This window comes from Centroberyx gerrardi, chromosome 13 (genome assembly GCF_048128805.1).
Source record: "Centroberyx gerrardi isolate f3 chromosome 13, fCenGer3.hap1.cur.20231027, whole genome shotgun sequence".
Taxonomy (NCBI): Eukaryota; Metazoa; Chordata; class Actinopteri; order Beryciformes; family Berycidae; genus Centroberyx; species Centroberyx gerrardi.
This window is the reverse complement of record NC_136009.1, coordinates 14408649-14685944: the sequence shown is the minus strand read 5'-3', so window position 1 is coordinate 14685944 and position 277296 is coordinate 14408649. Positions and strand designations below refer to the sequence as shown.

The 277296-nt window shown below is 44.1% G+C and overlaps 21 protein-coding genes across 23 annotated transcripts; 13 read left to right on the top strand and 8 right to left on the bottom strand.

The window, feature by feature from the left end:
* The first annotated feature begins 12485 nt into the window (after window positions 1-12485).
* mterf4 (mitochondrial transcription termination factor 4) lies at window positions 12486-14819 on the top strand. Its single transcript, XM_071926919.2, has 4 exons — window positions 12486-12513; window positions 12842-13289; window positions 13433-13617; window positions 14384-14819. The coding sequence occupies exons 1-4, from the start codon at window positions 12487-12489 to the stop codon at window positions 14777-14779; spliced, it is 1056 nt and encodes a 351-aa protein (XP_071783020.2). The 5' UTR covers window position 12486; the 3' UTR covers window positions 14780-14819.
* Window positions 14820-16840: 2021 nt separating this feature from the next.
* On the top strand, window positions 16841-18219 carry LOC139932935 (putative G-protein coupled receptor 148). Its single transcript, XM_071926907.2, has one exon. The coding sequence runs from the start codon at window positions 16841-16843 to the stop codon at window positions 17795-17797; it is 957 nt and encodes a 318-aa protein (XP_071783008.1). The 3' UTR covers window positions 17798-18219.
* A 436-nt stretch (window positions 18220-18655) lies between these two features.
* LOC139932889 (putative G-protein coupled receptor 148) lies at window positions 18656-20197 on the top strand. Its single transcript, XM_071926826.2, has 4 exons — window positions 18656-18897; window positions 19014-19280; window positions 19459-19612; window positions 19802-20197. Exons 1-4 carry the CDS (start codon window positions 18656-18658, stop codon window positions 20195-20197), a joined length of 1059 nt encoding a protein of 352 aa, XP_071782927.2.
* A 950-nt stretch (window positions 20198-21147) lies between these two features.
* On the top strand, window positions 21148-44150 carry klhl24a (kelch-like family member 24a). The gene is made up of 8 exons (XM_071926881.2): window positions 21148-21372; window positions 22965-23083; window positions 23205-24049; window positions 26203-26387; window positions 30516-30634; window positions 38346-38534; window positions 39990-40178; window positions 40342-44150. Exons 2-8 carry the CDS (start codon window positions 23009-23011, stop codon window positions 40540-40542), a joined length of 1803 nt encoding a protein of 600 aa, XP_071782982.1. The 5' UTR covers window positions 21148-21372; window positions 22965-23008; the 3' UTR covers window positions 40543-44150.
* Window positions 44151-45835: 1685 nt separating this feature from the next.
* On the top strand, window positions 45836-72768 carry yeats2 (YEATS domain containing 2). Its single transcript, XM_078287864.1, has 30 exons — window positions 45836-45970; window positions 46474-46579; window positions 46727-46824; window positions 47008-47100; window positions 47200-47433; window positions 47561-47679; window positions 49967-50128; window positions 51818-51929; window positions 52563-52607; window positions 52692-52860; window positions 53687-53929; window positions 55097-55264; window positions 56452-56543; window positions 57314-57499; window positions 57650-57881; window positions 58110-58271; window positions 59538-59665; window positions 60443-60589; window positions 61795-61983; window positions 64796-65168; window positions 65299-65433; window positions 66316-66465; window positions 66702-66858; window positions 67322-67398; window positions 67523-67602; window positions 68569-68773; window positions 69456-69691; window positions 70073-70147; window positions 70298-70371; window positions 71090-72768. The coding sequence occupies exons 2-30, from the start codon at window positions 46480-46482 to the stop codon at window positions 71196-71198; spliced, it is 4350 nt and encodes a 1449-aa protein (XP_078143990.1). The 5' UTR covers window positions 45836-45970; window positions 46474-46479; the 3' UTR covers window positions 71199-72768.
* A 1129-nt stretch (window positions 72769-73897) lies between these two features.
* Window positions 73898-79362, bottom strand: map6d1 (MAP6 domain containing 1). Its single transcript, XM_071926830.2, has 3 exons — window positions 78818-79362; window positions 77841-78192; window positions 73898-73975 (listed from the first exon to the last, which is right to left on the bottom strand). The coding sequence occupies exons 1-3, from the start codon at window positions 79360-79362 to the stop codon at window positions 73898-73900; spliced, it is 975 nt and encodes a 324-aa protein (XP_071782931.2).
* A 6322-nt stretch (window positions 79363-85684) lies between these two features.
* LOC139932896 (multidrug and toxin extrusion protein 1-like) lies at window positions 85685-92200 on the top strand. Its single transcript, XM_071926836.2, has 16 exons — window positions 85685-85753; window positions 86798-86899; window positions 87107-87175; window positions 87413-87561; window positions 87828-87870; window positions 87997-88041; window positions 88130-88227; window positions 88504-88601; window positions 88856-89037; window positions 89438-89546; window positions 89699-89774; window positions 90474-90543; window positions 90675-90807; window positions 90921-91015; window positions 91755-91818; window positions 91950-92200. Exons 1-16 carry the CDS (start codon window positions 85685-85687, stop codon window positions 92198-92200), a joined length of 1653 nt encoding a protein of 550 aa, XP_071782937.1.
* Window positions 92201-92984: 784 nt separating this feature from the next.
* Window positions 92985-98580, bottom strand: acsm3 (acyl-CoA synthetase medium chain family member 3). Its single transcript, XM_071926835.2, has 13 exons — window positions 98371-98580; window positions 96665-96875; window positions 95573-95780; window positions 95278-95421; window positions 94984-95140; window positions 94749-94828; window positions 94520-94643; window positions 94352-94432; window positions 94153-94254; window positions 93681-93808; window positions 93490-93589; window positions 93161-93280; window positions 92985-93071 (listed from the first exon to the last, which is right to left on the bottom strand). The coding sequence occupies exons 1-13, from the start codon at window positions 98578-98580 to the stop codon at window positions 92985-92987; spliced, it is 1752 nt and encodes a 583-aa protein (XP_071782936.2).
* Window positions 98581-99494: 914 nt separating this feature from the next.
* On the top strand, window positions 99495-170409 carry ece2a (endothelin converting enzyme 2a). Of its 2 annotated transcripts, XM_071926909.2 has the most exons (4): window positions 99495-99709; window positions 100041-100211; window positions 133436-133719; window positions 169968-170409. In XM_071926909.2, the coding sequence occupies exons 2-4, from the start codon at window positions 100052-100054 to the stop codon at window positions 170256-170258; spliced, it is 735 nt and encodes a 244-aa protein (XP_071783010.1). In that variant the 5' UTR covers window positions 99495-99709; window positions 100041-100051; the 3' UTR covers window positions 170259-170409. The 2 variants fall into 2 exon arrangements, with proteins under 2 accessions (XP_071783010.1, XP_071783011.1); XM_071926910.2 differs by lacking the exons at window positions 99495-99709; window positions 100041-100211 and adding an exon at window positions 126919-126990.
* A 7051-nt stretch (window positions 170410-177460) lies between these two features.
* On the bottom strand, window positions 177461-178721 carry camk2n2a (calcium/calmodulin-dependent protein kinase II inhibitor 2a). The gene is made up of 2 exons (XM_071926921.1): window positions 178553-178721; window positions 177461-177573 (listed from the first exon to the last, which is right to left on the bottom strand). The coding sequence occupies exons 1-2, from the start codon at window positions 178719-178721 to the stop codon at window positions 177503-177505; spliced, it is 240 nt and encodes a 79-aa protein (XP_071783022.1). The 3' UTR covers window positions 177461-177502.
* Window positions 178722-184874: 6153 nt separating this feature from the next.
* Window positions 184875-188546, bottom strand: mul2 (mitochondrial E3 ubiquitin protein ligase 2). The gene is made up of 6 exons (XM_071926902.2): window positions 188523-188546; window positions 187586-187747; window positions 187256-187343; window positions 187002-187122; window positions 186330-186561; window positions 184875-186143 (listed from the first exon to the last, which is right to left on the bottom strand). Exons 2-6 carry the CDS (start codon window positions 187700-187702, stop codon window positions 185628-185630), a joined length of 1074 nt encoding a protein of 357 aa, XP_071783003.1. The 5' UTR covers window positions 187703-187747; window positions 188523-188546; the 3' UTR covers window positions 184875-185627.
* A 146-nt stretch (window positions 188547-188692) lies between these two features.
* Window positions 188693-193706, top strand: alg3 (ALG3 alpha-1,3- mannosyltransferase). The gene is made up of 9 exons (XM_078287750.1): window positions 188693-188885; window positions 189388-189487; window positions 189598-189745; window positions 190197-190357; window positions 190476-190596; window positions 190712-190917; window positions 191908-191984; window positions 192267-192411; window positions 192520-193706. The coding sequence occupies exons 1-9, from the start codon at window positions 188702-188704 to the stop codon at window positions 192710-192712; spliced, it is 1335 nt and encodes a 444-aa protein (XP_078143876.1). The 5' UTR covers window positions 188693-188701; the 3' UTR covers window positions 192713-193706.
* A 453-nt stretch (window positions 193707-194159) lies between these two features.
* On the bottom strand, window positions 194160-204495 carry vwa5b2 (von Willebrand factor A domain containing 5B2). Its single transcript, XM_071926900.2, has 21 exons — window positions 204357-204495; window positions 204030-204245; window positions 202904-203129; window positions 202563-202720; window positions 202006-202137; window positions 201796-201920; window positions 201331-201507; window positions 201053-201163; window positions 199959-200161; window positions 198458-198572; window positions 198077-198262; window positions 197768-197984; window positions 197285-197619; window positions 196893-197130; window positions 196455-196802; window positions 196209-196346; window positions 195878-196006; window positions 195676-195730; window positions 195236-195319; window positions 195029-195152; window positions 194160-194933 (listed from the first exon to the last, which is right to left on the bottom strand). The coding sequence occupies exons 1-21, from the start codon at window positions 204493-204495 to the stop codon at window positions 194160-194162; spliced, it is 4230 nt and encodes a 1409-aa protein (XP_071783001.2).
* A 5759-nt stretch (window positions 204496-210254) lies between these two features.
* On the top strand, window positions 210255-212071 carry LOC139932894 (COP9 signalosome complex subunit 7b-like). Its single transcript, XM_071926833.1, has 6 exons — window positions 210255-210413; window positions 210660-210735; window positions 210830-210918; window positions 211083-211285; window positions 211713-211818; window positions 211901-212071. Exons 1-6 carry the CDS (start codon window positions 210255-210257, stop codon window positions 212069-212071), a joined length of 804 nt encoding a protein of 267 aa, XP_071782934.1.
* Window positions 212072-226031: 13960 nt separating this feature from the next.
* Window positions 226032-231895, top strand: chrng (cholinergic receptor, nicotinic, gamma). The gene is made up of 12 exons (XM_071926832.2): window positions 226032-226102; window positions 226877-227013; window positions 227545-227589; window positions 227877-228001; window positions 228178-228333; window positions 229023-229120; window positions 229627-229827; window positions 229970-230084; window positions 230256-230370; window positions 230491-230755; window positions 230853-230986; window positions 231145-231895. The coding sequence occupies exons 1-12, from the start codon at window positions 226039-226041 to the stop codon at window positions 231364-231366; spliced, it is 1677 nt and encodes a 558-aa protein (XP_071782933.2). The 5' UTR covers window positions 226032-226038; the 3' UTR covers window positions 231367-231895.
* A 1602-nt stretch (window positions 231896-233497) lies between these two features.
* Window positions 233498-236177, top strand: LOC139932952 (phospholipid scramblase family member 5). Its single transcript, XM_071926924.2, has 7 exons — window positions 233498-233843; window positions 233922-233999; window positions 234155-234347; window positions 235373-235484; window positions 235578-235677; window positions 235864-235922; window positions 236051-236177. The coding sequence occupies exons 1-7, from the start codon at window positions 233498-233500 to the stop codon at window positions 236075-236077; spliced, it is 915 nt and encodes a 304-aa protein (XP_071783025.2). The 3' UTR covers window positions 236078-236177.
* A 171-nt stretch (window positions 236178-236348) lies between these two features.
* On the bottom strand, window positions 236349-240361 carry eif4e2 (eukaryotic translation initiation factor 4E family member 2). Of its 2 annotated transcripts, none has more exons than XM_071926893.2 (8): window positions 240230-240361; window positions 239531-239642; window positions 239311-239445; window positions 238984-239088; window positions 238624-238776; window positions 238382-238522; window positions 237721-237796; window positions 236349-237603 (listed from the first exon to the last, which is right to left on the bottom strand). In XM_071926893.2, exons 1-7 carry the CDS (start codon window positions 240247-240249, stop codon window positions 237761-237763), a joined length of 702 nt encoding a protein of 233 aa, XP_071782994.1. In that variant the 5' UTR covers window positions 240250-240361; the 3' UTR covers window positions 236349-237603; window positions 237721-237760. The 2 variants fall into 2 exon arrangements, with proteins under 2 accessions (XP_071782994.1, XP_071782993.1); XM_071926892.2 differs by having other exon boundaries at window positions 238386-238522.
* A 1115-nt stretch (window positions 240362-241476) lies between these two features.
* Window positions 241477-248660, bottom strand: capn10 (calpain 10). Its single transcript, XM_071926895.2, has 13 exons — window positions 248402-248660; window positions 247640-247894; window positions 246954-247085; window positions 246465-246661; window positions 245304-245533; window positions 244949-245090; window positions 244563-244729; window positions 244190-244446; window positions 243907-244109; window positions 242832-243087; window positions 242119-242312; window positions 241933-241978; window positions 241477-241790 (listed from the first exon to the last, which is right to left on the bottom strand). Exons 2-13 carry the CDS (start codon window positions 247781-247783, stop codon window positions 241761-241763), a joined length of 1998 nt encoding a protein of 665 aa, XP_071782996.2. The 5' UTR covers window positions 247784-247894; window positions 248402-248660; the 3' UTR covers window positions 241477-241760.
* Window positions 248661-248855: 195 nt separating this feature from the next.
* On the bottom strand, window positions 248856-249804 carry ccl20a.4 (chemokine (C-C motif) ligand 20a, duplicate 4). Its single transcript, XM_078287932.1, has 4 exons — window positions 249673-249804; window positions 249422-249533; window positions 249229-249306; window positions 248856-249108 (listed from the first exon to the last, which is right to left on the bottom strand). The coding sequence occupies exons 1-4, from the start codon at window positions 249740-249742 to the stop codon at window positions 249090-249092; spliced, it is 279 nt and encodes a 92-aa protein (XP_078144058.1). The 5' UTR covers window positions 249743-249804; the 3' UTR covers window positions 248856-249089.
* Window positions 249805-252345: 2541 nt separating this feature from the next.
* On the top strand, window positions 252346-254025 carry ccl20a.3 (chemokine (C-C motif) ligand 20a, duplicate 3). Its single transcript, XM_071926920.2, has 4 exons — window positions 252346-252480; window positions 252686-252794; window positions 252926-253000; window positions 253129-254025. Exons 1-4 carry the CDS (start codon window positions 252405-252407, stop codon window positions 253169-253171), a joined length of 303 nt encoding a protein of 100 aa, XP_071783021.1. The 5' UTR covers window positions 252346-252404; the 3' UTR covers window positions 253172-254025.
* Window positions 254026-273216: 19191 nt separating this feature from the next.
* ticam1 (TIR domain containing adaptor molecule 1) lies at window positions 273217-276692 on the top strand. Its single transcript, XM_071926886.2, has 2 exons — window positions 273217-273484; window positions 273782-276692. Exon 2 carries the CDS (start codon window positions 273901-273903, stop codon window positions 275713-275715), a length of 1815 nt encoding a protein of 604 aa, XP_071782987.2. The 5' UTR covers window positions 273217-273484; window positions 273782-273900; the 3' UTR covers window positions 275716-276692.
* Window positions 276693-277296: the final 604 nt, after the last annotated feature.

Below are 277296 nucleotides of genomic sequence, written 5' to 3'. Positions count from 1 at the left end.
TAAGCTTTCAAGTTTTTAATTAAAAATTGTAAGTATATTTACAATATTTTATCTATTTATTGTGTTACACACGAATAAATATTTTAGCACAATTTTGTCTTTTTCCTGTTTTTATTTTGTGAAGTTGTGATAATTAAAGAATTGACTGTTAAATAGGAACAGAAAGATGTATTTTTTCCCTCAAGTAAATTATATGGAGGACCATATTTGTCATAATTAAATAAACAAATGTGTCAGTAAAATAAATTACATAAATATATAATCATCAGTAAATAAATTAATAATTGATTGATTGTATTCTTTAATTTCAAAAAATTAAATAGCATTTTCATAATTATTGTTTTCATAATAACATTACTATATTTAGTCGTATTTTTATTTCATAAAAACTTTTTAATTTTTCAAATTGCTTTTATTTTCAATTACATTATATTATTCTGAATTACATTTTTCAAAGTGGTTCTTTTATTTCCCTTTTTCTTTTTTCATTGCTCCTCTTTTTATTTCATAATGACTCTTCATTTCATAATGTCTCAGCTGTCTGTCAATCAAAGTGAATAGGGCGGGATCTATTTGCTGATTGGGTAATCCTTTGCAATCGATTATTTTTCCTGGCTCTGAGGCTGGTCTTGCCCCATGGGCCAAATGATGTTAAAAAATACATTAATTAGTTGGATGTTGAAGGGTGTAGTCCAGAGCTATCATCTCTGTTGATCCTTAAACTCCTTAAGCTTTATTTGGAAAGACATGTACACTGTTTATTGCCTATTTTGGTCTTGGCCTTGACTTGGTCTCAACGCCCTTTGGACCTGGTCTTGACTGGACCTGGTCTTGGAATTGACTTGGACTCCATTAAGGTGGTCTTGACTACAGCACTACATTTGAATGCCCTGTTATTTCCACAGCTGGAGGTCCCATCACTGACATCCTGCAGCAGGCCCTCCTGCCTGTGGTCAGCCACTCCAACTGCACCAAGCCTGACTGGTGGGGCAGCCTGGTCACCAAGAACATGATCTGTGCTGGAGGAGATGGACAGCTGGCTAGCTGCAACTTGAGTCACATTAATTTCCCACAACTCCTACATTTTATTCTACAGTCTCATGTAATATAGAAATGGAGTTCCTGTGAAAATATTTAGAATAGTTTTACACAGTGCCATAATGATTATTATATATGTACAATTTCTAAATATTTTCGCCATCTTTTGCCTGAACATCTCGTCTGGCTCTGTTACCCCTCAGTGAGACTCTGGTGGCCCCCTGAACTGCCAGAACCCTGACAGCTCCTGGGAGGTCCATGGTGTGGTGAGCTTCGGCTCCAGCATGGGCTGCAACTACCCCAAGAAGCCCTCCGTCTTCACCCGTGTCAGCACCTACATCTCTCTGAACACTGTGAGTGGAAATGGGCTTGGCTTGTACAGTATTTGTTAATATAATGTGTGCCTTTTAGTGAACGCTTCTATCCAAAGCACCTTATAGTACAGTGCATAGATTGTTTTTTTGGCTCCACTTGACAATGTTGTGCAGTACTCTCTCTGTTGCTTACAGCTCTGCAGATAGATTCGGCGTACTTACGGTTTACTGTCTTTGTGAGGCAGTTAACGTTAAAACCCACAGCTATTGATGGGCAGCCATTTCTTGGTGGTGATTACGTGTCTCTTAAAGTTGGGCTGAAATAAAAGCAGGAAAATGGTTTTACTTAAAAGGAAATCATTGAGTGTTAAAATGTGAATGTTCATGAAATTCCAAGTTTCATACTCAACTCAAGTGGCAGATAGTTACACTTAAAATTTGTAAGTGTGCCACCTGCCATACAGGTGTAGAATATGTATCATTGAAGTGTCATTCAAGTGACATTAGACAGCATAGTTTGAAAACCAATTGTCAGTGGTAGGAGTGCACAGAAATCCCTATTCTTTACATGAATATTCATGTTGCAAATAAAATCCTCCTTTCAAACTTAGCATAGGAAATGCAGTCATTTACCAAAATGAAATGCATTGCAAAATGCACATATTATCATAAAATATATGCACAAGAATAATATAATCTAAATCTCACTTTTAGTCCTTTAAGTATGTGTGGCTTTAAGTATGTGTGGCTCAGATGAGTGTGGATTAGATATACTGTGATTAAGAAGCATCCAGTCCTAGCCTGGTTCCAGACTCCTGACCCGCCCACTCTTCAGATTTGGTCGAGCGATTCAGAGTCTGGTGTTGCTCTATTCAACAGCGATTTCTCAATCGGAAAAACAATCGGGCCAATGGCGTTAGACCAGTGGTTGAAAACCACTGTTGTATGGACTAACAAACTTTACCTGATTTTCTACTGGCATGGGGATGAGTAGATAATGACTGAATTTTCATTTTTGGGTGAACTATTTCTTTAAGCTAGTCTGTTACTAATGAGAAGAAAATAGAGGAACAGTTAAAGGATAAGGCTGGTGTTTTTTAATGCATTGCTTACCGTCAACAAATCCTATGAAAATCAAGTCTCGTCCATGTAGCCGGTGCCCAATGAAGCCATGTCCCAGCAGCCATAGAACTCCATTGTATTAAAAAAATGATTAAAAACACGTCAGAGAGCCATGCCGTTGCTCTGGGCAGCATATTTCATCATCACGATGCACCAGGCCAGCCGACTTTTTCATCAAACAACTTAATAAACATGTTTGCGATCTCAGGAAAGTAGTTCCGTAGCACCGAAAATAGTCCCCGGCGTAATGAAGAATTTGTTCCCATTTGAATTTGATTTGGTAATAACTACAACAGCCTGACTTTTCATGGTAACAGTTAGCGATTTTTAAAATTGAAACTACATTATGTCTTTGTGAACTGTATTTCAAGGTTTTTAGCTTACAATTGGAGCCAATGACTTCTGGGTTGATGGCTAAAAACGGTACGTGGGAAGTCAGAAAGTAATGGGAGTAGAGCAAATGCATTGTTGATTTTGTTATTTTCATAGGATTTGTTGACGGTAAGCAATGCATTAAAAAACACCAGCCTTATCCTTTAAGATGAACCTTCTGTTTTCTTTCCATTTGAAGATTGTGGCGGTTTGATCTCGAGAGTTTTGATAAAAGTGTCCAGCCTCTCCTCACGCTGGTAAGACCAAGATCATGAAAAGATTCAGTTTGGAGTAAATTATCACATAACACTAAATTGATCTTGTAAATATATAAAATCTTAATGGTGCATCCCATTTCTTGTTTCAGATGTGGGAGGTGAACATCAGCATGAAAATGATGGTTATTGAGTTTTTAGCCCGAATCGTGCTCAACTCACCTGAAGCGAACAGTCCTTGTTTTCAGTAAGTCACATTTATGAGATAAGATGAAACTTGAATGATTCCCGTGTGGAAATTGTGTCTTTTCAGAAAATGTGTATTTCAACTCATTTTGAGCGACTCTCATCGACAGAGAACCTCAGATCATCCGTGTGGCTGACAAAGCCATCAGGAGCCTGATGGAGAAGCAGCAGCCCAGTTCCAGCCTCCTCAACCCCCAGGAAGTGGTGATGCTGGTTGTGCCCAAAGTGCTGCAGGGCTTCTGGATTAATCCGGCGATCCTCTCGTCCGTACCCCCGCTGCAGCTCAGCGACCTGGCCGTCGGACTCACGAAGGCCGTTGACGATAAGCTCTCCGCCTCTCTGACCTCCATGGACCATCAGGCTGCTTTCTCCCACTCCATCCGGGATGAGAAGGTCCTTTCCATCCAGAACAAGGTCAGAAAGAAGTACACTCCTGACGTCCTGCTGGAGAAGCTGAAGCGCTTTGGGCCAGAGCTGCTGACCAGGATCGTTGATGTCACAGTGAGGGAAATCTGTGTGGTGTTCGAGCCACAGAAACACATGGAAATGTCTGAAGTGCTGACCACCAAAGAGGTAAGAAGCCCTCTGCAGATGTATGATCGAGTAGCTGGATAAGATACTGTATAGTAAAAAAGAAAAAAAAAATGTTTTTCTAAAATTCAAACGGCTTTTCTTCCACCCAGCCAGCTGTAGTGGATGGAGCCGTGAACTCCACCCCCCTTGATGGAGATTTGAGTGAAGAGCCCGGCCTGGAAGAGGATACAACACTAAGCCCAGAAATGGACTCTGCTGTTGGTTCAGCTGCTCTGGTTCCTCTGCGCCTCGCTACTGAAGCTCCTGTGGTTCCTCTGACCCTCGCTACTGAAGCTCCTCTGGTTCCTCTGAGCTTCCCTACTGAAGCTCCTGTGGTTCCTCTGACCCTCGCTACTGAAGCTCCTCTGGTTCCTCTGAGCCTCGCTACTCAAGCTCCTGTGGTTCCTCTGAGCCTCGCTACTGAAGCTCCTGTAGTTCCTGTGAGCCTTGCTACTGAAGCTCCTGTAGTTCCTGTGAGCCTCCCTACTGAAGCTCCTCTGGTTCCTCTGAGCCTCCCAACTGAAGCGCCTGTGGTTCCTCTGCGCCTCCCTACTGAAGCACCTGTGGTTCCTGTGAGCCTCCCTACTGAAGCTCCTCTGGTTCCTCTGAGCGTCCCTACTGAAGCTCCTCTGGTTCCTCTGAGCCTCCCTACTGAAGCTCCTGTGGTTCCTCTGACCCTCGCTACTGAAGCTCCTCTGGTTCCTCTGAGCCTCGCTACTGAAGCTCCTTTGGTTCCTCTGAGCCTCCCTACTGAAGCTCCTGTGGTTCCTCTGAGCCTCGCTACTGAAGCTCCTGTAGTTCCTGTGAGCCTCCCTACTGAAGCTCCTCTGGTGCCTCTGAGCCTCCCAACTGAAGTTCCTGTGGTTCCTCTGCGCCTCCCTACTGAAGCGCTTGTGGTTCCTCTGCGCCTCCCTACTGAAGCTCCTGTAGTTCCTGTGAGCCTCCCTACTGAAGCTCCTCTGGTTCCTCTGAGCCTCCCAACTGAAGCTCCTGTGGTTCCTCTGCGCCTCCCTACTGAAGCGCTTGTGGTTCCTCTGCGCCTCCCTACTGAAGCTCCTGTGGTTCCTGTGAGCCTCCCTACTGAAGCTCCTCTGGTTCCTGTGAGCCTCCCTACTGAAGCTCCTGTGGTTCCTCTGAGCCTCACTACTGAAGCTCCTGTGGTTCCTGTGAGCCTCCCTACTGAAGCTCCTCTGGTTCCTCTGAGCCTCCCTAGTGAAGCCCCTGTGGTTCCTCTGAGCCTCCCTACTGAAGCTCCTCTGGTTCCTCTGAGCCTCCCTAGTGAAGCCCCTGTGGTTCCTCTGAGTCTTGCTACTGAAGCCCCTGTGGTTCCTCTGAGTCTTGCTACTGAAGCTCCTCTGGTTCCTCTGAGCCTCCCTACTGAAGCTCCTCTGGTTTCTGTGAGCCTCCCTACTGAAGGTCCTCTGGTTCCTCTGTGCCTCCCTACTGAAGCTCCTCTGGTTCCTCTGACCCTCGCTACTCAAGCTCCTGTGGTTCCTTTGACCCTCGCTACTGAAGCTCCTCTGGTTCCTCTGAGCCTCCCTACTGAAGCCCCTGTGGTTCCTCTGAACCTCCCTACTGAAGCTCCTGTGGTTCCTCTGACCCTCGCTACTGAAGCTCCTGTGGTTCCTCTGACCCTCACTACTGAAGCTCCTGTGGTTCCTCTGAGCCTCCATATTGAAGCTCCTCTGGTTCCTCTGAGCCTCCCTACTGAAGCCCCTGTGGTTCCTCTGAAACTCCCTACTGAAGCTCCTGTGGTTCCTTTGAGCCTCCCTACTGAAGCTCCTGTGGTTCCTCTGAGCCTCCGTACTGAAGCTCCTCTGGTTCCTCCGACCATCCCTACTGAAGCTCCTGCCATTACTCCAGTCCAGGAAGGCTTGACCAGCAGCCTGGTTGGCACTGAGGAGGAGGAGGTGCAACAATCCTCTGACACCACATCAGGTAGGAGTTCTTCATCAGGTCCACTCATACTGTAGCTCATGTCTACTTCCATCAAGATGAACTGAGACATTGATTGTCCTCTTTTATTTTTCAGAGCAAAAACACCAAGAAGTAAAGAAGAAGAACAGAGTCTGACGCTTCTTCCGTCGGCTGTTCCAAACACTGAAGAAAACAGCTGAGGAAACCGAGAGGGACTGAAATCCCACTGCAAAAAATAAATTCAGTGTTACATTGCAATTTTTTTTTCATTTACTGTGAATAGATGCATTATAAAATTCAGAAATTATCATACAGGAATTGCATGATACATATACATATAGTCAACTCCAGAATTATTGTCACCCTTCATGAAAATGAGCAAAATTGATTGTATAAAATAAATAAAATTCTACTTTTTTTATTGATCTCAGAATCCAGAAACTGTATTGCTTTCATCATTTCCTGTTTCACTGGGGTCAAAATATGAAGTTGCACACATGTAAAATCCATTTGTCATCCATCACTTTGTGGAAAATCAAAGAGCTTTCAACTTGCTTAGTAAAATACCACTAAGCACAGTCAGGGCAATAATCAAAAAGTTTTAGAAATCTGGAACAGTTGCAAATTCACCAGGAAGAGGATGCATGTTTGTCCCCATGAACAGGGAGGAAGATGGTGAGGGAGGCAAAGAGGAACCCAAGGATCACAGTTTCACAACTGCACAGTTGAGTGGAATGCTGAGGTTATCAAGTGTCAAAATCAACAGTTAGACCCATAAACTGAAGCACCTGAACTTTGCCAAGCATCACTGGAACTACAATTGAAATTGTGTGTTGTGGTCAGATGAGACCAAAATGGAACTTTTTGGCCATGTACACCATCGGCATGTTTGGCGACAAAAGATGACAAGGAAAAGCACCGGATGCCCAAGGTGAAATATGGTGGAGGATCTTTGATGCTTTGGGGCTATTTTACTGCTAGTGGTCCAGATCTTGTTAAGGTCGATGGCATTGTAGAAGTGGCAGGAATGTGGAGACGGACAACTTCTCTCGTTGACTACACCAACTCGTGTGTCATTTATTTGAAACCAACAGAGCAAGACAATTTACATCGCGCTGCCCAAAAACACAACAACACTACGTCGAGCTGACGTCACTCAGAAAACCAGACTTTCTTAAAGGGATCGTGTCTCCTTAACCCTGAGAAGCACACAATATAACTGTGTGTGTTAAACATACCCAAACCACAGATTATGGTGAATAATGTCCATAGAGTCCGCCACGTACGTCCCCCCAGAATTCACCATAACAGAGAAAGTCAACCTGGAGGGGGATGGATGGCCCGGCCGCAACGGCTCTGCAGAACGAGAGCGGGGGCCGGGGCGCCCGCAGGAGGAGCCTTGGGGACCCTGTGGCGGCATGGGGGCAGGGTGGGGGGTGGAGGCAGGGCGTGGCCTGGACTTGGCCAGGCCAACGGGTCGGTCCAAGTCCAGGTGAGCTGGTTTGAGGCGGTCCACAGAAACATGCTCCGGCTTGCCGCCGACGTCCACCATGAAGTGCTTGTCCCTGGTCTCCAGGACGTGGAACAGGCCGTCGTAGGGAGGTTGCAGGGGCCCACGGTGGGCGTCGTGGCGGATGAAAACGTACCCTGCCGACTGCAGACTCGTGGGGATGTGAGACCGTGGGAGGCCGTGATGCGAAGTGGGGACCGGTGTGAAAACACTGGCGGTGTCCCGGAGCATGGCCCGTTGGCGGGCTGCAGACCAGGGAGCCGTGGTGTTAGGGATGAAATCCCCTGGGACCCGCAGTGGCTGGCCGTAAACCAGTTTGGCAGATGAGGACTGGAGGTCCTCTTTAGGGGCGGTCCTGAGGCCCAGCATGACCCACGGGAGCCTGTCGACCCAGCTGCTGTCCTTGAGGCTGGCCCGAAGAGCGGCCTTCATGGAGCGATGAAACCGCTCGCACAACCCGTTGGCCTGTGGGTGGTACGCGGTGGTGCGGTGGAGCTCGAACTGGCACTTGGCTGGGTTGACGATCAGCCCGTGCTGGCAGAGCCGCTTGAAGAGAGTCCGAAGGTGGGACAAGTGCTCCGCTTTGGAGGTGCTGGCGACGAGGATGTCGTCCAGATAGACGAAAAGGAAAGGCAGGTCCCGTAGCACCGAGTCCATGAGGCGCTGGAAGGTCTATGCAGCGTTCTTAAGGCCGAACGGCACGCGCAGGAACTCGAACAGTCCGAATGGGGTGATCACCGCCGTTTTGGGGACGTCCAGCAGGTGGACGGGCACCTGGTGGTATCCACGAATGAGGTCCACTTTGGAAAAGATGACTTTCCCCGACAGGTGGGCGGAGAAGTCCTGGATGTGCGGAACCGGGTAGCGGTCCGGCGTCGACACGTTGTTGAGACGGCGGTATTCGCTGCATGGGCGCCACCCGCCGTTGGGCTTCGGGGCGATGTGGAGGGGTGAAGCTCCCGGGCTGTTGGAGCGGCGAATGATGCCGAGGCGCTCCGTAGTCTCGAACTCTGTCCTGGCGATGGCGAGCTTGGCCGGGTCGAGGTGCCGGGCCCAGGCGTAGACTGGGGGGCCGGTGGTGGCGATGTGGTGTTCCACCCCGTGCTTGGCGGTGGATGATGAGAAGGTGGGCTGTGTGAGGTCCGGGAACTCGGCGAGAAGACGGAGAAACTCGTCCGCGGCGGAGAGCATGCTAGACAGTCTGATGGAGTCTGCTCCGCTGAGTGTACACGCGTATGAACTAAAGGTGACAGCGTCGATCAAGCGGCGGTGTTTGACATCCACCAGCAGTCCATAGGCGCACAGGAAATTTGCGCCGAGGAGGGAGATGGTCACGTTCGCTGTGACAAAGTCCCAGCCGAACTGCTGTCTGCCGGCCAGGATGTCTACTCCCGATGCGGGCAGGACACTCCTCTGTGCGCCCGTGTCGCACAGGAAACGCCGTCCGGAGATGGTGTCCTGGATGAACAGCAGCCTGCCTGCTCGGCCGACGCTCAGGGCCACTACTGAGCGCCGGCCCCGGCGTTTCCCGCCACGCTGAAGCTGCATGGCGATCGGCACCGCCTGGCTTTGGGCCCAAACTTTGCGTGGTAAAAACACAGGCCGGGGTCCTGCCGCCAACGAGGAGCTGTTGCTACGGCGGCGACCGTTGTGCCTCCAGGCAGTGGTGAATGAGCTGGGGCAGGAAGCAGCACGGCCGCGCAGTGTTGTTGACCAGCCAGGAAAAATTTATCAGCCACCTCGGCCAGAGCACGGCAGTCAGTGATGGCGGTGTTGGCCAGGGCAGCCCGTACCTGGGAAGGCAGCTGTCGCAGGAACAGGTGGACGAAGAGGAAATCGGGTTTATGCCCACCCAGGAGATCCAGCATCCTGTCCATGAGCTCAGACGGCTTGCTGTCGCTGAGGCCTTGCAGAGAGAAGAGCCGGCTAGCCCGCTCGGCGTCGGAAAGTTCAAAAGCTTTCAATAGATGGGCTTTGAGTGTCTCATATTTATCCTGCTGCGGGGGAGTTTTGAGGAGGCTCACCACTCGGGATGCAGTTGAACTCCCGAGGGCCGACACCACATAAAAGTATCTTGTGGCGTCCGCGGTGATCTCCCGAAGCGCGAACTGTGCTTCCGTCTGGGCGAACCAGGCTGAGGCCGACGATTCCCAGAACTCCGGTAGTTTGAGGGAAACTGCGTTAGTCGCCATGTTCGTGAAGAGCTGTCACTGGAAACGTCCAGCAGACAAATGTCAGGGTCACCAATGTAGAAGTGGCAGGAATGTGGAGACGGACAACTTCTCTCGTTGACTACACCAACTCGTGTGTCATTTATTTGAAACCAACAGAGCAAGACAATTTACATTGCGCTGCCCAAAAACACAACAACACTACGTCGAGCTGATGTCACTCAGAAAACCAGACTTTCTTAAAGGGACCGTGTCTCCTTAACCTTGAGAAGCACACAATATAACTGCGTGTGTTAAACATACCCAAACCACAGATTATGGTGAATAATGTCCATAGAGTCCACCACAGCATAATGAATTCCACTAAGTATCAGGCTATTTTAGCCCAAAACCTGGTTGCCTCTGCCAGGAGGTTGAGACTTGGCCGTGGAAGGACCTTTCAACCAGACAACGACCCCAAACATACATCAAAATCATCACAGAAATGGTCGTGGGAACACAACTTGTCTCCAGAACCCTTGTGAAAATCTGCGGTCTGAATTGAAGACGGCAGTCCGCAAGCACAAACCTAAGAATATCAAGGATCTTGAAATGTTCTGCATGGAGGAGCAGTCCCTCCCAAAGTGTTCTCCAACCTTGTCAGACATTACAGTAAGAGGCTATTGTACTAAACCATAAAACATTTTGTTTGAATAACGTATTGTGTTAAAATAAAAGTGTAGTCTCCCATATGTTTGAGCCCAAAATATGACTCATTGCATGTGTTGCATGCGACCGACCGAAACTTAAATCCGATTGACTCCAGATTTAAGTTGTTATAGTTGTTGTGTTATAGTGGTTAAAAGTTTTATTTTGGAGTGGAAAATGCAGAAATCGGACATGTAATGACCCGGAAGCGGTAGGCTATATTTGTTAAGTCTGTCTCGTCTTAGCTCTTGCAGTGTTCCTGAACACTAATATGAAACGGAACTTCTTTAAAAATGTAAAAGTTTATAGCCTGATATTATCGTTCTGAAGCAATTTTGCAAAACGTGATTGGCAGCCTCTCGTTCAGTGATGGATTACCTTTACTGACTGAATTAAGTCTCCAGAGTTGTTTATGCCGTTTGGACGTGAATGAGCCTGAGTGGTATGGCAAAACTGATTTTAAAATATCTTTAATTGTGGCACATGCATGTAAAAACAGTCAACATTGAAGAGATGTAAAATGTCAAAAATTAGCAAAAACTCAAATCACGCTGGAGTTGTCCTTTAACATAGCCTACTGTATGCTAAAGCGTTAGCAAGCGCACAAGGTAGATTTACGCACCAGATACACAGAGATCATTTTCATATATTGGCTCCTAAAAAGTTGTGTAGTCTTTAATGTGTTAATTACCAGTAACCTGATCCCAGTGTTTTGCTACAAAAATTAAGCTCTTCTCCCAGTCTGCACATGAAAGCTAAGAAAGGTTTCATTCCCAGGCAGTTCTAAAAAGATCCTAAGCCAAAGGTGGCACGCTATCAATCAATTATTAATTTATTTATTTATGTATTTATTTATGATTATTTATTTCACTGACACATATTTTATTTAATTGTGGCTATTTTGGTAAAAAAAAATATATATACATATAATATACATATATATATTGTACATTTATTTTACACTAGAAGTTGAATTTGGCGTCCTTGGAGCCGGCAAACGTTCACACAGCAAAACACTAAATAATATTAATACAATACACCAAAGAACCTGATTTCTGCATAGGGACATCAGTTGAGCCTTGGAGGTATGGCAAGCTGCCCGGTTGTCGCTGTGGGACTTAACCAAAGCAACTCTAAAATAGATGTCAAGTTTACAAATCAAATTTCTAGCTGTATGTACTAGAACGGTTAATAAAGTAGCTTTGCATAGCAAAGATATTATCTATTAACTTATTTAAAACACAGGGTCTCCAGCCTTATTCATTCTGTTTGTCCGCATCAGATTATCGTGGGCATTGTGTAAACCAGTATACCTGAGTATTGCCTCGTAAAGCTAAACTATTCATAGCATGGACTCATAAAATGGGCCTATATAATAATCAAGGTGTTGTTGCTTGCACTGAGAAAAACGACTTATTCAGAACTTCTACTATCTCTACCTTAAAGATGGCCTGGAAAAAAAAAACTCAGGAGGATGATAGTAACTGTAGACGTTAATTACACAATCTCATAAATTGCAAATGCTAAATTAATGATCCCCCCCCCCAGGCGATAGTAGGTTGGATTTGAAAGAAATAAAGATTTTTTTTATACTTGTTAATATGTTTGGCATGACAATGTACTGTATACAGCGTACTATTAAGTTTTTCAGCAGTTAAAAATATAAAGGGCAACATTTTTGTGACACTGCTGTACCATTTTAAAATATGTCTGATGGAAGCTTATATCATAGGAATCCTTTAATCAAAAATAAGTGCAAAAACTGTGCAAAAACTAACAATAATAATGGTGAACAACCGATGATGATGATAACCAACATAATTTTGTAGGGTAATAATGAAGGCAGTATCCTGTTTATATTTTATTTGTGAGGATGGATGGTGCATGAGAAAGCAGATGGCACGTGCCTTACCTTAGCCTAAGTGAGTACAGATTTGATCCTGTAGTTTCTTTATCACTATAGCAGAGAACAAAGATCAAGCATAAATTGCTAAAATGTAGGCCTATTTGAAAGCCACATATAATAAAAAAGAAAAAATCACATCTGGGAGCCGGGAGCATGCAGGACTAATGTTCCCTCTAAAATGTGAGCGTCGGTACAAGATAGTTTGATGATCTAATAATCTATCACATTGAATAATATTGTCAGTCATCGGTCATTGCTCGACTTGTAGAATTTAGAAAATTGACCTCCCTGGTTTCAGGAAAATATGGGTAACTTCATGCTTCTTCATATTTGCAGGATTTTGTGTTCATGCCGGAACCCATCTGTAACAGCCACCGATGAAAGAGGGAAGTATTTTCACGACGGACAAGCAAGCATGAGTACCCGAGTAGCAGGACGTCAGGTGAATTATGAAGCTAGAAAATAAGACAATTTCGCCTTATGTTTTAGCCAATTGGTTACTAGACTGAAAACCGACTTCATATTTCTAAAATGTCGTAGAAATGTTTGCGATAGAAGTTAGCAAGCCAGTAAACCCCCTTGATAACCTTGATGTTTGCTAACTTCAGCTAACGTTATCTCCATACTCCTTCCCTCCTCTGTAGCTACACTATGTCCATAGCAGTTACCTTTGTCCTGTTGTAACTTTTCAGCATAATGATATGGCTCTCCTTCGTTAGGGAAAAATGGGGATATAACTTGTGTTTATGGCCATCTTGTCTATTCCACAGGTTCTTCAATGGACTCTGAGAAAAGCCACTTCCCCTGTATTCAGTCCAGTTCAACCTGGGAGATGTCCTGTATCGCACCTGCAATCGCTCTCCATGGGGTGCAGATTCCTCTGTTCCTCCACCAACCAGAGTAACCTACAGTCACTGCAACACAACCATGAACTAGCTTCTTTTCCTAGGCAGCCGGTCATAGAGCTGTCCTTACGCTCTTTACTCGATATGGGCTTCACCGACACCCAGGCAGAGCAGGTGTACAAGGCAGTGTCCAAAGCCAGAGGAGGGAGTGCCGCAAAACATGCCCTCTCAACTCTCACGGCTCTTTTCGTCCTGGGCCTCAACCCCTCTAGCGTCCTGAAAGTGCTGGAGAAATGTCCTGAACTTTACCACGTCAAGGACTCGCAGCTTCATCAGCGCATAGCCAACCTGCGGAAACTAGGTTTAGCTGAAGGTGAGAGATCATGGTCTTTGTGCAGCATAGTTTATTTGAAGCATTGGGTTGGGCAAGTGCAGTTCATGCTCAGAAGCACTGGATATGTAATGTGTGCTCTGCATGAATATCCCAACATTATATCCCCTTGTGTCTCCCCGCAGGCGGTCTTCAGAGAGTGGTGGCCTATTACCCCCCGATCCTGAGCGTGCCTGTGAAGAGAATCAGAAGTGTGGTGCTGTTCCTCAGAGAGAAGTGTCTGTTCACCGTCCAGCAGGTCACAGACATCCTCAGAGATTCTCCAGCCGTAGTGCAGGAAGACCTGGGTCAGCTGGAGTACAAGTTCCAGGTCAGAATACAGACGTAATGAGAGACGAAGTAGACAATTGGTCCTGACATTGTCACACTGAGGAAAAGTCTTTTTATTTTTGATGCATTTTAAATGAAACATCAAGGAAATTGTCGAGTGCTGGTCCTGTTAGCCCACAGATTTATTGACTTCCTCAAAACTTGACTAAACATTGTAATTCTCACTTGGCTGTTGCAACAGTGTGGAATAGATAGGGTTTATTTCTGTGCTGTTTTTGCCTGGGAAGTGGCAACTGATTATTTACTATCACTGTCTTGCTATAAACACATCTAATTTGCACACTAGTTAATGCATTTAGTAGAACCTAGCATTAGTAGTTGCTTCGCTAAATTAGCCTCCTGGTGAGCTTTGGCTAACAATGCCTAAAGCCAGCTGTTTATTCAGGTTAACTGAGCTGACTCTTCTCAAGCTACAACTCATAGTGTTCCATTCACTCATAGTACCATTCAGTAACTTTTACTTATAACGCAATATAACTCATAACAATTTTTTTCAGGTATCTCTTTTTTTTTTCTAGCCAGATTGTTAAATATTTTGCCATTATTTGCACTCAGCTAATTCTCCAATGGACATCCATGATGTTGCTAGCCATGGTTGTTGGGAGATTTGTAATGCAACTGCAAAGCCTCCATAGTAGTGTAATTGAATATTAGTTATGCTCTTTAAGTGTGTGTTTGTCACTCTAAAGTGATTGTTGCAATTTTTGTCTGTTTGTAACAGTATATGTTCCCCCATCTTTCCACAGTATGTCTACTTCCGCATGGGTGTCAAACAAGCGGAGATGGTGAAGTCCAAGCTGTTCCGGTTCTCTCTGGATGAGGTGCGCTGCAGACACTGCTTCCTGGAGCGCAGGGGCCAGTACCAGACCCCAGACAAGAAAGGACAGACGGAAATCATCAACCCCAAACTCAGCAGCATCCTGCACGTTGACCAGGAAACCTTCCTCACAGAAGTTGCCAAGGCAGCAGCAGACGAGTATGACGTATTTCAGAAACTGATGGCGAGAGAATGGCAGGAAGAGGAGCAGCAGCAGCAGAGGGGCACCAAAGCTGATAGTGATGAAGATGAGGACGAAGAGGATGATGAGGAAGATGAAGAGACTGGAGGGAGGAGTGGATACATGAAGAGGAGGAAGAGATGAGGGTGAGGGAAGGAGGACTGTGGGAGAACTGAAAAAAATCAAAGAGGAGATTACATATTCTGCAAAATGACATTTACAGTTGTAACACTGGCAAATAAAAATGTCAACTGGTTGTTGTTGAACTCAAAGTTTTGTCAGGAGCGGCTATAGAGGATTCTTATCTAAAACACACCCAATTTTCTCCACAGTTTTGTCAGACATACTGTGAACAGACAAGCTTGAAAAACATGTCATTGGTGCTGTATCTCCAAGTTCAGATGGTTGTTCTCTCCTGAATTTACTCTCCACACTCCTTTGTTGTCCAAAGTTAAGTGAACAGTGAGGTTTGAAGTTGAATTCTGTGCTTGGTCAGGTTCACTTGGAGATATACGTATATTTCATCATTATTATCTAAGTGGCCTCATCCGGATATGAGATGTGATGATGTCAACATTAGGCTAAGGATAAGGACACTTTGTATTGATAAGTTATAACAACAGTTTGTGTATTCTGTCTGGGGTGAAGATGGTGAGAATAACTCCAGACATCTCTTCCCTCTGATAAAGGTTTTTGACTTTCCTTTAGTGGCCTCAGAAGTTGGGTTAAAGCAATTTGTCAGCGGCTTAATTGCCTTGATGCTTGATGCGATGTAATTAAGAGGGAAAGTGTGAGCCTAATCCGTTTAATGAAGTTCTTTAAGTGGTTTTCAAATGAGTTCTTACAAATTAAATCAGATTTGAAACTCAGTTAGAGGACATTGAACAAGTAACATGAGGAACAGCTAAGAGGTTGGAAGCACCACCCCGTTACTATGTGACAGCCGAGTGGCCATAGCTTTCTACATCCCTGTATTATCTGTATGAGTCAACAGAGAGTACATCAGCAGATAAGACCAGTGAGTGACTAGAGTCGTTCAGAGCAGCCATTGATTTATAGAAGCATAAAGTCTAATGGATGAGCAACACTTGTACGTTTGTCTGCTCTGGACATCAGGTAAGAAAACTCATTCAGGCTCTATTTGTTGCTGAGGGGAAATGATTTCAACCAAACATCACCTTTGGTCAATCAATAATTTGTCAATAGGTGTGTCTGTGCAGTGTTTGAAAAGAACCAAGTGATTTTCAGGTTTTTGTTTTGAGAGTTTGAACATGGAAGGGAAGCTGTATGTAGCTGTATATATGTAGACAATGTATGTATGTGGCAACATTATCATATTTGTATTACTGCCTTAAATAATCATCAATTTAATGAAAATGTTAAACCCTGTTGTGCCACCTGATCGTATATCTTAAAGATAAAGTTGTGCAAATTTAAATTTGAAGAAAGAGTGTTTCATCCAAACTGCAACTAAGAGATGTAATGTCTATATTTAAAAATACATTCAAATTATTATTATATTGATTATAAATATTTCTTAAAGGATTCAGTTTGCAACATAACATTCAAGGGACAAAGTCCATTACTGTATGCTGTGGTTAATATTTAAATTTTGGTGTTTCGCTGTTTGCTCATTTTAATAATGATATGGAAATTGTTGTCCAACAAGCTTTAAAAAGTCCCACCTATCTAATCCTGAGTCAGCAGGAGGCAGCTTGATAATGTAGACAAATGCAGTAAAGTTTTGCCCAACCTGCAGTATAGCAAGATGATGTATATGTGAACAACAAGACAGATTTTAATTAAAATCCATACAGTAGATAATACACAGTTGCTGATAAAAGGCTCCTCTGTGTGGAGACCTATGTTTGGTCACTGTAGTCAATTAGGTTGCAATGCATTGTGGTTATCATATAAAATAGTCTCTCACTATTTGCATTTATATTATATAATTTGCCTAAAGTAAGTAGTAAAAATGGTCAACAAGGCTTCAACAAAATAGGTTTTGGAGCTGGTCCACGCAGAAGGTAGCCTAATATTAATTCCTGTCTGTTTTCATTCCCAGGAACCTGCTGGAGGAAGTAGGCTACAAACCATAAAGCACAAGTCACACATCAATATCACGGGCAAACAAATTAAAATTTTTACACACAATAGAAAGTGTATTTCATAGCATCTGTATCTGTTTCAAACCCCAAAGACAAAATGACTTCAATAAAAATGGCAAACCTCACACAGGAGTGGGTCGAGAATCTGCGGAGGTGGAACCTAGAACTGTTCTTCATCCCCACCACCATCATCACTCTGGCCACCTTGCTCGCCAACCCTGTCCTCCTGACATGCATCTTCCTGTCCCGAGCCTTGCGTCAGGAGACCCGTTACCTGCTGGTGGCCAACACCCTGGTGGCAGACATTCTCTTCCTCATCCTGAACCTGGCCACAGTGTTCTGCAATGCCTTAGGAGCCAAGATGCCCTTGCTCCTGTGTGAGCTGATTAACGCTGTCACCGTCACCTCCTACTGCTGCGTCATCCTCACCGTCACCCTCATGGTGGCCGACACCTATGCGGCGGTCCGCTGGCCGCTCCGTTACCACGACCTGCTGCCGCCCGCCCGCACCCACCGCATCCTGGTGGGGGTGTGGGTGCTGGCAGCCATGTACCCCCTCTCCCTGGTGATCGTGATGGAGGTGGAGAGGGACAATCCCCCTGAAAACATAGCTGTGTGTCTGGTCCTCATCTCCCTCGGCTTCATGGAGGCCAAGAACATGGTGTGGGTCCACATCTACTTCAGCATAGCAGCGGTCATCTGTGCCTTGCTCATTTTTTACTGCTACATACGGCTCTACATGGTAACTAAAACCCAGGGCATCTGGCAGAGCCGCTTCTCCAGGGCGCGGGTCACCTTGTTGGCCCACGGCGTCCTGCTGCTGCTCTACTTCGCCCCGGGCGTGGTCTTCACCGTGGAGCTCTCCCTGTTCCAGACAGAAGGCATAAGCCTGGACATCCGTGTGTGGATCAGCACAGTCAATATGTGTGTTTTCATGTTGCTGCCCAGGGCGTTTGCTCCTTACCTGTATGGGCTGAGGTACAGGGAGATCTCTGACACTGTGCTGCAGCTGCTACATCGACACAGGAGACTCAGTCAGGTCACGGTGGCTTAAAGACACACTGGAACTGTCATTCACACACACTGGTGAAATAAGAATTAGCACTTCAACTCGACCAATGATTGAAAAAATAAATCAAATCTCTTGTGATTTATATACTTCAGTTGTATTGTCTAATTTGTCCTCCAGAAAATGAAGAAACTACTCTTCCAATGTTATGTGCTTCATATGAGGTTTGGCTCACCTCCAACACCCTGCTTTGCTGTTTAACATAACATCACTCATAGCTGTTGTGAAATGTAAATGTTTCTGTGAAGAATTCAACATCCCTGCCAACTTTAGTATTTGCTCTTGTGTTATTTTCATAAGCACTGCATTTCTTTAGGTAGTTTTATGGTATTTTTTTTTTTTTGGAGATGCTTGTGAGTCTTTCTTTGTTTCTTCAGTTCTTTGTTTGTTGTCTGTTTTAAAGAGGGCTCCAACTGAAAATACTGTGCTGAACTCTGTTGCTGTCCAAGCTTTTGTCTCATTGATTCTTGTGCTGAGTCGTCATTAAACCCATAATAGATATGTCGAATAAATTCTTTTTACCAAAATATGTGTGATATCATCATTACGTAATGTAAAAGCCATGTAGAACCTACCGCTCAGACTCAGTTTTATGGCCATAGTAACAAAGCACTTAACTCCATTTGCCTCCAAAGTCTTGTTTGTCTAAAACTGGGTGTCCAAGGAGATCATTAACAAATGGCTAATCGACTTGGCATTTTCAGGCACTAGAAGAGACAGGGAGCAGCATCTCCTCTCACTCAGTGTCATTAGCCAGCCCAGGACGGGGTTGTGGATGGAGGTGAGGCGGACAGGCTGGCTGCAGTGATGGGGACTGACAAGGACCCGATTAGTGACCCGATTATGTCTCTGCTGTGTGCCATCGGTAACTGGTACAACAGCTCTGGCCTGGCAGAGAGACACATGCGTCTGTCCACTGAGAGCAACGCCTCTGACCCGCTGCAGAGACAGGTGGAGCTCTTCATCAGTGAGTGGAACGTCCTGCTGTCTCTGCACCACATCAGGGTGCTGCAGCTGTGCCCCATCTTAGGCTTCATGGCTGTTTCCTTGGTGATTCCTGTCATCCTGGCCAAGATCCTAACCAGGTGAGTCATGCACACCTACGCACACACACACACACACACACACACACACACACAGAAATATACAAGAAAGTCTACCAATTTAAAATACATCTATTATGTTCCTGCCATCCTCCTAGGCGCCAGATGCGTCAGGAGACACGCTACCTTCTCCTGGCCAATGTGTTGCTCAGTGATCTGCTGTTTCTGACGACGTACATGCTCAGTACCTGTGTGAACGCAGCAGGGGTGCTGATGTCCGAGTGGGCCTGCGCTACTATGTTTTTCCTGCTGGGGGTGCTATACAGCTCTGGGATCCTCAGCACCAAGGCTATAGTCCTGGACACCTCACTGGCAGTGCTGGCCCCCCTGCGGTACTTTGCCCTGTGGCCAGTGTCCAGGTACGGGTCGTAACAAAAAAGGCATTGAGATAGTTAACCATGGTTTTGTGGTGAAATACAATACAATTCTTTGCTATCTTTGTCATTCTGTTCAAGTGTCTGTCTCCTTCATTCTCGCTCTCACTCTCTCACATTGTAACATACCATTTATGTGTCCCGCTCCCTGTCTCTGTAGGACCAGGAGGGCCATTGTAGGTATCTGGGCCGTGTCGGTGCTCTTTCCAGCAGGGTCTGCAGGTGTGTTTGTGTGGTACCACGCCACTGACCCTTGCTCCCTCCACATCTGCTCTGCGCCTCTGCTCCTGGTGCTCACCGTCAGCCTCTCCACACCCTTGCAGGTGGATCACAAATCCTTGATCACAAATCACGTGTGCTATTGTTTTTATCAATTTCCATACTTTCCCAAAAGTGCCCTAGAATCTAGATCACGATCTGAGCCTCATGTAGCTGCAGTGGCACTGTCATTACACAGCCTTACATCACATGTGCGTCTAATTCATTTATGTATTGACTGATGTTTTCCACAGATGACTTTGCTCCTGACAGTGACCGTCATCCTGCTGATCTTGCTCCTGGTCTTCACCGGTTATGTGGTTCTGTACTGGCGCACTCGCATGGCGGGCATCTGGAGGGATCAGCGCTCGTCCCGGGCCAAAGGAACCTTCCTCATCCACTATCTCCACCTCTTCCTGTCCTGCTGCCCCTTGCTGGTGGTGGCCATTGAGCTGCTGCTGTACTGCCATCACGGCGTCCAGGACCTGCGTGCCAACCTGTGTGTGTCTCTGGTGGTGTGTAACTTGCTGCTGGTGCTGCCCAAGGCCCTCGCACCCTACCTGTACGGCTTAAGGTACAGAGACCTGAGAGGGGTCCTGCTCAACTTCTACGGTCTGAAGAGGCCCTCCGCTGTCGCCCCTTCGATGTGACTTAGGGGTGCATGAAATACAACAAAGGACTGTGCAAGGACAGCACCGTGTGTGTGTGTTTCTGTCATTATTGTATCTCACCTAATGTTGGTCATGATTATTTAGATGGCTTTGTCTGTGTACTAACTGTGAGGTGTATGTATGTGTGTATACATGCTGCAATGACTATCCATAAGAGACGAATGTTGTGTAAAGGGGACAATTCTCCCACTATTTGGTAATACACACAGTTCAAAACAGAGTAAGTGGGTCAGTGATGAAGCCGGGAGCCTTTTCAAGGAACTCAGTTGCTAGCTCTCTGAAATGTGGTGCAACAGCATAAGGAAGTTGTGACATCCTTTGTTCCACCGAAGCTCCTCCTTCCTCCTCACCTGAAAAACAGTGTGTAGCATGCTGTGTTTCATCCTGTTTTCACGTGTCCTGGTATCATATTACAGCTGGAAAACATCTCTTTGTTTAGCACACATACCTTTTTTTTTGTATTTGATTTAGCCTACCATTGTATGCCTATGGAACCACTGCAAACAAATTATTCTGGAGCATGGAAATAAACACGTCTATTTCTGATATTTTCAGGTTTATTTATCCTAACAGTTACAGAAACACAGGCAAAACATGAAATACTGTCTTCAAAGTACTTCATTTACACGCCGATAATGAGAAACACGACGTAAAAACGGTGTTGCGTGTAGTATTGCTCAATCGCTGTCAGTTCTTGTTTCAACTTTTTCTCTACTAAAAGTTGAGTTTTGTTTGCAAACAAAGGATAGCCACGTGGAGAGCTGGTGGCGTTTGGGAAGTGATGTTTCTCGTTGCGCATAATTGATGACCCTCGCCTTCAAGTAAACTGCATTACCCATAATGCACCACTAACGCCAGCTGACTGGGCTCAGTGGGCTGGAGTTTTTTCTTTTTTTTTTTTATAGGCCGTGACAAGTATATCTGGGTTCTGTGTTTACAGTTAGTTAGAGTTCTTTGTCTTTGCCATTACCACTAAGTCAAAATGTCTGCGCAATATAACAGCCTGCTTTGTGTGCCATAACTATCTGAGTACACGCAGCCTATTGGAAAGGATATTAATATAGACTTTCGGGATACACATTTATTTTTGTCCCTACATTTTGTTTTTCTCCACTAACTGAAGAGGAAGCTTCATCTGGAAACTTCTGGATAAGGTACAGTTCTCTTCTCTATACTGGATGATGTTGTAAAGATTTGGATGTGTTTTGGGTTTTGAATAATTTCTTGCTTTTCCGTTTGAATAGAATTTAAAAAAATAAAAAATCACTATGTAAACAGCACGGCTGCTCTACATTTTTTGTGTATGTTGTCAAGGGCTAACGGTCGGCATGAGGCAAGGATCCTTTGTCTGATAAACTGGACTACACAGTCTTTCTGTATTTTCATCATTTTTAAACGCACCAGTGAATTGTATTTGGTTGTCTACTATATTCTACTTTAGTAATAGGACATTTATAAATGTATATTTAGGAAAATTAAAATGGCAAATAATTGTGATGTTATATTATTTATTTTCCATTTTCAATATGTCGGTGCTTATTTTATTGTATTTATTTTATTATTCGTCATGGCAAGGTAACCCCATTGGTCCTTAGTGTAGAGAGGAGGGAAATCTTTCATGCGTCAGACACCTCTGCCAAACCTGTCCTCTATAGCCGATTTCAAGGATGTACTGCTGCTGGCAAGTATAACACACGTGAAAAGATGAATAGGGTGAATGATTGTGTTTCTGAGCCAAGTTAAAAATAGCCCTAAATGAAATGACCTCACTTGAGCAAAAGCCAGAGCCGTCTGCTGCCTTGACCTTTTACTGAGGGACACACAGGGCCACAGTGGCCATGGATAAGGAGTCTTGATGATTTCGCTTATTTCAGTTTTAATCAAAAGTCTAGCTTTATGAAAGCCTTTACAGCAGGCCTAAAGTGGCTGTAAAGCTAGGTAACACCTATGCAGAAGTAGATGTCCTAAATAAATGCACAGTCTCTGTGAATATGAACAAAGCATCATTTGTGGGGCCCCTGGGGCATTAGATATGAGTACCTTTGGTCTTAGTGTCCTTTTCCTCTTATAAAAGAATATAAATCTACTATAGGCTTATCTTAAGCAGTGAACAGATTTGATTCAAGCTTATCTATGGTTCTGACTTCAAAGTTTGTTGTTCAAATTATGATGACGTAGTCGGTTCTCCAACAGCATCCCTTCCCCCACTCTCTTTCAAAACAAACCTGACTGACATGTAGGTTGTCCTTCCAACCGTTGCTCAACCTCTCTCCCGCCAGTCTCTCTTTGTCATCATCCCTCTCAACCAGTGTACTGTGCTGCAGGGCACAACTGTTTCACAGAAGTGGTGAGCCAGAGGAAGTGTTACGCAGATTTAAGTACAGCTCAAATTTCTCATTTCTTGAAACTTTGTCCTTAGCTGTGATGCAAGATATTTTAGCACTACCCTAAGGGCTTGGGAATTGTCCGTGGAACTGTCTTGTTTTCTCCTGCTTCTGCAGACATGCTGTCCGGCCTCTGCGACTGCTTCGTTTGCCTCTGGTGATTGTTCTCACTTTGTGCAGCAACAGTGATCCACTTAGGTTGCTATTGAATTCACGACCTTTTCCTGGTTATCCTTTCCTACCATATATGACTTGATGCCATTGTGCACATCAAACAATAATACATGACACACAGGAAATTTGATATTTGATAGAAACAAGTTGTTGATAATAGTGCTGTGCTATCTGCTGTGCATTCCCAGGTTGCCCTAAGGTTTAGAGAAGGTCAACGTTGAAGGTGGCAGCCATGGTGTTGATTCTGGGCAGAAGGCTGAACAGGGAAGACTCTGGGACCAGAGACTCCCCGGCCGTCAAACGCAAGGTGCTCCCAAATTACACAACCCATTTTCTGTGTGTTTTCTATCATTTCCATGTTTTGCCTCTGCTTATGAAAGTCACAAATGTTCCAGAATTCATCTTTATATGTTTTGTTGTCTCCTAAGGTGTTTGAGGTTGACCCCAAAACTTTAGCCAGCCAGGATGTCTTGGACTTCTGCTCCGGCTCCTCCCACTCGGAGGCCATCCTCCAGGTGTTCAACGAGTTCCGCGACTGCCGCCTGTTCACCGACGTGGTCATCAGCGTTCAGGGCCGCGAGTTCCCCTGCCACCGCGCCGTGCTCTCCGCCTGCTCCTCCTACTTCAGAGCCATGTTCTGCAACGATCACCGCGAGAGCCGCGAGATGCTGGTGGAGATCAACGGCATCCTAGCCGAGGCGATGGACTCCTTCCTCAGCTATGTTTACACCGGCCGCGCCAAGATCACCACCGAGAATGTCCAGTTCCTCTTCGAGACCTCCAGCCTCTTCCAGATCGCCACGTTGCGTGACGCCTGTGCAAAGTTCCTGGAGGACCAGCTGGACCCCTGCAACTGCCTCGGCATCCAGCGCTTCGCCGACGCCCACGCCCTCAAGCAGCTAGCCAGCCGCTGCCGCAGCTACGCCCTGGCCAACTTCTCAGAGGTGGCTCAGCACGAGGAGTTCCTCGACCTGCGCAGGGACGAGCTGGAAGAGTACATTTGCAGCGACGAGCTGTCCATCGGGAAGGAGGAGGTGGTGTTTGAGTCGGTGATGCGATGGGTGTACCACAGTGTGGAGCACAGGAAGCCCATGCTCAAGGAACTGCTGCACCACGTCCGCCTGCCCCTGCTGCACCCCAACTACTTTGTCCAGACAGTGGAGGGAGACCAGCTGATCCAGAATGCTCCAGAGTGCTACCAGCTGCTCCACGAGGCCAGGCGCTACCACGTGCTGGGCAACGAGATGATGTCACCCAGAACCCGCCCACGCAGGTATCATCACTGTTTACTCTAGAAAGTATCACTGACATATCCAGGCTGCACCTATTCTGAGGAACACAAAGATAATATTGGCTAGATGTAATGCATACGAAAGGAAAAAGTCAATAGTTTTCAGTTCCGGGTCAAGGGTCATAATTTTTGCCTCAAGGAAGTACTGTGACTTACTGCTCTGAATAGCCTCCTACAGTATATACTGTGCTGCAGTCAAGAGGAAGATGAATGACTGCAAATGTCATCTGTTTCCTCTTGCCTCATTGCAGGTTGAGAAGCCGGAACAGTATTTTGACGAGGGTTAGGCATAATCCAAATACAGAAAGATGCCAGAAAACACATTTTGTGTGATCTTTGCTTTTCTCTCCGCCTTTTGACTCTAGCTGGGTTAAAAAGCTTCTGCGGCTGTGAAGAAAGAGATCAGCGTGAGATAAGAAAGCGTGTTTTTCAGCCAGTGCATCACGGCATGTGGTTTAAGGTTACAACATGCTCACAAACTCAATACCCCTTGAAATGTTGTTGTTGTGTGTGTGTTTGTATGTATGTGTGTGTGTGTGTGAGAGAGATAGAGAGACAGAGAGAGACAGAGAGAGAGGAAGAGAGTGCTATTGTGCTGAATAGACAAAGCTATCATTGACTGAGATTTGTTTTATAGCCCTATTTTGAAATGAAAATGTATCATGAGGAAGGAGACAAGGCATGTTCATACACATTCCGATTTACCAGGAAGGGGGGAAAAAATGACTATGATGCAAGGAACGGCAATCACGAAATGTCGAGTCTTGTTGTCATACCAGCTGTGTAACTCACCTTGCTGACGTGTTCGGGCTTCTGGTGTGTTCACCTGCTCATTTTACACCTCGTTACCAAAATGTTCCCTGTCTTTTAAGTGTTTTACGTGTGTATACTGTCCAGTTGGATGCTATAGTTTAATATTTGAAGGACAAAGGCTGGTGCCCACTGAAACCTTTTGAGTAAGACACAATGCAGACCATATGGTGGCCTGGTGTAAAGCTAACAACAGTGCAGCTGCCCTTCTGTCCCAGACCCACTGCAAGGGTTAAGTGGAACAGAACAAGGTGTCGGCTAGCAAGGCCGTGTGACGTGTATTTCAGGCGTATCGTGTCAGTATCCAGGCAGATCTGATCAGATCAACCAGCCAGGCAGGCAGTTAGTCTCCCTACTGTCTGCCTCTTTTGCCCTGTGGGCCCAATCCTCTTGTTCCTGCTCCAAACAGATCCCCCCTTTGCATGTGCCCATAGTGGGGCCCCTCTTCTCTTGGGAAGCCCCCAGGATCACACCAATCTGCTAATCGTCTCTTCACGGTTCCTCAGTTACAAATTATTCACATTTCGCACACGCACGCACTCACACACACACCCACACACACACACAAACAAACCTGAACAGCTCCTGGCGCGACGCTGTCCCATAGCTTTATACGTGCACACTCCCATGATACACTCCCAATCTCTTACCTGTGTCTGACCTATACTTTATCACATATGCCTAGTAAACAGACAGGGGGAATGTGAGGGACAGGTGCAGAGAAATCTTCCTTGTTGTTGGGATTTTCATATGGAGAAATCCCATGTAGCCTCTGTCCAGCGTCGGTGAATCTGAATGGTATGATAAGAAATGAAGCTGCAGTAAATTAACTCCCCCATAGGAAATTAGGTCATATCCAAGGCATGTATTTTGAGCAGCTAGATAGGAAAGCGTTCTGAGCATGGAAAACAAGATTCAGTCTAGCCTTGAGTGTGTTATTGTTGTAGCCTGTGTTGATATTTCTATTTTCATCTGGAGTTTGCCTTGAAGATAAATGAAGCTATGCCAACGGAAAACACCAATCTGCACCTGCCCTGGCACGACTACCTGCCTTCTCTAATTATCTCTCTCTCCATGTGTTGATGTGTCATGTGATGTTCTCTAGCACCTTGTGTATATGTTTTCATACTCTTTGTATGAAACTATAATTTGATTAGATAGCACGATTGTAATGTGTGCATTCCTGCAGAGTGCTATCATGCTTTTTAATTTAGACATATTTTTGTTTTGTGCCTGAGCTGTGTTGTGTTTCTCCCTCCATCCCTCATTTTCTCTCTGCCTCCCTCTGTCTCTCCATCTTCCCTTCCCTTCTTTCTTCCATACAGGTCGACAGGCTTCTCTGAGGTGATTGTGGTGGTGGGGGGCTGTGAGAGGGTCGGGGGCTTCAACCTGCCCTACACTGAATGCTACGACCCGGTCACAGGAGAGTGGAAATCGCTGGCCAAACTGCCCGAGTTCACCAAGTCAGAGTATGCTGTCTGTGCCCTCCGCAACGACATTCTAGTGTCAGGTAAGAGCCCAGTGCATTAGTTAGCAACGAGTCCTAATACTGCTTTACACCTATTTTGCCTGTGTTTAGAATCAATGTATCCTTGGTTTGTTACAAAGTCCCATTTCTTTCAAGTACTGTAAGACTTTGTCCTACGCAAAAAGAAAAATGACCTATTATAGTGAGTGTTAATGGACACAGTGCTTGTCTGTGTTGGACTTGCCACCTAATCTTTTAGTGGAGTGGCAGGAAAGGCCATGGTGGCTGTTTGCCCCGTGTTATTTTTACAGCCACAGCCTGTTTGAGTCGAAGGAAAATATGAGAGCAACATCTGGATGCACTCTCCAGGCTCAGTGCCGAGGGAGGCCCTTATTGGCCGGCTCGATCACTCTTTCTCTTCCTACTGGCCGATCCGCAGGGTCACCCGCCTCCATATAAGCTATGCAGCTTTCTAGGATCTCCAATAATGCACTCATCTAACATCCATTTTTGGTTTGAGTCTACTGCAGTTGTTTGGGATGTAGTACGCTTAAAAGGAACCTAAATCTGAGTTATTATAGTGACCCCCTGGCCAGGCTGCTGCATTGTTTGAATATAGTATGGGCCAAGTATTGCGCAAGCCTCCTCTGGTGAAAAAGGCCCTAGATTTAACAAGACAGCAGCATCACGTCATGCATCCTGAGTAATGAGACCAGCGTGATGCTCACTGCAAAGCCAAGGATTGATTTAAACCTGTGCTGTTACTGTTGTATACAGGATGCAATTCTATATGGCTTGCGGGATAGAGGGCAACAAGTTCAAGTTTTTCATGGAATCCTTTCCAGGAATATGCTTTGATAGAAGCCTACTGGGATAGATGTGCCTGCTAGGATTGCTCACGCTCCAACATGCTTTTTATTAGGTGCAGGAAAAACGTGACTGCAGGGAGAGACTACAGACAAAAAGAGAAGTAGAAAGAAGTAGAGAAGAGAAAAAAAGAGAGACAGAGAAAATGAGAGAGACAGTTGTCTCCTTCAGAGTGTGCAGTGTTTATGCATTTCCATGTTCTGCCCGTGCCAAGTCCTCACGTGTGCGCTATCAATCTACCCGCAAGCACTGCCTGGAAAAGTCAACATACCTCTCTCTCTCTCTTTTCACACTCTCTCTCTCTCTCTCTTTCTCTCACACATACACTCACTCACCCCCAACCCCACTTTAAATTACTTTATGACATTTTATCTTCTTCATTGACCCATTTTCCACCTACATTCATACAGTGTTTTTCTGCCGTTATTTTTTTCTTTTACTATTTTACCCCCTCTCTCTCTCTCTCTCTCTCTCTCTCTCTCTCTCTCGCTCTCTCTCTCTCTCCCTCTCTCCCTCTCTCTCTCTCTCTCGCTCTCTCTCTCTCTCCCTCTCTCCCTCTCTCTCTCTCTCCCTCTCTCTCTCTCTCTCTCTCTCTCTCCTGGCACTGGGAGCTGGTGTAAATACCTTTGGAGGGCCTCCAGTCTCCAGCACAGCTGTAGTTAGCTGTGGTCTTAAATAGGATGTGCCTCAGACGGGTATATGAAACCCCTCCAGTCTTTCTGTCCCGGGACAGGGACCTTGACCACCACTGCTTTTCTCACATCCACAGCACACTCAAGCAAATCACTCACTGCAGTGGCATCAACCACTTTGTCAGACCAAAAGTGAGTGTGGTGGTTACGGTCAGCATGGCCTCAATTCAAATCTGGTTGCTGACTCAGCAATCACACTTATAATATTCTCACTCTTTGTTATCTTTGGTTTAATTACATACACAAATGACTCTTTGCTATCTGATTCTAGTGTGTGTAAATAATTGATTCTGGATAATGTGTTATCAGCTAGTGAGCAGCAACACATGTGCTTGTCTGATGCAGTACAGTATCATGCATGCCAGAGTCACAGGTGGCCTGACGTCTCTAGTTGCCTCCTCAGTGGACAGGAATTCCATAACATACTGAACTCGATCATTACCAGTAGCAATAAACTGTGTAAAACTGTAGGCAAAGTTTCGTCCTAGGAAAGCTGTCATACAAATCATCTTAGGACGCCCCCAGTCACTTCAACTTGACTCTTTAAGAACAATAATTAGCAACAGTGGTCCTCCTTGACCAACTCAAGTTACCTGTGAGAAAATACCTTATTCTAAAGGAAGTTATTTTAACAAGCAGTGTAGGTTTGCATGGCCCTCTTTGAAGTGCTATGTCCCAAGTCATGCAAATCTTTTCAAACAGAAGCCTCAAGGGTTGCAGACTCTCTGACTCTATGACTATCCAGCAGATTATCTGGCAAACGTATGACTGTGACTAACTCCCTCTGTGTCCTACAGTGTAATTTAATATGACTGAACAGTAATTACCATATATTACCCCACAACAAAAAGTGATAAGAGGTAAACTCCTGTAGCCAGTAATTCCTTTAACTATCGGGTGGATGACCCTTGAAGGAGTTCATTGTATTAATTGCTAGGATGAAACACAAGCCTGTTGTCGATCCCCACCTGTCTAGTCTGTCTGTCAACTATCTCACAATACTGAAAAATGTCTGCTTGGTGTGCATGTGAATACCAGGGAAACAGACACCTTTGTTTTCATTGGCAAGTTCTCTTTATAACATAAGTATTGCTCCATATAGCCACCCACATGTCTTCTGTAAAAAGAAAACACCCAACAGCCAATAGCAGACGCCGCCATAACAAACAGTAATGGATTGAGAAATCATTTGATTTCATTGTTAGGAGATCAGACCATATATTATCATAATAAGTCCTTCTCTTAAGTGAGAAACTCCTCCCCTCAGGAGGGCATCAGGGTTTAAACAGAGAGGTGCAATTTGAAGGCATGACTATTCTTATTGATTTTCATATTCCATATTATATTAACTGATACCACCATGAGATCAATTTATGTCCCAGTGTGAAATAACACAGATTGTCACTGTCCTATCTGTTTATGTGCTGAGTGTTGTTGGTAGCCATGCTACAACCACACACAGAAACGCTCTCATGCATACACACTCACATGCAAACCAATCTCTCTTCCTCACAAAGCTTCTCCTCAACTTATTGTTGGATATCAGCCAGACGATGACTGCTACTGGTTGTGATAACACAGCAGTAATGCTATTGTCAGAATATCTCCCTAGTTTTTCAGATGACACCAGACAGTGTTATGCTTTTGCAGACAACCTGCTACCTTGCTTTTTTTTCTCAACTTTTTCCTTGAGACTGACATGTTTTTTCTTTCCGTTTAACCTATATTTTATCCCATTGTCTGTGTCATGCCTCCCTGGCGCTGCTAGAAAACTGAATTTGTTCAATGCCATTCATTTGTTTTTTTAAGGATCAGTGTAGTTCATAACTCAGTCTGTGGAGGATCAACAGGCAGGTGTGTGGAGGAGGGGGTGGGGGGTGTGTGTGGCGGGGGGTGTTGGGTTGAGAGAGAGGGGCCGTGTCAGGGCTTGTTAAAAACGTGTCTGGGTCACAGTGCAACCTGGTTGACTGACTGCTGAATGTTGTTGTTCTCTCCAGCTGCAAAAAAAAAGGGGGAAGAAAAAACAGTTTGTAATAGTACATGTTTGCTCAGAGACAGAGACAAGGAACTCAGCCAAACGCTGTTGTTATGTGGTTCTGTCATTAACAAAAGATCCTGACTGTGTGCGTGCGTGTGTGTGTGTAGGTGTGTGTGTGTGTGTGTGTGAGAACAAATAGTCAACTGGCAGCTGTGTATATGATTAGTGTGTGTGTGTGTGTGTGTGTGTTGTGTTTACTCAGTGTGAGTGAGGCAAACTTTGTTAGCAAGGTGAACAGAGTGGACCAAGCCTAGGTCAAACTCAGATAAGACACTGGCAGCTATGCCCTAGTTAGGAAGTGAAATGTTTCTTTGACATAAACGCATAATCCACTCACAGCTTGGATGTTCTCCAAGAGTAACTTGGCTTTATTTTTAGACACATTATTTTTATAACATCAACTGGATTTGAAAAAAGAATCTGAGATGGCTTGCGTTAAATAGATTTTTTGACCTTGACTTAAACTTGGCTCAAAATGGACTTAACTTTTAGAGAAGAGCCCATTAAAACACACTTGGAAGAAATTATTATATTGATGTGCAAAATATCTGAAATGTATGTGTTGTGTTTCAGGCGGTCGTATCAACAGCAGGGATGTGTGGATGTATAACTCGCAGCTCAACCTGTGGATCAGAGTGGCCTCCCTCAACAAGGGCCGCTGGAGACACAAGATGGCCGTCCTGCTGGGCAAGGTGAGGAGGGACCTCAGTCCTGTACATATTCCTCTCCGTCTTTGTCTATCAAGCTATAGGTTTATCTGTCTATCTGTCACATCTATCTTTGTTATAACCCCCCCCAGCCCCCGGCACACACTCACACACACACACACACACACACACTATAAACTTCCGTTTAGAGTTACAGTTAGGGAAATAATCTGGCAGCCTATGTATGTAAAAAAGTCCTTCAGGACCGAGGTGTCTGCCAAGTGACGTTTGAGTTACTGGTGCTAGAGAGAAGTAGTATGACAAAGAAGTGGTTTGTAATTTCACAGCTCATCATTTGGTTTGGTAATACCTGACCTGTGGTAAAAAAAATAAATAAAATAATCAGTAAGGTTCTCTGGAAATTTACACAATCAGGAAATTTGTTGGAGGTGATGGAATATTCCAGTGTACGTCTTGAATGTGTCCCATTTACAAGCTTTTGAGTCCCATCCCCCTGTTACACACATTCTTACCTGTAGCTTGGCAGAATGTTTTTTTAAACACACTAAAAGTCTGTGTAGAGATGACTGACATTAAGTGGTGTGCATAGACTTAGACATCGGTCACTCATCACTGACAGGAAGAGGCTACAGTAGTGGATTCCAGTGTCACATTTGACTAGAAGCTCTCTGCTTGTCAAGCATCTTCCATGTTGCTCCTTGAGGGTGCCACGTGAGTAGGAGTGATATCATATTCAAACTATCTGACGCATCCCTTTGTTGCCCCAGGGTTTGTAAACGTTCAGTGCCAGCTAATCTCACACACCCTGGATACACAGGACTAGCTTCAACAGAAAGAAGGAAGCTTGCCTTTATTAAACCAGGCACATAAACACGTGTCTTGTGTCTACTCCACACACAGAAATTCAGTCAACCTTCACTTTTAGTTATTCCTACAAATCTACTCCTTTTATGTCAGGTGCATATGATCTGAGCCCGCTATATGTCAAGTATCAGAATAGCAATGGAGATCTGACACCAGCTTGGGTATGAAATCACAGTAGAGTTTATGTTTACATGCAACCTGACCAACGATCCTCGATCAGTGCTTCTATTCTGGAACTGTGTCTATCTATAGTCCCTAGTACAGTGCTGGGTGGACGTTCCTGTCCGAGGGCAGTGGGAGTTTACTGGATGTGTGCCAGTACCTCACACCTCCCAGTTAAGGACTAGCCTAGTCCACTGGCCCATATCATGCTTCATCTGTCTCTCCTCAGTCACACGCAGCCTGCAGTGGCCATACATAGCTACATGGACTCCTGTAAGGCTTATAAACACACACTGATTATGGAGACATAGGCCTAGGCCAGCGCACATAAAAACACAGATGTCTCAAAGTTCAGTATTTTCAGTGGAATACAGCATTCTAGTGTGGAGAAAGGAAACTCTATCATTAGATTTAATTACAATGTACCTTTGCGATATCTGTTTTTAACTGCTGTACACATTTTGTTGTGAAAAGTTCTTAAACTAGATATTCAAGTCTGTCCTCATAGCATGGCGTTCATCCATGGTTGTAAAGACCATCATAATGCAAAACAAATGTTGACCACTCGTAATACAATGTCATCTGTGCCTCCTGAAAAGCCTCCAAACCTGTAATTTAGTGTTATTAGTGTTGTGTAAAGGGGGACAGCCATTGATTGTCAGAGCAGGCCAAGCATAAACAGGGATGAGTCAGGCTCACACACGTACCACTTACTTAGACACGCGAACACATTCCAGTGTTTCCCACAGAATTTGAATATATTTGTGGTGGTAGGTGGGTTGGTAAGGATCCCATTACCTGGATGGCTGAAAAATTATCTAATGTAGGCCTCCTCCATCTTAAATAGTTCCATTTGTCAAACAAATAACTAACCTGTATTATATCTAAAGTACTTTGTGTCAAAGATAACATAACTTAAAAATATAAACAGTGCTACACTGTTCTGTTTGTTGTTGCTTTTGTCTATAAGGTGAAGAATAGAAATGAGACCCCTTTTACAGAGAAATCTGCTTTTCTGCCCCTCTGCCCTGCTGCATCTCTCTGCTGTCAGTCTCACCTGTATCTTTACATCATTAAATTACAGCCTTTGATATTATCTACTTTGTTTTACTGCTCAGCTCCTCTGGTCCAGACTGTCCTGCTCCTCCTCAGGACGAGTCCTTTTCCTTCTTTGAAAATATGTTTCAATATTAATCTGGATTGAGGGAGCAAACATTCAGAGTCAAAAAGTTAATATTAACTTAGAGTTAAAAAGTTAATATTAACGTTATCAGTCGACTCAGTGGATACTGACTAGCAGCTAGGCTATACAGCGTGCTAATCTTGGAAACTCAGCTGTATTCCGAGTAACGTTAACTGTTAGTTCTTCTTTTCGGGAATTCAGTCGGCCGTCTTCTTGGCATGGAAAAAAAATCTCCCTCACACGTGTGCAGTGGGAGGCGAACAGACGGGTCCGGTGAGAGAGCGAGTGAGCGAGAGAGAGAGAGAGAGAGAGAGACCGAGCAACAGAGAGAGAGAGAGGGGGGGAGCAACAGAGAGAGCAAGCGAGAAAGAGAGAGCGAGAGACAGAAACAGAGAGCGAGAGACAGAAAAAGAGAGAGCGAGAGACAGAAAGAGAGAGAGCGAGAGACAGAGAAAGAGAGAGAGAGCGAGACAGAAAGAGAGAGAGCGAGACAGAGAAAGAGAGAGAGAGAGAGATCGCGTGGAGCAATTAGGGGCTGAGCGAATCAAAGTGCTACACGCAGTTCTACGATTAAATAGTGAAAAAAAAGAACATTTGTGGCGGTCAGTGCTGATATTGTGGCGCCCGCCACAAAGTTTTCCATGTGTGGGAAACCCTGGAGGGGTAATTTAGAGCGAGGGGAGATTGTCCACTAATCGATGCGGATGGCGTCGTTCTCTCGGACGAATAAATTTTTTTTTTTTAAAAATGCTAAAATGGGTCGCCAAATATACTTTGGTAACGTAAAGTCTATGTGTGGGAAACACTGCATTCATGCACATAAGCACACACACGCACACGCACACAAGTACGACTATTCTTGGAAAGCTCTGGGCTGAAACGGTGCATTATCTGTCAGTAAGGGCACGACACAGCCAGTTTGTTGTCATTCGCAGCGATTGCGCAAACATTGTTTCTCTAGCTGCTGGCGGCCTGCTTCTGGCCAGTCTGCATTGGTCTTGCAGTGACTTCTAAACAACACCCAAAATGCTTAGTTGCCTTGCCACAGAAACAACAAACGCAGGCATGCTTGCATGCAAAGACAAATACACAGGGGTCTACCACAACAATGAGGTAATCACCTGACCTGTCCCACTGTGGCTGTAAAAGTCAGTAATTAACCCTAAACCGAGTCACGGATCAGGGTACAGTGAAAACAACAACACGTTGGATCGATAAGGCTGCCATTCAACTTGGCTCTATGATTTACAGTCATAGAATATTACAGGACGCCAGTCAAGTTTACACTTACTGATGTGGAGCTGACTTATAAAAGCCTGAAGAGTCCAACAAACATGTTAAGTGCAGCCATAGTAGAGGAAGTTTTTGCTAATCCTACCCATGTGTCATGCTGAACCTATCATTCATTTGTATTTCTCTGCATGCGTATGTGTATTTCTCTGTATGTTCAATCCAAGACCTCCAACCCAGGATGAGTTAACCTTGCCAGGCAGCTCAAACATCACATACATACAGTCACACATACATAGTGCGCGCACACACACACAAACACACACACAAACAAGCACAAGCACTTTCTTGAAAAACACATTCCTTGGAGTTGTTAAATCCAAGGGGAAGCTCTCATCTCAGACCACTTCCTGCGTCTGTAACACACATGCGGTTTAGTCTTCTCTTTCATCCTCCTCGTCTCGCATTTTCTTCTTTTTTTCGGTTTCTCTCTTTCTATCACAGACTCCCAACATGCTTTTATCATGCCATTTTGATGCTCTTAGTTCCTTTTTTGATGCCTTTAGTTAATCGTCTTTTTCTAGTTCCTCTCTCACTGCCCATCTTACAGATTGCAGATCAAAGGGAAAACTTCCATTTGAGGGCAAACTTTTTTTTTATTAGTCTGTTCTCAAATTACATCTATCCATCTCAAGCACTTCTCTGTCTCCTTTGTCTTTCTCTGTCTGTCTCTGTCGTTTTTCCTCAGAATTCTGTTCTCCTCCTTTAGTGTTTATAACCATTCATTTCCTCTTACCCGTTTTACAGATTGGACCACAACGACTGTTTCCATCTAAGGGATGTTTTTTTTTTGTTTTTTTTATCCTGTTTTCAAATTATATCTATCCTCTTATCTTAGCTATTTCTCTATCTCCCCTGTCTCTATCTCCATCTTGTCATTTTTCCTCCGAATTCGGTTCCCCCCTCTCTGCAGTTTTGCACCCAGTCATTTCCTCATAGAGTCTGTAATTTCCCCGTTTGATGTGCAGCACTGATGTTCCAGTTGCTAGTATAGGGAACAAAACCTGAATGTTGGCAACAAGTCTGCGTAATGAACGCACACGCATGATCACACTTGCACACACAGAGGCCTCAGTGTTGACTTCCAGTAACTCACTATGCAAACAATATGCATACTCAGTGGGCACATCAAATATCTTTGTGCACACACAAAAATACATTTGGCTCGCTATACTTGTGAGGACCTTCCATTGACTACATTCTTACCCTAACCTCTAACCCTAACGACTACATGCCTAACATTAATCCTTACCCTAAATTGAACCTAATCCTAGTTCTAACCCTTAACCCTAAACCAAAGCCCTAACCCTAAAGTAGCCCCTTAAAGAAGTGAAGACTGGCCAAAATGAATTAACTTTGCAAAAACGCCCTCACTCCGTAGGTCTAAAACTCAAACTGGTTCTCACAAAGATAGAAGTACAAGAACCCGCACACACACTTATTAATGTTCCTGCGTTCTATGATGCCCTGTTGGACTGGTCTTGTTTCCATAGTGTATAAGCTAAAAAAAAAAATAGGTCACCACTTGTTTTGCTCTCCCTGTTATGGGCTGCACTCAGCGACGGCTGTTCTCATCTATCACACGCTCTCTCTCTCCGTCTCTCTCTCTTTGTCTCTCTCTCTCTCTTAGTCTCTCTCTCACGCTCTCTCAATTAAATTTCAATTCACTTTGTTTTATTGGCGTGAATGTCAGATGAACAGTGTTGCCAAAGCATCGAAATACAAAGAAAAATAACTAGAGAAAAACTAAAAAAACAGATAAAATAGTGCAAATAAATAACTAGTACATAACAATAAACGCCTAACAGTGAAGAAATATGATTCCTAGCAAAATAACTAAGTGACGAGTGCAGGCTGTATAATCACTCCGTGTTTCAGCATGACACAGTATATCTCTTTCTTTTTCTCTCTCTCTGTCATTATTTCTCACTCTCTGTGTGTTGAGAAAACTGGTAATCATTCGGCCATTGTCAGACTTGTATCACGGCCATAAAATAAGCCATGAAAGTACTTGTTCGGTAGCGAGCGAGTCTGTCTGCCGAGAGTCATTAATCACATTCGGCCTATAGTGTTTATGCCATAGCCGCATACCTCAAGTGCATGTGGAGTATGTGCTACCATCATCGAGTTAATGCGGAATGCCCCTATATTGATATACTGTACTCTTCTGTGGTGTATCGAGAGCATGCGGGGCGTTTATCGAGTGTGTGTGGAGTGGTGGGGGACAAACGGTGATCCGACACTGCCCCCGTCCTCCCCTCTCTCACACAGGAAGGTGTCTGGATATCATCAGTGGACGGTTAAGGCTAGTACAGAGAGAGAAACGACTCTCTGACTCGTGCTCTGACCCGTATCGGTGCTTCTAAACACATTCATCTTACTCCATTGATTTCCTGCATCTCTCTGCGTCAGAAAATCTTTCTCTATCTCTCTTCTATCTGTCTCTGTGTGTGCGTCTCTCACTCATGCCCACAGACACGCAACACAGATTTCAGATTTAGTATCTCCTACACATCAACATAATTCAAATGAAACTGGTCTATGAGCCCGTAGTCTCATTCCGTCTCATTCTGGCATTTGAACACACACACACACACACACACACACACTAATATGGCTGGGTCGATGCCATGCGTGGGTCACAGACTTTTATTCTCTCTCAACCTTTCAGTTGAGAAAGGCGGTAGTGTTGTGAACTGCCTCAGTTGCTATGCAAATATCCAGGTGTCCCATTCACTTCCCTCTTGATTTTTTGTTCCCCCTTTCCACGCCTTCTTTCTCTCTCTCTCTCTCTCTCTCTCTCTCTCTCTCTCTCTCTCTCTCTCTCTCTCTCTCCATCCCTGTTTATGCTGTAGGTTTATTAGAGAGGCAGGAACAGCCTTGAGGTATTATGTTGCATAAGATCAGCCTGTTGATGAGTTGTGTTGTACTCTCTTGAACCAGTAATACTGCTCGGTGTCTGGGTGTCGTTCTCTGACACGTGATCTCCTGAGTCTTTGTTATTCAGGAAAAAGGATATTAGAAGTCTATCATGAATCTCTTCCTTTGACCCACTTTTCTAGCTTGTTTTTCCCTTTTTCCATTTCATTCATTCTTCATGCTGCTCTTTCCCTATTTCTCCTCATCTTGCCCTCCTTTATGGTCCAGAGGGGTAGCAGATGTAACTAGAAGGCACTCAGTAGAGCACAAACCTGTCCCAAGGCTGAATTCTCCAACTTCAGGGTTTGATCTTCTGACAAAATATCATGTGAATGCCATGCTTTTTAGCATCCAGCTTAGAAGTCCCAGTTGTTGGACTTTCCCGCCAGCACATGAATGCAGCATAATAAAACCTAGATCCAGATTACCACCAAAATCTTACTAACTGATCCTTGGGCCAAGGGCTATCTGTTAACCAAATTTCAGCCAAATAAGTTTGTAGCTTTTTGAGATTTCTTGCTAACAAACAGACGAACAGACAGGGATGAAAACATAACTTCCTTCCAACTTCATTGGCAGAGATAATTACAGTTCCATGCCGTCACATACAGCACATACAGTCACCACTCATTTGCCTAGATTCTTGTCTATTTGTCTCTTAGCTGAATTATGATGGGAATGTATAGATTATAATGACACCACATTGACAACATAGTTTTTTACAACCTGCCTTTCCACTGCAAGGCCCTGTCTGGAGCACATGCAAATGAATCTTGAAGGGAGTTATGGATGCAATTGTAATAGGCGACAAAGCCACTGTAAATGAAAGACACTGCACAAAAGAACGTAAAGGTCAGACAGTGGCTCAAAGGATTACGGTGTGTGTGTGTGTGTGTGTGTGTGTGACGGAGTTTGGGTTCTGAGGTAATGTTGAAGTTCGAGTTGAGCAGATAATCCAGGCCAGTGTTTCCTGCTGTAAGAACAAAGAGGACAGGGACGGCGGTGCTTATTGAGAAGCAGCACGTCATCTTTGTTGTTCACCAGATAGACTGGTTCTCCTTGTGCCGAGCCAGCCGAGGTGTAAAATATTGTTCATACACACAGACCAGCAACCTTGGATAAACACATCTGTCTCTCTCAGTAGATAACTAGATAACGTGTGTGTGTATGTGTGTGGACAGGGATACATCACAAGTAAACGCCAGTCACAATTTCACAATCTAGCTTTATTCAACAAGCTTGTGGTGGCTTAGGTGTCGTTAGCTGTCAATCACAGCTCATCCTCTAATCCTCGTGCGTCTGTGTGTCTGTCCTCAGGTCTACGCTGTGGGTGGCTATGACGGCCAGAGCCGCCTGAGCAGCGTGGAGTGTTACGACTCCTTCTCCAACCGCTGGACAGAAGTGGCTCCCATGAAAGAGGCGGTCAGCTCTCCGGCCGTGTCCAGCTGTGCCGGCAAGCTCTTTGTCATTGGAGGAGGGCCGGACGACAACACTTGCTCAGACAAGGTGGGGAACAGATGGGAACTTCCAAATCACAGACTTAAGGACATGGCGATGACAGCTATATGGATGTTGGTCTCTTTCAGGAATGTTAAACACCCTGTTTTACATAATTACACCATTAAAAGATACAATTGTCCCAATTAATTGACTGCAACTTGAGCTGAGCAAGAATTTAAACGAAAGCTACCAAACATTTTTAGCCTGTGAGAGGAGGTTGATGACATGATCGGTTAGACGGTTACGCAAACAGAAACCCCACCTGTATCCGTCAGTTATCGCCGATTATCTTTTTAATTGACAAGATATCAGCCACATCCCAGCCGGTCTGTTTGATCCAGATCAAGCGCATCAAGTTATACTGCGTCAGTCGTTACTCCCGATCATTATTTCCGTGCTAATTTATGCAAAATGCAGTATTTCAGGTTTAATGTTCCCTGTGTGATGAGTCAGTCATTGATGGTTGGCTCACTTTTATTCACTATCACTTTTAATGAGATGACAATGGGGTCCCGTGACACTGTGCTTAAGGGAATATAGGGAATGGTAAAGGAAGAAAGCATCAAGAAAAAGGCAGACTAACCATGTTTTGTGATCAAATCAAACAGATTTTTTCTGTGATACTAATCGGAAAATCTGGAGTCAGGATGTTTGACTGACTGGTAGATAATAAAAATTCTAAGGAAAGACAGGTTGTGTAACTTGTCATTCCTCATTGTAAGTGGAGCCAACAGTGCCAGTATGTGATATGTAGACAACCACAGAGATCTGGGCCAAGACATGCTACACTGGTATAGTTTCCTTCTCTGATAGACAGCGCTGTTAGCTGGCAGTAAACAGGAAGACAGTGGCATTCACAGGAACTCAAGCTGGAGTAGGAGGATTGCCCTCTTCCCTGGAATAGCTGATTGTGTTTATGTGTGTGCGTGCTCCCCAGAGAGCACACATACACAGGCAGACAGGCAGGCTGGCACTGGAAAACAAAAGCACCAGTGTCTCCCTGACCGGGTATCTGTCTATTTGTATCTGACTCTACATGGCCTTAGGGACAAGAGTTCATACTGACTCCAGCTCCCTCATATTGCTTATCTTTCCAGTCTTCTTGGGGTAATTTACTTTGTTCCCAAAGGACCTACGCTGGAGTGAATGCCTGCACATGTGTTGTTCACATTAGCTGCGGTTCAGTGTGGGAGGAACGACTGTTTGGGAGTTTGAAAGCAGAGCATTTTGAAGAGCGAGGAGAGAGACAATGCATGGATTGGATGCACAACCGCATAGTATCTTATGCCAGTCAAACCACAGAATAAGATACGCATTTTTCTGTTTATTATTTTCTACCACAGGGTAGATAGCATAATAAGTTACATAGAAAGTATGTCACACTTGTGTCATTTCTATGTACAGCATTATGCATTTTGTTTCACCAGAGTCAAATAAAACCAACCCAATTGCATGTCACAGGTCCAGTGCTATGATCCAGAGACAGATTCTTGGTTGCTAAGAGCCAACATCCCCATCGCCAAGCGCTGCATCACGGCGGTGTCCCTCAACAACCTGATCTATGTGTCCGGTGGTCTCACCAAGTCCATATTCTGCTACGACCCCGCAGAGGATTACTGGATGCATGTGGTTCACACCTTCAGCAAACAGGTAATACATTACACACAGAAACACCCTGTGCACTTTTCATACAAAGAACACGCTCTGTTTGATTTCAACTCCAAGAATGCTGGATTTGTATAATCTGCGGCTATCTCCCCTTATTCTTCTCTCTCTCCTTTCTTCTCTGTCTCTCCTCCCTCCCTCCCTGCAGGAGAGCTGTGGCATGTCGGTGTGTAACGGTAAGATCTTCATCCTTGGTGGCAGAGGGGAGAACGGCGAAGCCTCGGACACCATCCTGTGTTACGACCCGGCCACAGGCATCATCACTGGAGTGGCAGCCATGCCGCGGCCAATCTCCTACCATGGCTGTGTCACCATCCACCGCTACAACGAGAAGTACCACAGGACCTGACCACAAACAAACAAACACACACACACACACACACACACACACACACACTCTCACATGAGCGTGCACACTTAAGAACTTTAACTCTTTGAAAATCAAGCTCACACAAATACACACATGCACAGGACACATACACACACACGCAAGTACACACAAGCACACTTGTGTAGAAGAGGCCTATTTAGTAATTCAGACCACAACACCATTCAGCTAATTTATTTTCTCACAGCATCATGTAGCGACACTCTTTGTTTGTGGTGTAGATCTTTTGCTGTTGTGCACCATTGTACCCTTCACCATTAATCTTGATAGCCTTTCTGTGGTTGATAACACTACTGACTCGTCTGTAACTTGAGCCAAAGTGGAATCAGATCAACATGCTAGATGTGCCACACATTAGTAGTAGCTGCACAAGGTTGGGAAGCAACGGATCACATATAATGGCATTGCAGTTATCAGATTGCAGATATTTTTGAAAAAAAAGGGGTGATCACTTGTTGGATTACCACAAAATGTTTTGAGGTAAAGAGTATTTAGATATCAAGAGTCTAGATGCTAACAGTTTTCTGCATTTTTAAATGATGCCTGGTGCTGACTGTAGAGGATGATTATCTGTAACACATTCAGGTCTCTAAATAACAATAAATTGTTTGCTTAACTGCATATTTTATGGATTTTCTCGGCTAAGTAACCTCAAAGTAACCAAAAGTACTGAAATTACTAATAGCATTACTGAGCTTTTATAATTAATTGTATTACGTTACTGATTACAAGCAAGTAATCAGTAATCTATCTACATTTTCTACATATTGTACATGTTGAAAGTGACCTTCCCAACGCTGTGCTTTTCTTACTGTGCGAAGTGACATCACCTTGTACCTCCCTAAGATCTAGGTCACTGATGAGCTGAAGTGACCACAGATAGTGATAATGAACAAAAGCAATGCCTTGAGGCACAGATTGGAAAATATCCACGTGGAACCATGCACTGATGGGCCAGCAGAAGAAAAGTGATCTGAATCGACTTTGACTGACAGATGAGTGGCCAGGCCAGATTCCTAACTGTGTACCCACTGCACTCCAAACAAATTGGAGTATAGCCTGGTAAACAATATCAAAATACTCAGAAATGTCCTCCTCTTTTCCTTCAAACTCAAAATGACCTGATAAAGATGCGGTAAACAGTCTGCAAGCTGTACTTTTCACCCACAGTGTCAGGGATCATAAATAAACGCTGAATGCGAGATGCTCTTAACTCTTGAACCTGAGCAGGATGAGGGGAGGAGATACAGAGTGGAGGTTGTATCAAAATATTGGAACGTAGCCACAGACCTTCTCATAGTAATCTGTTAGATTAGTCTTTCTCCCCTGCGGTGGTCGGGGCCCGACACACCACTTTTTCCACTTCCCTTTCCTGTTAGTCTTCCCTCTCGCTTCCCTTCCCCCCCCCCCCCCCCCCCCCCATCCCTCCGCTTCTCACCTAGTTCCACTTCCCATGTCTGCTTCTCTTATCACTGTTTGTGCCGTGTCATCACCTGAAGCTTTAGGATTTACAGTCGTACCTCCCTTTAAGCTTTATGATGCTACATTATCATTATTATTACACACATTACTGACATTTTCTTATTGATTTATTTTTTTTAAATTATACTTGTCTTTTTTACAATTGGATGTTTATTATGAAATGTATTGTACGTAGCTTTAGCAAGTGTGTCTCTTGCATATCAAGATTAGTTACTTGGTGTACTGGGTGTGTGGGTGGTTTTGTAGATGTGAGAAGCCTTTGCAGATCAAACTCGAAGACTGCTCTGAATAAGTGGTGTGTATGTATGTTATGTATGTGACTTTTACTACTCTGGTCTGGATGCGTTGTACCTAATGGAGGTTTATCAACTAGTTGTAGCATAAATATCGCATGACTGCTCACTGTTATCAGTCACCAGTCTGCTTTGCCGCAAAGCAATTCCAACCTTATCAAAACTCTGCACCGCTCATGTCGGCACCGATGTAACTCGGGGTAACCATAGATACCTCCAGGTGTGTATGTGTGTATGTGTGTTTACTGCTCAGTGCCTGTACTATACCTCCCACAGGAGGACTGAGAGTTCTGAGGGCGAAGGGATTTGAACAGTTTGGATCCTGGTCAGTAAAAGTCACCTTTTACTACAATCGGTGTTGATAGACTAGAGATATTGCTGTGAATATGGTAACTTTAAAAACATTTTTGTTTTCTTTATCCAACTCGTATTTAAATGTATCTCTTTTTTGTTTGCATTCATTGTGTTGTTTTTTTCTGTAACTGAGAGCCCCAATTGTGCACTTTGACAGAATCCTGTTAAATGTAGAATTATATGACCATGTATATATGATTTCCTTTTTTTTTTTTACTGTATCAGTAAATGTTCTTTGCTTTCATGTGACGTATGTGAGTGAGAGGAAAGGGGCCTGGCAGCACCTCCTGTTGGCCACTGCCTGCTATGGCTCTGATACACAAACAAAAACAACAAAAGAACAAGAGAACAATGTCGAGAGTGAGTGAGAGAGAGAGATTTAACTTTCTGTTGTAGGGTCAAAGGTAGGGGATCAGTGAGTTTGTTTATTTGTTACTGTCTAACATTGTGTAACTGTATAAGTATAATACAAAATGCATTAACAGCAGAGATTGGGCCCCTTTTGTCAGCGGCGATGACAAAAGCAGGTGGGGGGGATTTTGGCTTAAACCACGCTCTAGGCATTTCTTTAGATGGGTGAGTTTAGTGTCATGCCTTCAACAGCAGCGCAGGCTGGAACAGTGAAATTTTGTAAAATCCCTCAGGCCCACCCACACTCCTTTGCAGAATTACATGCTCAGGGTAACTCAAAAGGCCAACCAGGAGAGGCTGTCAGGCAAGAAAGCGGCAAAGAAAAAGAGAGGGAGTGAGATAGAGTGAGAGAGAGAGAGAGTTTGAGTGTGTGTGCGTCTGTGATTTCACTGAGTATTTACTCCAAACAGGACACAGACACTGTCCTTTTATAACATGTCGATTTATTGATTTTCATTATTAGCTATGTAGAGGCTTTCATACATTGTTTGCTTTGTTAAGATAATCCATTGTTTTCATGTCTCTTGACTTTTTTTTTCCTTGTGGTGAGTTTTGGGATTGTGTGTTGCTGAGATATGGTTGTGTTTTTGACTGTTTGCCACATGCAGGTGGTCTGCCTTAAATTAAATAACTCTGAAGAGCTGAACATGTAAGTTTTGATTGTTGGATATGAATATGAATGCAGATATAAGCCAAAGTGGATTTGATTCAATCCCAAAGGTGACTTTATTGAAAATGCATCCATGGGAAAACTCTATCTTGCATGCGAGATGGGGGGTTTCACGCTGCCAATGGGAGAACGCTGCCCTATGTGCCTTAATAACAGAATAAACCAGCACAGGAATGACATCTGATCATTTTGATATTAACTTTCATTATCTTGTGTATGATGTGATATTTTAACACCACTTTCTCCTCGGATGCTCTTTGTCTAGCTGAGAGAAAGCTTTGTAAACGGCAGCATGTTGAACTATAATGGCTGACTTGTGTAAGCGAAGCATCAATAAAGTTTTTCCTTCTATACTGAAACGTGTGTGCTGTCTCATTAGTGGAATAACAAGGGTGGAATAATATACGGTAGACAACTGTTTACTGTCTGTCTGTGCGTCTGTCTTCACCCCCATCCTCTAATGTTTACTGTCTATGTGTGTGTTTTATGTGCCTTTCTGTTCTTGTATCCCCGGGCCAGGAAGAGGGCATTCCTTTCTACCTCTGAGACTGTCGCAGTCGCACATACAGGCTGTCATTAGTCAAATGTTTATAGGTATTAGGTGCATGGAATTTAGAGGCAAAACTGCTCCACATGGTCATTTTGAGATGAAATGATAGTGCTGTGGATCATCTTCAGTTACCAAATGGTGATTTTTAAAATCCTCCGTGACGTATGACCTAATTATAGTTCACATTCTTTGTTAAACCCGGCTTTGAGTTTTGACTTGGAATATGGAGGCAAATAAGAAGATTTGAGAGGGAAAGCAGCTGTTGTGCAGACAGTTATGGAGGAGACTGGCCCCAGCAAGGGTTAGTGGATGTTTTCATTTAAATTTGGATCAGCGGATTGGTCTGTCTTCACACCGGAGGGAGATACAGAAGATAGAAGAGGAGATGTATAATTACAGACTGTGTGATGAGGAGAGATTTGAACCCACAGCTGTCATCTTAATGGTCTACCACCCACTGAGACAGAGTATCAATCAACAACCAATAACAAGAAACATGAGATCTTATTAAAATTGTTGCAAGCTGTTCCATATTTCTTCAAGGGACGGATCAATCATTGGAATGAAATTAAAACTGGTGTTTTTATGTTTTAATGGACCATTGTGTTGAACAAGAATATAGAAAGCAAGCCACAGTATTTCAAGTTAGGCAGCTTGTGTGCAATAAGCATTCACAAGGGCATAGTGTTGTTTCTCATGTTTTGATTTATGTGCTCTATATTATGGTTTTGTTTAATCAAAACCACAAACATTCTTCTTAAAGATTCATATGAGGACAATGTTTGTGCATTTTACAATAAGCAATATAGAGTGGTGCAAGTTAGAGTTCATCAACTGCAGCATGGTATGAGATCCTTCTCATTAGAGAAACTCCCATAAGGGAAAATGCATAAATGAATCAGTGATAAGCCACACAGAGGAGATTGGCAGCATATGATGTTGCATTTTTTTCTGCACCTCACCCTCACCCACACAAACATTCTAGAGCAGGCCACAGGCAGGAATGCATTATATATAGATGCCAATACTATTGCCACAACACAAAGAAATTCATTGGAACATGACAAATGTGTGTGTGTGTGTGTGTGTGTGTGTGTGTGTGTGTGTGTGTTTGTGGTATGTGTGTGTGTGTGTGCGTGTTTGTGTGTGTGTTTGTGGTATGTGTGTGTGTGTGTGTGTGTGTGTGTTTGTGGTATGTGTCTGTGTGTGGTATGTGTGTGTGTGTGTGTGTGTGCGTGCGTGTGATAGCCCAAATATACAATGTCTTATACACAACTATCAAACGTGTGTGGAGAACTAGCTTGCAGGAGCACAAATAAACAAATGACCTATAAGGTCATCATACATGATGAGGTGTAGTCAGACTGACTTCTACAGTAATTAAAACATTTTTTTCAGTTTGCATATCGTTCAGTGCTCCTGAGGCATCTACTCTGTAGAATAGTGGGCCCTGGTGGCCATTTTCACGAAGTGCAAGGCCAATCTCCACGACTTAGCTGACATGTCTTCTTCGAGATTTACCAATTCACTAAACATGAGTCTTTAAGATTAATGTAGCACACAGGTATGCTGACATTGAATTAAAGCACACGCCTCACAGAGAAACGTTGGTCCACAGGGCTTGTTCCAGTAAGTTTGCATTTCAAAACACGTTGTATCGGTGTCTGCATGAGTGTGCTAACTTTGCTAACGTTAGCTAAGCAGGCTAGCTTGCTACAGTTAGCTGCTGCCGGCTGCACGGACGAGTACAGGCGGCTTTCTCAAACACATAGGCCGTGAGAGTGTAACACTGTGATGTAATGTTAAGGTAAATCATTTTAGCTTTATTGATGAATTTCATTTGCTCAAATTATGGTCCAACAGTATGCTACAAAACAATGCTAGCTGGTAGATAGCTACCCGGGGCTATAGTGAAGGGGTCCGTCTGCTAACGTGTATTATGTTAGCATTATGTTAGCTGGCTAGCTAGCTAATACTAACGTTAGCTGCGGGTATTGCCTGTACCAGGCGACACCTCTGCTAGCCGGCTAACTCGATGCTAAGTATCTTTACAATTGCCCATTCGAGCATAGATGTGATAGATGTGTTAGCCATTCACATTTTCTTCTCTCCTGTTCTACTTTTCCTTGTAGGCAGTCATGTCAGGAATCAAGAGGAAAATAGAGGATAATGATCCAGACTATGAGGACATTTCACTGGTCCAGGAGAGCAAGAGAAACAAAGTGGCTGAACATAATGGTAAGTTCATGAACACAGAACCAATACACCTGCTTCAGGTGTTTGGCAAAGTGTTGTGACATTCCCTCCAACTAACCACACTCACTTGCACCTATGTTCTCTGGTACTTAATCTCTGTCTGTTTCTCCTGTGTGCTCACTTCAACAGCCCGGGAGGCAACAGTACAGAAGATTGAAGCTATCATCAGAGAGCAATTCTCTTTGGAGATGAAGAACAAAGAGCACGAGATAGATGTGATTAGCCAGGTAACTGGATGATAGTTGAAATGTTTTGTATTGTGTTGTTTTGTATTTGTATTGTAATGCAGGAATGAACTGTTTTGCTGTCAAATGTCAAATTACTTATTGAAAGGAATCCTTCTCTAGTTGCCACCTGGTAACAATGTGAAGTAGTACATTTTGTTCATCATTTCTCCATGTTTACTGCAGCGACTCAATGAAGCCAGGAGGATGATGGACAAGCTAAGGGCCTGCATAGTGGCCAATTACTATGCCAACGCTGGGCTGACAAAGCTCCCAGAGGTACATTTCTTTTTGAATATTTAGACCATAACAGTTGTTGGCTGCAGTAAGAAAGTGAGATGTTATGGTCGCAACAACCACCATTCCTGTGTTACCCAGCAGGCGTCTAAGAGCGACCCTGCAGTGCTGAATCATCCAGCCATCAGGCGGTTCCTGGAATCCCCCTCCCGTTCCTCTTCCCCGCTCAACCAGGGCTCTGAAACCCCGTCTCTGGCCCCCTCAGAGTCTGAGTCCCTCTCACAGCAAGGAGAGGGAGCTGAGAGGGATGGAGAGGGAGTATGGAGAGAGGACAGCAGCAGGCAGGAACGCAGGCCTGGACGCAACACAGGCAAGGTGAGTTCAGTGGGCCGAGATGACTGGGTTATTAATCATTTGATGGATGGGAAATGGGCATTAACATTGATCTTGCTTTCTTTTTATCCTTCATCAAGCCACGTTAATTCTCCATTATGTGTTGTAGGACACGTTTGGTGTTCCGTCGTCAGCAGGAGCGGAGCAGAGGGTGACCTACCACACCACTGGAGATGAGGCCTCCAGACTGTACGCAAAGAAGACGATTGTAGTGGGGAATGTGTCCAAGTACGTAACCTTACTATCTAATCCAACACCTTATACTGACTCAATCATACTCTTAACTCAGTGGCAGTATTTAGAGTAGGCAACCATAATATGAAAGATCATCAGATCACAGCACTCCCCACAGATTACATTACCTCCCTGTTCTTTTTTCTTCTACTAAATATGGTTACTAGAGAAGCTGAATGTGCGTACTGTCTCCTCACCTGCTGTGTTTTAATAGGATAGTTATTGGGTGGTTCGTGGTGTGGTGTGAGAGCTGTACCAAAGTTAGGAGTAGGCGAGACTTCAGGAATGCCAGAGAAAAACAGAATGTGCAAAATTAATGACCTACAGTGCCCCCAAAACAGGGTAAGGGTTTTTGTTTTGTTTTTCAGAGGGCATTTTAACTCCCCTTCATCTGATTTTTAGGAGCATTTTGGTCCTTTAAGGGGATTATACTATCAAATAATACATTTGCATTTGCATTGCATAAATCAAAACAAACCACACATCCCACACTGGCAGCAGGCCTTACAGAAGAGGATAGTGTTGTTTCCCCCTCTCTTTCTCCAGTCAGTCTATCTCTATACCTCTCTATACCTCAATTGTTTAGTTTTTTACGATATTGGTTGTTGTTGTTGCTGCATTGTTTTGTTGACACAGTGATTCATGTGGGGTTGGCATTTTCTTCTACTTCTGATCATAAAACCGCTCCATTTTGATGGTCCAGAATAGGGCTGCAACTAACGATTATTTTCATTGTCGATTAATCTGTCGATTATTTTCTCGATTAATCGATTAGTTGTTTGGTCTATAAAATGTCAGAAAATGGTGAAAAATGACGATCAGTGTTTCCTAAAGCCCAAGATGACGTCCTCAAATGTCTTGTTTTGTCCACAACCCAAAGATATTCAGTTTACTGTCATAGAGGAGTAAAGAAACCAGAAAATATTCACATTTAAGAAGCTGGAATCAGAGAGTTTTGACTTATTTTTCTTAAAAAATTACTCAAACCGATTAATCGATTATCAAAATAGTTGGCGATTAATTTAATAGTTGACAACTAATCGATTAATCGATTAATCGTTGCAGCTCTAGTCCAGAATGCACTGGAAAGATTCCTTCATTCATAGACTCAGATGAATCTCCTACAGTGGCTCATGGGGGAGAAGTAATCACATTCACACATTAATATTTGACAACTCAATGAAAAACTTTGAACAGGGTGAAATACACAGAACTTCTTGTTATCGGGGGCATTTTTTGCTATCTCATATTTATTTTCATGGGCATTTTCTCTGTCCTTGCCCCAAGACCAGCCCTGTCTTTTCCTCAACATTTTTGTTGTGTTTATCAGTGTTTGAAAGCCCAGCCTCTCTGCTGAGTTTCTTAGAATGTCTTGTTTTTGCATCGCTCTTCAGTTAAGAGTGGCATTATAATTTAGGTTAGCTGCAAGCCCAATCTTGATGCAGGTTGAAAACGTTGAATGCAAATTTTCCTGACTAATCGCTTTCCCCCTGGGCCTATATTTATCAAGTGTTGATCACGATAACTGACAACTCTCCCAGACCATCTGTTTCAGTGTGATATGTAGTACATCTTAGATCAGCACATATTCTAAGAAGCTTGATTGGCGAGACCCATGGATCTCATGCAGTGTATATATCTTAGAGGGCTCAATGAGACATACTGTTATTTTCCCTGCGCTATAATGCATACCTATACACAATACAAAGGCCTAGACCTGGCACGACAGTTACTATAGACAGTTAATGAAAAACAAATGGAATGAAATGTCAACGAGTTCAACTTGACTGTCAACTAATTCATCATTTAGGCTAATGAAATTCATTCTCTGTGACAGGCTCTTTGTGAAGCTGTGTGCTGAAATGTTTGTGTGAAATGTTTAATGTGCGCTCTATCTATGTGATAATCTTTCTATACACAGTGTACATCATATATTTTTCTTGGCTGTGTCCCAGACAGCCTCTCTGTCTTTCATCTTTTTTTTCCCTCCCTCTTTCCCCTTCAAGGAAGTTTTCCCTGCTGCCCTTTCTTAGTGAAATGCAAACAATTCTCAGAAACGGTTACAGCTGCTTTACAGTGTTGCCAGCCCACCTGTCCATCACACACCGCCTCTCCCTCCCACTTTGTGTACCCTGTGACCTACTTTCTCTCCCAGTGCATCTCTAAACCCTCTCTCTCAACTGTCAAACTGTCTCACCCCCATCCATCATCCCTCACCTTTACTCAAACCTAATTCTTTACCCCCCTCTGCCTCTTTTTCCTCCCTTTCTCTCTTTCTCAGGTACATCCCTCCAGACAAGCGGGAAGAGAATGACCAGTCTACCCATAAGTGGATGCTGTACGTCCGAGGCTCCAGGAGGGAGCCCAGCATCGACCATTTTGTAAAGAAAGTCTGGTTCTTCTTGCATCCCAGCTATAAGCCCAATGACCTGGTGGAAGTCAGGTGTGTGCCACTCTGTGTGTGTCTGCGCATGTGAGAGAGAGGCAAAGCGTGTGTCTGTGTGCACTTGTTGCTCATGCACGTGTGTACCGATATAGGCAGGGCTTCTCTCTTGTTATTGAAACAATCGCTTGGGTGTTGTTTTCTTTTGTGGTTGCCTCAGGCACGAATAGAAGCTAGAGAAACGGGAAGAAACTTGTTCTAAACAGATTTGCCCTCGTGATGTTGCGTTGCCTATGGACACAATATTTACTTCTAGGCCTACAGTATTATTCTAGGTCAGTAGTTTGCTCCCACCCCTTTCCATGCAGCACTTGCCAAGCTGACAAGAGTGAAGAAACAATTTTGGATTACACAGCACTACCTGGATGCATAGGAGCCAGTCCTCATCATCGTGTGACATTTCCAATTCGGTCTGGATTTCAACACAACATTCAGATCAGCTATTGAGTCCAGAAAGGGCCTGGAGCTCAAACAGTTGCGTGTGATTCACATTGTGTAGCACAGATCTCAGTTGTAAACACACAGCAATGGAAAAAAACTGTGATTAACAGCGCCCCCTTGTGGACATTAACATGATCCAGACCTCCAGCCTGCATCCCCTGACAAGATATACATAAGTTCTTTAAGTTGATGGTCAGCTATGATTGATGTTTGTCCCTTTGAGTAGGAATACTCCAACTGAATGTTTACCCATGGTCAACTTTTATGCAAACTGAAAAAGAGCCGTTCACCCTGCAGACTGGACACACACATGCTTAGGTGGAGTGCTATGACGTTATTTAGCCCATTATGAGTCAGCCTAGGAGTCAGCATCAACACATGACTAATACTGTGGACACACCCAGCTCATGCACACAGTGTAATCACTCAGAAGAGCTTGCGTCTCTGAGGGCTTGTCTCAGCCCAGTGCGCTGAGGCGTGGAGATCGGCGCGGCATGCAGAGTCATAATCGAGCGGTTGCTTTATGGCACGGCTAGGAAGAGATCTATTATCTAGAACGTACTGAACTTTGGTGGCCTCAAGTGCTGAGGTTTCGATGCCTCACTTTAGTTCTTATCCTCTGAAAGTGGTAAAGGATTTAAGTTTGCCCATGGCTTTTGAGTGAATGATCTCTTTTATCAGTCAGCAATCCTGATCCTGAGCCATAGCCTCCTGGCTGTTTTTAGCTGACAAGGCGCCCACGTTGCCGTAGCAGTCCCACATAAGCTCCCACCGACTGACTCAAGTCTTCATTCCCGCTGAACCCCACACAGTCCCAATGCTGTATGCTGACTGACACATTCTGAGTGTAGATGTATGGGAGAAATACACATCAGAAAAAAAACAAATGCCCCGCTCGTAGAGTCACACACATATTCCCTCTGATGCTTGCAAAGACGCATACACGCTCTCTCACACACACACACACACTTGCACATACACATGCCCTTATAAATGCAGGCAGTCAGATCAGTCTCTGTTCTGTGGGGATGAAAACCCCAAGCTTCAAAGAGAGAGGAGATGAGAGAGGAACCTTCAAGTCATTGATTTTAGGAGATTATTAACTCCAACTGAGTCAGAAAGCAGGGTAGGAGATTAGCATTTTTTTTGCAAAATCATTGTAATGCATCCTCAACAGTTATTTTTTTTTCTCTCTGATGCGTATATTAATGATGTTACATAAGTCTTTTTGCATGTGTCTGTCCTCAGTGAGCCTCCTTTCCACTTGACGCGGCGAGGCTGGGGTGAGTTTCCCGTGAGAATCCAGATCCACTTCAAAGACGCCCGCAACAAACGCATCGACATCATCCACCAGCTAAAGGTCAGGCCGCATCAGACTCAGTTAACTCAACCTTTAGTTTGAGAGACATCAGATATTCATGTCAGATATTCACTGCGCCCCTTCTCTTTGATGACTTCTGTCTCCGCACTGGTAAATTACAAATGAAACAAAAAATAAATAACAAAAAATTTAATTAATTAATTAATAATTTATTATCTCTTAAATTTGCCAAGTACAATGTGTGCGCAAGGAATTTCATCTGGTTAATTGGTGCTGACACATTACCAGACAGTTACATAATGCAGGATTCAGACACTAGGTGATAAAAACCAGACAGACCCTTACATACAGTGCAGGCATGATGTATGACAATAGACCATAATGATGTAAAGAAACTGCAAATAAAAATTGTTCCAGTGTAGGAGCATTGGCAGCATTGCTATAAGCACTTGGCAAAGTACAACTAGGTTGACATATATAACAAAAGACGCATAAATTAATAAATCCTTTTGAGAATATGTTGTCATTCACAATTCAAATCATAATTCTTTCATAGTGGTTGAATTCATAACTTTTAATGGTCTTCACAACAGATTTACCCGGTCCTCTACCTCTATTATGTTGCCTAAACTCAGTCGTAGTCTTTATTTCTACCTCTCTCTTTTTTTACAGCTGGACAGAACGTATACTGGGCTGCAGACACTGGGAGCAGAAACTGTAAGTTGAACATGTTCTCTTTCTCTCTCCTGCGTTCACTTGCTCTCAGAGCATTACTCTGATGACAAGCTATATTTGTTCCAGGTGGTTGATGTGGAGCTCCACAGGAACTCTCTAGGGGAAGACTACTTCTTTCAGGCCTCCTCCTCCAAGGTGACTCACAGAGCAGCCAGCCCGACGTCCGCCGCCTCTCTGACCCAGACTCCCGGACGCTCCAGCTCTCCCACCCTGCATGATTCCAGCATAGATAAAGGTACACCCACAGAAAAGTCTGTCCGTTCAAACGTGATCATGAACAAAGTGCATGTATGTTGTGGGCAATTTAGACAGGACATCTGGCTTTTTATTGATATTGACTGTTGTGGGGAATTAACCTATGATCTTCTGGTTTCGTGACAGTCTCTCTAGCCACTAGGTCACCCTGCTTCCCCAATTACAGGATATCGATAATTAAAGGATACTATGGGAAAGTCTGCCATTCTTTCACTTTGAGAGGAGTTGTTTTTCTCCCCTATTTATCCTCTATTCTCCCCACATAATGGATAAGAAACGGTTTTCTAGCAGTTATTTGAAAAGTGAAAATGCAGTGGACTTTTTGGCTCTGAACTTTAGGGGTTAATTTACTGCATGGTAATATTTAAACACATTTCTGGTGGAGTAATGTAACATTTGTGTGAACTGTAGTGCAAGAACTAGTTTGTTTAGCACTGAGCGTGCCACTTTGATCCCACTGGCCATTACTCATTTTCATCCTCTAATCCAGAGTGGGCCAAATTTCCGTGGTTTTGCTCTCCTGTGTAATCCTTTTCTCTACAGGCCAGTGAATTATTGATGAAACTGGAAATCTCTCTCTCTTTCTCTCTCTCTCTCTCTCTCTTTCTCTCTCTCTCTCTCTCTCTCTCTCTCCTCTCTCGCTCCTCTCTCTCATCTTATCTACCTGGTTCTACAATACTCTTATCTTCTCTCTCTCTCGTGCCCCACACACTCTATCTGTGTGTGCCAGGATGAGTCTCGCTAATTAACTCTAGATGAGGTTGAGAGTGAGCCTTAATGATCCGTACTCTCCTGTGCCCTTCCAGGTCTCATCAAAGCCGAGACGGGGAGGTCTGCAGGGGGACATGGCACAGGCCTCACAGCTGGTGAACGAACCCCGACCAGACCCAAAGCCAGCGACAAAATCACTTTGGGCTCCCATGGCAACTCCGCCTTCCAGCCAATCACGGCGAGCTGTAAGATTGGCCCTCAGGGACAGCCACCCAGCCCCGCTGAGTCTCCTGGGAAATCGTTCCAACCAATCACCATGAGCTGTAAAATTGTCTCAGGTAACCATCTCCACCTGGCAAAATTTGGCCATTTCACAGTGCTTCTTTGAATTTTTATTTATTTATTATCGTGTTTATATACGTGTCTCACACTTTCTGTCCTTCACAGTGGGGGGGGGGTTTGTCATTCAAAGTCAGATAAAGCTGTAGTAAGAAGCACCCTTTCACTCGCTGTCTTTCTGAAATAACTGCACTCTTTCAAACTTGAAAAACCTTTGAATTTCATTTTTTTTATTCAGGTATTATACTACAACCACTGGGAAATATTGTATGACTGCTGCCTCTTTACTGACTTGATATCACATTTTTTCAGAGAAATTCTAATATTCAATCTTTTGTTCCATCTCTTGTATTTTGCACATTTTGTTCCCTGATGTCGATGTTCATTTTTCACTTGGCCTACTTATTTGATATGCATAAGTCTGGAATGCACTGTGCTGTTCAGGGAGGATAAACTCAACAAGATTTCTTACGTGTTCCTTCAACTGATAAGGCACAAATTTGCAGCCCTAGGCAAATCTTGTAGAAAGAGGTTCTGCAAAAACACCTCTGAGGTGTATTTAAAAAATGCTTCTTCTTCGCCCAATCCTCTGAATTTGCGCGGACAGCTTATTTTGGACCAAATCACCACAAATTTAACTGAATCCCGACAAATCAATTGAATATATACTTGACAAGCGATGGTGCAAGCGGCATCGCTGGTCAGCAAGGTGGGACCAAGGCTGGTGGTTAGTGAAGTGGGGGAGTAGAGATCAGGATCCACCGCATACATACATACACACAAACACACAGCACATAACATATTAAATAAAGGGTTCCTAAGCAGATGTAAAAAGTCTGGGAACTGAAGGAAAAAAAAATTTGAGCTCTAGAAAAGTTTGGATATTGCACAAAAAGTTCATAAAAATATGGAAAAATATTTCTGTTTGATCTTGATATACAGTGACCATACATTTTATGTAGTTGTACACCTATTGTCACAGATTCTCTAGACTGAGATTACAGTACTCTAAATCTGCCTTAACGGCTTAATTTGGGCTAAATCTCAACAAATCCCATCGTGTTCTTCCACCACGAGAGCTTTTTTCATATTTATGTTCATTTGTCCTCATTAACACTCTTAAGGAGAATTATTCGGCTAATACTCCGTGTATTTTCTCCTCCCAGGCTCTCCCATCTCCACCCCCAGCCACTCCCCCCTGCCCCGCACCCCCACCACCTCCACCCCTGTCCACAGCAAGCAGGGCTCCTCCTCAGTGCTCAACAACCCTTACATCATCGTCGACAAGCCGGGCCAGGTGATTGGCATGGCTACCACGTCTGCCGCCTCCACAGGTACACAGCTCCTACTCAGTGTCAGAGTGGCGCTTGATATAGGAAGTGGACCTGCAGCGCATCGAGAAGCAGAGTCTGAGCCGCCCACATAGAATATGAAAATGGCTGCTTAGAATGTCCTCTGTAGCGGTGCAGATGATGAACAACACCCCCGGCCTCCCTCTGTCTCCCTCTCTCACTCTCTCTCTTCTCTGCTGCTTCTTTGCCTAGTGGTACTCTTTTCATGCTTGTCCACTTCTTCTTTTTTTTCCCCCCTTTCATTTTTTTTCTTATCCAGCAATGTTGGGCACTAGTTCTTTTTACTCTCTCCCATCCTCTGTTCTCTCCCTTCTGTTCTCTCGCTCTCTCTCTCTCTCTCTCTCTCTCTCTCTCCCTCCCTCCCTCCCTCTGTCTTTCTCTCTCTCCTTTGTCCCTGTTTTGCACTCATAAATCATGACGTGTGGTGAGGCAGCAGCATCGTTGCTGGATGAGAGGTTACCATGGTGACTGAGCTGCTGTGTTTCATGGCCAGATTAGAGGATATGGTGAAAGTTGGATGAGACTACACAGTCACAACAAGTTGTATGTGTGTGTGTGTGTGTGTGTGCGCGTGTGTGTGCAAACCCGCCAACAACAGTGTGAATTTTGCGATGCCCTCAAAGTTTGCATTTCACTGTAAAATCTAACAACTGCTCAGTGTGTCGGCAAGTGGAGCAGAGTCAACACCCATCACCCTAGCTGTTGTATTTCGCTTCCTCGCATCAGCAGCATCAATTCACATTCCAATCAGGAGTTCTCTCCCCTAGATCGCTCACTCTCTCGCCCACTCAGCCACTTCCACATGCCCTCCACAAATGCGCGGCTCCGCCAGATCTAGCAGTGGGGTCGGAGTGTTACTAAGTGATGTTTTATCAAGCTGGATGAGGTTGATGTGGGCGTTGGCGCTGATTCACCACTCTTAGGTTAAAACAAATTTCGGTGCAGTAAGTAAAGAATTCAGCTTTAGCACATCTCGCCGAGTTAGTGCGGTGCAGCCTAAACCCCACTTACACACCCCCGCTGAGTAACCCTGACAGAAATCTGTCCTCTCGCACCACAACAGCCTTGATATCTGTGGAAAGGACGGCAGGAACAGCAGTGAGCCATCAGCAGTGCAATCATCATTTTCTCTTACTGACGTGTGTGCTTGTGTGTAAATTACCCCGCAGGAAGCCCCTCCGCCAAACACTCTGCGGCCCAGGGCACTCGCTCTCCTGCCCCCAAAGTTCACACCGGCAGCTTCCTCTCCTCGGGGGTGAAGGTGAGTTGGTATGATCTTGTCGGTGTCGTGGTCAGCGTGGATTCCCATCGGTGAAAACATTCTTCTACTGATCTGTTCCCCCCGTGTGAAGATAGTCCGCTCCTGTCCCTGTAGAGTCTATATCTCTAACAAGGCAGTGTGGTATTAATAGTACGCCAGGGTGCTATCTTCAGCAGATGTGAGCGCCTTGGCAAGCTATTTAAATGGGACATCACTCCAAAGACGGGGGGGGGGGGGGCATTGCAGAGTGAATTGTATGGTTCTGTATCACCCTCTCACAGACGAGGCACACAGGGTGTCAAAACCCTGCAGTAAAATCCACCCACTCCCACCACCTCATCATCCACAGGCAATAAAATACGATTTCAGTTAAAATGTCTGTTTTGCAGGGATATTCTCACTGTGCCCTGTGAAACTGGCTGAGGTTCTAGGGTTGTCTCTATTGCAGCCTGCTGGCTTCTAGTACTTCAGACTACGGTGGATGGGGAATATGAAAACACCTACTTGATGAATAAATGATGATGTTGATTTTTAAAAATCGCTTTTGAGCACACCGCCCTGTTCTCTGTTGCCTGTTGGAGAAGAATAAGGATCTTAATTTGCAGTCCAAATACTTATCAGGGATTCACGTAATTTTTATTAGATTGTAAAGTATACACCAAATAAACAAATATCAACTGTTGCAATACCTAGAACCTGTTGTCTTTCAAAGCACCAGGGCCTTTCTGTTACAGTCTTCCTCTCCCTCTGTGCACTCATGCCTTGTGCAGGTTATTATCAAGCAAGAGCCAGGGGAAGTTTCTACTCAGCAGCAGCAGATGGTTTCCACGGTAACCACCCAGCAGCAACCTGCCGCCACAGCAGCGCACCAGTTTGTCGCAGTGAAGGGAGGTCATGTGATCTCCATGTCACCCCAGAAACAGGCAGGAGGGGCCACAGGGGCCACAACTAGCAAGGTCCCATACACACACACACACACACACACACACACACACACACACACAGAAGCACTCTAACACTTTACTGATTAATACTGATACAAATGTCTTTGTTATCAAAAGTTATTGTCATTTGGAAACTATATTTGGAATTGTCCCCGTTTCCAGATGTTAGGCATCCCTGTTGGCTCAACGCTCCAGTCTGCGGTCAAACAGGTGGCTATCAGCAGTGGACAGATTCTGGTCGCCAAGGGCAACCCCTCTGGCTCCAAGGTGATGGGTGGGAAGCAAGTGGTGGCTCAGGGAGTTGCTAAGGCCATCGTCAGTGGAGCAGGTGGCATCGCTGGTCAGCAGGCTGCCACCAAGGCAGCTGGTGGTTCGGGAAGTGGAAAGAGTGGAGGTTAGGTTTCTCACACACACACACACCTGAACATGATGCAGAGGTACATGTGACACCCACAAACATATTGCATAAAGGGCTCAAAGTGGGTCTAGGAAGTTTGGAAACCTATAGAAAATCAATTCGACATTTTCCAGGTCTTGAAGTTTTGGAAATTGCTCAAAAAGTGTATAAAATAATATAAAAATGTTGTTTTTTGTTTTTCCTTGTGTGTGTGTGTGTCCTCAGTGATGGCTACTCTTCAGCTGCCAGCCAACAACTTGGCCAACCTGGCCAACCTGCCTCCAGGCACCAAGCTCTACCTGACCACCAACAGTAAGAACCCATCAGGGAAGGGCAAGCTGCTCCTCATCCCACAGGGGGCTATCCTCCGAGCCTCCAACTCAGCAGGTAGGGCACGTTGCATACTATGGACGGTACCTTACACGGTCAGTTGCAAAAGAATAGGGACACAGTGTTTCCTTGATTGTCATTTAGCTTCGTCGCTGCCCCACAGCTGAGTAATTTCCCCCACAGCTAGAAAAATTTAAATAAAATGAAAATTCATGATTTGGCCGTATTGCTCTGCAGACAACAAACAAATAATAATATTTACAATTGCTATTACAGCACAATTGTATACATATCATGATATAAATATACAAATAAGAGCTACTCTTAAACTGCAACACCTAATGGAGCCAGTGCTGGAGCCCAGGAGCAAATCTGGATCCACTTGAATAGAAACATCACATGAAAAAGGTTGGAAATTTCAACTTTGAAGGACCTAAATCACAGTTACAAAGGCAGTTGCTCAAATGAGTCATATTAGCTAAATGCTAATTAACAGTATGTATCAGCTGTAAAAGAGGTCTGACAATCACTGCTTTTATGTTTCAAAGCAACAGAAGGCAGCTAAGAGTTCCAAAGAGGCCAAATAGCGAGTGCCCAAATTGCAGGTACATCAGTCAGAAAATGGTAAAATTAGGCTATTTAATGTGGCAAGGGGAACAGTCTCAAATCATGACGACATATGCCAAATACAGTGACACATCAGCAACGAGGAACAGTGGTTGCAAGCCTGTGTATCTCTTACATGGAATTTTGAGTTGGACAATTTTGTGAAGTACTTTATAGCTGACTCGATATCCAGGGTTAATTTCCAAAAAACCTTTTGCCCTCACACTGTCCTCCATGCCTCAAGTGGTACAGGGTCGTATTAGGAATGTTATTGCTCTTGGTTCATTATCATCCCACTGCTAAAGTGACTGTTTACAACTTGAGGCATGCTGGTGGGAGTTACAAGATTTTGGCTGGTACAGGACCCCTGGACAGTGAGTCAGTCATATAGTCATCTGTTCTACAATATACTTTGGGGCAAAATTGTTCACACAACATACATCCTGTCAAGTTGCATCGAGATCCAAGAGGGTTCACAAGGTCCTGTATCATGTGATCAGAAATACAAATTTCACTCCAGTAAACCAATGTCTAATACTTGGGCCACTTGGGACTGTATAGCTCTACTCAAAATCCTATTGTCCTGGATAGAACATGATTTTTTTTATTTGAAATTACTCAAATTAATGAATTGAATAAAAGACGATCTGATATTTGGGATCAAGAATAATGGGTTTGTTTATGAGGTTTGAGACTTGTGTGTTGTGTGTAATTTAGGTCAGCAGTCCCAGAGCAGCTCATCTGCAGGCGCCGGAGGCTCCCAGACCACCTCCTCCTCTTCCTCCTCGAGCAGTCTGCCTTCCAACCTCTCCTACACGTCCTATATCCTGAAACAGACCCCACAGGTAGGTAGAACCACATACACACTGTAATACAAACCCCACAGATGCACACACACTTTCTTTCTCTCTCTCTTTCTATTGTGTTTTTGTGGTTTTTCATCGCATTCTTTAGAGTATTTTGTCATTGTGGCATGTTTGGAGCGGTGTAAAGGCTTCTTTTCAAAATCTGTAGGAGGCTTAGATGCTTTGCACGTTATCCTTCTAATACTCGTCACCACACCTTATGTAATACCAAAACCTGGTTTTAGATTTTATCCCCTTATACCATGACAGGACTTCTATGCACAGACTGTCTACAAAGGAGGTTGCTTTCCTTTGTGAAGCCCAGTTTTTTTGTATTCTAGTGGAGCAGTTGAGCTTGGCGTGGTCTTAATTAGACACATTCATTACTGTAGCATTGATCCAGCAGTCAGCTTTGGAACAATGCTGTCTGTGCATTTAGCCAACAGCATTTAATGAAGCTGGAGTCCTGAACTGTTTCGCTGTGGTTTCCACCTAAATTTAAACTAAAGATCAAAACTACACCCTGTTTTGTAGTCTTAATTTTTTATTTTAGTTTATTTATTTTGGGGCTTTTTTTTTGGAAGAGATTGTTTCACACTAATTCATGTTAGTTATTATTATGTTACTGTGTTACTATGTTATGATGTTGTTATTAATGTGTTAATGCTATGTGTTTCACCTAGCCAGATTTAGACCGTAACCATTCCAATAAATTCCTAAATGAGTCAGTGTAATATAGTTGGATGTTTTTTTCTCTGCTTGTCCATTTTTACCTAGGGCACGTTTTTGGTTGGCCAGCCAGCACAGGGCTCAGGGAAGCAGGGGGGTTCCAGTTCAGCAAGTCACGCCGCATCATCTCCGGCAACTGTTACCCAGCAGGCCATCCGGGTGACAGCCGGACAGAAGGCGGCCATCCTGGCTCAGGTCAGTATGGGGAAGAAGCTGGAGGTCAGCACTTTGACCTCTACACTGTCTGGTCCTAGTGGAAGCCACTGTAGTTACTGACTGTCGTTGTGCGTGTGTGTGTGTGGTGCAGTTAATTTCCCACCCTTGAGTTGGCTATGGTACAGTTCTGTCTGTGGCTGCGATGGGTTGTTTGAGTATGCCCTGATTATCAGATTAGAGCTAATGATTATGGTTTTGGCAGAGATTTGAGCAATAATTTTGTCTAATTCACCTGATTGCCAAAAAGCTTTTTCTTCCTTCCTTCTCTGTCAGTAAATTTGATGAGCTCTCTCTGGTCTCAACCACTTTTCTCCCAAGAAGAGAGTCAGTTCTACTAGTGTCTCCAACAACATTACACTAGTAAAAAACAACATTGTTGTGGAGTTCAGACAGATTTACTTTTAGCTCGAACCAGTATGGTTTGAATCAATTTAAAACTGTACACATATGTCACATATAGCCTGCTGTAGTTTCAGATGATTGTCTTAGTAGTTGACTTAGTTTGACAGATAAACAGTCTGTAGTATTTGAGAGTTGAACAATATGTTAGCAGTATGCTCAGTTAAGAATGAGCAGGAACAATACATTTTTAGTGTAATCAGTTTTCCATCTGTACAGTACATATGTGAGTGAGTGGCTGGTTAGCACAGTGAAGGACTCATCAAGGGAACAGCTGGTGTAGGCCTAACTCCCCCATGTGCTGCTGGGCTGGAGGCTGACACTTCCACTCATGCAGCTTAATCTGTTTCAGTTTATATAACGGCACAATGGCCATTTTAATTTCTCACCACTGTTCACTCCTGAGACTATGCTGCGGCTAGTTGCAGAGTGGCTCTTACAGACCGCGTCCACGTTCTGCTTAATGCAGCCAGTTAAGGTTATTGTGTGTTGTCATGAAATGGGTTGTAGAGGGATTTCTGTTCGGCATTTTAGCGGACATGTAAAACAAAGTTTGTTCTAGGACAAGGTTGCACTGTGTGGGTAGTGGACAGAAAACCACTTTGGATTTCGCATTGATTTACTGTGGTGTGAATTTACTGCCACCTCACCGGCTTCCTGGAGAGTTTTGCTCTAGGCTGCATTTAGACAAAAATTGTTGTTCCTATTTATGTTGTTGAAAGTGGATGTTTGCTATTTAGTTTTAGATCATGAATTCAAATTTGCGATCTTTCTGTGATTGACAGGTGGTGGGTGGCTCCCAGGGTGCGCAGGTGAAGTTGTCTGACGGCTCTGTAAAGACGGTAACCGCGGCGACAGCAGGCCACTTGTCCAAGCCAGGGACGACCACATTGAGGATGACGGGCGGAGTCATCACCGCCGCTAGCTCCACTCCAAGCTCTGTCAGCGCTGCCACGGCAACCAGCCAGCAACAGGCCAGTTTGATAGTCTTCATCGTTCTCTCTTTTATTCTGTTTGACTGCTATTCCTTCTGAAAGCCTTTTCATATGACACAGCAATTAAATGAAAATGGTCTTGAAGTATTCCCTGAATGCATACTGGCTGTGAAGCTTTCAAGTGCCCAAAATTTCATAACTAGCTCAAATTCCTCAAGTTTGAACTGCAGTCAGCTGGGCAACTTTTGATTATATCCGTATTCAAACATTTCCTGCATATTCACATTGCGTGGGAGTGCAATATGAATATACATCAGTCTGTAAGGTTTTCTCCCAGCCCTCTAGCTCTGGTTGTCCTCTGTCTCTTCCATATGTTTGTTGTCGCTTCTCTGTGCTGGAGCCAGAGTTTGTTCCAAAATCTATTTCCAGCATATTCTTTTTCATCATTTAAGTCATGATACAGGACATAATTACCCTATGTGTAACAAACTATTACGTGGCTTTTGGATGAGGAATAATCCCGGTTGATGACTTTTCATTGTCTTGACATTTCTCTACAAGTGGGGTCAATTTTCCAGCAGTTCAGCGGTGGCTGCTGCTGTATGAATATAGGGGAAACAGGCATGATGCAGAGTGAGTGCAGTAGCTAGGCCAGTGGTGTGGTTGTCAGGGAGCATAGGGAGCGTAGCTGGTGTGTGAGGACCCTTAAGCAGTCTATCACCGGCGGTCTGGGTTGGGGTGATTAAAGCTTTACTGTCGGTGGCCAGGCCTCATTAACTTGAGAAATGGAGAGGCACAGAAGGACTTTATACTTACTGGAGGCTCTGACACAAAAACAAATATATGTACAGTATGTAACAAACACAAACACACACACACACACACACACACACACAGAAACAGTTTTTGCAACAGAGGAACACAGCCCTGGCTTTCCTGTTTGGAAAGGCAGAAACTGCTCGTCCAGGACTGTTAATTGTAATGCCAGGACCCTGACAGAGAGAAATTGACTCTTTTGTCTTGGAGAATTCCCTAAACCCAGTGACCTGATCGGCACAGCTCACTCCGGGAATTGAATGAGGCTGGAGAACAAATGTGAATTGAGTGAAGAACAGAATGGAGCGCAGGACAGTTAACACCAACTCTTAGAGGACACAGTGAATGTTGAGTGCTTTTTCCAGCTTCTAAAACTGCCTGTGGATTTTTGTATGGTATTGTCAGAGAAACAATCATCATGTGATGTACACTATTCGCTTAAATTCAGCTGGACACCAAATTTCTGAGATGGAGATGTGTGCACCCATTTTTGTTTTTACTAGGTCTCGCCTAATAAAGCATTACAAAAGTGAAAAGTTGTTCTTATCCACATACAGTTGAACATTTTTTTAAATTATTGCGCACATTCAGAAAACAGTAACGGTGCAACAGTAGGTGTGTCTATGATGTTAGGCGAGATTGTTAACATTGGAACAAGCAAGTAAGCAAAACGCTCTAGCAGCATAGCTGTATCATTGGATGTCGGATTCTGAAAACGTGAAAATAAAAAATAACCCCTCCAGATGTCAACATGACTATCTGAGCTAATTTCAGCCCAAAACTCTCTCTGCTTACACTAGACAGCACTTCTCAGCAATCGTTAATATCCTCCATGATTTGACATCCCGCCTCATTTCAAGCCTCTCAGATGAGGAAGAGTTTTTCTGCCTAAAAGTAGTTCCTATGAAATGAATTAGATCAAGGTGCTAAATAAGCAAGTTTTATTCTTTGACATGTTGACGCACAAATCTGTAAGTAAAAGGGAGGACATCTACAAAATCTCGCTAGCTACAGGTTACCTAAACCCCCCCCCCCCCACACACACACACACAGGACTGTCATAAGGGAGAAAGGGCACTCTGGGAAATGGGCTTAACATTCACCAGGGCCAGAATTACCCTTTAAGACAACACAAAATAAAATGTTTGTGTGTATGTGCCATCCTGGCTACCATACCTGTCCACACTCCTATTTTCCAGGACTTCTTCCATATTTTTAGTCTGTTAACCTGGTGTGCTCCTGGGATGTTTTTTCCTCTGTTCGTCTCCTGTATTTCAGAGCAATTCTCATTATAATTAATTAGTCTTCACACCTGTACTGGTGACTCATGCATCTAATATGCTCTTTGATCACACTGCACATTTCTTCTGCCTTTCTCCACTCGTTCTAACTAGGAATTATGTGGGGTGCCAAAATATGTGAAAAGCAGAATAACCAGATGTGATCTACGTACAAGAGGAAGTTGGCCTTGAAATATTTATGTATTGTATGTATATTAAGTATTTGACTACCTGAAATACGAGGGAACTACTGATCATTACTGATCATTTTAGGATCAGGGATCTCTCCATATTCATTTTATCAAATGCAATTAATGATATATCATCTATAAACCAGCCCACATTGAGAATCCAACTGCTTCTATGCTGAATATTTATTTTAGTTTAGTTTTGTGTGTGTGTCTTGCGGGCAGGGACTTATTGTGCTGGAGAATCTCCCTTATTTTCAGAAGTCTATGTCAGCAGGTATGGCTTTACAGCATAAAGGCTGGTGCCTTGGTGTAACATTTTATCCAAACTCCAGTGAGGACCCAGGACTTCACAAGTATTTTTTTAGTCTTTGCGTAGTTGGCTGACATGCACTATGAGAGAGCGCAGACATGACAATGGGTCTTCTTTATACTGACTACTTAGGCAGGAAAGACACCTGGAGACTAGAGCTCCCTCTATGCTAAAAGTAGTACTAATCATGTCAGGATATCAAGATTACATCTGGCTGAAAAAAAAGCTGACAGCTGTGTGTGTTTTCCATGCAGGCTGCTGATGCTGTGAAGCCTGCTTCCCAGCACCACCCGGTCCTGGTGGCAGCCAACCAAGCAGCAGTCATCAATGCAGCCAAGAACGCCAGCGCTGCCGCCGGCAGCAGCCTGGCAAAGAGCGCTGTGGCCACCTTGGTCAAGGGTGCCGGCAACTCCGGCACCATGACGAAGACTTCTGCAGGTTCAACTGGCGCCGTGGTAACAGTTGCCAAGAGCATCACCAACATGCCGGTCATCAGCATGTCCAAGGGGGCGGGGGTGGGGACTGTGGTGGGCGTGCCCAAGAGCGCGAGCACGTCATTGGTCACAGCAGCCTCGCTAGTCAGCGGGATGGCAGCAGGAGGAGGGAAGACGGGCACTACTCTCTCAGGTAGGCACAGAGAAACCTCACGTGTCCCCCTGGGCTTTTCTCCTGGTTTGATTGTGGATCCAAGATACAGTAAAAATCTAGGCCCAGCCCCAAAGCTCTCTCCACCCAGGATGTGTTGTGTTTTGTGCAGGCATGCTGAAGATCCACTCTGGAGGTTCCAGCTCCCAGCAGACAGTCTTGACCATCCCTGCCAACCAGCTCAAGCAGCTAGGGGTGGGCACTGGGTCTGGTGGGGTGCAGACCATACTCATGCCTGTTGGGAAAGGTAAGAGTGAAATATTTGTTCAGCCAGCACAGCAATCAGCCTCATTATCACTGTCCTTATGAACTATTTTTGCGAGTTTCTGAAGAACAAAAACAATTCATAGTATTCCCATGATGTCACATGCATTTCCTATCAATATGGCACTTTACAATACACACAGCTCATTGGTTTGTCATTTGATTGTAATCACCTGTTAATTTATTACAACTACCTGTTATTTTCCTACCAAGATGGCTGTGTGGTGATGTAACAGAATACTATGAATAGAACCAGAGATTTTACTGTCAATCTGGAGGACCAAATGTTGTGAATGTGAAAAAAATACAACAGTCTCCCAATTTTTATAGTAGGAAAACTACTTTGGTGTGTGAAACCAGTGAAACATAGTTGTCAGAAGAAAAAATGGTCCACACTCAAAAGAACCACATTCAGGCTTCCTTCATTTCAATTTTTTTTTACTCATTTTCAGTGCAGAAAAGACATGCACAGACGTTTCAGCCCTCTGGCCTGCCTCAGCTCCAAGCCTGTCTTTTCTGCATTGGAAATTTGCAACAGAATTTCTTCTCACAATTCTGGAGGGCCAGCCCACGTTCAGTCTATCAGTAATGGACATCTGCATAAAGGAGAGTACAAGAGGAGAGTAGCTCTGCAACAGCTTTATTGAGTTTGTGCTATGGAACTGGGCTTATTCTGCCAATAGAAATTACTATAGAGGGTGACTTGATTTGAGATAGAGATACACATACTGTGGAGTGTATCTTATATTTTCCTGCTCTCTCTGTAGTATATAGCCTCTTCCTCCCCCCTCATTTTTCATCCAACTATTAAGCCTACTTTACCATATAGGCTATTGATCCATCCTGTTTGTTTTCTTGTGTGTAGTAGTGTCAAAAGGCCCAGTCTCCAGTACTCCTTCCTCCTCTTCCTCCTCCTCCTCCACCTCCACCACCACCCCAGGAGCAGCTGGAGCTGGAGCCTCCCCCAGTCCTGCCAGCCAGGCCTCCCCCTCCCTTGCCCTGCCTCTGGCACAAGGTGAGAGGAGACCCCCCTCCCCCTCCTCACATCCCCTCTCCTCCTCACATCCTCTCTCCTCTCATTCCCTCCCTCTTTCTCTTATTCCCAATCCCCATCCTCTTCCCTGTCACCTTCCATCCCCGCACCTTCTCATCCATCACCTCTTCTCTCCCCACCTTAGACTGATAGTGTGTATGAAATGAATCATTCTCTCACACTTGCTTTCTGGTTTCCGTTGTCGCTCTCTGCCACAGTGAAGACAGAGCCAGGTGCTGGCACACCTGTCACTGCTGTCCCGTCGCCCCCGGTGACTGCTCCCGTCTCCTCTTCTGTCTCCTCTTCTGTTGTCACAACAACTACCACCGTCAAGCTGGAGCAGGGGGCAGATAACTCCACGCACGACCTCATCAAGTAAGAACGAGTCAAGGCATCGCTTTCGCTGTTAAAAATAAGTAGCAAATTGTGCACACTGCCAAAAAATAGAACAAAAATCTAGCCAAATTTATCACAAACTGGCATAATGTCAAAGTTAAAGGTGCAAGTGCAGAAACAGTGCAGCTATTTTTTGGCAGTGTGCAGAATTTATCTTTGAGTTGTTGCTTCATCAGAACGTTAATTCCCTGCACCTGCACTAACACAGAGTCATCAGAGTGCAACGGCATTCCTCTATATTTTTTTACCACTTTCAGTGTTTACATCTCCGCTTTCACATGTTGGAATAATTGCTCCGCGGGGATTACTAAAGCTGCATTTTATTAAAGCTGTCAGATGGCTACCATGTAATTAATAGAAGGTTATGGCAACAGTTTCCCCTCCTGGTGACCATTTTGCAGAATGTTTGCTGGTTCTGTGTCTGACACTTTCTTCTCTTCAGCACTGAGCACATAGAGACCATGATGCAGCTGCTGACTGCTGTGGTGAAGAAGTTCCCTCTGATTGTGCCAGAGAAGAGTAAGTGAGGTCCCCCTTCCTTTCCAGTTGACATGCCTAAAGCCACTGCCACATAAATACACATAAAGACTGAATGCTAACAGACCAGCCATCTAATCCTTTTTTTGTTTGTAAATTTGTTTAGCCGAAGATTCCCATCCGTTCTGTGCCTCCTCTACAGAGCAGTATTATTCCTGGAATATTGGCAAGCGCAGGGCATCGGAGGTGACTTTTTATTGTTTTGTGTATGCGTGCTTGATAATGGAAATTCAAATTTGATGTTGTACATTCTCTGTGCCTCGCAACAGCATGCAGCCTCAGACCCATGTGCAATCAGACTACTGATGAGATTCTGCACATTAGCAATGAAAATATGTTTCTAGGGAAAAATAGCCACTAAATGATCAGAATGTCTTACCATTTCAGAACAAATCAAATAGTTTGATGAATTCACCACTGTTTCAAATATGAGTGATGCTTCTGTTCTTTGCTTTGCTTACAATATCAGAACACAAGGTCGGGAATCTGTGGAATCGTGTTTTCACTGCTCTGTGTGGGTGCACAACAGCCACAATAGCAAAGCAAATTCCCCTGATAAAGGTTTAATTCAAACCCAACAACATCTCAGAGTGACAATACTTGTGCCTCTTGTTATTATCCAGGTTCCAGGGTGAGGGTGCCATTATTGTCAGTGATAATTTGCATTGTTTAGAGCTCTGCTGTCCTGTGTAATGTGTCTGTGTGCTCAGCACTGGACTCCTGACTCAGCAAGCTTTCTGCTTGCCTCATGTCTTGTCTTGCCCCTCTATCTGGTCAGATGTGTATCTGCCTGGTTGTCCCTTCTCATCTCTTCCTAATGGGTTAATCAATGGCCCTTGTAGTCCAGCCTGTGTCTTCGCTGCCTGGCCTCTCTTTCTCTCTTACTGTAACAGGCTCTCAGACAAGCACAGACAAGGATATTTATATCTACAGGTTGCTAATTTACTTGGGGGACAGGGGACTCAAAGCACATTATAATAGAGCATGAGGACAAGGGAAGCTAGGTAGCTTATACTGGACTGTAGAGAGAGACACACAAAAGCTGTGCAGTCACAACATGACTGTCCATGGTTAATCTGAGGATGTTTGGGCTTTTAGGCCTAATGTACATTTTTACACAATATATGTTGTCATTTCTGTGTGTGTGTGTAGCTCCAGCGAGCGGTGGCAGTGAAGCGGGTCGTCCAGGACGTGTTGGACCACTCGCCCCGCCTGCAGGCTCTCACTCCCCCAAAGACCAGAGAGGTGGTCCAGTGGTGCCGTCAGAGGGGCTACACCCCGCCTGACCCAGAGCCCCAACGCAAGAATGATGAGGAGTCCATTGAGGACATCCTCACACAAATAGACAATGAGCCTGGTGAGTTTTGGAACGTATGTGTGTGTTTGGGCGCACAGCTTTTACAGGGGGATCATTTAGTTTGGCTAGTTGTTTTTGTGATTTCACAGCCTGCCCTTTCTGTTCTCAGCAGTTCAAAGTGGATCAATATTTTCCCTTCTATGTTCCAGGGTGTGTGAAGTGTGGGTGTAGTGTTTCTGCAGTTGCCAGTTCGTCCAGTAATGTGTTTGCTGTCCTGTAATGTGTGTGAGGGCGGCTAGTGTGCAGCCTTGGTGTTTTGTTTAGCCGGTATTCACAGGCAGTCCTAATTAATTCTGTCTTTTGTCTCTGAAGGGTGAGAGACGAAGCTGCTTAGCTCAGGGAGTCGCACACTTGCCTGAGCCCAAACAACACATTACTCTGTGCTGTTCATGTTCTCTCCCCCTCTGTCTCTTCTCTCACTCTGCCTCTCTCTCATGCACAGATTTTACTGAATTACCTGTCAAATTGCAGAGCTGGTAAAATGAGGCAATATTTTTTAAAAAGAGAGCAATGAAGGTTTGGTGCTTGACATTACATTCCTTTTGAGTTTTATCTCCCTAAAACAGACACTCGCACATCAAGCAGCCACGATCAGAGTGAAATACTGAAGCAGTTGCTGCCTTGCTGCTATGCTGCTGTTTGTTCACTGGTGTGTTAAATGTACATGTCAATCTCTCCACAGAGTGCCCGTCAACCCTGGGTAGCTGTGAGGAGCTGGTGCTGCGGCTGGAGCAGATGCAAACTCTGCTGAAGACGGAACCAGAGGAGACAGACAATGAAATAGTGGACATCATCACTGTGACCCCCCCCTGCCAGAAGCTAAAGGTCAAAGAGGAGGAACAAGAAGCTGACTCGGAGCCCAAGTTCTTCCTGGGTCCCTGCCCGTCCGCCCAGTTCGTCCATGAAACGGCTCAGCAGGTCAGGAGCCACTCTGGGTTTTTGGAAGTGGAGCTTTTCAGATTTTACCAGTGGAAATGTGTTCTTTTTTGGGGGGAAATCCTTTGCTGAAAGACTTCTTGAATTTTGATTATTCTGTTTGGTGAACAGATCTTGCAAATACAGAGAGAGTTGATGAGTACCAACAAAAATATCCTCATTTCTAGAATGCCGCTTTTGATAACAGAATTTTGAGAACAACTAGCAGAAGCTGCACCCCTTTATCCATTCATAATATCTCTCTCTCTCTCTCTCTCTCTCTCTCTCTCTCTCTCTCTCTCTCTCTCTCTCTCTCTCTCTCTCTCTCTCTCTCTCTCTTCCTCTTCCTCTTCCTCTCCCTCTCCCTCTCCCTCTCCCTCTCAGATTGGGGTAGCCTTCCAGCCGGTGGAGGTGGAGAAGAATGTATTTGCTCCAGTGGTCGAAGCCATGATTCTCAAGGTGGGTCACTATGCAGGCCAGGGAAGCTCATCATTATCTCAGCATGCCCTTGACATGTACACATGTACAGTATTGCATGTTTCCTCTTGTACTGTACTAGAGACTGGGTTTCTATATGACTAATAGTGTGTGTGTGTGTGTACACTGCAGGCTACAGAACAGTTCACCAGTGACATCCTGAGAGAAGCTCTGGCTGGGGCCTATGCCAAATCCCCTCAAAACAGGTCAGAGATACACCCTCTGTTTTTCGTTTTGTTTGTTTTGTTGTTTTCTTCCAACATATAATCTGCTTAGTACTCCATTTCTTACATTTTTTTTTAAACTGTCATATCTAGGGCTGGCCCAAACTATTTGGAGATTTGGCGTGTTTGTTCGTTGGACTGGGGTTATAATACCAATTTGGTGTTCAGGAAGATTGTTTTGAACTTTTTCACAACAAAAATCAATTAACTACGGTGAAATAATTTGACAGCAGAATAAATTGTATTTCAGAACAATAGAATATTATTTAGCTGTGAAAAAAAAGTCATGTCTGTGTTTGGTAATAGCTGTTTAGAAAACAAATGTTTAAAGGTTTGTGAAGGATAATGTATAGCGAGTCAGTTATCGCAAAATATCAACCCCAACGCCTATACATTAAAATCTTCCATGTTTATTATCTGGTTAGCCGAGTGTTTGTCTCCAGTAAACAAGGAGTGATGGCTCCAGGTGAAGCTAGACAATTTGATCAGACATCAGTAATATCTACCGGACTCCTTGTCTGCGGAGTGAAACAACAGTCGGTCAGTCAGATATAACAGACCAAAGAATGCATTCATTGGCCAATCAGAATTGAGTATTCAACAAAGCCGTGTAATGATAAAGGGTCAGAGCCTGAAAAGCGATGTTCCAGCCAGTCTGAGTTGTGCTCAAACTCCTGATGCTGTTATATGATGTTTCCAGGGCTCCGAGAGAGATCACAGCCATGAATGTCCACCAGGCGGTCAGCAGCATCCCCACCTGTGACTTCCTCACCAACACACACATGGGCTACCTGGCTAAAGACAACTGACGCATAACAAGACTGACACTGACTGGTAACTGACACATACAGAGTGGTGAGGACTGTCTGATCCTCTGGCCATGACAACAGAGGAGGAGTAGGACTCTGCACTTTGAACTCAACCGAACCGTGTGAATCTTAACACCTGGATTTAGTCCTGTTGCTTAAGTGGTTGTGTAACATCTGACATTTACTAATGTACTGTATTCATTTGACTTGATCATAGAAGGGCTCAGCTTGCCACGCAGCAGTGAACTAACAAATGTTTCAAATGCTCTGAGAATATTGTGACATTTTAGTCTTAATATATCTAGAAAAGCGGCATAGTGGGGCTTGTGTTATTTGATTTCGCGAGGCAGTTGTGCTCTCGCTTACCTCATAACAAGATTATTTTGGTGATGAAGTGTTTACTGCCAGACAGCCAGCCAGTGGGGAAATGTAGGCTGAGTGACTTGCAGGGCTGAAACTATAACAGCAGACAACTGTCCCCTCCACCAGTCTTAATCCTGCTGTCTCCTCCCCTGGACTGGGAACAATATTACACTCAGTCGCTCAGTTCACCAGAGGAATTGAATTACAGATTTGAGTTATGAAATGGAAACCGTCTGGGACATCTCAATATTAAAATCCTCTATTAATTGAGTTCACTCGACTTGACCCGGGAGGCGTGTCATGCAGCAGTATTTCCCAGTTAGCCATGTGAAGAATTATTCGCAATTCTTCATGTTTTGAGTACTTTTATCAAAGTAAACAGAGGTATTCTTACATAAGTGTCATTGCCATGGCAACTAATGATCTGTCATCATGAGGTAATTGTGCCTCTTGAAATTTGAACCCACAACCAGCCACTGTAATCTTAAGGCAGGTTCAGAAGGATAACTGTTCTGTTTCTGTTTCTCATTGTAAGTTGCAGACCTGATTTATATGTTGTTTAGATTATGACAGTGAGATCTTAATCATATCTATTGAGAAAACTCTTGGCTAACTGTAATAAGCCACTGGAAGTGTCACACTATCATTGTGAGTCCAAGAAGTCTGTCGGTATAATTGTCTACTCTCCTTTACGGACCAGGTTTGATAGCCAGTTCATGTACTTTTTAGTGTTCTGTTTTACCACCATAATGTATCTATCATGTAATGTACAGTGTATATGACCAACATGAAATAGATGGTGTTTCAATTCCTGTTTTATTTTTATATATAATATCAATACCTGCAAACAGTAATGCCCTAACAGTAGCGTGTGTGTATGAATTTGTGTGGGTACTGGATGTGCTCATTAGGGTAGTTAATTGGACTGGATTGTGTGTGAATGCTGATGTGTGTTTTGTCAACTGATACAAATAACTAAAGACCGAAGAGGATGTCGTCGTGTTGGAAATTCAGTCTGTTAAGCTTTGCATTATGTTAATGTGTGGATTGGGTGAGTGTAAGTGTTCTGGCTGGGTGGTTGTGATGCCTGTTCGACCAAATTAGTGTAGACAATACCTGAACATTGTATTTTCATTTTTCAGTGCACACCAAAAATATAATCAATATTCTTGTAATAAAAAAAAAAAGCAAAAGCCTGCTTAAATTACTGAGTGGTTCTGTGGTTTTTGTCAACAACCAGGATAAATTGTGGAGAATAAACTGGACAGGACTGATAGCGATGCTCTTATTAGCTAAGGAGGACAGTGATGCACACACAGAATTTGGCACCTGTGATGCCCCAAACAGAGTTAAAGCACATTATATAAGAACTTAAGTATTCCATGTTATCATCCCAGTCACACTGATCAAGTTGGTTTCAACTCAAAACTAAAAGAAAGGCTTATGATACCTGACAGTTTGTTCAGCCACCTCCTATTTTCACATTACTTGATCTCAGGAATAATGGTTTAATCCAATCAGTACATCTCTTTCATCTCTTTCAATCCTGTAAATGACTAGTCATAATGTCCAAAATTAGACAAGATTATAAAAAAATAGTGACTGCTGAGAAAAAACTCAAGTGCTAAGAACCTAATATTCTTTTATTGTAATTCCACTTACATTATATATTTGCTTTTTATTTTCTTAAACAACAGATTTACAAAATAATAGACCGAACAATACTTTCTCAAATAGTAAACTAATTGAATACTGAGGAAATAAATAATTGAATCTTTTTATTTTGCTTTTTCAATTAATAAAAGACTAGCAGATTTCTTAGCAACACCAAAGGGCAACAAAGTGCTTTGAGCATACACACTTACTGACAAACCTCGACCTCGTCATTATTGGAGCAGACAGTATGTACAATAAAAGGACAAATCATTCCAAATCAACAGGTGCACACATACGCACTCACATACACATACACACACACACACACACACACACACACACACACACACACACGGAGCAGCCGGGTTCTCGTGTGTCTATAACACTGCAAAAAAGCTTGTTTTCAAACTATTTTGTTACATGCATATTCATTTCCATAGCAGTAGGAGCAGGAAAGACTGTAAAAGGGCGGCGTCTCTATGTGACATCTGTTTTTCATTCACTCTTGGCTTGCGATACTGCCGGTGCCGCTCCACAGACTTTGCCTTTCCAGATACACTGACAGAACAATACATTCCCTTGCATAGATTCTTGTGGTGTGGAATGGACTGAAATCATTCCCCTGTTGGTTCCTTAAAGTGAGCTGGCCAAAGTGGAATGGTTGGTAAGTGGCGCAGTCGTCAGATGTTAAAGACCCGCGATCCACTTTGAAAGACGGCGGAGGGGTTTGGAGGGAACTTGGTCCTCACCAGCTGCTCCTGAGAGAAGGGAAGAGAGACGGAGACAGTTAGGTTGAGATGGCCTTAGGTGTAATAGCGCTATTTGAGGTGATCAGAAGGAGCGTTGCTACAGGAGAGGGGCAGCTGCTGCGGTGCTCACACTGGACACATGAAATGAGAGGAGACTGGTTAGGCTGTGCAGTCAAAGAGCTTCAGGTCTGCTGTCAGAGCGCTGGCAGCCCGACTACATCGCTACTCGCTGCTTAGTGCTGCTCTGTTCTGCTGATGGCAGCTGTTCTCAAAGCCTTACCGGAATCTATCTAGGCTGTGTCAAACAAATGGCCCGTAACGCTGAGATGTTGCCCATATTCTATTCTTTCTAGCAATTACTGGATCGGTCTATGAAAATGGGCCAGGCTATTTCAATTCACTTGCATAGAGCAAAAGTCTATGGAGATTGTAGGCTTGCTGTCCCGGCAGCACGCTGAGTGTGACTATACAGCGCAGTGGGTGGGAAGGAAGACTGTGTACATGTACACATTTTAAAAGCTGTCGAAGTTAGTGCACGCTTGTGTGTGTGAGTGTGTGTGTGTGTGTGTGTGTGTGTGTGTGTGTGTGTGTATGCGCACGCATGTGTTCACCTCCACCCGCCTCCCACACACACCGTCTTTTCCGCTCTGTGTAGCAGCCAGGTCTGCCTCTCTCCTAAATTAGATTTGTGCTGAAGAAGACTGCAACCCACTGCAAGATCACACTTTACCAGAAAGGCAAATAATCCATCATCTGCCCCCCCTCCCAATCACCAATCACACATACACTTATCCTGCACCTCTTTCCCCCTCTCTCCTCCTCTTTCCCCTTACCTCGCTCTTTTTTCCTCACCCATTTTTTGCCTTTTTGTTTCTTTCTCACTCTCCCTTTGCATCGCTCTTACTATGAACCTTCTCCCCTTCCTCCCTGCCAACTTGGCACAGAGGAGTCCTGTAGTCCCAGGCAGCGTGGGAAAAGGGAAAAGGTCCAAGTGAAAGGAACAGGGGGAGAGAGAGAGAGAGACAAACAAGAGAGAAAGCCTGGCCGGAGGGATGCAGATGGAAGGGAGAAAGACAGAGAGAGGGGAAGAATGCATGAGGGAATGGCGAGTGGAGAGAGAGAGTAAGAGAAATGGTGCGGAGGAAGGTGAATGTCAGGATGCATTGTCCCTGTCTCACCCTCTCTTTATGCAGTTGAAAGCCATTGTGAGCAGCTTTTCCATCCCTCTACTGTGCATCTGTGTCATTGCCATACACAGAAAAACAGCACTCCTACTTATTGTATTCAGAAGTTCAAGGAGTGTTGCCTGGGAGCCGTGAGAGCACAATCCAAATGTCAGGGGAATGCTGCTGCCTCTAAGCCCAACCACGGATCTGTTATAGGATACCTCAACTAGAACAACAGTTTCCCCGCTGTGGTATTCATTCTCCGTGCTAAATGTGTTGCCCATTCAACGGTTTCTGCCTTGCTCATCCCTGACACACACTGTGGATTATACAGTCCGTCCTCACAAATCTGTTTGCCTTGTGTTGCGTTTGCCAAGCCTGATCCCAAACAGCGGCGCCCCCCCCCCGCCTCCCCGCTGAGAGCTCAGCGCCACGGCTTGGTGCACTCATTCACGCCGGCGAGGACAAGCCGGGCCTCGGGTTTAACGGCGGTTCATTCCCTCATTTCACAGCTCGCAATCTCATTTAACACATCCCCACCCTCGGCGGGTTCAAGAAAAACACGCCTTTGCTCAGCACAAAAGTACCGACGTGTTCTAATCGGCCGATTGTCTCTGCGGCGTGTCGCGGAATTAGAGATGGCTGTAAGTCCGTCGTTTTATCTGTTTGCGGTGGGGGAGCGCACAATCTGACAAATTGATTTGAGCAATAATGAGGTTTTAATAGCCGCCCAACTCTCTCATCATGAAGAACAGATTGATTGTGATTTTGGCAGCTTATTTAGGACTTCAACATTAAATCTTTTAACAAACGGATACAGTCAGTCTTGTTGGTTCAGCTATTTGGCACATGACATTGGACGAGCAGCCCGGCTCTCCTGGTGATAACACAGTTTGCCGTGGTTATACATGATGTAGAATGGCATCAAACCGAGAATGCCCATGATTTGAGGGCCCTCCATAGACAAATCCCAGCAAAATGCCCCCATCCAATGTAATGCGTACTGGAGTGGGATGTGTAATGCTTGGTTGGACACCTCTGCAGGGGGGTGGTGAGTCAATAATGAGTTGGCGGTGAGTGGGCCGTCGGTGACTGGGGTGGATTATCTAAGATCGACTTGATCCCCTGCCAGGCTGGTTTGTGTCGCACTGGCAGATTGTGCTGTGACTGATGAAATTGCCTGAACACTGACGGACTGCACTTGTGTGTATGTGTGTGTGTGTAATCTTGGATGCATGCAAGTTTGTGTGTTTTAAGGGCAAAGTTGAGGGCCAAACAGCTTCTAGTTATTATTTTACTTTAATGTAGAGTGATGGAGATGTACACTCCCACGGCTCAGCGTACTGCCAACCGTCAGCATCCCTTCTCAGCGTATTGTGAACTCTCACTCCAACTGGGCCAGTGTTATTAATAGAGTCCGTGACCTACCATTGACACCACTCATATCGACCTCTACCAGCATCACACAGAATACTGAGGGACATAAAGGCCTCATAGACATCAGAATAGAGCAGTCATTATTCAGAAAATTATGCAAATGACCAACAGGTCATCCTGTTTTCCATTCAGGCAGTAATTACTTTTTCAGAAACCCTCACCGCAACAAACTGAAGTTGCATGAGACAGGGCGAACAGTGCCCAAAAGCTAGCGCATTTCCTAAAGGTCTCTCTCAGATCAATGTGAGACAGCAGTGGTGACAGTGGGGCGAGCTACCCAGTGTCTCTGTGTCTGCACTCCTACACATGTCAGAGTGAGAGTAGCCCGGCCTGGTCCAGCCCAGAGCAACCCCATCTCTCCTCTGGCAGATGGCACAGAGTGGTGTGGGCGGGGAAGGGGGATGGCACTAAACCTCTGGAGATTCCCGAAAACTGTTTGACTTACTGTCACGCAACAGCTGCCCTGAGTGACACCACCCAGGGGAGAGGAGGGAGGAAAGGGAATATGTCCCCTCACCCACTTCAGCCTGCGGTAATCTCAAACAACCTGGCCGAATTGATTAGTTCCCAGCTTCCTAAGCAAATCCTCTTGCCTTGTTTTAGTTTTAGTTTCGGTCTGCCTAGTTTTAATCTAACTGTACATCTGTCTCTTTGTCTGCCTGTCTCTCTGTCTCATTATCTCTGAGAACACAAATCTGGGACAAAATGTCCAATCATGTGAATATTTACTTTTATGTTCTCGTCAAGCCTGTTCTATTCAGGTCAAAGTAATGAGTGGAGCACCAGCAGAGTGTTACCTAATACAGTACATGGCCTGTTTTAAACAGCTGGGTCACTTTGAGCTGCTTAGGGACAGAATGCTGTATCACTTCTCTGAGGCGCCCCAACAGCAACAGACCACCAGGGAGATGAGTGAAGATGACTTTCAGGAGCATGCTGCAATTTAAACCTGTAGCTCTTAAAAAAACTGCTTTTAAACCTCCAGCTCTTTGATTAGTAATGTACATAATGTGGCTACTTCAGATAGGCTTTCTTTGCTTTTGGCAGTACCTGTGGAGTGTTACTTGACAAAAAGGCTTTTTAACAGGCTGTGAAAGCAGCTAGTGAGTGTTGGTAATACTGATTTTGAGGCAGTAGCTGCAGTCTCTCCCTTTCCTCTCAGGGCAGGTCTGTGTGACTCACTACATGAGAGAAAAATGGATGGAACATTTTGGCTTTGCAGTAAAATACGCTTCTTCAAAAGCAGGAGTTCTTGTGCCGCCTGCGCTCACCTCTCCCTTGGTTGTTACGCTGAGGTCGGTCCTCTCAGGCAGGCTGCTCTGCTGGAGGCTGGGGGGGCTGGGGGAGCCGCCGGCCTGGAGGGGGGTGGGGATGGGCTGGGGGACAGCAGCGGGTTGTACGTTGGTGGTAGCAGAGGGGATGTGGTCCCCCTGGTGCAGCCCTACGGACCTGTGGACCTCCCCGCTGTAGGCAGCCTGGTAGCTGGTCTCAGGTGGGAGGTGGGCGGCCTCGGTCCCGGGGCTGGCGTACGGAGCTGGAGGGGTTTTCCTGGCACTTTTGGCTGGTCTCACCCCCGTCCATGGCCGGTACTCCTGCCTGGAGGAAGAGAGAGGCATCGGTAGGCTGAAAGAGGGAGAGGGGGCGCTGCAGAGTGCAGACCTCTTGGGGTTGATTGTGTGGATCACATTCAATACATGCAAAAGTTTATATCAGAAGTGTTGTGTGCTGCTTTGGAGCAACTTTGGACATATTGCCAGGCAAATATTAAAATGGTGAAATGAGGATGAGGGTGTTATGTTGACTTTTTGACCACATCTGCAGCATGCGGCACTGTCAAAGAATGATTTAATTACCAGAGGTTATCAGCAACCCTTATCATAATTCATCAGCACTCTGTTCTGTTTCATTTTGTGCCAAGAGTCAACATCTAACCTAAAATATGTCTAAAATGCAAGCTCAACAACTTTATACTTAGGCTACTGATACGCCTTCTATCTGGCTAGCACTCCAGTATGAGAATATGAAATGTGTGAGAGAATTATTGATGGCCTCCATTTCCATATGAGCTAGCTGGGTTAACCCTTGGAATGAATGAATTATTAATAAACGCTTCTAATTAACCATCAGCACGGGCAACCACACACAACCCCCTCAGTTCCCCTGCACTGGATGTGCATAGCTCTGCTTGTCCTCAGATGGAGTGGACAGCGACAGGTGCTGAAACAACTGACGGGGTGATGGATCTTACCTGTACGAGCTGGTTTTGCCCGCTCCCGCTCCCTGCTGGTCCCCCCACTTCTGCCCCCTGCCCCGCTCCTCTCTTTCCCCCCGCTCCCCCTGTGCTTGGCTGGCATTGTGGTAACTGTTCGCCGGGCTGTCCGAAACACTGTCAGCCCTGCTTCCTCCGTTACTAATCCAAGGGAAATTCTCCTTCCTGGGAATGGGCCAGGGTTTGAAATCCTGCTTGTACTGGGTAACGCTGGGGAAAGGCACGCCGGGCGGGTGGTAGTCCTCCCGGGGCTTGTAGCTGGGCTCCCGCCGCCCCCTGGAAGATCCCCGGGTCCCTGCGCCGTCGCCGGGCGCCTGGGGGGAGCCGGCGCGGTGGTCCGGGGTTGAGTAGTTATTCCTCGGGGGACGGTCCGCGGTGGAGACCTGCTTGGTGACCGATCGCACCTCTTGCTCGGCGATGTCCGAGTAGTTCTGGATGGTCAGCGGGACGGAAAGGTCCGATTTGTCGAACTGGTTCCAGAACCGAGCCAGGCAGCACACTCTGCTGATACACGGCCAAGCCATAGCCTACCCTGTAACTGTTTGACTTGGAAAAGAAAGAAATAGAAGCAAAGAAATCAAACAAAAAGAACAGAAAAGAAAAGGACGAAAACGACAAAGATCAAAGGTTACATTCAGAGAGCGCGTCGCCCTGTGCGTGCGTTCCTGGGAAACCGGGAGCGAGAATATACAGAGTCCAAGTGTCCATGTCAGCAGTAGCGGAGTGCCAGCGTAGATGAACCGGAGCCGCTGTCTGTCGGGGACCGTCATTGAATATTCCTCTCACGTGGTCTGCGATAGTGCCTCCACTATGCAGAGAAATCCACGGCAAATTATTCTCTGCATCTCCATCCGGATCGAGGGTGTCCACATCGGCCCCAAAGACTATTTTTTTTCTTTTACATTCCTCCTGCATTAAAGTAAAAAAGCTGGATCCAGAGATGTTTTATGGCCAGGAGTCCACTTGTGCTAGGCTGAATCACTGAAATACATTCAGTCCTAGTTTGTTGCCAATATAGGCTGAGGTTACATAATTTAAACTGCAGCGTCAAACGTAGTAGAATGGGTTGGTTGGCAGCTGATTGGAAACACTTACCTAATCAAACCAAGCATACACTGAGCTCAGGGGCAGGGTGTGTGCAGAATGAAGTTTAATTGAAAGATGCACAGGCTCTTTAATCTTGTTTTTTTTTTTACAGGATCAGAATTTCTGGATGTTGCCTCTTAATCCTTATGTTGCCTCAAGCTGCTTCATTTCAATGGAGCTCATGAAGTTTATCCCCCAGACCAAGCAAAGGCAAAGCTTTACTGTGTACTCACAGCGACTTGTTATCTGAAGAAGTGGAAAGTTATTTAATTGCTTGCTTTCAAAATTAAGCTCATTAGTTAATTTATTAGTCAAATGCCATTACACTGTTTTAACACTACAGCCTATTTGTGATATCAATATGGCTACAACATGGGCAGGGACAAAGTAGGAAGACCATTACAAGGAACATGGAGTTAAAATCAGAAAAGCAACTTTGGATACCAACTCAGTAAAAGAAAGTAAAAAAATCGAGAGTGGACTCCAAACCTTGACACTGTGAGCAAACGGAAGGCTATGTGCCTTAGCCCATCGAGCCACCAAGCCAGCCCCAACACCATGCCTATCTTTCAGAAACAGCTGGAGTCTACCCCTCAATAGTGGAATTAGCAATTCCATGGATGAAGAGACTAGAAGTGCTGTGGTTTCTCCGGTGATAGCCGCTTCTTTGTCCATTATGGATGATTGGCAGTAAAAGAGAGGAACCGTGAATGATAACAGCAGGAAAGCTCTTACCGGCCAAATTGATGTACAGAAACAGAGTTAATCACAGCTCAGTGAGTGTGAAATGGAAGGATAGTTCCTGAGTGAAGTTAGCAGGATGCCACTTGATGCACTAAAGAAATTCAGAAGAACAGCTTCTCACCGTGCGGGAGAGAGAAAGTGAAACTCTTCACTGAGAAGGAGGAAAGCCCTTGCTTCTCATAAGGAGGCAGTAGAACAGCAGGTCCACTGTGAGTTTGACATAGAAAAAGCAGCTCTCCTCAATGAAAGTGAACAGGCACTTGGAGCCTATAAATTGCGTATCTTAAGTACAAGTTCAACTATGAGTTCAAGTTCTCTCTACTCTAGTTCACACTAGCAGCCACCACACCGCTGTGCTACCATTCGATGACCGGGGCCAATGCTTTGTTAGGGCATACAGCAACTCTAGTATGTGATTGACAATGCCGGCCAAACGGCCAGCTGCAGACAACTTTTCCGCACCAACAAATAAGGAAATGGGATGATCATGGTTAACATTGAATTTCTTTTTCCATGAAGAATACCTCAGTTGGAAATGAACAGGAGCAGCCTTAAGGCCCACAGTACAACTGCACAACGAGGGAATTCTCAATCATGAAGGCATTGTGTTGGTCCTTTGCCAAATGACTTAAAGCAGAATTCTGGTCATTTTCGACCATATTTTGACCATATGTACCATATTTTCCCATCATTTTCCATCATACTGATTGATTCTGACCAAAATCTCGTCAATCTCTTCACTGTAGAGCTACTTTCATCTTAGTATCCCAAACTATTTCATCAGTGTGTGGCTCTCCAATACAGCCCTATAAGGCCAATGGACACAAATCACAGACATATGAGAATTTTCAGTTTATCCATGACCTGACAACTTTCACTGTATATTTTACACTACTTTACACAGTGGTTCATGCTGACAGGCAGCTGCAGCCAGCCGGCACAGGACTCAAGGGATTGCTAAAGCAATGGCCAAAGTAGCATCAAAACTGTTCAAGAAAGCCATGACTTTAGATAAGTTTCATTTGGATCTTTTTACCGACATGTCTCATTACAGAGTGAGCAATCAATGTGTTGAAAAATATATAGTATCCATTGGCCCTTTAGGAATGTATTGGACAGCCGTGCACTCCAGCAAGCAAAATGGAAGTAACTCTATAATGAAGCAATTGACAAGATTTTGGTCAGAATCAATCTGTATCATGGGAAAAGATGGGAAAGTAAGGCCAAGGTTGAAAATGTAGTTATGCTTTAAGAGAGAAAAATGGAGAAAGCAGCAGCACTGACCTTGCTGCAGGACGGGCAACAAAGAGAGCAAAGGCTGCCTCATGCCATCATGCCAGTCGTTTTGAAGGAACGGAAAGACAGTGATGCTGCAGTCACAGTACTGAGAAACAGGCTGCAGTTATTGACTCCCTGCAAACAAAGACTGATCAGAGGGACTCACCTTCTCACAACATCCATATTGTGGTTGGCTGTCAAAAGTTTTGCATCCAAGACATCCATGAATTTATGTCTAACCTCTAGATTTCTTCTGCTGGGCTTGTGATAAAACCTAATCATATTGAAACCATCCATAATGAATTTTCTTTGCATTTCAGATATACAAACAGTGCAGTAACATGGGTTAAACCACTGTTATCGGTGTGACTAGGTGCTACTTTTCATAGAGCAGAAGACTGCATTAGTACAGTGGTACAGAAAATAACAGAATGGTATTATGATGATAGGGGGAGGATAAGATCTAAGATGTATTGAACATTTGCCAGTAAGTGAAAAACTTTGAAAATAGCAGTGTGACACTACCATCTGCAGGGGGGAATATGACATTACTATATGGGTGTGTGCGTTTGCGCACTTGTGCTTGCATTTCATTTGCATTTGCATGATCTCCCATAAACCACAAATGCCCTTGACGGTTTATTTGTCTTTTGTACAGTTGAGAACATAGCCTTTACAGCCCTAATCCATAATTGCAGCATGTCCTGTATTGAGGCCAATGGTGACTGGCCATATCATACAGCTAGATGATAAAATAGATTACTTCAACAGTAGAAATGTTAAATTAATCCAAAAGTGTGTCCCAATTCTGCTGCAGCTCCACTGCTTCCCATGCTCCTGAAGTTATTTTAATGCATCCTCAGTAGCACCCAGAATCAATGGAAAAGAAAGGATTTTGGTAGGGTGACTCCTCCCTGCACCCCAGGGCTTGTTGAACATCAACTAGTCTTGTATTTGCTAGAGTATCAGACAATAACAGAAGTCCAGTTGCTAATCAGTTTGTTAACATGCGCATATGCAAATAAGTAGCCTACACACCAAAACTCTTTAGGGGAGGTGGAGAAGGAAAATTCTGTAAAAACTTCTGTTTGAGAGGCAAGCATTGGCGAGTGAAAGGGCTGCGACCTGATTGGCCAGATATTGAAATAAAGAGAGGTGTGTGTCACACACATTAGTAGGTGGCGGGTCGAGAGTCAAACTCTTAGAAAGCAGAGTAAACACTTCCTCTCACGTATATATCTATCAGTAGAACAGAAGCCACATGATCTGAAAATAAATCAATGCAAAGGAAAACAGACAAAACAATCATTACACAAGAAATGCCAATGGACACCTAACATACATGTATATCACTAGCAGATGAATATTAATAATTACACAAATAAGAAAACATTCAATAACAATTCAATGTAAATCAAATTAATTCAGCTGTTAAATTGATTCTAACAGATAAGTAGGATGAACTTGCAGGCTTGCTTGGTAACCTGCCCAGCTTTGACCTAGATGCAGGTTATGGAGTCTCTGTTGGTATGCAGAATATTTTGTATTTATTTATACAGTTTAAAGTTACAGGGACAGTGCACATTAATAGACATTTCTGTAAATGTGCCAGTTTAGCCATCTTGGCTAATTTTCAACTGCAGTCCCTGGGCAGGTGTAATGACAGCTACAAAAGACACATAAAATACATTAAATCAGGAACAGCAATACTGTACATATAGCAGAGCACACTTCATAAGAACACATAAAATACTTTAAAACAAGGACAACAATACATAAAACAAAGCACGCTTCAGGTTATTTGAATAAGTTACAGAGTATGGTCACACACTTGATGTCTTTTAACCATGATTTTAAATTAATTTTAAATGAGCGATATGTGTCACAGTCTCTGATAAGTGTTGGCAGACTGTTCCATGTGTGAGCTGCTCTCACTGAAAAAGCTGACTGTCCGAAGGCAGTCCTCCTCATAGGTATTATACAATCCCCTCTTGCCACAGACCTAGTATGTCTATCATCAGTTGTTTTCTACTTTCTAAAAGCACTAAGGGGGGGAGGAGCCAAGCCATGCAGAATCTTATAGACAAGACAAGTGTCTATAAATTTGATAAGATTGTCCCAGCTCAGTAAATTATGATTTATTAGGCAGTAACAATGGTGATGGGTGTTTGGCTTCCTGTCAAGCACCTTAAGAGCCTGGTGGTATGCTGACTTGTACAAATCAACATGTTATCAAGGTGGTAGGGTTTGGTCTGGTGAAGCCGGGGTATTCAAAGCAGGTGATTTCACTGATTAGCACAACAGAGGCTCCTCTAACCTGCATCTAGGTCAAAGCTGGACAGGTTACCAGGACAACAGCCTGCAAGTTCATCCTACTTATCTATGATAATCAATTTAATGGAACAGTTGAATTTATTTGATTTACACTGAATTGGTGCTGAATGTTTGCTTATTTTATTATCACTGACATTTATTTTTTCTGTGTAATTATTAATATTCATCTGCTCTTTCTTACATTTCGAGAGATAGCTAACGTTAGATAGGTTTAGGCTCAAAGACTAACTCGCTGCTGTCGACTGCGTGAACCACGTTCATGATGGCTTATGTTAGCTCTTAGCCTCTGTCGGAGGGGAACGCAGCAGGATTTCTTTGCCCACTTGAGTGGACACATTGGTGTTGGGGTTTGGGGTGGATGGTGAAGAAGAAGAAAGCTGTAAAGCCTCCTGACTTAAACCAGCTGCCTCCTGCAGTAACTCAGGACAGCTTCTTGACTATGGAACATTGAAACCACACACTGGCAAGTTTTAAGTGCCAACTGTGGGAAAAAAATCTAGTAGAAATGCTGAAAAGGTGTCAGAGCATGAAAGAAAATCTCCAACTGACTCCCATTGTTTTTTGTATAAAACAATACCACAATGAAAAATGATATTAGTTGTATGAAAATATGTATACACACAAAGCACAAAGAAAGCCAAAGTATAGGACAAAATAAAAGTTGAATTGAGCTTCTAGTATACAGTATGTAGTAGATGGTGCACTGACTTCAATAAAATAGATTTTTTCAAAATAATACTTGCAACTGAAGTCCATCAAAGTGCATTTTGCCATTATGTGAAAATAAGAATTAAGATGAATATATCTTAAAATCTAGGAAGAGTACTGAAGAGAGAAATAATAGCACACATGTCCCAAAGAACCTGTACAATTCAAAGGTAAAATGGAGTTTAAAGCTCAAATAGTGAGAAAACAATTAGATGACAGAGATTGGGCTGAAGAAGAATAAATATGAGAGGAAGTGCGTTGTCTCACAAGTGCACTATTTATACAATGACTAGGCATAATAATATCATTCACTGGATCATGTGAATTCTATTACTGATTGCTCAAAACTCATGTTGCGCTGCAGGAGGGGGGGGGGGGAGGAGAGCTCACCGGGACCGTGCCAGCTGAGAGGGCTGTCCTGCACAGAGGAGCAGAAGGACCTGTTCACCCGGTTCAGAGGATTCAGTAGAGGGAAGAGAAGAAGAGATGGAGATGCATTACAGTGGAACTGAACTGAGCCCAGGTCTAGAGGAAAGACTTTGTCTGTGCAGTGCTGAATCTTGTTTAGGTATGGAGGATTCAGTACAAAAGATTGTCTGTAAATATGGAGTAAAGGAACGCTTCAAAATAGTCCAAGTGCCTGCTGTTACCCACGGTGTTGACTTGCATGCATGTTGTGGCACTTGCCTAAAATGCATGAGAGGCTGGCTGCCAGTGGACTGCAAGAATGAGATAATCCAGCTTTTAAAACTAGCGGGACCTGTGGTAAGTTCATTTAATGTAATAAAAATCATCTATTATATTATAACTGATCAGAGATGACATTAATGGCTTTCTGATTATGTTAGTTTAACCATTTGTTAACCATTTGTTACTATCTTGGTTTAATTAAAAAAATGCTACAGTAAGTGTTAATGACTAACAGATTATTTTCAAAACTTTTCTGCTATTATAAAGTTGCAGCTGATGTTTATAATACTTAGTGAAAGGATAATAAATGTTTTGTAAAACATTAATGCATGTTTTTTGGATTGCTATTATGAATGAATGAAATTCAAACAGGTTTTAGTGCAAAGAGATAGAACTGATAAAGCTGGTGACTGGAAAAGCCTTTGGGTCCCTCTGATGAAGATAAACTTTTATCTTTTTACTTTAGCAACATGCAGTTTTGTCTGCCTTCTGGACTGAAGCATGGGCTGTCTCTTTTAAGAGTAGAAAATGTACATATTCTGTAAAGACTCACAAGAGTTTTATTAAAAAACAAATTAGAGCAGAGTTAGGTTTTAGAGAAGGAGACCAGTAGAAAAACAGCCCTGGGGGTATTTCAATAAGCAGGGTGACCAGGTTTGCCAGGTAATTGTGAAATGGTTGATATTAAGGTATGCTGATGGTTTTGAAGTGAAACTGAAAATGATTATTAGGGAATATCAATCAGTTGTCCATATATGAATGATCAATAATCCTGTGCAACACTTGAGAACTATAATAATTATAAATTATAAATTAATAACAATAATTTACATTCAAATAAAATGTTGTATTGCAGAATTTACTTTTTAAATGTCTTTAGTCTCCCAGCCTGTTGATATCTGTGTTGCAATTTCACATTGATTAACCATTTACTAACTACAATAAACATCGCAACTTTGTAATGGAAACCCCAAAAATGTCTATTGATGCTTCACAAATCATTTACTATCCTTTTACTAAGTATTATAACCATCAGTTGCAACTTTCTAATAGCAAACCAAAAAATGTTAATAACAAACAAAGAAAAAGAGGAAGTGTTTGTGTTTTCTTGTGTTTCAGTTCATTTCGCAGTTGATGATCTTCCTCATCAGTTTTGTCAGCACGGTCTTCTGTGGTCACCTGGGGAAAACAGAGCTTGCAGGCGTGGCATTAGCAATAGCGGTGAGAAAACACAGCTACATAGCCATTTGCATTGGCATCTTGGTTTCAAGCACTTTTTGCTGTCACTCTCGGCCTTAACCTTGCCCTTGAACCTGCCAATATCGGTTGATGTATACTCCATTTGTATATTTAAGCATGAACTAGTTTTTCCTTATCTCCTTATCTAGATTGGCTATCAGTTTAACAATCTTTTTTTTTCCAATCTAGGTCATTAATGTCACTGGTATTGCCATTGGTGCTGGTTTGTCATCGGCCTTTGATACACTCATATCTCAGGTACAATCTTTGTCAGGGCTTATCCATTCCTTCCTCATCCCATCAGAGTAGGCCTATCCATTACTGTTGTGTGCAGATAGGATCTCTCCATGGTCCGTATGAAAACAGCTCAACAATGCTCTTCCGCACCATATCAGCATACTGCTCCTAATTATGCTCCATTATTCTCCATAGGTGTGGTAGCTATTTTCTTACACAAGTCGTGTGCATGTCTGATCTATTATCTGTTTGACGCAGACATATGGGAGTGGTAACCTAAAGCGTGTGGGAGTGATTCTCCAAAGAGGAATCCTGATTCTGCTGCTGGCCTGTTTTCCCTGCTGGGCGATCCTCATCAACACCGAGCCCATCCTGCTCGCTTTCAAACAGAGCCCAGAGGTCGCTAGGTCAGTGCCATGGTGACCTAGGTCACACACACACACACACACACACACACACACACAACTAAAACCAGACATGCATCTTCAACATCAGTGCATAACAACATGATATGGATCAGCATCACATCATGAGTTCTTCAACAAATTGTTTACCAAATGGTGATCTAAACTGAGATCTAAACCTTTAAAGCTATATAACCTTTCATAATTCTATGATTCAATTCCACATGACATTACACTTCAATATATATTTCTGTTTGTCTCCTATATAGACTCGCCCAGCTGTATGTGAAGATCTTCATGCCTGCTCTGCCAGTGAGTTCAGTCCACTCCGTCTTCTTACAGGCACCATTATATATCCCACTCCGCTTGTCTGCAGACCTATCCATTGGTTTGTATTCTACAATTTTATTCACTCTTGATTGGCTGTCCTGTCTGCAGGCTGCTTTCATGTACCAGCTCCAGGGGCGGTATCTTCAGAATCAGGTGCAGTACACATCTACAGAAACACAATAATGGCTGAAAGATTGCTATTAATATTAATATTGAGACAAAGTTGTGCTTTAATTGGCAGGGTATTATGTGGCCCCAGGTGATAACCGGAGTCATTGGAAATGTTCTCAACGCACTTATCAACTACATCTTCCTTTATGTGCTGAATCTGGATGTTGCGTGAGTTTTCCCACCATGAGAACCTGTTCGAAATAGAAGTAGTCATTATTATTGTACCCATAATATTCTACCCTCAATATTATGGCATTTATTTCCCTTTAAGGATTACAATTTCAGGGTTACACTTAAATCTCAAGTATCAGTAACAATCTGAATAACCATGTGGGGACAAAATCGACCAGTTATGAATGGATGCTAATGAATGGACGCCTGTGTTTTTTTGTTGTTGTCATCCTCTACTGTAAACCCTGCTTGGTCCTCTTGACCCTGCCATAGTGGATCTGCAATAGCAAATGCCATTTCACAGTCATCACTGGCTGTGCTCTTGTGCATTTACATCTGGTGGATGGGACTTCACAAGGCCACATGGGATGGTGAGTTCTCTCTCCCTTTGAGATTTTGACCACTGGTAGGATATTTCATTTTTATCTCTAGTGCAAATACTCCATCTATTGAGAACATTCCAGCATATAATCTTTGACAAATATTAAACTTTTTAATGCTGTGTAGAGAAAAGAGTACAGTGGTGACACAGCTCTTCACAGTTTAAGGGAAATAGAACTCAGAGTTAGTCACAATACCAATTTCAGTAATATGTTTGCTTAAGCTGTTAACCTTTGCCCTTTAGGCTGGTCCCGTGACTGTCTACAGGAGTGGGGTCTCTTCACCCAGGTGGCCATTCCCAGCATGCTTATGATGTGTCTGGAGTGGTGGATTTTTGAAATCGGAGGATTCCTGGCCGGCATGATTAGTGAGGTTGAGCTGGGAGCTCAGTCGATAGTTTATGAGCTGGCCACTGTTATTTTCATGGTAATTCAGCTGGAGTATATGTTCATGTGTAGGGACTCCTACACGTTAATTTAAAAAATTTCAGACACTTGCCACTTTTTCCTTCATTTCTAAACTGTTTGAAGATCTTGGTTGGTGTTCAAAAGGATATACACTGATAGTGTCTGGGCAATATGACTGTCAATTAAGCCATATAGATGAAAATTATTCTTTACCACAACAAATATTGCAATATGTAATGACAGTGGATCACAAATACACAAATTGTGTCATCATACGTGTATTGCCAGTGAAGATTTTGATTTTCAGTACTTTTCCATAGTTTCCAGACTTGTGTAGGAACTCTGAGTATATTATGGATCTCTGATAAAGTTCTGCCAAATTTGAAAAATTGTTTTTGAAACCTCATCCTACCCTACAGTTCCCTTTGGGATTCTCTGTAGCTGCCAGTATACGAGTTGGCAATGCTCTTGGTGCTGGGAACACTGAGCTGGCCAAGACATCCAGTAAGGTCTCCATCATCTGTGCATGTAAGAACCAATGCATCCACGTGGGCTGCCCACCTACCACCACAAAAGCACTTATTCAGGCATATATTGAATAGATATATAGTCCTTAGTTCTATTAAAACATTGCCTGGCTTTATTAACAGCATGCACTGTGTTTCTTATGTCCAATCCAGTCATAGTCTCATGTTTTGTTGGAGCTATTCTTGGATTCTCTAAAAATGTGATTGGATACATCTTTACAACAGACCAGTGAGTATGGACCACACTCAACTGTACAGACTTGGACACAAAATTATTTTAAAAGTCTCTGATGAAGCTCTCAAATCAAATTTAATGGGCACAGAAAGCCACACACTCACACTCACAGTACATTATGCTATCCTGCATTTCACCATGCGCTGTAGTAACCTCAATTATTATCATTCTGAGCCTGTCTACTTGCTGTATACTGTAAATTAATCAAAGAGACAATAGTGTTTCTATTGGGTTTCTGTGTGTGGAGGTATTTCTTCTTGAAGATGCTGTTTGGTTTGAGGTTGTTGCCATAAACAATAAAGGAGGGGTTCGAAAAGCGCCTTTGGCTTTATTGCATGACTAGTTCAAAAGGGAATGTTAAAACCAAGCCCAGGAGTACTGCAAACTGCATGAAGAAGTGCGCTACTCCCTGATGGCTGAAACGTGTTGGAGTTGGAGTTTTAACATAATCTTTTGAACTAGTCATGCAAGGCTTTGCTAATGCAGGCTTTCTAATTTTTTGCCTATACTACTCTGCTGCAGTTTCATCTCACCATTTTTTGACTCGCTGGCAACATTAACAATTGATGTTTTATTCATGTTAACCTTACCTAAGCACTCAAAAACCCTGCAATTTCACCTCTTTTTTATTTTTTTTGGCCAATTTTTACTGTATTTCTACACCTGAAACAAATCTATTTTTGCATCTTTTAGAGAAACTGTTCAGAGAGTTGCTGACGTCATGATCTTGTATGTGTTCTTCTATCCTGTTGATGCCATAGCGGTGAGTGACTGTACAAAGTAAAAAATGGGCTGTCCAAAGTCACTTCATGTCAGAGTCAGAGCTAAGAGCAAAGCAGACCAGACATGCCAGTGGTCTACACAAAACATGATACCTGTACTTGATCTGTGCAGGCTGTGACAGGGGGCATTGTTAGAGGAGCAGGGAAACAGAGGACTGGTGCTGTCTGTAACTTGGTGGGATACTATTGCATTGGCTTTCCCATTGGAGTGTACCTGATGTTTACTGCCAAAATGGGCATTGCAGGTGAGGACAAGATAAGCTATTAACATTGCCATGTCCTGTAACACTATACTCTTGTTTGAAGGCAGCCAAGTATGATACCCACTGGAGACTCTTTCTTTCCATCTCTGCTGTAGGACTGTGGTTGGGGCTTTTCGTTTGTGTCGCTCTACAGTCCACATTCTTTATCATTTTCCTGTGTAAACTAAACTGGAGAAAGGCCACTGAAGAGGTGAGTGACCACACCTTGGAATTTCCATGTCAGAATATTAAACCTGCAATAAGCGATATCAGACCTTACAACCAATCCTGAAACTAACGTGTGCTATGTGGAGATTTCATTGAGACATTATGATACAAACTAATATCCACACAAGCTGCCAGCTGTGTTTTCACCTCTTTTCTAAAGTTGTCAAATTCCACTCCAGAACAAAGCTCATCCCGGTCTATTCAGTAGCTTTTTCATTTTTTTAAAAACTAACTTGTCTCCTCCCTCGCTGTTTAAAAGCGACGCTCTCCCCCTCCCATTCTTGAAAAAAAACCTCTTATTGATTGGTATTGATGAAGCGAGCGAGTATACTTGTTAAACTAGTAAACTTGCTACCTGCCTCTTCACTTGTCATTGTGGGACATGTAACCTTCAGTGGGAGAAAGATCTGGCAAAGGCAGACTGGTAACCGGCGACACTTCTCTGTAGGTACGTTTAGCTTATTAGCCTTTATGCACGATGCTTTGCAATGTTTGTCCTTAGTAGGCCTCTGTAGTGCAGTGGCTTTGCTGTGCTTTATTTATAAATGTGTTGCGATTTCTGTCACCCTCTAGTGGTCAGAAAATTTTGCTTATTGCAGCTTTAATATCACAGATTTGAGAACTTTACAATGCAAGTATATTACTTGGTGAACAATTGAGGAACAGTATGTATTTGCCTTTGACCTGCATTACAAACAGCAGTTATTAATGTCTCTGGCCAGGCACTGGTGAGAGCAGGAGTCCAGGTCACGGAGACGAAAGAACTGTTGGCAATGGAAAACATGGGTAAACAAAGGCACTCCTCACGTTTCCTTTTCCTTCCACAGCTCCATGAAAAAAGCTTTCTAGGAGCTGTGACGTGCCTGCTGTTCACGGTGTATACGCCTAACTCCATACGTCTCTCTCTCCTCGACCAGGACATGACCTCACTGCTGAGAAAGAGGCCGAAGTCAACAGCCTTTCATCTGATTTCCTGAGCTATGAGGAGTGGGACTCAGACCTGGAGGAGCCTGCTTCAGGCCAAGCTGGAAGAGCCACCGCTACAGTGGGAGGGGTTCTGTCATTCAGGCAGCTGCTGTTACGCCGCGGCCTGACTCTGCTGTTCATGGTCCTCCTCCTTGCTGCTGGGATCTTCACCAGTGAGCTGCTTATCAGACTGCTCAAATAAGTGACCATATGTTGCTTATCGCTGGCAGTCTGACAACCATGTGTTTGCGTCAGGTGTTACGTCTTCTCCCTCTTAGTGCCATAGTGGACGGTGTTGCCTTCAAAATGATAGTGCGTATCGTTGCTGCCAGGTGGAAACCTCATATCTCCAAACTGTCAACTTTTCATTTTTGATGGCATGCAGTTTTGAGTTTATATAATGGGGTTTTGAAAGGGTTTCATAAGGTTGTACAATTTGTCTCAACCCACAGAGAAACATGTAATCCTTCAATTGAAATGAAAAAATTTTAATAATTGAAATTGGAGTGAAACAGCGATATGGAAATGTATTCATTGCAGTGCAATGGAATGGTATTCTTTATATGTGCAGGCACTGTGGTGTAGGAGAATGGATCCTGACATTGGATCCCCACTACTAAGATGATGGTGAAAACGCTTGAAAATAGCAATGTGAAACAACCCAAATACAACATTGCCTTGATCTACATAGTGTATAATGTTCTGAGTGTGTGTGGACTATACCAGGCTATTAGAGACAGACAGCTATAGAGCTTTTAGAAAAAGAAAGCAGACCATGTACAAACAAGCAAATGATTCAATGATTACTGTATAATACTAAGGTACATTGATAGGAATTAATGAATAAAAGGTTTTCTTCATTGTTTACTCTCCTATTATTTGGACAATAACCAAGAGGCAAGTGTAGGCATAATACGCTACCAGTATAAAATATGCTGTAAATGTGCAGCTCCAATGTCCTGATGGTCACTTTTTCAGATAAAAATTCAAGTCTGTCCCCATTCTCTCTTGCGTAGCTCCACTCTTCTGATCTTACCACTGATCGTCTTGGGAAGCTGCTCCACAAACTCAACCTGGAGAAAGTATAGAGTAAGAAAAGAAAATATAATGTTCCACATCTCCAATATTACAGCATGTCGTTTCCCTATCGATTTGAAGATACCTTGCGCGGATACTTGTATGGTGCAGTCATTCTCTTCACATGTGTCTGCAAGTCTTTCACAAGCTGCTCTTTGTCATGAGATCTATACTCTGCTGTCAGCACAACAAACGCTTTTACAACCTGGAAGGAAGAAAATATTGCTTACCAATGTTTTCATCCGAACTCTTTCTCATTGATAGTTCACACTTTAAAATGTATGAGGTCGATTACGTATTATTGGCTTCTGGACTCAGTGCAGTTGAAGCCGTTTGCTAAAGTAGCAATCACCATAGAAATTGACTTTTTTTTTTTTACAGTGGTAATCAAATCCACCGGGTTTGACTGCATACCTCTCCTCTGATTGGGTCAGGGCTGCAGACCACCGCCGATTCAGCCACAGCCTCGTGTTCAATCAAAGCATTCTCCACTTCAAACGGGCCGATCCGATACCTGCCACCACCACCGACAGAGAGAAGTCACTTAACATTAGCGAAGAGTTGATGTGAAGTAGATTAGATCATTGCAATGAGCGCCACAATACCCGGCTGAGAGGATGACATCGTCCGCTCGTCCCACAAACCACAGGTAGCCGTCCTCATCCATGACCCCTCTGTCCCCGGTCAGGTAGAAATCCCCTCTGTAACACTCCTCTGTCTTCACTGGGTCGTCCTGGAGCAGTCAGTGTGTGTTTATTTCAAAAGCAAACAAATGGAGATATGTTACAATCAGTCTTGGTGTTTCAGAGTCTTTACTATACTAAAGCACAACTATGCCAGCCAATGGGGCGGCTTCTTGACTGCGGACAAAACCAGCAGATGGGTCTGATGGGGGCGCTATGATTAAAGGCTGATTTTGATGGAACTTGGAGGGATGATGCATCTTTTTCCTGATTGGCCCCAGGGTTGCTTGCATTTATGAGGGACATGTTCAGCCTTGTTTCAATCTTCTCTCCCTTTTCACATTGTCTCTTAACTATGATGCCCAGTGTTTCCAAGTCAAGTGATTTTACTCACTGTGTATTCAGTAAAGAGAGAGAATGGCTTGTGGGGTTTCACTCTGATGCCAAGGTTTCCCTCCACTCCTTTGGGCAGGACAGCCCCTTTCTCATCCACGACCTGAGAAATGGTACAAATACTCAATGTTAGTTCTTTATCCCTGCTCCTGTAGGCATGCGGTGCATCTAGATTCTTGTACTTGCAGAGTATTTTTTACCTGTACATCATATGCCGGCGATGCCTTTCCAAAAGACCCAGGTTTGATCTTCATCCCCTTGAAGGTACCAGCTATCAAAACCTGAGGAATCAGAACATTCACATCACATACGTAAGCAAACAGTACACTATTTAAGTTTTAAACTTGATTATAGTTGACATAACTCACAGTTTCAGTCTGTCCATAGCCTTCATAGATATCCAATCCCGTGGCCTCCTTCCACTTCTTCATTACCTCTGGGTTAATAGGTTCACCAGCACACAGGCAGTGCTGCAAAGACCTGAAGTTGTACCTGACAGGCAAAGAACTGACATTTCAGCTACTTTGCTTTCCACTTTGAAAAATAAGATAAATGTGTGTCTAATGTGTGACATCAAATCAGAATGAATAAACATACTTAGACATATCCTCTTGAACAAGCATGCGGTAAGCAGTTGGAGCCGTACAGAATGTTGATATACGGTAGTTGGAAAGAGTCTGAAATTAAAAGATAGAAACAAGACAGGATGGAAAGCTGCACTGTGCAAGCGTAAGCTAACAAAAGGTGTGAGGTATGTATGTAAAAAAGAGGATAATAGTCGTCTGGTTCCCTCTGGCCATCAGCCTCCATACTGCCTGCCCCGCCCTCTCACCTCTAGCACAGTGGAGTTGTTAAAGCGAGGCATCTGATGTATGAAGACACAGGCTCCTTGGATCCAGGGGGCATACACACTACTCCAGGCCGACTTAGCCCAGCCAGTATCTGAGGTGTTCCACAACACATCCTGGTCTGTCAGGTCCATCCAGTACCTCCAGGTAGAAAGGGAGACGCTCATCACAACTGGTGAGATCCTCAACACTCTCAAGATGACAGGTGTCTCCAAAGCAGGAATACACTCTGAATGCACTGCATATTGTTAAAATCAAGAAGGAGGTGTTGCACTTACCTGCCATTGACGGTGAGGCCTATGCCATAACTACAGTGGCTGTGCTGGGTCATCTTAGGAGACCCTGTGGTCCCACTGGTGAAGAAGATGGTCATAGGATCAACGCTGCGAGTCTTCGCACATTCATGGTCACTAGACACATTGCTAAATAGAGTGAGGTAGGGGAAAATGTATTTGTGTTAATCAGCTTTGTATCTCTCACTTATTTTTCCCACAAAAAAAGGACAGAACAGGGTTAGTGAAATAAACTTGAACCTTGATCCAGACAATTCTGCAGCCTTGTCCTTCTACGTACTTCATCAGATCACGGAGGTTGCTCCATCCATCTCTCCTCTTATCGGAAACTAGTATTTTGGAGTGCAGGGAGGGACACTGACTGGCCACGGCCTCCACCAGCGGAGCTAGAGACTCATCTGCGATGACACATTTGGCCCCTGAGGTCTGCAGCCGGTGGAAGATATCTCTGGCTGTCAGCTGAGAGGTGCCAGGCAGCAGCACTGTCCCTACGGCAAGCCACAGCACAGCAAGGGAGAGCGTTCACAGCCAGTGTTGGGGGGTGGGGTGGGGTGGGGGGGGGGGTGGGGAGTGTTACAAAGTAATGCATTACTGCAATCACATGTAACGGAGGCAGGGCATTACTGTTCCAATTTCAGTAATCACATTACACTTACTGATCTAACACATAGGTTGTTACTTTAATTACATTTTTAGCCTCTTTAACCACTTTATTGGTGTAATATCTAACAAAAGATTCCCCTTGTCGTACCCTACCTTCAATTCATGTTGGAAATAATGGAATTATGAGCCAACAAAATGAATATGACTAAGAAAGTCAGATTTTAATGCTGTAGGCTCTATCTTTATTAAAAACCTTAAAAGAAAGATTTTGTGTCTGTCATTATTTAGATACTTCTGCTGGTAACAATATTTATTGGCCCAATGAGCGCAAGTAAGCTTAGCACAATTGTTTTAGGGTGTAACGCAAATGTAATGTAACAAGTAGTGTAACTATTACTTTTCTCAGGGAATAATAACAAAAGTAATGCATTACTTAAGTAACAAGTAATGTGTATTTGATTACTTTTTCTCCAGTAACGACCCCAACACTGTTAACAGCTAACGACAAACAGCACAACACTGTATAAATCCATGCTGTAAGGGGTGAGTGATTTGGGTAGATATGTGAGAAATCACAAAATAATGCAAGAAAAACTTTAAAAGTTTCAAAAACACAAGGTAAGACTTTAGAAATGTAACTTCCATCCTATGACAGAGCACACCTGACGAGGAACACCTGATATCTATTCTCCACTATAATTCAAGTGTTTATGGACCCTGAATGCCCCATAATAAGCGCTTCTTTCTCAGCTTCTACGCAGTGAATTACCTGTTCTGAGGCAGGCGATGTTGACCAGCCACCACTCTGGGACTCTGGGCAGGAGGAGGAGCAGGCGGTCCTGCTTGGTGAGCTGACAGGCTCCTGACAGCACGTTGGCCAGTTTTCTAGACTGGAAGCCCAGCTCCTCAAAAGTCCACCGGATCTCCTCCTTTCTGTCATTCACCCACCACAAGGCAGGGTTAGCGGCTCTCTCTCCATCCTCCAAGACAAAAGGGTAAGGACGACATTTGTGTTATGACAGTAGGCTACTTTGATTTTGAGGGAAAATATTTGTTCATTACTCAAAATGTATTTATTAGGATAAACCCCTTGAGATGGACCATCTCGTTTTCAAGGAGGTCCCAACATATATCACAATCACTACATAACAACAGAGGAGTGTCAAAATAAAAAAGATAGAAATACAATTATCAATATGGCAACGTACAGACGGACGACAGACAAACCCCCCCCCCCCCCAAAAAAAAACAAACAAACACACACACATTAATTAATGAAAACTTTGAAAACATTACAACCACAAGATGGCCAAAGTGGCCAATAATAGATAAACAGTAGAGTGTGAGTGGATCACCAAATACAATCAGGTATAAACATCAGGTATAAACAGTAGGTATAAACTATGACAGCTTCATTGATAACAAGAGCAGTCCATCTCAAAGTAAGAAGACAGGGCATGTTTAAACATACCAAATGATGAAATGGATCTAATATCAACAGGTAAATTATTCCAATCTGCTGGGGCTCTGCTGAGCAGAGTGCCTAACTTGATAATTTCAAGTAAAAGGTACAAGATACTGTTGTAAATAAGGAGGATAATTGAAATGAATACATTTAAATATAAGTTGAAGCCAGTGAATGTGTCTTCTTACATTTAGAGATGGCAATTTAAGTACATCATACATTGTACAGTGATGAGTGAGAAAAGGACATCTAAGGACAAATCTGCAGAGTCTATTATATGCTGTGTTAAGCGGAACAAGGTCTGATTTTGATGCGTTTTGATAGACAACATGACGTTTCGAGATCGATGTAAAACATTGATTCCAAAGTTGACTTTACGTAAGACATGATCAATGTGTGATTTGAATGAGAGTTTGGAATCAAGCCATACACCAAGATATTTAATATTATCAACTTTATGCAGAGGAGTGCCGTCATTACAGGTTATTACACAAGAACCAGGTCTGGATTTGAGTTTCTGTCTGGTACCAAAGATCATAATATAGGACTTTGATTTGTTGAGCAGTAGTTTATTATGTGAAAGCCAATCTTGTAAGATACTGAAATCAGACTGAAGAGAAGCTTGAATTGGTGGTTGATCAGGTTTAGATGTGTATATGACAGTGTCATCAGCATAAAGTTGAACAGAACAGTTATTGAAAATTGATGGTAAATTGTTTACATAAATAGAGAAGAGAAGTGGTCCCAATGTTGAACCCTGGGGCACACCTCTTTGTTGAATCAACAGATCAGATTTATTCCCATGTAAGACGACACATTGTTTTCAGTTATGAAGGCATGAATTGAACCACAGAACTGCATTTTCATTCATTTATATACAACAATGAATGTCATATCACACTCATAGTCTCACAAAATATTCTAGGTTAAATTATCTGCACAATAATATTAATACTAATAAAAAAAACCGAGTTCTACTTTAATACAAATAAAGACGTTATTATGCTTACCTTCTCCTTTTCTGCCCACTTGTCCAAGACATCTCTGGCAAAGTTGAAATATTCTGGGATTTGAGGGTTGAAATCAAGCCTTATGCTCTCATAGTCAGAAAAGTTTTTAGGAAGAGATGCCTTGTGTCTGTGGATCTGGCTCGTGAGTAGTCTTGAGAAGCTGGTTAGAGATTTATAATGGGATGAAAGGTTCCTGGTAAGGGTCCTCATCTAGGGGGGAGGGAAAAGGTTTACTGCGACTGATCTGTTAATGGTAATGATTTTAGACAACTGTAAATACAGTAAATACACATAAAACGCATTCAAAGCATTCAAACTGAGTAGTAATAATGTTAAATTAGATCACATGCTATGACAAAGTACAATAAAACCAGTTCTAGACTATAAAGGCAAAGAAAAGTCTAATCAACAAGGTTACCGCGACGCCTTCAAGATGGTCCTACTGTTTGTTCGCTGCAAATAAGAAAGCCTGCATGCATATGTCGATCAAAACATTTGCAGGAAGGGAGAAAACAATGGGGAAAAGGGTCAACAGTCACCGTCCACCGTCTTAACCGAGAATACACTGGCCTACTTGTTCGTGTGATGCTTTCAGGTGCCGTCGGAAATATCGCAATTACAAGTGAGCGCACAAGAACAACCTAATAATAGTCAGGTTCCTCCCTCCCCAGCCCAACTGCGGATGTAATAGCTAAGGGTTAAATTCTCAGTGACATCCCCACCATGGTGGTCACATATACATAAAGAACAATATGCCAACAATTGATGGCATTCTATGTAAATAATTATTATTGTTTCTATTTTCACTATAACTTTTAGCTATCCTCTTGAGTATAACAAATATGCAACTATACAACTTTTTGGTAAATAACAACAATGCCCGATGTGCATTTTCTCCTCCATTTTGCCCAACCAAAAGCACTTCAGTGCGCCGACAAGTCGTTTTTACGATCTCCAATCTTGGGAATCGGAGCCTACGAGGAGCACATGAAGGCACCATGCGTCATTGTGTGGGGTACGAAAGGGTTAAATCAAAGCAAATATTGCTCCGCCTCGATGTGGAACCAGGAAGAGGGTTCACACAGCGCACATGAAAGTTTTCTGCAGCCTGTCTTCTGTGTTCTCGACACCCATAGAAAGATTATGCCAAAATCCATAAATCAGTAACGCGGTGCTGGGATCATAGCACTGTGCTGGATTCAGCTGCACCAGTGATGCGTAACCGGGGCACATTACCCACAATGCTTGGTAGATGATAAGACTACAACACGTGGATTTATTCAGCGGTATCTATTTGCTTTTTTTATTGACTTGGTGTTTTACGAGGACGCATCATTTCGTAAGTACATTGTGGGGAAGAATATGTGATTGGGTAGAGCCCATTCTGTGTAGAATATGTAAATGACTGGAAGTTTGGCAAATGCCCAAAAGCCCAAAGTATCAACACATGCACTGTGCTGCCGGAAGAGGCTGCAAGAGCGTTATATAGCCCGCAGCTGGTTGTTTGTAAGACGAAATGATTCACGTCACTTGTCACTTGTCAGTAGATGTGCGTAGTGATAATATGACCAAAATGACAGCTTGTGATGAAAAACAAGACATAGACATTGAACGCTATTTATTTATTTATTTTTTGTCATGTTTACATATTTGTGGTTTCATTATGCCAGTGAGAGAGAGTATGGAGCACCTGCCAGATGACAACTCCAGATACAAAGATGTCGACTACTGGGATGAGAGATACAAGACAGAGCAGTGCTTTGACTGGTTGGGCAACTTCTCCAAATTCCAGCACCTTTTGGACAAACACATGAAGAAAGATGACTCCATTCTTGTTCTTGGTTTGTAGGCTGCTTGATTTTGATCAACTTTATACCTCGCAGGAAAATTCTATTGCCGTCAAAAGTTGTCACAAGCATGGCATATGAATGACACAAAGTGAAGTCCATCCTTTATCATCACCATCAACATATTGTCATCATCAGTATCATCATCACTACTGCCATCTAATCCTCCTAGAATGTCCTCAGTGTGGGTGTAGTAGAGATGGCCTTTCATTTAGTGCATTAAAAGGTAACGTTATAGTAGCTGTGGGGTCTGGTTGGGTGTGGACACATTTGCAACATACTACTGTAGGTTGTCAGATTCACTCTTCAGTGTCATAAATGCTTTCGGACAAGATCTCGGTAGCTTTCCTGAGGTTAAAAATGCAGAAAATCCTGTTGGGTACCCAGGATCTCCTAATCTTGTACTTTTATGTGACATTTGTGTTACCATACCAGCAGGTCATAGTGTTCTTTATGAATGAGTCTGAGCTTGGCATTTCCATCATTATCAGTAGAAGCATTAGTCCACCTTGTTGTGAGATGTGCTGATAGCCCCATGCAGGAGTTTGCATGTTGACAGTTTCACAAATTTCCACAAGATGTCACTCTACCATAAAGATACACCTAGTCATCTTGTACTCAGCACCACTTCCCTGCAGTGTTTGTCTTAATGGCCCTGCTTCTATAAGGCATGCTTCAAAAACATGTGGAAACGCAGGTTTTGTGCTGTTGCTTTGTGTGTGTTGGAGCAGCACAAAATGAAATGCAGGGGTTGATTTGAGGGGGTGATGAAGGGAGATGGCATCATCACTATTAGTACATTATCCATTGTATCCCCCTTGGTTAATATTTATTTTAGACAAATATGTGATGTCAAAACAAGCATTTACCTGTCCATCACCCCCAAACCAGCCATTATTTCCCGAGGTGAAGCTGTACACTTTAATGTCGTCACTTTTGATCAAGGACATTCGTGGACATCTTTGATGAAGACGGGTTTGGACAGCTTTCATTAAGGACAGTCCTGAAGTTATAGTTGATTGTTTAAACCAGAGGCTGTAGTGTTTTGAGGATAATTGATGAGTTCTAGACAAAGATAGTATGCCAAAATGCCAGGTGTAAAGTCATTTTCACTGCTGTACCTCTACAGAAGCCTAGAGGGCTGTAGTGGTCTATCTTTGCTGATGCAGACCTTGTTTATGTATGCACAGTGGCACTTGTGTGTATGTGTTTGTGTGTCTGGGGGGTTCGTTAAATTTGTGTCAAGGAGTGACAGGGGCTTTCTATTGTGTGTGTGTGTGTGTGTGTGTGTGTATGTAAGGGGAGGGGGATTGGGGAGGTTGTCAGAAGTTGGGTATTCTTTCCTCTCCAGAAAGCTCCCTGTGTTTCACTCCTGTCTCCTCCCTGCAAGCCTACAGTGCCGATATACAAGCAACTTCATTAGACCTGGATGCCTTCGTCTTAATTTGGATATTGATGAAGTCGGTTGCCCTCTTGGCTGACAACACTACATTTTGAATTGCCTCTTGCATTTGCGTTTGATCGACAGTCGATTGTGAAAAGAGTGGTGATAAAATGGACAACTCATGATTGTTTTTAACCCCTCACCGTTTTCCCAGTGAGAATGACAGACGGACAGACACAAACACATAGTACGCACCTACACTTTACCGATGTGCGTCATCGAGACACACCTACAGCAGAGGCGTGAGTGGGCTCCAAGCCTCTGGAGTCTGATGTATGAAATGCCTTCTCCTGCCTCTCTCCTGCATTACACTGCAGCAGGCAACGCCAGGACAGACCGCTTTCTGCATGCTGATTTAAACCCAAGGAGAGCCATTACACCGCCTGAGTGCTCTCATCTCGGAGCGGGCCTCTCTCTCCCTCTCCCACTCTCTCTCTCTCACAATCATGGGATCGCACGTTTCTGTCACCGGCACGTGCCGCTGTCTTCTTTCGCGACACACATGCATGAAACAAAGAGCTATATATAGAGTAGCCTACTGTATGAATGTGTGAACCTTCACGTGTCGAGCAGACATGAAGGGCTCTTGCAACCACTTGCCATCGTCGCATATGGACAAACGCTCGCCAGGCTCGCACACGCATTTCCCCACTGCCACCCTCACTCATCAGGTCTGTAAATCAGAGAGGCTATCCATATGAATTGACAGTGAATTACCCCCCCTCACTATATGGGACTGGAGTGTAATTCTAGGCAGAGAGAGAGGTGGAGAGGGGAGATGAGAGGAGGGAAGATGTGGGAAGACATGAAGAGAGGAAGGTGCCATGGTGCTGTGTGTGTGTGTGTGTGGGATGAGTGCAGAAGGGATATTTACCTACTAATCAGGTTCGGGCCATTCCGCTCTCTCCAGTGGAGGTCATTTCCATTAGACTAATCGACACAGCACAGAGAGAAAGAGAGAAGGGAGGCGGGGAAGGATGGATGGATGAGGAGAACCAGAGCGCTTTTTTTGTTTTGTTTTGCTGCATGTTGATGACAGTTTTAACTCTCCTCCCTCTCTTCGTCTCATTTTACCTTCCACAGTTTTTCGTGCAGTCTCACAAAACACGGTTTCCTACGGTGCATTTAGTCGTATCTGTGTTCACCTAGCTGTCTTTCTTTTAATTTCACACGCTGCTTTCTTGTTCGTTCGTTTCTCAATCCCTGCCCTCACCCACTTGTCCCTCTCATCTCTGTGCCGCCCCCCCTTTTCCCTCTCTCCTGTTTTCACCTAACCCACATGCTGTCTGTTTTCCTTTACGCTGCCACACTCTCAGCCTCCTCCTCTGTGTCATCTACGAACCTCTTTTCTTCCTCCTCATCTCTTTTTCATGCTGTTCTATTGCCTGGGTGACAGGCTTTCCCCATCACCCTGTTTTCCCTCCCCACCTACTTAGTAACCCACTTCTGCCTTTCGGTATTATTCTTTCTACCCCTCTCCCTCTGTCTCTGAAGTGCTTTTCTCTTCCTCCTCAGCAGTATCAACCCTCTCATCTCGAGTACGGCCACACACAGTATGCACAACCCGTCTCCGTGCGCGGGCAGGTCTGCCATCATCTGAAATGGAACACGCCGATGCAAACTCGCATGGCCGGACACCGGTGCGGCCTCTGCAGTATTAGGGATGTGATCAACAAGGTGGTTTAATCGTTCCTAATTGCATATCCTGTCAGTACATCGGCTGGACTGCCCACACAGACACCCACTTAGAGACCCACTGACATTAGGTCATGTTTGATATGCTTTAAAATGATGCAGAAAGTTGCTCTACTACAGACAAGAGTGCAGTAACATTTCTGATTATGTGGATATGTAAAATTGTCAGAACTGTACATTGTGTGTATGATCTCAGTTCACATTTGCACTGGAAATCCCATAAATATTGAAGTGCTGGGGCTTATGAATAAGCCTACATATCCTAAATTATCAGTTAACAGTCTCAACATCACTAAGGATCAGTTATGAAACTGGACTACGACATGGAATATATACTGTAGCCTCAATACAGTAATGATGTACCATTTTCAAGGCACTGTGTGTCCTATACAGCCCTATAATGTGACATAACCATGCTCATTACATACTGGGCTGGCTGCAGGCCTGAGGTTGTGAGTGTCATGGCATTGTGTCAAGCAGTCACTGACCCTCCCGCTGACCTGCATGAGTGTTAGCAACATTACCAAGCATTAACAATGATCCACACACACACACACACACACACACACACTGTTCTATTCCCGCCTGCCACACAGCCACAGCTCATGCTTTTATGACCTGCCCCGGGCGGTTACCAATGATGTAATGACCCCGCACATCCCAGTGGTCAGTGCTCATTCATTGTTCCCTAAGGCGCTGGGTGATGATGTAATGCCGGGAGTGTGACGGGGGTGGGGGGGTCGAGGGTAGGGTAGCCTGGGAATAACTAGCCGCCTACACATAATGTTCTCTACGTGTTTCCAGACCGCTACACCTGGCATCCAGGGCATGATATCACATCTCCTGAACCAGACCAAGAAAGCCTACCTTGGTGGGTGGGTGGGTGGGTGGGTGGGTGGGGGGGGGGGGTACTGAAAGATGCCTCATGCATTATGGGTCTGTTGCAGAGTCAGTGTTGGTATAGTAGAGGGTAGAGTCAAAACATGTTCAGATTGTTGCATTTTTTGCTCATGAGCAATTGGTTAAACAAACTTACGGTAGCTATATAGCTTGTGTATTGTTGGCTGTCTGAATACAGGCCCGCTTTTGTTTTGTTGCTTTGGTGTGTGTATGTGTGTGTGTGTGTGTGTGTGTCATATCTTACATGCAGTAGACTTAATAGGGTATGTTTTGTCTCGCCCAAATGCCCTGTATTGTTCCCTCTTTTTAGCTCACCTGCTGACAGCATTGGCCCTTGACTTGCAGGGTGCCTTCAGCTCCTGAGGATGGTTTATCGGTAGAGGCATTGTAAATGGCCGTCACTATGACAAGTTGTTCAGCTGTTGTGTTGCATGTATGGCCCAGTGTCTGTCCACCATTACATTATACTTTCATGGAGAACATTACATCACCGCTCTCATGCTAGCAACAATGTAACCTCCTGTCATCCTCTCCCCCCTCGCCCCTTCTGCCTCGACCACAGCTCGACCCATTTCACTTCTTCGTTGTGTACCTCCCCTCCCATTGCTCTCGCCCCTCATCAGCTTTGCCTCCTCCGCCGCCTCCTCTGTTTCCATCTTGCTGTCTCATCCCTCTTTTCCCTTGTCAACTGTTGCCTCACTTATGCCTCCCTTGCCCTCCTCTCTCCCTCCTTGTCAGTATTGGGTATCAAAGACTTCCACCTGTGTGCCTGGGGCCAGTCAGTCTATATATAGCTAGAGTAGAGGTGTTTACAACAGTCTTGAGAGCTGCAGGAGCTGCACTTTCCACAGGAGATTCCAGCCAACCATTGGTGGGCTATTATGGTGAGCTGTGGGGTCATTCACTAAGAATTGGCTTGTCTGATCTAAGATTGTCTCTCTCGTTGTGGGACAAGGTACTGTGTGTTATGTCACTGAAAGAGATGACGTGCACATTTCCCAGGGCGCCTGTCAGCCACTGTTGCTGTTTGATCTGTGTTGATGGATTGAAGCTGCTGAACGCCGATATTTTGTGCCAATATTCAAATTTCACCATATTCATGCCCCAAAAGTAACAAATATCCCCACCAGAATTATATTCCCGCAGGATGGAAAAGCCTCTGTAGTGGCATTTAGACCATCCTATGGCAGTAAAACTCTCCATTGAAACCCATATTGATGAAATTCTTGTAGGTGGGTTAGCATCTCCTCAAAGCAGAGTGAGGCAGGTTTCATTGCATTTTTTTTACAGACTGCCACTGCTGTTGAGTAAAATCCTCCCACACCACACTGGAATGATTTCTCTGGTCCGCCATCTGATATAAACAATAATAATGCTGCCTTTTATTATACTGGGAGTAAGTATGAGTCTATTATATGATCATGAGTTTCAGTGCTTGTGTCCTCACCTCCCTTAGACATTGGGAGGTAGTTAATCCATATGAGAGTGTGTAAATTGTGTGTGTGTATGTGTGTGTGTAAAACACTGCAGTAGGTGTAGCACTGTAGGAACCTATAGGCTATAAGCTATAAGCTGGAGGATTTTGTGTCAGTGTTAATGGGGAGCTGTTGGGTGAAGGTCCTCTCACATCCCTTTTTCCGCAGTGTCAGAAATGCACAACACGCACACACACACGCACAGAGACACTAAATGCTGATGGGACGGAAAGTCACTGGCAACATAGAGAGGATGGGGGGAGAGCGAGAAGGAGCGAGGGAGAGATCTGAGGTCAGGAGTCATGTCTTAGCAGCTGTCAGAAAACCCCCGCTGATATCAGATCCACTGTCGCTCGCGACAAGTTCAAAGCTCCCCCAGCCCCCATCTCCACCTTTTTCCATGTACGCTTTCCCTCCTTTTTTCCTGTTTGACATCTCTCCATATTTACCCTCCCTTTTGTTTTCTTCATGTGTTCCTCTCTCCTCCCACATCTCCGCACATCTCACACCTCTCCGCCTACTTTTATTTATCTCCTTTATCCTCTCCTCTGTTTTCTCCCTGCCTCTGCTCTCTCTTCTTCCTCTCACTCCCACCCGTTCAACACACACACACACACACACACACACATACACACACACACCTTCCCTCCCCACCTGCATTAAAGAGGTGTGGAGGGACAGGGACAAGTGAGGAACGGGCAGCTTTCAGAGGAATAATAGAACCAAGGGACAGGCCTCGGCCATTTTACGCTCTGCCCTTGTATTGATTGCAGCCCTTCCTTCCCGTGGCGAATGGGGGCGGAGCACGCAGGATCAGATAGGCTTGTATTGGCTCTGTCCTCCCGTGTCACTGCCCTAGTTTGTGCTCGCAATTGCCAGCCAGCTCATTCACAACGGCATTCAAGGAATACATTGGTTTCATGTATTTAATGGTGGCCTAATTCTGTAATGACTGCATGGTCTCAGAGGGTCCAACAATCTCTCACAGGTTTATACTCTTAATCAAACTGATGGCACGGTCCTGCATTCAGAATGGCATTTGAATGTCTCGTTAGGCCTGTCGCCATGTAAAAAGTACGGATAATGAGCAGCAGTGATCTGGTGATATTGTGTTGTAGTGTTCTGGGTAATACAGTTAGTCTTTGACAGCAGCAGGGTAATGCAGTGATAGATGAGGCTGCTCGACAAACAAAGGCAGTGGAGGTTGTTTTGTCTGCAGTGTCCTCTGGCCTCAACCAGAGGGAAATAGCCACACACACACACACACACACACACAAAATACTGAGCATTAGTGCACTGCCTTTACTGAGAGGTGCTGCACAAGTGATATAGCATCTGCACCAGATGAACAAAAGAGCGACGGATGAAGTGTGTGATGTCTGAATGGAGGAGGAGTGGAATGAATGAATGGGTGAATGAATGAAAGAGAGAAGAAGAGGGGAGGTGGAGGAGAGAGGAGATGAGGCGGATGGATGCAAACCCCCATCCTCTCTCTCTCCTCTCTTTCTCTCTCTCTCCCTCTCTCTCTCCTCCCCTCCCCTCCCCTCCTCTCAGCATTCGGATTGGCTGTTTTCAGGGAGCCCTCACCATGCAGCAGTCAGTAAGTCAGTAGGGGCAACCCTCCCTCCATCCCTCCCTCCCTCCCTCCTTTCCTCCCTCCCTCCCTCCTTTCCTCCCTACTTTTTGCCGCTGTAAGGAGTGGTGCTGCTTATGAATGAGCCTTAGAGCCGCAGAATGTGAATGAAAAATAAGAGAGAGAGGGAGAGAGCAGATACGGGTGAAGGCTGAATGAAATGCAGAGAGCGGGGAAGAAAAATGGAGGAAGGAGGCTGAATGGAAATCACATGGGTGGGAGGGAGGGAAATGGGGGTTGGGGTGGGGGATGAGGAGGGGGGGTGGGGGCGGGGTGGGGGTACCAATGTTGAGGGAGGCATAGAAATGGAGAGAATGTGAAAATATACTGGAGAGATAGCTGTGCTCCAGTCGCTCTGTCCCGCTCGCACCGCCCTTCTGCCTGTGTGTGTGTGTGTGTGTGTGTGTGTGTGTGTGTGCGTGTGTGTGTGTGTGTGTGTGTGTGTGTGTGTGTGTGTGTATTGTCCGTCCTCATAGGTATGCAGATCAGGGAGGATGCTGGGAAGGAGAATGCCTGGACCGGTGGCTGCTTTGCCTATGAGCCAATGGGAACCTCCACTACCTAGCTAACACACACACACACACACATACACACACTCATGCACACACCTCTCCCTCTGCAAGCTGGTGCTCCGTGCTTTGAATAATAACGGGGTTACCCGGGCAACCAGGCTAGGATGAACGATGGGCCTGGCCCTGATAAACAGAGCACCGAGCAAGTGTGCCTGTGTGTGTGTGTGTGTGTGTCTGTGTGTTACAGTGTGTCTGTGTTTCTGTGTCACAGTGGGAATTTCTTTGTTCTGGAACAATTAGAAGACATCTCATTATCAAATCTTTTCTGACCTGTGATTGTATGTGTGTGGGTGTGCAGACTACACACAGAGACATCGACATTTAAAAGGCATGTCTGCGCATGTGTGTGTGTGTGTCAGCGTCAGTAGAAGTGTAGTCGATGCTTGTGTGTGGGTGTGGAGGGTTTTTTCGTGAATGACACACTGAACGCCCTTGGTGCAGGCGGATGGTGGGGGCAGCCACACACCACCACACACACACCACCCTGAATCATTCACTGGCGGTAATAATATGGCCATTGGAAGGGGAGAGGCGGCGCGACCGTCACTCACTCCCACACAGAGCGCAAATTACCCAGCTAACCAATGAGACCGACTTGGCATTTTGATTTGATTAAATGTGTGCTGCATACAGTGTTGATGTGGTGAAGATGAGCCAGCGTGTGGGAATACTTGAACTGTGTTTCATTTCAGTGAAGAGCCTACACATACAGGGTCTAGGTCTCATCTTAGAATATTGGTGACACTGCCTCAACCCAGAGGAATGTATTCAGTCACCCCCCAAGACCTCCTAGGTGATGCATTCTGTATGTGTGTGTGTGTGTGTGTGTGTGTGTGTGTGTGTGTGTGTGTGTGTGTGTGTGTGTGTGATTGTGCCCGTTGCACATCAACTGCGACCTCATTACCTGTTGGAAATGAGTGCAGGGGGCAGCACCCCTCCCAACTCAAGTAGGAAGGAAGAGAGGGAGGAAGGTTCGGAGGGGAGAGTGATAGAAAGACACATGGGACAGCAGGGTGTGTGTGTGTGTGTGTGTGTGTGTGTTAGACAAAGAGAGATGTAGAGTTGAGAGAGAATGAGGAGGACAATGTGAGAGACAGAGGGAGAAATAAGCCAAGACTGAGGGAGCAAAGAGAAGATAAGGAGTTGAGGGAAGTGAGAGAGAGCAAGTGGAGCACGGGAGAGCGAGGGGTGACAGAGTAGAGAAGGAGTGCAGACGTGGGGAGGGGTGGAGGGGGGCTAAGATGCTAAAGGTGCGAGGAGAGTGAACATGGTAGAGCGAGGAGGATGAGAGAACTAACAAGTGAATCATTCAGTGAGGGAAATGGACTCTGATGTATAGCTTTGGGGAGCACAGACAAAGGATGATGGTAACCTAAGGGTTAGCACTTTACTTGGATTGTTACAACATTTTAAGTCATACATGCATAGTAAGCACATTATAATCGAATCATAACTGCATCAAAAAATGACATAATGCGCTAAAATATATCATGAATCTGGCATGAGCAGGTTATGAGGCTGTTACAAGAAATATATTTGCCGCTAGAACCTATATATTTGTTTATAGCAAGCATAAACACCTCATAAGAACATTAGAATTACATCATTGTGGCATTAGAAGATGTCATAATACACTATGATGTGCCATGAATCTGGTATAACCAGTTTATTAAGTCACTATAAGTAATGTATTTACCACTGGAACCTATATATTTCTTTTGTTTATAAGACATCAAGTGTATTATGAGCTGTAGAATTCTTTGTAATGTGTCACGATGTCATAAGTAATTCATCAACTCATCATATTATCTAAAGTGACTCAAAATTAACAATATGCAGATATATTTACTAAGAGCTGTAAATGTCTTGTTGTTAGTGTGGCATACTAATGACCAGGTGTACTATGACATTTAATAATGATGTAATTATAATGTTCTTATGATGCACGTATAATGACCGAGAACAATTCAATTAAAGTGTTACCATATAGGGCACTTAGTGATGACACACACTTCATTATGCACTGTAGCTGAGTGCTGCTGATGTGGTTATAGGAGTGTCAGTGGGTGTGGGCTGCTGACTTACATATGAAATGTAACGTGGAGCCCGCCCTCTGATGCCCACAACCATATATGTAATATGCTTGTATGACTGGCACATACATTTATATCTGTACAGTATGTGTGTGTATGTGTGAGTGAATATTCTGTATGTACATAAAGAGACTGCAAGAAAATAATCACGTTGGTTTCATGTCATGAGCACAAAGATTCTCCCTCTGCTAATTCTCCTGAGATGCTCCTCATGTTCACCATTAGCAGCCTTTGATCTTTGGATTTTCTTTATTGTCTTGTGTGTGTGTGTGTGTGTGTGTGTGTGTGTGTGTGTGTGTGTGTGTGTGTGTGTGTGTGTGTGTGTGTGTGTGTGTGTGTGTGTGTGTGTGTGTGTGTGTGTGTGTGTGTGTAGAGGCTAGGGAGTGGTATGAGATTGGCATTCACACAGCCTCCTCCTATGTCTGCACTGCATTCTCCTGCATCACATTAGGCCTCTCTTTCTCACCTCTCTTTCTCCCTCCCTGTCCCTCTCTGCTCGCCCTCCCTCCCCCAGCAGAGAGGGAGAGTAGTAAGGAAGGTTCGTCAACTGGTGAGAAGTGCATCTGCAGTCAGAGTCAGCTCTTAGAAGAGCCTCAGTGTCACCATGTAGCTTACTGAACATTGGTCACAAAGACATTACGTCGAGGTCAAAGAGGCGCATCAAAGTGCATTCAGTGCCGCACTGCTCTTCTCTCATTTAAGCCAAGAGCCAAGCTTCCCTCGCTGTGACAGTTGCTGTATGTCGCGGCACAAAAAGTCACATCCGAATGACCTTGTACACTTAAATCCGCAGTTCTAGCGACAGACTGCTGTAAAAATCACCATGTAAGTCTGTGTTAACATATCAGCTAGGACAGCGTGTAAAGACCCATGAAGCTTTAAGAGAATGACCCGATTTGGTGAGGCTGATATAGGGCTTAACAGATGACAAAATGAACAATACAGATGTGCATGAGGGAGAAACATTTGGGCACATATGGCGCTGCTATTAGTCCGACAGTAAAGTACTCTTTTGTCCAGGCTTCTAAAGTGATGCAGCACTTAAGTATGTAATCCACGGCCAGGCAGGACAGCACAGCACTATACGTACATCACAGCTACTCCGGCTAGCTTCAAGTTGCGTCACTGATGCATCAGTAATGTTGCAGTCTTAGCTGGACACTTTTGGGCTAGTCTCACTCTGATCAGATGAAAGCACAAAGCAGGATGGCATATATGCACATACAAACATATGCACATTGCACGCTCATGCACATGCACTCGAATGAGCAAGGGTGCATAGTTACACACACACACACACGTTAAACGTTTTCATGCCTGTATGCGCAAAACCGAGAGTGAGATAGAGAGAATTGGGTGTGTTTGATAGTCGCAGTCTGTGCTTTTCAGAGAGAGAGAGCTATAGGCACTGTCCCGAGTCTCAATGGCGTCATTAACCTATCATCACATGGCTCTGAGAAGGGAAAACCCTGTCAGCTAGGTAATAGGACTGTCTCTGTGTGTGTGTGTGTGTGTGTGTGTGTGTGCGTCAGCGATGTCCCCTATGCACTCAGTTCTCTGCAGTGACGCACTGGAGCTGCAAGCCTGCTGTGGTAATGCGAACTCGCACACCTCAATCACCTGTGTGTAGAGGTGTGTGTGTGTTTAGGGGGTGTGTGTGTATGTAGGGGTGTGTGCGCGAATAGCTATCAAATCCAGGTTAAAGCAGCAGGTTAAGCGTGGCTTGTTTCTGTGAATTAACAGACAGTTGTTTGTGATGCTAACAGTGCGCTGGATGGACCGAGTCTTTATAAATACAAAAATTGGCACACACACATACAGTATAAACTCTCACTCTCTCATGGACATGTGCACTCGAATAGGTGTCCATATAATTCACATGAACACAAGACCATAAATATGTTTTAGAGGTTACAGAGGACGTGCTAGTTATATGTGCTTTTATGACAGCACAACATGGCAGATACAATAGAGATAAACTGGCAACAAACTACCACCACATTCAATGTAGGTATACGATGACATCATCTTGGCCTCTCTCGCTCTCTCTTTTCCTCCTTCTCTCTCTCATCAGCCTCTTATCTTTCACCAGAACCTTGCATTGCTGTATCTTCCCCATATGTCTCTCCAAATCCCCTCTTCATCCTCCCCTGTAAGACCATTACTGCAGCTAAGTCGTTAAATACACTGGTTGTGTTTTTGTGTGTGTGTGTGTGTGTGTGTGTGTGTGTGTGTGTGACCAATAGGATTTTTAGGAGAGTGCTGGCTTTGTTTGAGGCTGTCCTTGATGCTATTATGTAATGCTGCTTGTAATGCTGCAGGCACAGACTACAGACCTGCACATCCACCTCTGCTTCTTTATGTCAGCCTGCATGTCTGTCTGTCTCTGTCCCAGCCTGACTGTCTGTGGACCTACCTGTCTGTCTGATTGTCAGCCTGCCCTCTTAGTCTGTGTCTTTGTGCCTACTTGTCTGTCTGTGTATCTATCTGCTAACGTATTTGTCTGTCTCTCTGTGTGTCTTAAGGCGGTTCTATCTGTCTCTCTCTTTGTCTGTTTTACTGCCTGCCCCGCTGCCCGTCTGTCGGTAATTCTCTGTGCCTGTCTCATCGCTCTTGTTTTGTTGGCCTAACTCAGTGCCAGTCTTAAATCCTCGCTTTATTTCTTGGCTGTCTCTACATCTTTTCTCTCTATCTCTCAGTTCTGATAGAGCATGCATGATGGAGTTAGTTCAGCTTCGTGATATTCTTATGTAACTCTCCATTTGCCTCCCTGCTCTCACTTTCTCTCTGTCTCAAAGACACACACACACACACACACACACACTTGAACATTTATTCTGCCATCACCATAGTGACACGAAGAGACAGAGAGGAATCTAGGACCAGCCGTGCCAAACACTGGGCCATCCAACCCTTGGCCAAGTTTTGTATGTTTGTATGTCTAGGTTATGATATGACATATGTGCAAAAGTGTGTGTCTACAAATGCATATGAACCCATACTTCAATGTTACAGCCTGGAGTTTCTAATGAGACGTCATAATATAATGAGCATGCTCTATTTAATGACTGACCATGATTTCATGGCAACATGGCAAACCCATGCCCCATGCTATCTTTGCCATTTATAAGGAGTCTGTATACATATTCAATACACTGACGAAAGCCATGGGTTGAAACGTTTGTGTTTTGTTTCTGCTCTTCAAGTAAAGATTATTTTTAACATATTTGGTATCTTATCGTTGTTATTTACGAGTACAAACTTTTCAGTCTAATATACTTTCCATATTTGGAAAGAATTCGCAATCAACTAGTCATGCAACTAGTATAGCTTTGACCTCTCAGTCGCCTTTCTCCTGAGTGTTTTTGCTCTCAGTGTTTCTTCTCTGTCTATAAACAATAGGTAGGTATGAGTGATTGGATGGACTGGCCGGAAAGCAAAAGGGGGGGTTCAGCAAGACAAGTGAGCAAGTTGAGGGAGAGAGGAAGGAAGGGTGTGTAAGTTAGAGTGACAGAGGGAGAGAGTGAGAGAGACATAGAGAAAGGCACACTGATTATACTGATTAACAGTGGAAACCGCTCAGCGCCGTCTCTGGCCTGCTGAAAGCCAGCTGTCTCCCCAATGCCACCGCTGCACATCACTGACTTAGACTGGCCGCCCTGACCGAGCCTCCTCTGCTCTCTCTTGGCTTGCAATGTGCCACTGTTGCTGCTGTTGCCATCGTTGCTGTTGTTGTGGTGTTTGTTAAAACGACAGCAGGCGGTCTTGTCTTTGTGATATCTATGTGATGTGATACCTTACTGATCCCCGTTGGGAAATATTTTTGCTTTCCTCCCTTCACAGGGAGGTCAGAGGTCAGGGTCAGCATCCGAACAACACCCATGGAGCTTGTAGGGATTAAGTGTCTTGCTCAAGGACACTTCAGCAATGCAGATGCTTGGCATCACAGGAGCATGAGCCTGGGTGCTCCGGCTGATGGACAGTCTCCCTACTCACTACAACAACCTGCTTTTTACATTTTTTAGGGAGACAGAAAACATGGGATTTAAAAGTAAAGGTTTAAAAGTTGGAGGTAGAAATAGGATGTAACGTTGCCCTGTTAGAGATGGACACAATAAGCCCGGGGGATAGTAAAAGGTGCACCTCAGCTGGCCTATGATCAAATTCCACTGCAGGTAATACTGCAAAGAAAAGTGAGCGGAGTGCCCACCAGGACTGTAGTCAAGACCACCATAATCGAGACCAATAACCACCATAACCAAGACAATCGAGTTTGAGTCAAGACCAAGTCCAAAACGGGTCTAGACCAGTCCTGAACAAATCGAATCCTATTCAAGACCAAATCGGAAATAAGCAATAAACAAGGTATATGCCTTTTTAAATGCAAAAATGATAATTAAGGAGTTTCTTCATTTTCTCTGGATGAACAGAGATGTAGATTTGCCTGCAAAGGAGCTCTGTGTTACCCTTTAACATCCATTGGCAGGACGAAAACTGCATTGGAATGCAATGCTCGCTAGCCGATCATTTTATTGAAGATCAGGTGAGAAAAAACATGTTGTGCATAGGGCTGGGTAATATGGATAAATGCACTGAAGCATTACAACACGGTTATCGGTTAAATAATTCCACTAACGTCAGTTAAATACCACATGTAACGTTACCTAACGTTAAAGTTTATAGGGCAACAGAACACGTGGATGTATGTAAATTAACGGCAGAGAGTGGGGCTCAGTGTGGGAGCAATGCTCGGCTAGCGCGACACATTTATCGGTTAAATCACCTATTCCACCAACATCACACACCACAGGTAATAACGTGACCTACCGTTAAGGTTTGCAGAACAGCAGAAGATGTTGATGTCTGTAAATTGACAGCGAAGAGTGTGGCTCAGTGTGGGATTCAATATGGCATTATCAGTATGGGACTGAATGTGGCATTTAGCCCATAGGCGAGAGGCCATCTCTTAGTCAAAGGCGCCCTCTAGAGACCATCTCATGAAGCAGCATCCCACTAAGCATTACCTGACTGACTGACTGACTGACTGCCTGCCTGACCTGAATTTGCCTTGTGATGCCCTCGGTTGCGCCGTGGGGAAAGAAAAAAAAAAATGACATCATCATTGCTTGGCTCACAAGCCCTTTCTGAACTCTGTTACTCGTTGGTTAACAGTAAGTGAGTCTGGGCAGGACAGGAGGAGAACTAGGGATGGAGGGATGAGAGAAAAATATTTTGATTACAGGAGGAGCCTCACGTTCGGCTGGAGGATTATCTCGTCCAGTGGTGCTAGGATTAACTAGCACCACTGGAGTGTAAAAAGAGTGTGTGTGTATGTGTATGTGTGGCCTATATTAGCCAGTACAGGGAATCAGATGATCAGAGCAGATGGTCTGCCATGGTTTGTGATGCCCTGTTCATATTAACCTGAGAGCCAGGGCCTTGCAAACCCCCCACCTTCCCCAACACACACATACACACACATGAAAGAAAGAAAAAGAAAGACCGAGAGAGAGAGACAGTTTTAGTTAGTCAACTGAGACAGAGCGCAACAAACCCATGGGGATACAGTCCAATGTTCTGTTTAATGCAACACACTTTATCAAGACAATCCCTCCCATCCTTATTAGTTGTGTTGGAGTCAGCGAGAGGAGCGAGAGACGAGTCCAAACTACCAGTGGAGAGTTAGTTCCTCTGCCTGTTGCCATGGCTACCCACTCCCCAAGACAATATTTATTTTGAAACACATTGTTATGCATTCATTTTTTGTATTGGGCTGTAATAAGAAGGTAGTCTTCTTGTTTCTGTGTGTGAGCATAATGAATGGGAGAGCCAACATGGACCAGAGCTATGTCATCTGCACTGCGAGCTCTGAATTGATACCATTGGGAGATGAATGGCTTTGCATATCATTTTATAAAGCATATCAACAGCATTCAGCTTACCTGTTTATGGGTCAAGGATAAAAAAGAGAGTGAAGAGAAAGAAAGAAAGGAAGGGTGGGAGAAATGTGAGAGTGTTGGAGAGAGTGTTGAGCTACAGTTAGATTTTCACAAATCCCACTGCTGGGAGTCTTTCCAGAGCCTGTGTTCCCATGCAGATTAAATCCAACACACACACATACGCACAGAAGGCAACACCACATACTTAAACTATGCCGCCCATCGCACACAAACACAGACTGGCTGAGAGTGTTGTGTTACGAGGCATGCTGTCATTCTCTGTTTTGATTAGCTGTGTGTCCATACTTGTCCCAACCGACGAGGCTTCTGAGGTCCCTGTGACAAGACATCGCTCTTAGTTTAAAGAGCCCGAGTCCCTTTTGCCTGCTGTGCTATGCATTATGCTTGGATGATAAATGTAGTTCCTGTCACAGTATGCTGCCTACTGAGCTGCATGCAAGCTGATGAGTGCTAGTTCTATGACTATTTGATGACTAGAGGACTTAAGAATCTCCCTTGTTTTATACGGTGCACATATTGCCAGTTACTTACCTCTTAAAATCAGTTCTAAAATCAGCTGGAAGCCAATCCAGGGACACTAGAATATGGGTTATATGATCTCTCTTCCCTGTTCTAGTTGGAAGTCTGGCAGCAGCATTCTGAATGAGCTGAAGACGAGAGCGGGCTTTACCACTGAAGCAGGAAAAGAGACAGTTGCTGTAATCAATTCCGGAAAAAAATAAAAGCATTAATAACTTTCTCCAAGGGAGCGAAGGATAAAAGTGATCTAATATTTGAAATGGTTCTCATCTGATAAAAACAGCGCTGGACAACTCTTTGACATGATTTTTAAAACTGAGATTAGAATCAAAAATAAAAAGTTCTGGCACAAGGTTTAATGTAAGATGCCAGGTTGCCCAGTTGTTCAAGAATTTCTGATGAGTTCAGCGGGCCAAATAAAACAATTTAGGATTTATCGTCATTGAGTTGGAGGAAGTTATTACACATCCAAAAATTGATATCAGCCAGAGAGTTTTTGAGAGAATTCAGATTGTTAATGTTACAAGATTTTACAGGTACATAAAGTTGCCTGTCATCTGCATAGCAATGGAAAGAAATGTAATGACTATGGATTATTTGACCAAGTGGTAGCATATAGATGCAAAACAATAAGGGACCTAGAATAGAACCTTGGGCCACCCCACAGCTCAGAACAGCAGAGGGGGAAGTAGAATTACCCAACAGTGAAATGTCTATTAGAAAGATATGAAATGAACCAGTTAAGAGCAGTTTCTGAGACCCTTAGATAATCAACCCAGCAGAACTCAGATCAAATAAAACCAGAGAAGAGCCTTCACTAGCATCTGCTGCAAGAAGGAGTCATTAGTGACCCTTAGTAAAACGGTTTCTGTACTATGCTTGGACCGGAAGCCAGATTGGAATTTTTAAAAAAAGATTGTGTTTACTCATGTGATCAGTTAATTGCCTATAGACACTTCTAATCTAATCTTTGACAGAAATGTGAGTTTAGTTACTGAGGACAAAAGGATCCAAATTAGCTTTTTTTAAGAAGAGGATCCACAGGTGCATGTTTGAAATAAGAAGGTACATACCCAGTGGCCAAGGAGTTGTTAATGATGGAAGGGATATTTGGCCAAACAGTTGTCAAAACCTCTTTGAGGAGTCTAGGACATGAAGAGCACTTAATGATGCAGATAATGAAGGAGCTGGTTGGTGGATAATGTTGAAATTACAAACCGGTGATGTAATCTGATTTCTTAAATTCTCAATTTTGTTTGTGAAAAAAAGCAAAAACTTCTCGCGTTCTTCAGACAAATGCTCAAAAGTAGTGTTATTCACTGGAACATTGCCAACGCGCTCAATAACGCTAAACAAAACTCTGGGGTTATGGAGGCTTTCAGCAATGAGACTTCAGAAATAGTTTTGTCTTGCAGCCTTAAAAGCCATGTTAAATTCTGACATTAAATCTTTCAAACGAACATAATAGACTCCAAGTTTGGTGCACTTCCACTTATGTTCCACTGTCATGCACTCTCTTTTGATTTTATGAATATGATCATTCAGCCAAGGAACACTTAAATCGACCGAGTTTGCCTTTGTTTTTAAAAGGAGCAATTTCGTCGAGAACGGTCAAACGGAGAGAGTTGAAGTTCTCTACTAAATTCTCGGGGCAGCTTTCTACAGCGGGGTCAGAGTGCAACAGTTCAAATTCCCATATAAATTCACCTGGGGCTGGGGAAACACAAATGTTAATGCAGGTGACAGCTTGATTGGTGGGGATAGAGGTGGGGGAAGTTAAAAATAGTGGCAAAATAGTTGGAGACAAAGATCTTTTACTGCTGTCCAGACTGTCCAGAGTAAGGCCACAGGTTAGGACAAGATCAAGACTATGACCACGTTTATGAGTAGGACCAGGTACAGATTGGGTTAAGTCAAAGGAATCACACAGACTTCTAAATTCTAAACCCATTGAATCATTAGAGCAACATATATAAATATTAAAATCACCTGCAATAATAATCTTACCATGCTTAGCAGGTCTACCTGACCAAATTATCACTGAGTTATGCGGATAGGGGATAGGTGAGCAGGGAATGACCTGGGTGACGCAAGGCGATGAGTTAAGAATAAACTGAGCTAATTGTAGCCTGGCATCATACAGTTAGAACCATCCCTCACTCACAGTTAGCCTATCTGCCCCTACTGGCTGTTAGGAGGCGGCACACAGGATGCTGAGAATCACTGTTTTGGTTTGCAGTACTGCTGAACTGTGCAGGGTGCTTTGCGTCTGTAACACTGTGTCCTTGTTTAAACATTGACACATTCACCACTCCTCCCCCCCCTTTTTTTTTAAAATTTGTTTTCCTTATCTCCTTCCTTATCTTTATTCATTGCACTCCTCCCATTTTCTCCTCCCTCTATCTCACTGCATGATATTCACCCCTCCTCTTTATTTTCTCTTTATCTGTCTCTGCCTCTCTTTTGTTCCTAAAGGTATTAGTATAATGTCTGCTGTCTCACTCCCACCTCTCTCCCCTAACTGCTTTTTGACTCTCTCTTTCTTTGACTCTTTTTTTTTTTTTCTCATCCAAAAGGCTCCTCAGGACTCATGGCAACTGCTCTCATGCCTCCCATGTCTCTCTTTCTTTCTCTTTCTCTTGCACGCGCTCTGTGTGTATGTTCTGGTCTGCTTCTACGCCTGTCTACATGTATCTCTCCTTTGCTCTCTCTCTCTCCCTCTACCTTTGGCACTCTTTCTTTTGCTCTTTATCTCTGGCACTCTCCTCTCTTCTGGAGTCTCTAGCTCAGGTTACGTAATATCGTATATTAGAGAGTGGTTGGAGAGAGAAATGGCGGAAGGAGGGAAGAGGGGACAGAGGGAGGGAGGGAGGGAGATGTGCTGCTGCTCTGCTGAGAAGCCTGATGTTCTCATCTGTCTGAGCAATTGATGTTTGACATGCCACAATCTGGGTTTTCATTTATTGACAAATCATATAAGCTGATCTATGCTCTGTTCGCAGTCTGTTGTTTATATGTCACTCTGGGCTTTGTGGGTGTGCGTGCTCTGTTTGCTTATTTATAGTTTCTTCAATAGGTGTGCGTATTATTTGTCCCTGTGTATGTGCTCCTCTTTGCTTGTAAAGACTGTGTGCGTAAGCATGCAGCCACTGCTGCCGGTCTAGCTCATTTCATCTTCAGGAGTGAACATCTGGTCCGCCCCTCCTGTGCAGCCTCCTCTCCTCCCCCTCTCCTCCTCCCCTCTCTCATCCCCTCTTCATCTCATCTCTATCATGATTACACTTTGCCTCGTTGACCTGCGATGATGTAACTACTTTTTGGCAGCAGACTTCACCCTCACCATGCATTATATTCTCCATCTTTCTGAGAACTGCCCTCTCCCGGTCTCTACCTCCCACTCCAGCCCTCGTTTTTTTTTTTCTTTTTTTTTTTTTTTTGAAGGTCTTAATCTTGTTCCTAATGCGTTTTCCGGCAATAGCTTAACAGGAGTGGGGGGTGGGGTGAATGAGACAGGGTGGGTAGAGAATTTGGGAACGTTCCCAGAGAGTTTGGCGTTCCAGCTGTGTGACTATAAGGACTTTAGAGTGCAGAGTGGAGAAGCTCTCTGGAACCTGGATGTTGCTCCTGGTTAAGTAATGACCAGAGGGATGATGGGCCAGTGGCACTTAGCGGCCCCCAGTACAGGACATTTTGGGGGCAAAGCTCTCTCTCCAGTCCAGGCATCATCATCTGAGTGATATTATTTACTGAAGTATTTCAGTTTTGAATCGGCTCATTAAACAATTGTTCCGTCTACGATAACTTAAAACTGAGCTTCAGTACTAGCCTAACTAGTTTTTTTTTCACTTGAGAGACTGAATCATATTATTTGGTGTGTCCGATGAACCTCTTGATCATCTATCTTTGTCAAGAACCACTTTTCAAAAAGTTAAAATGATACTGCCTCTATAGATGAGGAGTATATCTCTATTCTTATGTGCCATGGCATGAACTGTGTTCAGAATTCAATGCAAAAACAGCCAGACCAGTTTCCTCCTGGCTGCATCTTTCCCTCATTTTTGTTTACGGCCCCCGTAGGTGGCTTTCATAAGCTGGCATTTTGTTAGAATTCAGCAAAAGTAATCCCCATGTTGGGCGAACATAAATGGGTAAAATAATATGTCAGAATCTCAGCAATATTGATAGCGCCATTGCTCTGCTATTTGCTTTCCAAGTAAATTTTCTGACCAACTGAGGCAAACTCCAGAGTAGGAGGGCTTCGCTCCATGCTGTCAATCACCTGTCATTGCCATGCCATGCTCACTGCCACTGGCTGGGTGGGTAGTGGAGGGAGGGGAGAGGGGCAGCTGGGGACGTTTGTCTTACTGGCTTTCTTCAAGGTAGAAAAAGATTCGTAAAATTTAACTATTAACTTGATAGCAATCTCAAGTGCAGCTACTTGATTTTGCAGGTCAGAAACCCCACACTCAGGAACCTCAGGAACTGGACTCCGATGCCACAACTAAATGAACCACACATTATGCCTGACATAAGATATTATTAGTATTATTAGTATTGGTTTAACATTTTAGTTAAACCAATACTTGACAGTGACACCACTTAACCCAAAAGCAAACAACGGTGTGCATACTTTTACACACTATATCAGTCATATATTGTGAATCCAAAGTTTGGATCTTGCACAAAAAAAACTCATTGCATTGAGTTTGTCATTTTCCCACCTTTTGGTTTACTACTACATCACATGAGGTAGCCTGTGTTCCCTTGTCATCGCACTCCCTCCTGCCACGGTAATTCTACCCCCAGCAGTCTAAACCTGAGACGGCCCCTAGGGAGGTGTGAGCCTGGTCATAGATCAGCCTCCAGGGCCAGGAAATGAGGTCCCATGTCATCGGAGGACTCACTGTGCGTTAACCTCCGCGTAGGGACACAGCAGCATGACATCACCTTCTACTCACGCACGCTGGGTGGGTTTTATTATTTAGCTCTGAGTCTGACAAACGCAGACAGATAGACAATCCCTGGCCTTGGCAAGCCATCGAGTCTTAGCGCATGTATCTGAATGACTGTTGATAGCAGAAAGCAAATTGTATGCCACTGCCGCCCAGCTGTTCATCCACCAGCATCTGCATCTACGTCCCATATTCATTTTTGTGTGCATGCGTGTTTGTATGTGCACATAGTGAGTGTGTGTGTGCGTGTGTGAGACAGGGTGTGTTGAGGGCAGAGTGGGATGGAGTGGCGGTGGGAGGGGAGGAGCTACTCGTGTGCAGACTCCAGCTCAGTCGAGAAGAGGACTGATTATTATAAAGTAAAGCTGTTTAATCTACAGGCTCTCTCTCTTCTCTGCTTGTGTGACAACAGTCAGAGAGTCCTGCTCCTTTCCTCTGATAGGAGAAATCCTACTTGAATGTGTGTGTGTGTGTGTGTGTGTGTGTGTGTTGTTGTTCATCACTATTGTTTGGATAGCGGTATTTCTTGATGATGATTCAGATGTGTATTTTCTAGTTTTTCAGCCTCTTTTCACACAAGGTCATTGTTGCCAGCAACTGACTGAACTGACTGATCATCCAATACATCCTCAGTAAATAAATATTTCACAGCTTGTTTGTATATGCAGTGGAACCCCTCTTGCTACCCGCTGCCGTGTGTGTGTGTGTGTGTGTGTGTGAGAGAGAGTCAGGCATTGGTAGCAGTGGGTTCGGGATTGGTGCCAGACTCAGCACTTAGGCTGGCACCGGCTTATCAAGCAAGGGTGTGTGTGTGTGTATGTGTGTGTGAGAGAGAGAGAGACTCGGGACCTCTGCTGGCTCTCTCATCAAGTATGCAGTCGGAGTCAACGCTGCAGCAGAGATGCCTGATAGAGAAAGCAAGAGAGTTGGAGAAAGAGTCTGAATACGTCATACCACCCGCTCACTTCCAGCTCTCCTCTCCCCTCTTTATCGTCGCGCTTGCCAATTACTCCTTTTCACACCCCTCTATCTCGGCCCACTCTTCCTCCTCATCTCTTCCCATTCACTCCACTCCCTGCTTTCTCCATTCCTCCCCTCTCTTATCCTCATTCGTAGCCCCGGCCGCTCACATCCCTCGCTCTCTCTCTCTTTTTTCTCCCACCAAATTGAATGTCATTCACACCTCTCTCAGTCCCCTGCAGACTGGGATGCGGAGAGAGCAATATGTCCAGAGAACAGCGTCCCTCTATGCACTGCAGGTACGCTCGCAGGATCACAGACGTTACTAGAATGACATGCATAGCGCCTCTTGTGGTTCCCACAAGAGGAAATACATTACATTTCAACGAATGCTACTTATTCCTATTAAAAGTCTTAGCTGATGAAGACTGTGATGCACAGTTGGTTTCACTACTGTTGACAAAATGTACTATTGTATCGCTTTGGACAAAAGCGTCTGCTAAATGACGTAATGTAATGTAATGTAATGTTCCCGTTCACATGACCATATAAGCGCTTCCTCCGTGCCGTGTGAGTGACAGCGCAGGTCGGTCTGCGCTCGCTAGTTTCAGCGAGGACCAGTGAAAGGTCACCGACATTTTTCCAATGCTGGTGATTGGCTGGTGCTGAGAAGGGAGCCCATTGGGTGCTGCTGGACACATGAGCCCTGTCTCACACACACACATGCACACAAACACACAGGCACACACAGAGTGACATTTCCTCCTCATGTCCTCCTTTTCGCCTCCTCCACTTCTCGTTTCTTTCTCTTCTCATGGCCGAAGAACACCAGGTTCTTGCCAAACCGGAAGTACTCACAGCTCAGTGAGAACAGACTACCGCGTGTCTCTCACGCTGTGTATGACCAGTTCTCAGCCAATAGAGCGGCAGATGCCTGCTGGATGACCTTCCTTCCCCCCCTCCTCTCTTTCATCTCCAAGTATGTATTGGTCGTCGGGTGCAGATTACCGCAAGAGAGGAAGACAGAAGTGAGTCACAAATAATAAGGAAAGATGGCCTTATGAAGTACCAGACAACCAGCTGGAGGGACGGATGAACCAAAATGTGTGTGTGTGTGTGTGTGTGTGTGTGTATGTGTGTATGTGTGTGTGTGAGAGAGAGAGTAACGATAAAGCATGGGCATATTGCATGTAGCAGCAGACCAGAGCAGGGGACGAAGCATGCAGCATTAATCACCATCTTCATCCTCCTGCCTGTCTGAGAGGCTGACTCACTCTTTATTAGCAACTTCACTGCTGTTCAGCTGCTTACTGGGGGCCCGAATGCAGCAACCAGGCTACCATGTTAATACAAGCTACAGTATAGAAAAGCCTGTTGAAGCACAGGCAGAAAGCCTACAATCTAAAGAGGGCTGGTGCAATCATACAACATTTTTCATCAGTTTTTTTTATTTTATATAGGGAAATGTGGAATCTGCTACCATTGTTTTGTACAGTATTGTTTTGTTGCAGTTCCACCTGCTGTCCATAGACACTCCAATGAAATTTTTTAATAGAACTGTTGTAATGTTGCATCTTAAATTGTCAACACCTGCACCGTTTTAATGCCGTGGTAGACAGCAGACGTAGCCATTTAGATAGCTGGCACATTTGTTAATAGGCTATCAATGAATGCCCTTTAACGAGTTCGTTTATGCACTGCCACAGTGTATAAACGAGATAAGTGCTGTTTGATGGAGTTGGCAGTTTAAAGTTTAGCACAAAAAGGTTTTCAGCTAAATTTCAATGTGCTCATTGGCAGGAAATTGAGTAGCTGGCCAAAATAGATGGCAACATGGCATCATAGAGCCAGAAAAATGTATATCAGTCAGAGGTAGGTCAGCAGTGAGACATCAAATGAGGGGCAGCATAATGCCATAGGGTTACACTAGCATTGCACAGCTGGTGTCGGCACTATTAACACAAAACAGCACTTGAGTTCTTCTCCAAAACTGCTGCAGGACTCTGACTAACCATCACATATGGCGAAGAAGTTTGTAATGTAGGACTTAACACATGGATTCTGGATTTCTGTGTTCTGTGTTCAATGTGCCTCCTCAAGCAAGGTCCCAACTGGTACCCATTCCTTTTTATTGAGCCACCATGCTGACCTCTTCCCATAATTCAGTGCATGAGTCCACGGACAATCGATGTGATTAACTGCATTGCATTCCAGTGGTGTTACAGCTAATGCTAGCTGGCTTTTCCTTTTAAAGCTCTAACACAGGCTATAGGTTCGGGGGGGAAAGGAGCCGATTCTGAAGCAGTATACATTACTATGAATATGCCACTTTGCTCCTCCCAGTTGATGCAGCTGTCATTAATCCATGCAGCAGGCATTGATCAGAGTCCCTGACTGTGACACCCTGACACTGCAGACAGACAGACATGCTATCTCTCCCCACAGGGATCAATAGGCTTGGTCAGCCACACAGCTCCCCCGTTGGGCTGGCCCTCATCTGTCCAAAGCCTGATCCATACCGCATAATCACACCAAGGTCAGACGACGGAGCCATTTACATATAGACACAGGCACCTTCAACCGACCAACTCGGCTGCCACCCAAGCAGAAAATTAACCAGTCAAGCTTGAGCCACAGTGCGCATGTGTGTGTGTGTGTGTGTGTGTGTGGAGGGTGGGGGGGTGAGGCTCGGTATGGTTTGTGTGTGAGTGTTCGAAACACCGGCATACCTGTGCTTTTTCGGCCATTTCATTTTGTCACAGACGTGGTCTTGGTAGGGGGCTAATTGAAAATGCCTCCACTGCTGCTACCTTCCCTTTTCACCTACACAATGTCTGTATGTGTGTGTGTGTGTGTGTGTGTGTGTGTGTGCGCGCATGCCTGTGTGTGCATATTTGTGTTCCTCTCCACAGCATGTGTCAGCCTAACACTCATACATAACACTTATTGGGACACTTTGAGATTTTCCCAAGTTTTGGCCCCAATTAAACCTGACCGCACAAATTTAGAAGATAAGGCTGACAAACAGCACATCGTAGTTTTTCCTCTGAGCTTTTCTGGCAGCGCCCTGATACAGAGCATTTCACTGGAACATCCATCTTGCGCTTATTGTCAGGGAATATATGAGAAATCTTCGTAGGCTCGCCTCCCCACCTTCAGAGCGATATTTCATACGCTTCAGACTCCCTGACTTTGCCTCACCTTCACCGTAACGCTGTGCCGTGTTTTCCTGCTGAGGCGGTCTGCAGCGAATCCTCGTCGCATGCAGTTACAAGGAAACGCCTGACAATGACAGTGATGTCTCTGTGAGTCTGCCGTCTTGTAGCGTCATATGTGAATGGGTGCTGCGTGCGGACTGGAACAAACCAATGGACCCTGAGGGAGAATGAGATTTTTTAAATAAAAGTTATCTATGTATGTAAGTCTCTGTCTGTCTCTGTTGTGTCTGTCTCTGCTATACATGTGTGTGTTCTGCCCTCGGGTCAGGTCACAGAACAGGTGAGCTGGATTAATCGCAGATTAGAGGAAGCAGAGAAGTGAAAGGATTCCTGTGAACTCAATCCCACACACACACACACACACACACACACACGCGCGCACAGTTTCTTGCTGAATCATGACCTGCCTCTCTGCTACACCGCTGACTGACTGACAGATTAAAACACTGCCAGTCAGAGAGAACAAACAGTACGGGAGGAGTGTGGTTACACAAACACACACATCACACACACACACGCACGCATGCATACGCACAGTTTCTTGCTAGAATAGGCTGATGGAAAAATAAATATTGGTGCCTCTGCAACTGACGCGGCGTGGCTATAATGAATTACAAGGAGAGTGAGAGAGGGAAGCTGTTGACACAAGCTGTAGTGAACACAGCAGCCTGAGCTGTGCAAGCAAACTGCGCTGGACTTGCTTCTATAGCCCATTGTGCTAGACCTCGTCTAGGTGGTTTGATTTGACTGTAGTGCAGCTATGGACATGTTTGTGATGAAGTGTACTCTTATTATGCTGTGTGCTGTATTGATGAATCTAACAAGAGAGCGCTGTACAGCTGATCCATGACGTTATGGGGGTGAAAACTGTGTGTGTGTCTGAGAAACCAAGTGCTGAAGTTTACTGTCATCATAGTTGAGTGGATCTGTGTATTTGAAAACCATCCTTGAGTCACAACATTGTCCCCAACAAGGAGCTGATCTGCACTGACACCCCTGACTCACTCTCTCTCTGCGTTTGTGTGTGTGTGTGTGTGTGTGTGTGTGTGTGTGTGTGTGTGCACGCCCCCACCAATCCTTCAGTTACACCCGAAAGGGCAGATCAAATTGCATCATCTGGGTTCTCTCTAGTGGTACCAAATGTGCTCTCTCTCTCTCTCTCTCTCTCTCTCTCTCTCTCTCTCTCTCTCTCTCTCTCTCTCTCTCTCTCTCTCTCTCTCTCCCTCTCTCCCTCTCTCTCTCTCTCCCTCTCTCACCTCAGTTGCTCTTGCCCACCCTGTCTGACACTCGCCCACCCTTCATGTTCGTGCTGTGTCCATCACTCCTGATCTCCTGTCTCTCACCACAGCACAGTACAGTAGTTTTTTTTTTCTGACGTCGTTTGTCCCTACTAAGGACCACGAGGGTTGAAATGCAGCATCAAATCCCTGCAGCCTCTACAGTAGTGCAGTAACTTCCACAGTACAGTACTTTCCTTGGAGCTGAAGATAAGGTGTAAATCACTCAGGATTCTAGCAATTTAACGGAAATACTTGACATATGGTATGAATTGTGGCAGGGAAGATAACAAGGGATACATAATAATGGAAGCAGGGTAGTGGGTGGCACGCAATAACCTTCAGCTCAAGCTAGAGAGGAGGAAAAAAAAGCCGGCACTCCTCCTGTCTTTGTCATTTGCTTAGCCCCCATTCCTGGTGCCTGTTGGTGTTTTGGATCTGAGAGAAGCTTCAGGCTCGATGCCACAGCAGAGAGGCCGATTCATACAATGGAGTCCTTCCAAACTCCCTCTCACACACACATACACACACACACACACACACACGCTCCATCAAACAGTCACACTGTCACGGGCACACTCTTAATTATTCAGACACTAATTAACTCGTATACCCGATTACATAACAGAGGTTGCTCTGTGAGTGGAGGGAAGAAGAGACTTGTGAAGAGAACTTGCCGGAAGAGCTGAGCTTTTGAGAGAATCTATTTCATCTGGCCTCACTTGCTGATGCAACTTCTCTAGAGCATCTGAAACTGCTTGAAAAACAAAAAAGAAAAAAGAAAAATCTGGCGTAGATGCAAAGATGGCTTCAAAAAGGCTATGTTTAGATCGGTGTGTGCACACAAACACACACACACACACACACACACACACACACACACACACACACACAGACGTACGCAGTGAAATACACATTTGCCCTTCTAATGTTATTGCTTATCCACTTGCTGTGGATGTATTTTAGAGAACATATGGAGCAGCGTGGTGATGCATCACCTTAAATGGATGCTAGGTGGTGGTGTATGTACAAATACACAGAGTAAAGGACACCAATAAAATAGTTCAACAAAATAGTGTGTGTGTGTGTGTGTGTGTGGAGAGGGAGAAGGGGGGGCTAGAAAGAGTAATACTTGGAGAACGAAATTGGGATTACGAGGAAGGATTCGGTTTATGTGTGTATATATATTTTTAATATATATAGGAGAGAGAATCTCAACTCCATGGAGACCAGGCTGTTTAGTTCACCCTGTCAGTGTCTACTGTCTAACATCTCTCAGCTTTGTTCAGTCGTTCATCTCCTCTCCCTCCTTCCCTTCTTCCCTCATTCTCTCTCTCCTTCAGCTCCCCCTCTCCCTCTCCTCTCTTGTTTCCCTGATTTCTCAGCTCTCTCTCTCTCTCTCCTTTTTCTGTCATTCCCTTTTCTCCCTTATTTGCTATTCTCCTTCTAACCCTCCTGTCTCCCCCCCTCTCCTTTCTCTTTTTTCTCTTTTCATCTCTTTATTTTCTTCTAACCTCTCTCATCCCTATCCATGTATTCTCTTTTATCTCCCCTTTTTCCTTGTGTCTGGATCAGGAATAATATTCAACAAATGTTTGTAATATAAATGGTTAATTGGATGGCGACAGGACACGTGTGTGTCGGGCCTAATTAGTCAGAGAACATTAGACCATAACATAGAGGGGAGATGGCAAGAGATGATTGGCTGAAACAAAGCCCAGACTGACACTGTCTGCTGTCATCATGACATTGTCATGGTGCATGCACACACACACACACACACACACACACACACACACACACACACACACACACACAGGCTTTCCCTGACCTCACCTGACCACTCACAGTCAAAACTCACTGCAGCTTGTGCAGACAACTAACATCGTTAGCTTGACATCCATGTATCTAAGATTGCTGAAAAAAACTCATTGAGTTCCACTTGGAAGAAAACATGAAGATCCTCATAAGACTAATTTGTCCCATACTGAGTTCCTGAAATTCTTACTCAGAACAACTAAATATAGCCTAGTTATACTTATACTGAAGTCGGATTGCCTGATTTGTTGACAGATAAAACAGGAGGTCCACACATTCACCACTATAACATTCACTTACACACACCCACAACACACATGTGCATGCACATACGCTCCACCTTGGCACGTTTCTTTGTTGACATTTACGTGTTGTTGAACTCAGCGAGGCGTCACCGTGGCAGCGGTTTACCACGGGCTAGCCCAGAGTCTACACAAGCAGGGGGGGGGGGGCTTGGTGTTGTTGCGAACGCACACGTGAACATCGCTTTTCATTAACACTGATCACAGCCGTCCGTCCTTAATGTGTGCAAACCAATCTGGGACGCGAGTGAATGCCCTGCATGACTCTGACATCATGGAGTTTCCACTGCTGGGCTTGGATCAGCTCACAGATAGCAGCTTTGATATTTCACACCGCTGGCTCCCTCGCAGGGGTTCCACCGCCCACCACCCCTCCTGACCATAGATGGACTCTGCAGAGTCGCTGTGTATGTGGATGGAGGTCATCTGATAGCCCAAAGGTCAAGTCTCCAACAGCCCATGTTGAGTGAGAGTCAGTGAACTTGGCTGTAAAAATCACTATGAATGAGCCTTAAATCTTATCAGACATTTGAGGTACTTTATGGTTTGGTGTTGTGTTGCAAGTTACGATGTGACTGTGGGATTATGGAGACATTTTGTTTTAACACATTTCTTTGCAAAATTGAGTATGCAAAAATTCTGAAGGAGCAGCACTATGCAGATGGAAAATGAGCTTTTGCAAACTTTTTCATGTTATCATAAATTAAAGTACAGCTCTTACCCTTGTGCTATAAATGAGGTGAGCACCCATGTAGAAAGCCAGCTTGATGTTAGAGCAGAGGGCTGAGTGGGAAAATGTCATTGTGGAAAATCACAGAAATATCAGCAAACGTTTTACAGTTTTGAAACTCACAATTAGCTCCTTTGTATTAAGACCTCTGCCAATTGCAATCCCGTTTTTGCCTTTTTTTATGACATGGCTTTTGTTTACGCTTGGATTAACAACTATGCCCTCAATTTGATGGAGAAATTACATTTTAACAGTAGTCTCATGCAGCGAAATACGTGATCCTTTCATGTGGCCCTCTGCCTGGTTGTTGGTAAACTGGACTCGGCATTTGACCATACGAGGAGCGGAGAGATGCTAAGTTATTCCAGTGGATTACTTCAGAGGTTTCCTTTCCCGTCGTGTAATATAGATACAGAAATTTCCGCAGCTGTGGCAGTCACATGCTGAGGTTTTTCCTGGATACCAAAGGGTTTATCAGGTCAGTCATGCAACCTGATGCCATTGTTGAACCAAGCATCTCGGAGGCTGCAGGAGGGAACCACCTCCATGTTTGGCCAGCGTCCCTCTCTGTGCGCGCGCACTGGCAGCTAATCCGCTTCTTTTCCTATTTGAAAGGCATGTGTGAATAACAGTGTTGCATTCTGATCTTATTAATGCCGAATTCTGTGAAAAAAAAATGGATTCAGAGAGGCAAGCACGCACACATACACATGCATACACTCAGACACAGTGCGCACACATCGCAAATGGATGATGGATGCTCACCCCAGTTTGTTGTTGTCTGTTTGCTATGAGTGGTATGAGACTTTTTAAGACCAGGACTCAAATTTTCCATCACAGGCGTACACACACACCGAGCTAGCAGAACGAGGTGACATGACACCTCTAACTTTAGTCTCCCGCTCTGCTGCTCTGCTTAATCCAGTTAGGATGTTTCTCTCTGGCTAGCAGGAGATTCCAACTACCTTGCTTCCAGCTGGAGGAAAATCTATTAGACTGGCTCCACACTGGCCTGGACTGGCCTGGTATCCCGAATGGACCTTCTCACATAAACAGGCACACATACAAACACCGCGCACACACATGCATGCACTCTAGGACCCCCCCCCCTATTACTTTAGACTGAGAAATGCGTGCCTTTTTCTATGGCAGCAGCAGAGCGTGCGTGTGTAGGTGTGTGTGTGCATGCGTGTGTGTGTGTGTGTGTGTGTGTAGATATAAAGGTCAGGGGTTGGGGAGGGCACCAGCTGATGTCACAGAGACAAAATGGGAGTGGTGTCCTTGACGACAGCCCGGCGACTATAATTGTCGTGACAACCCCTAGGAATGAGCCGTCATGTGACACCCCTTCCTCAGAGCCGAGTCCATGGAAAAAAAACACACACGCAGACAGGATTACACACACACAAACACACGCGCATAGCTGTGTCAGCGGGGAGAACCCTTTGGAAACAATGTCTGGCGTGCTTTGGGAGTTGAGGGGGAAGTGTAGCAGAGCTTTAACCCACTCTGCAGAGCCCCAGACCTGGGCATGGGGAGAGGCCACAGACCCTTCTGACCACAAACTGAGCATTTGTCTTCAAATGATTGGTCTTTTTTTCCCCACAAAGGTTGATGCGACCATTTGTTACAGTGTCTTTGACCTTTTTGAGATGGAGAGAATCTAAAGGTGGAGTTCAAGGTTCTCCTCCCTTCATACCTTGTCAGTCAAATCACTTCTCCTCCTCATAAACGTGTTTTCCAAAGCTGCGGCTTGTTTTTGGCACACTTTTGCAGACTAAACATAAAGCTGACCAAGATAACCTGTTGATCCCAGACCGATCCAAAAATTCCTTCGCGTGGACATCCTGTGTAATCCAGCTCCCACGCACACTCTCGTATTCCGGGCGTCCATAAATTAAGCATCATCTATGTATGAGTGTGACAAGCGGCGCTGACATATTTCCGCTGCCGTTGTGGAGCCAACGTCACCGGGAGAACCATCAGGGGACGGCATGGCTCCATCCTTCTGATGTCTGGAACACTCTATTCCCCTTTCAAACATAGGACATGTGAGCGTGGAGCTCATAGAGATACACACACCCACACACACACACAAACACAAACAAACAGAGCTAACACAGTCTGAGATCACTGGTTGGGAGTCTTTATCATCAGTGGGAGCGTTGTGTAACTGCAATGTTGTTAGAATCTCTTTCTCTCTGTTATTCTGTTTGTATCTCTCTCTGTCTCTTACCTCTGCTCCCTTTTAATTGCCCTTGTATTTGTGTGTGTGTGTGTGTGTATGTGTAGGATGAACGTCTGCTATGGGTGTGCAACTTAAGTATACCAGTTTGGTATGTTATATGGATTGCTTCATGAACCATGAAATGTCCTATTAACACACACACATACACACATATGTCTGAATAGGTTATAAATGTGTTGTTTAGTGTGTGAGGCTGCTAACTGAATCAGCCTTACACACACACACACACACACACACACACACACACACACACACACAAACACAGAGCTACTGGAGGTTGGTAATTAGTAACAGCAGTAAGGTGATAACAAGCGCCAGCCACACGTTTGCAACAGAGGTGTCAATGCCAACACACCGGAAGTCAGTGACAGCCCCACCTATCACACACTCTCAGACCACCACAGGCATCTACCCTTAAACACATACACACACACACACACACACACACACACACACACACACACACACACACACACACACACACACACACACACACTTTAACGAGCACACAAACACAAAGGAATATAACCTTTTTTCGAAGCGAACACACATATGCACCACATTTACTGAAACAGGATCCGTGCATCAACACATCTTTCTCCTCCAACTCTTCTTCCTCCTCCTCCTCTCTTCCCCTCCATTTTTTTTTCCTAGCCTCTCAGCCACCTTCCTCTCCACCCACTCCTCCTCCAGCTCCACGATCTATGAGTCATCTGATCCAGAGGGTGAGATGCTACATTCAGTAGATCATTTTCATCTCGTCTTGCCACATGAGAGACTATCTTCCCCATTCTCTTGTCCTTTTTTTTTTTTTTTTCTTTCTCCCCGGCTATCATCCATCTGTCATCCCGCAACATTTCATGGTGCTGCAGTCAAAACCTTGTAACTCGTAACAAATTTTGTGCAGTGCGGCGTGATGTAGAAACAGGCTGCGCCCCCTGGACACAGTTTATATGTAGGAGGCCCATATGGTCTCCTAGATTGGGAGGTTCCCCTCTCTCCTTGCACTTCTCCACTCATGACTGAACAACAGATCTTTAGCAGATTGATCAAATAGAGGCCACTCTGGGTGGCTGTGGCTGTGTGTGTGTGTGTGTGTGTGTGTGTGCACGCTTGGTCCTGTCTCATCAATCACAAGAGGTGGTCCCATTGATTGCAGTTCTTGTTGTCATGAATGTGATTGGCTGTTTAATCACATGTTGCAGCCATATTGATCACAGCATGTTTTACTCATACAGAAACAGTGACGGTCCAAGCAAACATTATTGAGAGATTTGACTCATCAGAAACATAATCTCTCCTCTTTCCCTCATCTCTCCCCATCTCTCTTCCTTCCTCATTCATCTCTTTCTTTTCCTCCCTCTTCCCCTTCTGTCGTCTGCTCACTTTTGCTTTTCTCCTCTTTCCTCTCCTCTCCTCCAGGATGTGGGAACAGCGCTATGAGCGGTCAAATGTACAGTGCCGGCTACCGCTCCATCACCAACATAGATTACTCTGCCGTGTGCATCAGTGCCATGAGTGCCAGGCACGGCGACTGCCCGGGCATGAGCTGGCAGCAGATGGACATGCGCCAGCTCTCCTTCCCCGACGCGTCCTTTGATGTCGTCCTGGAGAAGGCCACGCTGGACGCCATGATGGTGGACGAGAAAGACCCTTGGAACGTGTCCGCTCAGACCGCCGCTTTCTTTCACCAAGCACTGAAAGAGGTAAGGTCGGGTGAGGGTGCTGTAAAGCTCGACTTACCGTACCAGGCCACACTTCATCTTCATACAAAGAGCCGAACCCTAACTTTTTGGCCCTCACAGCGTTGTACGAGCCTGGAGTGTGTCCACAGTTGACACAGCAGCCCTCTCACGATTTGACTGCACTTCTACAATAGGAGTTTATTTGTAAGTGACTTCTCTCTGAAGGTGACATCAGTAATAGCGGCCCTCTACATTTACACACCGTCTCTACAGCCCATCAGTCTAACTAGCACAACGTCAAGTGCCCTTCAGCTGCTGGCTACGGCACTTACCACCACTGTGTCAATGTGACAATGACAGCGTTTTGGCTATCATCCATGCTTGACCTTGACACCCCTGGAACAGACTACACTACTTTCAGCTGGAGTAGGTGACTCCCGAGCTCTGAATGGGGAAAATTACTCATCATTTACTCATAGATGTTTCCGTTAATTGTTACCTTTGGAGCATTGATTATCAGTTATAATGTTTAGTTTGCAATTACAATTATAGTTTAGGCATTTTACTGACATCCATATGCAGATTGAAAATCAAATGACAGTAAATGCAGCTGTAGAAAAGGTCAGTGTCTGTGAATCATGCCATAAAGGCAGACAACCTAGTAAAGACCAACTGCTAGTTTAACAATACTATGCTAAAATCTAGAAAAGTGAATAATATGCAAGTGAAAATATTATGGTGTTTCTGGGCTGTATGTTATACTTAATTGTTTGTGATCAGTAGGGAAACAGCATGATGTGAATTTTTAGTGAAAATGATTTCCATGATCAATACCATCACTAGGTAATTGTTGGGTATAACAGAGGCCCTCTTGAAATGACGGGGTTTGTATGTTACAATACACATATTTACATCTTGGTTCATTCCTACCTCCGCTCTTCTGACCAAACCATCATCCCGCCATGTAACAAGTTTATATGGGACAAATAACCCAAATAACCCAGTATCAAATAACCCAGAATCCAGTATCCACAAACCTGTTGCCTGTTGTTGGGTGTGCTCAGACATGAAAGAAATTATGAGATTTAGCAGTAAGTCACTTGAATACAACATTTTGAGTTTTCAGTACCACCAACAATACGTACCCCCTGGAATGTGTATTAACCCCTGACAGTCAGACTATGTTTCTGACATTCTTTATTGTTACTGCAAACAGGCAAGGTAACTTCTGGTCATTTTAACCCAGAAATATGAGAGAAATATTATAAAATATTATTAACTTCAGTACTATCCACAGCTGTCTGTTAATAATCTGCAACTGTCTGTGTTGCTTTGCTGCTGTAGTGATTCATCCTGTAGCCTGTTGATGAAAGCTTTTACATTTGCTGTTCTTAACACTTATGAGGGTGTTGCTCTTTTCTGGGAAAAATGCTTTGCTGCACAGGAAGTGATGCATTTTACATTTACAGAAGCAACAACAGTGGTTTGTCTGGAATAAATATAAGAAGGTAGAAGGAATATAAGAAGCCACAGTCTACATTGAGCGTCTTTATTATTAATCTATCTAATCTATCTCTTAACACCAAAGCAATGACAGCTTATTACCAAAGCTTTTTGCAAAATCAAGAAAAACAAGAATCTTGCAGATTATCATTTTAACACTATAAATTTGGGTTGATCCAATAAAAAGTATAAGGGACTCCCAACCCCAAAAATGAACTCCTGAGAGGATATAAGGCCTAAAAGCTAGAAGTTTAATCATATTAAGTATCTTTAAAGGGTCTTTTCAGTTTCCCCAAATCAACTCAGGCCTTTAATGCAACAAGCTTAACCACGGACTCCATTCAAAGTGAACATTGGCATACAGACGGGCCAGTTTTTTAAGGACAGCATCTGACAATAGCTGTACACACACACAGTGACACACACACAAATATAGCAGACAGAGTGTCCTGGGTGTTCTCCTCTAACAGAGGGAAGTATTAAAGAAGGATCAGTGAGTGTATCTGAGGGACAGATGGGAGGATTTGACTCCCCTTCAAGAGAAGTGGAGCTAAACTCACGACGCAGGCCTGTTTCAGAGTAGGAGACTCAAGTTCCTCTCTCTCTCTTTATCACCTGCTTCCCTTCACCCCTTCTCTTCTTCTCACTTCTTCCTCTCACCCTCTTTCCCCCCCCTCATTTCCACTTTCTCCTCTCTCACCTTCTCTTTGCTCGGGGCTGAGTGGAATGGTATTAATGTGCGATTGCATTCATGTTGTATGTACAGTATATATGCGTTTTGAGTGCGACTGCTTATGTTTGTTGTGCATCTTTTTCGGTGCAAATACTGATCCGCGTGTGACGACTGAGAGTTGCCCTCTCTTCTGTACCAGTGTATTTTTGTACCTCTTACTGTAGCTTGCATCGGCACGGCAGTCACGATTCAAGTGTGTGTTTGTGTGTGTGTGGGTGTGTGTGTGTGTGTGTGTGTGTGTGTGTGTGTGTGTGTGTGTGTGTGTGTGTGTGTTTTGCAGGAATGTGGGAGGTGGGTTTGGAACCTGCTTTGATTATCTTAAAAAACACAATCTTAGAAAACAAAACGGGGACGGATGGAAAGAGATAAGAAAGGCAGGAGAAAGCTAGACGAGAAGGAAAGAAAGAAAGTGAGGAAGGAGAAGGAGAAGGAGGGAAATGGCCTGAGAGAGTGATGGGAAGGGAGGAGAGCCATGAAGAAGACTCGTCTTACTCTGCTTGTTAAACGGACACACAAGGAAAGAGGGGGCAAAGGGAAAATAGGGAGAGAGGAGAGTGAGGAAACGGGGGGGGGAAACTACATGATGGCACAGGAGCGGCTGGAAGAGAGAGAGCGAGCGAGGGAGCGAAAGAAAAAGAGAGCGAGTGGGAGACAGAAACCGAGACTGACAGAAAGCTAATGAGCAGTGCGCCAGTGTGAGACGGATGGGAGGAAGGTAGCAAAGGAGAGGGAGAAAGAGAAAGGACGGGAAGGAGGGAGGGGAGGGAGGGAAAGGAGTGCAGTACACTTTAATCTAGAGTCTGCTTTGAGAATGTTTCATCAGAGAAGCAATAAGAATCCTAAAGCACAAGTAGTGTGGGGAGGAAAAAAAAACAGGAATACACTGGTGACAATCTACAAAATGGCGTCGGAGAGAAAAGGGGAACCACAATGTAACTACGCAATGAAGAAGAGAGGAAAGGGTGGGAATGATCGGAGGTAGTTTCTGTTCTCACTACTCTAACAAACATATCCAATATCCAATTCACTGGCTTTGGACATTATATAAATTGAACGAAAATATAGAGAAGAAGAAAACTATTGGTGTGTGTATCGGACTGAGTGTGTCCAGTTTCTACTACAGTCTTAATGTATCTACAAATCATCAGCACCCCTTCATGTCAGTAGATTTGATCCCACGTCAACATATGACCAACGACATACAAATGCATGTTTAAGCATGTTTTCATAATAATGAGGTGCATATAGACAATAACCTACGCAGAACAAACAGATTGCATGCACCGGAAAACACAACAAAATCAGAGATGGGTGAACTAAAACACACACAGAATGTGCACATGATCAGACAGTCATGGCTGTCCTCGCTCAAGCACACAGAAACGCAGTACAATAGGTGTGACAACAAACACACACAGTTTTATTTCTGTTGCAAGCATACGCGCACACACACACACACACACACACACAATCTCACAGCAGAGGCCGTGGCGCACTGAGGTGTGAAATTTATTTCACAGCCTGACACGCTCTGTGAATCACTCTTACTGTTGCTATGGAGACTCTTTCGTTGGATATCGTCTCAGACTAACACTTTTAATTGCTAACCTTTAGTCCTGTTTAAAGAGGTAAAGACTAGTCCTTAGGCGTGTTCAAAGAGGTAAGGACTAGTTTTTAGTTGGCTGAAAGAGTTAAAGCTTATTTTCCAGTCCTGTTTGAAGAAGTAAATGCTGTTCTGTGGTCTGGACCAGGGTTTCATGTGATACTTGTGATTTACAGTAGGAAAACTGTCTTTGCCTCCCTCCACAACGAGGTCAAAGTGCAGGTTCAGCGTCTCTGGAGCTGGTAGAGATTCAGTTTCTTTGCTCAAGGACACTTCAGCAGGGGAGAGTCTTGCCAATACAGGGACTTGAACCCAGGACCTCTGGTTGAAGGCCGGTCTTACTACTCACTATGCTGCCTGCTGACCTCAAAGCTGTGCACAACCTGGGAAATGAACCCAGTTCAGAAGTATGGTAATCCTGCTTGATACCACTAGATTAAGAGAGTTAATCTGCATAGAAAGGTGAAGGCTACCTCTCAGTTCTGTTCAAAGAGACAAAGACAGTTCTATATTGAGTTTTTAATGTATTAAAGGCAAGTTGTTATTGTGTTAAAAGAGGTAAAAAGAACACAATCCTGCTTAAAGAAGCAAATCGTCAATGTCGGTTGCAAACCTCCTATCTACCAACTGTCAACTTTGCCCACCATGCATTTTTGAGTGTATCCAGTGGGTTTTGAAATGGTTTCATATAGAAGATCATGTTGAATAAATGAAAACATGAAAATCACCAGAATTGGAGTTATGAGGTTTTCACAGGACAACAGTGAAACACTTCTTTAGTCTGTTAAGTCTGAGGTTGGGTCTAGTCCATAGTCCAGTCAGTAAGGAATAGACTTGAATTTGTCCTAAAGAGGATGCAGAGGTCTACAGCTAAGGAATGCAATTTACACCATGAGATGATAACAACACATGATCTGTCAACACATGTTTCTACTAACACTTTTCGAACACAATGGAAAGAATGTGTTGCCCCTAAAACAGCTATACATTTCACTGCAGTATTTTTCCTCAGATGAAGAGCAGAATACCTGAACACTGCTGCCTGTTTGAGTTAGTTTTCAAATTTTGCACAGTATAAACTACAATGGGAACATTCATCCAGCTGGTGATTTAATTTTTATTTTTTCTCCTCGTATTTATCTTGTACTTTATATCCAGTGTGTGGCCTTTTGGATTTGAATACTTAAGTGCTTAGATTCAGAGTGTCATAGTGTGCAGTACAGTGGATACAAAGATTAGTGAGTGGATGTCACTAACTGAGGGGCAGAGGATGAGAATAACATTAAATGACTCATTGTGAGGCCTGATTATCTTGATGTTACAAATTATTATTATCATCTAATGGATATTATTATCTAATACATTAGTTACCGTTGCGTATGTCATGCCATTTGTTTTTAAAACTGTTCCTGCTTTGGCTGCATTGTAAATTTCCCATTCAAGCCAAAGCAAACACTTTGAGAAAAGGTTTGAGGTTGTTATATTTGAATGTTACACTGATATCTTTCCTTTTTAAACTTTTGTGTCCAACTTGCAGTACTTTTTTGTCTGTTTTCTTTATTTCAATGATTAATGAATGTTTTTTGAATGAATGCTTAACTATGTATTTATTCACTTTACTTACTGTTGATGATGATGATGATGATGATGTTGATGAATTCCTATTCAAAAACTTTGGCAGTATTAATGTAAAATTCATGCCAATAAAGGATAGCGGAGTGAATTTAAAAATGAATGCGAGAGAGAGACAGAGAGGGAGGTTTGAGGAACGGGGGGAAAGATACGGAGAGTGTGAACTGCAACTCGGTGTACATCGTCATTAACTATATATCTTTTATATGGTGTGTGTGTGTGTGTGTGTGTGTACCTTAGCTCAACCTGGGTGCTGGTTAATGTGAAGAGCTACGGGGTTCTAATGGCAGTCTTACATAACATTGCCACCAAAGCAACACTTGAGTCCTGCTGCGTTTTAAACCATCTCTATACCTCTGCTACCTCTTCTCTTCCTTCTCCCTCTTTTCCTCCCTCTTTCTCTGTCTCTCCCTCTCATTACTGAGGGGGAGTGAGTGAGAGAGGGAGGAGGTTTACAGGGGACCGGTGTGTGAGGTGTGCCAAGAAATGGTGCGAAAAGGGATTCGAGTAGACGGAGGGCAAAGAGAAAGGGAGCAAAAATGTTACTTAATGATGTGTTGAAGGCGAAAAGGTTAAGTAAAAAGGTCGCTTAATGATGTGTTGACCACCGCTATCTGCTTGCCACGTTCCAGCCCAACCTTCCCTTCCCCTCCTCTTTCTTGGTAATGTTATGTAATCCATAATCCATCCTCTAAATATTCCTGGATACAGAATTATTAGTCCCTCTTTGTACACACACAAATATACCAACAAAGCAACTCCCCTTGCAAAGACATAATTTCACTTTTCAGATTTGCTTGATGACTCCTCTTTTTGTTATCTGAACAGCTATTAGCTCACTTGTTAGGTTTTTTGTGTTGATCTGAGTGGACTGACCATGGAAAACATATCCCCACTTTGTTGCTGATGGCAACAAGGTTTGCTTCGAGCGACATCACCATGTTGTTAGCAAAGATGTAACTCATCTACATGCAGCCAAATTGCAACAGCAGCTGCTCAGCTGTTGTTACACTCGAGTGATGCAGGGGAAAGGCGAAGCTTAGCTACATCAAGACACACAGGGAACAGAAAGATGTTTTCACTCATGACAACTGGATTTCTGCAAAGTGAAGAGAGACGATTGCAGAGGGTTAGGGTTTTCCTGTTGTACTGATCCTTTTTTTTGCTTGTGTACTCGCACTACAATGTGTGTTTCCTTTTGGGTTTAGTGAAATCCTTTCTTTGTATACATGAACACTAGCTCCATACACAAGATGTTTGCACACACAGGTAGCGGACCTGTAGGCAAGTGGATTTCTGAAAAGAGACTAGAGAGGGTTGCAACTACATTTTAGCCTTACAAAGCATTTTAACACTTATTTTGTAGGAACTGAGTAGAGCAGAGCGGAACTGAGAATCATAGGAATCATCTTGCAGCCCCTCCAGCCCGAGGAATCCCCACCTCCGCTGGTATAATGTATAGGAAAATATGTGACTCATGACCCACCAAATCACCCCACCCTCACCCAGAGAGAGAGAGAGAGAGAGAGAGAGAGAGAGAGAGAGAGAGAGAGAGAGAGAGGAGAGAGAGAGAGAGAGAAGAGAGAGAGAGAGAGAGAGAGAGAGAGGAGAGAGAGAGAGAGGAGAGAGAGAGAGAGAGAGAGAGAGAGAGAGAGAGAGAGAGAGAGAGGAGAGAGAGAGAGAGAGAGAGAGAGAGAGAGAGAGAGAGAGAGAGAGAGAGAGAGAGAGAGAGAGAGAGAGAGAGAGAGAGAGAGAGAGAGATCCACTGACATTGATTGGTTGTCCCTGGCTCTGAGTGGCTCCCGCTGTGGAGAGTTCTCCCCTGCTCCATTACGGGAAGCTTGGACTTCTGCCGGAAGACGGCCCCAAGGGAACATTCAGATGAGGACACAAACACACACACACACACACACACACACACGCCACACACACACACACACACACACACACACACACACACACACGCCACACACACATAACAGCCCTAGATACCATATAGTGTACCTAACAACTTGCACTGGTATTGCCCTTTGCTTTCCTACCCGGTCACATGCATGCTGGTGCACACAGGTTTACATATATTGTACAGATACACACACACACACACACACACACATACACATGCATAGGCAACGGCTCTGGCCGTGATCTGATTTGCATGCTTCTGTGTGTGTGTGTTTGTGTGTGCGCATGTGTCTGTGTGTCAATGTTGGCCTGTTGCCATTGATGTGTGAACCTTTTGTGCCAGGGCAAAGTGGATTACACCAATCCACTTTATTCTCTCTCTCTCTCTCTCTGTCTCTCTCTCTCTCTCTCTCTCTCTCTCCCTCTCTCTCTCTCTCTCTCTCTCTCTCCCTCTATGTTCTTGTGAAGATAATTTCCATGCATGTGTGATTTGTAGGTAGCACTTTTCACTTTTCAAAAACACTAGTTTTGCTGTTTTGTAGTCAGTCTATTGTAATGGAAAATAAAAAGCTCTGTCCATTATCTTTCAGTTAGAATACTCTTTTGGGTGGATACGACTTTATTTCAATGGATACAACTTTATTTTCAATTACAGCAACTCAAATGGACACAGTTAGAGTTACATTTTTAAAAGAATGTATCTTTTTATTTTTCAGTTACTTTCCTGAAGTCCATTTTTCGAATCCATACACAACGCAAGCCAGCACTTACTCAGACAGGCACATACACACCCACACACATGCAGGGAATGGGAATAATGCTGAATGGGAAGAAGGGAGGAAGACTTTATAAAACTATTGGAAGGAGCCACAGAATCCCAGAGATAAACAGCAAAACAGAAACAGAAAAAAGAACAGCCAGTCCCAGCCAGCTAGTGAGGGAGCCGGGCAAAACACCAGTCTAAGTAAATTTTAAAGCCTTTTTAATTTTAATAGATGAAGTACATTTCCTGCATCTCTCTCTCTCTCTCTCTCTCTCTCTCTGTGTGTGTGTGTGTGTGTGTGTGTGTGTGTGTGTGTGTGTGTGTGCCTTACAAGCCTTGTGGGCCTTTGCCTCCCAGATCTGTGAGTGTGTGCGCATGCGTGCATATACATGTTTCGGTGTGATTGTGTATGCATATCTGTGTGTGTGTGTATGTGTGTGTATCCCCATCTACAGATGTGTGTGTGTGTGTGTGTGTTTTGCTTAATTGTGTATGCATGCTTGACTTTGTGCATATTTGCATGCTCCTGTGGGTATTTGTGTTTGTGTGTATATGTCTATACTACTGTGTGCACATACTTCTCTGTGTGCGAGTATGTGCGTGCTTCTGTGCGTGTACGTGCCTCTGTGTGTGTGTGGGTGTGTGAGGGTGTGTGAGGGTGTGTGAGGGTGCTAGCCCAATGAGCCCTCTCCTCTCGGCTGCAGAAGAGGGAAAGTAGAGCAGTGGAGCACACGTGAGGGAGAGGGAGCGTGGGTGATTACAATTCAGGCTGCGCATGTGTAGGGATGTGAGGACGGGATCAAAGACGGGGTGTATGAGTGTATTTGTGTATAGCGGACCCTCTCAGTGTCTTTTTATATTCCGTGTGTGTGTGTTTGCTCGTTTGTGGTGTGTGTGTGTGTGTGTGTGTGTGTATGAATACGCCTCCGCATTGGTTTACAGAATGTGTATGTTTGTGTGCATGCATACAAGTTTGTGTATGTTTTATGCATCCACATGTGTGCGTATATGTGTGTGTGTGTGTGTGTGTGTGTGTTTCGGGGGATGGACTGCTGAGCTGATGTTTCCCAGCTCTCTAGGGATTTTCACACGTCTCAGGCATGATTCCCTGCACGTGCTCAGTCATACACACACTCGCCACTCACACTGGCAGATGGTCTTCCACACACACACACACACACACAAATGCCACCACCAAAAAAAACAACGCATACATAGTATATACTGTATATCCTAGTCATTTAGAGCAGCGGTTTGAGCAGTGCATGTTAAAGCGATGTCGCAGTATGTCAGTCTGCCTCCTACAGTATCTGAAAATGCAAGTCATTAGTTCCAGCTGGTCCGCTTTCTTATGTGAAATGGCCTGTTTGAAACGGTGCATCTGTTTGAAAGGCATTTGAGAGGAAGAGTTTTGCATTCCACTCTTGTTTATGCAGAATCTTGTGAGAAAAATGGATTTAGAGAGGCAAACACAGACACACACACACACACACACACACACACTACTCATGGTCTCAGGATGCCATCAGAGCATTAGAACATGATATTTGTTGCAAGTCACCGCAGTCAATAAAAAGATAGATCACTAGATCATTTTTTTTCCTTTTTCCCTTTTAACACTCCTTTACGTCCTCCTCCTTTTACGCTGTCCGTATATTCCCTCTCCTGTCTTACCCTCTTTCAATCCCAGTTCTCTCTCTAAGCTCCCCTCTCCTTTTCTACCACTTTCTCTCTTTCTATCCCCTTCTATCTCTTTCTCTCTTTCGGTCTCCGTGTGGATTCTGTTGGTAATCCAGCATTGGGGTTTGTCCTGGCTGTAAATAGGGAAGCCCAGGGGCCAGACGCAATCCTTCTGTTCCCTTTTATTCTCTCTCTCTCTCTCTCTCTCTCTCTCTCTCTCTCTCTCTCTCTCTCTCACTCTCTCTCTCTCTCACGATCTCATGTTTACATGTTGTCCACACACATATAACATGGGTTTGCAGCTGCAATTCAGACAAATACCAAAGCTCATAAATGTGACTGCATGCTTTAGTGCACACATCTCATGCATTCATGCACACACACATAAACAGACACACACACACACACAGTGTTGGTCACAATCCCTTAGCTCTATGTCCTGTCATCTGTGCACCTGATTGCAGTATTACTGAGGGAGAAAACAGAAATGACACTGCCAGATTTACCCTCTGTTCTCACGACACATACACTAAAATCTGATCCCAGGATAGACATAATGATCTACAGGGACTGGCCTTTAGTGCTGTGTGTGTGTGTGTGTGTGTAGCAATAGCACAGAGAGAGAAAGAAAAAGAGAGGATATGATGGTGCGTAGTGCGTATGTGCGCAGTAGTGAGAGATGAAGTTTAGAGGAGTATTAAGACAGCGATAAACAGGAACGGCAGAACTAAAGAGGAAAATTGTCATGTGTGCTGGTCGAATATCTTTCCATATCATATGATAGACACCCAGCACCTATATTCCTAGATTGGTGAGTGGTCAGCGTCGCACACACACATTGACATGCATGCACACTCACAAACACACATACAAACACACACACGCCAAGTAAGAAAAACTTTGAATTTCCTTGGACAGAAAGCAAGACTAGTTTCTCTCAAACATAAACAGTGAATGCAAAACATATTTCTGCCTGTGCCATTGCGAGGGGCAAGCCCAAATCAAGTAAACACACATGCACACACACACACGCGCACACACACACACACAGAGAACATCCTGCCCAGCTCACCGTTGCCTAGACGACCAGTATCGACTACAGAGCACTGTTCCTATGGAAACAGCGGATGCCTAAAGGGGGAGGATCATTAATTGGAATAAGAGAATAAGGGAGAGAGGGATGAGGAAGGAGAAGAGAGGCTAGAGACGGGGGAAAGGAAAAGAGACAGAGCGGGATAATGAGGGAGAGAAAGTCTAGCTAGACAGAGGTGTGGTCAGAAGACCTGAAAAGAAAAACACATAGAGTGAGAAACGAAGACCAGTAGGGATATGATAGTATTTTCTCTTGTACAGTAGCTGTGTACTGTATATATTAGGTTTACCCTCTTCTTCTGCAACTCCTCCAAATTGTTGCTGTAAATAAGAATGTTTTGTTTTGTTAGAAAAGTAAAAAAAAAACATATGTACAGTACATACATGTTTTATATAGTAGTTTATTGAGAGGATAATCCCCTTGAGATGTACTGTATGTCTTCAGCAAAACCCTAACCATAACAAAGACTAACACATAACAAAGACTAACACACAACATCATTTCATTCTGTCTGCATATACACAAATAAGTAGTCCAATAATTGTTACATAACTTCAATGTGTATGCATATCATTAAATAATCCAAATATCAGGCAACACAAAGAAAAAAAGAAAGACAGAGGGATTAGTCATAAATCAAGTGAGGATCATGAAAAAGCGTGAGCAGTGAGTTTTAAGATAAGAAAATAGTATGTTTTTTAACAAGCTAAATGTTGTTATGGATCGTAAAAAGTCAGTCTATATACAGTATATACTGTATATATGTGTACCTGGTAACAAACAGGGAGCATACACACATACACTAATTTACTATTTTAGGTATTTTGATATATATCTGTCTCTGTCCAGTGACATAAGCTGAAGTACAACTCGGAGCTCCACATTCACAGTGGATGTCTCTGCCAAACTAATATAGGCCACAGTGAAGGAGTACAGCCATCCAAGAGGGTCAGTAGACCACACATATCTCTTAGGGGTGTGTGTGAGTGTGTGTGTGCATGCATATTTTTATGCTCCTAAGCCATGTACACCTTATCACTGTTTAGCACTGTGATATCTGGAGAGCTCTTTCTGTTATACATTATAGTTTGTATTGTCATGCAGTCCTGATTGTCTGAGCCACGTTCTGCCTTCAGCTTCATAGACTCCAGAAATGGGAATACAAAGGCCAGTAGGAAAGATGATGAGATTGTTTGTCTGTTTGCCAGGCAGTTAAAATGGTGTCAGATGAAAGAAGTGCCGTCTCTATTGTTTGCTTGGCCTTTCTCCAGCATTCCCACATCATTATTCCTGAGGTTTAGAAGTATTAAAAACAGAACGGCACACATAAACATGCACAAATGCGGGCGTACGCACATTAACACATGCCGATGCACAGACACACACGCTCGCACAGACAGGCGCAGACACACACTCACACAAACGGGGCCCCCGCTGCTCGTAAACTCTTGAATTTGTTAATTTATATTATTGATATGGGACGTGCCGTTCCTCAGTTGGCTGCCATATCTGGAAGCCTCTTAAATGGGATGCACTCTCTCCCTCCCTTTCCCTCCCTCTCCCTCCATCTGTATCTTTCCTCTCCTTTGTTCTTCGATCACGGAGTGTTAGAATGCAGGAGAATCGATAGAGACACTTTTCTCTCATTAAAGCCTTTCAAAGTCAGAGCAGAGGAAGGGGAGAGGCTGGACTGAACGGCTTTCTCTCTCTCTCCCTGTCTCTATTTTTCTTTCTCTCTCTCTCTATCATGTTGAAAGTTATCATTCCAGTTACAGTTCTGATATGGAAAAGGGTCGTGGAGGTCAAGTCCATTTCACTTTCAATCCAATCCACGCTCCTCAGAATGAATAGAAACTGCTCATGTGTCGCTGTGTGTGCGTCATTGTCTTTGGCTGCAACCTTCCAGCCAGCTGTATCTGCCTTTACATTTGAATTAATCTGCAGTAAAGACACGGTGGGTATCATGCGCTGTGTTTTACTGCTCTCTAATTATACAGTATGGGGAATGTACTCTATTATGCATTGCAGATTAGAAGATTATGGCCCCAGTCTGTATGGAAAATAATAGAGAATATGCAGATTTATGTTCATGAGAGTGCTATTACTCTAGAGTACAGAGCAGAGACAGCTGGGAGATGTGGTCAGGGAAAAGTCAGTGTCATCCAGCACGAACAAAACATCACGCTGACAGAACAGGGTCAAAGACAGACCTGGGTTTTGTTCACGTGTGTGTGTGTGTGTGTGTGTGTGTGTGTGTGTGTCTGTCTGCCAGAGGTAAGAGTAAGTGGATACCCAGGGACACTAAATCACAGCAAATCCAGCAGGCGTGGAGTGGCCGTGTGTATGTGTGTGTTTACGTGTGGCCGTACAGTAGCACATGTTCATGCGTGTTATGTGCAGAAGCATGCATATGTATGTGTGTGTGTGTGTGTGTGTGTGAGTGAAGTGTTTCAGGATAGAACCCAGCCAACTGTGAAAAAGCCCTCTCTTCACACAGCAGATCAATCAAGCCTGCAGTTGGGTCACTTTCTCTCCTCTCCTGCACTCATTTTTTTTTTTGCTCTCTCTCTCCTCGGCCCTAACCTTTTGTTGTCCGCTGAAAGCAGGTCTGGGTCGATGGCTGTGCCTTGCGATCCTCTGTCTGCCTGCATCCCGGCCCCATAGCGGACATACAGAAGCCTCATAACAAACGGCAGCTTTTTCTCTGCCGACAGAGGTTCGCACAGCATAATCTCGGTTCCATCTCAAGTGACCAAAATGACCTCCTCGCTTTTTGAGCTAATGCACGGAGCTAACAGCGGAGGTAACCGCTATCTGCTGCTTAAAGGAGCAGAGGAGGCTGGGAGAGGGCTCTGGGCTCTGGACTCTTGAGGCTTGACCCTCTTGCTAGAAATAGACCCGTGTCCTGCAGGGACAAACACAGATCGCTTAACTCATCAATTGTCTGCTGGGCGTTTCTTCTGGCTCTGCTTTTGTTTGTGACGAAGTAGAATGAAGAGGCTTTGGAGAAAGCAGGCTCTGGCCTCTAATTTGTCAGATGTCCCATTGGTTTCTTATGACTTTGTTATGAGTAGGGTTTAGTGAGCTCTGTTACGAGTATTGCAGTTATAGCAATCTGTTGGGTTTCTCACCATAGATAAACAGCGTTTCCATTAGATTTTTTTGTAGATGTGGGGGTGGAGATAATTTTGGTTCTCACACCCAGATCTGTTCTAGGATCGCTTCCAGTAGGTGTTGCAGTTTAAAGTTCTTTTTTGGATATTTATATCATGATATGTGAACATTTGGGCTGTAATTGCAATTGTAATGACGGTCAATAAGAGAGTCTGTAAGAGAGTCTGTCTAATAGGCCTTTCTTCCACTTGTCTGTCAATTTTCTACATCTACATTAAGTCTGGTCCTGGAATTTGCTGCACATGTGCTAGACATAGGATTATAGGATCATAGATTGTGACCTATAGATTTTCCACTCATGAATATGCAGATCAACAGATTGCCTTTTAATGTATACATGACCTGAGACCACGTAATCTGCTCTAAAACACGTGATAAGCATCTATATTTGCGCCTGGACTTTAATATCTCTAAGGGAGTTCATTTTGGAATACTTTTTTTCCCACATGATCCCACAAAGATAACAGAGGTGGTAATCCAAAGAGCCAAATGTCATGCACGATCATGCTATTCTTACCTGTGCTGTATTTAGGCCAGATGGGAAAAGCTGTTGATGTATTAGGTGTCATGTAAGCGTGTAAACCTAAGCCTCAGCGAGAGCATGGCCGCCAATTTCTGCCCTTCTGACCCCAATGATCTGACCTGAACCTTGACCCTCTGTCCTCTTTAAGATGATATCGTTCAACTCATTTAAGAGAACAATATGGTTCACCTCACCTCATCCTTAATGACGTTTACTTTGTTTCTATTCATTCGAGCGAAATTTAAATTACAGGGCTAAGTAAACGGCTGTATTTCAGAGGTTTGAAGAGAAGACGAGAGCAGAAATGGATGCCGTTTCTTTGTATTAATGGGGGTCATACCAGCGAGCGTCTGAGGCGGTGTGGTGTGGCGGTGTCTGTCCATACCTCTCTCCAATCTGCTCATCTGCAGGCTAAGTGCTGCTAAGTATAAGTAACCCTTCAACAGAGAGAGGCTGAAAATCTGAGACGGGTTGAAAATGAGCGACCCCAACCTCTGCTCAGCATCCAAAGTTACTTATCGGCGTCTGTCTTGTGTCAGACAGTTGTGTTTGGATGTGTGTGTGTGTGTGTGTGTGTGTGTGTGAGTGTGACTGGTGTCTCTTCCTCTCTTGTCCTGTTCAGTAGATTAACTTCCCTCCCCTTCACAGATCGCCCCCCCTCTCCCGCCCCTCTCCACTGCGGTTAGGCATGCTCTCCCTTGTTTTCAACCTCTCTCCTCGTCTTTCTCATACACAGCTCATCCCCAGGTGTCTCACTGTATGTCGGTTTATTTTCTCCTCATCCTATCAGAATAATCCATCACCCCTCCTTCTTCTCCACCCTTCCTCCCCCTCCCATCCGCCTTTAATCTTATCCATCTCCTCCTCTTCCTCCTCTTCTTCCCATCCCCCTCTTCATTGCTGCATGGCAGATGCCCTCCACTCCAGGCCAAAGCAAGCCGCCAGATGTGCAGAGATCCCACTGCTGAACAGCTGGCCACTACTGCTGAAGACATACACACACACACGCGTGCGCGCGCACGCAAGCATGCATGCACGTGCTTGCAAAGACACAAACGCATCATGAACGTGGACGCACAAACGCATACATACACACATATAAGTGCACAAGTGCAAGCGCGCACATACACAAACACACGCACACATGACCCCCCACATAGATGTCATTCTGTGTAATGGCTCCAGATGTGTAGACAGAGTTCTTTGCAGTATATCTCCGCCTCTCGCAGCATTTTCTTTAGCGCTGAAAGGAAATAGAAAGCGGAGGAGCTTGTCTTTCCGTTCTCTTTGAATCAGGCAGCGCCACACTAAACTGCTTCCTGACAACCTCCAGACGATTATACATTTATTTAACTGTCACCTCCCATGCTGGAAGCACCGTGACGCTGTGACAGTGACTTATGCATCCCCAAAACAGGAGCTGCCAGCGGCTGTCAGGAGGCTGTTGGCAGACACTACGTTACGCACACACACATTATTGTACTGTATGTGAAAAGTGTCATTATGGTTGCTGTGTGCCAATAGAGTGAAGTGATGAAAAAGTACACAAACCCTCAGGTCCTAGAAATGTCCTAACCTCTGATATTTCTCTGGTAGAAATAGCCCTGCTTTCAAAATCCCCCTTAAGTAATTTGTGTTATAAATGTATTTGCCATTAAATGCACTTGAGTACCGAAAGTAAAATTGCACATTCTAAAATACATTATTGTATTTCAAGGCTTCATTAACCTCTAAAGGTTATGTTATGCTCTGATTGCCTCCTCTTACAGATGGCTGGCTTGCACTTTGAAAGTGCATCACTTTCATGACCTTATCACAAGTTTTGTGAGGAGAACCTTTATGTTTTTTTTTTCAATGTAACTAGTAACTATAGGTTTCCGATGTCAAGTCAAGTCAAATTTATTTATAAAGCGCATTTAAAAACAACTGGAGTTGATCAAAGTGCTGCACTAAGCCATACATATATAAAATCAAGCTAAACATTGAACCTCAACATACACACAGACATACACATAACTAGATAAATCATGTAATGAAATGTAAAGTGAAATGTTTTTTTTTTTTTTTTTTTTTAAATGTACTACAGCAAAATAGAATTTTGCTAATTTTTATACAGTGCACAAAGTGCCTGAATAATTCTGCACAGATGATGTCAGGAGGTTTTTCTAAATGATACTGAACCAGCCAGTATTGCAGCACATGAAATATGGCTACCCATGTCAATTTGTCAGTCAGGTCATAAACATGTTCGCTATTACTCATGCTGTATCAGGGGTAGCTGTAGGATGCTGGTGTGTCATCGGACATAAAGTGGAGTTGTGTAATACTCCCAATCAGTTAATTAAATCGCCTCCTTCCCTGCCACTCTCCCGACGTCAAACTGAAGTCATCGCAAACCTTTTATCCAGTCTCCCACCAAAAAGAATGCAGAATAGTGCCTGAGGCTGTCGGAGCCGTTCATTGAGCACATTTTGCTTCCTCATTCCCTTCCTCTCTCGGTTTCCTCCCTCCTTTGGCCTTGAGAGGCTCTCTCTATTCTCTCTCTCCTCCTATTACATGCCTTCGTCTCTCTTTTTCTGCAGTCGTGGTCCTGGGGTGTTCTGACATGAAAGACGGCCCCCAAGATAATTTAAAGGTGCATCTGAATTGTGACGTATGATTGAAACATGTTAATTATATCATAATTGCATGTTAATAAATGTATCCTTAAACTTAATATAATGCACTCTAAGCACACACACCGATGCCAGAGATATCACAATTTGCAAAATTGTCCTCACAATTTGTCCCAGAGCCTGCACTGCTTGGACCCTTAAATATAATAATTTTCAAGTAACTTTGGTGGAGAGCACTAATGGCCACCTCTTAACACTCAAATTTACATTATTCAGCCTCAACACCAGACTTAATTTGAAATATTACATTAAATGAGTAATATGAATGTGAAATTTGACTGCAAACCTACACAGAACCAACATAGCAGCCACACAAGTTAATTAGGCCCAAACTATTACGTAACCTAAATTAGCAAACACAGCCTAGTCTTGGCTAAAGTTTGCTATGTGAACAATTAAGTCCTAAAGTATTAAAACAAGTACAGATGCTGTACAGTCCCACAGCGCCTGCAGCATCAACTGTTACTGTAGTTAGAGCAGACAGGTGAAGCAATAGTTCTCTCTTCTACCGACTACTTCCCTCTTCACTGAAAATACCGTTAGGCGGACTAGACTGCTTCTGTTTTGGTTGGGAGTCAAAGAGAGTCTCTCATATTCAGACCAATATATTTTTTTTGTGAGAGGCTTTTTTGATTTAGGAGCCATTGCTCTCCTTTTCATAGGCGGGTGAGGGTTCAAGACGCCTTATAAGCTCTTTTTGCTCGGAAAATGTCACAGCATGTTTGAAAGATACATAGACAGAGAGAGATAGCTAGACAGATAGTGAGTGAATGAGTGAATAACTGTGTGTGTGCATGTGTGTGTGTGTGTGCATCTGTCCACCCGTCTGTCCTATGGTTTCCCCTGCCAGTTGCTGCCCATATTGTCCGTCGCTGGCCGCAGTACACGGCATGCACCAAGGCTCTCTGTGTGATAGCAGTTTGACAGACTAACCCAGCAGGCTGCGATCCAACTTCAGCCAGAGAGAGATTAGAGCGCTCGAGATGGAGATGAGGAGAGGAGAGGGAGGAGGACGGGAGCAGAAATCAAATGCGGTCCTACGGCTGGTTAGTCTGTCATTTCTGGGAAACTGTCTTTTATGTGAACATCTGCAAATGAGTCTCTCAGCCTTGGATTTACCTGCCAGCAGCCGGCACTGCCTCCTTGTTATTTGCTCCGAAACAAACAAAATAAGCTGTTTGCCGCTTCTCTCCCTAACTCAAGTGATCTGTGAGTGTGTGCGTATGTGTGTGTGTGTGTGTGTGTGTGTGTGTGTTAAATGAGCATTGGCCACTCACTTACAAAGGAGATTTATATAACCCCCTGCAGTGAATTGACACTATCCACACACCCAAACACACACGCACACTGCCCCTTGTTTGGCTGTAATGCCAGCTATCAGTATTGCACAGCGGTTATGTAATGTTTGCTGTACACGGTCATGAGAGGGGCGACATGAATGTCAATGAGGCTGCCCTCTTCTTCTCTTCAACATTAGAGCATGTTCATTATCAAATACTAGGCTCCCAAAAATCCCACACTTAATGCAGCCTGCTCAGAGGATCTGCTTCACTGTGTATTGTGCACTTTGATTCTGGCGGTGTGGAGTTGTGTTAATGCTGGGATGGTACTTGGGATGTGAGCTTGAGCAAAATCTGCATCCTTTCACCTCTCTCCCTCCTCCGTTTCTCTCTTCATCTCTCCCTCTTCTTCACTCATTCTTAGCAGGGCTCTGTTTTCCTCTCCTTCTCCTTTCCCTTCTCTCCCCTCTGTCCTCACCTCCCTCTGCCTCTCCAGTGAAAATCTCCACCACTAACTCCTGAGTCTGTTCCAGGGCCTGTTTCCATAGCAACAGGTTTCCATGGAAACTAGGTGACAGTGCAGTGCATCCCATCTTCCTATCGCCAGTGAGAGGAGTTCAGAAAAGGAAAGTTTTTTTGTCCATCTCTGTTTACCAAAATCAAGATGAAACGGGGGGGTTGAGTTTGACATTTAAAACATTAAGATACACAGAGACTCCATTCCATTGGCTGTGAAATTTTAACTAAAATAACTAAAACCATTTCAACTGCAAATTAAAGTCTACGTTATATTTTGATATATTGCATCCATGCAAGTTACACATTTTGAATAAGCTTTGTCATCCAAACCTGGCTAATCAACCTCCTGTATTCAAAGGGCTTGGATTAATGAGGCTTTACTGTGTTTGGGTTATATTTTTTAAACAACTTGGCTACTGTACATATTGCAGTAAGCTTAAAGCTTCCTAAATCTCTATTAAAACAGTTCTGTATGTGTCATTACCAGCACAATATTTTAAAGGATAAAAGCCATTTCTGTTTGTTTGGCCTTTCCCCTCTGTCTTTAATGCCCAAAGCCTCTAAATTTACATGTTGACCCACTTGGAGGATACGGGTGGGTTGTACTGTACTGTGTGTACAATCTGTGATATTTTCATTTTCTCCTCCTCTCTATCCCAGCCTATGAAGTCTTTCATTTCAGGTCCCTCTGAGCCTCTGCATTGTGCGTGGAGAGATATCCGAGGACTTGAAACAACTCCGCCGCTCACCAAATCATGCAGTTATACAGAAACACCAAAAATGGACTCGGCTTTTATGTCACAGCAAATTTAGAACTAGACGGGAAGAAAGAGATAACAGCAGCGCATTCAGAAGACAAACCTACTCACGTGTAATGGAGGGGAGGGAGAGGGGCTTGTGTTTTGCTGTGTTGCATCTTCAGAACAATTATAACACTGTAGATTGCCTCCGCTTGTTTTAGAACTCATTAGGGCGATGTGGTTAGTATGCATGTTTGGAGACGTACAGTATGGATATGGACATTTGGCATATTTTGGACCAGCCCGGCGGTGTGAGTGTCCCTGTCTGTTGTGGGTTGCGTTTGAAGCCAGATTGTTGCTCCAGTCCTTAATTACGAAAAACAACAGCCTGGGGGCACTTTGAATTTTCACAAAATAATCACAGCTTCTCGTTATCCAAGTCCTCATCTAGTCCTTGATCAGATGGAGAGAGAGGGAGAGACAAACAGAGGGAATTGAGAAGGAAAGGAGAGATGACAGAGGAGCTCAAACAGACAGAAGAAGTGACAGAGCGAAGGAGAAACCTCGTTACGCCTATCGGTGAGGTGGCGTCAGTTGCTGCTCCTGCCAGGATAGTTTTCTTTGATTTTGTGTCACTGAAATAAAATGTACTCTTGTGCAAAATCAGTGGGGACAAATACGTTTTATATAGATCATCATATTCTAACGAAACCCCATTTAATCCATATCAGAACCCGCAAGAGCTTGCATACAGTGTAGTTCACATAGCATTAAAACTTACTGGTTTCCCATCCTTTTTTTTCCCATCAAAGCTGTACTTTATATGAGAGGAGAGGGGAGCGGAGGGGACCGAAGTGGGCGAGCCTCGGCCCACTCTCTCACGCTGTAGCCGACCTGGTTGGGGGCACGTGAGGAGGCGCCGCTGAGCCAGTCTACGAGCCGCATTCTGCCTGCGGGATCGACTGCTGCCACAAAAATAGCTCACAAATATGGCAACAGTTCATCAGTACTTAGCGCAAGTCAGGACGCTAGCGAGTGTCTGTTGAATTGGATGTGACATTTTAAGGTTGGCCAAATCAGCTCAGAGCAGTGAGAGTTTTATTGTTTTCTGTGGTAACTCAGTAGATGGGCCAGAAACAGGAAGAGGGAATGGGATGGATTTTATTTTATTTTTCTTTTCCTAGGCAGTTTTCAGGAACTCGGCACTTGTCAGCCGTTGATGATTTTTAGAGTCGTCTCAGTCTTTGATGTACAGTGTTGCTCTCTACAGCTTTGATGCTGGTGGCGAGATGCAAAGGGATTTGTTCGCTCCCCTTTGGGAATTAGCTCTGTGAAATGCACTCTTGGTGTTGTTAGTCATTACTGTCCATAAAAATCAGGCCAACATGCAACTGTGAAAACAAGTAGTCAACGATACTATCCAAGTTATGCAACGACATAATAACTCACATTGGCTGATTTTAAATGTATTCTGACTAGTACTCTTAAATACAACCCAGTCTGTAACATGTTGTAGTTTGTCCCTAATTCTAACGTTAGCTGTAACTTTAATCCATAACACTGTCGCTATTCCAACTCCTATTACAACCCTCTTCCCTTAATAACCACAACCATCCATTCCCCAAGAACCATCCCATTGGGTCAAATGAAGGTGAATGCGGCACAGTGACCATTGCTCATGGCCTACTGTGATCTATGGGCATCTGTGATTACTAGCACAGCCTGGCTAAGTACTCCAGGAGCATTTATCCTGGCCTAGTGTAGACTGAGCTTAGCAGTTCTGAAACCTTTAATCAGTCAGATCAGATGAATCAGGTAGGTTGGTAATCTTTTCTTTATCTTACCCTTCGCTGATCAACCCAGATGCAGTGGAAAGTTTAGGTGAATGCAAATAGTTAAAAGGAGAGCAGAGAGTACATGCATCATGCACTAATGCGGGGAAAATGAGACGAGAAAGAGCAAATGATAGAGAGAGAGAGAAAGAGAGAGAGAGATAGAGAGAGACAGAGACGGAGGCAGGGGAAGAGGTAAGATTCTGCTTTTTTGCTAAAGGGCAGATTTTTGCTTTCTTCCCTGTTGCATCACTGACCATAGGCCAAATCAGATGCCAGTGAAAAGCCTATTGATTTTTCACCCAATCTCAGAAGTAAGCGCCAAGCACTGCAATAACATCATACTGACCAGAGTGTTTAGAGTTGCTCACATCTCCTGAATTTAGATCTGGCTCCTGGAATTTGCCATTATGCTACACAGACAGCACTATGACAACATTAGCATCATGATTAGCATATTCGTCTCCCTAAATAAATAGGAGCAGAAGGAAAGAGAGGTGGCTGAAGGAAAAGTCTCCAGTTGCAAGCGGCAGATCACAGTCCATTCTCCTTTAGCCCAAGAGGGGAGATGGAGTTCAGAAAGTTACCGAAGTTATTGAAGTGTAGCAGGAATACTGAGCTGTCTGTTGTAATAGCACAGCTGTGGAGAGAAGTCACTTATAGACTACGAGCCAGCAGCAGTAGTATTCCTTGTTTTCTCTATGAATTTTGTTTTGAAAGCCAACAATAAATTACACAAGTTGTGGCTGTGATTCAGGGTTGAGTTAAATCCATGCTGCGGGGATTTAATACCAAATGCATGCATCGGTATTCCGACATCATATGCATCTTTGGTATCAAGCGTCTCTCAGGCAGCAGCACATGGCAGTTAGAGTTTCACCACAATACAGCCGTATCCTGAGATGTTCTTGATTCAGACTTGTGGCTTCTGTTGACTTTGATTTTTGGCAATATCTGGAGGTGGAATAAGTTTAGTGAATCCTGTCAGCAGTCAATCAGTCAGCAGCACTTTACGAAAAGCATATTTTGCTGTGTAATAATAGTTGGATATTTATTTAGTTGGGTTATAATTATTCAGATCTCAGTAATTCCTCTTTTATGATTTCCAAATAACACATATGCACTAGTCAAGCACATAGCATAAATTATTATGGTTTAGATCTATGTATATAAATTAAACTCATTTCTACAAATACATTTCACTATTACATTGATAGTAGCCTAAGGTAATCCAAAGGAGTGGTAGCCAAAGTATACCATTTATTAAAATCATACATCCTCTCACACCATTTATACTTGAATGGTTGCCCAAATAGGCTAATATACCTGAGTAGCCTAGCTGACTTTTTACCTGACATTAATTAAAAAACAAACATAACAAATCTTCTTTTATGAAGCCTAAGGTTGAGGCTATCTTAGTTGGGAAACTAAGATAAAAAAATAATTTCTTGGAATTTAATTCAAGTGCTTTTTTAGGGAGGATGCGTGATACACATTGGAAACCCTTCTTCCCCCAAAACTTTTCAATGACACTCGGCATCCCAAAGGGTAGACGCTGCCAACAGCTGATTTCAATAGCTTGGATGTAAAATGTTAAGCATCTCCATTGCCCAAATCTGAATCCAAACAGCTTACCCCTCATATCTCCCTGCTCATCTGAAGAACTTGAGCATGTGACTTAAATCAGCCAACTGAATCAGAGCAAGTCCAGAGTGCAATATGAACCAATAAGGCACTGTACAACACGTGTGTCTGTGTGTCTGTGTGCCTGATTATCTGTTTGTTTTAGTTTTTATTTGTTCTTTGTCACTATGCCACTGCATGTCACTCCTGGTCCTGCCCCGCCTCCTTCATCCATCCACCCAAGAGAGGCCTGAAACAGTGAATTGTGCTAGATTAACAGGCATTCCAGCCCGCTTTAGTAGGACCAGCACAGTATGGTATGAACTGAGGCTGCTTGTGGTTTAGTTCTGCAGTCCCTTGAGCTATAAGAACCTGGGTCATATGTTTAGGTATTGCCAGGTGAGCCATCTATATGAGGTGCCAGAAAGGAGCCAACCTTCTTTTGGAGTCTGTCACCCTCCAGTAACTGTTGTTCGCCTCAGGCCAGACTCTGTTTACACACTCACTAATTGGCCAGGTGCCAGGTACAGTAAGTCTGACTACAACAACATTGTTAACGGAGAGTTCCTTTTTAATTGTTTTCATGCCTTATAGTTTTTTGGCTTTTGCCATCTGGATGTACTTTTTCCTGCTCCTTTCTATGGCGCGCGAGTTGGTGTGAAATCAATTGTGTATGTGCGGGAGGAGCGCTCTGAGTCAGTGTTGAGCTGATATGGGGCAGATACACACACACACACACACACTCACACACACACACACAGACTAAAGCCTCCAAAATCAGTTAGACAAACAAGAAGAAAATAATTACTGTGTGGAAAATAAACCATCTTTTGCAGCTGAAATTAGTGTGGCCTCGCTCTCCTAACTGTACACCTCAGGTAAAGAGTGCTGGTTTCTCCTCAGCACATACATACACACACACACACACACACACACACACACACACACACACAGACACACACACAAACAGACAAATGTGAATACATGTGTACTGACATTAATGCAGGCATACACACGTGAAGAAGTACATGCAGTAGACACACAAACACCCATGCACAGTTTAATACATCCATGACTTGCATGCTTACTCGGTCTGGTTCTGTCAGGCTCTGTGGAAAGAGAGAGGGAGGACTGGCCCCTGAGCCTGCTCAATTAAATCTCTCCTCTCCTTCCTCCCTCCCTCATCGTATATCCCTCCAACAATCTCTTTCTGCCTCCCTGTCTCTGCGGTCCCCATTGCTCTAATGTGGGGCCAGTTGCTCCTCTCCTCCCCCACATACAGTCACACTAGGCTGGGCTCGGACCCATCACTAGCTCCCCTGAGTCCGGAGCTAAGCTTGCCTGACTCTGAATGCTCTAACACTTGCCTACTGTTCCTATAATGAGACAGTAGCAGCATAGTTAAAGAACAGTTTCATGATGCAGTGCTTAATAAGCTTTTGTAAGAGTTGTTCTGGTTATGTGTGAAGAACTACTACTATTCTAAAATATGCTTTAAAACACCACCAGCTATAACATAAAATAACATCATTGCCCTCTTTTTCAGATCACTTTATGCTGATTGTGCTGTAGCAGTGCTAAAATCACTGTAACATCCACCACTTTCCCATACAGAGTTTAGGAAATATTGCAGATTTGGCCAGATCCAACACAAATGAATGCAAATCTAATGCCGGGAAAAGCGCAAATTAGTGTGTTAATCTCCTTGGTTGTAATTATTGAATTTGTCTATAATATGTAGATTTAATCCTTACTGTGGATTTGCGTTTTATTGTCTCAAGTACATAATTTAATAGTTCGTAGTCGGGCAGTGGACCATAATTCACAGGCATGCTGCCATCTTGGACTAAGCCAACTGAGCCTCATGTTAAAGGCTCTTTGCTCATCGTACCCAACATGTGTCCGATGTGGCAGTACAGTGGTTGTGAGAACATGGATGTAGTGACAAAAATTGGCTTCAGGTAATGTTTTAGGAACAATCAACTCAGGCTGCATCTATTTCTCATGTATATCAATAGTGCAAAGAGATGAGCAGACTTGCTTTCTTGCTCCCAAACTTCCAGAATAAATTAGCTGAAGTTGTTTGGTTTTTTTTTATATATCTTTTTTCAGGTTGTTATAGAAACTGGCCTGCCTACGTCTGCAGGCAACAGTAGTCCTATGCTGTAGAAAAGTGTTGTCTACCCTACTTCTCTCCAATCTCCCCTTTAGTTCTGTATAAACTGCAGTATGTTAGTTCCACTGTTATCCAACACAACCTGTATATAGTAATCAAATAGACCGTTCTGATTTCAAATACAGTGATCCCACACAGCAGTAAGAAAGCATTTACCGGTAACTTTAACCTGCTCTAGAGAACTGTGTCAACCCCCTGCCCAATGCCCATACAGTATATTCCCATCAGAATTTATGTTGTGCTCTGTAGGGTTTAAAAATGATGTGTGGAGTCAAAACCAGTACTGCGTGTGAACCAGTGAAGGACAGAGTAAATGCACCACCGTCCTCTAGCCAAACATGATAAATTGACCTGTTACTTTTCGTTCTCCGATAAGCACTGCCGTTGATGAATAGGTTTTCTTCAGTGGGCCCATTGGATCGGAGTGAACCTTTTCCCCTCTTCTCTCCCCTCCTCAGATATTACTTGCAAGGGGGATTGAGAGAGAGAGAGAGAGAGAGAGAGAGGGAGAGTGAAAAAAGTAAAGCCAATTAACTTGCTGCATTTATGAGTAAATGGGCCTCTCCATAATTCCAGGCTGGATCAAAAGCCTGTAGATTTTTGATAAGACAAGGCAGGGAGGGAAAGCAAAGAAGACCCAGTTCTACTTTGTTGTGGGATGAGTCACCGGGGGTCTCCAGTGGGTTGAGACCTGTGGGGGAAGCGCCTGGCTGGGCTTCTGGGACAGAAGGCTGATTTGTCAATCACCAACAGCCAGGAACATTGGCTGATACAAAATGTATTTTTGCCCATCAACAATGAAGAGACATATAGAGATGGCCACACACTGGCAATGTGGGGAAACTGAATAAATAGCACTGGCCTGGAACAAATCATTTTGATGCAGCTCTCCAGGACCTGTCAGGGAGTTGGCCAACTTTTCCGCCCATAAGGTCTCCGAACACCATCGAAATAGCCATTGATTGCTTGTTCGGAACTGCCTCGGAAGTATAGAGGTGCCAATATTGTGCCAATTATCGCTTAGTTTGTTTCAGTCGTCAAAGGGCTTCCCTGTCCTCCTGGCCTAGTGAGCGGAGCGTGTTTGTGTGCTGTAAGTGTGCTGCCGGAACCTCCGCCGGGCTGCCCTGTCCCCATCCCCGTCCCACGGGAGACCCCTTGAGCAGGCAGACACACTGGCCCATTTTACTTCCCTCCCTCCCTCCCTCCCTCCCTCCCCCCCTCCCTCCTTCTCTCGCTCTCTCTCCCTCCTTCTCCAGCTGCTGCCAAACTCTTACTCTCTGGCTCGCCATTAAATAGGAAAGAAAGACACATCAGAGTATGAGACTTTACTGAAGTACAGACTTGTTCTCTGTCTTGGCTTATTGATCTTTCCAGCATCATCTCTCTCTCTCTCTCTCTCTCTCTCTCTCTCTCTCTCTCTCTCTCTCTCTGTTGATTGATTTTAGTAAGAACGAATGGACGCCCAACTGTCCCTCCCCCACAAAACTTCTTACATGCTTATGCTCCAACTTTTTAGCTTCTGTCGTAAAGGGAATATCTACAATGCCAGTTAGAGAAACTAATTGCTAATGATAACTAATGGTTAACTAATCATAATGCACTTGCTACTGATGTGGGTAGTAAACTGCAAGTGTTGCTAAATGGGGAATGTGTGTACTACAATAAAGTAATTACCCAACCACTGCTGATGCACGTCTACCCACAAGGACTTAATGGATAATTACATATAAGTGCAAGTACGGGCTTGATAAGTGTAATAAGTGTCCTGGGCTTTAAAAGGTAGTTTCAGATTTAGAGACTGAGAAAGAGAAAGGCAGAGAGAGAGAGGGAGAGAAAGGGAGTGAGCCAAAAGAGGGAAACACCCTCCCTCCTTCTACTCTCTCTGCCTGCTTGTTAGCCAAACGTGTCAGTGTACCAGCGCTCACGTTTTGCTCTAGTTTCTCCCCGGCTTGTATTCCTCTGAGTTTTCTGATGTTTTTGGAACTCCTCTGAAAGACAGATGAGTTTATTAATTACACATTCACTGACTCTGTGCCTTCCGATCCAGTACGTAGGGCTCCACAGTGCCTGCATCACTTTTTCATCATACTGTACCAAGAATGGCAAACGCCGCTTAATGAATTAAACATGACCAGATATGACAATATTGATATGCTGCTTTGTATGGGTGACTATGTAAAAGAGTGACCATGAAGAGGAGGCGCAAGCATTTTCAGAAAATGATAGCAATTCTTTACAGGAGTGTATACCGAAGGATTAAATACACAAAAACATACACACACACACACACACACGCACGGACGCCTGGGAGTATAGGCATGAAAGGCAATGCAGGGATGCTGGGAGCGTGACAGTGGGCGGGTGTGGGTGTCTGAAGTGTGTCTCTGTCTTTCTCTGCCAGTGTGAAAAGTAGTTCAGTAATTAAAGCAAACCTCTCCCTGGTCCCCGGTGGAAGGGGAAGGCAGCAAGGGTGAGGAGGCAGCAAGAGGGAGTGGGAGAGATAAAGAAGAAAGGAGAGATAAAAGCGGGAGAAAGTTATTTTTGATGAAAAGGGAAGAAAGGGGGTTTTAATTTTAGCTTGGCGTTCCGGATTGCCATGAGGGCAGAATGCGGTGGCTGAATGCAAAGATGCTAATCGGTTAGACAGCGGTACATGCACACACACACACACACACACACACACACCATAACATCACATCTTCTCACAACATGGGCACCCTTTTGAAAAATCAGCCTGAAGACAGAGTTTTCCTGATTTTCAGAGCAATGACCCAGCCAAAGCGTTCTTCGCGTCCAAAAAGTACATTGTAAACCTGTCACCAGTGAGCCAGATCAGAGCCACATTTTAGAGGGAATTGGCAAAAATTCAGCAATTCGTATCTGTACTGAACTCCTGGCCCAGTCACCTAATGTCAACCCACTAATTAGGCTACTGACTGACTGAAAAACTTCTCCTCAGTCCAACAGAGACTCTCCTGCCTCACAATGCCTGGTATGCGTCACACTTGTGAGTAGACTGAAAAAGCCTCAAAACACCAGCTGAATGTTGATGCCTATTCACACTGTAAAGATTCCTTGTAGTTTGGGATTATTTGAACTGTTTCACGTATCAGATGCCGCTTGTTATCTGAAAATCTTGGCGTGCGCCTAATGAGGGTGGCCGCGTGAACAGCACTGTTCTCCTGCCTGGTGTTTTTGTTATGAGAGGTGTCACATTCTGACCTACATATGCTACTTTGACCAGCACTAAACTTTTGTCTCCATGGTAACGCCCAATGTGAGCGGGAGGGATGCGCCTAGTTGAAAGGCTGGATGTTGTTGTCTGCCTGCGCTAGCCAAAGCCTCCACAGCTCAGCGCAGACAAGCCCACACAACTTGTGTTCACTGCCAACAGATATATGGGAAGATATTGGTCCTGCAGCTAGCTATGGATATAGAACACTCCATATTGAATCAGTATTTGTTTCTCTAGTCTAACAGAATCATTTGAATATGCAAAGATTTAAACTGCCCATATGGTGTACACACAAACACATACGCTCGAGCACACCCACACAAACATACAGACACACACACACACACAAACAAACACACAGTTTTTGTCTCAGCAAGGCAGGGGTGGATGAGAGGAATGATGAGGGAGAGAAGAGAAAAGGAGAGAAGGTCTCTGATGTATAATTCAACTATGCAGTGGGTGGGCAGAGGAGATGGGGTGCGAGCTGGGTGAGGGGAGGGGAGGGGAGCGGAGGGGAAGTTGGGAAGAGGAAAGGTGGGTGGGCAGAATGGAGGAGGGAGGGAGTGGGAGGCTAGAGAAGAGGATGGGTAGAGGGAATCCAGTGCTGCGCACCTCTTCTCACGTTACCCCCATCATCCATCACCGCAAGTGCTGTACATCTTCCACTGGGGATGTGGGTCTGTATGAAGGAAAGTATGATCAAACTGTGTGTTGATGTTTTGGTTGAGTGCATGTAGTGTACCTAGACCCATCCAGTGAAAGATCAGCGTAGGCTGTTAGCGGTAGTAAATCATTTTGGAATGCATTTTATTTTTGATGTGCATGTAAACATAAGCAGTTTTAGATTTCACCTTAATGGCTGTCTGAGTAAAACAAGTTCCCGAAGAAGGCACTTTGCTTTCAGCCAGGTTTGTGCAATTACAGCCCACACGCTCAAGCAAATTTATACTCACACATGCACAAAATCAAGCTTCTGTCTCCACAGGGCAGATGGTGGCTTATAGCATTTGCACATTTGGCTCTTCAAGCCAGGAGCTTGGAGAGAGAAAAAGAGAGAGGGAGAGAAGAAGAAGGATAAAACAGGAATGGAGGGATGAAAGAAAACAAAGCAGGCTGTTGCACCCCTGGAGGGAAGAGCAGATCTGCTTTGTTAGGAGGCTGGCGTTGAGACCTCATTCTCTTACCCACCCCACCCCCACCCCACCCCCTTTTATCTCTCTCCCTCTCACCCCTCCCTCCCTCTATATTGCTCTCTCCCGCTCCCTATTCGTTCTTACTCTCCTCAAGACGTTTACACGTTTCTGCCATCCACATGCCTGGCTGCAGGCTATGGGTGAGGTGAAACGGAAAGGAAGAGAAGCAGTTGATTTGAAATGCACGTTTTTTCAGGGAGGGGGGGTCTGCAGTGAGAGTGAGGGGTCTGCAGAGCTACAGTAGAGGAGGGGCTGGAAGAAAAACAACCACAGAGAGGATGGGAGAGAATTTAAAGAGAATAGAGGAAAATATGACCTAAATAAAAAGTGCACCTCTCCCCCGCTTTTCTCTCTGTCCCAGTTCAAGAGTGTGTGCGTTCATGCAAGTTTAAGGGCTATACAGGCATATCAGCCCGTGTGTGTTTGTGTGTTATTGTGTGTGTGTGTGTGTGTGTGTGTGTGTGTGTGGGTGGGTGGATGTGTGTGTGTGGGTGGGGGTACAGTACCTCTGAAGCAGACAGTGAGCTGTGGTCCATACAGGTCTGCTGTCCAGAGATAGTGCTCTGTTGTTGTTGCTACCCACTGATCAGCTCTGTCTCACCCACAGAGGGAGGCGCGCGCGCACACACACACACACACACACACACATGCACACAGAGCCTCCACCTCTTCCTTCCCCTCACTAATCCTCCCACATACTGCAGCCTCCATCATCAGTTTGAAACAGACAAGACTGACTCTTTAGTGGGCAAGTTGCAACAGTGTGGGTTCTTAAAGGTTTTGGTTGAAGGAGAGCAAGCGTTTATATGTTTTTATTTAGGGCACCAGGCACTTCGATCTTCTTAAATGGCTTTTTTTTTTATATGGCGTTTTCGTCAAGTTGACTAGAAACTGTTGGACATGTGAAACTGTTTCAAGTTTAGAGCTTTTTGCTGTCTATGTCTGTTCAGGTCATTTCAAATTAGAAAGAAGAAGGTGCTGGGATGACAGTAGCCCTAGAGGAAAAATCCATCTTAAAACACGGTAACACTGTTAAAAAACAGCTATTGGTGATGTACCTTGCATGTCTGGGTCTATTTTGTTGTTTGGCGGTGTATTTTTCTTATTTCAACTGGCCAAATGTAGATGAAGTCACGTCATGTCCAGATATTTCCAGTGCAGAACGTTTTGCAACTATCAAAAACATCAATGGTACACAGTTTTGGTGTCAGTCCCTCAGAATCAAAGAGCAAGGGCTTCTTTCCAGACTCTTTCTAGAGATTTTGCACCAGCGGTCAACAATCATGCAGGGAGAACTCCATCGTAAAAGAGCCAGAGACACCAATTTCTTTGCAGGCAGGGAACATGAACAAGAAGAACATCTGCATCCCTCAACAGCTGCCCTTGAGCAAGGCATTTAATTCACAACTACAGCAACAGATATTCCCTGGGTAAATAAAGGCTGAAAAAGGGAAAGGGAGTGACATTAGATTTCTGAGACACTCGTGAAGGAGTGGACAGTTATCACAAATCATATGATAGCCTGGGGGGAATACAAGGGTAGTGGAAAAGACGATGACATGTGCATTCTGTGGATTCACCTTGGACATCCTTCAATAAAGTGTCATAGTACAGTACAGCTCCTCCACCTCAGGGGGCAAAGATATGCAGTACCTTTTCACTTTCAGATGAACCCAGCTTATGTAAGCTGAAGGTTCTGCAGAGTATAATAACAGAACGCTCGAGCCCAGCGTACGATGTGACCACACAGCACCCTGTCCTCGACCGACCAGGGTGGACTGTCAGTTATCTCATCTGTCTTGAGGCAAACCAGAACTGAGAGGAAAGACAGCAGATAAAAGAAGAAGAACGGTAATATTGCGGTCCAGTGAGGACAGGAAAACAAAGTAGTGAATGGGAGAATTTGAGGATACACGCCTTGGGGAGAGAGAGGGACACACACAGAGTAGATTTAATATCATTCTCTTCGGATCGACAGCTTATCATCTTCTCTCTGACTAATGCGGAAAGGTCAGACAGGGACTGGGAGGGTCATATGCAAAGTTAATATTTCAAAGGTTTGTACTAGTTCATCTGTTTCCCCCAATACAAAGACTCATCGGGCCATCTCTACCAAACCAAGTACTATGGACAACATGCTAACACATTGAAAAGCTTTAGAGTTGAATGCTACATGAAGAAAAAAAACCATAAGAAATTAGGTGTTTATTTAGCAGCATTTAAAACCATAAAATAGCGCTGCAATTTCTGTCAAAATGTTGCCTATTATTAAATAATTGAAATTTTCAGCTGGGGTTATCAGTGCTGACCCTGCACCTCCGGAGCAAGAATTTCCCTGCGGGGATCAATAAAGTGTTACATTAAAGTACGTCATTCTGCCGAATGTCTATAATATTGTAATTCATATTATAATGTAATATTGTACTACTGCTTCAAATGGCAATGGGATTAATAGGGATTCCAGATGGGGACTTTAACTGAGGATCTAATGTTACCTTGTTGTTGCAGTACACTGAAGACAGGTCAGGTCGCTTAGAAGCAAGCTTCCGCCACCACACTGAATAATTCAGAAGAGGCCATGATGCCATCTGTGTGTGTGTGTGTGTGTGTGTGTGTGTGAGAGGCAGAATGTACCATGTCATGTTGTGGAAAAGCCAGGACATCATTTCAGTGGAGTGCGAGTGTGCGGTGATGGGCAGTAACAGAGTGGTTTCCTCCTGGTCTGTCCTCTTGGAGAAGCCCTATGGCCCATTTAGGATCAGCTTACAGATGTCCTACTGAGGGTGGACAGACTGAAAACCGACTCAGTGTTTTGGGGATGCTGTTTCCCCACTCCAGTGTTTGGGTGTAACACCCAACAAGTCCTCATCCACTTGCTTGCACTTGCTTTAGAAGAAGAGAGACTCTACATGAGACACTGCTTCAAAATAGCAGTTAGAATTGTGTGTGTGTGTGTGTGTGTGTGTGTGTGTGTGTGTGTGTGTGTGAGTGTGTGTGTGTGTGAATGCATGTTATGTCTGTATTGATTACAGTGCATGTCCTGAAAAATATCCCCTCCTGTAAGTAAAACACCAGTTTCATCATCGGTGGTATTTAGATCAGTACATCACATTAGTGCAGACCTGCCATTGTTGACCATTTACTGTAATAATACCAATACTCTAATGTGTGGATGGGGCCAGAATTGCTGTTTTAGTGTGTGCGCGTTCATACACATATGTGCATGAGTATGACTCACCGCACTTAATGCATCATCTTCCCTCTCAGAAGGTTTTCTGTGTGTGTGTTTGTGTGTGTGTGTGTGTGTGTGTATGCAGCGTACAAGCGCGTACGTGTTGTGTGTGAGAATCTGGGTCAGCAACGTATGCTGTAAACACACTCTGTGGGATGGGGAACTGTGATGTGTGAGCATGTGTCAGTGTGTGTGTCATGGTCTTAAACATCACTGAATCCATCGGTGTTTGTTTACCAAACATTCAAGCCGTCATCTAGCCGGCAACAATTTCCAACCAGTAAACCAAACTTTGTCTCCAGCCAAATTTGTGGTTATTATGAGGCCATATTCCCAGTTCTGAACATATCCCCCTGCTCATTTATGATCACGACATCCACTGCACACACACAAAGCTCGGTCAGCTAAGCTGTTTGCTTCTGGTATTCACACAGTTGGAAAATGCGCTCTGTGCTGATAGTCGTCAGTAATCATTCAGCATTACTGGGTTTTAGCTGAGTCGACTTTGCTATAAGTCAGTGTCATCTTGGGTTGCGATGACGTCAATCGTCCCGTCACCTGTGGCATAAGGCTCTGGAGTTACACACCTGCAGGCAAAGGATGTGGGCCCATACATCTCAGTGTCATGAATAATGGGTGAAGGGATGAAGGCAGGATGATGCACTCGGTTAGCTCATGCCCCTGTTTACTCACTCCCTAAAGCCTCTGGAGGGCTCCACCTGCATCTAGACTTTTCCTTCAGCTCCAGTGATCTGACAAGAGACTTGGCTTTCTAAGGAAACTGTCATTCTGTATTTTTTTTTAAGGAGAAGGGGGATGGTATACGCTTATCTCTCTCATAGTTGCTGGGTGAATTTAAAAATAGTAGATTTGCAAAAGTAGACCTGCACACGGCGTTACAAATTATTACAGACACACAAGCAACATTTTGCCCTGAATAGATATTCATCATTATAGTTCCCACTGAGTTTTCACCCAACAGTCATTGAAGTACAGGGACAAAAGAAGAAGATGAGGAAAGCACTTCAGTCTGTTAGGTTGGTTGAGGAAAGGTTGAGATTTTTGGACCGCCTTGAAACATAAAAGCAAGGTTTTGAAAGGATAGTCCATATTCATGACTGATCTATTTCATACCTCCAGCTCTTCACCTCTCTGCCACCTTTTTCTCAGGTCCTCCTTATCCTATATCAACCTTTCCCTCTCCCTCCCGTCTCCCTGCATTGTGTTACTCAATTTACCCTATATCCAACGACCCCTCCACCTCCTCTCGCTCTTCTTCCCTGTCACAGTGGAGAGTGAATAATTCATGTTGGAGCTGCTTGCTGGTGGAGATGAATCACGTGAGAGGAGCAGCATACACGTGCTCTCGCAGTCTCAGAGCGGCTCTTCTCTCCTCTCCAAAGACCCCGGGACAGCATAGGGGGAGCCACTCTGCTCCGCCAGAGCCAACTGTACAGACCACAACCACCATACTAAATCCTGGCTGCATGACATTACTTTGCATAGCTTTCATGACAGTCACACGTGAGCCCTGCCCCGGCTGCTCCTTCGCCCCCATGCAGAGCCCAGGCACGAAGCCACCAAAGAGATACTGTGCAGTAGCTGCTCACTATACATTCACATGTGCCGTACCTGCATGGCATTACAGCTTCATGCATTTGCTGGGAGGAAGACTATGTGAAAGGGATATCCATTTTGGGAGATTTTTTTTATTTTCTTGTCTCTTGTGATACTATACAACATTTATAGTATGATGGGCTTTAAATCTCTCAGGGCTGTACAAGAATTAGCTACAGATTTATACCAACTGGTCTCCATAAAATATGCCCTATAATCATTCTTTAGCAATCTATTGGACTAATAACCTCCAATGTTCCTGTAACCTAGTTAAGCTGCTTTTTACTGCGCTGCTAAGTTGACCCTATTCACATGATTGTTGTATCAAACACAAAAAGTAAAAGTTTGTTGTTCACTGCTTGAACATGCACTGCAGATTCTGTGCTTTCACTCCCACACACACTTCTGTCTATGGAGAACTTCCCTGCTGTGCTTTTCTAACATAAGTCTAGCTAAATGTGTGTGTATGTGGTCTGCGTGAATGTGAATGATTGTGTGCATGATTGTGTGTGTGTGTGTGTGTGTGTGTGTGTGTGTGTGTGTGTGTGTGCATGCGTGTTTGCCTGAATGTGTGTTCTGCAGTCCTCTCATCTGTGAAGGGTAATGTATCCCGATGCACACGTGCATCTCACATGAAGGCTTCACATGCTGGAATGTTGATGGACCCAGAACAGCAATTATTCATATGGCAGGACCCTCATAGTTTATGTGCTGCCAGGCAATATTATCAGATGAGCCTCTGCAACTGCATGGCTAAGCAACCAGCACTGTGGACTGACAAGCTGACAAGCTCCGTACTAGAGGCCTGCTATGACTTCCAGTGACGCAATGCCCGTGTGACTGTCTATGATTTAGATGTAACTTAATCTCTTGGCCTGTCTCCAACCAAAAAAAACAGTAGCCTAGTTATAGGGTTTTGGTGACTCAATATTGGATTTAATTGGCAAAATTTTATGTCATGCTTTATTTGGATAGTCCAATGTTGACACTCAACTTCTATAATGTGTCACTGAAAAGCCTACTGAGTTTCAAATGATTCTCATAATTGTGTGAATTATGTGTAGAGATTCAATGTCTGGGCTAGGGTTAATCTTAGGGTTGGGGTTGGAGTTTAGGTTTAAAAATGGTACATGGTCTGTAGAGATGCAGCAAATAGCCAAGTGACACTTTGTTGAACATCTGCTTTTTGTCATCTGACAGTTAGTTGAGTGTCAACATTGGACTATCCAAATAAAGTGTTACCATATTTTAAGATAAGATAAGATAAGATAAGATAAGATAAGATAGCACTTTATTAATCCCCTTTGGGAAATTCAGGATTAAGATTGCCCATTGTTGTCTTTCCTTCAGATCCACAAGCATTTGTGCATTTTGTGTTGTTTTTGTGTTGCTAGAGATATGTTTGAATGAAGAACATTTTTTTTTTTTTTTAAATGACTGATCACATCTAATTTGAAAAAGACGCTACTCAGATTGTACGGTTTCTGCCTCCTAATGCTCTTCCTCTCTTTCTTCTTTGTTCCCTGTTCGTCTCCCAGGTTAGTCGTGTCCTGAAGCCTGGAGGGCGTTTTCTCTCTGTGACCTTCGCCCAGCCCCACTTCAGGAAGCGCCTCTATGCTCGCTGCGAGTACAACTGGTCTGTCAAACACGATAGTTACGGAGACGGCTTCCAATACTTTGTGTATGTACTGACCAAAGGGGAAGAGCTTAGCCCTGAGGATGCAGCTCTGGAGAGAAGGCTATTGGAGGAGGCCAAAGACCCGCCTACTAGGATCACAACAACACTAAAAGAGGATAAGGAGGACTTCCTGAGTAATATTCACTTATAAAAACAGCTGGATTAGGGGATGTCTCAGTCAACCTTGAACTATTTATACATGTATCTATAGACATACATATCGATATTATTTGTTTTCACCCAGCCTTTTAGTATGAATGAGGAACAGGAGCAAGCTCGTTACAAAAAGCGTGACAAAAAGCTAAGATTTTTTTTTTTTTGTCTTTGACTTTGCCATGTGGATTCCATGGCCAAGTAATCAAAATATGGTTTAACGGGGGGTGTGCCTAACGCCTCACCTCACAACTTCCTTTGTTACCCCAAATTTCTGCCTCACAGTCATTATCTGATTTTGTATGACTTCTAGTTATTACATATCTTTAGTTGAGGTCTGAGGATAGCTGTTCAGTAAGGAGTGATTACTGTGGCAAAAATAGATTTATTCTCCACACCACCAGTGTGCCTGACTGTTAATGTATTTTAGCATCGGCCTTCAGCATAATATGAACCACCATGGACATTCTAATAAGATATTTTTACATTCATGTTTTTTATAATGTTTGTATGATTGCATGGTTTATACAATCGGCAGTGGAATGATTTTTTAGCCATGTTAACAATGACTAGTATGGGTAATCATGGTTGCTTTCCTGTCATAATTCTCTTTCTATGCTGCTATCAATCTCTACTCTAGCTCAGTTCATGATAGAAACTTTTATTAGTCATAAACTAGTTAGCCATTCCAGTGGCCTTAAGTGTATGTCAGAAGGAAAGGTAGTTGAACAACAGCCTCAGATTCTGTAGTGCACTACAAGCCTGTCAGTGTTAGACAAATCGCAAGGCAAGCCGGCATGTCAAGACATTGTATAAGAGCAGCACCAGCCTGCATGTAAAGTCAGTGTTAAAGTCTATTAATATGTCAGCCAGCACCACCCCCCCCCCCCCCCCCACCCCCTCCCCTGCCGCCTCCCCCGCCGCCTCCCCTTCCCCCACTGGTGTTGTCTGCATCAGTCCCACATCTCCTTTAGATTCCAGACAAAAGCTTGGCCTACTATCGGAGACATGCTGTGTTTGATACACCTGTCAAGCACACAGACACTACATGAGCACACACACACACACACACACACACACACACACACACGCACACACATACACACACACACACACAAGTAATAGCTCACCCTGTGTGTTATTTGTTGAGGAAACATCAGATGAGTCTTGGGTCCTGTGCTCTCTGCTGCTTAAATATAGACCGGAGAGAGGGAGAGAGCCAGGCAGGCAGACAGGCAGGAAGGCTGGTGACTGGAGGGGGGACCACATTAATAAAGTAGAAATCATTTATTTTTAATTCTCCGCTGAGATCTAATTACTGTCTATTTTTAAGACTTGAAAAAAGGTGTGTGATCTTTCAGATGGCTCCTCTTTCTGTCCGTGATTTTCTGCTGGTGTAATGTGGTGGTTACTTTGTTTAAGTTTTTGGCAATTTGGTTGCAATGGAGATTTACCAAAGTTTAAGTGATTGTGCTTGAAAGGAATAAAATTTTGGAAAATAATATTTTTTTGTCTCTTTTTTTGTGTGCTTGATATTGAATTAGGATTCTCAAGTAATTGAGTAAACACAGTTACTATAGCGATGAAGTGACTTCACCCAATATGTATTTTGAAACATGCAGACACACTCTTCCTCCTAAGGTATCACTTTTAGGTTTGGAGTGATTGTGTACCACTATCAGCGCCTGTGACCACACTCACTAACTCACTCACTCACTAACACACACACACATATGCATGCACACACACACACACACGCTATGACCCTATTAAAATAGATGTATCACTATCAGACAGTGATGGACTCATTCTCAGCCGCTCTGCCTCCCTCTCTTCCCCCACACCGTCCCGTTGTCCCAGGCACACCCCATTGGTTAGTTTGACTATCATCAGGTTTCCATGGTGACAAATGAGTGCAATGCTCCGGCCACCCGAACAGGAGCGTTAAAAAAAACAGCCCTGGCACCTATTTGGCCTGGCAGGATGGACGATGGGAGGGTGCTTATGTAAGTCTTAAGTGGCAGTGGGCTCCATATTGACAATAGAGGCTTTGGCCTTGGCAGGGGGCCAGTCGAGCCCCACTGCAGGGCTGGGACAGTAAAAACCTTTGATGGAATCAGCTGTCTGTGTGGGTGGGTGGAGGTGGAGGTGGGGTACGTGCGTGTTAACAAGATCAACACAAATAGATGTTGATGTAATGTAGTGTGTTACTTTTCTGCTCTGTTTTCCCCCCAAAGCTTTATGCAATTGCTGTTTTATTCTCCCTCTTTTCCTCGGTTTGGTGTTAGTTCCATTTAAATTCATACAATATAGGATTATATTGCGATTCAGCAGTTCTTAAATTTGGTTTTCAGCTCCCTCAGTTGGACTGACTGATGTGCAGTGGCGTAGACCCTAACAGTGAGATTTAACTTGACTGGACTTAAGTTATGTAACCGTAGAGCGGGGCACAGGCCTCATGATGCAGGAGAGCTTCAGTAATCACTTTCTCATATACACAGAACCTTTTCCTCTTTTCTTCATTCTGGCTTTCTTCCACTGTTCCACTGTTTTACCCTTTTTTGCTCATCACCTGCATTATCCAGGTGTCTGAGACTATGATTTGGTGTGTGTCTAGGGTGCTCTGTGTGTGTGTGTGTGTGTGTGTGATAGTAGAGCCAGTATTCTCTCTGCTTTTCCTAATTGTCCTCCATGCTCTGTTGCCCAAGGGCAGCAACAACAGCGATCTACTGCATGCTCATTGCCTCTCTCTTTCTGTCTCTCTCTTTCTGTCTCTCTCTTTCTGTCTCTCTCTGTCTTTCTGTCTGTCTCACTCTCACCCCTCCCTCCCCCCTTCTGCACTCAATCCTTTCCCCTCGGTTGTCTGTATCGATTGGCCCTGAGTGCTTTTGGTGTGTGGGTGTTGGGTTGGGAGTGTGGGGGGTGTGTGCAAGTCAAAAGGTCTATTGCATGTTTTCACCCAGGGCCTTTGTGTTTTAACTCTCACGGTGTCAGTGTTTGTGTTTAAACGTGCTCCATCATCACTACGCGGCACCTCTGTAAGTTCTCGACACAGTTTGCACTCCCTTGAACTGCTGCATGTCTCCTCACTGCAGCTGCACTCCCAACTTCTTCTGTAATTCTTTAGTCAGCGCCTATATAGCCAATGGAGCCTCTGCCAGTTAGTGTAGACCAGTGTAGATAGTGTAGAGGGAATCACATGTCAATGGATGCCAATCTGCATTAGATGCAGTGCAGGTCGCTCTGAACTGTACTGTATATATGTGCCAGTCTCCCTTGGGACAGCATAATGGCATTATATACTGGATGGCAGGGTTATGTAACTGGAGGAGGAATATTAATGGATGTCCACTCAGGATGGGGGGAAAGGGGAATCATAGATCAAAGCTGTCTGCCACTGTTACTGTCTACCGCTACACCCTCTCAGATTGAACTGTTGGAGAGTGGCTTTCAGCTGTGCTTTGTGTGTGTTTGTGTACTTGAGAGACAACAGCAGTGAAAGAGAGGGAGGGATAGCATGCTTTAGCGTTTGTTTGTTTTGAACACTCACACGTGTGCATGCTTGTCATGTTTGTGTTTCTGTCCATCTCTTTCTGTGTCTGTGTGTTACATGGTGACAAACCATTGGGGAGGCATGTACAGCATGTCTGTGTTGACCTCGGCGTGGCCTGCTCTCCCAGCCCATCTGCTAGGGCAGGACACAGGAGCCATGAAGACCCTGACTTATATCTACAACTCCAACAAATGACCTCTGACCCTCAAAGCTACAACATGATGGCGGAATCCAGGGCAAAGTCTCTTCAGAGGGATAATGTACAACAGCAGTACGTTAGTTGTTTCCCTAGCTGTCCCTCAGTCAGGTATCTATCCTGTATTAGAACTTACTAATGTAAACCTCTTTCTCAAATGCTCGAGACATATTTTGATTTACTTTGTAGGCATATTTTAAGACAAACATGTGTCTCTGTTTTCTTTCTTCATTCTTTGCACCTTCTTGAGGCTGAAAAGACTACAACATTCAAATTTTACCGACATTTCCTCTTGGAGGCAGAACAATTAGTGCAGCACTAACTAGTAGGACTTCTGTGAATGGGCTTTATAATTGTTGTCCAGAAAATCACATGCTCACAGTCACACACAGAGAGAGGGGCGGGGCAGGGCTGAGACAATATCTGCCCAAATATGTCAATCCGTTTCCGGCCTTCCAGGGCTGCCCATTACTGTGAAAATGTAATTGTCCGTGGCCTCAGACAGCCACAGACACTCACAGACACACACACACACACACACACACACACACACACACACACACACACACACACACACACACGACAACAACAACAACAGCAACAGCAACAGGATCAATAGCACTGTGTGTTGATTCAGTCCAGTGGTGATGTTATCAGGACAGTCAATAATCTCAGTGATGGGAACATGGTTGGGGGAGAGGGACTTTATAGCGATGGCACTTTGTTGATGTTCTGTGGTTGGAGGGAAGAGCAGTTCAAGAGTAGTGTTGGGATTGTTGTTCACATATTGTTGTCAGAACATGCAGCTTTTTATAGATGTGGCAATTGTAGATGTTTTGACAAGCTTGCTGAATGCTGCTGCTGCAGTTTTGCTCAAACCCTAAGCAGAATTGCTTGGAAAATCTGGCAGCCCTAACACTTCAATAATGGGTATCACCTTACTGTAGTGAGATTTCAAGGAAAGCAAATGCAATGCTGCTGTTTTTAACACTTTACAGTGCAGTGTTGTGTGAGTGGAAGAGGGGTGATATCAATGGACACAATTTCCTGACTGACACTGTTGGCAAACAATGTAGAAGTAGACTTCATCTTACCTCATCTTAGAAATCTGTTGCTGTAATAAACCACAGAGCACACGGCTACCTTGATTTTTGAGGTTAATGAACATGGTATTGGTAATTTGTGTGACAATTGAGATGTCTCAACCTGGTTGGTGCACCAACAGAAACTGCTGTTTACACGGCCTGCTGTAGGCTTTGTGTGATAGCTATGGGAACACGATGAGGCCAGACTTTGATAGATGATCCTGTGGCCAGACGTGGATCCCCAGGGGTCTCTGGTTTAATGGATTCACTAGTCTCGGCTAGCACAGAGCTGTTTAACAGCTTAACAGATGGACCACTGTTCCTTCTTCACTGTTTAATTAAGGATCAGCATTTACAGTCATGGAGGTGACGGCTGTGGAGGCCTAGGCCAGTTCCTCAGTGATTCCCAATGCTACTAAGATGGAATGTTAAAATTAGATGCCCTTTGCTTTCCTATGCTTCAACTCTATGTACTCTTTGCTCAGTAGATTATTAGTATTATTTGTTTTTTTTATGGTTCAGACCCTAAGATGTGGTGAGGTGATGTGCTGCATGTGGTTTTCCTTCTACTAACTTTCATTTACAGAGAAAGCTGAGCCTACTCTGATGTTGGCTTTGTCTCATTGATTGTTGGCTTCCAATGGATAGTTTTTAGTGATTGTGTCTTGGAACAAAAGCCATACCAAAGAATCACATTTACATGTTCTTTCACCATTTATTAGTTCACCAAATACAGTGAAAATGGCATCATAATATACAATGACTCATTCTTAGAATGTCATGACATTTTTGTTGCTTTTTTGCTTCATAAAACGATGTTTCATTATTGAAAATATTAAGGTTTCATGCACAACAAACCATATCCAGTTTCTTTAAAAGAATGGTACAAAATAAACAAAATAAAAAACATAACTGTAATGTCCAAAATCGGTCAAATAACAACGTGTTATTTGAGGATACTCGTAAACAGTGCAATATACTCTAAAACTGCCATTTTCTAACAAATTCATCAACGAAGCTCAAGTCACAGTATACGATTTCTTAATAATAGTTTAACATTGATGTGTGCAAAAACCCCAGACACATTCAGTTAGTCTTTAAAAAACGTCCAACCTTTGATATAGAATGAGACCAGTCAACCAAATCTCTTAGATTCTCCGTTATGTAGCCTAGTCTCGATCAGTATATCCTCTCTGAAGTATAAATATTTTTGTTGATGAACTGTAAGACGATAGACTAGCATATCATTTAAATAACAAATATTTAGATATAAAAATACAAATATGAATTTTGTTAAAAAGAAGCGTGCCAGGGTAAGAGTGGTGGCACCTGTGTTGGCACCGGAGCGAAAGTTCATGCAAATAGATGGAGAAAAAAGTCGACTTTTAATTTATAGAAGACGAAAACACGAATAATTGCAAAATTAAAATAACCAAATAATAGAAAACATCTTTTCTTTTCCCATCAATTTCATGACTATTAGTTCAAACATTTACTATAATTTCCACATCTCTGCTGGCCTCTGTCGATATTTGAGCATTGAAAATGTAAAAAAAAAAAAAAAAAATAGATATGTGCAGGTGTATATTAGCTACATGAAGGCGCCAGCCTGCACCCTTAACCACTGGGGAGTAATGCAAGAAGAAACTGTAGCCTATGGTTCAATTAAGGTGTTTTTTAAGGAGAATTTAAGGAGTGGGGCCAAAATAAATGGGGCTAATAAAGAAAATATTAACATTGCACCATCCTCGGATATATGTTTTTACATACAATGGGTCTCCTCTATTTAGTAGACTTGAGAGTTTGGTTGGTCTGTCTTTAAAAAGCGTTAGCAGCAACAGGAATGCATTGGACCAGTGCTGAAAGGACAGCTCCCTTGAATGCACCGTCGCTGATTGAATCAACAAAGCAAAGCGTAAAGGGGGGGAAGGTCTGAGAGCTTAGCCTACCTACTGTACAACTTATTGAAATAGGGCTTGAATTTAGGTTCAGCCTCCAGTTGCAGTATTTTGTTGCTTACAGCGCTTTTGGAAAGAAAGAGATGGTCGTGAAGTAATGACAAGTTCATCCATCATAAATTCAGCAGAGGTTGAGACACAGAGCAGTGTCCGCCATCTCAACATCTTGCTGCGCAGCAGTAGTTAAAATCGGGATTCGATTGGAGAATTGCCAGCAATCCCATGATAAATCTCGGTCTTTTCCAGAGTCTCTCTCTCTTTCTCGCTCTCTCTCTTTCTCTTCATTTTGCCTTCTCCATCTTCCCTTCTTTTTCCTTCATTCCCTTTCTCATCCCATCCTTGTCTTCGCTTCGTGCCATCGTTTCTCCTGCAATCCTCGAACATGCACAGCCGACAAGTGCTTCAAATCGGTGATCAAAATTAAAAAAGTCTGCAAGACATCGTTCCTGTTTAAACGCCAGGTGACGACTTGTCTGTCATCCCCTTCAGGACCTCGTCTATTCGGTCGTCCTCGATCACCACTGTGGAGAGAAAAGGGAAGATGATGTTTACTCACACTGACTGTCATCTGAGTTACACACGTTTTCAAAGACCCTGAGGAAAGATCACTATAATATTGCTATAATATCCCTAGAGGGACTTACAGTGTGTCTGTGGTACTCAATAGTGAGTTTGTCGTACTTTATGATACGATTTCTTCTATCTCCTATGATATCACTATAATATTCCTATAATAGGATATTCATATTTTGACTTATTTGTATAGTATCCGTCCTCGTTAGGGGAATACAGCGCACTAAATAACAAAGAGCAAAAGATGTGGGACAAAATGTAATTCTAGTGCAATTCAAATAAATAAATAAATAAAATCCACCATTGCAAATCCCAAACCTTGGCGTAGACTCACTTGATGAAAACAACGCATTCCCGATAATGGCGCCGAGCCAGGCTTATCGAGGCTGCGTTTATTAGGCATAACCCCATTGTTTTATGGGTGTTGCATGGGGGGTATCCTTTCAGAAAGATAATTTCTTGTGCATGACTGTAAGCAACGTTACTGTCGTCGATGCACAATACAAAAGGAGCTCTTTGGAGCTCAACAAACCCTTAGGATAAACAACTATGACTAATCCTGTGATAGATTTTAGGAGCATACTATACAAATATTACAGCAAAACTACAAGTCCATATAGGAATATTCTAGTGATACCACAGGAAATAAAATAAAAATACTACGAAGTAGCCTACAATAAGGTCACTATAAACTTACTACTGAGCACCACATAAACACTATAAGTCCCTAGGAATATTATGGGAATATTATAGTGATTTTTCGTTGGGGAAATTCTATATTTTGTAGCAACAAAATCAAAAATCCCTGAATTATACGTATTGTTTGCTCATAGGCATTTTCTGTCATACATGGATTAAGTATGGCCATGTATTAGTTATGGTGACAACCTCCCCAGTGTCAGTCCTTTCCATTTAACCATCCTTTACCTCGCTTGGCTCTGCCGATCTGTCCAAGCTTTGGGGGTCTTTTCGCCTGCGATGCAGCGAAGAAGGCGTTTGTGTCCTGCAGTCCGCAGCTAAAGGACATCTGACTGACCTCGCTGTCCGCCCCGTAGCCGTTCATTTTCCCCTCGTTGTATGGCAACACCTCGGACATTGTGGCACGGCGGAGAAGGATCACCAGCGATTTGGAAAAAAGATAAAAGTCGTCGGCGGTGGCTATATAATCGATATAGCCCTAGATCCCTTTTTGTGGTAGTTGCAGTGGTTGGGTTTCTCCTGCCGGGTTCCTGTTGGAGTGTCAGTCGGGGAATAGATGTGGATGCAGGGCCAGCCTCGGAGGTCCGGGTGGTGCTGTGGTCGCTCTGTGGTCTCTGGATGTGGTGCAGCTGTAGCGAGCAGGGAGAGAGAGAGTTGTGATCGCCTGTGTTGCTGGCTGATGTCTGGTGAGGGAAGTGGGAGATCCCGGGATCATAAAGGAAACCCAGGCGGAACGGTGAAGTCATCCATCCGGGTTTGAAGCGTGTGTGTGTGTGTGTGTGTGTGTGTGTGTGTGTGTGTGTGTGTGTGTGTGTGTGTACGTGCGCGCGCGTGCCTGCGTGTGTGTGTGTGGTTGGGGACTCCGTGTGCTAGAGGAGTAAGGGTGACATCAACAGGCGAGAGATGTAATTGCTGAGAAAACCGACATTGTAGCAGATTTGAGGCTTTTCTTTAGGCCACCATCCCTGACGAAAAATAATATAGGAACTCAATAGTGCTAGTGGTATTTTTTTTTATCACATAATATTGTTATTAATAGGGATTTATAGTTTTGGTGTCATATTTGTATAGTATCCTTCCAAATTTGATTATAGGATTATTATAGGTTATGTGTTTTTATTACTGGATTTCACAGAGGATCATTACCTGTTCTTCTGTGCCTCTGAGAGCAGATCGGAAGTCATAAAATGACTCATTTCCTCGCACAGCCTGTAATCGAGGTTGTTTGGTTCGACTAGTTCATGGTAGAGCTGCCCAAAGACATCATAGTGTTAGTGGTCGGTCAGAATGTGGGTCGGACAGGTGAGGTTGCTATCAAAAAACATATCACTATCCCTACGAAGCCACAGCAATTATTGTCTACTGTGACACAATATCATAGAGTATGAAAACATGTGTCTGCCCGCGTTATGCGAGGGCCACAGAAGAAGTTTAGTTAATTTCAGCACCATGGACAGTACCAGCAGAACTCATACACGCATCTTTAGGCTGGAAATGTCTTTTTCTTACTGTTGTAGGCTACCTTATATGTATCTGCACAGTAGATGGTCTCTCATAGGGAGTATGAGCTAATATGATAAACTGAAAGGAGGTGGGGCTGTTACTGGTCCAAACCCATTTTGACTCTATTACATGGGCCAGCTGACCGGCTTTTCACCATAACAAACATGTCATAAACCTATCGTTGTGCAAGAAGCAATGTCCCTTCGCTTAGCCGCTCTGCTGGGCAGCCAGACGGCATAGCTGGCTGGGGAAAATGAACAGCTGACGGCCGTGGGATCAGTAGTGTTGGATATCTCCTCCGGGATAAGACGGGGGGGCGCCCGCCGAGCCACAGCGAGCCCCTGCCTGTTGGCTAGCTGTGAGCGCTGGCTGCCCGCAGAAATGTGGCCCATATAACCCCCTTTAAAACATGTTACTGCGTCCCGAGAGCACTCCTGTTAACGACCAGTTTACGGAGGGTGGCTGCACCAAGAAAGCACGCAGCCAACATCTTTAGAGGCCGAAAGCAACCCAAACGACTATTTCCAGACATGACAAAAGCCCATCCAACCCCAGGCGCTGTGAGGGCAGCTCAGACGAGGATGCCGTTATGTTGTGGGCTACTCCTTAATAGAAACAATTTAATCTCCAAACCAAGAGTGGACTTAAATAACTGAAGCTTAACATGGAAAAGTCATTCTTTTTGAATTGATGATTGTTGTCGTTGCATGTTGTTGGTATTTCATTTCATTTCGTTTCATGTCCTTTTTTTTCGTTTCATTTCATTTCATTTCATTTCATGCATGTATTGACTGCATGGCTCCAAACTCTGACCATATGACTTTCAGCATCACTACATAAGGCTACAATGTATTGGAGATCAGAAATCTGCCACTATATCCTAATGTAATTTCCTAGGGATGAATCACAAAGCCCCCTCCTGTCCAATACGCTGTGGCCTCTAGGTGTCCACAAGATAACCAGTTGATTCATGCAGCAGGGTTCAGGCAAGGGCCAGGGGTTTCGCATGATGTCATCAGCCAGCGACAGAGTTAGAGGCCATGGGGAAAAATTTGACCTGCTGCCCCGCACGGTAACAGGTGCTGCTTCATGCTCCTATAGGCTCCCCAGGAAAAGTAATGTGCCGTTGTTGCCAGCCAGCACAACTATTTAGGGCAGAGACATCCATGTGTTACAAGAACCAATTGGAAACCTCTCCTTCTTTCTTGTACCTCTTCCCTCAGTGATGCATTACCTCAGCCTCAGGCCTGCGTGGGTCACAGGCCACATACTGGATCAGACGTATATAGAAGGGTGTAATCCCATACGCCCTCATCAATCCTACATAATATTGAATCCATGCTCAAGTGCAGTGACTCCTCATTCTGTCTGCCTGTATTTCAATTGATCTCTCTCAGTCCCCTTTCACTCCAAACCCTGTGGTCTCTCTTCCTCTGTCCCCTTCTCTCCCTTCCTCCCTCCCCCCTCTCTCTCTCCCTCTCTCTCTCTCTCTCTCTCTCTCTCTCTCCTCTTTAGGAGGCAGCAGTTCTTAATGACCAGGCTCACTCAATCAGTCCCATCCTCTCTGACAAGGGCACCCATCCTCAAGGAACACTGTGTGTGTGTGTGTGTGTGTGTGTGTGTGTGTGCTCTTGAAGTACTGCCTCCAATTACAAATGAATCACAGTGCTGAGTCACTCACCCCCTCCCCCATCTCTCCCCTACAGCGGACCAACCACTGCTGGGCTTATACACACACACACACACACACACACACACACACACACACTATGTTCCACCTTAAGGAACACTAGCCGAGGAAAAACACCAATAACAAGCCTGGAGCTAAGAGCCTAGATCCAAGATCGATTCTTAGTATCTGTTTGTGTGTGTGTGTGTGTGTGTGTGTGTGTGGGTGTGTATGCATGCACATGTGTGTGCGCATGTGCGCATGTGTGCATGCATGTGTGTATATGTTTCAGGGAAACTAAAAGTGTAAGTGAGAGGACAAGGAGACAGAAATATAATCCAGATACTTTAGAATCATTTGTTTGTAATTAGAGGAGAGACACACACCATCTGCAGCCACGGACCAAATGAAAGTACTGTGTGTATCTCTCTCCTCGTCATGAAGATTAATGCTGTTTGTTTCCCTGCATAAACATCCTCCAATGGGCTGTGGGAACGTTGGCAGTGCTCCTGCCCTTGGATCAGTGAGCACACAGCTGAGATAGAAATGCTCACAGCTGTAGGCTGCTGCAGACTCTGTCTCTCTGCAGCGACACAGAGGCAGCTGCCTGGCCTGCCTCTCTCACCTGACCCCCCCCCTCCCTCTGCTAGTCACAGGGGAGGGTAAAGGTATGATACAAGCTGTATGTTTTGTCTTCTTTAGTCCCATATTGGTGAAATCCACAGGAGATTTTAAAGCAAAACGTGTCTCTCAATTTCTGTTCTCTTACAGTTACTTTCAAGTCTCTGCATTTCTTTATTGGCTCTATTCTGAAGACAAGGCAGATGTGAAGAATATCTCTGGGGATCTGATTTCACTTGTCAGTTTATTTCTGATGAGTGCAGATGCAGGCAAGAAAAAAACAACAACAACAACAATGGAATGGAGTTTAATACGCCGTCTGTCTGATACAATTTGAATGCTTTGCCCAACCTCCACTAGATTGCGTCCAAAACACTGAGTGGGATTTATGGGTTGATGGAGGTCTATAAATACATTGCAATCTGCTGCAAATTGAAGGTCCTGCAGAGAGGAAAATCCTTATATCTGACCATTATGTCAAGTGACTTTCCGAGTCCCTATGATAGCGCCTGCCCCTATCCCTGTCCCTCTCCTTGGGGAGGGGCGCTTGGTTTGTTGATGAGAGGAGAAGCTCTGCAGTCACACTACTGTTAGAAAGTAGGTCACAGATCACACATTTCACTGCATGCCCAAGGCAGATGGGTGACAGCGGTAATTGGCATCAGGGACTAGCAGGCTGTGGTGGCTCTCTCTCTCTAGAGATACCGCATCTCTACCTTTTCCTCCTGCTGTCTGTCTCAATGTCTGCTGAAGCCTGTTAAAAATGCCCCCTTCCCCCGCCTCCCCAATCAAGAACACAAACACACAAGGTCATGTCAGGATTCCAGAGGTATAGAGAAACGTATCTTACCTTTGCTGCAGAATTGAAACTGTGCCATTTGCATTTCACAATCCGTGTGTGATTACAGACAGTTTTGTGGCTCTGTCTGCTGTGGTTGTGCTTCTCCTGCTACTGTGACAACCTCTGAATCAAGGCAGACTGCAAGCTAATGTGCAGTAGAAACACAGGTGAAACATTCCCAGCGACTTCTCCATAAATGCAATCCATAACAAATTACAACAACACAAAAACATTCGCACCAAAACCAGCATGCCCCATCAGAATAATATGAGTGGTTTGAACATTGTGTATCACAAAATATCCACTCGTTTTTGTGGAATGATAATAGCCTACCCACTGGGAATAAAGATTTTTAATAACTAACAGCTAACGCTGCATAAAATCCCTGTATTTTAAAATGGTACCCCTCCAAAATGAGGTTTCACCTAACTCGCCACCAGTATCTGCAACCTCATTAGGCTTTAATTTCCACTGCAAGCCCTTGAAGTATTCCAGTATTCTTTCTTTGGACGTGACACATCAGGGTCTTCACCCATGAAGCATAGCCAATTAAAGAATAATCATATCATCCAAATTGTTTGTCAGCCATCAGAATGGATTAAATAGGATGTCACAGCGTGTGTTAATTGCATGTGACTTGGAATCAGTCCACTGGAGTTGGTGTCTTCCCTTCCTGTGAGACAGTATGTATTTTCACAAGCTGAAGCGAAGAGAGATGGACACCTAGTGGCAGAGAAGCACTAGTCAATTTCATAAAATCAGATATTTTGAGGGAAATGCCTGATCTTTAAGCTTTGATCTTAGCTATTTACTCAAGGGAAAACAGTGTTAATGAACAATATCCTAGAGACAATGAGGAGAAAAAACAGCACTACTTATATTTCTGAGCTCTAACCCTGGTGATAATTCTGACATGGACCATGCATACATGGCAGCAAATGTATATTTAATTAGAGACTAATTTTCAGAGCTTTCACTACTCTTACTCATTGGCCCACATGAGAATAACCTCGCCCCTTTTGCTGTAATGTCTTTCCATCCTCTTAATTATTCAATTATACCGGAATGACCAGCGAACAGCGAAATCGAATGCCAGTGTTTTTCCATGCCCTGGGAGGTCTGTCAGTTGGTACAGTAATAGTCTGTTCCACGAGAGCTCCAGCTGTTGTTCCGCTGAGAGAGCTCATGAAGAATTTGTCAAAGTGAACCCTTACGACCGCTGAGGAAGATTTATGGGATCCTGCGCCCCCCCACCTGCTCCTCCCTCACCCCGACTCGGGCCTCGCGCCTCACCCCTCACCTCGCCCCCTCCTCCGCCTCCCCAGTCCCACACATGCTTATTAGTTTCTCCCTTTCCCATAGCACTGCTGAAAAGAATCTGGAGGTGGCTTTTCATCTCGCTGCCGCCCTCCCCGTCTCCTCGCCGCTTGTTAGAGATGACAGAAATAGTAAGCTTGCTGACTCACTACGCACAAGTCTTCTCAGAGACCAGGTGCAGTCAACAAGCATTTGCGCCCGTGGAAAAACATCATCAATTCATCTCAGCTTGAGAGAGTCTTGTGAAACTCGTCAGTGTATTCAGACATGAGCTACTTTCCCACTGTTTGACAGGAGCAGCAGCCATTTGGTGAAACAGCTGTTGTTCAGATGTCTGTGGATCGTTCAGAGGCGCAGAAAAGCAGCGCACCAAATCGTGACTCTGAAATAAGTTCTTAGCATATACATCTGAACATATACTGTATATGATGCTGGATCTCCATCCTCAGATTGTAATAAAGTTTATAATTGCCACTTGATCTTTTATAGAGTATCTTAAGTCAAGTGAGACAGGAATAGGTATGTTGTGTATCCTCCATTCATTCCTAGTGGATAGTGTTATGAAGTGAAGTATGAAGTGAGGTACACTGCACACAGAGTTTAGGGAGTGACGCTTTATTGACCTGATTGTTTCAATAAACCAACATTTTTCACATTGTCACCTGTCCTTTATTACAGGCTGGTGCATTCAATTCATCTTAATACTCAAGCTATTCGATGTAACAGTACCTGGTTTCCCCACAAGCATCTTGGCACCAAACGCATCTTGTTTCAGTGACTTCCTAAGGCTCAAACATTTTCATAGTGCTGTGATTGGGAATCTCTCCACTAGATTCATGAATAACTAAAGCTAGTATGTTGAAGCTGGGTTGGAACAAAAGCTTAGCTCCTTATGACCGGAATCAAGCAGCCAAGTTATATGCAATCACTCCATGGCAGCAGCAGTCATATAAGTTACCGAATTAAGGCACAGAACAAACATGTAGGAAAATAAACATCTATTCCTATTGAATATATTTACAAGTACTTAATTTTCCCAGTAATTACACACATTTACAATTTGAGATAAAACTGAAACATACATGTATAGTGATCATAAACTTATACACAATATCCTAAATGTTTCACATATTGTTTACACATATGTTCATAAGAGCGCCAAAAACCCCTCTTATAATAACTACAGTATTTAGATCACCAAAGAGAGTTACCTTTGTCCTTTCTAAAGTATAAGTGCAGGAGTTCAGACCTTTTAAGTGTAAAGCTGGTAGAGGGAATAGTATTTGCACGGTGGTCAAGTTCCACTGAGGTCATATGGTCACTACGGTAGCAACAGTTTTATAAAAGCTGCCTCAGGCCTGGTAGAGAGGGACCACTCTCTTGATGGTCTGCCTACATATGGGGCAGGTGGGTTGTGGAAGGGCCTGGTAGCAGCTAAAACAACAGCACACATGCCCACAGTCCAGCAGAACACAGCCACGTGGCTGGCTGAGGCATATCACACAGGCACTCTCTATGGGAACCTCAGCCCCGTCTTGAGAGGCCTCGGAGCCCGCCGACCCGGCTCCCGCTCTTGGGGTTCCGGCATCCAGTCTCTCGAACTCCCTCCTCAGCCGGTCTTGCTCCCAGCGCAGCCTCAGGTTGCGGTAGTAGCGTCTACCGACCCAGAGGAGGACCGCGGCCCCTGCCAGAGCAAAGACAGAGGCCAAAACCTGCCACACAACCGCCTGGCTCTCCTGCTCTATTTGCAGGGTCTCAAAGTCCGATGTGCTCAAGAAATACTCTGAACCGTCAGTAGGGGGACGCAGCTTCAGGGCCCGGTCCGTGTCCAGGATCAACTCACCTACACCTGTAAGAGTAGCACCCACCTGGAGAGAGAGGAGAGTAGGTGTGTAACATATCATTAAGCTCATCTATGTTAATACTAGCAGCTTGCTCTGGTAGTTAGCAAAAAGACAACAAAGAAAGATGTCTAAAGCATTGAAAGTTATGTTGTTTCAACTGATTATGAATGAATCGTATTACGTATCTGACTAGTTAATCTAACAACTGACCTTGAGCATTTCCTCAGTCTCCAGTTGCCCTTTAGGCTTCTCCCCACTGAGGTACTGTCCTATGATGTCGGTGAAGCCGTAAGTGGCCTGGTGGAACTTCTCATGGATGATCTCCATTTCCAACCCAGAGGCCTCCAGAGGACACAGGACCCTGACTGTGGCCTCATCTGATCCCACCAGACTGAAGGGCACTGCATTCACTCTCTGGTGCAAGACTCGCTCGCTGTCCGTCCTGCAACAGTTGGGGAGGGGGATTACAATGGGTCTTTTTTTTACCTATATGTTGCTACAGAAAAATATATCAAATATCATATGTCCTTGAAACTGAAATTAGGGTTGTATCAATTAGGACTGTGCAATTAATCATTTTATTTTATTCCACTGAGCAAATCCATAGTATCTCATTTTGTAACGATAATTTTTTTATGGAACATTTCACAAACATGTATATTCATCCATATTGTAATTGCACTTTTCAATGAAAATTATATTGATATTTGATCAATATCGTGCAAAACTGTCAACACATCCCCAGGAGAAAGCAGGAAGCAGCCAAAGCAGTTTCTCAAGCCAGGCAGTGACAACAGATGAACTGGAGGTGTCATTGCATAATTCAACAAGGCATCTGTGTAATGTTGTTTTGCATTATTGTCTTGGTGTAATAGTTCTCACCAAGTGCGAGCGAAGCCGTTCCATACCAGCTTGTGTTCTCTCAACATGAGTTTCTGCACCACTCCGACACTTCCGTCCTGGAACTGACTCCTCAGAGGTTCCCCCACCGGCTGCACTGCCCCTTTACACACATACACACACACATACATACGAGACAGAGACAGAGACAGAGAGAGATAAGTTAACACATTTTTCAAGGAGAAGACATGAGTCAACTCCTGTCTGGATCATAAACAGCAGAAAAAACTGATTACCTTCAATGACAACATACTGCAGACACTTCCCTGGAGTAACATTCAAAATGTCTGTGAGTTTTCCATCTAAGGACAAGTGTGGAGCATCCTGACAACACAAGAAACAAGACACGTATAGTATACTTGGCAGGTTTCTGGTTTGACAAACTGCACATTGCATTGCAGGACTGTCATCCAGAGGGTTGACATGCTCTCTGAACATGGTCCAGAGCAAGCAATACATCACTCATTAGCAGAGTGCAGTCATCTTCAAGAGGATTTCAGAGGATTATGACTGTACACATAATATAAAGTTATGTTCTGGACAAATACATATGATACCCAACTAACATTGAGTTTCTCCACTGTCTTCCGCTTCTTCCTGTAGACATAGTAGAAGATGCCAGAGATGGCAAGGCTGGCCCCAAGACACAGTGCCTCAACAGGCCTCACAGGAAATTCATCCATTCCCTCTGGGTCTCCTGTCACCTCCTTCAGAGCAGACCTGCACAGCTAGGAAGCCAAACATATGATGTGAAGGAGGCTCAACACGGAAGACTGGGTCATGTGTGTCTACAAAGCTGCCATTTAAACCCACAGCTGCAACATTAAGTTTGACATTTCTGTGAATTGCTTTAAAATGTCTACAATAGTGGCATTGAGGATTGACTGATCAGACGTGTTTCACTATGCAACCAAACTTTTCAAGTCCAAGCACAAACTTTTTTGTCCCTTAGGGGAAATCTGGTTTGCAGTAAAAAAAAATACTCATAAATATAGTAACACCACAGTAAAAACAATTAAAACACATTAAACAAAAGTACAATAAAATACATAACAAATCGCCCAAACATATGTCCATATACACCAACTTTTCTTAAATGGAGTCCAACTTAAAGTCCAAACTTTAAGTTGATATTTTAACTTAGCTTGCCATCAAAACACGCAGGTGTCTGCGAACATCCAGTCACGTTACTTCTACTCGCCATGACAACAATAATCTTGAATAACAAAACAGCATGCAAGTTTTAGTTTATAGAGTACTAACATAGTCTATTTGTTACATAACATGTTGAGAGTCCATTTGCTGTGCTGTAAGCTGAACTATTTCGCTAGCTCAATGCTAACAGGTTAGCTAGTTTCTAGGCCAGCAGGAGGACGTGCCATGCCATGACCTCTAACACGTTTTTTATCTCTGCAGCTTATCATGCGAGCGACTAGAATTTACATATCTAAACTGCTTGTCATAATTGTCCAACACGATTAATCATAGATTTGAACTATTTACCTGCCACAAAAAAAGTCTCTCGAGTTGTCACACCCGGAAGAATGTGTCCAATGTTTTGTTCACGTGATGTGGGCGATGAAGCCAAAGAGCGTCAAGACAAACGCTTTCTGCGTCACGTGACAGGGTACAGCGCTGTTTGACACGCGTGTTGCGGCCTCTGTCCACGTCTCTACGCCGAGATGGCAGGAGGAGGTGTAAAGAAAAAGTCTCCTGGTCCACCGTCCCGACTGTGGGGGAGACTGCACACACTATGGCAGGAGAAGCATTTAGTCCTGTTCAAGGCGGAGTATACACTGTTGGTCGTTTCTGTTCTGTGGTTCCTGGAAATCGGGATAAATATATGGGTCATCCACAAAGTAGCATGTAAGTAGCTGCATGGCTAGTTAGCATGCTAAGGTGTTCTGTGTTTGTTCTGAACGTACTTAAACGCTAAGTAGCTAGCATTAGCGGACTATCTACTGCCACCTGTCAAAGTGAATTTACTGCCCCTGCATGACCACGACCATCCGCTGATGTCTCCTATGCTCCAGTGTTAAAATGACAGTTGTAATTTGCTAGGCTTAAAGCTTTGTGTTGGATATTATTGTTATTGCCAACATTGTTGTAGTATAAACTCTTTCAAAACAGTCAGGAAAACATATTTGTTGCCTATTTAGCTAACGCAGTGTTACTATTATAGGGATTAGTGTCAGTCATCTCATTGTTAATACTCCTCAATGTGTATGGGTTTTTTTTGCATTGCATGCCATTATTCATGACAAATCAAATAAATGAAAGGGTGAGCAATACTGACAATGATATTAGTATGATCGGACTTAAAGTTACCCCGTCACGCATGATCACAAGTATATCTCCTATACTGCAGACACAGAGATAGACTGGAAAGCCTACATGGATGAAGTAGAGGGAGTCATCAACGGTACCTACGACTACACCCAGCTCAAAGGAGACACAGGCCCCTTGGTGTGAGTTTCAGAGACCCGCAGTGCTGAAGTTTTCCGTCAAGCCACACAGTATCCAACCTGGAGTTAGCTCATGACTGCAGGCTGATCTAACTGGCACCTTGTTGTTTCAGCTACCCGGCTGGCTTTGTGTACGTCTTCACAGCTCTGTACTACATCACCAGCCATGGGGTGAACATCCGCCTGGGCCAGTACATTTTTGCTGTCTTCTACCTCATCACACTGCTGCTGGTCTTCAGGATATACCACCGCACTAAAAAGGTCAGTCCACGGTTGCTTGTGACCAAAGCCACATTTATCATGCAACATTATGTGTATTATGGTATTATTATGATACAGCACTAAACTCTAGTGTTGTTGCCACTGTGCTGTGATCTTCAAGAGCCAAATTCAGGCCAGTCAGTTAGGGTGAGACACTTAATTCCTCTGTATCTGGATGATATCAGGCGTCATCACAATGTGGTGCAGTGCTTCTATGTATTCATGTAATATGCTATAGTTGCTAATGGTTTATTTGCCAACTTAAATTAGCAAGTCAAGTAGCCTAACATCACTGTATTCTCCATAGAAGAGATTGAGGCAGCTGATCAACTAGCCAGAGAGCTGACATCACATTCAAATGAATAATAATTAATCAGGTCTATATGTCATTGCCACAAATGCTCTGTGGGACTGCACAGAATCTGTACTCCATTTGCTTGCCTGTTTCCAGGTTCCTCCCTATGTGTTCTTCTTTGTGTGCTGTGCCTCCTACCGGATCCACTCCATCTTCGTGCTGCGTCTGTTCAACGATCCAGTGGCCATGATGCTGCTGTTTGGGGCCGTCAATCTCTTCCTGGATGGGCACTGGACCCTGGGCTGTGGCCTTTATAGGCAAGTGTGGACACTTTGATGGCTTATTGCAGGCCTAATACTGGGCAGCCTCTCACTTAATGGTCTGCCATCTGTGACATGATGAAATTACAACTCTGTCTCCCTCTCTTTCTGACAGTTTAGCAGTGTCTGTGAAAATGAATGTGCTGCTTTTCGCCCCTGGCCTTCTCTTCCTCCTCCTGTCTGAGTTTGGTTTCATCAGGACTATCCCCAAACTCTCTCTGTGTGCAGGCATACAGGTAAACATTCCTCATGATGGTGCGGTTCAATTCAATATGAGCCAGCTTTTTTATTGTAATGCAGTCAATATTGTTCAGCTTAGACAAGCCTCATCTCAATCTCTTCCTATCACAGCTGTTGCTGGGTCTCCCTTTCCTGATGGAGAATCCCATTGGTTATATGAACCGGGCCTTTGATCTGGGCCGTCAGTTCATGTTCAAGTGGACGGTGAACTGGCGCTTCCTGCCGGAGTGGCTCTTCCTGAGTCGCTACTTCCACCTGCTCCTGCTGGCTGCCCACCTGCTCACCCTGCTGCTCTTTGCGCTCCGCCGTTGGAAGAGGTGAGACAGACATTGGCTGTGCCAAGGTCAGCGTTGGCTTTGTAGACAGAGATGAGCTGGAGTAAATATTGCCAGTTTGTTTGTTCCAGTACGCCACAGGCATTGGCTCAGTCAGCAGTAGTTGATCCTATGGACTCCAATGGAGGTTTGCCAGATATGAGAATTTTAACTGGTAAACGAAATGTGAGGCTTGTATGAGAAGATTTCGACTGAAACTTGCAACTGCCTATCCATGACATGCATTGACAACGTGTTTTGTTGATGCTGCCATATTGACACCCAAACAATGTTCCATTATGACCACAAACTATACAACAAGCAACCATGAACAAGCAAACCTTTCCCCTGACTTCGTAAAAAAGGAAAGATATTTCAAAAAGATTGACGTTGCAAATAAACTCCCTGATCTGTCATTCCATGATATATACATTACCTGCCATATCTTATCCACAACCTGTCTCCGTATTCCGGCAAAAACCCTTAAGGTGTACAAAAGTACTGATGGGTGGGTAAACTATCTAAAAGTACTTCATCTTAAAGAGAAAAAGTTAATTTCCAAGCCGGTAAGATAACGTTAGGCTCATAAATTGTTGCTACTACATCACATCTCTCCTTATCAGTGAGCAAGTTTCACCCCCTTCATTCCGACACGATTATTACAACCAACGGCACAACATATGACAGGTATTTAAATTTGTACGTGGTTAAGTGTGTTATTTAATAAAATGGCGATGGTAGGCACATTCTCTCACTAATTGTGAAATTCTTTGGGAGTCAAACAGGAAGTCAGTGTGGCGGTAACAGACCAGTGACACTGCAAATCACGGATAGCAATATTTCATAAATAGGACTTCCTACCCTCAAGGGAGGTGTTAACAACATATACTGCCATGCACTCATTGTAGTCATGAAGTTGAAATTCCACACTTTTATTGTTTGTTTGTTTTGTTTTGTTTTCTGAAAAATAATGGTCTACCTCTCTCTTATTAGGCCAGGAGAGGGCATTCTCGAACTGCTGAAGGAGCCAAGCAAGAGGAAAGTCCCTGCTCAGAAAATTACTGTTGATCATATCCTTCTATTCCTCTTGAGTCTACACCTGTCTGTAGAATATTGTTCCTCAATGTGCACACTGTGTTTTCAGAACTGTAGCCTCAAATGACAAAATATTATACATCACTTTGAACAGTTACAGCCACTTGTCACTACTGCTGTTGTTTCTGTTACTAGTTGGAAAAGTTACATTGGCCTAATATGTGGGGAGTAACTTGTATCAATGAGTGAGTGAGCGAGTGAATGAATGTGATCCTGGTATGCACAGCCCTTTATGCCAGACCTTAACAGAAAATCACAGATAGTGCTGATTCTGTTTACCTCTAACTTCATTGGCATGTGCTTCAGCCGCTCCTTGCACTACCAGTTCTACGTCTGGTACTTCCACACGCTGCCTTACCTGCTCTGGAGTGGAGGAGTCAAGAAGCTGGCCCACCTGCTCAGGTGAGAGGAACTATGTACCACTTTGGTTTAGTATTAAATTTACAGTGAAGTAGGTCACCAAAGCCTAAATCACATGTCAATGCCTGTATGTTTTGTGTTTGTGTGCAGGGTCCTAATCCTGGGTCTCATCGAGCTTTCATGGAACACCTACCCGTCTACTAACTACAGCTCAGCCGCCCTCCACGTCTGCCACCTCATCATCCTCCTGTGTCTGTGGCTGGCTCCGGCTCCGGCTCCGGCCCCGGCTCCAGCCCCAGCAGAGGCACACGGGGATGGATCCGTCAAGGACAAGCGCCAGTGAGCTACAGCCCGGACCGGACCCAGGCGCAGCGGGGTCTGATCAGCCGCCCAACAGCCTCCACCCTCCTCTCGGCGACTCCTCGCAACACTGACGCAGAGGGGAGGTCACTGGGGTAGACTGTCTTAACATAAAAGGAGCTGTCTGATGCTTCTCATCTCAGCTCACTGCTTAATGTGAAGAGAGCTAACGTGTGGGTGCAGTCTGCAGACAGACACCTAAATGAGGAAATGGTATGTGTTAGTCCCATGCAGTTGAGGAGATGAAAGGAGAAGGAAAATACGGATTCTCAGGTTCCATTTTCAAAAAGATAATTGGAAGAGTGGAGTGTAGCGCTGAGGGGAAATTGTGAATGTTTTGCTGTGTTGAAAGATATCTTAAGAATTTGTTACATAGGCTATAAATCTACTTATTTTTATTGTAAAACTACTTTCTGCCCATGATACATCTTATCAGGTAATTTTCACTAGTTTCATAGATTTATCATTTACTGGTGCACAAAAGGTTATTTTGTACATTGTGTTAAGAGAGCAGTATATTATACTTAAAGAATGTCATTAATATACCACAGAACTTGAACTTCGCACTCTAAGCTTTAAATTCATTGCATATCAGACATAAGCTTGTGGCATTTCCACCGGGCACAATAGTTATTCTATAGTACAAGGCCAAAAATAGTATCCAATAGTTATATACTTTGTTGACAATCTTGCTTAGTTGTCTGTCAGTTTTGTTTTTCTAACTGATTCATCCTCTGTTGTGAGTGTGGCTCAGCACTCATCAATACACAAGTAGATTCAATGTGAACGGTATGCAGTAGACTGAAACGGTGTGAACTTTTATATTAAACTGAGCTGCCAGTTAACCTTAGTAACATGCAGGTTTTTTGTTTGTTTTTTTTGCATGCATGTTTTTGTTACACATGAAGACAAATGGACTAATTCCAAGAATGTGTTTTTATTTTGCAGAACAATAAAGTCATTGCTGTAAAGAATCATTCATGAATTTATCAAAGAATCATCCCAATTATTCAAGTCATTCACAACTGAAACTTGTTCAGTACCACCCGATTAAGATTATACATTTGGCAAAGTACTACATTGGCTATAAACTAAAATTACTGAGTAAAAGCCTATTCAGATGGTCAAGGCATTCTTGTGAAACCATATTTATAATAAAAGGCCACTTGGTCTATGTCAAGTAAAGGGTATTCCTGTCACATAAAATATAAATTTTTACATCAATAGAATTTCTCATGTGCAACTTAATAATAGAATGATCTTGGCACTGGGTTATGGCATTAGTTTACCCTGCAGATAAAATCATACAGGATGTAGTTTTTCATGTAAAGGCATTGCTTCTTTGGAGTCACAATCGTAGGTAAAAAGTCAGTAATGCTACTGTTAATTAGCCCAGTAGATCTGGCTCAATTTCCCCAGTGATGATTGTCTCACATGTTATTGGGGTTATAACACAACATGTTGAGCTTGATGTTCTCATCCCAGTGGCGCAGCAGCAGGAACAGCTGTCTGGCAGCTCCCTTTAGCCCAGCCAGGTCCACTCCCTCCGGCAGCTCCTGACAGCGCAGCCAGAAGTCTGCCTTCGCCGCCACCAGCTCCCACTCCATGAAGTAGCCGGCGCAGCGGTGCTCGAGCCAGGCCAGAGCCACGGCCGTAGCCCAGCTCGAGCCCTCCAGGTCCTCCTGAGCCAGCTGACTGCTCCCCTGCAGCTCGGCAGCGACCGGCTCCACTGGAGATCCCTCACAGATGTCTGTCTCTGAGCCACGACCGCTGTCTGCCTGGCCGTGGCTCTGGCTCTGGCTCTGGGGGTGGCCACCAGGTAGCACCAGGGAACCCTCCTCAGAGCTGGGGAGGTCAGGGGGTGAGGTGACGGGGTCTCGGTCGGAGAAGTGCCGCCGACGGAGCCTCGGCTCCAGCGTCAGAGGAGTGTCATCCGGAGTGTGGTGGAAAGGAGGTGCAGGGGGTTTGGTGAGGCAGGAGGAGGAAGCAGAAAAGGTAACATGGTGATTAGTGGGACCACCAGGAGGCTTGGCAGAGGAGGAGATGGATGGAGCGCTGGGGGACGTGCAGCGGAAGGGCGGGCTGAGGCTGCGGCGGTGGAGGCTGTAGGGTGAGGCCCTCTTCAGGCGGTCCAGGGGGATCTGGACACAGTCAGAGTAGATCTCTGTCAGCAGGAAAGCTCCTGATGCTAGCTGGAGACGCACCTGAGGAGACACCACGCATATGGAGTCACGAATCTGTGTGTGCATGTGCATTAGTGCATAATGTGTTTGTGTGTGTGAGTGTGTGCGCGCATCACCAGAGGCAGGTAGTCTGGAGCTTCAGTTTCAACTTGTTTCTCAGTCTCTGCAGACAGACAGTGGGACTTCAGAGGAACCTGCTTTCCTGATGAAATAGAGGACCTGAGTCTGCCCAGAGGGAACCTGGAACACATACAGAGAGGTGTTTTATGTTTCTTTCACAGTTCATATTTCCCAACTGGCATTTGTTTGTGTGTAAGTCTCACCTCGAGCCAAAGAAGCTCTCCATTGACTTGCTCTCTACAGATCGTTGTGAGCGAGTGTATGAGGTTCCTGATACGGCTGGGGGGCTAGTAGGGTAGACACCTGCCCCTACATCTGAGAGAGGGGTGTGGAATGAAACATTACACTATAATGTTATATCAGGACAGTAATTAAGTAATGTTGCTTTTTTACCCAAGAAATGTTTACTCCACTATTTACTCCACTTTTTTTTTTAAACTACCACAGGCTTATCCTGGTTACCTCTGAACAGACAGGGGTTGTGTGTCTTACTCAGAGGTACTTTGATTAGTTGACAGTGAGTAGTAGTTCTGGTTCATCTCCACCCACCCAGATTTTCCCCAGTCAGTTCAGAGTTTTGAACCAGTCTTCTGGTGACAAACCTGCTTTAACCTAGACTGTTTGAGCAGGTGTTCGGCAGTACTTACTAGAATCCCAGGATGTAAGGCTACAGGGCGAGGCAGGAGTGTCGTCCTTGTCTGAGAGACACAAAGACAACACCACATGACCTTGATAATTTTACCACCATTTCACCACATTAACTAACTAAAACATGGTAACCAGCAATGGTGAGGGGGCTAGATACTTCAGACATGGATGGAGGTATCATCATACGGCTTATCTACCTGTGGAGTTCCAAGTGTCCTCTATCTCTTCACTGTCTCTACTGGAGCGCCGTCGGCCCAGACCAACAGAATAGGCCCTCTGCCTGCGACTACCTGACTGGGAACTCCGCCTGTTCCCCAAACGCACCCCTACACACACACGCACACACACACATACACATATACACACACACGGCACAAATGCAGAAGAAATGTGGCATTCAAAGGGGATCCCGATCCACATAAAGTTATGGAATCAAACCCTTGCATTGCTCACATTTTTAACAAATTATAACTGCTGGGTTTCTGTGTGTGTGTGTGTGTGTGTGTGCGCAAGGAGTGGGTAGCATACCTGTGTTTTTGACTTCTGTGTTGTCTGCCAAGCCTTTGCTGGGGTTGCTGTCAGTAGCCGTGAAGGTTGTGTACATGCAGATGATGTTACAATGCTTGCTGGTCTGGATAGCCTTCATACGGTGTCGCTTAGCTGGACCTAAGGAATCACACACAAGAACACCTGAACAGTAAGAGGTGTATATAGCACTTAAGGTAATTGTAAATCAATCAATCAGAGAAATGTTTTTTACACTCTAAACCTCACCATGTTCAATATCATTCTCCTTCTCTGCCATTTTCTCAAAGTCTCTGATGACAGAGCGAGCAGTCAGTTGATGAATGATCTCCTCCCATGGTTCCCCTCCTCTTCCTCCTCCTCCTCCTCCTTCTCCACCCCCACCTGCGCTACCCCCTGTTGTCCCCTGGCCCTCAGGGGGCCAGAGGTGCCCCAGGTCCACAGTGACCTCCCAGGACACAGGTCTGTCACCCAGCAGACCGTGAATAAGGGAGCGGCACTGGCCTGGAGGGGGGTCTGGGGGAACAGCAGTGAACAGGTACTCCGGGTCTGTGAAGCTGTCCCAGTCCAGAGGAGAGGCAGGGAACAGCAGCCCATCTGAGGGTCAGAGTGAGAAAGAGAGCGCTAGATGGATGGATGGAAGGAAGGAAGAAATGGATAGTCTTGCTTCTCTCAGTACTAGCTTACTGGAGTCGGTGAGGCTTCTGCGGGACAGTGCTCCTCTTGGGGTGGGCTGTGTCTCCCCGTCACTTTCGTCCAGCCTTCCTCCCAACGTTTGGTCGAAGGAGACCCTCTCTAGAGCCCTCCTCAGACGGTGCATGTCCAGCTCGCCCTGGGGGGAGGAGAAACTGCGTGCTGCCATGGTCGAGCGAGCCAATGTTTTTTGCCTCCTACGAGAGTCCTCACCTCCGCACAGACGGCCATTCTGCTTGTATGAGAAAGAGAGGGAAAAAACAAAGAAGCAAAATACACCTCCAAATAACAAGAAAAGCCCAGAAATGCAAGGTACATCACCAAAAGCTGTTTTTTATAGTGTTTAAGTGTTTTAGGGTGGATTGTTTCCTTTAATTCATTTTTACCTTTTTGGCCCAATTATCGGTGCTTTCAGCGGAGAGGTTCTGTTGCCATGGTGACTCTGCCCAGCGAGACAGGGTTGTCCTCTGTTCTGGAAAGGGCAATTTCTCGAGGCCCTGGGGCAGGGACCCCGTATCCAGCAGGGCACCGGAGGGAGGATCAGAGAGAAAGGGCCCAGCTGCAGAGTCAGAGATGGAGGAGGTGTGTGTGTGTGAGTGGGACTGTGTCTGTAGACCCCTCTCACTACTGAGGGAGCAGCGAGTGAGGACGTACTGCTCCTGGACATAGGAGCTCTGCTGGATTCTCCTTCTCACATCGCTGGACCAGTCTAGCTCCACACCTAGAGAAGACAACAATTAACTGTTAACCACTATGGGATATCCAGTAAGTCTATGTAATTTCTAAAATTTGTCGCCAGAATGTGCTTACAGAGTATATATCTATTAAGTATTCACTACATGTTTATGTTCCATTGATGATTTTCTGACCTGGGCTGGTGCCAGGCTCCGTGTCTCTGGCACAGGAGAACTCAGAGGAGATTTCTCTGGAGATCTCCCGCAGTGCCTCCTCCAAGTCTGTGCCATCTGCAGATGTCATCATGGGCAGGAGCTCCGAGGCAGGAGGCGGTGAGAGCTCGTCATTTGACAGGCCAAAAACTGAGCCCGCGGAGCCACGATGTACACCTTTATAGCCTCGCCCTTGAGCCTATGAAATAAGAGAGCTGGTTTGAGTGCATAGATACACAGACACATGCACACACGCAGAGACGCTCTTCCAAAGAATATAGTGACACGTACCTCTGTCTTTTTGACTTTGAATTTGGACATATCGTACAGAGTGCAATATCCAATCAGGCGATTTCCAGGGTAGAGCGGTGGGATCTCATTGGGTGAGAGAAGAGCCTCCATGTTGTCCGGCAGGTACCAGTCAATCCGCACATCAGTCAGCACAGGCTCAAAGGCCTTTTTCAGGGACTTGATTAACTGAGAAGTTAGATTGACTGTAGTCATAATACAGTTTATAACCCAGGCTGTATATTGTGTAAAGAATTAAACTGAGAAGGTAATATTTCTACAGGACTTGTGACCTGCTGAAAGACAATCATAAAGTACAAAAGCTTGGTGTTTTTTTGCAGTTTTCATTTTCCCCAATAGGTGGCAGTGCTGCACTCCTCTGACCTTGGGCTGGAGTCTCTCCTCATCATCCAAGAACTCCGTAGTCCCTCCTGTCAACTTGGCAACGCCCTGCAGGAGCCTCCTGCAGGCTCGGGGACCAAGGCCCAGGCCAAAACATCTGCAAAGGTATTACTGACATTCAATTACACTCACATCCCCCAAGAAAACTGAATTATGACACCACAAATATCATCTGAGATCTCTCTTTCCTTTCTACTCTGACTCTCTCACATTACTCAGTGCTCCTTGGTGCGATGTGCTGCCTGTGATATATGGATGCGTCTTTCTACCACCTGGTTTCCCCCACTCAAGTGCCAGCCTTTTTACACCTAATCAGACGTAAATATTTATCTTTTTGTGACACCTAATGGCATATGAAGGATACCTTGTGCCTCGGGGAAGGGAAATTTAGAGTCATCAAACAGACAGAACTGTTATTTGTGACACAAGCCATTTGGCTAATTAAGAGTCTGAAAAGAGCAGGGGACAGACTAATTGAAAAGGCTGAGCTCTCGAGTGCTGGCTCTAAAAAGAGCGGCTTTGTCTGGACGGGTAGATACTGTTTGTACTGCATGGATATCATATAAGATCAAGAAAGTAAATGAAATAAAAAATGAAATAAAAACCAAGTTTGGTGGTGAGTTGTGTGAAGATGTATCACCATAATAAGACAGTAAGCCTTTGGTTTTTAGGGTCTGGGGATAGATAGACTCCAACGTTAATAACATTCATTGAACTTGGTAGAATTACATGTTAGTGACCAAGAAACAGCACCCATGTGCACAATTGGATAGGGACAGCCAAAATACAGTGTTGGACAAAGCCGTTCTAACAGGAGAATACTAATGAGGGATAAATGGAGTTATTGAGCAATGCCCAAGGGAGCAGTGAGGGACTGGGTGAAGCCAGAGGGGCGGGACGCTCACTGCAGAGGAGAGCACTTAACGGGATTACTGGGCGGGGCTGAAAAATACCTCAGCCCCTTCTGTGCTTTCTTTCACAGTGCTTCGATCACAATCAGTTCTTCATGCTCCCTGTTTGCTTCCTTAAGTCTTCCTCTCTCTCCCTTTCTCTCTTTCTCTCTCTCTCTCCTCTCCCTCCCTTTCTCTCTCCCTCTCTCTCTCCCCCACTGTGTCTCTGTCATATTTCTCACCTCATTCCTCCTGCACTCACTGTCTCAGCTACTCCCCTCCTCTCTTTTTTCTTTTCCTTGTTAACCAGTTATTCCAATTAATGTCCATTTTGTATGTGTTTTTGCCAAAGACAGGCAGGTCAGGTGAACTGGAGACTCTAAATTGCCCATAGTCGTGAATGTGAGTGTGTTTGATGTAATATGGTATATGACATGTATATGATATGATATGTAAAGCCCTTTGAGACATGCTTGTGACAAAGGGCTATATAGATAAACTTGTCCGCCTCACACCTCTCTGCATTGTATACTTCACAGTGATTTCCATACAGTAAATATCTATTTGGCAGTTTTGTTTTTGAGCCCCCATACCTGGCAGCGCATGTGTTTCTGCGGACCAGCTCCAGCACTTTGGCCACATTGCTAATGGTTCCATCTGTGATGATGAAGACCTGGCGCGGGCACGAGCGCTGCATGGGCTGCTGGTACACCCAGGACAGCGCCCCCAGCAGGTTGGTGCCTCGCATGTCCGCCCTCATCCTCTGGACATACTCACATGCCTGCACTAGAGTGACCTGGTGTGTATACATATATATACACATATATGTATATACAGAGAAAGAAAGGGGGAGATGGTATCAGATCTACAGTAGAATAACGATTACAGTAGAAGAAAGAAACCTATAAGGCAGTGAGCATCACATAACAACACCTGTCCAATTACATGTCCTTGCCTGTGTAAACATCATCATCTATGTTGTTGAGATAAATTCATTATGTTTGATATCAGATGCCCCAATTACCCTGTAAAGGTTAGAGAAGAATTGAATCAATCCCTGTCCAATAAAGAGAGAGTAAACATACACAGTGGTAAGCACCTGCCTTAAAGCTACCTCAAATCACACCGTGGACAAACATGGCTGACAGGAGAGGGGGTGGAAGGATATCTCCTACCATAGTTAAAATGCATGAAAGGTCACCATATGGTCCGGAGTCTGTGTAAAGACTGTTTGTCCTTGCAGACCCTGGTCTGGCTAAAACCTGATACTCTGCTACTAAGGCAACCCAAGGAACTGACCTATTGCCTGATTACTGAGGAACAGAGAACGGACAAAACAGAACAGAAGGTCCTGCATGGATCAAGAACATCAGATTTCAGAAAACATGATTGAAAATAGCTGCGTGCAATGTGGATGAAGTATGTTTTTCCATGTTGAACATACACAATGTTTGATATTTTGTGTGAAGGGCAGACTCATAGAGCATCCTCTATCCATCTCTGAGATTAATATATCAGTTATTTCACTGGAATCCTAAAGTTAAAACAATGCAGATTCAGACAACTCTCTATTCTGAGATAGGTAATTGGATAATGTACTTATTGTACATCGCTGTACTTATTGTAATTCGCTTTGGACAAAAGCATCTGATAAATGACATAATGTAATGTAATGTATAAAACCAACATCGGTGCAGAGCTTGCTGGAGGTGAACAGGGCCTTGATGGTGGTGCCGAAGCCCACAATGTTGAGCATGGTGCCAGAGGGGAGACTCTTCAATGCTACCATCATGCCTTCCTGTGGAAGCAGGACAGAGTGGACAGGATGGGGCCATGTCAATATACACCATTACTTCTAAATGTGCAGTATTGTTGATTTCCTAAAATTACAGCATATATACTAGCCCCATATATACTATTCTCCTCTTCTTTAGCTGGTGTGTTTTTGCGCTGACTGGAGCTCACCTTTATGCGATGGATGTTGGTGCCGCTCATGCTGCCGCTACGGTCGATGAGGAAGAGCAGCTCTCTGGTGGCTTTGTGCAGCTCTGGAGGCTCACACAGCAAGTCAGGGCAGAAGTTGAGCATCAGCACGGGGCAGCTCAGGATGTCCTTGTGCTGCCGCTTCCTCACAAACTCCAACTGCAGGCAAAGTCAAAAGTCATGTCAACTTCGACAACCATTTCATGCACAGTTGTGTATCTACATAGCTGCATGGCTACATAGTGTGCATATATAGCCCTTCACAGCTTTATATTTGTGCTTTTTGAAATACTGGGACTTCAAGCGTGTAAGGTACATTAATAAATGTATTTTGGCAGTCCCTTGTCCTATGATTTCCATGCTACTTTCTGCCAGTTGTGTATCAAGGGCATGAAATATGAACAACAAATAAAGAGAGGAGGAAAAGCAGTGTGAGGATCCACTAACCTTCTTCTCGGTTTCTGAATCTTTGCGCGTAGAGCGAATGAAATCACGGCGGGAGGAGATCAGCTGCTCATATTGGCTGAAGGAGAGCCTGCCTCTCTCTAAAATGACCAATGGGCTGTGAGGCTCTGTGGAAGAGTTTGTGGTTCAAAGTAATGTTCAAAAAGCAGAAAATAAAAACAGCTGCAATAAAGAATATTTTGCATGGCTCACCACTGAGGTGCAGAATGACCTCTATGTTCCTGTCATACGGATGCTCCTGTGCCAGTGTGATGTAGGTGGCAGAGGCACTATGGGCGCTGGGGTCTGCATCGGCCCTCAGAGCGTGAGTGGGGCTCTCCAGTCCTGGGGATGGGTTTAGGAAGAGATACGTACAGTACTTAAAATGTAGAGTTAATTATAAAAGCGCTATTTTTGTCTCGGCTCTATTAATAAGTAATGAGTGATGATGACTTTAGTCATGATGCATACACACCAATGATGCATATTACATAGTAGCTTGAGTATACTTATTTCCATTTGTAGAGCACCGGTGGAGCAGATTAATTCCTCCTGTATACTCCTAGCTGCTTTGCACCTTGTGTTCTGTTTGGATCCAGACTCTCTCTCTCTCTCTCTCACTCTCTCTCTCTCTCTCTCTCTCTCTCTCTCTCTAAGCCCAATAACTCTGCTTTCTGGCTCGATCCCCCACATATATTTTAGCTCCAATACTTCACCGTGGGTGAGTCAAGAACCCCTGAGTCTAAATCACTGGAGGAGACGGGCAGTACCAGCCAGTAGGCATGCCCCTCTGACCAGCAGCTGGAAGTTGAGTTCATATGGTGCCAGGTTGGCAGCTGGACTGGTGAAGATGGCATGGGCGCACTGCTGCTCAGAGCCCAGCGCCCGTTCTTGTTTGCCTGAGGTGGCACCGAAACAGCTGGTTGGCCTGAGGAGGAGATTATTTGAGAAAATAACTCAGAAGACTGTAATATACTGTATTTCAGTGCTGAGTCATGGCAAACGTGCAGTCATTTGTCTAGATTACAATAATTTAATGAAATGTACAAGTTTAGAAAAAAAATGTCAACATATTTTCACTGTCAGTTGTAACAAATATATTGTTGCATACCCTGTTTCATCTGATTTCCCCCCATTTTCACTTTTGCTTGCAGTCATCTGGCCTTTGACAACTGGGGTAAGCAATGTGGGGTAGATGATGCGGATTGCTCCATTTTCTAATGTGGGGAGTTCTAGTGTGGTGCTTATGATAATAGACACTATATCCATGGGGCCAATGACTCCTGTACCCATGATGAAGGTGGTTCTCTCCAGGTCCTCATCCAGGATCAGATGCCCTGGGGGCAAAATACAGCAGTTATTCATATCAGAAAATAATGCATGGTTTTATCTTGAAATCAAAATAGCCAAAGGTTAGAAAATAATTACTTGAATCTGTCTTGTGTTGCATGTGTGACATTTTCCCATATCCATGATGCCACAGTGTCCAGTGGAATACTAATATGCACGTCCAGTTGATATGTTTATGCTAAGTGAAAGCCATTTCAGTATTAGGCAGGCAGCCAAATCCATTTTCCTCTGTTGTCTGTCCTTAAAGACTCTCCCTCTATCCTCAGTGAGGCTAAGACAGGACTAAGAAGGGACACAGCTGTATTTGTATTCAGATAGAGATCAAATCAGTAGAACATTATCCTTAGGTTCCTCAGTGGTTGAAATCATCAGATTTGTGTTTCTGTTATATCTGCAAAGATACTTTTTATCGACAGGCAAAATACAGTAGGTTTGAAAAATGTGTGTTCTTAGAGGAAAGCAATTTGCATGATGCATTATAGGAATTTCAAAACAAGGACATATAATACAGTACATTCCTTGGTGTTCAGATATTCCTCATGAGGTCTGTGTTTTGTAAAGGCCTGATTGTCTTTGTATTAAACAGAGGAGGACCAATGACCAGTGCCTTCTTGCGGTATCCATAAATAGATTAGGCTGATTACTGCTCAATAATTGTGGGCTGATTTATTAGAAGGTTGTCTTGGATAATGGGTGAATCAGTAGCCTTGGCAGCATGGGGAAAGCTGAATATTCAACATAGAGGCATATTTCATTTCTTAGATGCAGACGCCATATGAAATCATATCAGAGAAATATATGGGCACATCAGCTCCCTGGTGTAACTCAGATTTGTTCCTCCATTGCCCCCTCCCTCCCTCCCTCCCTCCCTCCCCCCCCTCCCTCACCGTTGGTGCACTGCATGTCTAGGTTGGAGCTCCCGCAGCAGCCCCACTCCCGGCCGTTCCCACACTGGCCGTCAAGAGCCGACCCAGAGCAGCAATCCAGGCAGCAGTCCTTCAGCTTCCCTCGGCTCTGGATCTGCACCCCCACCAGCCGGCCTGCGATCACAGCCTCAAAGCCCACCACAACCTCCTTTTCCCCGAGAGGGTACACGAACACACCTAAAGAGGGGTTACACAAACAGAGGCACAAAACAGGGAGTCCAGACTTCTGCTCCAACCCAGCAAACAATCAAGCTACACAACATGATAAAGGTCTGAAGCACATCTCACCTTCAACAGACTCTGTGTCCGCGTTGGCGTAGGTAAGCTGTGTGGTGATGCCCAGCGAGCAGCCGTTGGCGCAGGACTTGATGCAGGAGGCCTTGAGTAGCAATGGTTCCCATGTGGATCGGTTTCTCAGTCCCACCATCTTCTCAGGACTTCGGGGCACCAACAGACCTTTACTCTGCTGGGTACACAAGAACACAGGTGCAGGGGCCGGTGAATTGGTCTGAGCCAAGTGGAAGATGTATATGTGAGTGTGCATTTAAATCCTCTCATTTTCCGTTCTGTGTTTAATCACACTGATCTTGAGAACACCAAGCCACCAAGCAGCAAAATTGATTAAATCAGCACTGATTTTCACCGCCTTGATTAAATACATCTTAAATGGCATAACTTTCACATTTTTTACCTATATAACTGCCAGATATCTCTTTTTAAAGATATCAGCCCTTAGACATGTAACCAAGCTATCTCCTCTCTCCAGGTCCTTAGCAACCAGCTCTGAGTGTTTGAGAGTAAGAGGCCTGGTCAATCATTAACATTGCAGGTCAACACTTACTACTCTATGTTTCATGCGTGGCATATGCCATCGATGGCCAACCTCTATGCAAATCTCACATGGACTCACAACTACAGCCTTCCTCTCACCTAGCCACAGGGAGCAAGATGATAAGAAATGGCTGATTATACTCTGCTGGGTTTGTGGGCCAAGACAAAAGGCTCAGTATAGCAAAAGGTGGAAATTCTCTACAACAAAAATGAAATAAAAAAACTTAATCAAAAATAATTTTCACACTAATCCCAACTTTCTTCAAAGTCTGCATTTGTATAACTCAAGCTGTAGGGAATGACACAGTAAATAACCTTCTTCATGACTGACCACTTAATAAGTGCAGCAGGTGCAGAGACCAGAGTTAGATCACAGCTCACTGAATGGTATATTGCACAGAACTGTGTCTGTGTGTGTGTGTGTGTGTGTGTGTGTGTGTGTGCGTACGCATACGTGTGTGTGTGTGTGTGTGTGTGTGTGTGTGTGTGTGTGTGTATGCATACATGTGTGTGTGTGTACGCGTGTGTTTGCTCTGGTCCAGGTAATGGTCTTTTCACATCTACCTTTTTAACAAGATCAACAGCCTCCATCTGGCTACCGTGCTCTCAGCTCATAACAGGCAAATAAATGCCTGGTTTGTTAAAGTAGGGCAAACTACTGCAGCCAGAAAACACAACAGAGGAAAAATACAACGCAGCATCCCTGTTCAGACTGCTGAGGCTCAGAAATGTGGCAAGCTGTTGAAGCCTGCCACAAGCCGCTATAGCTTTATCACCAAGAGAGAAGAGGTATTGCATAGATAATTTTTTAATATATAATGAGGACTGTGTGGCACACACACACACACACACACACACACACACACACACACACTTCCCTTAAAGTTCTGTCTGAAACTCAACTGCAGATAAGTTGCCTTTGTAAGGAAGCCACATTGGTTATTCACACATTGGTCAATATACAAAAATATGACAATATTCAATAACACATTCTGGTGAATGGCAAGATTTTTTGTTATTTAAAAAAATATTTATATTAATAGTAAATCAAAAGCTTGCCAAGTTAAAATCATACATTTGGTCTGTGTGGTGTGATATTCCTGTCTGGGTGTTTGCAGTAGCACAGCTGACCAAGAGTTACAGCAGTAGGCAGTGCTGCAGTCCCCTTTGGCAGTTAAAAGCCCCAGATAAAATGCAAAATCACCCAGGATCACTTACTGTGTTTCTGTCAAAGGTGCTCAATGCAGTATCTGTTAATCCGTCTCTGTGTCCAGTCTCTGCATCACTCCACCATCACATCTGCTCGCGGGTTTCCTGATGATAAAACCGTGGGAGTTTTCCCGGTGACAGAAACCCTGTTCTCCTCTCTCTCTCTCTCTCTCTCTCTCTCTCTCTCTCTCTCTCTCTCTCTCTCTCTCTCTCTCTCTCTCTCTCTCTCTCTCTCTCTTTAGTGTCTCTCTAGTTATGTTGTCAACAGTGCCTTTGAAGAAAATGTATTTCTACTATCCAAAATAAATGTCATCTGCATGTACAAATACTTTTGTATACAAATACTTTTTGTATATTATGAAACATATCTCTAAACATACTCTGAAGTATATGTGAAATATATTTTTTGCAGCATGAGGCAAAGGTTCTATAAAATAAAAACGTCCCTGTCAATGGATCTTACTGCTCTGATCAATCATCAAAGTGCAGAAGTGCAGTGTGCTGCTCTGCAGCACAGCCTGCATTTTCTGTTGACTGAAGTGTCATCTGCTTACCTGCTCTGACCTGAACCACAGAGCTGATCAGAAACGTTGATCTTGAACCTGCTGTTCAGGCACAATACACAACCGTAAGTGAGACAGAGTCTGCTTTTTATCCAGACAATTGGCTGTGATGGTAGCAGCACCATAATTCATGGTTAATGGTTCGGCCAGGGAGAGGAGGGGGATGATGTGTATCTGCCTCTCCCACCAGGTCAGCCAGATCAGAGCAGACAAACCCTGCACAGCTGTAGACATGGGGGAGGTGAGACAAAGTCTGTTAGACCCCCATTCTACAGTGTTTTAGTAAGTCCTAGGCTACAAACCTGGAAGAATAAAATCACATATTAAAAAGGGAAACATAAGAACATAAAGTGGCAGGTCATGGCTCGCTTTGCCATCTGTTTTGTGGGATATGTTTATTTTACTCTATGTAAAATATTATGACAAAATAATATTTGTTACAATATCTCTCCTTTTGATTCAATTTCAGACTTTCTAATGCCATCTGCTGACCAAATCCCAAATGATCCAACCAGGAGGGACAACCTGACACACTTTGTATTCAATAATTTTTACTCAATATTATTTATTTCCTTTCGACAAGAGAAGAAATAGATTTCGAAAGGAAATTCATCATGGATTTATTAGAAATGAATCCCCAAATATGCTAACTCAGCTAGATATTCAACTGCAACATTATACCTAATATATATTATATGATTTGCTGAACAAGGTACAAAATACTCAAGGTACAAAATCTCTTTGGCGGGTTCTTTTTTCTTGCTTCTGAAATTGATAGAAGGATGTGAAGGAGCTGCTGGACTGACCGGACATGAAGAGAGCACTGTGAGTCAGAGCGGAGGTTGAGGTCATCCCATGCGCAACATTCACTGCAGTTCGATCATCAGAGAAGTACATTTTACTGCCCGACAGAAACAGATCACCACCTCTGGTCTCTCTGTTCCAGACATTTTGAGACACACAGGGCGTTGCAGTTGGACATGATGGCGGTGTTGAATTCATATACTTTTCCAAGGTTGAGTCAGAAGATTGTGACCCATGCCACCTTGACAGTGATACAGTTTAGTTCTGTGTCTCAGTTGGTGTTTCCAGGGGTTGTGGATGCTGTCTGTCTGCAACCCATGCAAGACCTTTGGTGCACTGCAAATGTCTTAACTCCTGTTGTATCTGCTACAGATTGTCATGCATGTTGGTCTTCCCTGAGACAGTCATGTAGTTCAGGTTCATCAGTATCAGACACAATATCAGAGATATTTGACAAATGTTTGTAAATATCCAGCTTGTCTTAAATTCTACCATGGTGATGATTCAAATTTGCTTTATCATCAGTTTTCTCAAAAATAAAAAAAGACACGCTCTAAGAGGTCACTGTTGTGCTTCATTTACTGTAGCGTGACGATCCTGCATGATAGTGAAAGCTAATTCCCAAGATAAAATACACCATTTGCATTGGATCCTTTTCAAGTGACAGAACAGATAAGACAGGACATATTCAACTTTTATTGCTATGTGGTAATACTGTAGTAAGGGAAGGCTTCACAGTCCGAGCCAGACTAAGGGCAAGTGCTAAACACAAAGTGCCTATCAGTAACCAATGACCATCAGTTACAGTAATCCTCATCTGGAACAACAACCCATGATTATCTTAAAAGGCATCTGGCTGAGTAATCCCACTTCTTGAAATAACCATCTAACCATAAGCTTAATCATACTACTGAGCATTAAATAAGCTCAAGGAACAAACTGATGAAACAGCAGCTACACATTCAATTCATTTGAGTTAGTTGTGTGGAGCAAATAAGGTGTGGGGACTCTTCAGTCTCCCAGGTGTCCACTTGAAAATGCCACCAAGTTGGCCTCACTAACAAGGAATGTAGATGGAGACGATTCTAATAGAGACTGCTTTACTGTATGCCAGTCAATTGACATCCAATAATTATAGGATATGTTTTGAATTAATGTTTTTTTATTTCAGTAATAATATTACAATTACCAATAATGAAAGTAAAACTGTATTTGTGATATTACTCCTCTATAAAAATGAGATTTAAGATGAATAATTCAAAAACTCCTCCACCATCCCCTGATTCATTTTCCTACATTTCCTTAGATGAGAAATGGCACAAAAGTTAACTTTTTTCTCAGCGGAAGTATTCTTACTACTTTGATTTTATTGAGCAATAGGATGAAAGGAACATTCAACATCAATGAGAGAGAGAGAGAGAGAGAGAGAGAGAGAGAGAGAGAGAGAGAGAGGGCGGTGAGTGCCAGAATAGTGAAATAACCCCTTTTTGATGTTTGAGATGGGAGGCACTCTACAGTGTGTTTTGATGTTTTGTAGGCTATAGATCTTGAGCTTGCACTAGCTTGCACACACAGGTTCATGTCAGTTTTGGTCAGTGTCTTCCCAGTCTGTATCCCATGCTGCCTCCATGTGGCCAATCTTTTCCAACTGTCTTATATGAGATAATAGTTAAGAATTCATAAATGCTATTCCTTAACAATTGTAAACAGCTCACCTACAGCCTTACAAATTAGTCTGCAATTCAAGTGTTTAAAGTAGGCCTAACTGTTTTTGTTGTTTTTTGTAAAATAAATAAATAAATAAATAAAATAATAATAATAATATATTTTTTAGAATAGTAGAAGCAGCTCTGAAACAGAAAAGCCTCCACTGAAAATCTCTGTGGCTCTCTCTCTCACTGTAACAGTTACCATCTTTTCCAGTTTAATCTCGACAGAGCGACTCCAGATGTCATCACAGGTTCAAATTGAGAAAGAAAATACTCATTCCGGCATGTGAATGTTTGAAGTTGGCTCTGTTTGACATTAATCAGTCAGCTGGCATCAGTTGAAAAGAAATATCAAGTCACATATAACAAAGACTAGTGAGTATGAAAGTCACTTTAGTGTGAGTAATAGTAAAGCTTTTGTAAACTAATGTTAATTTAGCTAATAACTCTCTAGCTGTGGCTAACTCAGGTGAGCTAGCTAGGTTAGCTAGCATAATTTACTTGGCTAAAGTGTCTGCCTAACGTTAAACGTTAGCAGTTAAACATGCATTTTGTTTGTTTGTTTTGGGACAAGGAGGTTTCCTAAACTTTCTTAAATAGATACACATTCAACTACAGGCCCTCATTTGATAATATTTGCTCTTAAGGAACTGCATCTGAATAGATTTTTGTTGTTGGTATGATTTAGTGTGATGTGTTAGTATTGCACAACCATCTAATGTACACTGTAACTTTAGCTAGCTGGGAAGGGGGAGGAAAACATACATAGTTAGACCTACATAACCTACATGAGTATACATAATCTAAAAGTCATACTTCCTTTGTTGTGCTAATTTCTAGTGAATGCCGTAATAACGTTAGTGAAATTAAGATATTCTTCACTCTGTGGGGATATTTAGTCAATACTTGTTATTTGTAGCCAGCAACTTCTGTGCCAAGACTTAAAATGTTCTCAGCTGACGTTAGCTATAGCTAGTATAAAAGAAGCAAATCAAAACTACAAACAGTTATAGTTTATTAAGTCAAGGTGACGTTTGGCAGTACAATGTTAGTGTCTTTGTTGATCCCAGATGGCTGGGGAGCAGAAGCAAAGCAGCCAGCTTGAGCAGATCATGCTACTTGCTCAAGGAGCCAAAGGATCAGATCTGATCAGCCTCATCAACCAAGTGTTGGAGGCTCCTGGAGTGTATGCCTTTGGGGAATTTCTTGAACTTCCCTGCGTTCAACAGGTAGTGCACACATACATACACATACATTAAGTATATGCTTCTTACATGCCACTTCTGTCCTGAGTACAGTCACAGCAGAAGACAGTTATTCCCAACAATACCTGAGTGCAGTGTTAATGAATGTAATTTTAGGATTGTGACACCAGATGTCAGCGTTTTCAAGTCAGCTGTAGCTTCTCAATAATAGTGGACTGGGAATCATTGGCTGTGTACTTCATCTTGTTTCTCCTTTTCTCCCCGCTTCAGCTGTCTGGTGGTCCAAACAGGGGCTATTTTCAACTGCTAAACATTTTTGCCTATGGCACATACCATCACTACGAAGGTGCAGTGACTGATTTTCATTTACTTTCTGCTTAGAGTCTGCAGTTTCCTCTAATGGAGGGTAAGCGTTACATATATGTTGCTGTTCTTTGCAGCTTTAAAAGACACTCTTCCCCCTTTGAATGACATCCAGAAAAACAAGCTGAGGCACCTGTCTATTGTCAACTTGGCTGCAAATATGCAGGTAGAATTACAATCATGTAATTATCACAGTACTAATCAACACAAATTATAATTATTGTAGAACTTTAATTTTGTTCATTATTTCCACACTTTATCTATTATTCTACCTACTCTAGTGTTGATTCTGTCTGACCTACCCATCCTCCATCCATCATCATTCCCCAGGTTATCCCGTACTCTGTCCTGATGAAGGACTTGGGACTTGTCAGTATTCGGCAGCTGGAGGACCTGTTGATTCAGGCGGTGTATGCAGACGTGATTCGAGGGAAGCTGGACCAGTGCAAGCAACACCTGGAGGTGGACTTCAGTATTAGCAGGGACATCCCATCGGAGGGAACCAGCAGGATCACTAACATACTCACACAGTGGTGAGCAGACTTTTGTAGTTTGACTTAATTCATTGTTCAAAGTTTTTCCTGTATTTATTTTTATTTTTATTATGACTAAAATGATCATCCTGGTTATTTTGCTCGATATTCTGATCCTAATTACTCACAATTCTTAGTATTGATGATTTGAGGAGCAAAATTCTTATACTGCACTTTTGGCATCATATGTCAACATCTTGACTATTTCCAACCACAGCAGACACTCTAAATGAAATGTTTCAGTGTTGCCAATGTACCAGTATTCTATGATTAATTAATTCCTTGTAATTAATTAGTTGTGGTAACTAAAAGAGCAATATATGATTATGAATGATTAATTTGCAGCCCTACTTTGGCATATAACAAATAAATGGTTTGATTTGCTTCACTTGTGTTCAGCTCATTCTATTTCTGCTCACTGTGGCAGGTGCAGTGAGTGTGAGACTGTCTTAGCCACCATACAGCAGCAGGTGGGCAGAGCGGATGCGATCAGAGAGGCCCGCTTAGAAGCCCTACAGCAGACTGAGACTGAGGTGAGAAGAGCGAGACAGGCTGATGCAGACACAAAGAAGGCTTTGTTGAGTGAGTATTTGCGTCTGACCTCTCTCCCCTCAGGTAAGGAACATCCGCCGGCAGCTGCTGGTCAGCCCCTCTACATCTAGCAAGGACCTGGGCTCCCTGGCGGAGCGAGAGGAGGAAGGAGCTGTTGCCAACCCTAACCAGAGGGTTGAGCGCAGGCTTTCGCCCCTCAAAGTGTTCAAGAGCCCAGCCTCTCAGAATCAGTGACCATCAAGGCATCAGTCTGGGCCAATGCCCCGCCCCATATTGATGCTGGGCCCGGGACACAGAGGGCCCTTCTTGTTTTGCATAATTCCTCCAAGTTCATTAATGGTGATTCATGAATAGAACCTAAACTCTTTCATCTAATAATATAAGCTAACATTTGTTTCTTTATGTCACTGTTAATAGACGTTTTTTGCCAGTTGCCAGTTATTCAATAAAAATATTGCATTTTACTAATCTCAAAAGGGTCTATGAATTTTAAAAATATAAAATTTTTCTAATCTCAAAAGGGTCTATGAATTTTAATTTTAAAGGATTTATGTCTGAGCAATCTTTTTTTTCTTTTTTTTTTACTCATAAAATCATCATCCAACCCATGATTATTATGACATTTAGGTAAATTTTATATTGCATTATTGAACATTTGATGGTTGTGCATTTAATGGTAGTTAATGTGATTGTTGAGGTCATAATAGATCTAATTAACAACATGTCTAACAATGACCCAATACAGGCCTGTGCAGACGAGCTGTTTCTGCTTGACTATTGTCAGGGGGTTCAAGTGTCTGTCTGTGCTGAAATGTTGGGAACCCCTTCTCCCTTGCGTACCCCACTGACCTAGATTTCAATTGTTTTCTGGCTGAGACAATGGGAGAAATGGTTTCATAATTGAACACAATACCTGGGTGTTATTCAACACGATTGTTGTTAAGGTTCTCATTGTGGTGTGATTTTGTGTTGAGCATTGTGCGGTTACTTTATGTAACCTACTCATGCAGCCCCCCAGTGAGGAGTCTGTCCACCCTGGGGTAAAGATATATCACTTGTAGACGGGCCAACAGATTATTGTGTAATCGCTCGCATCTCTGCAGCCTGACCACTGCAACCACTGCTGTGTCAAACCCAAACATACTTCTCACATGGGCTGTGAAAAATTTACCAGGCCATGTTGCATAAAAACACATCCTCCCGAAGCAATCTGGTACTGTATAGCCATATCTTGACAGACAGTAAGACAAATATCCATTTCATGGGCTCACAAAAAATTTAGGCCAGACTCTAGACAGTTAAGTAATCTACATTCAGGGGAGTCTGTCGGCCCTAAAGAACAAAATAAACCTAGGGTATGACCCACTCATTATGTGTTTTTGGCCTTCATGCCATGTCAGCTCTCCACAGCCAGTCTCATAGTTTAAGTTCTCCCACATACGGAGGGAAATTGCCCGCTTATTCTTGAATTGAGGATCAAAATCTCATTTAGCCACTATGCTTTGACATCACAGACACCCGTCACATATATGATTGTTTGTATCCATCACTGGAAAGAGTAGATGAGATAGAACATCCCCAGTGGAGTTGTAGAGACAGAGACAGGCAGGCGGAGGAATAAAGAGAGGGAGGGTACAGTGCTCTATGCCCGGTGGATAGATGAAGAGTGAGCAGAAGGCAGATTAATCAAAGGACATCAAAGGCAGATGGATGAAGGGAGGGAAGGAATGAAAGAGTGCCGCCCGTTTGTCCCATGTCGTTCCCGCTCCGCTCTGCCTGAGCCTGCTCTCAGATCTCAGGGCCATTGTGCCGCACGGGTGCATGGAGGGGGCTGGGGCGCAACACACACAGCAAATACTCATACACACACACACAGGAAAGTCTGAAATCAACAGTTTGAAAAGGAAGAAATGTAATTTTCTATCTCTTCTATCTACCCCAACTCACACCCTCTCTCCCTGTCTCCTTTCTTCTGTGTCTCACACTCTCAAGCCTATTTTTGTTTCTCATCCTCACACACATAAAGTCGCTTGTAATTTTCCAACATCAAAGCTCGACCATTTGAATTTAGCAGAGTTGGCTGCACAAACTTTCACTGAAACATAAACACACAGTCACACACTCTCTCACACGTATGTTGTTGGCAGTGTGAACTCTGCTGTCAGCATTGGCCTGTGGCAGCGGTGGCCGGCTCTCTTTGATAATGCTCCGCTAGATTCGGCCGCTGGTCTTTTTATCGTTCAGCCAGTTAGTTGGCTCAAAGATGACTCCAATTTGTGTTCCTCCTTTGGGTTACCGGGCGGCACAGACTTTTTTCTGTGTGCATCTAGAGTGTGACCAAGTCCCTCTCCACTGCCTGTGGATGTACAGAACATTGTGTTTGTATCAATTCTATATCTGAATCACTTTCACGTCTGCAGACTTTTCTACCACCTAATGCCTGCAATATTAATATGCACTGAATCATATTAGTGCATTGCATAGAGAATTTCAAATTAGATTCATACCTTTAACTTTCTTACGTTACTGATGTTAGACATTCACACAAATAGAAGTGGGATCCAAGTAGTTAGCCACTCTATTGCTTTTGTTCAACACACTGAATGTACAATATATTAGAACAACCTTCAGTATCGAATGGCACCTCCAATTGCACAGCCATGTTTCAGTGGACTCGAGGCTTAAAAATCCTTTATTCAGTCTCTTCCACTTCATCTTCATCTCTGCTTCATGAATGAAGTGGATTTAATCAGTGAAATCAATAAGGGATCATAGCATTCACCTGGATTCACCTGGTCCGTCTATTTCATGAAAGAGCAGGGGGTGATAATGTTTTGCATATTCATTGTATTATTTTTTTGTGTGTAAAACAGGAGATGCAGCTTACAGAATGTTACCCTGTGAGCTTTAAATGTCTTAATGTTAACAAACTACAAAACCAGATAGAGGCTGAAATCCTGACATTTTCCAGATTTAAGGCCTCAGAGACGTCTAACACATCAATCTGTGTGATAATATGCATCATATGTCAGCAAGAGATTTGCCCTGTGGCATTTTCAATTTAGGCTCTATAAAAACACTAGAAGTATGAGCCCCATAGGAAGTCAAAACAGTATGTCTCAGGAAAAAAAGACTATTCTGCATTTTTTTGTGCTTGAGCAGGTGCAGTGACTGGACATATACGAAAAGTTAATAAATGCAAGCGCTTAAGATGAAAACTTGAAATCTGTTGAATGAATGACCGCCTCTGGACTTATAAGAACACATTGTGATCATAAACACTCTTTTACTGTATCTTTATGTAACAAAAGCGGGAGTTCAGCTGAGAAAGACAAAAGTGATGTGAACTGACAATATTTTAATGGGGGGGATAAAGGACTGTAAGTGATCAATGGAGGCGGCGGCCAAGTGATGCCCGGGGGACGGCTTTGATGTGGGCATCCTCAGAGAGACGCCGGGGACAATGCCCTCTTTGAGGGGCATGGAGAATGGCAGACGCTTCTCTCTCCCTCTCCCTTGCTTTCTCACACGCCGTCCCTCCCCCATCGCTCCCTGTCACCGTCCCTCCCCCATCGCTCTCTCTCTCTCTCTCTCTCTCTCTCTCTCTCACTCAACCTATCTCTCCATCTCCGGCTCTCTCTGCTCATGCTGTGACTCTTTCATTTAGACTTGCGTTGACCGTCTCTCTCGCTCTGCATTCCTCTACTCCAATGTCACATCAGCCCATACCCTTAACTGCACAACTTTCTCCCTCTTCCTCTCATATTAATTAATTCAAACAACACCCCCTTCCTTGCCGCCCAGCCAATCACTCCACCCTCCCCATTCCCCCTCCCTCTCTCTATCTCTATCTCTCTCTCTCTCTCTCCCTCCCTCTGTCTCCTTTCATAGAACCAAACCTCTTTGTAATATCCAGCCTTGGCAAGTTGCGCCCGATTTGCTGTCACAGTCTTAATGAATTCATCTGTTTGTGTATTGGCCATGGGAGCATCTCTCCCTCCCTCTCTCCCTCTCTCTCTCTCTCTCTCTTTCCTATCCTCTCCCCCTCCCTCTCACTGGTGGTGTTCCCCTGGGGACTCTATATATACCAGGGACCACTCCAGGCACCTATTGTTCCTCTAAGTAAACTTACAGACAGATGCCCTGCACCACAGTGTGGGAGATAGCCCAGAGAGTCAGGAGGAGGGAGACAGTTAGCGACCGCCAGACAATAGGACCTGGACACAGTAAGCGCACCGCCGGCTAGCCTCAGCTCCAGCAGCTCTGCATCCTCTTCGGTCATCCCGTGCGTCTCCTGCCTGTCTGCTTGTTGCCACGGAGGAGTGGAGGTCTGATGCTCTGACACCATGCTGCTGGTATCACTGCTGCTGATGGGGCTGGACTGCCTCCTGGGAGCCCCGACTGGGAGAGAGGTGTACAGGATGCCACAGAGTGCACTCAAAGGTAACAGCGCTGCAATAAGATGTTTTTTTTCAGGACTTAGTGTTTTGTTTTTCTTAATTTTTGCAGTTCCTGTTGAGACTGTTGACCACAGTACTGACCACAGCGCCTTAAGCACGAACGTTGTAGACGCCCTCAGGGGTGGAACTGAGTGTAATTGAAAATAATTTGGGGAAACTCATAGTAATTGCATTGGAACTACGTTTCAAATTTCCTGAAAGTCCAATGTTTCTCTTTTTATTTAAAGCATCATAGCGAGAACCCCGTAAACCAAGTAGTGATGTTGTGATGCTTCAGGTTTTGAGTGAATATTTCTCAAGGTGTTGAGGAGAAAAAACATCTGGTCATACTAAACTAGTGGTCCAGATCAGAGCACCCACACTACCGACTTAACTTTGGAGAGTAGCATACATTTAACTACGTTTTGGGCAAAACAGCAGGAAAATGTTAATCTGACACATTCACAAATGCTGGGTATTTTCAGTTGGATTAAATGTTATTCAAGTAGGATGACTGGTGGCAGGCGCGGATCAGTATTTCCTCTAGCGTTCTACTGAAGAGCAACAGGTGTCTGTTCCCATGTAGCCAATGATGCAATACGATGCCTTACCAAAAATCATCCCATGACCAATACACGTCGCCATTACTCATAAACTGTTTTCATAAGAGCAAAGATCAGAAATGTTGGGCTATCCTGTTTTCGTCTTCTCTAGCCTACATTGTGCCGGTTACATCTTTGCACTTTCCCAGGAAAGCTTATCAGAGAGCTGCTGTAAAGTAACGAGTCTAATCCTGCGGTAGCGGCGCAGTGATGAGGGACCTCTGGCCTTCTCTGGTTGAAGTGCTGAGTACAGCGGAGCCTTCATGCTTGCGGTGGTGATGGCGGTGTGTGTTTGGAGTGTTTAGAACAAGGGACTCGGGGTCCCAGCCGCCCCGGGGCTGCCAGCCTGTGTCCCTAGGGCCTGTCCTTGCCCGCCAGCCTCTGCCCACTCAGCCCTGGCCTTCTAATTAAGTCTTCAATCAGCATTGTTGTTGTTAGCGGCCTATCCTGTGATGTGGCGCGGCACAGAGGGGGGCTGCAGGGTCGGCGGTCCCATTGAAGTGTGTCTGTAGAAGCCTCACCAGCGCGCTGAGCGTGAGCTAGCTCCCCTAACGCGCTGCCAATGAGCTCAAAGAGCAGCATGAGAAAAAGGGGGCTACTCACACACATACCAGAAAGCTGTACCAGTTCATACAAACGCTCACATACACACATAGACTGTTCCCACAGACCATGACTATCTTCTGTGTAATGACCTAGATGTCCTTCCCATTGACCTGTTGCCAAATTTTACCTTCAGAAAGCCTTATAACTTTGTCAGAATTCAGCAAACCTCTGAACATGTATGGATCAACATTATGTCCTTTTGAATGGTCATCATCGGTGCTTTGCAGGTTTACAGTACTCACGGACATTTCTATCTCTTTCTTCTCTCTCCTTTCTGTTTCTCTCACCTCTTTATCCATTTCTGACATCTCTTTGTCTACTTATTTCTCTTCTCCCTCGTCCTGTCCTCTCCTCACCTGCAGCTCTGTCTGATCGCGGCACTGTGGTTCTGGAGGCGGCTCTGACCAGTGCTCTGTCCGCTCTTGAGCGCGCCTCATCTGAGAGGAGTCGCGCCGAGGCCGACTGCAAGGGCTGCGTTCCCTGTCTGTTTCAGGACTGTGGACAGCAGTCCAGTTCCTGCTGTAAGTGAAGTATTCCTCTTCCGCTCTCTTGCTCTCTCTCTTCGCCGTTTCCAGTATTACCAGTGAATGCTTTCTTAGCCTGTCTATATCTATAACTCAACCCCAGATCTCTCCCTCTCGCCCAACAGCCTCTCCTGCCAGTGCCTTGTCAGAGCCCAGGTGTGATGTCATCACTAAGGCCCAGAAGCTTCAGGACGAGGCGGAGCGGAGCTGGGCTCTGAGCCAGGCCTGTGCATTCTACCAGCATCGCTGCCCGCCAGGCGAATTGGACAAGGAGAGCTGCATCAGGATCATGGGGGAGAGTTGTAGCGCCCGCGTCCTCCAGTGCAGCCTTCTTAACACCATGCAGAACCTGGAGCCCGCTACGCTGACGCGTGCACAGGGTGAGGGGATACATGTGTTCACGGACAAGCATTCATGCATATCAGAAGAATGAAGAATCAACACTAGGATGAAAATCAGTAGCGAGGCATGAAGCTAAAATTGTCATCTGCTTATTTACACAGCTTTTGTAATCAATCTGTCTAAGAAAAGTGGAATTTACTGCATTTCCTGACCACCCATGTCCCTCTGCCCCAGCAGCAGTGTGTGGTCAGAGATTGTCCACCGTGCAAAATATCACGCAGCCTCGCTCCAGGATTGTGGGGGGCTCCCCTGCTCCTCTAGGCAGCTGGCCCTGGCTGGTCAACCTGCAGCTAGATGGTGGCCTGATGTGTGGAGGGGTGCTGGTCGACAGCTCCTGGGTGGTCACCGCTGCTCATTGCTTCGCTGGGTGAGTGTGCGTGTGTGTAGCAGTGTTTTTTGTAACTGTGATAAGGTCATCGATTTGTATAATTTGTCACTGCGTCATTAGAGATAACTGTATCTCTCCCTCTTTCTCTCTCCCGCTCTGTTATCTTTCTGTCCTCTGCAGAAGCCGTAGTGAGAGCTACTGGACGGCCGTGGTGGGGGAGTTTGACATCACCAAGACCGACCCTGACGAGCAGGTTCTCAAAGTCAACCGCGTCATCCCTCATCCTAAGGTAACATAACATGCCATGTGTGCATATGTTGTTATTATTGGCTCCTCCACCACCGTCCCCCAGTCAACCAACCAAACAACTAAACCAATCAATCAATCAATCAATCAATCAATCCATCAATCACCTTATCATTTAAACCCTCTCCTCTCTCTGCAGTTCAACCCAAAGACATTTAACAACGATATAGCCTTGGTGGAGTTGACTTCCCCGGTGGTCCTGTCTGACCACGTCACCCCTGTGTGTCTCCCCTCCGGCATGGAGCCTCCCACTGGCAGCCCATGTCTGGTGGCAGGCTGGGGGTCCCTCTATGAAGGTGAGGGGAATAGCACATATTATATGACATGTACTTTCACTGTTCGTGGCTTATCTGCTAGCAAGCTTGAATGCTTCTATGAGTGGTTTTTTGTTTGTTCCCTTGAGAGAAATATACGCTCCTGCACAGGACTGTAAGTTTGTAAATCTGTAAACTGCAAACATGTACATTTTTAAATCTGTTGATAGTCAACATATTCGCAAGAATCCTTTGAAGCCAGCAGGAATCTTGTATTGGCAGGATGAAGACATGTATCTTTAATCTTTACTATTCTAAATTGATTCAATTTTAACTGTCTGTTTTTTGCTACTGCAATGACCCATCCCCAGGGATCAATCTTATTTTAGGTTCATCCAATTTTATCTGAGAAATCACCATTTCTCCAAGTATGCTCCTCACGGATCACTGCAAATTACTTTAACCATAGTGTATTCCCGTGTGTATCTTCTCTACAGACGGCCCGTCTGCTGACGTGGTGATGGAGGCCAAGGTGCCCCTTCTGCCTCAGAGCACTTGTAAGAGCGCCCTCGGCAAAGAGCTGGTCACCAACACCATGCTGTGTGCCGGCTATCTCTCTGGAGGCATAGACTCCTGTCAGGTGGGTAAACCAACTGAAGTCTGACTTGAATTGACTAGTGTTTCATTAGCCATTTTAGATAAAGTAATTACCTGACACGGATCATTCAATATTTCTTAAATATACTTAAATTACCTACTATCCTTGAAAAGGTACCATAAGTTGTTTTGAATGACTTGCTATCCATCATTTGGTGAGAGTAGGTATCACTGTTTTCAAATGTTTGATATCTAATTTTAGAACAGAATTATTATTATTGAACTGACATACCCTTAACTCATGGTAGAAGATCTGACGCTTTGCTCCTTTCAGTGAAATTTGTGTTTGAATACTCTCTATTTAGCATCACTTAAGCATCTCATAGGATTTAGAGATAAATTGTGTCGAGATACAGAATCTGTGACTTTTGGCACCCGTTAGCAGCACCCTTTGCGTTTTCCATAATGATACCAGTTTTTAATTTTTTGGGATTCTGTGTTTTCTGTAGGGCGATTCTGGAGGCCCACTGATCTACCAGGACCGAATATCAGGTCGGTTCCAACTCCATGGCATTACTTCCTGGGGAGACGGCTGTGGCGAGAAGGGCAAACCAGGAGTCTACACACGGGTCTCTGCTTTCTCTGACTGGATTCAGGCTGAGATACAGAGTGAGTTAAAATGTCTCTACTGAGTTTTGTGCAGAGGATTATCATTGAATTTGTGAATATTGCATACATTATTGACTGGTTATGTACATTTATTATGAGGCAAAAAAACAATTCCAGCATTTGAATCTAAAATCATCAATGTCATCGGTGGCTGTCTTTCGTAGAGTCATTTGGGAGCCGTGAGCCAACGTGTCCGGAGCTCCTGAAGACGACGGAGCTGTCTGAGGAGGAGCAGAGGTCTGAGTTCAGCTCTCTCTGTCGCTTCTACTCCCTGACCTGCCCCCCCGGGCAGACAGCCAGCGCCTGCAGCCGCATGGCCGAAGACAAGTGCCTCACCCGCTTCAAGAAATGCCGTGAGTACCATTATGTGATATTTTTGACCCATATGGAGTAAAATCTGCTTTAAAGATGTATATATATTCTTCATTTTTATGCTGCTTTGAAATGATGCTGTGATGTGTAACGCAGCGGTGTCTAACCTGTCGCTCGCTCTCTGCAATCTAGAGTTGCGTTCGTTCTTGCAGACCCTGTTGGACCTGCTGCAGAGGGCAGAGGACTACATCAGGGACAAGGTGGACTTGACCTTCTTCACCCAGACTCTGCCTCAGCTGGTGGAGCACATCTACAGCACAGCTTTCACTCACACCAGAGAGAGGAGGGACCTGGGCCTGGGACAGGGTCTCGCACAGACCGCAGGTACACTATTGACATATACAATCTCCTGTCCAAGCTTGAAAAACTCTACATATAAATACCTAAGCAAACAAAATACACCTACTGAAATGTGATGCAGTCCAACATTCTTTGCTAGATTAATTGGTATACGATTGTATAGATTGTATTGTAGGATATATGTTGTAACAGGTGTATTATTCCTTGCAGAACAGCTAGGCGGTGCTGTGCTGCCAGAGGAGCAGGGTCCTCCTCCAGTTCCCCCAGCCTTGTTCAGAGAGGTCGGCCCCTCGGTGGACGACTGGGAGAAATACCTGAGAAGCCTGGCTGAGGACCTGGATGGACAACACACTGACACATCAGCAACCATCTCCTCCACACCACTAAGACAGGAGGACAACCTGTTCCTGCAGGTAGGTTGAGGGCAGGGTGAAAGAAGACAACATTTGCATAGGAACACCTGTGTCTCATACAGTAGTAATTAGTAAACTAAAAAAGGAAAATCCACTCTAAATCACAAAAAAAAAGTTATTGGCGATGTACCTTGCATTTCTGGGCCCATCTAGTTGTTTGTGGTGTATTTTTCTTATTCATGAGAATAACTGGTCAAATGGAGACAATGTATTGTCGATAGCAAATGATGTTTGATAGCAGAAAACTTAAAATGTACCGTTGATGTTATATAAAACACTTTTTCTTCGCTGGAAAAACGATCTTGCTCTCTTGCTCGTCCTATGCTATTGCTATCGGTATTGCTCTCTCCACCTACACATATAATTCACTGAAGTAGAAGTATACAGGCAGGCAGGTTGAGGGAAAGTGGGTCCAACAAAAAAGTAAATCACAACACAAGCTAACTCCTGGAATGCATTGAACATCACAGATTGATGATATATGACAGTGTAAGAGTATCTGAGAGTGGATCCTTTTTATGCAAGGGATGTTGTCATTATGTCGTCATGGTGGGGTCTGTGTGTGTGTGTGTGTGTGTGTGTGTGTATGTGTGTGTGTCTGTGTGTAGACACATTCTTGTTAACACATTAACTCAAGAACAATACATGATAGAAACTTCACACTTACACCACAGGTTCCCCCTATAGAGTAGGTGATCTGATTAGATTTTGGAGCAACTGGCTACATTAATTTACATGTTAGTTAGGAAAAACTGATTTTCTTGAAACTACTAACGCTTTAAGAGTCGGAGTTCATATTAATACTGCCTGTGTGTTATGTGAAGAGTATGTTGACATACAAATATTTGCTAATTAATGCATTAATTAGTTAATAACCACATCAGCATAAAATAATGTGTTAATGTTTAATATATAATGGTGATTATGGCGGAACGTTTTTTGTTCCTTTCAAGCTGCAGGTCTTGGTGTCTTTGTTATACACATTTTTTTCTTGATTTGTTCTCTCATTTAGATAGAGAGAGCTTCTCTCTTGATGTAAATTTATTAGACTCCATCCTTGATATCTGACTGTATTTTTACATCATCTGCAGACAGAGGAATCCTCAGTACAGCGGCTGGAGGGAGAGTACCAATCTGTTATTTCAGCTCTGCGCTCCAAACTGGGTTCCAAAACTGCTCCTCCCATCCTGCACCTGGACGCAGCCTACCTCCAGGAGGAGTCTCCCAGCATTCCCACTTTTCCTACTGCGTTCGCTGGACCACTAATGCACACCAACCCCGCCTCCTTCCAGGAATCCCAGGGGTCTGGGTCACTTCTGACAGTCCTGATGGGTGAAATTCAGAAACTCAGGACACAAGATGGAATTCTGACAGGAGACACGACACAAATGAGTGAAACCTTGTCTGACAGAGATGCTTCTTCTGATGTAACACGTCGCGTCACATCAGAGGATCCTTCTTTTCTTGAGAATGGAGTTGTAACAGAATCAACATCCCCACCGTTCCCGCTCCCAGTCCGGTCCACAACTGTCATCCAGCCAGTCGTTGAGGGCGACCACATAGCAACAACCGCCGACCCCAGACACGCTGCACTTCCTGTCCAGCCCTTAAACCTCCACAGGAAACACAGGAGCCTTCTTCGCAAGAGGCAGCTACCCGGCGCCAGTGGGAAAAGTATGTATTACACTTAGTTTTGACAGTGGTTTCATTAAATAGTTTTGCAAAATAATCCTTGTAATGTTTGGTCATGGGAAAATGGTATTTCTTAATGAAACACATCTGTTCCTCTAGTTTGTCCCGGAGTGAGAGAGTCCTCGCAGCATGTCAGCCAAGTCAGAGACTCTTACCGCTGGGTCCTGGGCATCCCAACCAAGAACCTACGCATGAACTTCCAAGAGGTAAATAATCCTTGAAGAGGTGAAGATGGAGAGGTTGAAAGAGGAATATGTGCATTCACAGAAAGGAAGGTGACAGTTGAATCCTTTTGTAACTTTTGTATTATTCCTCTCTCTCTCTCTCTCTCTTCTCTCTCCCTGTCTCTTTGTTTCTCTCTTTGGTTCAGGTGTTAGTTGATCTGAGCTCCAAGAATGATCGAGGTCTTTACGAGGCGCGGGTCAGAGCGGTAGTGGGAGGGCGACCTTTGACCTTCTACAGTCTGGTGGGCCTGGAGAACGAGTCTTTCTACCGCAGTATGCCGAGGGTCATCGCTTTGGCACTGGACGCACTCAAGACATAACTTTATCCTAACGCCAAGTGAAAACACATGAAAGACATGATGAGTCAAATGAGAGATGATGGAGCAAAGACTCTGGAAAGCACCAGAATACCCTTGTCTTGGGACTATTTTCCGTCCAGGGAGACGCACATAAAACGCACACACACAAACTTTGATTCCTCCGCCCTCGCCTGTGAAAATCATTATTTCAAAACATTTCACCCCGTCTGAGGGCCTCACTTTGGCTCTAAATGAACACACAACCATGAATGTATCAAGCCAACTATTGACCACCTATCGAGCCACAGCTTGTTTTATGTGGCTGGAGTTAGACACAGCCTTTTCTAACTTATGAGTCTGTACAAAAATGATAAGTTATTCATAATGTCATAATGTCTTTTGCAAAGGTTGAGCCTCTTGTGAAGCACACAGACTGTATATATTATCCATGTTATCTTTATTCTTACAATATTTATTTGTATAGAAAAAACGCTTTGTATTTTTGTAAAAAAAAAAAGAATAAAATTGTAATTAATTATATCAGTTGTTCACTTGTGGTATTGAATGTCGTAGCAAAAAATTATACATTTGACGTATTTCCAAGTTAAACTTTTGATATGAGATACTCAAATTAGCTGACAGTAATGCTGCTAATCCTGCGGTATTTAGCTGCTGATCTACAACAGAGAAGGGGTCAGCAGGTCGGCCCAGACCCCAGCTTATTCTCTCTAGACAAGTTTCGATGCTGATTGGTCCCCCGCATGACCCCAGACTGACCTCAGCCCTGACGCCTTAGGAGTAAGCTTTCCCATCAACACAGCAGCTGTGCTGTGGCTACCGATGCCCCCCACCTCACCATCCACTCTCCTTATTCCTGGATGGGGAATTGTAATTGGACCCCGGACTGGGGTGACCTTTAGAGCCTCTTGTTGCGTGAACGTCCGTCTGTCATGAGTCAGAGCGTTGCATATGCAGACAACTGTTGCTCGCTTTGGCTCTACTGGAAGTATTACTTTAGAATCGTAACCAGTCCTCGTCTTGACTGGCAGCTTTCGTCCAGCTCCTTGCCACCGTTTGAATGTGGTGACGAGCGGCTTGAAGGACCTCAGTCAAAAGTTCAGGACCAGAATCTGCCCACTAATCTCTGGAGAAAATGTTTTTTATTGCCCAACCCATGCCCTAAAAGAGAGATATCCAGGGATATGAGTGTGACAGCTGAATCAACACACACACACACACACACATATACTTTTGTTGCAACACATCAACTACATTCCTGCGTCTGGCTGGTTGTGTGTGTGGGAAATGAGCCCAGCACTGGCAGGAACATGAAGTATTTGTGACAAGTGTCGCCCCCCCCCACTACTTTCAAGCCATAAACGAGAGAGCAATATCACCCAATCTCCACAGAGCCTGGTCAGTCATCAGAGTGTGTGCTGCTGTAAAAGAGGAGTCTTGTCACCTGTCCCCTCCATTTACTGTACTGTGTTTTTTTCTCTCTCTCTCTTCCAGACACACTCCCTGTTGTGGCTGTCTTCCCCCTCATCCTCATCTAATCTTTCTGCCTGTGATCCTATCTATAACAGAGAACGCAATTAGCTTTGGAACGAGGCCCGTCTGATGGAAAAAGCTGCTAACTGGCTGTTTATATGTGTACAGTCGTGCTAAGTTTGCCCTGTTAAGTTCTATGAGGGACTTTGTTTTGTTCATGACATACTTAGGATGCTTGAATAACAATAGCCTACAGCCGTGAATAGCACTACTATACAGTGTGTCTTTTGCTGGTGTGCCCTAACGCTGGAGGGCAGCCATGTACTGAGTACAATGCCCAAACTGTGCGTCTCATGTTCTTCAGTGTGTGTGTGTGTGTGCGTTGTGTTGTTGTGACAGCTGACTATGCAGTACTAGAAATACACTCTTGGACCTAACCCTAACCCTAACAATCATCACTAACCCCCCCCTTCCCACCCAGCCATTCCTCTAAACCTCAACCCTCCCAACAGCCCAAACCCTGACTCCCATACTTCTGCTTGGAAACACACACACACACACACACACACACACGTACGTGCTCACAGGCCAAGTGCCAGCAACCCCAAACAAGTTGTATTCATGTGAATCAGATTACTTGTCATAGCTTTGTCTCAGGCAGCGCAGCGCAAACAGACACACAGATGGATTCGGGATCTCCGCTCTCTCTAACACTCCTCTTGATGTTTATTATGATATCCACCACAGGTAGGAATGCTTTCTTTTCCATCCGCTGCTGTGTTTGGGAGGAATGTTACAGTATCTTGATATTTAGGGGATTTTCAGTATGAATTCAACATGGCTCACCAAACCAGCATGTTCAGTGATGAATATCTGACCGGTGAAAAAGCAAAGATATGTCCTCATTGTCCTGTTATTGAATTAGACTACATTATTTGGCAGGATTTTAAAAGAGTTGCCTAATCAGACTTAATGTGCTGCGTTGTACTGTAGGTGTGAGATTTGTTGAACAATGAGTTTTACAATCCCTTGTTAATGATCTGCCAGACCAACTGTAATACCACAGTGTCATATTCTGTCTACCTGAAATGAACCATCGAGCCATGTGTTTGCTGTGATGTCCAGTACATGGGCTTGAAATTAATGTAATACTAGTCACCAGTCAAATGCTGGCAAATTTTGTTTGTGGCCGGTACGTTTGCCAAGCCTACAGGCCACTTAAACAAGTAGCCAGCTTGTCTTCAATTAGTCTTTTGTTTTGCCTTCAACAGTTCTTACTCTTTTATGCTTGCTCCACCAAAAGGAAAATATTTACATAAGAAGAATAGGAAAATGTCTTCTCTATTTATGTCCTGATTTGTAAGTATTTCAACAGGGTTTCTATTGGAAATGGAACTGGGATTATAATTGAAATGTGTTTAAGGTATATTTGAGGGAATATTTAAGGTATGCTTGATTTGTTCCCATCAGTCCTGTTTGTCTTTCACATTTCTCCCTCTGTCCTGTGTTGTTTGCCTGCAGCATCAGCAGTCAACCTTGAAGGGGACCTTTTCAAGGACCTAATGAAGGGGTACAACAAGAACGTTCGGCCCATGGAGCGGAGCGGTGACATCACTCAGGTCTACATCAAGATGACCCTCACCAACCTCATCTCCCTGGTGGGTGAAGTTTGGTGTCTGTCTGTCTGTCTGTCTGTCTGTCTGTCTGTCTGTCTGTCTGTCTCTCTGTCTGTCTGTCTGTCTGTCTGTCTGTCTGTCTCTCTGTCTGTCTGTCTGTCTGTCTGTCTGTCTGTCTCTCTGTCTGTCTGTCTGTCTGTCTGTCTCTCTGTCTGTCTGTCTCTCTGTCTGTCTGTCTGTCTGTCTGTCTGTCTGTCTGTCTGTCTGTCTGTCTCTCTGTCTCTCTGTCTGTCTGTCTGTCTGTCTGTCTGTCTGTCTGTCTCTCTGTCTGTCTGTCTGTCTGTCTCTCTGTCTGTCTGTCTGTCTGTCTGTCTGTCTGTCTCTCTGTCTGTCTGTCTGTCTGTCTGTCTGTCTCTCTGTCTCTCTGTCTGTCTGTCTCTCTGTCTCTCTGTCTGTCTGTCTGTCTGTCTGTCTGTCTGTCTGGTGTTTTTGGGTAGAGCCAGTGGGTGGGCCTGTGAGAGAAGATTCTTTCCAAATAAATAAAAATAATAATAGATACACATCTGTCCTCAGAATGAAAAGGAGGAGGCCCTGACAACCAGCGTCTGGATAGAAATGGTAACCCAACACACAATGTATGCTCGATCTACTGCCTTGGCCCCAAGGTTTTCTCACGTAACGTTCTGTTTTTGGCTACTTTACAATGCTGATGATTGATGATTTTAAACGTATATACTGCTGTATTTATTGTAAATCACTCTGGATAAAAGTGTCTGCTAAATGCCTAAAATGGCAGTGTAATGTAAATGCATGTAAGCAGAAATGGTCACAACTGATATGCCACAGCACAGTATATTAGCAAGACACGGCCAACAAAGGCAAACCCAGAGTATTCCTGTATGTAGCAATGGTGTGACTACAGGCTCAGATGGGACCAACCCCCCAGGTCAGCTCTGTATGGGAACATCACCTCCGAGCTGCGCGTCCCCTCCAAGAGCATCTGGCTGCCCGACGTCATCCTGGAGAACAAGTGAGTGTGTCAACCTTCACTAAGTTGTTTTTTTTTCTGTCACTGAGCAAGCCACTTAAAGCTGCACAGAGAAATAATACAGAGAATAATACAGAGAAATTATGTTTTTTTTTATTTTCATTTTTTTTGCATGGGCCAACAACTTTCCGTTCACTTCTGTTCTGTCCTGTGTGCAGTGTGGATGGACAATTTGAGGTAGCGCTTTACTGCAATGCCCTGGTGTCTTCTGACGGCTGTGTGTACTGGCTGCCTCCTGCCATCTACCGCAGCGCCTGCGCCATCACCGTCAACTACTTCCCCTTCGACTGGCAGAACTGCACCATGGTGTTCCGGTGGGTAGAGGCACAAATCATGATACTTTGATATGGCTTGACAAAGGTCAGTGAACACTTGTTCTTCAAACAAGATCAAATTTACTGCCAAGATTAAAATCATCAATTTCAATTACATGGATACACCCCCCTTGATGAATGGGCAGTCTATTTATCTTAAGGTTTTTTTTAATTTTTTATTTAGACAAATAGGAAAGTAGAAGAAGAAACAGAGTAGAGAGTAGAAACATGAGAGGAAGCTCAGGATTTGCTGCTTGGGGTTCTATTCCAAAACAACTGTATCTACTGTATAACCTTTTGGGATAAAAGCATTACCTGAAGTTCACCATTCAATATCTCTCAAATATAAAGGATTCAGGCTGTAACAGTGTTAAAATGTTGTCAACTAAGGACTTAAGTTACCAACTATTCTTTAAAAAGTGTCATAATTTATTTTAGATTTCTGAGTAGGTATCAATTTTTTTCCATGGCTACATCATTATGGAATGAACCTCTACTCCACTATATCCATGTTAAAAACCAGCTTCTTTTTAATGTATGCCATGGTCTTTCTACTCTCTCCTGTCCGGTCAACCCAGGGACAATACTCCCAGCACACATCTCTTTTCACCACGCTGTCTTGTAAAAGGTAATAGATGTATTTGTCATGGTGACAGTTTTGTGGATAATTGTCTTCTCCCTGTTTACAGCTCCCAGACTTACAGTGCCAATGAGATTGAACTGGTTCTCAAAGAGGAGGATAATCAGACGCTGGAGTGGGTGGATATTGACCCTGAGGCTTTCACAGGTACAGCACTCAACTGCAGCCAGGCCTAATGAGTAATCAATACTGTCGGTCACACAATGGATAACCAGCATGATGCATTTGAATGATACATCTTAAATAATTTTAGTAAATCTAATCATCATTAGAATTAACGATAACCCTTTAAATTACAGGCAATTAATTACGCAGTAATTACTGGAAATAATATCCAAGTAAAATAGATATAATAACCAGTTATAGCATTAGAATGACTGCTAATTACAGAGTAATATACAAGTAAAAAAGGCTCTTTTATCTGTAATTGCATTCGATATGTGGAACTACCGCACACTTTAGAAAACTTAGAAAGGTGTCTTTCTCATACGAAAACTAGTTATTACATCTATTCTATTTGGATATTATTTAGTTATTTCCAGTCATTACTGTGCAGTTAATGGCCTGTAATTTAAAGGGTTACCGAATTATCTTCTAAAAAGCGCAGTAAAATGTTTTTATGCAATGAAAACTAAAAAAATAAATGTTGTCAGAGAATGGAGAGTGGGCCATCAAACACAGGCCAGCTAAGAAGGTGATCAACAATCAGTTCACTAGAGATGAGCTGGATTACCAGGAGGTGGTCTTCTTCCTCATCATCCAGAGAAAGCCCCTCTTCTACATCATCAACATCATTGCTCCCTGTGTGCTCTTCTCCTCCCTTGGCCTGCTGGTCTACTTCCTACCTGCCAAAGGTGAAGGTCTTTCCTCTCGGTGTCTCTCCATAAGCCATTGAAACTTTCATCAACTCTTTCTCTCATGGATATAGATTTTCATCAAGACAAAAGCTCACATCCCCGACTGAATGTTTTGTTTTTTGTGGTTTGGGTTTGGCAGCTGGTGGTCAGAAGTGCACAATGTCCATTGCCACTCTCTTGGGCCAGACTGTGTTCCTCTTCCTTATTGCTAAAAAGGTTCCTGAGACATCGAGGGCAGTGCCTCTTATTGGAAAGTAAGAACACATGCATCACTCTAACATTTCACTCATTCAAAGTCTCTCAATATCATTTACCTTATATAACACGTCACCTGCGGTCTCCATTACAAGGATGATCCTATACAGTGCTGAAATGGATGTGATTTATTATCTAACCCAGCACATTACGGCTTTCGTTGTCTGCAGGTATTTGATGTTCGTGATATCAGTGACCACCATGGTAGTGATGAACTGTGTGATAGTTCTCAACGTGTCCCTGAGAACCCCCAACACTCACAAGATGACAGACAGAGTCCGAAAGGTGAGTCTGTGGCGAGACCAAACCCTCGTTCTGAATGGAATTTCTATTGAGCAGCTCTTGAGAAGTCCAAACAGATCTATTTGGCATTGGGATTACCCTCTGACCCTGTGTCACCATCAGATCCTCCTAAACATCCTGCCTCGGCTGCTGAGGATGCAGATGCGGCCCTGGACGCCGAACAATGACAAAACCTCAGAAACAGGCAGCGGTGAAACTCGCACCCCTGAGAGGAACGACGTCTTCCTGGTCCCCTGCAGACGCCGCAGCTCCATCAGCCTCATCGCCAAGGCGGAGGAATATGTGATGAAAACGGCTCGCTCAGAACTCATGTTTACCCGACTCAAAGAGAGAAACGGATTGATGAAATCCGTATTAGAGAAGCTACGTAAGTATTTGAATTAAATTGAGTTTGTGTATAAGTGTATGTCAGAGCATGTTTCCCCTTACGAATATGTGAATATGGGGTTGACCTTTGCACCTAGATGATGGGCTAGAGGAGGGAACAGCAGAGCAGCTTGGAACCAGTCTGGCAAAGGCTTCTCCAGAGGTGAAACAGTGTGTGGCCTCCTGCAAACATATTGCCGAGAGCGCACGACAGCAGAGCAACTTCCAGAGTGTAAGTTCCACATTCATACTCTTGCTCGTCTACTCAGGGTTGTTCAGTGTTTCATTCAACAAAAAGATGCGCGTATATAAACTCTAGTGAGATAAAAATAGATAGCATAGAATACAACAGGCCCTCACTGATGATTTCCAACTTTTTCTCAACCCCAGGAGAATGAAGAGTGGTTCCTGGTGGCCCGGGTGATTGACAGAGTGTGCTTTATTATCATGGCGTTGGTGTTTTTCATCGGCACTATTGGGATCTTCCTGATGGGCCATTTCAACCAGCCTCCCTCCACACCTTTCCTCGGGGATCCCAGGAAGTACCTGCCTCCGGTAGAGAATCTCACAGATCCAGCTGAGAGTGGGATAGGAGTAGACCTCCTGGGGTGAACCGGGAGGAAATCTCCAGATTTCATCCCTTTCAGCCAGAGTGGAAATCTGACGATTTCCCCTGATGAACCCCAGTGATGACTGGGACTCGGACAGAACGGAGAAGATACGGCTGTATGGCAGAAATACTGTACACGATTTGCGTATCATACATTTCCGCAGTGGTGTCATTTGCTCCTGCGGGTCTGTGGGCTGACACAAGGTTACATCAAATTTACTTGTTCATTGTGGTGAAGGATCCACTGTACACTTGTGGATGGCATGCCTGATCCATAATGCTGCACACTGGTATCAGCTGTATCTGACTGTTGAGGTTGTAAAATGTGGTCGTTGTAAACAATGCTGTATAACAAAAAAGAGCACAATGTTCAGTATAAGCAGCTCTTCTTGTTATCAATGAGTTCTCAGTTCTACCATCCTTCTCATTCAGCTCAGTGTTTGTTTTAAGTATACATTTTGATTTGCTGTTGGCCTTGATTAATTGTTCACTACAATGAGACCTTTCATTGTGTTGATAGCACATGTAAACAGTGAACAATGGGTTACAGCCAATCTAATGTTCCAAATGTTCAGCTTTTTATCAATAAAAGTACAATTTTCCACATTCCTCTGTTGATTATACTGCTGATTTTCCCGGACATCTCTCAGTACTGCGTGTGTCACATCTTCTTAGCGGCACATCACCCCACCAACTATCCCCTAAACACACACCCACTCTGCAGCCCCCACCTCTGGAAGCAGGATTTCAATTACATGGCTGAGTGGTGCCTTTCTACCCCAACAAAAGGCAGATCCGGCTGGTTGGGATGGAAACGGAGTCAGGGGGTGAGACAGAGCCAGGGAGAAGAGTGGGAGTGAGATCTCCAGACACACACACACACACACACACACACACACACAAAGCCAAACATTACTACGTGAATACTCACACAAAAACATAAGAGGGCCGTGCTTAACCCCTCCTGATCATGACAGCTCATAGACATCCGCCTGGTCCTTTCCTTCTCTCAGTACTTTGCTCCTTCAGATTATCTTTCTACAGTCGGTAGATGCCTGGAAGTGGACCACAGACGGTAAGAAAGACACATTTAATGGTCTATTGTGCTATTTTTTTTGTCTTTATGCTGCTTTATATCAAATTTAAGCAGGGTGAAATACTTTAGGAGGATGCTAGCCACTTGGGCACCTGTTGTAGTCACTCTTTTAGCGCATCACCTCTTTGTAGCAATCACTGTCTATATGCAGGACATAAAGCAGAGCTACACTGTGGTACTATGATAATCTTTGTTGCCTAAATCAGACTTCTGTGATGGTGGAATATACACTACTGCGTATAGAAGGTAATCACTGTGGGACGGGACTGTGAGTGGCTGTGATGTGAATAAAAAGGAGTCGCAGGCTGGCAGCTGTGCTGAGACCACTCTGTCTTAAGGGGGGTGGGGGGGTGGGGGTGGGGGGTGTTTATATGGGTGCCAGGGAACCGTCTGAGCCTGCTGCAAGGAACACAGTGTGGTCCGGGAAAAGCTGTTTTCCCCTAACTTTCCTTCATAAATTCAGAAGTGAAGTCTGAAAAGGAGCATTCTAAAGCCCTCCTTCCATAGAAAAAGACTACTTTGTACTCAGTACTTTGTACTGATTTTTTTCTTTTAACTCTTTGGCTTTTTCTGAGAAGAGCACCTTGGATTTTGTTTTTTTTGTACATACCCCCCAATCCCCAAATAAACACCTCTCTGTCACATAATCAAGATAAGCTAGTGTTGCTGTTCTTTGCTAATCTGCGCTGTCTTTAAATAGACATTGGATGGAACAGAATTTATTGTGCCACATGAGGACAATTCAGATACTGTCAGCTAAGTTGTCCCTTACAGAAAAGTATACAAAACTGACAATTACTTTTTCTATGATTGTCTAAACTTTCTGTTTTTATGTCTGACCTTATATGCATTATATATTTTCTTTATTCTCTTATTCAAGAAAGGCTGAACATTATGAATTTTACTACTCCTTAAAATTGTCTCAGTTCATACCTCTAGAGATGTCATCTTACATAGTCCCATATCGAGAATAATGGGACGTTTGTTTATTTGCTTAATTCTGTATGTATTTTTCATTTCATTTTTCATCTCAGACCATGTCAGCAGTGACCAATCAGCCTCTTCCCTTTGGTCGACTGGAGCGAGAGAAGCACATCCAGATGATCTTCAGAGCTTTCCATAGCCGACGCAGGCCTTCCTGTGAGTCCCAGGACTCAGCTGGACCCAAATCCCACCCAGCGCCTCCTGACTGGGAATCTGTAGAGAAGCCTCCAGGTCTGGCTCTTGGGAGTAAGATGGGGAACGGTCATGTGCAGCCACCAGGGAAGCTGAGCAGGCCAGAGGTGGGGGAGCAGTGGCTCGGAGAGGCGGTGGGACCAGACTCTATGGCTGTGCTGGATACAGTCAGTCAAATACATATCACAGCTAGACCAGAGCTGCAAGGTCAGTAGAAATTAGTGTGCATTTAACTGATTCTTATGCGCTGTGATTTGTCCATCTCAGACTGCGTCCTTATTGCAGGTCCACAGTGTGTTCCCAGGAGGATCTACAGCATCACCACCGGAGGCAGCAGAGTGCAGCTGTTCGTGGCTGTGGAAGGTACTGCTGCCTGTCCAGCTGCTTGTGTCTGAACAGAGCCGACAACATTCAGCTCATCTGTGTTCACTAGTTACTCAAAAGAGAGTGTGAATGTGTATCCTCTTCTTTTATTTCACTCTGATTCTCACTATCCCTTGACCTGTCCCTCCTGTCAGAGAGTTCCTGCGTGTGTCTCCAGTGTTGTGGTCCAGCTCGTTCCTGTTCCTTGCAGGGCTTCGACCCCCAGGGCCGCCAGGTCTTCTACTTTGAGAGGCCTCTTAGGGTGGATGCCTGCTGCCTAGGCTGCTGCCTCATGGAGATGAGAGCCTACACCCCTCAAAACCATCTCATTGGCACTGTGTGCCAGAGGTAGGCCAATCTGAATCTGCTTCTAATTATCAAAACTGGGACCAGGTTTAGTTTAGATGCCTTAATTACTACCTCTGAAGCTACATAAGCTAATAATTAATGGAGTTTTTTTGCAGTGATAAAATCAGATTTTGACAATGGCATCACTGAATGCCCTCGATCACATACCTATATGAATATTGGGAAATATGTATATCTATACTAGGTCCACTTTAAACCCTTCTATCCAGTGTACTGCACCAGCAATCTTTATACTTAGACTTCAGACTTACCACATGAGCCTTTTTCCATTCTATGTCTGTTACATCAGGACCTAGTACTGTTACAGTAATGTTACTCCTAGCCTCCAGCCAGCCTAGGCCCTGGACCACTATAGATGCTCAGGCCTGTAAATAGCAGGGAGAGCCTTTAGTGGTCCACACAGCCAGGGCAAAGTCTAAACTAGGGAGAGTTAACACACAAAACAGCTGTCTGCATGGAGCCACACCCACAGACCTGGACTGAGCTGGGAAGGAAGGAATGCGGCATCATTCTTTGCTGCCAGTTTCCCTTTGTCATATTATCCATTCTACAATGTTGGCTAATGCAGTTCTTATGGGTGAAACGGCACCCCGTCTCCTATAGCCAACCCAAATAGCTTCCTTCTTCAACTGGCCCTAATCTGACTCCAGGGTTTGTTGGGGTTCCCTTTGTGTGTTAAGTAGAGTTTTCCGGCAGCAACACCCAAATTAAGCTGTGTCCAATTAAGACGGACCTGGCAGAGGTTTCAGTGACCAGAGATCTACTTGGTATAAATATTCTCTCGGTTGTTCTAGAATAAAGCGTGGCCCAATTTGAACTCTTCTGATACCAAGCAAACAATGGTTTTAGCGCTGCAGAACCATGACAGCTGAAAATGTGATCACCCAAGCATCAAGGCTTGGTGTGTATCCCAGGTTGCTTATTACACGCTTATGTAAGGAAGCGTGTAAGTTGATGGGGGTTGGGGTTGTGCGTGTGTGTGTGTTGGCTGCCTGTGCTGTCAGGTGGAGCATGTTCACTCCTCTGCTGGAAGTGTGTGATTCAGAAGGAGCATCTACGATCAGAATCCAGGGCTCCTGCTGTCCGTGCCGTTGTTTCTCCAACCAGGAGTTCCAGGTATTAATACAGCTCATAATAAAAATGTAATACTGATCATTACTTTCCAGCAGTGGATTTCATACAGTAATATCTCTTTTAATCAAACGCCAGGTTGTTTCAATGATTGGTGAGAAAATGGGCACAATATGGAAGAAATGGCCTGGCTTCAATGACGAATGTAACATGGACCATGAATATTTTGGGTTGGAGGGTGAGTTCTACTCCCAATTCCAGTCAAGGAACAGTCTGTGCATTGTTATGAAAATTTTCCAGGTCGTCATTTCATTGATTGCAAAAAGCTTCAGCCATGTGGGCCTTCAGGATGTAATATGTTATAGTTTTCCCCCCCTTTCCAATCACTAATTCTACCATTTGTAAATCTATTTCAACCCTGCAGTCCCTCGGAATATGGAATCACACACCAAACTGCTCCTGCTGGCAGCCACATTCTTATTGGTAAGCTATTGTACAGTATACACAGATCTATAATCGCCTGTGTATGAAGTTATATTGTAGTGTTAGAATAAGATCAATTAACCCTCTTGCTGATCAACTGACCTGTTCCCCACCTTTTTTCTCTATAGAATCACATGTTCTTTGAGATGAGCTGATCAGTTAAACGGATCATCGATGAGTAAACTGAGGTCATCGCATGTGGACTACAGCAACCAGGAATACCAGCCAAAAAACTCATATACAAAAGATTGCAACATCAAATCCTGCATATATTTGCACAATGAAGGAAGGGCTGACGTGGCAGAAAAGATGTTCTTTGGAACGAAAGAATAAAGCAGAACTTCACTTTCTGTTACAACTCATCAGTTGCCATTCAGTTAAAATACTAATTTACTTGATCTCCCGACAAAGTGACGCAGAACCAAGTTGTAGCAGCAGATGCATATTTGCCATTTATTGCTATAATCCTTCAGGTGTACATCAGACAGTGCTTCTTCTCATTTGACACACACCTGTCCCCAGCACCGCACATCCAATCCTAGGCAGCATTACAGTTTTTTCTCGTGAAAGAATTTTTTGCAACGACTGTAGGCGCTTTCTTAACACGGTTCCAAAAAATGCTCCCGAGGGATTGATAAAAACTGTAACAGGGAGGAGATAGACTGAGCCGCAAGCCCTGACCCTGGGCCAGTTTCATACCTTTTAGTACAAAATGGAAGGGAGAGAGGTGGGGGGTGGGGGGCAATGGGCGGGCCAGGCTCGCTGATTTCAGATCAGTGTTTCAGGACTCCCATACAGCTTGTGGGGAGGATATTACAGCAGAGCCCGTCCCATGGAATCTTTAGAGGCGGAGTAAAGACAAAACTGACGGAGGGGAAACCTGGTTCGGGTCGGGCTCGAGGCCAGGCACAGTGATATAGGCAGCTTGGCGGTCCGTTCTAAAGACGCCGGTTATACACACACTTTCCGCCCACCTTAGGATGGTCCTCATCCTTTGGGATTCAACTTCCAGGTCAAAGATGGAGAATCATTGCTGATTCAATTAAGTGATCTTTGAAGTGGACAGTATTTACAAATATACTTTTGTACACAATAATAGTAATAATTCTAGTTCAAATGACCAGAGGATTTGTAGTTAAAATACAGCACTATAATAAAATAACTTCTACCTGCAACCCTGTTTGTTTAAGAGTCCCAATAAAACAGATCTACATATATGTACTTTTACTTTAACAGAGGGAGGTGTGATGTTATGTTAAACAATAAAATCAGATCTATATATGTCACAGATTGGTTATGTTGCGTTTTGTCAAGTACACTTCTTTTGTCAACAGTTACTGACCAGATCACCAAACATCTGTCAGGCAGTCTCCCTCTGGTGGCAAGTAAGAGTTGTTGCAACTTGCATTTAAAAAAAGAAAAAAAAAATTCAAAAGATCCACAGAAGATTCATTCCTCTCTGGTTGATTAAAAATAACACTTCTTTGTCTCAAACAGAGCTTGGTTCCATGTTCTGTTGAGAGGGTTTTCGGTTCAGTTCCAATGGTTTCCACGTGTGATAGAAAGAAGGAATGGTCTCGTTGCCTGGACCCTTGCTCTGTCTCCATATTAAAACAGTGCCAATCCATGCAGAGGTATCCTTCCCTGGACGCTTCATCCCCAACACATCACACATTCATATCTAAAACATCACAGGACACAGACAGAGACAAACAACAATGAGCATGAAATGACTGAACAAAGCAATTCAGAGAAATATTATTCCAAAAACTTCCAACTACCACACAACAGTTCCTACCCTTGCAGAGACTCTCTGTGTCAGGGGCTAACGGCCACCGCTAGCATTCACCAGACCATGGAAGTCTTCCCAGGCTCTGGAAACAAAACAAAAAATGCAGTAACATCTATGGAAGGGATCACACTTATTACATTGAATGTGCTGCTCTATGATGGAAGTTCATTTCAAATGAGAGAATTTGTTTCAGCTGCATCATTTCATTGCAGATGCACAAAGTTACGATGAAGGTGTTGCATGCATTGGTTTTATTCTACTTGTGTTGACAATGCATGCATAAACAACAACAAAAGTTTTGCCTCATTTTTTTCTAGCTATGTGACATTTTTTTGATAAAAACATTTCATCAGTGAATCAGAGCTACAGTTAAAAGTTATGTTGTAATACTACAATCGATAACTACATCTAATAAGTTTTGCTATGTCTGAACCATGAGATCCTTACATAGAACTCAGTTTGCAGCAACACAAATGCATTACAGATTAAGTGTGATCCCATGAGGAAAATGGCTGGGTTTCTACTAAAGCATATAAGAGTCATATTGCCTCCTGTGTGAGAAAATATATCAATGTTAAGTTTGTGTGCATGCATATACAGTATGTGTGCCAGTGTATGAGAAAGAGAGAGGTAAGAGAAAAGCAATAATAAAAAGGGTGAGACATACATACTTGATGCTGTCTGTGTGTGTCTTGTACTCCATGATGGTGTTGGGCGGCAGGTTGAGGACCCTGCGCAGGGTGTCTCTGATGCGGGCAGTGGTGGCCTGGTCACTGGCTGTTTTGTTCCAGATGGAGATGATGTCCTCCTGGGGGAAACATATGGGGAAGCAGAGAAGGTGTGTCGGTGCGTGTTCAGGCTGGTATTGCATGACACGTGTGCAACAAGTGTGTGTGTGTGTGTGTGTACCTGGAAGCGTACTGACACCACAGCCCCACAGATCTCCTCTCCCACCATGAACTGCTCCCCCAGCATGGCCAGGATCAGGTTCTCCCAGCAGCGAGATGCCAGGCCCTTCCTCAGACGGATGATCCACTTCCCACCCATCTTATTGGCATCGTCCTGCATACAGCACACACAGATGGATTCAGTGTATTACGAGATGCTGTGGTGGCCCTGTTTAGTGTACAAGATAATCAATGTTCTTTGATGGGCCCTGAAAAAGTCAAAAACACTTCATCGATTTAGGTAGCTTTAGGCAAAGGCCTGAGAAGGTCACACGATACACGAGTAAACATACAGTCTAACCAGCAGCAGATGAGTACCCACCTCCCACATAGGTTTAATGCCTTCCTTGAAGAGGTGGAAGTCACTATGGCCAGTCAGGTCACCGGGCCGGATCATGTGACTATAGAAACGCCAGAACTGCTCCACCTTGGTTAGAAAAGGGCAAGACAGTTTTATATTGTCAGCGGTGAGGGATCGAATCTAGAGTCAACATTGAGTTCACTGACAAAGTAGGTCTGTATTTATAGACTTGGGCTGTGTCTGGCTAAAGGAGACGCAACAAAACCGGAGAATGTCCCCTCCCTATCTGTGCCCACTAAACACATCCTGGACGCGATACAAGGCAGAAATGTGGAGAAGCAGACAGACCGAAGCAAAGCTGCCAATCTGTTTGATGTTCTGTTCGTAGCTCTGGGTGCTGGCTGGTCTCCCTGGGGTGCGTCTGGAGTACCAGAAAGTGTAGTTGTACTGAAGCGGGTGCTCTCCTGCCCCTGGTACCACCATCTGAAGAGGAGAACGCAACTTTACACACACACACACACAAGTAAAAGCTACACACATTAGTCCGTTTTTTTTCTGTCAAGCTCACCTTTTTCTTGGCAATGTTCTGTTCCTTGTCCTCGTCTTCAATTTTTTCCTTCTCACAGTCTTTCGGTGAGCCTTGGTCCTGGTCGTGGTCTCCACTGTCATCATCTTTCAGACTGCATTGGACGTAAACAGAGCACAGACGTTAAGGAAGGCAGACTCACTTTCCCCCAGTGCATTGCAATGATGTACATCGGGGTATGATGCACATGCACACCCCTCAACTGTAACTGCCCTTAAAGTTAATACGGCACGGCACCCCAACATCTGTCCGTGCTCCAACAGTCCAGCTGCGGCTAAGGACGTGTTGGCCTAGTGTCAGCCGGCTCTGCGCGCACCTGCCCCCGCCTATCAACAACTCACACGCCGTGGATTCAGCAGAGGCCCGCGGGGCCTGGACGCCTTTCACCAGGCTAAGCTAGAGCTAACAACACGGCACGTTCTCCAGCATAACATTACTGTTTTACTCACTCCAACATTTCAGCTTTTTTTTTAAAAATGCACCGATTTTTGTGGAACATGCGGTCGTGTGGGTTTATGAGCAGAGACCATGCAGGACCATGCAGGACCATGCAAAGCTGACACACCTCTCTTTCTACAAGCAACGCAAGAGCATTCATTACGTTCCCTGGTGAATTTGCAGTCGCGACAGGGCGCCCATTCCCTGGCAGATAGTCCATAACAAAAAACTTTGATTACTCACGCGTCAAATTTGTTGTTCATTATTTTCTAGGTGGGAGCCTTTCGGAGTCCGACCACAGCCTCCTGAATTCCGCAGGAACGGCAGCGCGCACAGCGGACGGACGTGTACGCGCACACAGTGCATTGGTCAGTCTTGTTCGTCATGTTGATGAGCATGTAGAGCTCATGGTGACAGCTAGGAATCTGACTAAGTTATGAGTAGCAGTATTCCTGCAAACTGACTTAACAAATGTAAAGAATGTAAAGAAGTACAGTCAAGACAAAAGTACACGGAAATACACGCTGATTTTATGGGACAGATCAGCACCAACTTTTTTTTATTCATCACATCTTTTACAGGTGACTCCCAGACAAAATAAATACAAATAGGCTGAGCCAACAGACACAGTCACGGTACAGTACCATTGAAGTCAGTTCATTATAGCATTTAAAAGTCTTTGTCAACTGTGGCTCCAGTGAAGCAGTTATCAGAAACACTGTGACTTCTGCAGATTTAGTGCACAAGCACACCGGACAAGGGTACAAGCAAGCAGACACACACACACACACACACACACACACATACACGGCTCAACACACACACACAAAAAAAAGACCGGCGGCTTCTTCATATGAACTAGCCTCCTCTGATGTGCCGCATCACTTGTTTAATCCCCTCCATCCCTCCGCTTGCCGTCGGTTCCTGCAGCCACTTCAAACAGCGGGTCAGTTCAGGTCCAGGCAGAGCTTTGGACCGAGTCTGGGGGAGGGAAGAGGGGGGTGGGCGGGTGCTGGGGACTGAGGCTGGAGTCAGAGGCCAGGCGGACTGCCTTGGGTCCAGCCTGACTTTAAGATCAGCAGGGTACAAGAGGAGATAGTGTTGGTTGAGAGCAGGTTTGGTCATGAGGTTAAAGGACCGGGTCGGCGCCCTGTCCGGGCCCAGGACACCCTGTGTGTCTGTGTCTAGGGGTAAACACTGCAGCGTAGATATGGTGTGCAGTGTTTGGGGGTGGGGGTTGTGGCATGGTATGGTATGGTATGGCATGTTATGGTATGGTGTGGTGCGGTGTGGTTGGCTCTGTTGTCGGAGACCGTCCCCTCGCCCCTTGCCCCCTGGGCCTCTGTGAGGAGCTTCATGAGAGGGCCCTTTGTTCCGGGCCGGCAGGCGCACCAGCGAGCGAACGAGCAAGAGCAGCGGCGGGCCTCTTCAATGGTGGCTGTTTGTTTACACCAGCCAGCCCCGTCATCCTTCATTAGCAGCCCAGCCCACCGACAACCTCTGATGTCCTAATCGCCGATGAGTGTGTGGCTGCCCATCAGCCCTGAGCCTCACCGGTTCAGGATAAAGGGGTTTCTACGAGTTCCGACACAAACATTCCCACTAAATCTCTCTGCCTTCTCAGCCACCAGTGGACACACACACACACGCACACACGGACGCACACCCGCGGCCTCCATGGTGAGGGCGGATGGGAGAACTGGTTCTTTCATCATGGACCAAGAGGCACAGAGAGGTGAGCCCACGTCAGTGGAGCAGCAACACAGTCCCAGAACTAGCTACGCATCACAGAGATGTGAGAGACCTGCCGCCCAGAGAGAGACAAAGCAACACAGAGAGATTATTCACTGCTGCCATCTACTGACCACAATTACAGAGTTGAAAATATGGCCATAAGCAACATCAGTAATTTAACATAATGTAAAATGTTAGTCCAGTTCACTGACCTCTTGAATGGCTCTCCCCAGCCTCTCTTGACTTTTCACCACCCTCCTGAAAAACACACACAAGCTTTATCATTTTTCCAATGGCATCAAACAAAATCAAATAATTCAAACTATTGCTATTATCTGTGTAATAACACTGTGATTGCAATAGTAGCATTGTAAAAAGCAGTAAGGAACAGAGCCAACCTGTGTATTTTGCGAGCCAGGTTGAGGGTGAAGCTGCCTGGGCAGTCAGGCTGATATGTGGAGGGCACTATGGCATAAGCTCCAGGAGGAAGACAGCAGGCCAGGCTTACATCCTGGGTGTAGCAGTGAGGGACACAGCTGGCCACAGGATCCTCATCCCGGGGTAAAGTCAGCTCAGATACTCCTTCTGGGACCTGGATACATACACAAAATAAGATGCTCAAGAATCACAATGGCAGCTTCCACTGATCATAAGTTAATAGATCTGAAGACATGGCTAAATCTACATTATGTTAAAGGATAATACCGGTGTTTTTTTTTTAAGTTCGTGCCAATCATTTCCTTCATATTATTCCTGTTCAACCACACAGACAGTGTAGTTGAAGATATCAGGGCTTGTTTCCTTTTCCATTTGCTGCCATTCATTTTTGTACAGTATGGAAAAACAACTTCCAGAGACTTGAGCATTGCCCAAGCTACAAACTCGCCTTACAAACTTTATTGTCATATCAATGTCTTTGTTAGCCAGGACAGCAGCTAATTTCAAGCTAGGTTTGACACTGTAAAGTTTGTATTCTAAAAATCACAAAAAATGAGTATGCAAAATGATAGCCATGCAAAATGATTGGGTGAAATGTAAACTAGACATAGACAAAAGTAAATGGGTAATAACTCTGAATGACACCGGTACTCTCCTTTAATATTTGACTGACCTTATAGATGTGGAAGCCAATAGGGTGGAGGTCAGTGTCAGGCCGGCTCTGGTGCAGGGTAATCCTGACATTAGCTTCTGATGTCCCTGCTGGGTCATCACACACAGTAAAAGGGAACCAGGGGTTCTGCCAGTGAGAGAGGAAGTTCCTGCTTCCTCCAGCGTTCATTCCCACCACCCACATGCCCTGGAAGTAACTGCTCTCCCACTCTCCATCTGTTACCAATGGCAGTGACGGTCCTGGGGTTTTCAGGGCACTGAGGAGGACACAAATATTGTCTTAGGTTAAAGAATTCATCAACACACAACAAATCATATAGACTTAGCACTTTACACAGTCTCCCAATATGAAACCATGACCATATGAAACTAGGAAAGTACAGTTCCTGAAAAAAAAATGTGTGGGCTAGCTGAAAGCAGCTTGGAGTGTGCTTGCTTCAGCTTGAAAGGTTAAAAAGTTGAATTTTATTAAAGTCCCCATGAAATGAACTCCCATTACTTTTACTTCCTGGAAAATCTTTAATGGCGACCTCATGCTACACCAGTGGGTAAAAATAAAAATTCCAACCAATAAAACCTTCGCAAATAACTATAATGATAATAATAAATCATTGGTTTACATCGTAGAATGAGCCCTCCCCACGTTAAGTCCCACCCCAACATCCTGTTTCAACAGGAAATACTTCAAATCAAGGAAGTAAAGATGCCATTTCATGGGGTCTTTAAGTGGTATTTCACCAGCAGATGTCACTATTCACCCACCATCATTCAGTTCTATCTTCATTAATTTCTATCTTCTAAACATTAAGAAAAAAAACATAAATATCTTAAAAAGTGTCAAAAAGTTGCATTTATTCACACATCTCCTGAACATTTTAAAGTTGGACTGGAATGGAATAGATAAAGATGAAATTCTATAGAAGTTGTTAGAGTCCAAAATTTTGGAGATAATAATAAAAATAAATAGTGGGGGATTTCCCTGTGTGTGCCGGCTTTCAGCTAGCCCACTAACTTTAACTAAGACTGACAAAAGTCAATTGAGAGTTGATTCTTCCTTCCCCTTTGGTGGTCATTACCTGAGGGACATGGCAGAGGAGGAAAAGCCCCTGATGAGAAAGCGGGCCTCGGCTCCTGGTAAGAAGGTGCTGGGGATCAGCAGGTAGTATCCAGGCTCCAGCTGCCCATGGAGAATCACCTCTCTCTCATAGGCGTGGCAGTGAGTGGAAGCACAGGGAGGCTTGTTCAACGTCCGGCCCAGGTTGAAACGCTTCTTCTCCACCTGGTGAAGTCAAACACAAATAAATAAACTGTCACAAAGACACACACACCAAGCTTTCTTATATAAGTCATAATACAAACCTTCCACATGTGTAGAGCGATAGCCTGGTAGTGCTGGTGCTTTGTGTTCTTGCTGTCCCCAAGTGTTGTTTGTGCGTATTGCTCTGTGTGTCTGCGTTTCCTATGCTGCAGCAGGGATACCAGCACCTCTCCTCTCTCACACACTTTGAGCCAGAACTTGGGGTTGCTGCTATAGTTACTGCTGTTACGGCAACCGCCAGCAGAGTGCCCTTTCACCCACCGGCCAACCAGCTGATGGCTGTGTGTCAGCAGATTTCCTATTGGAGAAGAGAGCTGTCAAGGGCCAAGTACACTCACGACGGTTATGGCTACATGCAAATCACAATCACTGACTGCAAGTTTGAAACCCTCTTCATCAAAATACAAGAATCACCAGTATAGATGCTCTTTAGGTGTCCCTCTTCATTGATGGGGTAGCCCACGGTGACATCATCAAACTGGGACAGGAATTCGGTCTCATCCAACCAGAACTCGCCCCCTGCCGTCCGGCCCTGTAGGTCCATAGCACAGGCAGGGTCGACAGAACTCCAACCTGCCCCACTGCAGAGAGAGAGACAGAGAGAGAGAGAGACAGAGACAGAGAGAGAGAGACAGAGAGAGAGAGAGACACACAGAGAAAGAGAGAGAGACAGAGAGAGAGAGAGACAGAGAGAGAGGAGAGAGACAAACTCAGACTGAGGCTACACACAACTACAAGATACACATTCACACTGGTGCTTGCACACACGTACGTACACACAGACACAGACACACACCTACCTCCCTATCCAGGCGCCTCCCCAGCAGCATCTTCCCCAGGGGTTTCTGATCCTCAGCAGTCGGACCTGACCCCCCGACACTGTGCTCACATCCAGCCACTCCATCACAGTCAGAGCGTGGTACTGACCCAGCTCACTGGCACCTGGAGCAGGCAAGGAGGCAATCAGGTGATACGGCACCGGATCAGTTCTAAATACATAATCGCATTTCTTATTTGGAATAAGTAACTTCTTCCCTCAGATTAACAAAAAAAACCTGTGTGCCAGTTTTATAATTCCAAAGGTCAGCTGCTTGAAAAAGGCTTACTGAGAGCGTTTAGTAATCTCTTGAATCTGCAAGAAAACACTCTCCTGACCTCCAGGGCTGCTGTGAGTGGAGCAGCTGAGCGCACAGCCATCTTTCACTGGGTCCAGCAGGTTCAGGTCCAGCCTTCTCCTCCTGACCCGGTCACTGTCCTGTTCTGTTCCCTGCTCCTCCTCTGCCCCTCCGTCTCCCAGGCTCCAGCACTCAGCCAGGCCCCCGGTCAAGTCCACCAGGGCCTCAGATACCTGTCCTGCCCACAGTCGCTCATACGAGCCATGGAGCCTAGGGGGATGGAAGAGACGGGCTATTGGATTCTCAAATTCCACTACACGTGTTGCACTGCACCGCCATCAGTGTTGTGTCATTGTGTCATTCTAGCTGCTCCACAGAGCGTGTTGTTTCCAAGCAGCAGAAGGCAAGAGCGCCTGGACCGTATTCATCAATATGCACAAGTACAGCTTCGGTATTTTTTGCTGTGTGCACAAATGTTAAAAAGAGAACAAAAGAATGCACATCCAAACATGGTGTCGACCATATTAATGATGGAGTAATGACAAGGCAAAATAGTAATAAAGATTCCCACACACTTCTCTCCATGCAAAAAGAATATGGGTTTATTCCAACATGTTTCAGTTTATGCCTTCATCAGGGTACGTGAGCACAAATAAAGTAAACAAAAGCTTAACTGAAACAAACCCCAATACAGCCACAAACTATAGCCAGACACTTATATAGTAGGTTACAAATATCTAGGTATGCAATGTAGCAAAATGTATAGGCCTACTTTAATTGAACATCATAGCCTATGCAGATGGCCAATCATTTTATGATTATTAACATGAGTCATTACACCAGAAACAACAAACTTTATTTTGCATCATTTCAATGCACTATATGCGGACGCATGCGGGTGTCAGCCATCATGAATTGAACCTTGGCAGGGTTTTTTTTTTAGCTTGGATGTTTCCATTGGACACAACACAACACCAACGCAATGCGGCCAGTGGAGCAACTTTCACTGATTTCTAAGGAAGCATTCCTTAGATGGCTGATGCCATGACGGCCAGTGGCTGTGGTGGAGTTTGGGCATAAGGAAAGGTTCTAGAACCTTCTCAAAAGAACCACCAAAAAGATCTCTTATAAATCAAAGTTCATGGCAGGATAAACAGAGAGAACATTGATTTGATTTGATGAAATTTGACAGGCTACTCACTTGGCGTAGGCCTTCTCCAGCAGAGGTACCCAGAAGGCAGTGGGGGCGTGGCAGCGGGAGAAGCAGAGAGTGGAGTTGATGCAGGGCAGGCGGTCGTCAATGGTCACCTCTGTCCAGTGTCCGTGCTGCCAGAGGCGAAGCTGGAAGGAGCCCCTGTACTTGCAGTCACCCCACTGGGGCTGGTCAGGGGGCAACACCTAGAGAGCAGCACTGAAGGAGTCACTACAGCAGTGTTTCACATGGAAAACATTGTAGGCAACTGACACACTTATTCAAAGCAACTAAGAATGAGTGGGCAAGTAGGGGTTCAGTGTCTATAATCACTGGTGTGGTTGCTGCTGAACCTGTGACTTTCCAGTTACAGGACGGTCAGTCTAGCCACTAGGCCACTCTGCTGCCCGCAATGTAGTTCTGAGCAGATAGTCTTGTGTCAAAGCTGCATAACGTAAAGCTCTATTCACATCTAAACGATCACACATATTTCTCTACCTTGTTCATTAGATGTTTGTTCTTGAGCAAGATGGTGCAGGCACAGAGAAACCAGCAGTCTCCCAATAAGCCCTGCTTTGCATGGCCCAGGTTGATGTTGTCAGAGAAAAGAGCTGGCGACTGGCAGATCTCCTGCAGGCATGAGATGGAAATAAAAGAGAGATCAGACATACAGAAACTTAAAGGAACTCTGTGAGAACAATCCATGTAGCGGTGGTGGCTGGAGGTAAATTTTCCTTAGGTTCAAAAAAGGAGAGAAGTCCGCACTACCAACTAAATTACCAATGTTTATTATAACGCACAGCAGCAGACAAAGAAACTAATGCGTTTCAGCACTAAGCATTCGGGAAACGCTGATATCTGATTATTTATTTAGTAGTTCTGACTTTTTGAATCTGTATGCACAAGAGTCTGCACTCTGAAGGCAACAAGAAGAGCTTGGAGTTGAGTAAGCAATTTCTGATTTTCTTTAAATTTTCCTTAGGTTTCAAATTTTGAATTAATTTTGGTACTTCAGCATTGTACTCTGCCAAAACTAATCTTATTTGGATACTTCACATAATTCTAAACACTGACCCAGTACTCAACTGTCTTTTTGAGGGAAATACACTTCGTTCAGTTGCCCAGGACAACTGAATGAACAAAGGGGAATCACTGCCACATTTCCCTCAGGCACCGGGCCTTACCTGTGGGCGTTGCCAGGTGATGTCTCCCTGCAGCCTGGCGATGGGAGTGGAGCTGTCGGAGAACAGGGACGAATCATCAGAGGGGAAGTCTGGGTCCTCAAACAGAGGCTCACCTCCACACTCACTCCTCTCCTCTTCTTTCATGGCTTCTGCGTCTCTGAACCTGGATGGTACTAGGCTGGTTGGTCTAAAATCAGCTAGCTGTGACCAGCCTCACTATGTCCTTGTTCATTTCACCGGTGTGGCACACCGTTCCTGTTAAATGTATCAGTGGCATAGCATTAGCCATGACAGTGAAAAGCTTAAAACGATGTTATGCATGTTAATGTATATATAATATGTATCAGCACCACCAGAAACCTGATGTATCTTGCTGGGCTGTATGCAGGGATGTAGTGGAGGGTAACCACCTCTTTTCATGTGTGTAATTAAGTTTACCCTCCTTTTTATACGAACAAATCTTCATGACATAACTTAATAGTATTATAATACAGTAAGTATACTAACGTTAAATGAAAGTGTGTCTTTTCAAGGAAATACAACATCATTCCTTCTTGATATTGGTGGTTACTTGCCTTGGTGATGAAGCACTGGAGTTCATTGTTTACCCAGCCATTTATTTAGCACTAACGTCCTAACCACTAACATACAGAAATACAAGTTGTACTGTATATTGTGATGTATTTGTTTCCATAATGTAATGTAGGGTTAATACCAGAACAATTAATTATCTGACCCACTCCTCTGTCTCATGTATCTTACCTTGCTCCTCCTTGTCCTGCATCGTCCCGGTCCTTGTTGTCACTTAACGTTAGCTAACTGTTGATAATAAAATAGCGGCTAGCTCCCGTTAGCATATAAAGCATGAATGGAGCGTTTCCCTATCGCTTAATCTTCACATGGTATCAGAGCTATCATCAAAGTCATAGAGTTAAAACGCTAATTCAACAGCATAAAAATATTATGGCAGGATAAATCCAAAGCAGGTATAGTCAGGCTGGTCTGAAAACATTGACATTAAGTCTCTTCCGGCAGGACACCTAGTTGGTTCATTCATAATGTGAATCCTTCCTATGGTGCTGGGTGTGGCTGCCACCTAGTGTCAGTACATTGAATTACAAATACAGTCGCCCACTGTATTTAGAAAACTGGATGTGATTGTATGGATGAATTCAAAGAAATGAACGGTTTTAGAAAAATAATGAAATTTATTCTCCAAAGGATTACAGTTACAGTTTGTTATAAATGAACATCAGATTCAGATGGTTGGATAGTTTAACAAGGAATCAGCAAATCATCTAAAAAAATATAGCCTATATTTATCCAGCAATGATTTTTATATGGTTTTACAAGGTTTGATGTGCAATAAATTAAATTCATCTTGAATGTCTTCATGTCTTCAAGTCTGAAGTTAATTTCCTCAGGTTCTTGTCATGAGCGTAGATGCTGCTCACTGTTGGCCTTTGGTCCTTGGAAAGAAAACAGAACTTGTAAGCCATCGACCCCACACAAGACTGTTGAAGCTTTATACAGTTAGTATGTTTTAGTGTTTGAGTGTAAAGATGGGTTGAATAGAGATATCATCTTACTTTATGTGCTCGATGCCATCCTGGACCCACTTTCTGTCAGGATCGGCACAGACAAGTTTGCCTTTCATAGTCCTGAAACTACATTAAGACAAGAGGAGAAGTCTACACGTTATTACAATAGCAGAGCGAGCATCATGTAGTTTAAAGCAGTGTACGTTGTTTTTGTGGCACAGAAAGCAACATTGTTTCTTACACTACTGCCTTGATGTTGCAGACACCCGTGTCCTCTTGGATCCTGTAGTGTATCAGCATCCTCTTTTGGATTGGATTTTCAGTGTACTGTGTGCAGCAAAACCTCTTAGGACCTTCAGAGGAGAGACATCACAAAAACGTTTAAAACACCCCGGATAAAAGGACCATAAAAGAGACTGAGGTTTTAACATTTTTGATGAGCCACAAACAGGAGACAACTCAAGTTCTGTCAAAACAACATGGCCTACTTACTGCTTTCACCCAGGGCTACCAGTGCCACCAGCACCAGCAGAGTGGAGAGACACACAGCGAGTCTTGGCATCTTCACACAGCTCCTCTCAGGCAGTGAATCGTCTTCTGATAAGTGCTGGATACTCAGCTTGGATGAACTGATAAAGGCTGTGTCTGACATCGAAGTTTAAATACCGTCTCAGACGGAAATGTCTAATACAGACCGCATACCCACTTCAAGAAACAAGCTGGAAACGTGTATTTGGGTCAAGCTGGAAGTGTGACACACACATCTGGCCACAATGGTACAAAATCCCCTTAATTCTCCTGTGGGCTATAATGAAAGGAATATACAAGAATCTTTGAAGGTACATTCATGCTTCTTAAAAAAAACTTCCTCGCATGATCTTACCCTATTATATTAACAAAATAATTGTCTCGTTCATACATTTACTTATACACATGTCTAAGAATACATAAATTATATTGTGTTGTTATTTTATGGTCGTATGTAAAGACTATAATACAAAAATGATACCATTAACACAATAATATTTTTGACTTATAGGGGCTGATTCATAAAGGATAATGTCATGTTCTTCTGTGTGTTTCCTTGCTGTATTTACCTAGTGAACTTTCAATTGCCTCCTAATTTTTGTCTCATAATCCGTAATCCACATTAGTCCCACATCACTAATTGTTGATGGCAAATGAATATGCTTTTCATTGTGTGTAAAATGACTGTGTAACTCCTTTGATGTCTACATTTATCCAGCCATAGCAGAGGCTGGATCAGTGTGAGTCATAACCATATCTCACGATTCACTCAGTTGACCTTAATGCTTTTATAGCAATAATACACAGGCAACAGGATATCACACATCTATATTACTTATAAAAGTTGCTTTTACTGGTGGTCTAATACTTCAACAGTCAAATTATTCTCAGTTGTGTCCTTTCACATTCATGCAAGGAAAAGTCGTCATGATCTTGCTCAACACAGGATAGCGTGTAGTCTCATTCATAAAGTGCGGCAGATTTTAAAATTAAAAATGATATTAAGTTAGAATGTTGTAACCGTAACTGATATATTTAGTTGTACTTGGTGCATTACATTTGAAAATACACATTGCAGGATATGAATAGCGCGTTATGTATTGCATATTAAACAAGGTTGTGGTTTGGGGGGAAAGTTCATGATGTGCTGAATTAGGAAGAAATGAACTATCATGACCTATTTTAGTATTGCCCAAGCATTTTCCCCTTTCGTTGGAGGCTTAAGACGATATTGCAAGTGTTCCTCTGACCTCCTTTTACAACCTCAAACAAACCCACTTGTAGCCACATCTATGCAGTCAGTGCACATCATGGCATATTTACAGTAAGGCACTCTCTTCAGCTTTTGTGAACTTTTTTTATTTAAGCATTTCAAATTGCTATCAAGTCTTTTGTCTTGTACAGTATTACATCTGTGTGGTGACCTTTTCAAAAGGAGTCACGCCTTTGAGTTCCCCTCATAATTCCCCGTGTTGTACTGGTTCTGAAGGATTGTTTGTTCTGTAAAGGCGTGGTGACATTAACTGACCTGTGACCAGATCTGTGAATGTGTCTATGAGTCAGTATGTAATTAGATGTTCTATTCTATTCTATTCTATTCTATTCTATTCTATTCTATACTATACATTGAATTTTATGTATTTATGTTTCATACATGGAAGGATTTATGTACATTGTATTTTATGAATTCCATGTTCTAAGTTAATATACATTGTATTTATGTATTCCATGTTCTAAGTTAATATACATTGTAGTTATGTATTCCGTGTTCTAAGTTAATGTACATTGTATTTATGTATTCCGTGTTCTAAGTTAATGTACATTGTATTTATGTATTCCGTGTTCTAAGTTAATGTACATTGTATTTATGTATTCCGTGTTCTAAGTTAATGTATATTGTATTTTATAAATTCCATGTTCTAAGTTTATGTACATTGTATTTTATGTATTTTCCCCTGGCTGCAAGAAGAATTGAACTGAACTGAACTGAACTGAACTGAATCAAATATAAATGTACAATATGCCACTGTGCCACACTGTTTGGCTCAGCTCATTCAGCTTCTTTTACTTATTTTTGATAAATATTGTGTCACCAAATTCACAGCCCCAAACAGCCCTGAACTGATGACTTTGTATGACCATAATGGTTAGGAGTGTGTTGTGTTGCTCCCTCTCTCTCTATCAAAACTCTTTTAAATTAACTTTGCAACTGTACTAACTGTACTGTATTTTCAACTATGTGCTGATATGATCTGGTGTGGCTTGTGGCGACGTACTGTAGTAGCTATGCAAAAACATTAGAAAATCACTGTCAAAGTGTGAAAAAGGTGTGAGTATGTAAGTATTTCATGTGAATAAATATCTACACACGCAGATAAACATCATTCATCTTATTGGGGATGTTCATGAATAACAATAAACATTACAGCCTCTGTCTATTACTTCTCCCTCCAATCACTGAAAGGTGTTCCCTTTTTCTTTCACAGGGGAAAGCAAGGGGGGAAATTTGTAGTGGTGCAATAGTTGTTCTGGCGTGGGTACGAAAAACCCCATGTGCCTGGCTAGAAGTTTCCTGCCTCTGTAATGAATATATAAGCCTGCAGTGATGAGCAGCTTCTCACCACAGCCTCTACAGCTCCTCCTGAGAGACAACACAGCTCAGCTCAAAGACAACTGCCGCCGACACAGAAGAAGACATGGTCCAAATCAGAGCTACAGAGATGGCACTCATGCTGCTGGCCATTGGTCTGTTGGTCGCACACACAACTGCAGGTACACACCGAGTTTACTCTCTCACTCTCTCTTTCTCTGTCTGTCTGCCTTTCTCTCTCTCTATATGTGCTGTTTTGTTTCTTCTTTATTGCATTTACGCAATTTCCTCTACTATATCTATTTGTCTACAAATCTCTTGATGGACTTCTCTCTCTCTCTCTCTCTCTAATAATCTAATCAGATTGTCTTTTCTCTCGTTTCACAGCACGTCATGAATGCTGTCGAAGTTACAGTAAGGGCAGAATACCATTTCGTGCCATCAAGGGCTACTCAGTCCAGACTGATACAGAGATGTGTCACATCAGTGCCATCATGTGAGTATACAGCTTTGGGATGATGTTCGGCTTCTGTTCCTCAACCAGAGAATGATGCATAAGACATAACGCCAGTGCTTATTATGAACATATATACTTATATTTATTTATTTCCTTTTTTTATTTTATAGTTTCCACACAAGAAAAGGAAAAGCATGCACAAATCCTGCTTTGGACTGGGTGATGGAGTATGTCAATCTTTTAAGGTGAGATTCCTAGCAAAGAAATCATTCAAACATAACTAGTCTGTTCACAGTCACTTAGCAATGCTGCAAGCTGTGACATATAGCAGCAACAAAAGTTAAAATAATGACTTCTTATATCATTATTACAGGAATAAAGCACAAATGGTTCACAACAAGACCTCCAAGGCCTAATGAAGTTATGCCGGTTACTGAGGAGGGGCAGCAGACACGACTACAGCGAGTCAACATGCAGTTTCACATCTTCTATCTGTCTCCACTCTGTCTGTGACCCAGCAACCAATGAGAATCCATTACTGTGCAATCCAGTGGCAAATTCTGTCTGCATTTGGTTGACCAAAACACTGTTAATAGAAAAAAATGTTTTGCTTCGCAATAAGGGTATGAGCTCAGTTGTAAGAGCCTTAAATAATATAGTTATTTTCATATTATTTGTTTGTATAAGATGTTGTTTATATAAAATGTTTTATATATATGTATAAATTGCAGCAATAAATTTGTGTTGAAAAATAATACTTTCTCCAATCACTGAATTTGTGGGCTTAAAGTTGGGGAACAATGGATAGCAGTATGCAAGTGAATCATCATATGAATCAAAGGTGGTAATAGGCTTCCTTATCATATTGACAACACTGTCACATGTGTATTGTTGTCTTTATACAGTAGCACTGCACGTAGCACAGCATGCACATGTCCACTCCCCTGACAGCATACCGTCGCTTATCTTTACTACCCTGCTTATCTTCTCATGGAGAGAAATTCCAGCTCTGGAACTTTTGCGATCCACGATCATGACCCAGCAAACAGAAAAACAGGATCTAGTGAAAGTCCACTGACATCAGCAGGAGGAAGTCACTGGAGCTTCTTATTTGAAGGAAGTAGAAATACAGGTGGACCCACAGGCTGCTAACACTGATATAGAAAGTATACTAGGGTAAGGCTTTGTTTTATTTATAGTTCATAGCACAGATGTCTGCTATTAATATCTATTATACCATGGAGAATGGGTAGTTCTTTCTTTCTTGTAGAAATAGAGTTAAAATCATAAAATAATGAAGCTGTACTGTGAAAAATAAATAATGACCTGGCTACTGTGTGTTTTCCTCTCATTATTTTATTCCGTGATCACAGAATGATCTCTTTCAGATTCTCTTTCCCTAGAATACATGTAGGCAAATATTTGAACACTAGGTGGAGGTAGTATCACTTCAAAGATGAAGTGCAGTAAGATAACATTTTAGCAACTCTGTTACTGTTTTGTTACTGTTACTCTTTTATTGGGCTTGTCATTTTAATATTATTTGTAATATAAAAACGAATATATACTATATTTATAATTATATACTAATACGTTTGTCCCTCAGTGTGGCAGTGTTCAATGCTAGAGCACATGCAGGATGAGGGCTTCAGCTGCAACTCCATGCCATTTCCTTCATCCTTAGCATCTTCATGTGTCCACATCATGGGTGGATTTCAGGGCTTTGAAAAGTGGTTTCCTGAATTTACTTTTATCATGAGAGATGTGCCTCGGTTTCAATCCCTGGCCATCAACTATAACTGTTGGCAACACCGACAAAGCTGAACAAACTGAGCGTTTTCTCCAGTTGCACGAATCCATCCCAAATGACAGTCCAGAGCCACGCTCCCAGCCACTATTACATCACCATCGCTGTTCTGCACGACTGCACAGAGTGCTTTTCTATGAATAATACAGAGAGACTGGGGAGGCAGGGAGACGGACATGGGGCTTGGTTACTAAATGACAGAGAGAGTACATGCTGTTAGAAATGGAGCGATGTAGACTATGGAAAGATGGAGTTGAGGAGGAGAGGAACTGGAAGAGGGACATTCTGCAGGGAAGCATTGTCGAGCCACGGTCCACGCTGAAGTAGCAGGAGAAACATCTTCAATATGAGCTCAGCTATTCACAAACCAAATAATCACACCAGACTCTAGTGCTTGGGTTTTGACGTACTTTATTGAGTTTATTTAATCAGTCATAAAATCTCTCCGCTTCATGTATTTCAGGTATATCTACTGTGCGAGTTATATGAATCACTGATAGAGGAAACAATATTAGAGAGTCACCACAGAAGGGTCTAATGAAGGAGAGAGAAATACCAATAGCATGGCTGGTCCCAGACTGTCTGAAGGAAGACAAGGTTACAGACTGCGTTCTCCCACTGGGGAACAGGCATTAGTATAGAAGGAAATAACATATTGCACTCTGAGATAGCCAGACAGGTCCTCTATCACCGCGTGCACACACACACACACACACACACACACACACAGGCAGGCAGGCAGGCAGCCAGACAGTCTCTCATGAAACTCAAACGCAGATAATGAGACAGCAGCCTCAGTCAGAAAGGTGAAAACGATCTACTTTCTGAATTTGGAAATTGCTTGAATTGGATGCAGAGTGGCACAATTGCAGCAGCACCAGGAAAAAGATTATACAAAGTACATTCACAACTACACAATACATTTTGTCGCTGTTATAATCGCTCTCCCTCTTTTCCCTATTTTGTCTCCCTTGGTCTGCTTCTCTTTGTCACTCCCGCGAACAGACAGACACACACAGTTAACACACAGTTAACTGAGCACACTATATAATTAGACAAACAAAAAAGAGAGGGATGAAACATCTAAAGGAGAAGAGACTCCAAATGATTACACATTCACTCCGCTTCCTTCCCCCTTGCTGCACACATAACCGCCAATTAGAGGAGAGGAGAGGAGGATGAGGACAAGCAAGCAGCCAGAAGTCTATTTGTGTCTCTATCTCTCTCTTTCTCTCTTCCCCTGAAGACTCCCAGAGCCGGGGAGGGAGGAAGAGAGGAGAAAATAGAAGTGAAAAACAAGAGCTATATAAATAAAGAAATCAGAGCGTTTCACATCCGGTTGGCTTATTGGCTGAGACGTGAGTCAGGCAGATCTGGGCCACAGTTGCACTCATTGTTCAGTGAGCTTTTCCACACAGTCCAACCCAGCGACAGCAATGAATGTTGATTGTGACCTTTGGTCCTTGTGGTACAGTGGAAACAGTGTGCATGTATGTGAGCATGTGTGTGTGTGTGTTTCTGTCTACGTTTTCTGGATTTTCGTGCGCCCACTTGCCTTTTGTCCATCACAGCAGAGTGCTTTCTGATCATTTCTGGTGACGTCAGAGCGAGCCACGGGGCACAGTCAACGGTCGATGGTTTTTATGTGATCCATACCAAACTCACCGACAGCGTTGAATGTTCACCGAGGCAAGCAGGGGAGTGGGTGTGATCGTGAGCCGAGCTGACAGACGAGGCTGAGGGCTTAGAGGAGGGAGGACAGTCAGTCAGTCAGTCAGTCAGTCAGTCAGGCAGGCAGGCAGGCAGGCAGGCAGGGGGACAGAGACACAACCGAGGATGTCAGTCAAACCACAGAGGTCGGGTCGCACAGCAGAGGGACATAATGATACCGGACAGTGACAGAATGAGTCCACTGTCCACAGGGCAAGGATGCACTGCTGAAGTTGTACTGGTTATGTTGTACACAGCTACGGGCACAAAGCACATCTGATAAACAATGCTGGGCTAAACTGGAATACAAACTGAGAAGATCCGTTTGCCGTCACTTCCTCCATCAGAGGTTCTTGAAGTTGAACTTCAATTTTCTGGTTTAATATCGGCCATAACAGCATCTGAAACACAGATGAAGAGGAAGTGGTTTTAGCATTGTATATTGTACAGTATTATTGTTCGGTGGTTAGTATAGGTCGATACAGTATACAACCTAGCCAGATAAATTCTACCATAAAACTGCTGTAAAATGAATGCTGTACTATTCTATTGCAGCCGTGGCAGCAGCCTCCCTGTGTTTTTGCATTGCTTGGGAGCTTTATTACAATATTACTTATGATATCTAACGCGGGGAACAATGCTTCGATGTCCTACTGTGCAGCCAAGCTTTTATAGGCAGCCTTCGCCCGGCCACAGACTGAGTGCTCCCATTGTCAGAAGCAGGGCGCTGCTGGGGGACAAACAACCACTGACAGTGTCACTCCCCGCTGCGCAGATCCAGGGTGACGTCAGGACGGTAAGCGCTGATCTATGGTCATTCATCGCCCTATTTCGGCGCTGATGTCATTCAGCGCGCTAGCCTGCATCCATTACTCTGCCGGGCGGGGAGGCCGACGTCAAGCTACCATGCTAACACGCTCACGACAATGGAGGACTGATGCATCATGCTAATGCTGCTATAATTCAGAAACTCATACATAATAGACAATTTGATGTCTAGCAAGTGTGCTGGGTCTTGGAAAAATTGCCCCTGCATTCTCTCATGTCATCCTCTCCTCTATCAGTATACAAATTCATTTTTACAATCAAAGATAAATCGATGCATGGATGCTAGGTAGTCCGGTATCTAATATTATAGGTAATTATTTGTATTTGCTTAGTAAATAAAAATACATAAACATAAAATGCCATAAACCGAGAAAAATAAAATGAAGAAGACTGCTGGCAGAGCGTTTGAGCTTTTGAGAGCTTTTTCAGCACAGATAAGACACCAAATTCATAAGCCATATTACATCTTCCCCACTCCATCACAGCCACGCACACGCACACACACACACACACACACACACACACCCTTACTCACACCTCACCCCACAATGAGACCTAAAATGAAAAATAGGCGGAGGGGTTAAGGGAGAGGAGAAAAGGGGGCTTTGCCATGGCAACCCCAGTGTCAGCCAGGCATTTCTTCTTAATCCCCCCCAGTTCAATGTCGCGCCCTCTGAGGGACCCCCTCTCTACAGCTGAATATTTCTTTTGTGTGGAGGGACTCTGTGTGTGAGTGTGTGTGTGTGAGTGTGTGTTTGAGGGAGGGAGGGATCAAGGAGGGGTGCAGGGGGATCGGGGTTAGGGGGGAGATCATAGCTAACCCAGTTTGAATGAGGGGCCAGGCTGCAGGCCACAGAGTCTCAACATTACACAGGGGGTACAAACCAGAGATCAGATCACACACAGACACACATACATACACACACACACACATACACACATTTAAACACTGTGTTGATGGAGGGAGATAATCTTTTGAAATAGCAGATAATTACACCATATGGCAAACAGCCGGGCCTTTCCTCTCCGAAAGCCAATCACCGAACGAACCCCACACTTTATTTTCTACCGTGAAACTCTCCTGGTCTCTCGGTCCGCCTGTACAGGCCGCTCTACATCACTGACAAAAGCGGTTTTGGAGGAGTGGGTGGGGAGAGGCGTCAGCTGCTAGACAAAATAAAAAAGGCTCTATTTGTTCCCGACAATAAACGTCCCCATCTTGGAGCGCCTCCACAGCTGCAGTCAGATAGGCTTTCATTTCTAACTGCAGGGGAATAGAGAGCGATCTCTCCTTCCTGTACTGTATGTCGCTTTTTAGTCTGCATGATGAACGACGGCCGAATGAAATTCAGGGGGTTTAGTGTCATCCTTCTGTGATGCCGCTCCTCCAAGATACTCAACAAAAAAAATAAGAACGTGTCACATGGTGAGTCTTCGCCAGTAGAGAAATTACTGCCACTTGTACTGTGCGATTTATGAAGACGTCTTTTTATGTACTTTTGTGGGTGTCGGATATATTGATATTGATATATACCTGATACTGAAAGGATCTTCATGGAGGCACAAAAGTCAGCTTCAAGAGGCACACTGTGATCACCTACAGAGAGGAGACAGAGACAATAATAATAACATATGAGCACAAAACGGTGAGACATTTACCCCGTGAGGTAAGAGGCACATGATTGATTTTTACATTGCAGAGAAACAATAGAAGCGGCACCGGCAGGCTTGTCTGGGAATCTGAAAATCTATACTCAAATTTACAATCAATTTGATTTTCACTGGAAAGTTTCCTGAACAAAAGAAAAAAAAGATCAATGTCCAGTGCATCCGCCGGAAATCCCAAAATGCGCTTCCCCCGAGGCGGAGCAATGAAGAAGGTGGAGGAAGTGCCAGTGGTGTGTCTCTGGGGTGGTCTGATGTGGCCGTGGGCAAGGCTTTAATGTAGCTGCGTGTCCACTGCAGTGTGTACTGTACATTCATTCATAATGACTAACAGACCTGCAGTCTGCCTGTAGGGGCCTCACACGCCACTCCATGCCTACACACATATGCTCCACTTTAATGGCAGCCTTCAGACTTTATTGGAAGTGTTCTGCGCTGTTCCAAAAAAATATATATATATAACCGGGATTTTTCGTGGCGGGTGAAAAATATGGCTCAACTTCATCAACATTCAGCAAAATGAAAAGTAATAAACTTCAATGGCTGTCGTCATGATGTGGTCTCCAAATACATAGTCTTCTACATTTGTCCGCTTACACTGAGGCTCTACTGTGTTCTCATTGGCCTGAGACTTGACCCTGTGAGCTGGACTGATTATATACTGTGGTCATTAAAGTCAATTTACAATATGTACAGTAATCACTGTTTGGCTCGGAGTGATGGTTCACTACCTCCTAAAGATCTGAGCTTCCGCAACATCTGGCTATGGTATTACATGCGACATAGGCCATTCCGCTACTTTTAAAACCGCTATAACTGTCCCACTATTATTACTGCCAAGCAAGCCTTCAATGCAACTACTTAAATATGTAACATAATTTGATTCTGAAGTCACACACTTCTTTGCAGCTTCTAGCTAGTGTAATTTCTGCTTCTCCTGCTCAGCCTTTGCAGTCTTTCTCCTGTGTGGCAGATCTTTCTCACCTCCCTTCCATCTCTCCGTCTCTCTGGAGCAAACTGCTAAAACAACGGAAGAAAAATATCAACTCCTCCCTCGCCACCCCCGAGATGCGAAACATCTATTTTCAACTCGATGCATCAGCTCGAAGCTGTGCGAGGCTGTGAAAAGCAGCTTCACTCGTGCGCCTCGTTCAGGGAGCAATCAAGTGAAACTGTCGATACCTGATAGGAGAACGAACGTTAAAAGAGAACAGCAAAAGTGCTCCATGCCAGTCCAGTCTATTAGAGAGCAAAGGGCACATTGTAACGCAAAGTGTAGTCCGTTCAACAAGTGCAAAGACATAAACCAAAAACAAAGAGACCGAGCTAGTGCCTTGGGTCTGATTGGCGGGGTGGGGTCGTGGGTTGACCCCGGCCTTTTTTAACCCCGAGGAATGTTGTCGTGCTGGTGCGTGTATTGTTCCTGCCTCCCCGAGGAGCGGCCAGCCATGCCTCAGACGATTGTGAATGCTGAATGTTCCCGAGGGCTTCCCCACTCTCCCAATCCCCTTCTTTCTCCCCTAATCCTTTCTTTTCTACTCCTCATCCTCGGACTTTAACAAACAAAAGGTATCAACAGGTCTGAGAGCGGGCTGTTGTCTTCGGTCTGAAGTGCGCGTCCACACAGAAAGGCCGCTATACGGGTGCCAGGCCGACTCTCTCCGTTGACCTAAATGACCGGCAAAGATGCAGTAAAAGGCTTCTAGGAAGACTATGCTCAAGAGAAACCTGCCTTGCTTCATCACTCATCAAATAAAACCCCTCTTTTTACCGGTCCACCTTCCAGATCTAAGAGCTGTCTGTATCTTCAGGCAGTCTGTGCGTCTGGCTCTGGAGGAAGTCACCAGCAGCAGAATAAGACTGACAGATGAGAGGGCCAGACAGACAATTACTGACCAGGTATGTCCTTTATACCCACCTAAGGCTGGTCAGAGGAAATGGAGGAATTTATGATGTCATAAAAAAGTGCCAGAAGAGAAGTGCCTGAGAACAGGTTGTCTCTGGAGCTGGGGCCATAAAAGACTCCTGTGGTTTCCCCTCCCTCCCCCTGGCTACCGCCCTAGATGATAACACTGCACTAAGTGCCACTGGGTTAGAGCAGACAGAGACATGCAGCAGACACACACTGCAGACTACTGGAGGTGCATAAATCAACAAAGAGAATTGCATACATGTAATACTTGGTAACATCTTGGTAACAACTTGCAATATTCTGTGCCAATCATTAAAAAGAAAAAATTTCATTTCATTAACCCAAAAGGCATGTTCTACAGAATTCCTCTTAGCCTCATTGGTGGGACTGGACTTCTTAAAAAAAAAACACAAAAAAAATCACTTACATGCTATTTCTTTGGTCCATTTGCAGGTGCTTCCCCCTCTCCATTTCTAACCACCTCATTACAGTTTAAACCACAACAAAAACAAAGCTAAACTCAGGGAACATCTTTAACAAGAGAAGCACCATCTGTGGGCCTAATCTAAGCAGGTGGAAGGCAGAAAACATTTGCATGTCTACTGAAACTTTCTATGTAGCCCTTTTCTCTTTGCATGCACACACACACACACACACACACACACACACACATCTATATGTACACAGCACAGCCCTCCAGACACATACAGACAGACACACACTCCCGGGTCTTGTTAAAAAAAAAAAAGAAAAGGAAGAGAGAAGGTGGTTATTTGCTCTACAACCTCACTAAGAAGGTTTCCCATTGTAAAAAGGAGTGGCTGCACAGCCCCGTTTCCTTTCATCCTTCTCCTCCAGGCGCACTGCCTTTGTCTCACAGAGGATGGAACAACCGGCCTCCCGGCTACGCTACAGCGGTCAAATACCTGGGAACTACCAGTGGCCTGGTGGGAAAAACAACAAGAGGAGGAGGAGGAAGAGAGAGAGGAGGGGGAAGAAGGTGCGAGTGTCAATCTGACGAGCAGCGAGACTGGCCAGCTGAGGAGGAAGAGCCTGTTAAATAAAACCTGTTATTAAATCTTAAAAAAGGAAGAGAGGGGGGAAGAAGTTGTGCAAAGCTGCTGAAAGCCATGGACACCTGGTGGCAAACTATACTTAAAAAAAGATATTAAAGCTTGTGAAAATGAATTAATTTGTTATGTATAATTTCCCAAACGTGAAACATCATTTCTCATTTCTTTTCCTCCCAGTTTCAGTGCACTTCTCTTTTTCCCTTTTTAAAAGGTACTTAAAGCACAATTAAGAACTTTGAGGTTAAGGAGGGCAGGTCTGACATTCTTCTATTTTTTCTTCTTTCTTTTTTTTCTCCCCTTCCATTTCTGCACCTTCCTGCCAGCTCAGCAGAATGAGAGCAGTTCCTGTTACGGGGAACTGTATAGGGGTGAAGTGAGTTTAAGTCTTCCCCAAACCGACCACAGCCGGCTGAATGTAAAGCTTTACGTTCCAGTCCACACAGCCTGCCTTGGCAACCAGTCCTCACTGTCACACCTCATAAAGCGTAGCTCGGGCTGTGGGGTTGTATTTTAAGTCAGGGGGAAAGATAAGGCAAAATGAGGACAAATGAGAAGAAAATAAGAACGCAACCATTCAAGTGATTGAAGAGAAAAAGAGAAAAGCCCACAACAAAAGCCCTTTAACTAAAACTCCAATGGCAAACCTCCAGTATATTGAATTGTAATTTGACTATAAGAAAAATAAACTTCAAGGACAAGTTGCAGCAGGAAACATAAGAAGGTGAAAATGCCATTAAGGGATTGTTGAGATCATAATCCTCTCTTCATTTCTGGTTTTCCTTAGCTGTTGAGAAGGAAGTGAGGACCCACAAGTTTATTTTCAAATAGTCCACAAAGAATGCCTGTCATTTCCTGGCGTTCCCCACTTCCATATGAAAGCCCCCTTTCCTTTAGGAACAATGGGAAAGATTCCAAAATTTCCATGGGGAATTTCTTGTATGGCGATACAATAGACATCTCGTTGTGACAGAATGGAGACAGGCTGTTTCTTTCAGCTCCAACAAGATCTGGACTAATGCTGTGTTTTTGTCTAACAACTAGTATGCTTCATGATTAAAGGAACCACAACAGCTGTACTGTCTCATAAATGAGCTCAGAATGAAGTCTAATGGCAGACCTGAATCTGTCTCTGACAACCTACTGGCAAATCTGTTTTATCTCCTAGGATGTTGCTAACGTACAGTGCAAACCTCTAGATAAAAGGGGCTTTTGAAGCATTAGGCAGTTTGGACAGATGTGTGACTTAAGACTTTGTTAAGTATAGCACATAGTTCGGCAGAGTACAAGGCATGGGGAGTGGTTAAAATCAAAGAATTTGGGAGAGCAGATGTTCTAGTTTTAACAGGCTTGGTTTGACCAGGTGAGAAGAAAGAGAGAGAGAGAGAGAGAGATGTGGGAGAGAGCAGAAGGCGGCTGTCTAATGATTGTGAAGTTGCCCTAACCCCTTAATCAGTGTTTACTGATCCAGAACCTTACCTGTGACACCGATAACCCAAGGAAATTATTTCGGAGGCTTGTGTATACATACACACACACACACACGCACACAGACACGCATGCATACACACACGGTCACACATGAGGCACAAGGGTTTGTCAATTAACTGAAAGAGTGCGTTTGATTCTGAAGTGAAAAGAGTTCAAATGTCACATGCTGCCGAACAGGCCAATCCGCTCTTGAAAGTCCCTTGTCTAGCCACGGGCTAGACAGAGGTCAGAGGTCATCCACTCATCTAGATAGGCAGTATGCCATTACCTAACCTTTCCATTTACCCACCAGCACAAGTACACACACACACACACACACATATGGACACCAATTCCTGCCTCTGTAACATCAGACGATCCCATTCAGACCAAAATGTTACCTTTGACTGGATCAACCCAAAGTGTATCAGCTAAAAAATCTATTATTATAAGATTGGACTGCACTGTTATAAAACTGGTTCTCCCAGCATTCTTGGCTTTGGATCCAAAGCTGTTTTATAAAGTCTGAGGTGGTGAAAAAAATAAATAAATAAACAAAGCACACTCATTACCTCTATTTCTGGGGATATGGTGCATCATCCACTAGGGACCTATGCTTTTTATGTCTTCCAGATGACTCAGAAATAATGAATGAAGAAGATTTTGCATATTGTATTTCAGTGATTGAATGGAATAATGAGGAAGAAGCGAGTGTAGTAGCGTGTTCCTTCCTCTTCGTGTGAGTGTTCAGTGGTTGTTGGTTTGCACGGGCATGTCAGGTAAGGAACTGGGTGCCTGGGAGTCATGTGACGGTAGGAGAAGGGAGAAGGGACTCCCTGATCCTAGCAGCACGGCATTGTCGCTGAAAGCAAAAACTATAGAAGATTCTTTTTTGTCCGAAATCTTTTCTAAACACTATGTAACTGTGAAAAACAACAGTGATCCGTGGTTAAGGGCCTCTCTGTTGTGATAGCAGGTTTCTCCTCTACATAATTGCAGGGTGCAGCTGATGAAACTCGTCACGTGTGAGAGCGGGTAGCACAGGAATGATGATCACAGTTCCAGCAGAAGATAAGGAGGCCAACATGCAGCCAGGCCGCTCCCCACATGGCAGGAAGTCGGTGGCTTTACTCCATTCACTCATTCCACTCTGATAGCCCACTGAGAGCAATTTCACCTTGAAAACTAAATTAAAGCCCAACAACAGACACGCGCACAGACGTACGCCGCTCTTCATCGTGAGTGAGCAGGAGGTTGCTGCTTATTCTCTCCATGGCGGACAAAGCTAAAGTGAATTATGTGTAACTCGGCCCTGAGAGAGGGACGGAAGTAAGGATATCACAGCTGATCATATCAGGGCCTATCAGTACCCTTCACTCACTCTGTTGCCCCCTGTCTCTCTCTCTCTCTCTCTCTCTCTCTCTCTCTCTCTCTCTCTCTCTCTCTCTCTCTCTCTTTCTCTCTCAAAGATAACCTGGACTAACACTTGAAACAGCCAGTTCCACTGAATTATGTAAAAAACAATTAATTGCAAGCAGTCAAATACTACTTCCTTACCAAAGTACTAGGTAAATATTTGTTTTTCAAGAGGGGGCCCTTATGCATTTTTTCCATTAAATTTAGGACCCCCTATACAGTCCATAGCCATTAAAATGTTGTGCTGCACTAAGCGTCTAGACCTACTATATCCAGATGGCAGAAGAATTTATGGAGACTGCCTCATTAACCTTAAGGCACTTTAGTGCTTGGCACTGCACGCTGAGAGACTAAGCACGCAGTTTCTAAAGAGACCTCAAGAAAAAAAAAAAAACATCTCAGCTGCATTTCAGGAAGGCAATTGCTAAACTACCTGGAGGGTCAACACTCACTGAGGATGAACAGAGTGGCACAATATGAGCCTCAAAACTGAGTCTGAATTGCTTTTTATGACTGAAGTATGCTAATTTGGCCAGTGAGCATCCTCTCAAAATGCCCACCCTGAAAATGGTAGGCTAGCCGTTTCTGCCACATGCTGGAGGCCCAAATTCCGTGAGGAAGTCAGATGCGCCAAGACTATTTCCGAGAATTCAGGATGCGCAAGAAGCTTGCCATGTGGACTTGCACTATTTCCAATTTCCAATTACATTCGAAAACATGCTAGCCATGGTTTATCGTTCATTGTACCTCTTCAAGACAGCATAAAATGTTTTAATTGTACCAGTTTGTGCCAGTGCGTATTCATATTTTCGGTCATGCGTTACGCACGCATCCACACAGGCGGATCACATCATGAGTCACGGCTTCGAGCAAGACGGGTGGGGGCCGTGAATGATCGCTGTCTGTTTTTCTGCTCTTCAGGTGTCTCAGTCTGAGTCTCTGGACCAGGAGGGGTGGTGTAATGTCGATACAATGACAGATGGTCCAGACAAAGCCGGTGCGCATTGTTCAGCTGAAAAATAATAGCCACCATTTATCAGTGTTCGCCGACTTTCAGGCCCATTAGGAATAAGCGACTGTCTGGAGAGTGAAATGAATCAAAGTTATATTGTTTGGGTGTTGGGGAGGCATCTACTGAGATTCTTTTGGATCCCGCTGGGTGTTTAAACATGTCGTTAAAACTTTCCATGCTATAGAAATCTGTAGAAATACACAGAGCGTCGATGTATCCTGCAAGCATAACCTAAAGCATAAAAGTTGAAGTGTGCAAAAATCGGCACTTCAGCTGGCACAGACTGCTCGGGGATCACGTTTTCCTCGGGCCACACGAATATGCCCCTTACGAAATGAGCTATGAAAGACATCCTTTTTTCCACTGGCATGTTGAACAAATTCACATGCGCTGATTTGGAGACATGTGCAGCCGCCTATTACTAGAGCCGGAGCGCCGGGTCCAGACCTCAGAACATTGTCACAGAGTTTCGCATTCATTCATTTTTTTTTTTTTTTTCAAACCATGTGCATATTCAGCAGAAAATTCACGCTTTCCTCAAAATAAATCTATACATATAAATATACATATCAAGGAAAACAGAGTTCAAAAGCATCAACTTAACCTAATTAGTACTCACATCGACTAATAATAATTTTCCTCGACCTATTGCATCAGATTGCACAGATTCTATTGAGAAAAGATTAAAACACAAAACACTGAATCTATACATGCTCGCTATTTTGTTTTACAGTTTATACATTTTACACGGTGGCATACTTACAAAAAAAATTCGATTGCAACCTCCTGCTCGCCAAACAGCAGGCTTCACTGTCCTGACGAGGCGGACTGATGTGTTAGGAGCGATTTCTTGAAGTCTGCCACAGTGGCATTTTCACTCTCATCACTTCCATCCAAGGCCAACTCCACACTGAGCGCCTCCCGGTCTCCGATCCACAGCCTACGTCTGTTTGAGAGGCAGAAGGGAGGGCATCCGGTTTACATGGATCACCGGGAGCGCCGGGATTGGCTCCGAGGAGATAGCTTGATAAAATGCGCGCTTCCCATTGGACGATAAGGCGGCGGGGAGGGGGCACGTCGTGTATTATTCAGGAGAAGTCGGGTGGGGAGTGGAGGAGGATACTTGGGGCAAGCGGCATATGCAGACAATGCCCTGTGTCTCTCTGATGTTTCTGTTTTCATTGGTGTATTCATTGACTTAAACACTGCAATGTCGAAGTCAATGAATATAGTATGGTTTCAAATAATCTGTTCATTTTGGTAAGAATCCAATTTGAGGATTCAAGTTGCACTCTTGTTTCCCCACATGAAAAAATCACTATAATATTCCTACAGAGTGTCTGCAGCACTCTATAGTGTTTATAATGGCCTTATTGCATTTAATATCTCCTATGGCATCACTTTAATATTCTCATAATATTCCTAAAGGGAAAGCCGCTGTGGTATAGTGTCCTCCTACAATTTATGGGATTACTATATTTCTTTTTTGTAAGGGTAAATTTGATAGACATGAAATATGCTGCATGGACTACTCAGTTTGAAGGGACCAACTATAAATAAATCAACCATTCTTTTAGTAGATCATACCTTGAGAAAGTCTGTGTGTGCTTGTGCATGTCTCTGTGTGTGTATGTGAGTGTGTCTCTGCGCGCATGTGTGAAGTGTGTGAGTCTGCGTGTGCCTCTGTGTGTGTGTCAGTGTGTGTGTGTGTGTGTGTGTGTGTGTGTGTGTGTTCCTCTGCCCCTGCTGTATGTAGGCTACGAGAAAGCTAGAACTGCAGAATTTTCCACACAGGAGTAGGGAGGAAATGGTGCATGGATAATTCCCTCTTCAGATCCTCTGGTACTCGGAGAGTACTCAGCTGAATCAATACTGCTCAAAGCTTTCTCATGTTCCCCTTCTCACATCAGTGCTACTGTGGGGAGGCAGTAGACTACCAGAGGAGTGCAGGTCAGTCCGTTTTAGCAGGCGTTTTCTAGAGAAGATGCTTTGAATGAAATCGTCCAACACCCTCCTGTAGGCGTAATTACAATACTATATCACCCCTGACACATCGGCCTCCCCCTCATCGACACACACACACACAGACACACACACACACGCATGCACGCGCACACACACACACGGATTCACATCCATAATACAGAATGTGAGGTGTTAACCTGCATACTGAGCTAGTGTGTGAGCAGACAGAGAAATCCTAATAACCACAGCGGGGGCTCTACTCTGACCGGTAGCCATGGTGATTGAACACATTTCTCCACACAGCAGAAAGGCAGTCTGTCTGTGCTGCACCACACAGGCCTTTATTACGGCCAGGCCCGTGGACTGGAAGGAAGGAAGCGCCAGGTGTAAGCTCACAGACATCCATTTAATTGTGACTCCAACTTTATGACTCTTAAGAGGTCGTCGACCGCAAATTAGCTCTTGTTGGGAACTGTACTTGTCTCCATTAAACTGATGAAATAGTGCGCACCCTGGTGAAGCAAGTCTCAACAAAGCAGCACATCATCTGATTATTGTGTGAATTGGAAGTCTAATTTGCATAACTGGTGGGAATAATGCTCTCAGAAGTAACACCTAGATTTATTCAGTCTAATTTCAAACATCCAAATGAGAGCAACAGCCTTGGCTAGATTTCCTCTAAGCTTGTAATCTCTCTTTCCTCTTAATGTAGCTGCAGCCTCAATCACAGTTTCAGAACGTTCACAGCTCTAACAGTTTGCGTGTTTATGTGTGTGTGTGAGTGTAACTGTTGTCACGCGAAAACCTCGTAACTCCAATTTTGGTGCTATTCGTGTTTTCATTTTAATTGAAGGATTACATGGTCCTCTATGGGTTTAGAAAATACTACAACCACTTCGGCTTATGAAACCCTTTCAACACCCATTTAAAAAACTCAAAAATTTATGGTGGTCGATCTGAAAACAAGGCTGTTTTGCCTTGTTCCCAAAAAGTTGACATTTTGGAGATAGGAGGTTTTCACCTGACAGCGACGAATAAAAGTGATAAATGTGTGTAGGCCTGTGTGTGTGCATCCATGCGTGTGTGAGCTAGATTGACGTACTTATTTACCCTCATTATGACCATATGTGTGTGATTTGGCCTCCTCTGTTCCTGGTCTCATCGCAAACGGAAAGTGTGTCTGATGTGCTACTGTAGATTTCCATGACGACGTATTAAGCCCAGGCTTAAACCATGGCTGTACCATACTGTGCCTAGTAAGAGTGACATCTCCCACTGCTTTAGTAATGAGTTGTCTAACATTCTGCCATCCTCTACAGATGGAGTAAACAGGCCACTCAACACTTCTGAGAATTATCTAGACGCAAACCATTCAAAGTTTTAGTTTTAGCAGTAACGCTTGAGAGAGTTTAACCTTTCATGCAAACCAGTGGATGCATTTATCCACAAGGTGATATGCAGATATCAAACATATTGGGTTATATCACACATGGGTAATTTGGGGACTTCCAGGGGTCCTGAGGAAGAGCGGCGGATATTAAATGTTAAGCTCAGATGTGTTCTTCTTGCCATAGCAATCAAGACCAATAGGTTTCCAGCCTCAAAATGGTAAGCAGCTATAAAATCTGGATTATCATTAGACACACACAGGTTTTGTTTACTTGATGGGTCAGAAAATCTTCATATAGCTGTTTTCTGGCGACTGTTCTCATGCAGCTAATTGCGATCCACAGTGTGAATGCCTTATCTCGCATCACGAACAGTATGGCAGAGTCCCCGCTAAGTCCGGACCACCTCTACCCGAGCCTCTGTACAACCCTACTATCATGCATGCCTCCTGTTGGCTTTCATTCTCTCGTGATGCCAGGAGCGAATTCTCCATCTCAATTAATCACTGAGTTTCTAATGGAATGCTTCCCTTCAGGATGGGGCCCATCACAGAGGGGGCTGTAGTCAGTGCTGTTGGTGAAGCCGCTCTGATTGCCTGAATACACTCCCAGCTTTGGAGTCACTGCAGATGTCTGCTAATTGTGGTGATTATGGTGAACGGAGGGGGGTAGGAATATGTAATGAATTTCCCATTGCTTTCATGCCTCACATCCTTTGGTTATGTGCATCTGCTGTACAAGCAGAACATCCGCAGGGTTTGGAGACAGACAAAAGTGACACGGGGATTGGGCATAGGCTTTTGGATGGGCAACTATTATAGCACCGAGTGTAGCCAAATTGGGTCCGTTTATTCTGTTGGTTCTGTTCATTTGTAATAAAATGCAAGCTTGGATTCCTCTCCTCTCCTCTCCTCTCCTCTACTCTCCTCTCCTCTCCTCTACTCTCTTCTAATCTTCTCTCGCTTCTCTTCCCCGCTCCTTTCCTCGCACTGCTCCTCCTTTTAAAATCTCTGACTGGGTGCACCACTTTAAGCTGTGGATGACACACAAAACAGCTTTTCTCATTGGCTAAAATCAGATCCAACTCACATTCATCCACAATGTATCTGTCACATGAAACTAGCTACAGACTCCAACACCAGACTTAAATGACATCTAAAATCCATTGTGAAGTGCTTTGTGAAAAACACGTCTCCTCAACAACATACCAAAAACCCTCTTTTCAGTTTGAAACAGGAGAAATGTATGTGGCTGTGGCATGGTGGTAAAATGATGCCTGTATGTAAATTGGGTACACAGATTAAGAGCCTATTAAATTGAGAGGATTATACATGCAACCTAAATTTCTTCATGTTCTGCTCAAAATAGTTATCATGCTACTCTGGACAATGAACCGGAACAAATCATATTCATACATTCAGCATATTAATGAAGTTAAATATCAGGCATTCTCTCTCCTCTTGCATAAAGTCTCTGCTGGAAGTGCAAACATGCCTGATTTATTGTGAATGTGCTTTTGCAAGGCTTGAGTTAGCTAATTCCTTTGGGGCAAGTGCCCTTCCTGTCACACTGATCAAAGAGGGTCTCTTGATATGAGCATAAACCGCTCCATGCCCCATCACCATCAATGTCTGTGCATGCGTGTGTGTTTGTGCGAGTGTGTGTGTGTGTGTTTGTGCGTGTAGAGGGGGGTTGTGCGTGTATCCATCCCCCATCACCAGAGGCTGTATTATGCATTGTTGTTGGCATGGCCTACATGCTCATCCAAGCATGGTCCAGTGTGGTACAGTACACACGTCTTCCCATCCCCACTCCTCTCCCCTGTCGTGTCCCCAGGCCTGCTTCATTTACCTTTGCTCCTGAATTAATGCTAGTTAACTGTCACATTAACTCAGATCTGTTGGCCCTTTTTGTCAACAACATAAACTAGCCTCAGTGTGTGACGGCCGGGGCTATTTTTGCTTTGATAAACAGCGCACGCATGAATTGAGCTTGACTGAATGTATGTGGGCTAGCTACAGCAGCAACCATCCATACCCTTTACTCTTATCTGCTTACTCGCAGTAATTGAACACTGTTGCACAAGACACTGATGCTGCTTTTGTTGTGCATCTTCTCAACACAACTGCAGTGAAACGCAGGGCTGTGAAGTCCTGTCAGTGGCTTCATGGAAAATACTAGACTTCCCATGAGTTTGTGCTGTGTGCAGTTGGGGCCGTAGCGCAGGTGTTTCATTCAGCGTTTCAATAGAGGCCTATGTGCGGGCATGGACGTCCGATTCAATGAGTGCACGGCCTTGTATCCGTGTGCGTCTTCACATGTACATGTGTGTGAGGCATATATTTGCCCGCCAGAAGTGAGTGTGTTAAATTCTCTTAGCATGTGTGACGAATCAAGTGGCTGGGAAAAGAGCAGTGCGTCCCGTGGTCTCTCTCTCTCTCACATACTGAATTCTAAAGAGGCTGAATATCGATCTGCCAAGGTCTCAATTCTTCTTTCCCTCTACCCCTATCTCCCTGTCTTATCTATCTGGCTTTGTATCTCTTTCTATCTACCTCTCTGGCTTTGTATTTCTCTCTTTATTTCTCGTTCATTTTGAATAGGCATGATGCAGAATGTGTGAGAGAGACGGAGCGAACGGGCGAGACAGATAAAGAAAGAGAGCATCCCCCACTCGTACGTCTTTCATCCTAATCCGTAGTCTCTGTCCAAGAAAGGGCCTCCTTTTCACTTGTCTGCCCTAAAGCCTCTTATATGTGACCCTTCTGTGTCTCCCTCAGGGCTCTCTCCCACGCCCAGAAAGCACACACACACACACACACACACACTCACACACACACACACAATTATGCTTATTAGTTTATAGCAATCAACACAGTAAGACGACAGTTTCACATGCGCGAGTGTGTGAGTGTCTCTCTCTGTGTAGAAACGGTGTAATAATTCACCCAAAAAAATAAGCATAAGTCAGAATGCATTTGTTCCAAACACCATTACAGAAATTGTACAATGCGAGGGTTTGCAGAACTGACAGAGCTTCTTACTCTTGCTATATGTTTTGCCTGAAGGTGAAGGCAAATTTACCGCAAGGCTGACTAACACAGCTGCTGGGAGAGCATGTCTCTTGTTAAAAGAAGTGACCCCAATAAAGATGGACGTTTGGAAGTCAGTTACGTAACCGACTGTGAGGATGATCCCGCGGCTGTGTAGCTGTGTGTGTGTGTGTGTGTGTTTGTGCGAGTGAGAGAGTTTTCATGTTTGGGGCCGGATATGTGTATATGTCTGTGCGTGTGTGTGTGTGTGTGTGTGTGTGTGTGTGTGTGTGTGTGTGTGTGTGTGTGTGGAGAGGGGAGGTGGGGGGGCATGTGTCGGCATGTGAGTGTGTATAAGAAAATGAACATGCTCTGCATCCTATCATGGCTTCTATTTAAGAGCAGTTGGTTAGCTGGCATGCTGTGCTGTTAGCTGTGGATGGGATGATGATTAAACAACAGAGCTGTGGTTTGGGTAGCATGCACATTATAGCTCAATACTTTGAAAAGAAGCATACATTGGCAGTACCCATGTTACAATAGTTGTATGTATGGAAGCCATAGAAACCACACTTCCTATAGAGTTACTGTAATCTCTCAGAAGTGGTCATACAGCAAACATATCAAACTGCACCCAGACTGCAGTAAGAACAGAGAGGCTCTATGTGTGCACTGTGTTGAGGGATTTGAAGTTGGCCTGCGCTCTGCTCTGCCTGGTGTGACCCCACCCCTGGTAAATACAGGGTTGGAGGTTTCCTCCATGGTTAAAAATACACTTGCTTCTCAGCAGAAAGGGAAAAAATCCAGAATTCCTCTCCCTTCTGTGCCTATTGTGTATAAGGAGGTAAAGATTTCCTTTACGATGTTATAATAAGATGTTCCAAGATTTTCAGATGTAAGTCATATAACACTCTATCACACCAGTATGCTGCAAAGTATTATATGTTTGAGGAGTCAGTGATTGTTTGTCAGATTAGCAAAGCTGTTAAAACTCAAAACTTACTATCCTTGACAAAGTGTCAATGCTGGTAAATACTTTATACATTATGAAAAGCATCTGTTAAAGATGGCATAACTTATATAGGAATGTGTGGAGAAGTGTTTGTTATTCATGATTTTTTTTCTCTCTCCTTGTGCCTTTTGTCCCTCATGAGTTCCCATACTTCACTACCTGTTACATCATCAGCAGACGGTTTACAAAAGTGTTGCAGGGCAGACACAGGCCTATAACCGCCAAGCACATGGTTATTGACCTACTTGATTCCAAAGGTATGACAAGACTTACCGCACCCAATGGCCTTCTGGCTGGTAGAGTCAAACTTTGTAGCAAGAGCTTCCTGCGCAGCGGAGAGGATTCTCCACTGGTTGTGCTGAACTGGAAGAAAGCCATACTCAGTAACTTCCTTATATGAGCTGGAAACACAGATAAGATTAACTGTCATGGCTCCATGCCGGTGAGTATTTCTTATCCATTTTTTTTTTGTTTTAGTATCAGGAACATCATAAAGTTGAATTTGTTCTAACATTGCTTAAAGATTCATAAATATGTACAGGTCTTATCTAGTTTACTGCTGCCATTACAATACAAGTTTGGTTTCTCAAGCTCTATGTGGGCTACTTACTCAGACAAGTTGCCTATGATCAGTGACGCACCGTTTAAGCAGTGTACAAAAAATACAAGTTACATTATGACCGTACGTGTTCACAGTATAAGTTCTGACTTTGTTGTTTTTATCTCTTTGGTGTACCAGATGAAGAAACACAAGGTCCATGAAATTATGCAGCACAAGTCCTTGAGGAAATGAGACGATGTTGGAAAATCAGATGTGACCACATAGAACTGGAGAAGTAGCATCAAGTAAAATTGAAAATGGATGAAAAGGAGCCTGAAAGACAGGGGACTGGATTGAGAGATGTCTTTAGGATTTTAGCGAATTTACCACAGGAGCGACTGTTAAGCCTGCTATTCCAGCTGGGCGGGACCCCTGCAGAGGATATCATACACGCCTTGTGTCTCATCTTTCTCCAGAGAGGGGCAGAGGCCCTGAACAAACTCCAGGCGCTGAAGGACAACTACCTTGCTAACCATCTGGCTGAAAAATGGCACATAAGTGGGGGCAAGCTGGAGGACTTTGGAGTTAAGTGTGGTCATGTGCAAGAGTTTACAGTAGAAACATTGGCAGAATTGGCCAGAATTTTCAAAGTACTGTCCGAGCAGAGGCTGTGTGATCCACCTCTGAGAGATTTGGCATATCAGAGAGCCCTTTCCAGTGACAACCATAAAACAGGGGATCATAAGCCTCTAGAATACACATGTATAGATCAGCTGAGAGAAGAGGCTAAAGTCGTGTGTGGGCCAAAATTTGCAGAGTGGATGTGTTTCTCCAAGGAACTTCGATCGGGGTCTTACCGTGATCCTCGCAGGGGCCTGGACACAGGGAACACAGCTTTAAAACCGTCTCTGTCTCAGGATCGATCAGAGAGCACTCACAGTCCGCCTAGCTCATTACATGTTAGCTCCTCCATAGCCTCATATCCCACCCATCTAGAAATAAGTATACCCCCAACGGACACATTTGAAGGGGACAAAATTACTCCAGAAACATCAGATCACCCCCTTCCATGCAGTGCCAGTGCCCTGCCCCTTGTTAAATATGAAGTGAAAAATGCTGCTGCTCCATCTAACTCATCTAAGGAACCTCCGCTGGAATCCAATGCAGAGAGAGTCTCAAAGACAGACACTCGTAGCTTTGCAACATCAGCAGCAGAGCGCAGTAAGTCGGATGGTCATATCGCACCAAATCAGCCTCCGAACCAAACCACAGTACCAACCACTGAACCAAAAGTGGCAGCACCTACTGCAGCAAACATGTTTCCACCTCAGACAAATGTTCCAGCAGAGATGCATAAAGGGAAAGGTGCAGAAGAAGAGGAAGAGGCGACATTTTACTCATTTGTTATCCTGCATGCACCAGAGGATGAAGATATGGCTGAGAGCATGAAGGAAAAACTGGAGTCTATTGTTGTAGGTGAAGGGGCGACTTTCTCTGAGGAATTTGCCATCCCTGGCAAGAGCACTCTAAAGTGTGTGGAGGACGCTATCAACAACTCGGCCTATATCATCCTGCTGCTCACCCGCAACTTCAACACTCGCCTGCTGGAGGTGGAGACAGACTCGGCCCTCATCAGCTCCATAAATAACATAGAAAAGCGCGACACTGTCATCCCCCTGCTGCCACAGGAGAACCGCATGCCCAGAGATAACATGCCCATAGTTCTGCAGACACTAGTTCCACTGCAAGAGAACAAGGCCTTCGACAAAAGAATAAAAAAGGCGTTATTGCCAGCAAAAATTGAATATCAGAGGAGCGTGTGGGCTGAGAAGCAGAGAGTGAAAGAGCAGGTAAGGAGACAGCAAAGACTAAAACTTATGAACAAGCGTCAGGAGCAGTTCAACCGTGAGCATAGGAAAGCAGAATTGCTAGAGCAGGAGAGACGTTTAATGGAACTAAAACTTAGTATGTCACCACACCCGGTCGGTGATGATGGCAGGGTTTGGTGTCCACCACAATCAAACATCCATATTGAAAATGCTCAGTACATCATGATTGGTAATGACTCTCAAATGACTGTGGACTTGGGTGGAGCTGACAAAGACACTTTTGTTTACAGCCAGGAGAAATAATACAATTGTAATTTTTTTTTTTTTTTTTTTTCTTCATATGACTTGTTTGAGCTTTAATTTATGTCTACAAAATGTGGAGAGAAATGTTCATGTTTTCCCAACACTACAATGTCACAGCTGTAACAACTGCTCCTGGATATTCACTGCAAATTGTTTTAAAATCATCATATATACATTTCTTGATGGAAGACATTTCCAATAAAGATGTTGTAAAAAGAGTAATCAAGTAGTAAAACACTGATTTGAGAAGCTACTGCAGAGTAGGTCCATTTGGCAGAGACAGCAGGGATTAAGTCTTCTACCGCTGCTGAACATTTTAGGTGAATATTTAGCTGAGGACTGCCATCTACTGACCAATAAGGTGATGTCTATTTCCTGACCTCATTGGCTGTATGAACCCACTATGGGCACTAGGGAGCAATGCTGACACACAATGCTGATACATCGTCCTCCACAGGATCTGGTGAAGTGCAGTGTCACCCAGTCAGGTTTCCTCAGCAGGGCTACTGTTCTGGTATCTGAGGACTATGATGTTCAGTAAAATGTGAAGTGTAGTGTTTCACAGAAGGTTGTTAATTTTTGCACGATTGTATATATGGTGCAGGTGTGATCCATTGGGTATAATTAGTGTAACAGTGATTTTCGATCCAAGTCTCTGTTTTGGTGCTCTCAAATTAAGAAAGTTGTGCAGTCCTGTTTCCACCAGTTGATCTCAAAAAGGTGATCCATACTTTTATATTATCTCTGCAATTCTCAGTCAAAACTCTCTCTCTTGTCTGCTGTTAGCACATGCAGCAAGATTAGATTAATTGCTATCATCTTCTCTTTTATTATTATTTTAGTATCTGTTAAATTTATCACACTGTTTTTTTGTTTTGGTTGTTGTTATTGTTCTCTTTGTCTGGTGATCTGTGAAGCACTTTGTAACTTTGTTTCAAAAAGTTCTCTATAAATAAAGTGTATTATTATTATTATTATTAATGTTACAGTAATCCCATTTAGATTTAGGAGCATGACACTATGGCTGAATCTGTATTCTGATCTCTGCATGGTTGCAGATGTGTAAAAGGCTGTATGTGTGTATGTGTGTATGCATGTGTGTGTGCTGGCTTGCTTTCCACTTAATGTCATTTTCTGCAACTGATCGTTCTGCGTTCAACACTGACTGAAAGTAAGTACAGAAATTAAGAAATAAACAGTGGTGTGTAATGATGAAAAGCTTAAGAGAGAAACAACATTTAAGACATAATTAGACAGTTTATGAAACACTTGAAACACTATGAAACAGTTTCATGGCTTGTAACTCAAAATCTGCAGTTGTCATTGTTTGCAGTCCCTGCCAACAGGTCGGCTTTGTATTTCGCTTTTGTTGTTAATAGTTTACCTGTGTTGACTCCCTGCAGTATATCCTGTAGAATAGTCTAAACCACAATTTCTGTCATGTTCAAATAAAGTAAAATATGAAAACTGTTCAAATACAACAGCAGAACACAAGGAATAAAGGATGAACTGGAGGGAAAAGCCCTTTAACTATTGGTAACAAACAGACAAACCAACTGCTGAATTAATGCATAAAAACAC

Bases quoted from the DNA above. Each gene is read 5' to 3' on its own strand.
- mterf4 (XM_071926919.2), top strand. From the start codon at position 12,487: ATGAGTACCCGAGTAGCAGGACGTCAG. The intron at 12,514-12,841 runs GTGAATTATGAA...TCTATTCCACAG, and splicing joins CCCGAGTAGCAGGACGTCAG to GTTCTTCAATGGACTCTGAG. The intron at 13,290-13,432 runs GTGAGAGATCAT...GTCTCCCCGCAG, and splicing joins GAAACTAGGTTTAGCTGAAG to GCGGTCTTCAGAGAGTGGTG.
- LOC139932935 (XM_071926907.2), top strand. From the start codon at position 16,841: ATGACTTCAATAAAAATGGCAAACCTCACACAGGAGTGGGTCGAGAAT.
- LOC139932889 (XM_071926826.2), top strand. From the start codon at position 18,656: ATGTCTCTGCTGTGTGCCATCGGTAACTGGTACAACAGCTCTGGCCTG. The intron at 18,898-19,013 runs GTGAGTCATGCA...CCATCCTCCTAG, and splicing joins CTGGCCAAGATCCTAACCAG to GCGCCAGATGCGTCAGGAGA. The intron at 19,281-19,458 runs GTCGTAACAAAA...TAGGACCAGGAG, and splicing joins TGGCCAGTGTCCAGGTACGG to GGCCATTGTAGGTATCTGGG.
- klhl24a (XM_071926881.2), top strand. From the start codon at position 23,009: ATGGTGTTGATTCTGGGCAGAAGGCTGAACAGGGAAGACTCTGGGACC. The intron at 23,084-23,204 runs GTGCTCCCAAAT...TTGTCTCCTAAG, and splicing joins CCCCGGCCGTCAAACGCAAG to GTGTTTGAGGTTGACCCCAA. The intron at 30,635-38,345 runs GTGAGGAGGGAC...GTCTGTCCTCAG, and splicing joins TGGCCGTCCTGCTGGGCAAG to GTCTACGCTGTGGGTGGCTA.
- yeats2 (XM_078287864.1), top strand. From the start codon at position 46,480: ATGTCAGGAATCAAGAGGAAAATAGAGGATAATGATCCAGACTATGAG. The intron at 52,608-52,691 runs GTAAGTTGAACA...TATTTGTTCCAG, and splicing joins AGACACTGGGAGCAGAAACT to GTGGTTGATGTGGAGCTCCA. The intron at 65,169-65,298 runs GTAGGCACAGAG...TGTTTTGTGCAG, and splicing joins GACGGGCACTACTCTCTCAG to GCATGCTGAAGATCCACTCT.
- map6d1 (XM_071926830.2), bottom strand. From the start codon at position 79,362: ATGGCTTGGCCGTGTATCAGCAGAGTGTGCTGCCTGGCTCGGTTCTGG. The intron at 78,193-78,817 runs GTAAGATCCATC...TCCCTCTTTCAG, and splicing joins GGCAAAACCAGCTCGTACAG to CCTACCGATGCCTCTCTCTT. The intron at 73,976-77,840 runs GTGAGCGCAGGC...CCCTTCTCTCAG, and splicing joins GCGTAACAACCAAGGGAGAG to GAGCAGCTGGTGAGGACCAA.
- LOC139932896 (XM_071926836.2), top strand. From the start codon at position 85,685: ATGAGAGGCTGGCTGCCAGTGGACTGCAAGAATGAGATAATCCAGCTT. The intron at 88,228-88,503 runs GTGAGTTTTCCC...ACCCTGCCATAG, and splicing joins GTGCTGAATCTGGATGTTGC to TGGATCTGCAATAGCAAATG. The intron at 89,038-89,437 runs GTAATTCAGCTG...CCTACCCTACAG, and splicing joins TGGCCACTGTTATTTTCATG to TTCCCTTTGGGATTCTCTGT.
- acsm3 (XM_071926835.2), bottom strand. From the start codon at position 98,580: ATGAGGACCCTTACCAGGAACCTTTCATCCCATTATAAATCTCTAACC. The intron at 94,433-94,519 runs GTGAGTTATGTC...CTGATTCCTCAG, and splicing joins GCTATGGACAGACTGAAACT to GTTTTGATAGCTGGTACCTT. The intron at 94,255-94,351 runs GTAAAAAATACT...ACCATTTCTCAG, and splicing joins CGCCGGCATATGATGTACAG to GTCGTGGATGAGAAAGGGGC.
- ece2a (XM_071926909.2), top strand. From the start codon at position 100,052: ATGGAGCACCTGCCAGATGACAACTCCAGATACAAAGATGTCGACTAC. The intron at 100,212-133,435 runs GTTTGTAGGCTG...CCTCTCCTCCAG, and splicing joins TGACTCCATTCTTGTTCTTG to GATGTGGGAACAGCGCTATG. The intron at 133,720-169,967 runs GTAAGGTCGGGT...TTCGTCTCCCAG, and splicing joins TTCACCAAGCACTGAAAGAG to GTTAGTCGTGTCCTGAAGCC.
- camk2n2a (XM_071926921.1), bottom strand. From the start codon at position 178,721: ATGTCCGAGGTGTTGCCATACAACGAGGGGAAAATGAACGGCTACGGG. The intron at 177,574-178,552 runs GTAAAGGATGGT...TTCTCTCCACAG, and splicing joins GATCGGCAGAGCCAAGCGAG to TGGTGATCGAGGACGACCGA.
- mul2 (XM_071926902.2), bottom strand. From the start codon at position 187,702: ATGGATGAATTTCCTGTGAGGCCTGTTGAGGCACTGTGTCTTGGGGCC. The intron at 187,123-187,255 runs GTAATCAGTTTT...ATGTGTGTAAAG, and splicing joins GCAGTATGTTGTCATTGAAG to GGGCAGTGCAGCCGGTGGGG. The intron at 186,562-187,001 runs GTGAGAACTATT...CAACTGTTGCAG, and splicing joins AACGGCTTCGCTCGCACTTG to GACGGACAGCGAGCGAGTCT.
- alg3 (XM_078287750.1), top strand. From the start codon at position 188,702: ATGGCAGGAGGAGGTGTAAAGAAAAAGTCTCCTGGTCCACCGTCCCGA. The intron at 190,918-191,907 runs GTGAGACAGACA...CTCTCTTATTAG, and splicing joins GCGCTCCGCCGTTGGAAGAG to GCCAGGAGAGGGCATTCTCG. The intron at 192,412-192,519 runs GTGAGAGGAACT...GTTTGTGTGCAG, and splicing joins AAGCTGGCCCACCTGCTCAG to GGTCCTAATCCTGGGTCTCA.
- vwa5b2 (XM_071926900.2), bottom strand. From the start codon at position 204,495: ATGGTGGGACTGAGAAACCGATCCACATGGGAACCATTGCTACTCAAG. The intron at 197,131-197,284 runs GTAAAAATGAAT...TCATACAAGCAG, and splicing joins CCGATAATTGGGCCAAAAAG to AATGGCCGTCTGTGCGGAGG. The intron at 194,934-195,028 runs GTGATGCGCGCA...GTGTCTCCTCAG, and splicing joins CTCCAGACTACCTGCCTCTG to GTGCGTCTCCAGCTAGCATC.
- LOC139932894 (XM_071926833.1), top strand. From the start codon at position 210,255: ATGGCTGGGGAGCAGAAGCAAAGCAGCCAGCTTGAGCAGATCATGCTA. The intron at 211,286-211,712 runs GTGAGCAGACTT...TCACTGTGGCAG, and splicing joins ACTAACATACTCACACAGTG to GTGCAGTGAGTGTGAGACTG. The intron at 211,819-211,900 runs GTGAGAAGAGCG...CTCTCCCCTCAG, and splicing joins TACAGCAGACTGAGACTGAG to GTAAGGAACATCCGCCGGCA.
- chrng (XM_071926832.2), top strand. From the start codon at position 226,039: ATGGATTCGGGATCTCCGCTCTCTCTAACACTCCTCTTGATGTTTATT. The intron at 229,121-229,626 runs GTACAGCACTCA...AAATGTTGTCAG, and splicing joins TGACCCTGAGGCTTTCACAG to AGAATGGAGAGTGGGCCATC. The intron at 229,828-229,969 runs GTGAAGGTCTTT...TGGGTTTGGCAG, and splicing joins CTACTTCCTACCTGCCAAAG to CTGGTGGTCAGAAGTGCACA.
- LOC139932952 (XM_071926924.2), top strand. From the start codon at position 233,498: ATGTCAGCAGTGACCAATCAGCCTCTTCCCTTTGGTCGACTGGAGCGA. The intron at 235,485-235,577 runs GTATTAATACAG...ATCAAACGCCAG, and splicing joins TCTCCAACCAGGAGTTCCAG to GTTGTTTCAATGATTGGTGA. The intron at 235,678-235,863 runs GTGAGTTCTACT...TCAACCCTGCAG, and splicing joins TGAATATTTTGGGTTGGAGG to TCCCTCGGAATATGGAATCA.
- eif4e2 (XM_071926892.2), bottom strand. From the start codon at position 240,249: ATGAACAACAAATTTGACGC. The intron at 239,446-239,530 runs GTGAGCTTGACA...TCTCCTCTTCAG, and splicing joins AGAACATTGCCAAGAAAAAG to ATGGTGGTACCAGGGGCAGG. The intron at 238,777-238,983 runs GTGGGTACTCAT...TGCTGTATGCAG, and splicing joins GCATTAAACCTATGTGGGAG to GACGATGCCAATAAGATGGG.
- capn10 (XM_071926895.2), bottom strand. From the start codon at position 247,783: ATGAAAGAAGAGGAGAGGAGTGAGTGTGGAGGTGAGCCTCTGTTTGAG. The intron at 244,110-244,189 runs GTTTGTATTATG...TGACTTCACCAG, and splicing joins TCGCTCTACACATGTGGAAG to GTGGAGAAGAAGCGTTTCAA. The intron at 242,313-242,831 runs GTCAGTCAAATA...GTATGTATCCAG, and splicing joins TTGGCTTCCACATCTATAAG to GTCCCAGAAGGAGTATCTGA.
- ccl20a.4 (XM_078287932.1), bottom strand. From the start codon at position 249,742: ATGCCAAGACTCGCTGTGTGTCTCTCCACTCTGCTGGTGCTGGTGGCA. The intron at 249,534-249,672 runs GTAAGTAGGCCA...TCTCCTCTGAAG, and splicing joins GGTAGCCCTGGGTGAAAGCA to GTCCTAAGAGGTTTTGCTGC. The intron at 249,307-249,421 runs GTAAGAAACAAT...GTCTTAATGTAG, and splicing joins TGCAACATCAAGGCAGTAGT to TTTCAGGACTATGAAAGGCA.
- ccl20a.3 (XM_071926920.2), top strand. From the start codon at position 252,405: ATGGTCCAAATCAGAGCTACAGAGATGGCACTCATGCTGCTGGCCATT. The intron at 252,481-252,685 runs GTACACACCGAG...CTCGTTTCACAG, and splicing joins GGTCGCACACACAACTGCAG to CACGTCATGAATGCTGTCGA. The intron at 252,795-252,925 runs GTGAGTATACAG...TTTATTTTATAG, and splicing joins TGTCACATCAGTGCCATCAT to TTTCCACACAAGAAAAGGAA.
- ticam1 (XM_071926886.2), top strand. From the start codon at position 273,901: ATGGATGAAAAGGAGCCTGAAAGACAGGGGACTGGATTGAGAGATGTC.